The sequence below is a fragment of the Tetrao urogallus genome (genome assembly GCF_951394365.1).
Source record: "Tetrao urogallus genome assembly, chromosome: 1".
NCBI lineage: Eukaryota > Metazoa > Chordata > Aves > Galliformes > Phasianidae > Tetrao > Tetrao urogallus.
In genome coordinates this window covers 69,556,082-69,844,439 of record NC_136813.1, presented here as the reverse complement: position 1 = coordinate 69,844,439, position 288,358 = coordinate 69,556,082, and the positions used below count along the sequence as shown (strand labels likewise).

At 36.0% G+C, this 288,358-nt stretch overlaps 1 protein-coding gene across 1 annotated transcript; it reads left to right on the top strand.

Moving 5' to 3' along the window:
* Positions 1 to 66,411: 66,411 nt before the first annotated feature.
* ANOS1 (anosmin 1) lies at positions 66,412 to 192,448 on the top strand (the record flags this gene model as incomplete). The annotated part of the gene is made up of 14 exons (XM_079549827.1): positions 66,412 to 66,600; positions 91,108 to 91,155; positions 136,127 to 136,189; positions 139,325 to 139,547; positions 144,928 to 145,112; positions 152,472 to 152,601; positions 163,021 to 163,223; positions 165,515 to 165,662; positions 170,044 to 170,193; positions 184,846 to 184,940; positions 187,282 to 187,453; positions 188,828 to 189,048; positions 191,574 to 191,715; positions 192,390 to 192,448. The coding sequence occupies 14 exons, from the start codon at positions 66,412 to 66,414 to the stop codon at positions 192,446 to 192,448; spliced, it is 2,028 nt and encodes a 675-aa protein (XP_079405953.1).
* Positions 192,449 to 288,358: the final 95,910 nt, after the last annotated feature.

The following is a 288,358-nucleotide window of genomic DNA, read 5'->3' as shown; positions in this document are numbered from 1 at the left end:
ATTATGATAACAAAAATAAATCAATGTGATGAACAACTGCTATCTCCAGATCATCTATATTGTCCTTGTGTGTAAAGTGAAAGCCATTTATTCACATGTCATAAATAGCCTCTTTGATTAATAACATTAGTTGCCCTTGATGAGATGCTGTTTTCTTAAGGATATCTGGAGGCTAAATATATTATGGTATTCAGAAAAGAAGAAAATACTTTCTCATTTTTTACATATTCTGTAATTACTGTTCATTACTTTGATGGCATCAGAGATAAATGACGCTTTATAAAATCAAACCCTTTGTCTGAAGATTTTATAATGTAAGGAATCCAGTATTTTTCTTCAGAAATATCTAAGAATGTCAGATTTTTTTTTTCAAATGTATGGTAAAGCCCCTGAAAAAACTATTTAGAACAATCATGCTAATCATATTTCTAAGTTGGATTTAGTAAGTATTATAAGCAGGAAGCTGATGAAATGGATATGAAAATTAAATTAGCATTTCATTTCACTATTTCAGAGTCCTTTTTTCTTGCCAGTTACGGAGGAAAAAATCTCTTAAAAATGTGCATTTTTTAAATATTGAAATATTGGCTGAGGAGAGGAAGTCGTTAAAAAAAAAAAAAAAAAAAAAGTTAAGTAACAATGAAACAAATTTTAGCTCAGGCTGAAGGAGGTGTGAAGGACCCTCCAGGTGTGTAACAAAGATTTGATTTCATCTGTAATTGATGGCACAAATAACAGAGAGAGATAATACATGAAAAGTTCAGATGAGAAGGGCAAATACTGATAATCAGATAAGTTAAGCAAAAATTGAGAAGAAAACAACAGCCAATCACCCACAGTTCTAAAAAAAATTGCTTGCAGACAAAAGGCACTTTAAAAGCCATTTCTGGTTACATTGATATGTTCAACAGAGTGATGCAGCTGAATAGCTGAGAAGAACTCCTGAACATTTATATGAATTTTGCAGTAGGAATCAATTCAACCATATCAAAGCTCAGTTGAAGTATATTAATGAGTAAGTGTGAGGAAATTTCTAATATCACTCTTTGGCTTGTGCTGCACTACAGCTGCACGGAGAATTAAATTCTTCAAGATGTTACTTACCTGTATGTACTGTTTTTGCTTTTTTGGGTGTGTGTGTGTTTTTTTTCCTTGTTTTTTTGATTATTTTTGCATTTTTTTCCGAAAAGCTAATATAAAAAGATAACTTCTCACTAAATATGTATTTTCTCTTTTTTTTTTTTTTTTTTGGGGGGAGGGGGGTGGGGGTGGGGAGAGGAGGAGGAGTAGGGGATATTCTCTTTTTCTCTCTATTTTTTTCATGGGTGCTTTTCCATTGATGCTTATTTCTGTGAATTTTGAAAATAAAATATATAATGGGTACCAGTCTTCTGAGCTGGGGAGAGGAAATGAGGTCTCCTCCTACAACACAGCCTATATTAATTCATGCAGATTTCTATCGATGTGAGTTGCTGAGAGCTGTAAAACCTTTACTGAAAGCAAGAAAATGGAAGGAATTCAGAATGAATTCAAGATGTTTAAGTTGTTAGTTTTTTTTCCGCAAAGGTATCTGTCAGGATAAAAATATTTAGCTATTAACTGTGCACATCTGCATTAGCATCATTAAAATATACAGCCACAGATACTATGGTACCAGTAATTTGAGAAACACAGTTGGACAACATTCATCTTCATTTTTACCACTCATTCTAACCCGACCTCCAAGAAGGCGCAGATATGAATTCCTATTTCCAAGTACACCCAAGGGAATTTCTGAAATCCAGAACAATAAAAACAAATTCAACATATGCACATAGAATGCCAAATAATACTAAAATATTCAATTTGGTATTGTAAGAGCTATATTGCATATTGCTTCAAATTCCTCAGAGTATAATACATGTAGTAGAATTTTTATTTTGAATTTTCATAATTAATAACTCTCTATCTCCTTCTATTAAGGTAAGGTCTCTGAATGCATTATTCTCCTGGTGTTGCTGAAAGCAGCATTTCTTCATAATACAATGGAAGACTGCATTTGCATTCCTCCTAGTTTCAAAAACTCAGTTCCTGCCATTTTTCTTGTAAAGACAGAAGTCTCTAATATAGGCAGTGCATCAAGACAGAAAGTTTTTTTTTTTTTTTTTTTTTTTTAAAGCAGAAAATGATTCTTGGTAATTTGGGATGAGCCTCCAAATAAATTAAAAATGATCTGTCACAGAACTGACTGTGACATTTGCAACAGAAAGAGGATCTTATAGTAACTGATGGGCTCCCTCTTGCTCCTTTGGGTAAAGCTGTATGAGTATCTAAGTAATGCTCAGAAGTTTGGTGTTTTTAGCATCTTGGAACAACTTCTGGGCTGAGTTTAATCTTTTTCTCTCTGCAAGTGTGTCCTATGGGTGAAGCTGATTTATTTTGTTAGATATGTTGTGTTGACTGATATTTATGAAGCATTCATGGTTCTCAGCAATAAGAAGCATGAGTGGGAATGCCATTCTTAAATGCTCATGTGAACCACAGCAGCAAAACAATTGCAAATAATAAGAAAACTGTTATCTCAGAATTAATGATCTATTGGGGACAATAGTTAAAGGTTATCCCATGACTGTACAAAACATCTAAGGCAGCTTCCTGTCTTGAAATTCTACTTGTTTGGAAAGAAATAAATGCAAAAGAGGGTGATACAACCTTTGTCTCTCCAGGCACATAGGTACCCAGAGCAAGGTGCTGTTAAGGTCAGAGAAACTATTTCAGCATATTCTGCACAGCTATTTGAGAAAGTATGTTAGAAGACTTATACTCTTCCTGAATTTAGATGGAAAGTAAGTCTACCAAACAATCTCTTCTAAAGGATAATAATTGCATAACTCTAGTTTAAGTCTTTCTGAGTAGAGCTTATGTCTGATTCTAATTACATTTCACAGTTTCCTGCAACTTGATGGGAATTCTTCTGCTTTTGAAACTCAACCTGGACTCGAGCTATGACTCTAAGAAAAATAATTCATCTGAAACTGCTGTCACTAAAAGCAGTACTAAATGAGTCCTAAGACAGTCATGAGAAAAAGAATATCATCTTTAAGTATCATAACTCATAAACTGAAAGCGTCAGTCAGCTTGGTGAATGTGCACCTTCCCATATTTGACCTACACTCTGGTTTCAAACTACCCTCTGGCAGTAGCGAAAGAACAGATATTAGCATGGACTTTGAATAAAAATGTCTGAATTGACTCAGGTGCAGCAAAAAAGTATTCATTTATTCCTTCTCAAAGTCAAAATAGATCTGAAGGTCGGATATGTGACATGCTGTCTCACTCCAATTTATAGGAGGGAGATGAGGAGGAGATGTATATACACACATGCACATATCCCAGCTTCCTCAGAGATTTGGAATACCAGGTTAATGGTTGAAAATTCCACCAAATTGCTTTTTTTTTTTTCAGCCCAAATAGAAAACTGGAACTATTGACACATTTTATGTGAAAATATTACTAACTTGTTCCCCATTGCTGATGATTTCTGGCAGATTAAAAATCACATTCAAATTTATAAGACTGCCAGACTCTGAATATTTAGATAAGAACTCAAACAAAAACTGTGCAACATCAGTTCCAAGTAGAGAACAGAATCCTTCGGAACAGTCAAATTTTAATGAAAAATACGACAAAAGAATAAAAAAAGGAGTCTTTTAACTCCTAGGTCAAAATAAAAAAAACCATTAACTTGTTTACCGAATTCCTTGAGTAATATGCCTTGATAATAGCAAATACTGATAATGCCAAGCCAATGTAACACTTACTGCTGTGATATGTTGTCCTTGTCTCACCTGGGATAGAGCTAATTTTCTTCCTAGTAGCTGATATAGTGCTGTGTTTTGGATTTAGGGTGAGAATAGTGTTGATAACACACTGATGTTTTAGTTGTTGCTGAGAAGTGCTTACACTAAGTCAAGGACATTTCAGCTTCTCATAGTGCCCTGCCAGTGAGGAGGCTGCAGTGCACAAGGTGATGTAAGAGGACACAGCTAGGACAGCTGACCTAAGCTGGCCAAAGGGATATCCCCTACCATATGGCATCTTGCAGAACTGTAAAACTGAAGGGAACTGGCCTGGATGGGTGATTGTCACTGCCTTGGCACTGGTCAGATGGTGCTGAGCAATTGTGTAGTGTATCAATTGTTTCATTTATTCTTTTTTTTTTTTTTTTTTTTCCCTTTTTTTTCTCTCATGTTTTTTTCTTTCTTATTACCCTGTCCTTTTTGCAACCCATTAGTTCTTGCACTTCTCAATTCTCTCCCATGCCCCACTGTGAGGGGAATAAATGAATAACTGTATGATGTTTAACTACCTATCGTGATCTTTCCGTTGTGTTAAACCACAACATACATGAATAGAAATATAGTTTTGACCTAGCCTGCTAAACTTCTCCAACTTTGTTATCAGTCTTAAAAAAATATCTCCATAATAAACATACCAACACCAGCTATTCTCATAACAGCATACAGCTGGAAAAATCCTTGTATATGAGCATACCTAAGTTCAATACCAGGATGACTTCAGCAATCATTAAAGCAAAGATACATAAATTTTTATTCTATTAATTTATGGTGGGTATTTTTTCCCCTGTAATTCTGCAAGGCTTGATTTGCACAAGTAAAACTCCATAGATCCTATCAGACCTTGATCATACAGATTTTGGTAGAAGATTTCATATTTATATATATATATAATTTTTCTGGAGCATTGTAATAGAATGACAATACAGTTAACTTGAAAATTTCAGGTAAATTAACAGTTACTTTCAAACATGACCTTCACTAGAAATTCAACAAAAAATGATAAAGACTGAAAATCGCTGTGGAAAATTCTTTCCTGAGGATCTCCTGTTCCTTCAGAAATGAAGACAGCTTGTGTATATCTGGTATCTCTTATCTGTTATGAATAAGTCAAGAGAATCTTGAATACTTTTTGTGTTTTAGTAATTTGCATGGATTTGGAAGATAACAGTAAGTCAGCGAAGCCAAAAGCAATGTCTGAATTGTTTCTGATTTTCATCTTGTAGTGCTTAACATTAGCTTTTATAGTAGGGGAGAAGAGAGGAATATTTAAACCACATTGCACAGAAATTATTTTATTTCCGTGGACAGATTCCTTTCCATTGCCCTGCGGGCAGAAAGGGCTGACATGTTTTAAATTCCACATGGAATTCAACAGTTCAAGCACTAGCCTTACTGAATCCACACAAATTCACTGTGTTTGAGGGTATCTTATACGATTTTTTTTTTCCAAAAGAAGGATTTACTAGAAGCAAGGCAATGGATGGTTGGCTTAGTGAAAGATGTTTTTTACCTAATCAGAACTTTAAAGTTACCCTATGGGCACAATGCATTCTATCTTCCCTATGTATGAAGTAAGGTTCTGTTTTACATACACATAATGCACAATGTGCACTTTTCCAGTTTATTTGTACCTGTTAGGTTTTTTTGGAGCTTTTCCTTTAACTTATAGTGAAACCTTAGAAAGTATTAAGTCAGAAAGCTGCAGGAGAGTTGTTTTTTTTTTTTTTTTACTGCAAGACTGCCTTGTTGTCTTGCCTGACATCAACTGTTTTCCTAAAGCTAATTTCATTATAGCTATCACCTTCCTTGTTTGCTGCCATGATGGAGAATTAGCTATTGAAGCACTGAAAAAGTTATGTGTGTCCACTGAAGCCACCGCTCAAGCTTTGAGGGTGACTTCTTTGCAGGAAGGTGTAAATCTAAATTTTCAGGGACAACTTCGAGAGGAAAAGCGCAAGAAAAAGGATAAAGAAGAGTGAATGACAAGAACTATAACAACTCCATGTAGAGAAAGAAGTGCCAGAAGAAATTATAAAAGGTTGTCAGAGCACTAAACTGGAGATATGAGTTAGAAGGGAGTTACTGAATGCATATTTGCCAGTTATGTCTCCAAGCATGCTCCAAGCAGCATTTTGGAAACAGAATTACAAATCCAAAAGGCTGCCTCACCCTGACATTTGCATTTTTGATTTGTGTAAGCAAGGTTTTGTATTCTACCTGCCTACTACCTAATGTAACTCTTGTGTTCCAACCTGCAATTGATAGTGCACATTTTTTGAATTTTTTTTATAGCACATGTATGGTTTATATTACAGTGTTGCCTCGAAAACTGTACCCCATTTTATTGGATGGCAAGGATAAATACAACTCTTGTTCAAAAATGCATATTATTTATCTAGATAACAGGGAGAAATTGTAGGATACAGAAAATAGCAGTATTTCACTTAGGAAAGACAGGGTCAATAGAGAATCAGGAGTGGGAGATGTCTCTGTTTACAGACGTTTTGAATGTTTAATCTCTATTCTCTTTGTTAACGTTGATAAAAGGTGCTAGTATCTGACCTATTTTAGACCATTTTTGTGGTCTACATGTGTAATGAAGAATATCTAGAGGTGCCCAATTTTGTGTATTATGATATTGTGCTAAATAGCCCCTATGTGACTTTAAAAAAAAAAATTAAAAAAACAGAACACATTTATTTATCGCTATTACAATCTCTATTTAAAGGATTTTTCTAAATAGGAGAGTCACTTTTGCAGAACAAGTGTGAGAGATTCTGAAAGCTCAGAAAAAAAAATCAAAACACTCCTATAAGGGAGATTCTATGGTGTGCTATAAATTGCTTATTGCAAAGGCTACTTAAATGATTAAGTGAATGGTAACTGCATATGTCACCATCTGATGAAGACAACTGAATATATCTGAGGGATCATTTCCCCCTGGGCCTGAAAGTTCTCGCCACAGCTGGATATGATCTGTCATGCATTTTGCATTTTAACTCTTGCAATTGTCTCACAGAATTGAAACAAATACATGTCTTTTTGTGATCTAATGAAAGAAGTAACCTCTATGTATTGTGATTGTTTCCACTGCCTTCTTTCCTGCCTTCATATAGACATTCCTTTCCATTGTTACCTTCTACATCGTTACCTTCTAACTGTTATTTTCTTATTTAGCAGTCTTTTTTTTTCCTCTCTCTCTTTCTGCCTTCAGAATTACTACTTTAAGAAGTCCAACTGCTTTTCTATGATGAATTCTTGCAAGAAAAAAATTATCACAATTGGAAGTCCACTACAGAACTTATTTGAATATGTGTTACAGAAATCATAATGTTGCTGACTGAGCTGATGGGAGTTTTATGCAGCTCCCATCTTTTATCTGTTGTTTTTGAGGAAACGCTTTTTTTCAGTAAAATGTGTATATGGTACCTGTCTTAAAACCCAACACTGATTTCCTTTATCAAATACTCCTTTCAAATTAGGGTTTGTTTTTTGCTTCCTCTTTAGTATTAAACTATCTATACGTGCTGACCACTAATACCGTAGGCTTCTTGGTCCAGTGGATGTATTTACATTTTAAGTTTTGGTAGGGTTAACTTAATGAATTTATCAATTTACTTTCATTATTGTATGTGATACTGCGTAAGGTCTCTGGCCATAATTTACATATGAGACTTAGAAAATATCCTCCCAGTACAGCAACTGATTTCACAAAGAACTCACAGAAATATTACAGTGGACATCTAATTCAGAATTCTTACAGGGAAAAGAAGGAAGAGAAGGCAGGCATGATAGATACTTCAATGAGTCAAGAAACGTTCCCAGAGGAGGGTCAATTTTTACATTATTTATGTCTCTTTTCAGGAGTGAATGTTTAACAGCATGGATCAAGCAATGAATTCTCTGGTATGTGCTCCCTTCTCTGACAGCAGAGCAATATCAGAGTTGATTTTTTCTACAAGATTGTTCCTGAGAAGCAAGCACTGCTAATTTGTACTAGTATGTATTTAGCAAGACATTAGGGACAGCTTCAGATGTGCCCAGCTGCTTAGATACTGTGCATCGTTTCAGGTTTAAAAATGTTGCAGTTACTCATTAAAAAAAAAAACAAAAAAAACACAACAACAAAACAAAACAGATAAAACCATTAGACATATGGGTTCTCCTGTGAGGATGAAGATAATATCATGTCTGAGACCTTGACAAGGTCAGGGTAAGGTTTAACCTAAGATCATACTCTGACAGTCCAGTAATCCTGTTTTATACTAACACTGTGGCTTGTGACACCTCTGTTCTGACCCCTGCTCATATGGTCAGGTTCCTCAAGCAGAAATATTTGCTCCTGGAAGAGACAATACCTTCTTTTTCTACCCTATGCTCAATAGGGGTCCTCATACAGCTACGAGAAACTCCTGCCTTCAGAATCCTCTGGCATTTTCTGAAAGAAGTGAAGGAGTCAATAATTCAAAATTGTTCTGAATTACCAGAAGCTGATGACTTTAGCATAAATGGGAGTGTGAGTCCAGCGAGGCCAACTACCTCATGGTCCTAGAAGCACTCCAAAAGGGCAGAACATCAGGTGAAACAGATGCACCAGACCTGAGCTTATAGACTGATAATGCAGCTGCACCTGAGCTGTGTCCATCTTTACAGTATGGACGTTGCCCAGTAGGATGAGCAATGGTATTTGCACATGGGAGAGAAACTGACAAGGATTTCTTTCTCTGGCTGAAGGGATTTATTTTGTTGTTCAGGTCCTAAGATAAACAAATGAATCTGGAAAGATCTGGAAGTAAATCCGGGTTCCAAGATACATCAGTACTAAACTGGAAGAGCCTCGGAAAACGGAGATTTAAAGGAGCAAGGGAACTGGGTAAGAAAGAGCATGAAATAGCATCAGAGGAAAAGGTATTCGCCTCAGAGAAATGAAAGGAAGATTGGGATAAGGGTGGTAAGTTCTCTGTTGCACTTTCCTTCAATCTGCTAGTGCAAAGCTGGGAGATGGGACAACAAATGATGTTTGACCTCAGCTCAGCTGCTTAGATCTTATAATAGCGGTGATGAGGAAAATGATATTAGCTGAAGTAGTCACAGTACCTGTAGGAGTATTTTAAGCCAGAGCCAAAATAATGCCATAGGTCTTCTGTCCAAATTTCCTTTATATACATATATATATATACACACACAAATACATTACCAATTGCCTGCTGTAAATTCTTTTTGTCTCCCCTTCTCTGCTTCACACTCTCTCTTCAGGCTTCCTTTTTATTTTTTAACTTCTTTTTCACTTTAGTTAATACTCAGAGTAATGCTGTCTGCATTTGTCTTTCTCAGAGTGAGTGAAGTTCTTTTCTTCTGGCATTCAAAAGAAAAAAAAATCAAAACAAGCAGGAAAGAATGGGGAGACCTTTGGAAGAAAAGTAGAAAAGTAGAAATATTGCAGACAAGCAGAAACATGAGATATCCACAGGGAAATTCAAGATCAGAGAATTTGTAATACAAAAAGTGCTAAAGCAATTCTTTGTCATAAAAATGACCCAAGAATGATTGGAAGAGAAAATAAGATGGGTGTGTGTGAGAGTTGTGAACAATTACTCTCTTCTCACAATTTTTCAAGCCTTTAGCCTGCAAAACATATGTGAACCAATCAGTGTCCTGCTCCATCTCTCAAACTAGCAGTAACTTGGGGCAGACAGCATGGTAGCTAATAGAATTTAGTACTGAATGATAGTACATATATGAATGGAACCACAAACATTAATATTTTGTGAATAGCCAGTGGTGTGCAGAATTGATGGCTGGCAAGCAGAGCTTGCAAATGAGAAGTAGTTCTGAAGGGTTATGTTTGGTGCATATGGCTGGTGCACAGCCATCACCCACTCCCTAGCAGCTTACTAATAATAATAAAAAAGAAAAAAATATATGAAAATGCATGCATAAATAGACAATGTTCTGTACCAATTTTTCTGTTATGAATCTAGAAATCAAGACTGGAAGCCAGGGCAGGCCAAGCTCTGTTTCAACCTAACCATACAAATTCAGCTTGGAAGAAATGGTTAAGAAGGAAGTACTGTTGTTTACTACCAGTCAAGAAGGCAGAAACAGTTTTGGAGTTACTCTAAATAATTTAATTATTTTAGAAGTTAATGAACAGGAAGGTGTATTCCTGCCACAAATTCCTTAACTTGACTAAGTTAATAGCTTACTGCAAACATCAGTATCTGGGACTCATCAGAGAGAGAGTAGGTCAGGATGCTGAAAGTGCCATTTAGTTTATTTCTGATGTGCTAGTTAAGTCTTGCATTATTGTCACAGAACTGCAAATGGTTTGTGCGCATTATTTGTGCTTGTATGAACACAACACTCACGCTTTACAGTCCGTGGGTGTTAAAGTATGTTTTCTTCCTGTTTGTCATTCTTAGTTTAGTATTGGTACAGCACTAGCGCTATCCAAGCTAAAGTCTATATTTCCTTATATGGCTGCAGTTACATCTACATTGCAATTGAAGAAGTGGAGATTTTCATTAAGTAATTCTGAAGGCATGTCATATCTTCATACAAACTAAAGTTAAAAATAATGCGAGTGTTGCCCCATTCTACATAACAGGACCTGATGTCTGTCTATTAAAGCCTGACTATTGCCTCTTAAGACTGGAAATTAGATGAAGAGATTAGTGGAGCAAATTAAATTGAAGTTTATTAATTGTTTTTCATGTCTTTTGAATTCAGTGAACAGAGTACTGGCAGCATATGTGGCGTGGCTGCTCATATGAACTTTGCAGTAGGGCTGCTAAAAAAGTTCAGTTCCAATTTGTTCATCAAAAGATTCTGGTTGCTTGTCATGATTGTCATAAGGAAGGGCAGATAATCTTAACACAGTATATTTGGACATATTTTGAAAGATAAATTTGAATTTCACTAGGGCTAGTTATAGCTTTAAAATTAGAGTTACTTCATACACTGGCTAAACCATTTGTTAGTACAGTGTGTGACAGGTACAAATAGTTTTACCCCAATTCATTTTGATGTAAAACAAATCACATCAAATATGCTGCAGGTGCAGCTACACCAAACAGTAACAATCATCTGAAGTCTGCTTGAAATCTGTAGACATTTGCACTGTTTGTGGTACCTGGTATTTACAGAAATGTGAAGAAAATAGAGAGTATTGTCAAGATTGTCAACCAGGTAACCATACTCCTAAACAGTTTCCTCAAATTCTTGGGAATGATCAGATTCTCTATGGCATGCATCCATTTCAGGAACTTCTTAGCTATATGCTTTCGATGCTATGAATCTGAGGCATTTTATATGCCTCAGGTGTTTTAATAAATACACAGGTTCTGCAGAGGCATATTAAATCCCTTGTTCACACAGAAATGAATACCTGCACGGTTTCTGAATGACACTTTACACTGATAGAGCTCCTCTTGTTTTCTGTATAGCAGACATCAAACTTGATGCACCAATCCTCATTATCTTGCCACACAGTAGTGGAAATATTACTTAGATATTGAAGTAATCAATCTGTACTATTTTTTGGGGAAAGGTGGGGAAAGTAACTTACATTGAAAAAGCTGTTAGTTTTTTTCTTCTTCTTAAATTCACCTATAGGCATACTTCATATGATAGAATAGATCAGACACACTCATCATGAATGATTTGGGAGTGTTGGTTGATAAAAGACCCAACATGAGCTCGCATTACTTGCAGCCCAGAAGGCCAACTATATCCTGGGTCGCATCAAGAAAAGTGTGAACACCAGGTAGAGGGATGTAATTCTGCCTCTCTGTTTTGCTTTCGTGATATGTATAGCATGCCTATAGGTGAATTAAGTGTATAATAATGCATGATCTGTAATACATTAATATATGAATGCGATAATGTATATGCACCTAAACTTCTGTATTGCAAAAACTTCTGAACTAATAAAAAAGAGTATTATGAACATATTACAAAATAACCTTTCACTTGCGCATAAGCTCTAAGAAATATACATGTGCAGAATACAATGAAATAGTGGTTGTTTTTTGTTTGCTAAAGCTCCCCTTTGTGCTGTGCCATCATAAGAAATGCAGTGTGCAGTGGTGCACCCCTTGAGAGAATTATGCCAGTGTATCTCGCAAAGTGCCACGTGCCCATCAAACACTGCTAATTCTTGAGGTGATAAATGGGTAATTACGAGAGTGAGAGAATATAAGGGGATGAAGCATGGAATAAGAAAGACTACTTAAATACAGAACAGAGAATTAAAAGATTTATTCCTCCTACCCTTCAGATACTTCTGTGCTTTTGTCTTAGGCAGCATGAACTTGAGCTCACTTTTACTGGGTCAAGTAATTTAAAATATGCCCCCTTCTGACCTTGTCGATTTGCTGGCATATTAATTCATGCTTTCTTGTGGTAATGGTAAAAGATGTCTTCACCGCAGACAAGCATAATGTAACTTGTCTAATATATGACAAGTTACATTTCAAAATTTGATTTAATTTTATATCATCCAATCAAGTGAAGCTGCTCAAAATCTCCTGTGAACTGCAATTCTGTAGGCAGCTTCATTTTGGAGAAGTAGCAAATGTTATTTTGCTGATGTGTATCCCGGCCCTGAAGCAGTTCCACTGGTTTTCTTGAGATGTAGGTAACCTTCATGAAACAGCTGAATGCATCCTAAGGATCTGTGAGATAAGCTGGGGCTGCTATGGTCCTGGCTCTGTGGAAGAGAAAGAGATGGCAGCTCATCGGGCTGCCTCACACTGTGCCCTGACTTTACTCAGGCCAGGAATGCTCAGTGTCCATGAGCTCTTATGCTGAATTTCATAGGCATCCTGGCCTCCAGTGATGGAAAGTCATCTGGTTAGAAATGCACCAAACAGGACAGATTCAGCTGGGTAGTACAAATGTTAGTGAAAATATATCAGCTGTCTCTACTTTTACATCTGATGAAGAAATAGAGGCTATTATGCTTCCATCACTCCTATGAGAATGATTTAGCTAGCTCCTTCCTGTGAATGTATTTAACCTCAACAGCTTGACCTGACCTCATTGTGATGACGACCTTTAACATCTTGTGTTCCCTAGCTTAATAGAGTCAACAAATCAGTCTGGGCTGTAGATGAGTTTGCAGAAATAACAGTTAGAATGAGTGAACAGCTTGAAAATAACCATATCTGATTCTGGAGCAATTGAAAGACAGTAAACATGAAGCTTAAGGATATCAGTTTCGCAGGGTCACTTATCTGAGGGAAACGGTGTGATAAACAATGTTGTTTAGAATGGGAGTCTTTTCTTGATTTGAATAATTCATTTTTACTCTTGACCATTATTCTTACATTACTTGGTTAGAAATCAGATAGCATCAAATAATAATACAGTATCATAGCAACGTAGAAGAAACCAGCCTTACAGATTCTGGAGATGCTGATATCATTGCATTTAGTTAGTGTAAAGGAATTATTGAGCTGACATCTTCAGAGAAGTTTATTTTCCACTTAAAAAAGTCATGTCACTATCCGATTTGACATTCTGCCTCTATACTGCTTCCAGCTTCCTTTAAAAAGTCCCTAAAAGTCAATTCTCTTTTGTAATCACTGTACTGTTAAACAACTTTGTCATGGCCTTGGCTCTTAAATGAATTGTGCTGGAAAACATTTTTCTTCCATTTTAATGTCAGCTACCGACCCAAAGCTGTCATTGCAGTAACACTGAAGAAGACTGTATCCCAACTAACATCACCTGCTGTGCCATATATATTTTTAAGGAAGCTGGGGAGAATAGTAATTTCAAATGAAAAAAGCATCTCACTAAATCGTGCAAGATTTACTAGGGTCATAATTGCTGAAACTCAAATAATATTTTTGATATATAGAGATTTCAAAGCTCATCTTCCTGATCTAAATCCAATATAGTGCTAGATCTAGTGGTGGAAATGAAATCTGAGATACAGTTGTTACTTCTTCCAAGTAGTTTGATTAACATGTTCTGCAGAATACATGCAAATATGTTCACATTCTCAATGGTGAGCAAGCTGACAGCTACAGAAATAAAATTCCACATTATTTTCAGAAAGCAGCCCTCTAATGCAGTCATCTCAACATTACAATAGGGGAGAGGACAGAAAAATCACGGACTGGAAATGAGACATGCTTTTTGCAAGGTATCATTGAGAACCCCAAAACATTTGCAAGCATTTCTGCCACTGTCATTTCAGTTTTCTTCAGACATTTGTGTTGTTTTTACATTACATCAATAGCTGCTTGTCTCTGATACCATACATCGCAGTGCCATCTAGTGCGGGAAGGGAAGAACACGGAGGAGAAAATGGTGTGAGATTTAGTTCGTGTGAAAGCAGCATGCACAGCCCTGGCTGAGCTGTGATGTCTGCCTTTAGTAACTGCCTCTGATTTCAGTATCTCACCACTGGAATATTTGCTAGCACCAAAGACAGAAATAGCTGCATTTCCCCATGCACAGATGTACAGTTATGTGTGTTGTGACAAAATACTTCATGAAGCTGAATTCTTTACTAGTGTTTGATTATCTGAAGCTGTCCACTGTGAACTCTGTCTACATAAGACAGGATGGAAAACACAAAGAGAAATGCATGCGAGAAACTGTTTTCATTATAATTTGCAGTGAAAATTTCTAATAAAAAAAGGCTGCATGTATTCGCAGCTATTTTTTTCTAATTGTTAGCCAGCTAAGCTGCTGCTGTCTAGATGACATAATGATTTGCAATGCTAGGACCAGAAGAAACATGAAAGATAATGTCAGACGCAGAGAAAAATCTTCCCCCTTTTTGCCAAATCTCATCACGGTGGTGGAGATCATACACTATAAGCACAAAAGTCTCTCTTCATACAATCATATAATCATCTGAGTTGAAAGGATCTTTTAAGGGTCACCTAGTTCAACCTGCATTAAATAGGGACACCTACAGCTATATCAGTGTGCTCAGAGCCCCATCCAGCTTGATCTTGTGTTCAGAAATGGGGCGTTTCATCTTCAACTACTGGAATAAGTTCCTACATAGAAGCTAGAACAGTCTTCACCTGATTTGTGTTATATGTATTTGCACTCTGTTTTGTGCCTGACATATGCACCCCTGAAAATAGACCCTTATGCACATACAGTTCACTCTCCTCCATGGACTGACCTTAGCAGAAGAGAAAGGCAGTCCTGATTTCAATCTGCTGCCCTCTAATCTTGCAGAGGTAGAGTGGAAAGTCTTCTGGGCTTATCCACTGCTTTTCCAGCTGCATGTCTTGACTTTACTATGCAGCTGTCCAACTCTGTACAAATTGCACATCTCTGGAAAACATCACTATGCGTTATGTTCACTGCATAAGGGAGAGCAGTAGGGCCTGTGTGTGATGGGGCCCACTGCTGCCTGTTGCAGGAAGGCATCTCCTGGGCAGGGCCCAGCTACATGCTTCAGCCAGTTGAAGCAAAAAAAAGAAAAAGCAGGGATGCTCAGAGATGACACAACTGAGCAGTTGCCCTTCTCCAAAAGGCAAAGAGATCCTTTCCATGCGGACTTTCAGGGCACGCAGGCAGAAAGATACAGCTCACCAGGTTCGGACACAGGTTCTGGCCATGTTTGGCACAGCCTACTGGCTGTCTGCTCACACGGGGAGGTTTTGCCTGGAGGACAAAGGAAAGGCAGGTTGCTTTCCCTAAGCGTACTGCAAAACCAGGCACCTTTAGAACATTCTTTACATCTTTCAGAAATAAACATTTCTTAGGGATATGATATACCACTGTACATGCATCCAGATTCATGTCAGAAAGCAAATTCCTGCTCTATTAACTTCAGTGGAGACAGCACTGCACTCACGCATTCACGTTTCCAAGAAAAATGAATGAATATAAATGCGCTATTATGAAAGTCTGATAACATTTTTTCACATCCTCATCTTTAGTATCTTAAAAAAAGCACCAAGTGTTTTTTGACTGTCCCTCTTTGCAGATATTCTCTCTAAGTAAAATGTTGATGGACAGCTTAATTGTGACAGAAAAAACATTTCGTTGATATTTTTTCAATCCAGATATTGTAAAGAATTTAGGAGGAACAATAACAAAAGAGAGAGCATTTTTTATCTTCATTTAAAGGAAAAGATATGTGACTTCTATACCAAGTACTGTCAAGGTTTTAACATATTTAGAATTTAAGATTTCTTCTGTATTTAACATTAGTCTAACTTGAAGGATTTCTGTTTGTGTTTAATCTAGAGAGCATATTAAGATCCATGAACTCTTGATGATCTATGAGCAAATCTGCAAGTCAGAATCACTCGAACTATATTTGCATGAAATGTTTGTTTTACGCAATGTCTTTAATTTTGTCAACACTGAAAACAGATTCTGATTTTGTTTTTTAAGGTTGATAAAAGTGTCAAACTTTTTTAAAGTGCAGCAGAGTGCTTCCCTTACCTGTCCCCAAAATAAAACAACAAAGTATTTTCAACCAAACACAACAAAAAATAATGTTGCTATGTCCTGGTGGTTAAATGCCCATGATATAGTAACTTCTGAAACTGTAGCACTATCTGTTTTACTTCTATGATAATAATGGTGAGCAAAAGGTATACAAGAGACCTACCCTTGTAACTTAATGCAAGAGCTCCTGGCCAAAATTAAGGGCCCAACTGAGTTTTAGTAGTCATTATTTTTTTTGGTTCATACTGCAATATATTAAAATATAATTTTGCTAAAGAGATGTAGGCCATTTCTGATGTTCAAACACTAGGTAAAAGGTTTGCTATGTTCCATCTCTGCTGGCTGTCACTGGGGGCGGCTGAGCAAATGGTGATTCAGCCTTTGGTCTGAAGCTCATTGTACTGAGCCTGCTCCAGATGCCATAAATATATCTTGTTGGGATGTTTTATGTCCCTCCCTTCCCTGCAGGCAGTCCAGACTGGAGTGGATTTATGTATTTTTATTTTGGGACTGTTTTTGCTGGAAGGCTTACAAAAAAAGGCAGGCTTTGCATTTTGAGGGAGTTGAAGCTGCACAACATGTACATCCTAATTTAGTTATAGAGTCGATTTATGCTCATACTCTCTGAAGTGGTCTCCCTTCAGTACCCTTCAGATCTTGAATTATTTTCTTTCTTTCTTTTGTCCAGCTCCAAATCAGAGCAGTTTGGCTAAGTACCAGCCTTAGATTTTGTTATTAAATTTTTGATTATCTTTTCATATTAACAGTTCTACTGAGACTGCTTGGAGAGTATACTGAGACCCTTTACTGCAGCTAAAGGTATCAGTTTTGTATAATATAATTATCTTTGTAAAAGTCTGTATAGCCATTGCAAAATAATTCTGTTTTACTTACTGTGAGGATTCTTTTAATATAATGCAGTCATTATTAAAATATTTCTATTGCATCTCCTGGGAGATGCCTGTTGCCTCCAGCAGAGTGTAGTTTGAAAAGATCTCTTTAGAGACTGACACATTCAGATACACCAACCAAACACAGTAGGTTCATGCAGAGTCCTTGCTAGGCTTCAGAAAGCAGTAAGGTTGCATTACTGTAGTGCTGTGTCTACTGTAATTAGTTGCAGAGTATTACTAGGTTTGCAGAGCTCTTCTAGGTGCTTTGGAGTGCTGAGGCTGCTGTATGTTGGCTCTGCGCTACTGCTGTGTTGGCAGCATCCCCACTGCTCTCCTTTGCCCAAGAGGAATCTTTCTGTGACAAAAGTCAAGGGTGAGTCCTGCTCTGGGATTTGGCTACTCATTTTGCCACATGAAAAAATACTGTGTGGGGCAGTGGTATCTGCCCTGATATACCTCAGCTTTGGTTTGCTGGCACATTCAGCAATGGAAGCCAACTCCAATATTCTGCACTTAAAAGTGGGGAAATTCAGGAGTGGGTCGTCCCCGGGATATCTTTATTAATCCAATGTTTTCAACTTCAGCTTTCCAAACAAAAGTTAACTTCTAGCCCAGTTAGAGCTCACAGTTTGCATTTTCCAGTAAAAATCTCATCTCTCTTTTTATAAAGGCATGTTCATTATTGATGGTACCAATCGAAAGCACTGCCTTAGTATGTGATCCTCTCTTCTTATAGTGTGACTTGTAAGAAAGCAACAGAGAACAAATCATCTCAAATATTGACAAGGCAAGTTAAATTTAGTAGAGTCATATATGTCTCCACAATAATGCTTCAGGTTTTCTTCAGTGGAAGGAAACACATCTGTCTCAATTCTCATTAAAATGTTAGAAAGTGAACATGAGTACTATTACAGAGAAGAATAAGAAGCTGAAACGAAGTCAGATGCTTCAGAACAAGATGATAATCTCAGAAAATGTCTATGTGGTGTTCTTAGAGATGTGGAAGAGTGTGAGATACAAATGGCACACAATTTTTTATTATCCCTGGCTACTTGGTTATCTTATGACAATTCATATACATGCACGTATTCTTATTACTTATTTGTCACACAGTGACAGCACAGCCCAATATCTATTGCAGTTAATGTGAGAAAAATCTATTATATTATGAAAAATGTAACAACTTGCTTCTCTCTCACAGAACATCACCTACATGAACATCTACAACCTGCTCTTTGAACAACAGCAAGAGGAGGGAGGAGACCGTCATTAAAAAGGTAATTTTTTCAGGCCCTAACACAGTGGTGGAAAACACAGAAGAAATGTGATTGCCAACTAATAATTTGGATTCATCATCTCATAACTTATTTTGGAATGAGTGCTGTCAGATATAGCTATACCACTCTCTACTATGGCCTTATTGCAGTCCTGCGCAGCTTTTTCAACAATATCAACTTGTCATTTGTTCAGTTTGTGCTTATGTATGAGGCTGCTAATATCTCGTATGAGATAAATCAGTTGTTTTGTTTAAAAAAACCAAAGGTAAACTGAGAATTAAAATGAAATGCTAATCTTAAAATGTTGGGATAACTAATGCAAACATTGCATTTACACAACATGATTGGACTCTAGTGCCAACTTATCCTATGCTGACAACATTGTGCCAGCTCTTTTAAACAGGTTGTTTCATATTAAATATAGGGCTATCAAATACAAATAACATAAGTAGATCAGCTCCTGAATTCATCAGAGCAATACTTGTTAATTTTTGTGCCATTGCTTATAACTTGTTACATTCTGAAAGAGCCAGAGCATTCAGGGAGATAAACCAAGTAGAGCAAGACTTCCGCTGTCTAGTGTTGTGGTACGTGCTCATCAGTAAGGTATGTCTCTATGAAGATTTCTATTTTACATAATGCATGTGCCATGTGTTTGGGGCTAAGTGGTTTCAAGGTGGTTGCAGCTTTAGGGCTAGCAAATTTACAGTTTATAAGCATAGCCATACATTTCCAAGTAAGCCTTAAAATTAATATATACTAACTAATTTCTCCATCTGAGAGGATACTCAAATGCTAGCAAACATCTCTAAAATAACTGATTTTTTGTATTGTATTATTTAACCTTCCTTCCTCTGGGTATTTAAATTCTAGAAGTGGTATATGCTTATTACCTTTGTTATTTTTGCTACAGATTCTGTAATATTATTATTATTAGTAGTATTTAAAATCCAAAGTAACTGCTATAAATGAAATGTAAAGGTTTCTTCATTCAAATTATTCTGGTTTTGTCATCTGGAAAATAGAAATTTTCTCTTTTCTGAGAATGTTTTTATCCTGTTGTTTTCAGCTTTTTAGGAACCCCATCAAAGTAAATTCAAAAGGTTATATATAATCTTTAATCATTAGTTTTTCCCAAAATTGTAATTATCTTTTTTTACTTCACACTGGCAGATGAATTAAGCCAGATTATCTTGGAATTGCTGAGAGTTCGTATCAATTAATTAGATAATGACAGCACGCATTTTAAATTCACAGGCAGCATCAAAATGAAAGGAACTATCAGCAGCTCAAAAGACAGAATTAATGTCCAGAGTGACCTTGACAAATGGAAGAATGAAAAAAAACCCAACTTCTTCAGTAAACATAAAATTACAAGTTTAAGATCTGTGGGCAAAAGCTTCTTGGGTCACAAGTTGAAAAGGAGACAAAACAGCTGAGTGAGAGCTTCCTTCTGCAACATTTATGATGGAGAAATAAACATGTGGTCAGTTAAATAATCTTTCATTCTCTTCAGCACAGAAAAATGGATTTTTTTTTTTTTTTGTGTGTGATTCTTAGTTTTAATTTTTAGCTGTAAGTCATGAGATCCAAATTCTTCCAATCACACTTGCCAGAAAACTAGCCTGTACAGTTGGCTTCAGTAGCAAACGTGCTATAATCCCTGAATGTCCACTGAACTTTATGCAGCCTTTTAACCTTTAGTTAATGCACTCCCTTTACCCAAAAACACGATGTGGATCTTGAGATAGTCATGAGTTTGCTTTTTCTCACACTTGATTTATCAACAGCCTGGTCTGGCTAACCTTGTTAAGAAATAAAAAAATCTCAAGTTTAAAGTCATGGTCCTTTTCCACTGACGTAATTTGGTCCAGGATTTCAATCAAGGATATAAAGGGATTAATCACATGTCACATGGCAGCACAAAGCTGTTGTGAAACTCACACTGTCCAACCTGTGATCTGTCCAGCCACATGGCTGTGCTCCCACATTTTGATACTCAGTACTGGAAGAGTCTCTGAACTGAAGCTGTAGTGCAAAAGAGGAAGATTTTACAACTGCTCCATAAATACGTAATTTACGACAAAGCTTTATGTCTCAGTAATGACCTGTCTTGAGTCTCTTCAGCCTTCAGGTGAAGTTTGGAGTGTCCCAGACAATTATGTACGAGAATCAGAGGGCACAATAAGATAAATTGCTCACACTGATGATGAAACTGTGAGAAGCACAGTAGAACACCAGGATTTCAGAAAGAAATGTGAAAATGTTTACAGGTCCCCAGCACTCAGCTGTTAGGTCATTCCAGGTACAGAGAGAGTATGAGAAAAGACATAGAAATGTGGTTAGAAAAAGAGAAGGAAGGAGCTTCGAGGCAAGGTGAGTCAGCAGGACTTGGGCACATAGCTGTAGGCAGAAATGAGGTCTGAAACGCAACAAGAACCAGAGCAGCACAACTTGGAAATGAGTTTGGGTTGTTTAAATGAGGACAAATACCTCCAAGTGGGTCTGATTGAGGCCTCAGTGCTTCATTCAGGACTGAAGTTAAGACAAATAAGAACTTTTTTGTGATATTCAGAGCTGTGATATACATCCCCACTTTGTTGCTTCATTATGCAGCTGTGTAAAGATAATTGAGAGAACTATGCTAGATTTTTCATCAACAAGCAATAAAATGTGATAAATATGTTACATGGAATGGCAAATGTTAGAATTAATAAGCTGAAATGTTGACGAATTACTGTTTATATACTTGACATGTAATAATTGCTTCATTTATCATCTGAATCTGGAAAACTTAAATAGCAGGCATTTATAATTAATTTTCTCCTCTTGCAAGCTGCAATTCATTCCACAATCAAAGGAGTCAGTGTTAATTTCTTTTCTATCAGCCACAGGCCATAAGTTAATGCATTAAAGAAAAATCAGAACATTTAAAATAACAGTCTAATTAAATTATATCCTCCACTGTTGGAGAAAAACACATGATTCTTCAGGAGATAATCAGTTACCACAGTAAACACCATTTAGTTCTTCTCACAAATCTGTGTCTACCCAGTGGCAATTTTAGACTGTCAAGAAGAAGAATTTTCTTTACTGAGTAGATGAAGAATATTGACTTCAGCCTCATTAGCAACTTCAAATGAGAATGACAATGGGAGTTCATTAAATAATAATTTTCCATGCACTGAGTTTCTTTCATCAAGCAGAAGAATATGCTTTACGTAGAGTCTGACAAAGCCCACATTTCTGCTTCATGCTTCTTAGCCGATCAGCTAGAAAATGCCTTTTCCTCAGGGTTCTTCCTGTTTGATCAGCAGGAGCTTGCTTCTGCTTCTGCTTCGCTGAAAACAGTAAGGCAGGTGATGTCCATCTCAGTTCAGAGCGCTGAAAGTACCCTGCTCCAGGGCTGAATCTATCCATGTCCTCAGGAGGATCTGGAGATTTCTGGATGGACCACATCAGTTGAAGTGGCTGCGCACAAAGCACTCTTCACCACTGGCAGCTGTGGTGCCATGGAGCGGACTGGAAGAGTCTCATTAATGACCTCTGGGCTTTTGTTTATTCAGCTTTGCTATTGAAAGAACAGCTGTTTAGGTATAAGAGAGCCCTTTTGAGTACACAGCTGGGAAAAAATGACAGAGAGGGGCTGTTTTAAGACTATCTTCTTTTCCGTGGCAATCTGAATTCAGGTGTCCTACAAATAACTGCCCATTTTTCTATGTATCAACTTAGCCTGTATGCATACTCCCTGTGAACATTACTAGTATAGCCACTGCAAGGGCTATTTTTTTTTTTACTAAATTGTTACAGCTGAAAAAAAAAAAAAATGTATATATATATATTTTTTTCTCCCCCACTGGTAGGTGTTCTTGTGCAATTAAGCACTGTTAATTTCTAGCAAGAGATTGAATGTGTCATGTTAAAAATTCCACCTTTGTATTCGTATCTTTGTTTTTAATGATTTTTTTCCACCTAAATACTAGAAAAAAATCTTGAAATACTGAGTATCAGTATATTTCAAAAGATGAAAATAATGAGCATTTCCTCTTGTATAGCCTCTGCTAATTAGTTCTCAGTACAATTTTAAGGATAGCTTTTCAAGTGTTTTTAATTTTAAGATCTTCAGGGCAAAAGAACATGTGATTTCTCTTACTGCTCCCCACCCTAATTAGTAACTTAATTCCATCTACAGAACTAAGCAGAGCTGACAGACTACAGCTTCTCCTGCATTCTTGCAATTCTCTTTTTCACAAGATACCACTGAGGTCAGGGGCTTTAAAAGGGATAGAAACTTGTCTCCTTCGACATGCATTCCAGCACCTTTCTCACAGAAAATAAGGAAGGTCATTCATTTACATGGGTTATTCCATAGTCCTCCCTTTGGATTTTAAATTCTTCAGAGAATTCTCCCAGTACTTGCTGGCCCTAGGAAAAGTCAGATCAAGCTGCACTGGAGATATACAAGACTCAAACTTCTCAGGCCCCTGCTCCCACAGCTGCTTAGGCATTTTGCATTAAAGTTCTTGGGAAACAATCAACAGAAGCCTCTCAAGAACATTTCTGCTCTCTCTTCCAAGTGGAACAAGTGCCTTTGCCAATGGGCGCTTGGATGAGAGTCTTTTTGTGCTCTCTTGCCCTGCCCAGAGTGGGTAATGTAGTAAGGAGGGTAGTTCTCCCTTTCTTGTCTGCAATGAGAATGCAGATAAAGACATAGATTAGAAAGACATGATAAAGACATAGATTATTTTAGTTCACTCTGGCTCTGTGTAAGTCAGGCTAAGACAGTATGTTTCAAGTTGAGTGGAAGACTTTGGGGAAAATGAAGTAAATAGTAATAAAAATTAAAAAAAAAAAAAGAAAAAAGAAAAAAGAACGTAACCCGATTGCCTACACTGAAAGGGATATTTTCAGCATCCAAATTCCAGAGATCATTTCAGGCATGAAATCTGATTTTACTTAAGTACCATCTTATATCCCTAGCTCTAAGGTTAAGTGAGAGTATGCAAGCATTTCTTCATAGCCAGAAAAGGCCCCATCTTCTATCCCTGCCCTTTCCCTCATCAGGCTGACTCTTGTCTACAGCTGCAATTTCAGTACCTGGAACAGAACACCTAGAGAAAGCTACAGTGATGTTCAGCACTGGCACATTTTTGTCTTTTACTGATTACGTCAGGAATCACTTAATGTTGTGTTAAAGAGCACACATAACTCAGACTTAATAAATCTGAAGACAATGCATGCAGCAGAAGGGAAAGTCAATCCAAATCCACTTTTCCTGACAAAAATACTAGTTTCATACAAACAGATATTTTGATTGTGAAGTTGACTGGACATCCTAATTGTGACTGGAATATCAGGGCTTTTTACCCATTGGCTGTACACTAAGCTTCAGATAAACAACACAAAAAGTTTTGATTGATAAAACCATGAACAAGAATTTCTCTTGTGTTATACAGAAAATGAAACTAAATTTCTAAATATCTTTCATAATGCACACACACTAGCAGTAATTATTTCTATCAAATTGTAGCTGTATTATAACTATACTATAATAACACTAATTGTGTTGAAGAAAATGTGCCTGTACTATAACGTGCATTTGTTTTCTTTTGTCAAACCCAAGCTATCAGGTGAAGTAGTTACGATGAAGTGTTTGATCAGCAAGATAACCACTATATGCTGGCACAAGTCTGATCATGTCCATCATCATAAATAACTATAATTTATCCTTTTGGGAAGAAGATCTTTGGCCTTCTCCAATAAACAGCATGAAAAATGCTTCAGTTTTCTATTTATTATAGGTGGAAGGATAACAATTTCTTTTTATTTTTTTTCAGAAGCAACAATTTCCCTTGAGGGAGAGGATGTGAGATAAAATTTCCTACCTTCATTACTGAGAATCCACTTTCAAGGCTTTGTTCTCCTATAGATTCACCAGTACCTGAACTTATAAGTCATTATTCATTCAAGCTGAGTTGCATCACCAATAATGTTATCAGTGGGAACCTTTGAGATTATTCTCACTCTGAGAAGATCTTTTGTATTTGACCTCAAAAACGATTGTGCAAATTCGGGCAATTCTTTAAAAAACTTCTAGTGAATCAAAATGTTTTGTTATAATCAAATAAAAGTAGGTTTTTTCCCAGATTAGAATAAAATAAAATAAAATTCAAAGAAGGAAATAATTACTAATATAATCAGTAAGATAATGTTCACACACTAAAGATTAACATGTTCCTCAGCTCTTGAGAGCTGAGATAAATCTATATGTGAGCTGAGTTCTGCTATAACCCAAAACCAGCCATCACAGGAAATTTAGTTTTAGCCTTGAGATCTGGAATAAAATCACATTACAACAGAATTATTTCAAAATTAAAAAGATAAAAATTCTTTTTACTGGGCTTATTTTAAGTCAGTGATATGAAGTAACTAAGCAAAACCAAATTGAGGCAGGGCCCCTTGGTTTCTTCTGAGATCATGAGTCAGGAAACTATGATGAATATAGTGGTTGGTCACAAAAAAGTAACAAAAGGAGTTTACTGATTGTTGCTTCTTAACTCCTGGTGCAGATGTTCCCTTAATTCCCTTAACTCATCATGGCTATTTTTCATATTGTTTTGTGTCTTGTTTTTTGTCTCTACAGGTGCTCTTCTGTGACAGTTCCTTCTCTCTGCCTCTCTTCCCTCCATGTGCTCTCCACTTCAAGAGTTTATTTTCCCTTTATGTGAAAGACTGTTCCACCCTGACTCAGTTTCCCTTTTCCTATTCTTACTTCTTGTTCCCTTCCTTCCTCAGATCATCTTCTTTTTCCTCTAGCTTTAAATTAACAGTAACAGGGTTTTGTCTTTCTGTTGTTGTTAATAATCTGAAAAGAGAATTAATTTGTAAAAGCGAGCACATAGTTGTTGCCAGGCAGCAGTCTACATTATCATCATTCAGTTAATGGTTGGCTTAATTACTGTCTTAATAAGCACTGTTTAATCTTGAGCTATCTCCTGTAACACAGTTCTAAGGCAAAGCCCACTGTGCTGCAGTTTGAGGTCCCCACTCACAGCAGTGAAGGACAGCAGTGACTAGGTTTGATAATTGTCCCCCTCAATACAGATTCCCTTATATTAAGTAATAAAACAATCCATGCCATAGGCATTTATATGGGATACAAATGCTCACAGCAACATTTGTGTTTCCAAAGGTACTTGGACACCTGAGCTGACTGACAGACAGACAGAGAAGCTCATGAGCAGAACTTGCGCATAAGTTTTTCTGTTGGTCTGCATAAATTGCCCTTCTGGCAACATAAAGGCTCATTGTTCATGTTGAGCTTGTGAGTGTCAAAATTGCCTAGACTGCTGGTTTTAACTGATTCTAAACAAAGTAATATGCAGGCCTCACTGCTTTCAGGTTAATTCAACTTTAGAAACTTGTTGGCCTTATGCATCTAACAGATTTTGTTGTTCTCAGTTGTAACAGTTGCTACTGATTTTATTACCAATACAAATGGCTGCATGAAATAAATACACTGAAGGAATGATAAATCCATTAAGTAATTACTTATAGTTCTCTACTATATTATCTACTAGTATGAAACAATCATGTTAAACTGCACACTTAACCCAGATAGTGGAAGAGGGCATCACTGGAAAAAAAGAGCTGAGCTGTTCAGTAAGGAATGCTGATGACACCAAGCTGAGTAGTGCAGTTGACATACTAGAGGAAAGCTATGCCAGCCATGGACAGATTTGAGAGGTGGGCCCACGCCAACCTCATGATATCAACAAGGCCAAGTGCAAAGTCCTGCACCTGAGTTGGGGTAATCCTAAACACATATACAGGTTGGTTGGAGAATGGCTTAAAAGCAGCCTTGAGGAGAAGGACTTGGGGGTGCCATTTAATGAAAGACTCAACACGAGCAGGCAATGTGCGCTTGCAGCCCAGAAGGTCAACTGTATCCTGGCTTGCATCAAAAGAAGCATGACCAGCAGGAGGTGATTCTGCCCCTGTACTCCTCTCTCGTGAGACCCCACCTGGAATACTGCGTCCAGTTCAGGGGCCCCCAACACAAGGATGCAAAGCTCTTGGAGTGAGTCCAGAGGAGGGCCACAAAGATGATCAGAGGGCTGGAGCACCCCCCCTAGAGGAGAAGGATCTGGAGGGACCTTATAGCAGCTTTTCAGTACCTGAAGAAAAGATGTGGAGAGAATTTTTATCAGAGCATGTAGCGACAAGACAAGGGGAAATGGTTTTAAACTGGAAAAGAGTAGATCTAGACTAGACATTAGGAAGAAATTCTTTACTGTGAAGATGGCGAGACACTGGAACAGGATGCCCAGTGAGTTCGTGGATATCTCCTCCCTGCAGGCATTCAAGGCCAGGCTGGCCAGGGCTTTGAGCAACCTGTTCTAGTGGGGGGTGTCCCTGCATATAGCAGGAGGGCTGGAACTAGGTGATCTTGAAGATTGCTTCCAATCCAAACCATTCTACGATTCTTTGAAACTTTCTCAAGATTTTCCTAATATACTTTACCTGAAGAGAAGTGAGGAAATTTTTATGAGATCTGAAACAGGATGCTTAAGCTGGATTTTTGGAACTCTAGCTAAAACTACTGTCCAAAATATCTTTATGCATCAATCAACTAAGCTTGGTGTATGCCTGCATTCAGATGTTTGAATTTTCCTTTTGCAGGCTTAAAACTGCTTTGACCTGAACACTTTTTCATCTGTGATCATGTAAGCTTGTAAATCTCCTACTTTTACAAGCACGGTTATACAACTCAACACATATGGTCCTTTATCACAAAACTTTGACCAGGAGGTTCTAAAACATGCCTGGGAAAAATTTGTCTCCATACATCTAAATATTTTGAATTCTAGTCTACTATCAAAATAGGGGGGACTGCTCATATTTAAGTCCTGCAGAGTCAAATAATCATTCTCCACTCCTTTTTAAGTGGTTTTACCTAATTAGTTAAATAGATTATCTGCTGGGTTGATATCTGTGTGCAGTAAATCTACTTGCATGGAGTGGCAAGATTCTCATGACCAGAAATAGAGAGATCAGAGGATGTTGTGACTGATACAAAAGCAAGAAAAGGACATGGGGATAAAAGAAAAGAACTACTGGATACATTAAGAGTTGAAGAAAATAAAAGCACAAAATCCAATTTTTGGTATTTCTGAGGTTTGAAGTTTACAGTGCAATTGCTTTTAGCCAGGCAAAATCTTGCGTTAGTACTAAAGAGGCAGAATACAATTCTCAAGATTTTGTCTGTCAGAGAGTGTGCGTTTCATGGTAATACTTCTGTTCCAAAAGTCAGGGTTTTTTCCTTTATTGTATGTTACACAATCAAAATTAATAGATAGTTAATATTTAAAAGTCTCTCATTATCCAAACAAGACAGGAATCAGTCATTAAATATAATAAAAACTTTATTTTCTTCTCTGATCTCAAAAAGCTAACACCTACATAATATTTTCCATTCTTTAAGAATAAGTAGAATATTTCATAGAATCATAGAATGGCCTGGGTTGAAAAGGACCACATTTAGTTTCAACCCCCCTGCTATGTGCAGGGTTGCCAACCACCAGACCAGGCTGCCCAGAGCCACATCCAGCCTGGCCTTGAATGCCTCCAGGGATGGAGGGAGGGAAGCCTCCCTGGGCAACCTGTTCCAGTGCATCATCACCCTCTGTGTGAAAAACTTCCTCCTAATAGCCAACCTAAACCTCCCCTGTCTCAGTTTAAATCCATTCCCCCTTGTCCTATCACTATCCACCCACATAAATAGCCATTCCCCCTCCTGTTTATAAGCTCCCTTCAAGTACTGGAAAGCCACAATAAGGTCTCCCTGGAGCCTTCTCTACTCCAAGCTAAACAATCCCATTTCCCTCAACCTTTCTTCACATGAGAGGTGCTCCAGCCCTCTGATCATCTTGTGGCCCTCCTCTGGACCCAATCCAAGAGCTCCATGCCTTTCATGTGCTGGTGCCCCCAGGCCTGCACGCAGTACTCCAGATGGGGCCCCAGCACAAGAGCCAAGTAGAGGGGGACAATCACCTCCCTCTCCCTGCTGGCCACCCCTTTCAATGCAGCCCAGAACACAGTTGGCCTTCTAGGCTGCAAGCGCACACTGCTGGCTCATGTCCAGCTTCTCATCCACCAGGACACCCAAGCTCTTCTCCTCAGGGCTGCTCTGAATATCTGACTAATACTCCTCTGTTCCAATACAGTTTTTTCCTCACTTTGATGGAAAGTTTCGTTTACATAGAACAAAATAATCAAGTTTTTATAAAAATACATATGCTTTTTATAATCAGACATATTTTATAAATATACAACATACATCTCCAATAAATATTCTGAAATGTAAAGCTAAGTATCAGTTCTTAGTTAATACAAATAAATAGATAAATAAATAAATGTTTTTTTTCTGCATTTAAGATTACATTTTTTTTCACAATTAACTTCTTTTGCAAAGGAAAATTATGTCCATAAAATGAATGTGAAATCTCAAAATAAAGATGTGGTTTCAATAAGTACCTTAAAATACCCAAGATTTATTACAATTAAAAAGAGAGAAAATGAAATCATGCTATGATGCTTTATATAATTTCAGCTATTAATGACAAAGTCAGTATTCTCTGTGGCCTGTGTCCATTAACATGCATGTCTGTTCCAGTAAAGTGCTTCATTTACTTCTCACTGGAAGATAATACTTTAAAATATAGTAAGAAAAGGATGAAGATGTAATAAATGCAAAGTAAGGAAAGTGATTCCATGCTATTAAAACAGAAATGTTTGAGTAGCTACAGTAATATGATAAATAACCTCCTTTGAAACATTTGATTTACAAACAATGAACTCCATACAGTCATTTTTGCATCTATTACTTTCTACTAATCATTTTGCTGGTGTTACTGAGACATCTTTGATTTACACAAACTGATTTTAGCTGAATCTATCAATTAGTACGTAGTATCCACTGCATAAATGCATTAAATGCATAGCACATACAAATGCTTTACAATATAATTTTTCTGCTGTTTAGAAGTGGTGATTGTTGTGCTATGAAGCAGCATGATTCTTAACGCCTTTTCGCAGAAAATCTACTCGAATTTCTAGACAGAGCTGAAATAAAAATTCCACCATCAGATATAAATTATGGCACTGAAGTATGCTACAAGTTGGCCAGGAGCACTTACAGGATACATAGTGTACATGTGAAAGTAAGAGATGCGACTGGTAATGTGAAATTCAAGAGACCTTATCTGTCTAATACTTGGTCAACAGCACTCTCATGATCTTGTATACATAGATGAATGAAAACCTCTGAGCGTTGCTGGAAGACGGCTGTAGCAGCTGCAGAATGTATCATAGTTGTTTACATTAATATGTGAGGCCATAAACTCAAGAGGCTGAGGAGAGGATATGTCTGTCATTCAACCGTCATTTTTAAGCAGAGTGGTAATCTTCAACACTTATGTAAGTGAGGCACCTGGCAAAGTAACAAAATACATCTGACATTAATAAATCAGATTACAGGACCACAGTTTGGAACTGATCTCCTGTCCCACCTCTATTCAGTGAAGTATCAGTTAGAGCAGGTTACTGTGGATTGTACTCAGGCAGCTTGAGAGTATCTCTGGAGATAGAGATTTCACCTCTGCCCAGTCTGGTCTAGCCTCTGACCATCCTCACAATCAACTTATTTTTTTCCCAGTATCTTATGAGAACTTGTTTTGACTAGCTTTTGTCTTCTTCCTCTCGTGATTCCCCTATCCAAGAACAAAACAGCTGTCTGTCTAGCTCTGTAGAGTTAGCTGGGATTTAGACCGTAGAATGTCTTTTTTGAATTAAATAGTGCAATTCTCTTAAGTTTCATCAGTGTTTGTAGTCCATCTTTTTAGATTAGAAAGCTGATTTATGACAAAAGGAAGCCTGTTTATCCTTGGCTTGAAAGAGACATATCAAACAGATAAAATTAGTTTGAAATTTCAAAATCATCTTCTCTATGAAGCAAATATCTTCAAGACCCTTCATGATAGATGACAGAGTGAACATCGTAAACACTGTGGACATATCTGGGATATTACAGATTTCAGCCTTCTCCCCCTGTTATTTTCATCACTGGGTGGGAAGTCTAGAAGGGGAGAAAAAAAAAAAACTATCTCTAAGTTTTGGCAAACCATTATAAGAAATCTGTAATACCAAAATTTAATTATGATCTTGAATACTTCATTAAAATATCTGAGTTTTAACAATAAAAGATTTTCTCAGTTTTTGAATTCTATGCAGGTCAATCTGAAGACCTCAAATAGATCCAATCTCTGAGGTGAAATGGAATGTTGAATATTGCATTTAATTTTAAGTAGCTCATTATCAGAAATCTAGCATAAAACCTGAAAAGAACTTTGAGAGCAGCAATAAAAGTAAATAAGCATGGAAAAACCAATGAATATCATATGTAAATAACTTGGCTAAGAGAAAGAAAAAGAATAGAAATGTATCTTTGCAAATATCTGGAGAGAGTAATCATCAGCATTCATTCACTGAGTTCCACTAAGCTACATAATTGTATTAACGTCCAGAATTAGCCCGGGTTTGTAGAGTATTAAAAAAAAATTCTGATAGAAAGCAATAGTTCAGGGACTGTAGTGAACTAATAAGAGGAAAACAAAAATATGTTGAACATTTGGAAAGCTCCTTGAAGTTTAATTGTACCTAACCTGTGTACAAACTAAGAGACAGCTGTTTCCAAATGTAACTCTGATGAGTACCAGAAACGTTCTTTGTAAGAAGATTCACCATTTTGGACAATTAAAAAAGTTCCTCCAGATAAGAGATAAGAGATTGGGATCTTACCTATCATAAGCAGCCTAGCAACCTAAACAGCACTTTGTAAATTGCAAACTTAGTATTTGTCAGTGCAGGACTAGCATGGTTTAGCTCAAGTTAATGGTTGTCATATTCTTCCACATTAGACCTCATTTACAGAAATTCTGTCATAAAGTCTGTGCTTTGTGATTGTTTCAGGAATGGCTAATCGTATGATATTTATTAAAGAATTTCTAACTGAAAATTCACTGATGTTTGGAAATATGTTTTCTTAATTTATTTTTGCTTTATTTTTTTATATATTTGATGGCATGTTCTATTTGATGTACCACTTAATAGATAAAAGGATCAGTAAAGCAGTTGTGATCTGATTTAAGTAACAACGGAAGATGATGTGGGGTAAAATGACATCTGAGATAGAGTAGTTAATATCTTACTTACAGGAATGACTTTTGCATTAAGGTGAACTAGTGGTCAAACCTGGTCTTTACATTAGTTAAGGACAAAAGATCTAAGAAAAGCCTTTAGACCTTTAATAAGACCTACATTTTTTTAAATGTCTTTATTTTTTTTTTTATTTTTTTTTTTTTTAAGTTAAAATTTAAAATTATAACTTCTCACCAAGACTTGATCCCTAACATTTGGAATGGAAAGATTTTCTGGAGTTTGATTTCCCAAAGATTGGACAGAGTGAATTTTGCTCGCGTGTTAAGAAGTAACATCAAGACATAAAATAGTATTTTTGACAACCATTTATTACCAGCAGTTTTATTTGTCCTTATGCACTTACAATTTTGTCCATACAATATTTATGATTTAAAGAATTGATTGAGTCAGATTTGGGTACTAACAAAAGTAAGGTCAGAGACAAAAGGATGTTTTCAAGTTCTCTCTTCTTTGTCTTTGGATATTTCCATTTAAACTATCAGCTGATTTGAATTGTTCTGCTCTTTCGTGGGAAAACTCTTTATAATATTTATTCATACAATCATAGAATATCCCAAGTCTTGTGGAAAGGACCCACAAGAAGCATTTACTCTAGTTCCTGGCTCCACAAAGGTCCACTCAAAATCTTATGTCTGAGAGCACTGTCCAAACACTCCTTGAACTGTGACAGTTCAGGGCCATGCCCACTGCCCTGAGCAGCCTGTTCCATGCCCACTGTCTTCTGGTGAAGAACTTTTTCTTAATTTCCAATCTCACCCTCCCCTGGTGCAGCATCATGACATTCTCTCAGCTCCTTTTCTCATTATTGACATGACTAAAACCATTGATTTCATTTCCAGGTCCAGTGTTTTCCTATCTGATTTAAGATTTAGAATGAAATAGTGCTCTTCTACATTTCCACCTCCATGTCTCTTTGAAGGAAAATTAATAGAAATCTCTGACATTTAATGGAAGCATGATATCTTAATTGCAATACAAATTTTGTTGAATGGAGGAAAAACAGATTTAAACATTCTGTAGTGGAAGAAAATAATCTCATTCAAGAATGAATAAAGAAGAAGAAGATCACTTCAGAAGCAGGTCACAAGGCCAAATTTTGGAGTAAGTTGCTTGTGGAGGCTGAAATATCTCTTTCCAAGGATCTTGAATCTTATTTGTTGAACAATGAGAAAAGTGAGGAGAGGAGTAGAGCAGGGACAATGAAGACTGTAGTCTGCTTAGTGTCCCTGCTTAGACAATGCACTACTTCCATGTGTCAAATGTCCTTTCATCAGAAACTGTTTTCTTTTAACATTAGGGCTTCTTTAAGGTGAAAATGGCTACATGTATGCGACCGTTGGAATGCCAATGGAACACACAGCTGTGTTGTCTATATGTTTTGTCTTTCAACATCCGGAGCCTCTCAACTGCTCAAAAACTTATGGAAAGAAATGGTAAGAAGGGACAAATTCATATTTTTAGAGGACACAGATATATGGTAAGAGATTCACCACAATAAACAGTAGTAAAACAGTAAAGCCATAATACACAAGTCAGAGAGAGATGTTTATTTTTATAATCCAATGCCTAATATGATATCAACTTTAAATCAGCAATGGTAAGGGGGAAAAAAAAAAGAAAAAAAAAAAAAAAAGGAAACTCACCAAAAGGAGGTTTTGCAATTTAAAAAAAAAAAAAAAAAAAAAAATCACTAATTTAAACAACATTTTAAAATTAATTTTATAATCCATTACAGCTCTATCTCTTGTAAATATATCAATAGAATTTAAGAAATCAGCGTTTTTTAAGTTTGCTGAGATAGACTTGCCATTGTTCATCACGACAGCTACCCCTGCTCCCGGATAGCACAGCAACAAGCAAAATGGAAACACTGCCACCTCGTGCCTGAGCTGACGCCAAGCGTTGCTCAACTGCTGGTGAAAACTCCCAAGCACATCGTCTATCGCGAGAGAGAAGCTGTCGAGATTCTAAATCTGAATATTTATACGGATCTGCACAGACTTAGAATAAATATACTCCAACAAAACTGTACACAGAGTAATAAATGTAGAATGCGAAAATTTAGCATGTTTTGTTTATCTCATGGCATGCTCAGGAAAATCAATTTCATATGTGTTTAGGATTACTACTCCCAGACAAATTATCTGTCGCAACTATAGTCATAAACCTGTAGTTTAAAATAAGTTTTTATGTATTTTTGAGGTTTCTTTTTTTTTTTTTTTTTTTGAATTTAACATAGTTAACTTACTTCAAGAGAAATGTCAGTGCTATAAAATCTTTTCAGTTGTGCAGACACTTCCGTAAGTTTTAAAATATATCTCATTTAGCAAAATTTTAAAATATTGAATAACTTGTTGCAGAGGATATATAAAATCAGCTTCAATGAAGAGAAGTGTAATGAAATGATGGTGTTTTGCAAATAAAGCAACAATCCGCTTATCTTTGCCATGTAAATTGTTCCTTCATAGCAATAATTTGGTAGAAAATGTACTTCATAGAATGCAAATAGGAAAGATTAAATCATCTCATTTGAGTGACTCAGCTTTATTCAAATTAGCAGTTACAGTCACAGTGGCTTTCAAAGTATTTTATTGCTATAAGCATGCACTAATCCAGACCAGAGTTTTCCAGTTAACTGCACCGGGACCATTAATGCATATCTAATTTGGAAATGAATTATTCAATTCCCATTACTTTAGACATTATTAAAAACCTTTAGCAAGTCAAGTAAGTGGATAAGAGAAGATGAATTCCTTTGCCACTCTACAAATGCACAACATTTTCAATAGTGTGGTTACATTGTTATGGGAGATGGAGTATTTGCTGATGACTTATACTATTAAAACATAATAAAAATATGTGAGGATATATAATCACCACAGTCATGCGTAAGGTCAACTCTGACAATCACCCTTGCTGAGTCTCTGTCAAAATACGACCACAGTATGAAAATTACTCCATAAGCAAGCCCTTCAATAAATTCATTTATTTGAGACTTGAAATTCTTTAGTTTCAAGGCAGGGTAGCCTGAACTACTAAAGTGATGAGTGAAAGCAGCAATGAGGATTAATGACAGATTTTGTTTGAATCTCTGAAACCACCTTAGAGGCAAATAAGGTTAGGGTCTTGGGCACTCACATTCTGACAGATTCTGGCTGTCCTGCACTGAAAGGAAGCATGTTAGGACATCTATGGAATGGAGATGAGCCTGGCTTTTAGTCTGACTTTGCAGTTTTTTGCATAGGCAAATTCAGAAGGCAAGATACTTGGCCATGGTATGGTGGAAACGGCATTCCATACAAAAGCCAGAGATCTTGCCAGCTCACAGGAAATCACTATGGACAGAAATTGTTAATACATTAATATAATGAAATATAATGAAATTATAAAGTAACTCTGTAGAGAACAAGGAGTTTGTGGATTGTTGTTCCTTTTTTTTTTTTTTTTTTTTTTTTTTTTTTTTTTTTTTTTGCATCATGGCAGCTGCACTCCAATAAAATCTTTAGCCACTTATTTAAGTAAGCTGTGACTTAAAGTTGACCGCTTTTAGCTATTTCTGTTAGCATGTTTGCAAAGTCACTGATCTGTGAAAATCTGCTACCAGCATTGCATATTACTGTCTGTAGCAAAAAAAAATACATTTTAATGGGATATATTAAACTGTACCAGCAACTGGTAAATCTTGTGTAATGTGTGGGTGAGTATATGTTTTAGTAATTAGTTCTGTCTGGCAGCTGAAGGCAATGAAGCTGCCATTTTCACCATGACTTTCATATAATGTAATAGGAACTATTACACTGAACTAGCTAAGCCAAAATATCCATGAAAAATGTGGAAGATTATTACTAATTCCTTCCAATTTACTATAGAAATCTTTGTCAACAACATAGATCTGTTGTAATGTACCTGCTCATCTTCTATCTCTAAAAATAACAAGAATGACGTCAAGACGTCATTTATTTCTTTGCCCAATCTACCCTAGAGGACATGCTGTGACAGCAGAAATGTTTAGGTTCTGAAAATTGGGCTGTAGAGCCTCAGTATTTCAGCAGTTTTGGAAGTGTTCTATTTGAGTTTGTTCACAAGGAAGATACTACACAAAAAAAATTTGATGGCATGGAGATTTATTACACGTCTCCCCCACCATGCTGAGGCAGAAAATTTTCCAGCTAGCCACTCCAAGAATTCCTGAAATGGGAATGATTGAAGTAAAAAGCCCCTGAAGGTCTGAAAGGTCAGTAATATTTTCCACTTAAGGAGAACTAAAGCTCATTTCTCAATTGAGTAATAAGACAAGGAAGGAAAAAGAAATAATGACAGTCTCTGTGTGTGTGCTGTTAAATGGCTTCAAACTTTGTTCCTTGACATTTTGTTGGCTGATAGGAAGATATAACTAAGAATAAAATACACATATGGGACATTTATTTGTCATACCAACCCTGACAAGTGAAATTTCCCATTAGACCATAAATACAGAACAGCTGTGAAAACCTAGACAACTTATTATAAGCAAGTATAGTCTGAACAAGCAAAGGAAAAGCAGTTATTTTGGAAAATGAGTCTCAAGGCTCCAAATAACTTCACAAAAAAATTAAGAAGGCTCTTCATGCAAATCATGTTTTTCTAAAATGAGTAATACAATTAATTTGTATGGGTGTCATCAAAATACAAGACGCTAACAACTTTTTATTTATTCAATAGAGAGAAAAGACAACTACTGATAATATATACTATTATCTTATACTGACACAAGTCTAAATGTGTGATCAGGTCATCCCCAAACATTTAGAACTTTTTTCTAAGTATAATGCAAGTTGTAACATGGTTTTAATGTTTAGGCTGTGTCAAAATACAGACTTCAAGAACAAGTTTGGATAAAATCTTCTGTAAGTGAAACAATATGAATCAATGTACTTGTTCTGAAGTTCATTAGACTGTAAGATGATCATTAGACTGTTTGTCCTAGCCATCAACAATGGTAGTCATACACAAACACTTTATAACCAAGTTATAGTACAGCACACTCCATTAAACAAGTTGCTTAGAAGTTTGACATAAGAATTTTTTTTTTCCCAAATATAGCTTCCATATAAAAAATTTAAAGGAATGTTTATGTAGACATCTCATGTCAAAAGAAAGGGGTGTATTACAGTCACTGAAATCAACATAATTCCTCAGGCGGGTACCAAGGAATAATTTAACACAACTGGTGGTCTGTGTTTAAGAAAAGCAAAACAGTAGAGCAGCAGGGATTCTGCAGGTCAGGAAACAGCGTGGGAAAACATGCTGGTACTATGTATAGCATCTTCATTTCAATGAACAACAATTTCAAACATTCTTTTAAAGGTCATCGATAAGTGCATAAAATGTTTCAAATGAATTTTCACTTTAGTCAATTAGCAACAGGGATGAAAAACAATTTCAAATGCTAGTTTTACCGGATATATAATTACGTTCTGATACAAAAGCTGTTGAAGTCATTTTTTGCAATAAAGACCTGCAGTAATATGTTACACTCCTGCAATTATAAAAAAATCACAGAAGCTTTCCCCTCTTCTCTATCCCTACTCATTTAAAAATGTCATCACAATAGAAGCAAAAGGTGATGAGCAAAATAAAACATGGTAATACAGTGAATACATTCTAGTTCTGTTTCACCACAACAGCAATTTCTTGCTTTGCATCTTTAGTAACTGTATCTACAACTTCTCTTCAGGTCTGGTGCTTGAATCCAAGAAGTTAGATGGCCTTTACCCATTACAGTAAATCCAAGCCTGAGACTAGTATATAAAACTAAACTGAAAAATAACACCACATTACCTTTATACAATAACATGATAAATAGACAGAACCCTTCTTTTTCAGTGTACTTTTTTTGGGTGGCTGGTTTGGTATGAATCTCTAAAATAACATATATAGTTGACTCAAACTATCCCACAGGGCTGTCTCTATTCCTGCCAGAATTTGACATTTATGAGTTTATGTAAGGTCATTTTTCTCTGCAGGCTAAGAACTGCAGCAATGTCAGTTTTCCTACTTAACAAAGCTAGTTCCCAAAAGGGCGACTACAGGTTCTGATTGCTTGCGCATTATTTCCAAAAGAATTGAGGGAGCAAAGGGAAGATGGTATTTAATAATACTTCACACTTATCCAGGAATTTTAAACTTTAAAATTATTAAAATCTGTAAGAATGCGTGCTTCCAGTAGAAAGAGCAAAGTTAAAGACCGAGCTACTCCTGAAAAGAAAGGAACAAAACATACATAAGCAAAGGGACTTGCCTGAGGTCACAATCAGATCAGCTGTAGTGACAACAATTAAGTGTATGTTGATGAAGGACAGTGTTCTATGCCTACAAAAGAAAGGTATTTTCCCCTTTTTAAGGATCTGCAGTTCATTACCCAAAGGGTCCGTAGGAAGTTCTGATTCTGTTCTAGTGATACTTTCTGGAATAATATTTTCTATAACATTTGTTTTTGTAATATGACCACCCAAACCCTCTTTGCTTAGTAGCTATATACAGTATTTGAAAGTTTCCACTACAGTTAGTCTGAATTTGTAACAGTTCAAATACACACTTTTATGTAAAGTATTAGAAGACCTTTTGCTTCTTTCTGTTAGATATATGCTATCAGGAATAACTTCTTCCTTCCTCTTATCTTCTCATCGTTCTAATTTAAGGTTGAATTAAAATAAACAAACAAACAAATAGCAAACATTCCCACCCCAAATTTGTACAATAATAATCACTTCTTTTGTAGCAATTGACTTCATTCATGATTAAATCTTTTTCTTTAAAAAAGAATGTTTTTATTTATTTGACACTACAGCATAGTAATATTTTAGTATATAAGTATGTATGTATGTAAGTATGTAAGTATGTGAGTATGTAAGTTTGAGTATGTATCTAATCATAAGTCATTATTAGAAAGACAGAACTGCTTATGAAAGTCTTCCACAGATTAAACCTGCTTGTGAATGTGTATGATTAGGTGAACAAAGACAGCACTGACACTCCAAGATCACTTTAAGTTCTCTGTTTTAAGTTATGCCTTCACTTTTCTTTTTTGCTCATTCTGATCAGATGTCTGTGTTTTTCAAATGGTCTTTCAGCTTTCAACCGTTTTGGATACTGTAGTAGGAGTGATACCAATCTATGGTATAGAAGATATTTTGCCTTGGTATATGCTATGATCCCTGTCCGCTTACCAAGATTAGCAACATGATCAGAGCACTCCATATCACTCCACACTTAGAATTTTTTCTAATGTAGAAATTAAAATATGGAAGGGCTCATAGCTTTACTGGTTTAGATATAATCCAAAGTACTTGTGCTATAAAGCTGAGTTAATTTGTTTCCACTCTAGCTCCTGAAGAGGTGTAATTACCTGCATCATACTGAGACTACAGTCCACCAGTTCTATTAGAGCCATCATAATTCAAGAGATTTCAAATCTGGACCAAAGAGTGCAGTACAGAAACATACATAACTCATCATACAAGATTTTTACAGAGGAAGTAGGAAGGACAAGTGCCCCAAATTCTTTACTTTACTCCCTTGAAATAAACTCCAGTCCACTCAAATCAACTCTTACATAGTATTCTTGTAGATCTTAATGATAACTCCTTCCAGGTTTCTTCATGATTAGACCACTCTCTGGCATTGTGGTAGATAGAGTATTTTACAGCAGTTTGTAATAATGTCTGTCCAAAGCTACGCTTCCCTTTCAGCTCAAATCAGACAGTTTGACTGGCTGCTTCATCACTGACATCAATATACTTTCTAAAGTAAGTAAGTACGATTTCTACTCTTCTGGAGAACTGTCTCACACCTGGAGAGATGACTAACAAAGCACAGGCAAATAGCTAACCTGCCTTCTGATATTTCTGTGATGTTCTGATTTCTGTGATGGATACACGAATTATTGGTCTACCTCTCATTTTCAGGCTTTTAATGTGTGCGATACGTAATACTTCAAATGTTAAATATGTCATACGTTAGGTGTGAAATCATAAATGAGTAAATTCTTATCATATTTGACATAGTAATAATAAAAGTTTCTTCAATTCTTGTACCTGTATTTAGGTAGATTCTAGAGTGTGTATGAACTATGAAGTAAGAAAAATAACAAGTCCTGCACCTCATTATCAAAATAGTTTTGTTATGCAGCTGCCCTACCATTCTTGTCTACAGGGATAGCTGAGGCTGTGACTCAACCTTGATATTCTTACTCACATGCTTGTTTATTAACAGGGATAATCCAGTATTTTTTTACCTGCTATGTACCTGCTTTGTTTTGTTGAGGTATCAACAGACATACATTGAAATGATATAAAAATATCCTTATCATGGACATCATAAAAAAATCTGCTATTCATAAACTACATGGAAAGCATGGGATTGATATTTCTGATGAATTTTTAAGCCCTTGAATAAGCTTTATTTTAAAATAATTAGTATACTTTCAAATATAAAGTAGGTAATATAAAGTAAGTAAAATTCTGTTTAAATATGATTTTTTGTCTCATTATTAATATAGTTTATGTGATCATGATCAGCACACAAGGGAAAAGAGATTCACAAGGCAAACAACAGTTAAGAACAATCTAAGTATTTTATTTTCAGGATGGAAAGAGGAGGAAAGAGGAGAGGATGAAAATAATCAGTTATAGAAACAAAACAGGAATTTCAGGCTAGAAAATGTAGAAAATGTTGAACTATACTTGATAACAGTTTTCAAGTTGCTGTAGGTGCTATCTCCGTGTTACCATAGGACTCCAAAGCTTCTGATCTTGATAAAATAAGAAGTACTAATTTAAAGATTTTTCCTACATGAATTCTCACCAACAAGCTCTCTATGAATTGTGACTAGAGGGGATTAGAGATAAGATTACTAGGAATTTAAATTTTCAGTCAGAAAAAAACTTCATAAACATAAAACTTGGTAATTTAAAACTTGATAACACAAAACTTCATGAAACTTCATTTCACTTTTGGGATCATGCTTCCATTAAGGTTTCTGTCTCATATTCAATTTTTCATTCATTCATTATTCCAAAATGAGCTATTTCAGAGGCATAATATGAATGTCTCTTTTCCTAATCTGTCTCATGATAGAAAAACAGAAGGAAAATAGCACTGTATGAAGCAAACCATTTCTAGTATTTTCCTCTACGACCATCCATCTCCCATCTTATTTGAATTTCATAGCAAAAAAGAAATACAACAGCTGCCTTCCACTATTCTTGATGTCTTGGCAGATTTGGATTAGTGGGAAACTCTGCAAATTGCCTATTCTTTTATTAGTTCCAAGGGACACAAGGCTTTTTGATCTTCTAAGCAATAGCTTTAATAAACAAAGGACAGAATAGAAAGTGGAGACTAAGCATAGTTTTCTACAAAGATGAACCTGAGAAAATCTTGTGTGACAGTAGAGGGTATGGTGAAGTAATTGCTCCCACTCTGCAGTTTGCTTTGGGTATGATGTAATGTATCAGAGCCTACAGTACAGTCTTAAGAATAGTGAAGATATAAAGGTGAAAGAACAAGAAAACAGATACAAAGTAGTCGTGTGCTAAGGCTATAGATGGCATAGTTAGTAGACACCAATTATAATTGTATCTTTGGTATTATTGCTATCCAATCAACTACAGAGAAAATAAACATATAAAAATGTATTAAGATTTAAAAAAAAACCCTTTACATAATACGGACCTGTTCCCACTTCAGTTCATATCAACTTTGATGTATTTAAGAGTATACATGCACTACTATAAAATGTTTTAAAGAAATCACCAAATCCTGTCTATGTCCTAGATATTTTAACAGTGGCTAATGCTACAGATGCAGTGAAAAAAGTTTGAACACCCATGGACATGTCAGATTGTCATGAAATTTAATCAACAAGTGCTTAAATTCTGCATGCTGTAGGTAAATGGCAATTGAATATAAACGTTTGAATAACTTATTAGAGCAGTTCAAAGACTGCATGAATTAAATGCTATTGCTTACTCCAGAATCTGAAGCAGAGCTTGCTGCAAAACATATTTGCTGTGGAGGTTCTGTTGTCAAGAAAATCTACAGAATTACAAATTATTTTTTTCCCTTCTTATTTAGTGTTATTAACACATGATCTAATGTTTTTGTACAATATCATTCAACTGCTATCAAGAATTTGGCTCTGACAGGTTATTTCACCCAGTGTAACCTTTTCTCTTGTAACTGCTGTTTTAATTCCTGTTACCTTTGGAAAGCTTTTTAGGTGTTTTTCATGTAGCTTGTTAATGTTTACTCTTCCTCATTTTCACTCTAGAATATTAATTCAATACAAGGTGAAAACTGATTTGATAGCATTAGGTGTTTTGGGAATGTAGAAAAAATTGAAAGAAAAAAATCTTAAGAATGGATCTGGAGTTACTTGTAATTAATACAAGATATTTCTTCTCACTTTGGAGAAGAAAGGCTGCTGAAAATGTTGTTGCAGTTTATGTGTCACTACATAATTCCTCTGTCTGAAGGGAAGTCCTTGCTTTTCAGAAAAGCTATGAACAGTTAAGTAAGGAAAGAAGGTATGAAGGTATTTCAATACTCAGTTCAAATCTCCATATTCTTGGCAATAACTACTTCTATAAAGAAGAAGTTGAAAGCTGTTATCTAAAAGTGAATATAGTTGACATTTTCATATTTTATTTTCCATGGCCCTTGGATTCCACTGAAGGCTTTTTAACTCCTGGAAGTTTAGGAAAGACTAAAGTTCTCTGGAAATATAGACACTCAGTCTCAATTTATTCCACTAATGTCAATGAGAGTCTTTGTTCACACTTCAGAACCCATGGAAGATCCATATTTATTGGGTAAATGACTATAATATTCTAAATGTGTAAACCACACCTAAAGTAATGCCTCCTATTTATTTTCATGCAAACTTTAAAAGATGGAAAGAGCAAAACAGCACATTTTGATAGAGAAAATTTTCAGCTACAAAATATTATTTTTCAACACAGTCACTACAATTAGCTATGCATTTTAGCCAACAATGAACAAGAGCCTGTATGCCACTTGTAAAAATATGCATACTGAAATACATCACCCACCTCCTCACTGTGCTCAAATCCATTGTTTGCTCTCCACAAATGATCAACAAGCATTGATGAATGTCAACGGGTGCAATTTTTCCTCATGGAGGTATTTATTTCTACCCCTTTGCTTCATCCACACTTCCATGTCAGATGCTATTTTGTAAGAATGCCCCTCTGCTGCTGCCCTCTGTCACACGGCCACAACATGTAACGGGATACTGGTGGGAAGGTTCAACCTCTACTGCCATTGCCATTTGCCTCTGCTGCTGAAGGTCAACATAATAAAATAGGAGGCATTACTTTTGGAGCAGAACTCATCTATCTGTAAGTCTGCACCCTCCATGTGGGAGGATCCATTCAATGAATGGAATCTATGATGATTTCAAGATCAATTTTAAGTACATTTTTCCACACACTTTTATGTAGAAAGAATATGGATTATCTCTTTCTGTAACTATCTTGAAAGGTTTTTTTTTTTTACTTTGAAGTAAATTTTGAAGATTTTTTACTTACTAACAACTTGCTTGTTTGCTTTTCCCTTCATAATATTCATTAATATCCTCTATTTTTTCATTTAATCAGCTTCAGTGCCTCATAATTTTTGTTATCATTTGCATTTCATTCTCTAGTGTTTCTAATCTAGCTTTTATAGAAGACAGAATCATCTCAAAAACTTACAAGTCTTCAGGGAATTTTTTTTTAATTTTAACTGACAGGAAATCTTTAGGAGTTCTGGCTGTGGAGAGAGAACAGACTACTGCATTGCTGAATCCTTCACCACCTCTCAATTTTGTTCACTGACAAATTCATAGGTTGTTTTCCCAAACTATACAGTGTCATGTAGTATCTGGGATGTATTGGAGCCAGAAAAGTTCTTAATTTATGACCCGCCAAATCCAGCTGATAAAAAGATTAGTAAAATAAAATAACAAAAAGTGAAGAAAAATAATGTTAAAATATTGCTTGTGTAAAAGTGTATTTATTACATGCTCATTATTTTAATTCTACCAGCAAACAAAAAGTGTAAACACTTTGTGATTAGACATGTAAAAATAATAAAATGTAATTTAATTTTTATTTATTAAACATGTCTGTAAAAACTTCCAGGTATAGCAATAATAATTATTGTTATTTCAGTTTTGACTCACATTATTTTTATGTTTTCAGAGAAAACATAATATACTCTACTATATACTCTAAAAAGAGTAATATGATCTAAAAAAAGTTGCTCCAGTGAGTGAAATTATGGAAAGAATCATCGCTTTTATGACATACACCTGAATCGCATCCAAATTTGAATGGCAAAATGAAGACTAGGCTCAGGCTAGTATATTGGTGTACTGTATCTTTTGCATGGCTCATATGTCTATGTGTTCCTTCAGAGATACACGTCACATATATTGCCACTTTAAAGGTAGACAGCAGGGAATATAACAGTTTACATCTATGTGCTTAAAATCCACTTGGTTTTAAATGGGCAATAATACTAAAAACAGCATGTTATGTCAAGATATCAGGCAGGAATGACACATTTGTATCAATCACCGAGCTGACATTTGGTGCATATTCGTGACCCTTTAGATCAACCAAATAACTAGGGGTTGGATGAATTACTGATAGATTGCTAGATGCACCTATTGTGTCTGAATGTTTCATTTGCTACCATTAAAATATGAAGTTGTGCTTTTTCTCTTTTCCGACAGCTATTTATTTCAAGCATATGTGATCCTAGCTTCTAAATCATATCCATTGGAAATGTAAACCAGGCCCAGCTACTCTGCATGTACAGATTAAATTACCTCTTGGGACACCAGTCAGATCTTAACTGTGACGTGATGATCATCAGATGGGTTTTACCCTTCTCATGCACAAAGGCTTCAAGTATACATTAAGCCATAAAAAATCCTATTTAGGGTAGTGTTAAAGGTCTGATGTATTCCTAGAAGTATTCAAGAAGATGAAATTTGAAGCTGCTGATGACCAGAAGTTGGAAATGGAGTTTTTACTTTTCAAAGACAGTATCTTAAAAGAAAATCTGACAAACTGACACTTAAGAATGTAAAATTCATCAGCTTCAGATACGTGCAGTTCCATGGGTATCAGGTATTTACATATAATAAATTTGCGATATTATGAAAATTATTTTTAAATGTTAAGAAAACTGTAACTACATAGGAGCTGAAGTTATACTTTACTGAAAAATCTGGTGTCCTTTCACAGTTATGATTTGATATTTTGAAGATTTTTAAAAATTAAAAATGTGTCTTCTCCGGAAAAAAAAAGATGATGCTATCCTTTTGTCACAGTATGATATCATTATGACCAGAGGTAAAACTTGAAGAGAGGAAATGTTTTTTATTAGACACATGACAACCTTATTTAGATTTCATAAATTTTATTATTTCATAATTTTTAACTTCAATTTTTAAACAGATCTTAGTTATTTTTCCCTTTGTTCTTAGCTAAAATATGTGTTTTATTTCTCACTGCCTAAACTGTCTAAACTTGCAGTCTTTTTGCTATCATCCTTTCCTTCTACTGCCAAAAAATTGATATCTATGCTATCTTACTGAATGCATTTCTATTATTTTCCTTTTTCCTCTACTGTAATATTCTAATACATCATCAAGATTGAGCTTTTGTGAAGAGTAAAACTTCTTTCTTCTATAAGAAATACATGTAATTCTATGTATTAGTTTTAAAAAGCAGTAAATTCAGTGGCAAAAAAATAAATGAATGCAGACAAAATATTCCTTGGTGATCAAAAATAAACAAATCTAGAAACTGTTCCATTTAAAATCCTTGAGAGAAACAATGCTCAGAAATTTTTTAATGCTTTTATCAAATTATTTTTCTATTTGTTTAACTTTCCCCAGAAAGTTGCATGCAAAATTTTGTAGGTGAACAAATTTTAGTTAATAAACTCTGGCCACAGTTATGCAAATAATTGCTTGGGACTATGAAACTGTTGTATGTCAGAGAAGATAATATGAATTCAGTTCACTGGAACAATGTTGGTGGTGGTCTTCATATTAGATACAGGAAAAAATTCCATTTTGTTATATTTCTTGCAGTTTGGAAAAGGAATCAACAGGAAACACTTTCTCTAAAAAGGAATATTTTTGCAGTGTTGGGTTCTCAGTTTGCTAACTCAAGAAACTTTTATATTACCAAAAACGAATGCCTTCCAAACTTAAAATTCTAAGCAATTCATAGAAAAGCAAGAATATTTGGAATATATTTTTGGTTTTGTAGAAATCAGAGAAGTGAAACCAACTTTTAAATTAAATATCTAGAGAAAGAGTGATCAAAAATTGTGTGTACAGTAAATTAGTTAGTAATCTCTTTTTACAACTTTTTTTTTTTAAAAAAAAGTTATTCTATTTAAGGCATTAGAAGTATAAGCATTTATAAAGTCTAGTGTAGTACATTTTCTCTTGAATTAGATGTCATCAAATACAATTTACATCTCTTCCAACACATTCAGTGACAAAAATTAGTGTATGTAATAGTACTTCGGCTGTTCACGCAAAACCATTCATTTTATATCATCCATACTTACAAGTGGATGTAAACTAGTGGGTGAGCCACAAGCATGTGGTCTGCAAATAGCGTAATATTGATAAGCCTCCGTTATTTTACAGATTAAAGATATGTGAAATGGAATTCCTTCTTCAAGATATTCTTGAAGAACTTCTAAATCTATTTAGAAAACCTATTATAAACTTGTATTTATAGTAAAATTTATATTAATATTCATATCACTTAGGTGTGGCTTTGTTGGGTGGTGGTTGGCTTAATGGTAGTCTCAGAAGTGCTGACTTTTTTGTTACAAAAAAAAATCTGGCCAGCCTCTTGAGTATGAGATACCTTCGTGAAATGAAAATCCCTGAAAAGATTTGAAAAGGATGTCTTTTGCACTTACATATTCAAAGATTGCTGTTCATCTAAACAGTGCATATAACAGCACTGAAAGTTGCTGTGTTAATGCAGGCCCATTATGATGTGTGTTAATGTACATGCTATGAGAAAAGTCATAGCACAGCTTCAACTTAAGTGATCCTCAGCTGCATTAGCTTCATCAAAAGTACATACGTTTTAAAGCTACCCTGATTGAATATGTATTTCTGGTTCCTTACCTTCTAATTGAATATGTATTTCTGGTTCCTTACTTTGTCTAGCTCATAATGTGTCTTGGTAAATTTGGGTGAATGAGTCTTGGAGGGAAAAGTGTTCATCATGGAAAGGAAAACTAGACAAAAGAAAGCTCTAAATGTCAACTGTAACAACACGCCACTTTTCATGTCCCTTATATGAAAATATTTATCTACAAATTATTTTAAAAGTTTGGATAAGTGGCTCAACAGTAGATGAAGATATAAAGTGTAATATAAAAATATATATTAGAGAAGCATCTGCATTTACTTTCATGACATTAGAAGACCTAAAGCATGGAATGTATTTGTGACAGGAGAAGATAGAAAAAAGGAGTTGCCCCACTTACTCTTCGCTTTGCGAGACAACAACTTTATGTTAATGCAGTAACAAGTGCAGTATCGTGGATTTTTTTTCACTATTTCCTTAACTCTATTCATCAAATTCAGTGCACCAGAGATGTTCTGTGGGATTGCTGTCTAGTAACATAAATTCACATTTTCACAAGGTTAACTGCTATGAGGAGAGATCTGCTCAAGATCTCCTTCCATACTAGGTTTGAGCTGACCCCATACATAGCATACACTGCAAAGGGGAATGTAAATTCCTTTGCACAGAAGCCCTAATAAAATTTGATTGAGCTAGGGTCTATGTGGCATATTAATTGGCAAAACAAAATTTCTTATAAAATAATATCATAAGCTTGACTTTGTGTTAGTTGAAGTACCTGGTTCCACTGACTGAAATATAAATGTCATCACTGATTTTACTGAGGTCAAACTGCAGCTGTTGCATACTGTAGCTTACCAAGGCTATGCTGATTTGCACCACTTGAGAATTTGCCCCAGATTTGCAAAGCGCTGTGCTGTGAACTGGAGATAAGGTTAACCATCAGCTTGCTTTACAAGTGGACCAATATCCACCGAAAGGTCAGAACCTCCTGTCATTACCAGCCCTAGGTGGATTTCAAAGACTGCTGGTAAAAGTACCTTAACGAATTGCAGAAGACAATATGGTAACCCACACAGATATTTTGCAGCAAAGGAGAATATCTGAAGAACCGTTTTATTTTGAAGAACATATGATGGATTACTTTTTCCTCCATTATTGCAGAATCTTTTTCAGTAGTTACAGACATGACTTTGGACATTACTTCAATTAGTGTATGGGCCAGACTTTACTGGTGTATGAATGAGATACAGTGATAGCCGCTTTATATACCAGATTTTATATCAAACAGGAGATTTGATAAAACTTATTCAGCACATAGGAGTGCATTATATTTGCATCGCTCAGGGCAAACAATAGGAGTAGAGTGACAAAACTTTTCCTCAAATACCATGGGATTGCTCCATTATCAGGAATCTACTTTCCTTGTCTAGAAAATCTTTGATTTGCTCAAATCGAGACTTCAAGCTCTTGCCACATTGTTTCCTGCCTTCACTGGAACTACAGAGAGCTATGTTCAGTGGTGTAGGAAAAGCACTTCATTTGTGATAGACTACATTGCCTGTAGCATTCTAGAATTTTTAGAATAACTATCTTATGAAGGGCACGCTGATCACGTTTTATGTAACTTCTTATTCATTATAAAAATTCTTTAAAAATGATGTAGTATCTCATCCTTTGTTGTTTGTAGGTCTCTTGGATCTAGTTGAGTCAAGTTGAAAATCAAAAAACATAGAGAGGCCTAAGAAAAAGCATTTATTTCAAGGAACATTACGTAATCTCCCACATGCCTTTACTGCTTTACCAGAGAACACTGTACCCAATGACAGCACTTCCACCTGTCTGGGTAGTTTTACCATGTTAGACATTTCCCAGGCCTTCCTGCATGCTCCAGGAGCTTCAAAAGCCAGCTGCATTCATGGCCTCAGTGCAGAGATGGAAAGTTTTTTGTTATATGTATTATGAGTACAAAGTGCCTGAAAGCCTGCCTCTGGCAGCTTCAGTTTGTTTCCCAGTTCTGGCATCTCCCCAAATCTCAATAACTGTGAGAGGGGCAGGGTTTGGTGCACAGCATGTGCATTAAAGGTGATCCTTGTCTGTACATGCAATACAGACTCCATTTAATAACTCCTCAGAGTATTTAAATACTATTTTAGTGGAACAAAAGACAAAAGGCACCCAACAATGCAAACAATTTTATTTAATGAAACTATTGGGTGTGCATATTATAGCTCATAATATCAAAAATAATGGGAAAAGAAATATACTGGATAGTATATTGCATGTCCTTAGGTTAATTTTGGGCTCTGCTGTGCTCCTGTAGGAAATGCAGTCGTTGGCTGTAAAATGAAATGCCAGGGGTCACCATTCAAAAACCTCACTTTAATCCAAAGTATTGTGGCAGTAGTGATACTGTCTTCAGCTCTGGGCAACTGCAGAATCTCAAATGCTGTGGCAAATGCTTACTTTTAGTGGGTATTGCAATACCAGAGCAGACAAGAAAAACGGAAAGGACTCTAACACTAGAGGAAGGAAATAAAAAACACCAGAAGGATTTCAAAAGCTAGGCTGGAAAGGTTTGTGGAGTATAATTGTTATATGCAGCTTTTTTGCACAGTTTATGTAGATGAAAAATTGACCAAAGGAAAAACGTGAGTTCACTATGTAGACACAGTGTGTAGGTTTAAAAGACTATTAAAGATAAATCTGTTAACCCAGCTTGAAAGGAATATAATATATGGCATAAAAAAGCTGGAAATAGCAGGTGATAGAGTGCTCTAAAAGAAACATGAAGAGGTCAATTATCCTTGTATGTGAGATAAGTTTTACAGAACAAGAAGGTAATTATATTAAGTGATTCTCACATCATTTTTTCTTGAGGTATATATCAGAAAGCTATATCTTGGCTATAAAGAAAGAATAAAGAACACATGACATGAAAAAAAAACTTACTTTCCATTTGACACTAAAGTTCTGATGGATGTGAATAATTAGACCAGAAAATGTGGAGTGCAAAAGCAAAATCGTAATGTTTTATAGTGGTTTGAGACTCATTATGTGGCTATGGTAGCTGTAACATATAGCATTGTTTCTTTTAGAAGATACTGGGTCCTTATGAAAGCAAAATTCATTACCATACCTGAATACTGCAGAAGGCCAAAATGTTTCAAAGCCATGCAGCGTTAATGGAAGCAACTGTGACATGAGCAATGTTATTTGTGACACACATAAGAAAAGCGATAAACAGATTAACAGGTTTTTACATATATTTCTCAGAAAGGCTTTATGAGGTAAATAAATTATTGTTCTCTTGCAATCAGCAATCTGAAGCACAAAGAAAACATTAGATCTGATTACAGTTGCACAATATCTGCAGCATAGCTGGGGGAATAAGAATAGTAACCACCAAATAATCATTACGTTTGTAGAACATCTGATTCTGTAGGATCTGGTTTAAATCTTCTTTATGGAGTTACAATAGAGAGAAGGAAGAAGAGTCTCAGTGGAGCCTGTGAAAATTCTGTTAGGTCAGGACGTAGCATACAATAATGGAATGATGACCTATATGCTTGAGGTAAAACAGAACTTTCTGAAGTGGTGTAAAATGAAGGCATAATGCAGATTGCAGATTGAATACACAAGGAGAATATTTTGATTACTTGGAATGATTCAAAAAATCCTGCTGTAGATCTTTAATTACAGGTTTTATTATTGTTTGTTATACAATTTTATCTTTGGCACACTTTAATAGAGCTCTCTTCAATGCTCTTCTCTATTGATAGACAGTCAAAAGTTACGTAGTATTGCAGAAAACAAAAAAGAACCCTCAAACAAGCACTAAATCTTTCCACATTCATTTTTCACCTGAACTTCCCATGCAGCATCCAGAACTTCTGATTGTGCACCTTCAGTCTGTTGGAAAGACGCAGGCTATACCAGGAACAATTAGGTTTTGAGTGGTGACTGTATCACCACCAGAAAGTTGATAGAGAAGGGAACACAATATTTCAATAGGATGATGATAATTTTTTCTGATGTCACTGACCTTATTCATCATCTGTTTCTACAGATAATGTCTTATTCTACTGCTCCCTCTGCTCTAATTTTTATTTTAAATAGCACCATTGCTAAACTGCACTTCCTAGCTCTTTGTAGTAATCACTTCAACATATGTAGCTTTCAAGAATGATTTTTTTTCCATTTTTCTTCTGTGGACTGTATAACTTCCAACTTTCTCAATACTATCACATCAATTAAGTTGAGCCAGAAAACTCTGAATGAACATATTAGTTCATAAAATCTTACCACACTAATTATGAAGTATGACTCATGCAGCAAATGGCGTAGCCTGATTCCTCCTTTGTTAAATGTTATCCAGTATACCTCTAAGGTAAAACACCTAGAATAAACATCATACTTAAAGCATTATTTTAAACTCTGAAGTCACAGACATACGAATGAAGTTTGACTGCTTTTGTTTAAATTACATTACCACTGTCATTACAAGCAATTTTTTTTTTGCTTAAAATGCTTAGGCTGGAAAGAATGGTGAAAATAACTGGTCAGAAGGAAGGTATTGAAAAAATTACTAGTGGGAATGCTTCAGAAAAGAAGAAAAAAAAGGAGTACAAAATTGTAATGAACTTCAAGTACATAAAATACCTCTACAATAAAGAAAGAAAGTTCTCTGTGCCTACCCTAGAGAGAATGGAAAAAGAATCTCTAGGCTTGAATTACAGTCAGATAAATTTTTGATATTAAGTAAAATTTTCTAAGAACGTGGATGATGACGCACTCAAATAGAATGCCTGAAGATCTTTCGGAGTTTCAGTCACTGGAAATTTCTAAGAACAGATCAGGTAAACATCTATCAGAGTTGACAAGTACAGCTGATTCTGCCTGTAGGGAAAAGAATAGATGACCTCCTGAGATCTCTTCCAATCTTATTTGTCTTTGATTCTGAGATAGGCAGCAGTTTAGTCTACCTACCTCAGTATGGGTATTTATGGAAGTACTTTTGAGAAGGGCATTTGCAAATATGTCTGATTTTTTCTACAAGAAAACAGGTCTACTTAGAAGGAGTAGAATTTTTGGCTGAAAATGTTACCTACAGTTGTTTGTGATCAAAGAACTTACACAGCAAATGGATCCTCTTGCAACTGTGTGGTTAGCAGATGGATTTGAATTTTTAGGATTTCATTGAAAGCCATGGTGCATCCCTCAGCATTGTGTACAAGTAAGACAGTGAAACACATTTAAATGTCTGTCTTCCAAATACCGTTACAAAATTTGATTTTTGTAATATATGCACTTCCTGGGCCTGTGAGAAGAAAATAATTATTGGATTATATAAATTACCAGGCAATAAAATATAGGCCCAACCATATTTTTGACCATGTTTTGAATGCAACATCGACATTTATAGAAGAAAATGAATTCCATCAGTGTTGTTGTCTATGGTTTCCTCAGAAATGCATTAGGTATAACAGAAACTTTGGGCCCATTCATCAAGGAGTGGCATCTAGAATACCTACCCTGCCAAATTCTTATTACAAAGTTTTACTGTCAGGTTTTTATGATCATTTTAAATTAACAAGAAATCGATAAAAAAAACAAAACAAACAAACAAACAAAAAAAACAGAAAATCTGACACTCTTATGAAACTTACTCTTACTTACTTATGAAACTTACTCTCCTTTCCCCGAGTGCCTCATACAAAGCACACAGGAAGATTTCTGTAGAGCTAACAGCTTCAGTTCCGGGCACTTAAATGCCAGAGTTAGTATATTTTTTACCAGATTAATTGCTTGCCCCACACTTCATTTAGAAGGTTTTTGTGGTTTAACCTGGCAGGCAGCTCAGCACCACACAGCCGTTTGCTCACTCCACTCTCTCAGTGGGATGGGGGAAGGAACTGGAAAGTAGAATTCATGGGTTTAGATAAAAGCAATTTACTAAGACAGAAAAGGAAGTGAGATAAAAAACAATAATAATACACGTGTATATGTATGTGTATATATATATATATATATGTATACTATACCCACATATATACACTATACCCACATATATACACATACATACACACATATGCAATACAAGCAGTGACTGAATCCTCAGCAAACTCTGCCCAATTTTGCAGTTTTACACAGGATGCCATCTAGTATGGAATATCTCTTTGGACAGTTCAGATCATCTGTCTTGGTTCCTTCTTGTGACTCTCAGCCCCTTTGCTGGCAGGACAGTATAAGAAGTTGAAACATCCTTAGTTCTGAACAGAAAACATTACTGGCAAGGTTCTCAGAAATTCCACTTACAACTGGCATAGCTGGGTATACAGCATAGAAATCCATAGATCAGGGATTATACTCTAGTGACAAGAAATGGCTACACTGCAGTTTGTCATAATGATATGTGAGGCAATATGTCCATCAGCAGCAATATTTCTTCATGCTATAAAATATTACCCAGTAACTTTAGTGAGAAAAGTGGCTATATGCAAATATTAATTCATCTTTCTGGCAAAATTAAAGACAGAACACCAAGGAAAACTAAATTTAGCTTCCTCATGTTGGTCATGCTGGAGACAAATCTGGGTTTAGCACAGACTGGAGTAAGACCTTAGTGAAGGGCAGATGGTGTCTCTGTGACGTAGTCTTTAAATGCATTATTTTCTTTGAATACAACATAAGTGAACATTTTATGTATTCTCAGTAGGGTGTCTTAGGAAAACTATATTCTCTGGCTAAAATCCATGCAGAAAGATTCACAGGGAAGGAAGCTTGTTCTCTTCTGTATGGAAATAAAGAAATTTGCAATAGAATATTATTCTTCATAAAAGCAATAATTTAATATTAAGTATATAGAATACTGGTCTCAAACAGACCTGCTTTCAGTTACCTGGACCCGAATCTGATAAAGCAAATTTGAAAGCTCTTTTTTCTGAAGTAAGATAAGATGGAATTTTAAACAATCTACATTGTTCTTAATATTCACTTCTTGCTGATGAATACTACCTTGAGTGTAAATTGGTAGGAATGATATTTTTCAGAAAAATATATCAAGAAATAGAAAGATTGCAGAAACAAATGTTCTTTTTATTTTTAATTTCTGCAGTCTTCCTAAGGTACAAAACTTTTAAACAGATTTGCAGGTATCAACATTGTTTCATTTTTCATTGTGAATTTTCTGTGCAGGAATTCTTAGGTCTATTATGTACTGCATGGCAGAATGTGTGGCAAGTGGATGGCCTGTGGCACGTAACTCTGCCCAAAACACATGGCCGGTCTGTGGGAAGACTGGGAGCCAAAGGGTGATTATGCAAACATCATCGGTTATACTGGAAATTGAAGGAAAACATGCATGTATTTTTAGAGCTATATTCACAGTATCTTGCATTTTATTTCCACCTCAACCTTTCTATTGTGAGACAGTTTTGGTTAAATATACTGTTTGTTAAATGTATATGAATATATTTTAGAAGGCTTTACCTTTATTTTGTTTTTCTATGACTACTCTTTCTATTATCAAATAAAAATAAATCATTTTTTTTCTTTTTACCATTTTCTCTTTCTGTAGCCAATGCAGTTTTCCAGGGGGTTTTACCTTGAGAGTCCTGAGATGTTGTTTGCAACCTTTTCTTCCTTGCTTAGTTTGCAAATTCTAGATAGAGTTTTCTCTTTTGAATTAGAGTGCATGTCTCTTCTATATTACAGTCTTTAATCTCTCAATCCAGTGATTGTCTGCGATTGGTTCCCATAATTCCTCAAAGTTTGCCCTTTCGAAATCAAAATCCTTACTTACAGATACACTTTTATTCATCCTGCTGCTTCATTTAAACTGGATCAGCTAGGGATCATTAGATTGAAGGTTGTTTTATGAAAAAGGCTCTTTTATGATGGGACTCCTGTGTTGCCATTTATTTCATGTTACATCTATGCCTTATATAACATTGCCAGTAAAGATCAGTTATTAAAGATATAGGATAACTAACGAACACAGGACTTTTAGATATTAATATATTATATGATATAAACCATTAAAAGGAATGATATTAAAATTAGAAGTCCGAGAGTTAAAAAATGAAATTACAGTGCAAAATCTAAATTACTCTAGCAATCAATTATGCCCATTTTACATGTGCAACATGATAAACTAGTTATTAACTTTATTTTTTTTCCCCACAGGATTCCTCTCTCAGGCAGTGCATAAAAGGCAGGAAAATGAAGCTATCCTCGTCTTTGAGAAACATGTATGCCCTTATTTTGAAAAAGCTGAATCCTTCTACTGAATCTTCACACAAAATTGACACAAGAGTGGCAGAAGTAGTGTATTCTGAGATATTTTAGTTTTACTTCACAGATTCAGTTATAGTAGTATATACCTTTGTCACAACAGGATTTCACATTCTGGTTTCAGCAGAAAGCAACATGCAGATCGTAACTAATTAAATACCTTCACTTTGATGCAGCAAATTAGCATGAAAACTTTATTTCAGAATCTGACAAAGTAGGCATGTGTCTCATTCAAAACTCAACATACAATTTTGGGCTACCCTGGAAGATACTTCTCATGGTAGCTCAAGTTGCTATATATTTAGGACATTACTCATATATTATTTAATCTCAAAATGAAAGTATATTCCAAATACTCTGAATGCAGCTCCCAAAGGCTTCTTCAGAAGTGACTAACAGCAAAATAATTTGGCAAATATATAACTTTATCATCTATTCATTTCTAAGAACAGATGCACGTGTATTATACTATTTCAAATTTACTTGTTTAAAATTTAAATCTTTCTCCAAAAGAAAGAAGACTTTGGCCATAACAGCCCCCGGTAATGCTACAGGCTTGGGCAGATGGAAACAGTAGATGGGTAAAGGAAATGGACCTGGGGATACTGGTCGAGGCACTGCTGAACAAGAGTGTGCCCAGGTGGTCAAGAAGGCCCATAGCATCCTGGCTTGTATCAGAAACAGTGTTGCCAGCAGGAACAAGGAAGGGATCATCCCTCTGTACTCAGCCCTGGAGAAGCTGCTGTGTTCAGTTTTGGGCCCCTCACTACAAGAAAAACATTGAGGCCCTGGGGTATCTTCAGAAAAGGGCAGCAAAGCTGGTGAGAGGTTTGGAGCACAAGCCTTGAGGAACAGCTGAGATAGCAGGGATTGTTTAGTCTGGAAAAGAGGAGGCTCAGGAGAGACGTTACTGCTCTTGAAGGGAGATTGTGTTGAGATGGTAGTTGGTTTCTTCTCCCATGTAACTAGCAATAGTACTAGAGGGAATGGCCTCAAGTTGTGCCAGGGGTTATTTAAGTTGGGCTTTAGGAAGTGCTTCTTCGAGAGAGAGTGTTCAGGACTGGAACGGGCTGCCCAGGGGGTTGGTGGATCCAGTTCAAGAAACTTTTATATATTGTATTAAGGGTCGGGGTTTAGTGGGAAATATTGGTGATAGGTGAACAGGTGGACTGGATGATCTTAGAGGCCTTTTCCACCCTTGGTGATTCTATGATTCTATAAGAGTAGCAGCCCTTTTCCCTTACAGTCTGATCTTATCATTCATTTTCACATTTAGAAGATTTATTTTGGAATAACTATGTGAATTACGTATTTTTGTGTAATTTGCTCAATTCTGAGAAATGAATCTTGAGTAAAATCAAAGGATTTCTAGTAGAGGAGATTTCTTCTACACTGTTATGGAACAATTTATCACAGTGTCATTCATAACTAGGAAATGACCTTGCATTTTCACAGTCAGGAAATTTTAGTTTAGGAGGATGAATAATCTCACTTTTGTGATTATAAGAAAGTAAGGAAAGAAGAAAAACTATAGAATAATTTAGCAGTGATTAAAGAGCTCTCAAAAATTATAACGTTCATGATGATTTTGCTTTTGTTAAAACATGTAAGTTGAATTCAGCTTTGTTTTTTTTTTCAGGAATGCCTGAGGCTAGAGAATTGAAGTGAAAAAGAAGATTTGGTGTCCTTTTTTTTTTTTTTTTTAATGCTGCCTTGCAAAGCAACAGAGAAACTGCAGTATTTTATTTGCAATGACCATGAAATACTGTCCTTTAAGAAAGCCATAATCTGCTCTTTTTTTTTTCTGTTTTTTTTTTTTTCTGCTTTTTTTTTTTTTTTTTTTTTTCCCCCACAGTTACCATGGCAGCCATGGAATTTTGATAGGGTCAAAAGATTTGACAAGCACATAATTTTTTAAAGTTTTCACAGCAGTATCAAATAGATGTTATTAAATATGGTTATTAAATATGAACATTACACAAGCATGAAAGCAACAAAAACTATTTGAGGAAAAGAAAAGTGGTACTTCCTGTGAAGACTGGGACAACACAGAAATTTGTCATTGCAGTAAAAAACCTTAAAACTGTGATTTAAATTTTTTTTTTTTTTGAAGGAGGCAGTGGGGAATATTATTTTGGGATACATAGACTTGATGCAAGCAAGAAAAAGTGCACAAGCTCAAGTTCAAGACCAGTTTAACATTAGTTTAACTCCTCAATTAAATTAGAGAAGCTTAAAGAGTAGTATAAAAATAAAACATTATTTGAGGATCTACATTTTGCATCTGATCACTAGGTTATCAGAGACATGCATCTTTATTTCCTAGATACTTCAACTATTAATCGACTTTTTTATTACTTATTTTATGTTGTTTGTTTTGCTGTTCTGACTGAAGACAGAAATTCTCAATTCTTGGTGCTCTAATTAAAATTGAAAATGCAGCCTTTAGAAAATTGAATTATTTCTGCTTTGGAACCACAACTTCACTTTTAAACAGTCTCCTGCTAACAAAAATGCCCCCCAAAATATCACTTTGAAATAACTTATCTTTACTAAAATTAAAAACAATACAACTGTAAGAACCCATTGTTGTTAATATGGTGGATTTGGAATGTTTTATTTTGTGTTGTACTTATTAGCTAGTTCATGGCATATGAGCAGCAAAACATTTATATATAGCATTACTTGCTGGCATGTGACAGTACGAAAAAAATAATTTTCTTCCGGTACTGATTGTAAATATCTATGTGAGTACCCTATTTTAAGTGATTTATGGTATCAACTGCATTGAAAAAAGGTTAAATACATTGGTGTTTATATTGTATTGTAATATATACTATACAGCTATTTCACTCAGCTGCTAAACTGCTACTTTTCAATCTCTGAAATAATCTTTCAGTTCTTGTGAGAACAACAACAAACAAACACACTTTTTTGAGGAAAGAGGGCAGTTCTTACAACTAATAGCTCTTGCTGCTGAAGACCTGATGAATACCCAGTAACGTAACTACATACATAAGCTGACATTGGACAAGTTGTAAAGACAAATCAAACAAATCAAATTGCTTAACATATACTCTTTAACATTAGCATTAGAGGTAAGCAGAATAAATTCTGCACACTAATGGGGAGTATGGGTTAATCCACATTTTGTCAGTCTCAGTTTGCTTGAATAGCTATACTACAATTAGTAATTTAATCTTTCAACCAATTTAAGCCATTATGGATTGATTTGACAACTCGATGGCGAAAAGCTAGCTGGGTGGACAGGGCCAGAAAGTGGTGGCTAGTGGATAGAACTCTACCTGGATGTCTGTGACGAGTGGATACTGCAGGGGTCTGCACTGGGATCTATCAAGTCTGACATCTTCACCATTGCCTTGAGGGACATAGTGGAGTGCACTGTTGAAGTGTTTGCATATGATGCCAAACTGGTTTGAACAATCAATGTTTTGGAAGGCAAACATATGGGGGACTGATGGACTGCAGCAATTCACACAGTTTTATTTTTTTTTAATTAAGACATCATGTTTGCAGGCATGAGAAAGCACATATTAGTACTGATGTCCACAGTTGTGTTGTTGGGTTGGTCCTTTAGTACTGCGGAGCAACACAACTGTTGCCAGCCTTTGCTTTTCTGAGTGGTACTAGGAACAGCCCCATTCTGAAATGTGCTGCTAAGTAAATACAGGCAAACAAAACCACTTACCTGGGGTCACTCATTACTCTCTTGAGTTTCCACATGTCTGTCTGCCCATGGAAAGGTACCAGTACCTACTTAACAAGTTCGAGTACACTTAATGAAAGATAAGGTATGAAGGTAAACATGTTGCTATGGATTTTCATTCTATTCATTTCAAAATTAATCAACCTTGAAAAGAGATTTGTGAATGATAAAAGTCTGAATTATTCTGTATTTTAAATCTTAACATTTGCAACACAGAGTAGGAAAATCTATAAAAACAAATTTGCAGGTTCAGCTACTTAATTGTTGTCATTTTTCATTCTATCACTTTTGGTGTTATTTTAGGTTGAAGGACACGCTGCACAAACAACAAACTCTTGAGCACATCAAAAGGTTTCACATTAATTCAAGGGAACACAGAATGTTTTTATATGCCATACCTTACCTTCAGTTATTTTTTGTGGGGAAAAAAAAAGTTAATGTAAGCATTGAGTAGGAATATTAAGACTATATATATGCTAGTCAGATGTATTTATAAGGATCACTTGCTATAGTTCTGTCATCCTGAATTCTGTTTTCTGAAATACACTGTAAATAAATCTTAAACGATAAATGTTATTAAAAGTATGCAGTAAAGGGCATTAAGAATAAATGATGTGTTTGTTATGTAACACTTGAATCCTAAGTGTTTTTTAAAGATTAAGACTAATTAAATAGAATTATTGCAGTTTTGTCATACATTCCTTTCAGACTCTGCACACACTGGTTGGCTCTTCATGTAGCCTAAACCAAAAGGACCTTCGCCTTGATTGGTCTGTCTCTCCTTGGCTAAAGCAACAATGGTAAGCACGGAGACAAATTAAATTAATGAACAAATGAATGAAAATATGAAAATACTTTTCACACACATATACAAAGAAATCTGACAATGTCTTTTGAGGAGATTACAAATCTGACTTGAAAAGACTATGTCCAAAACATACCTCTTAATTCATTGCAATGTGAATTTTTAACTAAAATTAAACATTCAGTAATAATAAATGTAAAACACATTTGTATTATTTAGATTGGGAAAACAATATGGATAGCAAATTCCCAACAGTAATGGTAAATGTAAATTTCTCACAGGAATTAGTGGATTTAGTGCTTTTCTTGTCTCAGTTTTACTCAGTTTGTGTAGTGGTCTAGAACTGAATAAAAAAATTACTTCTCATGAAGTTTGCATATGACATGATTATTGACTCAAGTGGTAAATAATATATAGGGAATTCTGAATCACTCAGTAATTTCAATTCATTTTTAAACATCATACATTTTAATGCTGCCATATGCAAGGTTGTACATCTAGGAATACAGAAAGTAGGTCATACATACAAGACACAAAAAGTGTTTCTTAGAAAGTCAATCTCTATAAAGACTTTTGGGGATTGGTGAATAACCAAATGAACATGAATTCACATTGTAATACAGTGACACAGACCAATGTAGCACTTAAGGTGAAGACTAATCATACAAACTACAGGTATGATATGACATTATTATGCTGTTATTGACACCATTATTAGGACAACATGTGCAAATCTAAAACAAACAAACAAACTATAAAACCCCAAACCAAGCAAAATATAAAAGAACCCAAATCAAACCAAAAATACAAGAAGGAAATACATAAATTGCCTTGGGTTTACGAAATCTGTAATACAGCAGAACGTTGCTACATTTATCTTAAAGTCTTCATCTATCTGAAAATGTTCAGTGTTTCAACATTAATAAAAAGTGCAGTGAGACTAGAAATGAGGTAGGCAGTTTTTAACAAAGACAACCACAAAATAAACCTTCCCCAAAGATATGTTTTCTACATCGTTTTTTGTCCTGGTATAAAGAGTAGATACCTTTTTAAAAACATGCTCTAATTCAATCAGGAGATGAATACGGGATATATGAGTACAAATCACAAAATCAAGAACTGTCTTCTGTTTGAAACAAGACCACAGACTAAATGACCTGAGTGGCAACAGGTTACACGTCAATAAGATCTATTTTCATTGAGCCAAACAGTTGAAGACATAGATTTGGAGTGAGGCCTTGTCCTTGCTCTATTCTATATGACCCTGAAAAAGATGAGAGTGCCTCGGAGGAAATAAGTGTGTTCATTCAGCTAATAGCATTTGTTTGCCTCTGACCTTTCTTTATGGGGGGTCTGAAGTTCAGTATGTTCATAATTTGTCTCTTGCTTTGTCTCTTTTTTTTAGCATTCTGGATCAAGCCTCAGTCAGGAGTATCATTCAGGCACCATCATTGATTATAAGGACTTGATCTCTTGTTTAAATTTACATTTTTTGGTACAGTGTCTCTCATATTCAGTTCTTCTCATTTATTCATGCATCCAAACACTTATCTGTTACCATTTTCCATCTAAATACTGACTTCTTTTCTATGTTCCTGATACAAGAATAGAAAATTTTCATTTGTCCAAACAGGGCAAAGGATGTTTCCCTAGTCATCTCCCTTTGTATTTCTTTTTTTCCCCCTCTTTTGCACTGCATTAAGATGCCACTGTTTTAATTCAGCAGTGAAGAATCCTGTCCTTACGGACAACCGTTGATGTCAGTATATATTTTTCATCCTTTTTATTTTTAAATGAGCACTTTTATGCTTTTTGTTATGTTTCTTTTCATGTTTGGGAAGAGTGCTGAATGAAAATCTCTCAAGCTATGTCACTGTATTCCTCAAGACACCTCCTTATAAATCATTATGCTTGTGTTTCCTGCATATATGTTATGAAGCTACAGCATATTTTAAAATCACTGATTTTTTTTATTTTTTTATTTTATTTTTTCACCAGCAATATTTAGACAGGCATCTGTTGACTCTCGCTTTAAACAGCAACGACAAAATTTTGGAGCAGCAAACCATTATTTTGTCCTTTGCTTCACCATGACTAACTCCACTGCTAAAGTTCATACTACCTACCACTGATTTCCCTTGTACAAGAGAAAACAGTGACTCAAAAAATTGATTTTCTCCTGGCAGACAGTGTTATTAAAAGGACTACAGTTCTTCATCAAGGAGAAAGGAGTATCAGCAATATGAGATATAGGTGGATATATTCTGAAGTTTGCTCACAGGCCTAAGTTAGAACTATGCAAAATCCTATTCCTCAAAGTAATTTTCAGAAAGTCATCTATTTCAGGGATACCTGTGTGACTTCAGGGATCCCATGTGCAAGGAATTAAACTTTGAGAGCCCAGAGCTGGGCACAGTAAGTCTCAAGAGTGACTAAACTGTCCTTAGCATAGGAATTAAGTTGCATTTGGTCACTGAAGGAATGTGCAGTCATATGAGAGTCTGCTTCATCCTCCTGGTCAAAAACATCAGGATTTGACCACAGAAGGCATAATTTCCGGCACAAATTCGTTTAGCTTTCAATGTCAGTTCTAGCTTCCATTGTTTCACTTGCAGAAAGAAACAATTTTGTGGAAATATTTTTCAAAATGAAGTCATTTTACATGGTAAATTCTTTCTTTGAGCAGCAGTAAACAGTAGCAGACACAGGCTGGATTCAAAGCTTAACAGCAAATTAAAGACCATTACTGAGCAGAATCCTTATTACTGTAGTATTGAGTGAGTTTGGTGAGTCACCTCTAGCAGAAAATCACAATCAAAATATCACAGGTAGGTCAGCCAACTCCCACAGCTTTCCAATTTTGTAAGCAATGTTAAAATAGATTTAAAACATCTAATATAATCTCTAACTTAATGTACATATCTCAGATACATCACCTTCCTCATGTATGTTCTGAATACTAGTGAACTGAATGTGAAGTGTAGATGAGCTTTAGTCTTTTCTTGAATCCCTACCTATGAATTCACTAAGAAAACAAACGGGCTACTGCTCTTTGAAAACCCAATATAGTTCAAACGACGTTGTACTACTGAATTAAAGAAATGCATCCCAGTACATCCATGCAGACTTCAACAAGCAAGCAACTTGTTTTCAAGGTGAAGAGTTAAGGTAATAATTTTCTGTTTAGAATTTTTATTTTATTTTATTCTGATATGGAAGATGCTCTTGGAAATAAATGTGCTTATTCAAATTATTGTTCAAAAATTGTACTGGAAGTTATAATCTTTTTTGTACGTAACATAATTAACACCAGAGATAACTCAGTAAAGAATGGCACTTCAGGGTTATTTATTATAATAAACTTAATAATTGTATTACAATTATATTATTATTAGTATTTTATATTATCTCCTTTCTGTTTTCATACAGTTAGAAATTACTATTGGTAATTACCTTATGAGTAAAAGGTGCAGTCAGCTTGATGTAAAATCGATTTAAACCAAGTCATTAAAGAGAAATAAATCACTTCGCAAAACCAGTATGTGGCGCTGTGTCCTGTAAAAAATCAGCCTCAGTTTTGCGAAGCCGGTCTCCTAAACAGCTTATGTTTACATTGTGAGAAGTATGTCACCCTGGTTTGAAGTACAGATAGGACAGCAAACCCTATATTTTTTTTTCAAATAATATCAATATCCTGAATTTGAAATAATGCATTGGTACCAATTCTACTACTTTTAATATTGAAAGAATATTCAATTTCATTTGTTGATAAAAAATAGCAGTAGTCAAAATGTAAGAATGTATTTATTATGCCTACTGTTGTGGTTCTGGATTTTATTTTGATAAAAAGAAAAATAAGGCATGTTATATACAAGTAAATAACAAATGTTATCTGGAAAATAACTTGTGATTCAGAAAACAAAACTAAATCCAAGCATAATTGCAAGAAGCATTCAGAAAAATTAAAAAAAAAGGAATCATTTCTATATTAAAAGACTACAACTGTTATCCCCTAGGACTTCTGAAAGTTCCAAAAATGTCCGACTAATGAAAAGATTTCATGATTATCTTTATAAAGATTGCTTGCTTCCTGTATCTCATTTATTCCCACATTTATGTATTCCATTATCCAATGTATTAACCTCTTCAATACAACTGTATTTACAAATATGCATTATCTTTTAGTCTGCTGGATATGTAGCCCATGGTGGGTTTTGATTACCCACAGAATTACTGAACTGAGGAGGCTGTTTCTTAATCTCCTTCAAGGGAACAGGACCTGCATGAGTTCAGTTTTGCTGGCACTGAACAGCCAGCCTTTTGTGTGCTAACCAAGTCAGCCCTTGCTTAAAAGAAATTCACAGGGTGCACTGATGACCTTTCAAACACAAGCAACTGAGTAAACTGTGTATTCATGAACTTTTACATTTTTTAAGGGTTCTATGCCCTTTGCTGCCATGCTTCATAAAACAAAAGAAACAGGATTCCTACCCTTTTACTTAAATCTGTAATGAAGTAAATAAATTGCGTTGGCACTAACACTGTGGATATATCTATAGAACCATCTGCCCCCTCCAGATCTGCAGTCTGATTTATAGACGGTATATATATATATATATTTTTTTTTCAGGCAGTTCATATTATCTGCTGAAATATGGCAAAAGTTGAAAGCATTTGGTGCATCTGTAAACACTATGAATCAGTCTTTTCCTGACTCGAGGCAAAAAGTTACAAAGAATTCAGTTAACGCTTAATAAAATCTGTGTGAAAGTTTGTTAGAAACTGAGAATTTATGAATATTGAATCCTGAATGGCCTCATCACTATTTATCACAGTAGAGCTAGGATTGTGCTTTACTTCTGCGCTTTTTTATTATGTGGTTCCTTATTCTTTCCCAACACAGAGATGACAAATTAGACTAAACTCATCAGCTGCTGCCAGCAGAACCCTAACTGGTTTTCTAGGCAGCAAGAAATGAGTCTGAGCTGGGATCACTATTTCTGGCTCACCTACGACTTCTTTTCTCATTGAAAGCTGCAGGTGATCATTCCAGTTCCACAGATGAGGAAGGTGTTGCTGAGGCAGTCTTCCTTGCTTCATTTCCAAAACAGCCTGTGGAGAATGCTCATGCAGTGCACGCAGTGGGGAGGCTTCTAAGCTAGGAAGTGGCAGGTGACCTCTTCTGGTTACTGTGCTCCCTCCAGCATGGAAGGACACAAACTGTCATTGCGATTTGTTAACACTTGCAGGAGTGAATGCAGCCTACTGGCTTCACTCCAGCGCTTTCGAGTCAGTTGACAAGAGAATTTAGCTTAAACACTGTGAGCTGCAAAGTAACATCTAAACTGCATTTATTTCACTTCCAGTTGTATGTTACCTTGCTCGCACAGCTTAGTGGCTGATTTCCTAATCTAGACTTAACAGACATGTTTTACGCACAGGTTTGTGGCAGGTATGTATAGATATATGCTGGTAATCACAAGGGTACGTGCTTTACTTCACATTTGTGTACATTGGCCCACGTGCTAAGAAAAGAGTTATAGCTGTGCAAAAATAGTACACGACTGGTCAAAGACTGCTGTGTTTTGATGAAATTTTAGGTGACTTTCCTAAAACACACTCAGCTTATGCTAAAGCTTGTTTCATACTGTATTTAATACAGTGCTTGATAACCACGTTATGCAATTACTTGCAGTAGTATTATAGCTAGTACTATCAATGGCACTACAATTAGCATTTTGAACAACACCTCCTGCAATGGCCTGAAGGCTCATTTCAGCTTGTGCTTGGGGTTTTCAGGCTCAGGAGGCCCAAACCAGAGATGGCAGTGCTAGCAGACCCCGTTGCTCTCTCGCAGCACATACTTGCAGCGGGAGGAGTCCGTGCATTGTACGTGCAGGGAGGAATGCAGCGTGTAACCTCTGTGCTACATACCACCGCACGCAGGAGCTGAGGGAGCAGAAGAGACCTGAGTTGCCGCGTACTGTGCGGGAGCCATTTTAAAGCCGTAGACGGTATTTTAACTTAGCAGCTGTTACCCAGAGGTGTAGGAATGATGACTCGTACACTTACATTCTTTAATAATTCCCTTCAGGAAAGCCTTTATGGCTTCCACCTCGGGACAAACGCTCACCACGTTCCCTGTAAGCGCACTGCGCTTCAAAAAGTCATTTCACAACGCCCTTGCCCGTCCCTGGATCTAACAGAAGGAGGGCCGGGGCTTGGCCGAGCAGCGGCGCGCTGCTACGGATCGCTCCCCAGCGGCCGGGCAGCACGCGCGGGTGTCACACTCGGCCCCTACGCGTTACTACGTTCGTGTGAGGGCGCGGCGCGCGGCTCCTGCCCGTCGGGTGCCCACAGGTGGCGGCGCGCAGCAGGAACGCCTCTTCCAGCGGCCGACCTGCCCGCGGCCACACCGCCCGCCCGCCCCGGCGCTGCCGCTCGGCGCAGCCAATGGCGCGGCCGCTGTCAGCCTCGGCCCGCCCGCCGCCGAGCGGGGGAGGGCTGTGGGACGAGGGGAGGGAGAGAAGGGGGTGAGGAGAGTTGAATGATTGAACTTTCTTGTTTAGTTTCTGCGGCGCGGAGCCGTCTGCCCCCAGTACAGCCCAGCACCCGCCCGGCGAACAGCAGCTCAGCCCGCAGCGCCCGGCCGCCTTTCTGCCCTCTCCTCCCGCGGAGCGATGGTGCGGAGGGCGCCCGGCGCGTCCCTCGCCCTGCTCCTCTGGGTGACGGCCGTCAGCGGCAGCCCCGCCAGCCCGGGTGCCTCCGCCGCCCGCAGGCAGGACGAGGCGTTCTCCGCCGCCAGATGCGCCTCCAGGTGCCTAAGCCTGCAGATCACCCGCATCTCCGCCTTCTTCAAGCATTTCCAGGTAGGGGCACGGCGCCGCGCGGGGACGCTCGGCCCCCGCTGCCCGCCCGGCGCGGCCTTAAGGATTGCGGGGGCCGGAGCTCTCCGGGGTAAACTTCGGGATGGCTTTCCGTGGGACGGCGGCGGGCAGGTGGGCACGGCCCCACGGCGTCGGCCCCTCCGTCGCTGGGAGGAGGCAGCGGCTCTTCGGGCCGCCCGCGCTCCCGGCACGGCACGCGCGTGTCAGCTGCCCTCGGGGCGGCGGGATGCGGGCCGGGCGCTCCGGCTCCTCGCAGGTGTCCCTGGAACAAACGGGAGCGCTTCTGGCTAACGGAATGGGAGTGGGGAGGGGGAGTGCCTTGAAAGCTTCTCAAGCGACTACGGGAGGTGAGTGCCTGCCTGTTCTTCCCCATCCAACAAACGCCTTTCCCTTCCTACCTCCTCACCTGTTGTAAGCGATGCAAACATTTGAGCCAATGGAATGACGGAAGCCCTCAGACCGGCCGGAGCTGCTCGCTCGGTAGTAGCCAGCTCCCTGTTGGGAAGGGTTCTTTTAGCCGGTTGGGAATCGCAGCCTCCTCACCTCGGGGTAGCGCAGCCCTACATACAGCGCACTCCTCGCCTTCCCCGTGCGTCTCCTTGAATCAGAAACCGGAACCCAACGTTTTGGGTGTAAACTAGCTTTAAGGTGTTGGCACAAAGGCCGAGATACTTAAGGGTAAGCCGAGAGCAGAAAAGAAAAAGCGTGGAAGAAAAGCCTAACGTGCTCCGTGTGGCTGGCTCCCAGCTGGGCGGAGCGGGGACGCTCCCCAGGCTGAGGCTCCGCCGCAGCTCCGCCGGGTCCGGAGCGGCGAAGGGCTCGCTGTCAGCGCCGGCCCCGCTTCGCGGCATCTGTTGGAAGCGAAGGGCTCGTTAAAATAGTTCATTATCTCGGGAGCGGTTATTGCGTTGTCAGGAGATTGTAACTTACTTGTTTTACAGTTTCAGTGGCTAACGAAGCGCTAACGAGGCAGTTTAGATCAAGCCAGTTCCTGGTGAAAGGCTTTTTCTTTGTATGTGCGTGTGTTTTCTTGGCGTGATTTCTTTTCTGACTTAAAACTGCTGACAGAATGCACATTGCCAAACAATAGTGATTACGTTTTAATTAGCCAGGGTGAAATAAGCTGCAAATTACTCAGTTAGGACTTAACTGGCTGTTTTCTTGTAATCAGGGAAAATCTTGCAGTTTTAACCCCAACGTGCACATTGTAATTCATCTAAATTACCAGAGATTGAACTCCTGCAAGATACGAAACTGTAAATGTTTAGAAGATAAAGTGCTCACGTTTTGTAAGAGCTAAGCTTTGCATTGTTTTTTAATGAGGGAAAAGAGGAGAGTTGTGTAGTACAGGGAGCACTGGATGCTCTCCCAAATAGACTTCCAAGAGTGCCAGAGGATGTGATATTGCTCTCACTTTCTCTCCTCTTCCTCCTTTTAACACAGCCATCCTCATGCCCCTCCGTTTTCATCTAAACTGGCAGCAGTTTCTGGAGTTCTTTTCACTGCAGAGATATCCACTTATCTTGTAATCTGATTCAACCTTTGAAGTGAACCAAACACCAGCTCCTCCAAACAGGATCAGAAAAGAATTGTAGTATCCCACAGTTAGGACAAAATCTGAAAGAAGTGACCCACTCATTTCCCAGCACTGCCTTAGGTACCACTTCAATGGTGAGAGGTCATGGAGATAGCAAATAAATACTCGCTGGAGGACTTCACCACATTTTAGAGAGTTCAAGTCATGTGGTTCATGGTGCCAAAAGCACTTCACAGGGGATGAGGGTGAGTGATATCAATAGCAAATAATCATTTGCTTCTCTAATTGCTGTTTGCCATGTTTTGTTTGCCATGAAAAACAAGGTTTTTTCATCACTTTTTCCCCTGCGAAGAGCACTATCTCTGTTTGAGAAGGTCGAGAGAGCTGTATTCGTGGTGTTTTCTTTTTGTTGAGTTGTGTTTGAGAATTAGTTAAAAGCTCATTTTAAAGGTGCATTCTCAGCAGGATATTATTTTAACCAAGACACAAGTCAAAGAATTGGTTTTGTTTTCCATGTTGGTGTGAGGTAGAAGAAGAATGAGTCATTTAAATCTAAACTGTATAATCTTCAGAATGCTTGCTAAACAGGCGCAGATGTCTGCTTTTTGCTATGCAGTTCCCAAGAATTTTCCAGTTTTTGATGATTTGGAGAATTCTAAGCAGAGATCGCAACAAGGACGTATGGGATCAATATGGGAGATATCCCACTACATGGATCATAGATGTATGAAATACGTGCATATATTTTATGTCTCTATTAAATACATACATTTTATGTTGTGTATGGGCATAGCCTATCCCATCTGTGGTATTAGTTTTGGTGAACTTGTCCCATGTTGAGGGAGCAGGCATGGCAACGGCCTCTAGCATTCCATTTTCAAGTTGAGTAAAAGCACAGTTCGGATTTTAACCTCTACTGCCTGTCTTCTCAGCCAGGTTCAGAAAACAGCTTGATTGAAAGTTTTATTTGTGAACAAGCTTGGGGTAAATGTCAGAGCAAGCTCATAGGCTAAATGTGCAATATGAAAATACTGTGAAGGATGAACAGTGTTTACTTGGGCCCATGAGCTTGTGGATCTTTCATTTTAGTTGTAATATCTTACAGACCTCTCAAACGTCTTTCTGCTTTATACATTCAGCTTATTAAATAGGCTCAGGCAGTGTAGGTGGACATCTTGTGTGCCAGGTCAGGAGCCAAGAGCATAGCGGAACATAACAGAGGATGGAAGAACTGCAGCATCAAGAGACTGTTGGTAGTTAGTGATTAGACTGTTGATGTGTGATGTGTGGAGTTGCACACAGGAACAGGGAGAAGCCACAACCACGTGCTCACAGAGTCATTGAGTAGGTTTCCAGCAGCACTTCCGGGATTTTGTTCAGCCCACTGAGCAGGGTCAACTAGAACAAGTTGGCCAGGGCTATCCCCAATCACATTTTTTATACCTAAGAGGATGAAGACTCCACGATGTTTCTGAGCAGTCTCTTCTTGTGTTCAGTCACCTTCACAGTAAAAAGAAAAAAAAACAAAACAAAAACTTCCTCATGTTCAGAGAGAAGCTCCTTTGTTTCATTTTCCTCTAGTCCTGACACTGGGCACCACTGTGGAGAGTTTATCCAGCTTTGTTCTCTTTATTCCCTTCCATCAGATAGTTATAAGTGGTGATGATAACCCCAGAATCTTTTCTATTGCAGGCACAACAAACCAAGCTCTACTCTTACAAGAGATGCTATAGTACTTTAATCATAATGGAGCTTTGCTGGATACACTGCACTACACATCTTTTGAGTACTGGGGAGCCTAGCACTGGATTTGAAGAGGTGACAGGAACAGACAATAGGAGTAATTGCATCTTAAAGATACAGTGCTTTTTAATGCACTTAGTGTTATCAATTTCTTGTATTGGTTTATGTATGATCATAAATGGTCATTTGTGGTTGTCTATGTATTAAAAACAAAATGCTAGTGGTAAATCCAAGCAGATGCTCTTTTTTGGATATCTACATATCTCTGTAGTTGTGTTGTTTTGATAGTCTTCAGCTGTGAACTGAATCTTGCAAATATATTAATTTATTATTAAGATGGAAATCCATATATATTTTTATACATATAAATGATATGTAAGATATAGAAAAAAGATATAGCGTGATCCAGAATTGTAATTACCATTATGAGGTGTTGCTTTAAACTCACTGAGGTGGGCACTGATTAAAAATGTACCAACAAGTAAGGATGAACTTGATCACATAGGGGTTCTGTATTCATACGTAAACTAAATTTCTTGAATACTAGATGAGTTCCATTCTAACTTTTTAGAATAGAGTATGACTTACCAGAACAACTAAAGTTTTTGAGGGAAACCAGACAATTCTTTTAAAGAAACAATTAGAAGTTCTCAGATTTTATACCTTCAAGCAAATAATGTGCAAGTGATTACCTCTAGATAGACAGTTCCAGATTTTACCTACAAGTCAAGCAGTTAGTTGTCTAAACGCCAGCACATCTGCCTTCAAATTGCTTGTAACTCCAAAGTGATTGCACCTGCAAAAACCTGCAATCAATTCCAGATGGAAGCTGTAGGCCAAACTGAAAAATCTAGCATTCATATGTCTCTTTCTGCCCTACTGCAGAAAAGACTAAGGTCATGAAGAAATCATTTATTGTAACTGTCTTGAATAATTAGAAGACTTTAAATTACATAGGTCACTCTGAATGTAGTGGCTCCTATTTATTTCTTAGTGAACTACAACAGATACAAAGAGCACAATAACATTATTAAATGGAGCACATTCTCTGCTACAAAACACTGCTTTTTCAACATAGTCACTGCCATTAGCTATGCATTTTCACCTGTGGTGAACAAGAGCCTGCATGCTGTGCTGGTAAAAATCTACACCAGTGGAGGTGACCTACATTTTCACAGCTTTATGACAGCATTGTTTTGAGGAAAATGTTGCCCACACAGTCCATCTTTCATCATCCTGAAAGTCAAAAGGCCCCAAAGCGTGTCTGTATGATGAATCTGGTATGACAGTCCAGATAAGATTGGCAACATACTCCATGGTCTTCAAACTGGCATGGAGCCTGAGGTTATCATGTTACAGAGGAAAAGGTTCTTCTCTGACCTGACTTGAATTTTGAGCTTTCAGCTTAATCAGTGTTACATAGCTGTCGGAGGTTGTGGTTTGTTTGGGTTCCAGGTAGTCCAGAAGGATCACCCCTTTCCTATCCCGAAAGACAGTGCACATATCTTTAACTGCTGAGGGCTGAATCATCTGGATCTGGAGCCTTTTCTTCAAAGGGAATTCCCATTTTGCCAATTCAGCCGATTTGGCTTGTAGAGGTGACACCACATTTTGTCATTAGTAATGATGCAATCCAGTAAACTATCACTTTCAGTTTTTTATTCATATAATCATATGGGTTGGAAAGGACCTTTAAGATCACCTAGTTCCAACCTCCCTGCTATAGGCAGGGACACCTCCCTCTAGACCAGGTTGTTCAAAATCCCATCCAGCCTGGCTTTGAATGCTTCCAGGGAGGGGGCATTCACAGCCTTGCTGGGCAACCTGTTCCAGCCTCACAGTAAAGAATTTCTTCTTAATATCTAGTCTAAATCTACCCTCTTCCAGTTCAAAGCCATTTTTCCTTCTGTCCTTACAAAACATTCCTCCCCAGCTTTCCTTTAGGCCTCCTTCAGGCTCTGGAAAGCTGCTTTGAGGTCTCCTTGGAGCTTTTTCATCATCAGGCTGAAGAGCCCTCTGCTCACTCAAGCCTGTCCTCACAGGGGAGGTGCTCCAGCCTTATGATCATCTTTGTGGCCCTCCTCTGGACCTGCTCCAGCAAATCCACGTCCTTTTGTTGGGGGCTCCAGAACTGGATGCAGTACTCCAGGTGAAGTCTCATGAGAGCAGCGTAGAGGGGCAGAATCACTTCCCTTGACTGGTGGTCACACTTTTCTTGATGCATCCCAGGATATGATTGGCCTTCTGGGCTGCAAGTGCACATTGCCAGCTCATGTTTAATCTTTCATCAGCTGACACCCCCAAATCTTCCTCAGAGCTGCTTTCAAGCCATTCTCCACCCAATCTATATCTGTGTTCGAGATTGCCCTGACCCAGGTGCAGGACCTTGCATTTGGCCTTGTTGAACTTTACTTGTGTGACCTATTATAGGGAACCTGCTTTAGCAAGGGGGTTGAACTCAATGATGTATTGAGGACCTTTCCAACCCCTGCAATTCTGTAACTCTGTAATGAAGTACTGGCAGGAAGGTTAAGCCTCTGCTGCAGTAGCACCAACATCTGCCTCTGATGTGAGCCAACGTAATAAAATAGGAGATATTACTTTTGGAGCAGCTGTCATACTTCATAGTGTCTTTTGGAAATACCTGCAATGCTACTTAGTAGGCACCACTTGTATTTTAATCATGGAACACTTAAGTTTCAATTCACAGGCTGCCCAGGCACTGAGATGTAGGTCTTCCAGGGCGTGTTCATAATCTTTTCTACCACTTAGGAAATGTTACCACTTAGGAAATGTGTGCCATCTGCTTGTATTGCCATTTCAGTATTCATCTTCTTTCCAAAAATAGTCTTTCTGTTAAATAATTCTGACTTTCATATGTCTCTTTATAAGAACACAGCTGTTAATTTTGTTCCACAGACAGATCTGAACATTTGCTGTTACTTTATGATTTCGTAAAAAACTGTAAAACTCTAGATTATTCTTCTGCTTTTTATTGTTCAGATGGCATGTGGTGTGGATAATTATTCTGACATTTGGTGTGCTCGTATTATGGAGATCTGCCATCGTGAACAAGAGATGCACAGATCTTCTAACACGATCTTATGTAAAGTTTTTGAAGACTAAATGTTCATTTTGAATAATGATGACTACAGCTAGAGAAAAAATCCTATGCTATTCTAGGTGTTGAGAATCTACATTGTGAAATTGATTCCCAATTTGTCTTTGCAGTCACATCCAGGTTGGGGGTATGACTTTTTCTCATGATGAAACTCAAATCTCTTTGGCATTAGTGAAGGCTTTCACAGTCACTGTGGGCTCAAGGCTTATAGAGCCTGGTCATTGCTATCCAGCGATTTTGATTTCTCTAATTTGTTAATATAATTTTGAGCGTTGCATTTTGAGGTAGATGTTCTGTGTGTAGAAAATATTGGCAAGGCATATTTTTAATGTCAGTGGTTTATGTTGAGGGAAAAGAGGTGTTACTTTTGAAAAGTATTAGAAAACTTCTGAAAGAGAAATACTGGGATTTCTTCAAATACAAATCCTTTTCCCATTCCAACATATATGCACTTAATACTGAAAGCAGTGAAAAAAAAAAGTATGAAAAGATAGGTTATAAACTAGGTACTGTTCATAGGGTTATTGAACTATTGTCTGCATACGAATTGTTTCTGTTACTGGGTTTAAGTGTCCTGTAATGGGGGAAAAAAAAAAAACAAAACAAACCAACAAAAAACACAATACAATTCCTCAGGCAGCTTGAAAATCAGACTGATTTCCCAGATGCTGAACGTTTGTCATTTTGCAAAGGTCAAATTTCTTAAGACTGAGTTCTGAATTTGTGTGTATCTACAAATAGAGATTGTTATTCATAAGCTGGTCTGCATCTCCATTAGCTGTTCCGTGTAACTTTTTGCTTTCTGTGATTGTCTGCATTTGAGAACATCTCTACCTTCTGTAAACAGAGAAACAAAGTATGACTGTTTTTGCATCTGTTTAAAAATTAGAAGTACTGTTAATGATCGAGACTATGATATAATAGAAAAGATGCATTCAAAAAGATTTTAAGTAATCAGTGCCTAGCAAATATAAACCTTGAACCAAAAGCTTTTTTGATTAGGAGTTTACACCAAGCATCTTCATTTTCTCATCTTTCTCATAGCTAAGCCTTATAAGGCCTTAAATCTCAAAAACCTTTGAAGTCTATGAAAAGCCTACTGTTGATTTCGGCTGGATCAGGTTCATGTATAAACACTGGACCTATGCAGCCTTTGTCAGCAAAGAAGAATGCTGTGAACTTGCTAGCCCAAATGTAGTTGTATCCCCTTTCTTTTCTTTTTTTTTTTTTTTTTTTTTTTTGATCCTTTAATGTCCAAGAGATCACAGGGTATGAAGGTGGAAAACTAGAGGTGTTGAAAGGTAAGAGGACCCTTAAAGCTTGAAAATAGACTATGTTCATTTTCATCCACCAGAAAGAATACCAGATATTTCTAGATTTGGGGAACATTCTCTGCCTAAAGTTTATATAAAAACTTCCATTGATTTCTCTTAACTATATTCTCATCAGTGTTCCTCTAGATTGTCAAAGAGATTTGATGTCTAAATGATTTAAACATACTTATTAATCAAAAACATAATACTGGAAAACATCTACATCTTATACCCTTATGGATGCTGAACGTTCAGCATTTATTTATTTGTTTTCCCTTGGTTTGCATTTTACATTATCATCTTTTAAAACAAGTGTCTTGACTCGGTCTGCAAAAGGAGTAAATCCCCTGGCAGCAGCTGAGATTACTAGAGGAAGTCATGGCCCAGAAGTTGAAGGAGAAGCAAATGAAGAGACAGTCTCTAAAGGAAGAAAGCTGGACAAACATGACCTCCAGTAAGCATGCACTGGGGAAGACAAAGCTGGGAAAAGAAACTGTGTCTGAGTAGAGGGTATTGTGGACTTCACTGATTTATTGAGATCGAAGTGTAAATTAATTGAAACTGGGACTCAAAATAGGGAACTGCTCTGTCATGGATACAGTGGGCATAGTAAGAATTGTTTGTGAATACTTTTAATGTCAGCTAATTCTGAGCTGCTTTGGTTTTACCTGATTTGATAAGGCTAATTATTTTTATTTGTAATTTAGTAAAAAATGTGGTTTGAAAATTCTTTGGTCTTCTTCAGGAAGAGTGCTTACAGGCAACACCTCCAAGAGAATTCACCATGAAGATCTAGTTAATTCATAGCGCTGTCATTTACCTGTCCCATGCAAGCAAATAGTTTGTTCTAGAGTAGGGATGCTCAAGTGTACACCCTGTCAGACAAATGTACTGACATTTGGCTAACTTCTATTCACCTTGGTTTTGTCCAGTCCTTTACTAGAAGTACCTTGGCAGGGTGAAGGCAGTTAAGCTGTGTCTGGATGATGGCATCTTGCTTTTCCTTTTATCTTCCCTAGATTCTTTAACCATGACCAATCGCTCTGATGAATTGTGGGAAAAGAGATGCAGAGGAAGAGGTTACTTTTGCTTTCTGAACATTATTGTGTTACTGCAGAGAGCTTTCGACCAGACATAGGTTCTGTTGGTGGCAGCCTGATCCCTTGAGTTAATCAATATGTGATTTGCTTACATGTGTTTTGGATTAAATAACGATCCCAATTTTTCAGGGAAAACTTTGTATCCTCTTATGGGTGCACTCCATGCCTTTTCAGAAGTGCTGGATTTACTCTGTTGCACATACACAGGAAGTTTGGTCATGCGATGAGTGAAGAGCTGTATGCATGGTATATTTCCATACATTAGACAAAGCTTGTTTGCCTCCTTAGGCATAATATTAGGCTGTGTCTACTGCAAAGTTCTTCTGTTCCTAGTCAGAAGTTTGACAAACTACTGCTATTTCCCTACTATCACATGTCAAACTGCACATTTAGCCAAAAGAGATCATGCTTTTGCTGCCTGTGAAAGTTCCAGTCTAGCTGCTATGGGTATAACAAGATAATACGAGGCAAACAATGATTGCTTTAAAGAAGATGTCTTCTTTTCACAGAACCAGAGACTAAAGTTGATAGTGAAGATTATAAAAGAATAATGTGCTCATTTGATACAGTGCAAACATAGTTTGATTTTCCTTCTCATTCTTGGAATTTATAAGAATAGCTTTGTTTTTCTTCTTTATGGATTACTCTTTGGGGGAGATATCTTTGCATTGACTTATATTAAAAAAAAAAAAAACAAAAAAAAAACAAAACAAAAAAAAACCAAAAAAACCCACGCACTTCATACCCATGAATGTGATTTTTCATCTCATGTTTTAAAGCATAGGTATAGGACTATACATAATCTGTGGTGAATTGGTGATGTTTTTAAACTGTTAATATGTGTAACAAAAACATTCCAATGAGGCCTCTAGCCTTTTTTGATCTTGGGCACTGTAAATTTGTTTCTTAACCTCATTTGCTGTAGGGCTTTGGATTTTGTTGGAATTTAGAACAAGGATGGACAAAGTTGTAAGGAAACAAATAGATGAAACTGAGGAGAGATAGCAATTGAGTACTTATACAATGACTATTTTTTTTTTTTTTTATAATTGGTGTTCTTATATAGAAACTAATGCAATAAGGTGTTGTGTTTTTTTTCTTTTTTTTTTTTTTTTACCAATTAGGTGAAGGTTATAACTCCTATGAATACAATGAAAATCATGTTACTGTGGAACTACAGCTAGATAAAAATGAATCACATCATTATCTGTCCCCATTTTTCTTAGTCATAAAGAGTTTATGTGTTGACATTTGATTAATATCTAGCAATTTTGGGAAGGGAAATGGATGTATTGAGCCTGAGGCTTCTTTCCCCTTTGGTCATTCTGGACCTGCAATAGGTGGAAAGAATGTTCGGCATTAAAAAACTGTCAGAAAGAAACAAAAATCATCCAATTATTGAGATGTATGACTCTGCATATAGTAGTTACTATCAGCTATAGAATGTTTATCAGAATAAAGAGAGAACTAGGATGTGGATTTTTGCAACTGGCTGCTTGTTGTTGGATTTTGAGTTATAAATTTGAATGAACAACATGAAAGATTATAAGCTTTTGTTAAATTTTATGAATTTTTCATCCAGTGGATCCTCATTGACCAAGTGGAGTAGAAGTGCATTTGATATTGCACATGCAGCTTATTAGCTCATCTTGTGAAAAATTTTGTTTAAGCATAGAGAAACACAAACATACATTTGAGAACTAGATAGAACCAAAGCCATAATTTCAGCAGCAGTTATGTTTAACAGAAACTAATAATTACTTCAAGCCTCTGTGAACCTTATTTTTTTTAAACAAAAGAGCAGAAATGTGGACTCAACTTGAAAATTAAACTGAACTTCAACTGTTTTCCAAGTTGTAGAAAGAAATGAACATCTGGAGTTTTCTGAAATATTTGTTTTTGGGTAGAAAGCATGACTCGATTTTAAAGACTAAAGAGCTTTACACATTAATGTATTATAAGTTCCTGTAATTTCATTTGCTGGAGATTTTTTAGCTTTTTGAAAGATCATCAGCACTTTCATTTATATGATCAGTAGTTTAATACAGAATTTTTGTGTAATATCTCTACAGTTGATGGTAATGTCTCTAGAGATTTGAGTGGAAATACTCTTAGGCCAGTACACAACGTATGGGAACTATCTGTTCATAATTTGTGTGTGTGTGTGTGTGTATATACATACACACACAGAATTTCCAATATACTGTTTATATTAACATGAATTTGTTAAATACTATCTTAATTAATCTTCCTTTACAATTAATTGTGGTAGTAAATGCTACTATGCTATTGGGATAAAGTAAAAGTGAATTGCCACATACTTACCAGATGCAAAAATCCCTGACTTCCAGCAGAGATATTTTTAGAAGTGATTCTTTCAGATTGTATAAAAAGGTAGAGAGACACTTTGATGTAATCAGGGTTAAGAATATCACTAAAGACAGTAAGTATTTTTTTTATTAAATATGATACTGCCCAGTTACTGATTGTTACTCTGTATATCCAGGTGCCCTTAGGGATTTCAAGACATCCCTGTAAGCTTCATCAACAGGCATGACTTGTCCTCTTAATAATAGAAACAGATGTCAAATTTTCATGCCCTTAAGATGCCTACTCATACCTTGTAGATCCATCTGGTATAGATCGAGCCTCAGTCAATTTGTTCTCATCCATGACCTTCCCACTGAGAAAGCAAATCAAGCAGAGCTCCTCAGTCCAATGAAAAACAAACCTGAATATTATCAACATATTTGTAGTACCACAACCCATTTCACTTCACTGTCTTTCCTAATTGCTTTACACAGGTGAGAAGACACAGGTGAGAAGGTAACAATGCAATAGGGATAGAGTTCCTGAAACCAGTATCTGGTTTCCAGGGATGGAACAACTAAAATATGTCATTCTTGTGAGAATAGATTATTTAATATTAAGAAAGAGAAACAAAGTTTTAATAGAAAAAGTCTACTGATAAGCCAAGATGTTGATAACTGGTATTAATCTCAGCTGTAGAAAATTCAGCTTGTAATATGTGGACATTATTATTTTATTTTCCTTTATAGTTCTTTGTTTAGATTGAAGACACAAAACAGAATCTTAAACTTCAGCTCTGATCCTGCCAGTGGAGTTTTTTCAAAAATTCTATGTCTAATTGTTTACATTGACTGGACTCTGTAAAATATTGTGGCTTGGATTGGAACTTAGGCTGAGTTTTGATACCTCTCGTGTTACAAGCTTTTCAATAACTTCAACACAAATTAAGCTGTCTAAATTTTAAACTCTTTCACCTAATGCCAGATATGTCTGAAACATGATATACTCGTCAGGAAATGATTGCTGTGCATAGCAGCTATATCTCTGGCAACCAGACGTGTGTCAATGACAAATACTTCAGTCCTGACTTGAAGAGAGATTTATTTTTTCTTCATGGTATGTCTTCATTAGCTAGCTATCAGACTGTATTTTTGAAAACAGGCATTTGAAAGGACTTTCTATTTATGGAAAGATTTATCACAATATGGCGTGGCAACTTAGAACTTCCACTGAAATTGGCACTGTAGAGAGATCCAGTTAATATCCCTGTAGCTCAGGCATTACGAATAGTTTTAGTATCTTATATCTTTCTCAAGCAATAATATTTTATGTTCATTTCCTCTCCTTTTCATCTGTCCTTCTTCCCACAATTTAAAATTGGCTGCAGGATGGTGTAGAAGACTGGACTGTAGCAACTGTGTACGTATCAAACGGCATACTCTTAACAATCTGGAAGCTCCTAAGTGGAAGAAATGAATTGTATCTGTTGCAGTGTGATTTAAATGCCTCTCTTCTGTCAGAAGCATATTACGTCTGTGCAGGGTAGAAGGCTCTCAGCTAGGATCAAGTGGAAAGACTCATATATCCCACCCTACTGTGTCTAACTTCACATGATGCCTGTTTTTCATCCATTGTCAACACAATGCCATTGCAACCTTTGTTGTTGTGTGAGCCTTTGCAGTTCCTTAAAAGAGTGTGCGAGTAAAAATGTGGTTCTGCGCACAAATATGAACAAGATTTAAAGGACTGGGAGCTGGTGAGAGACAGCAGCACTCAACTAAAGACAAGAGAAAGGGGTCATAGCTTTCCTTTTGTTAAATTATAAACTAAGGGGAGGGACATTCATCATCTGGTGTGATACGTGGCTGCAACTGGCATCCTCTTTGTTATTGGCTTAATAATGTGGTAGTGTGGATTGCTTCCTGCACAACTGAGCTGAACTGGGAAGGGACTGGCTGAGGGCCAAACCAATAGAAGCTGTAGAGAGAGGAGTATGATTAGTAGCTGTGTTATGCTATATGTATGAGATAATAAAGTTGTGGGCTAATTAAAATATACCCATTACATTTTGCCTGTCTTCCTGTAATGCCTACAATCAAGGCAGACATACTGAAGAACTGCAGCAAATTAAAACATGTCTAGGAAATAGGACTTCTTCCTGAAGTGCTGCTTTAACTGTTGTGATGAAAGCAGTTTTTTGTGTGGCTGACATATGTTTCTTTGAATTAGTGTTTTCTGAGCATATGTTAACATTATTATCTTGCTTTTCACTCAGATTGAAGATAGGCTGTACTGTGTGCGAGTCCAAGAGATATTTTCATTTGAGCCATTCTTTCCTGGATGACTGCAGAAAACTTGTCCAAATGTCAGTAGGAAGTCCCAGGTTTGGTGAAGTGCGTCTCACTTACTGAGCCTGATCTTTTATAGACAACAGGGGAAAAGAAAACAACCAAGACTGTTTTATACAACTGTTAGATCTACAACAACTGTACTGATTTTGACATTTGTTATTTTTGAGAGCAATGCTATGCAGTAACAGTCTTTGGAAATAGGATTTTTTTGCAGAAAAAATTATTTATAAGTGTATGTGAATCTTTGGGAACACAAATGTGTTCAAAATTATAGACTGCGTATTTAATCTTTATGATCATTACTTGCACTATTTTCTTAATATTGAGATTACACACTTTTCTGCACACGTTTACAGTATTGAATGAACTTGGGCCATTGAAACAAAGTATATATTTTGGTAATTATGTTTGAGCCTGTTACATTTCACGGTTAAAAAAGTGTATCAAGATAATCAGAATAGCCTAAGGAATATTTGTCACAAATTCTTTCTGTTGGGAAAGATAATGCATGAAACATATTTTTCTTCTGAAAAGAAATAGGTATATTTGCCAGCTTCTAGTCGATATAGCTACCAATTCACATTTGAAATGTTTAGTATACTGGAAACTTTTAATAAGAGAAGGCAAATAAAGTGAGTTCTGAAATGTATCATGTTAATTTCGTATGATTGTATTGGAAATGATTGGTAGGTTAAGTACAACAGTGTGAGTATAAAGTTTGATACTGACTGCCATTTGAGTAATAGCAAATTGAGTACCGAAGAACTGTCAATTTTGGTAAAGGCAGCTGTGTTAATGCATTTTTGTCAAAGATATAAGCATTAATGATGTTTCTCACATACATGTCAGAACAGAACATGAGAAAATGCGGAAAAATATCCCATGGTCAGTATGTAGTACAATGCATTTAGCAGTTTTACAATCAGAAATTATTTCATGACAGTACAAACTGCATGGAGTATCCCATGTTTTTATACAGTTAAACATTTATATTAAACATTTTAGATGATTAGATTTTAGATCTTTTAGATGATCTAACAATATGTGTTTTTTACTCTTTTGTTTGTTCTTATTTTCTTCAGTATGTAAGACACCAGAATCCTTACCCCATTGCAAATCCAGAAAGGAGTGGTGGATGCTCTGAATGGCTATGAAATCAAATGGCTTATGAGAAAAAATCTAGTCTAGATGGAACAACTGAAATATTTCTCTGCTGTATTTGTGGGAACTGTTAGAAGTTTCACAGATGTGTCTACACATGTGTTTTTTGATGTGGATCAAAGTGTGTGTTTGGAATTAGTTACATGATTATCTTTTTCAACACCATGGACCAACTTCAGAGTTCATGCAGTAGGTTTCTTCTGGATGAATGTTCCTGGAAGATGTGATCTTTGGGAATTTAATGTGCTGTAACAGTTAATGGGAATTGAGTCCATGGGACCAGACTAATCTGAAAGATAAGGAATCTTGGCATACATCTAGTGCAGGCTTTAGATCTGTCAACACCAGTTGCTTTGCTCAACAGATATGCTGTGGCTCACTCTATCTAATTTCTGGTGTGGAGATACCCTTGTGTATTTGTAGCTGACCCTGGAATGATCAGCTGGTAAGAAATGCAGGTGAATGAAACCTGTGAAAGTATACTTCATCACATTGGGAATCGCCCTGCTACGTAATAATCTGGTAGTTAAACAGAACAGTGATAAGGACTGACGTTTTCAGTTATAAAGTCAAATAAGTTAGCACGTATACACATTTCTGAAACCTGGGATATTACTGTTTTTTTTTTTTTTTTTGTAAATGTTCACATTTTCTCAATTTTTTTCTATTTCTAAAATGTATTTAAATAGGTCATATATGTCTACATCGTCTTTTGTAAAAGCATTTTTAGAGTCTATTTTGTTCTTGTTAAGTGTTTATTTCCCACCAGCATACACTTTTGTTATCATTTCATCTGTGTGGCAAAATCTACTTTATGACATGTTAGAAAGGTCTCATTAAGAAATATGTTCGAAGGGTGGGGATTTTGAAGTAGAGCTAGAACAGTTAGTCAGTGAGACGTATTTATGTTACCTATTGATGCTTTAGATTAGCTATTGTTCATCTCAACTGGATTACATAACCTCAAGAAACGTATGCAAGATTTGGCCCAAAGTGTATGTCTTACTGTGAGATTCTGCATTTACTTCTAAAGTCTTCAACTTAGTGTTAGTGTCTTTAATTCCTCCTTCTGCTTAGTAAAATTTATGTTATCCTGGCTTCCTTTGTAAATTGATATACACTTTTGATATATAGAACTAAACTCCAGTTGAGATCAGTCTTAGAAGTGGTAACAGTGAAGACTGTGAAACCACAAGAAGGCAGTCATAACTCACAAGTGAGACACAAGGATTCTTGTGGCTGGTTTGTTTTTACAGCTTGTGTTTATTTAGTCGTATTTCTATCTATTTTAGAAGGCACTACTGTAAAAGGAGAAATGGTGTTGCATACTGGAGGTACAAATTTAATGAAAACAACACATCAAAACAAAATCATTAGTTTTCGAAATTACTGTCTCTTGCTGTTTCATTGGTAATGATCTTCGGGTTTTGATCACTGTCTTCTAGGAACCTACTGACGATAATGATATGACAAATAATGCTGTGTCTCACAATGTAGGTGGTGGTTGCTGATTTTACTCAGTAGTCTTTGTAATTACTCAGATCTTAACTTTTTCTTTTTTTCTTTATGTTTTCCATTTGACGCATATAAAGTTGTGACTTTACATATTTCAATGTAAACTCTTATGAGAACTTTCAGTAATACATACAATAATTAAAGATGACTTTGAGGAACTGTTTGGAAAATATCACTGCAATGTTAAGTTCAGTACAGTTCTGTTTATCCACAAGAGGAACCCACAATATCATTGTGATCAGAGCTACTGCATTACGTGATTGTGGCATCAATTTAAATCCAAAAGAAAACATAAGACTGGTGCTGCTGATACTTTGATTAAATTGTTGGTGATATGCTTTTATTGGTGGTAAATGCAGATGTTTAAAATTAGGCTGAAGTGTTATCTATGATAATTTAACTTTGATTTGTATTTACAAACTGCAGTTATGTAATCAGAGCCAACTGTAAGGCAGATCAGTTTTATAACTATTTCTCACATTCAGTCACCTCTTTAACTTAATTACTTTGGGTTAACCAGTAACCAACATTTATTTTTCTGCAGTTTAAGTACAGAAATGGATTCTATTAAGTAGGATGTATGTTTTGTTTACTGTTAAGGACAGTGGTGACTAGGTACAGTAACAGAGTCTCCACGTATTTGTTCCAAAATGCATTCTTCTGTTCATTGCTTTATTTAAAGGGAAAAAAAAAAAAAAAAAAAAAAAAAAAAAAAAAAAAAAAAAAAAAAAAAAAAGAAAGAAAGAAAAAGGTTTACATCTGTTGTATGTGCTTGTAGGATGGCAGAGGAATGTACATAGTCAAGGTTCATTTGTTATATCTGTACAAGTTTTAATATAAAACACACACTGTAAGGTTACTCAAGTGCCTGTTGGTAATACATAAAACAACATGTTGTCTTGTGTTAGTGTCCCATTAAGTAATATTTTTTTCTTTGCTTTGATAAGTCTTACATGTGTTATTGTTTTACGTGGGTTAGGTGATTATTTGCTTTTATTGTTGAAATTTTAACCTTTGCTTTTACTAGTGAGATCAAGGAATATTTCTTACGCATCAGGGAAAAATGAATGTTGCTACAGATTCCAGCTTACAGTCTCCTGCTTCTGGCTGCAACAAGGACAACTACCTCATAGGGCTAGGGAACCAAAAATTTCCCCAGTACAGGCAGTGCTCTCTTCACGGGGAACAGCCCATGACTGCCTGCCCAGGATGAGCAGTGTCAGGTGTAGATGACAAGGCATAACACTGAGCCACAGCCGGGCTGGGGCTCCAGTCTGAGGAAAAAGAAGACTGGGATGAAGATGAAGCCTAAGTACAGGGGCCCAAGTCCAGCTAGGGGAAAGAGCCAGATGAGCTGCAGTGTACATCCAGGATGCACTACTAACTGAAGGGATGTGAAATGCATCCACGGGGCAGGGCTAGAGCCAGGCACACCTGTAGCTCAGCCTACCACTTGCTTTGTATTACTTGGAGCTTTCTAGTAGTGGCTGGAGTTGCCACGTGGCTAAATATAGCCTGGAGGTGATGAAAGTGTGACTGACCAAGGTCTAATCATTTTCTATCAGGGTGGAATGAAGCATCTCACTCAAATGATTATAGTGGAAACAGTTGCTATATATGCAAATGCCAGTGCTGTTTATCTAGGAGTGAGAAATGGTCCTGCTCAGTAATGTTCACTTTATGATTTTTTGATTCTTGCTTTATACAATTACATTTCTTATTAGAACCATTGGAAAGCAAGACAAATGCCTTGCTAGGCATTTAATTTTTCATTAAAGCATAATTTGTAACAAAATGAAAAAAAGAGGAACAAAATGTATGCATTTCAGTTCTTTGTATGAAGGATCATAGAACGTATCTTCCCTTGGTAGAAGCCAAGGAACCATAATATTTCTGGGATTCTGTTGTGTTTTATGGATGGTATCATAGAATACTAATTCTTTTCTCTCCATGACTTCCCCAGAGGATGATCTTCAAACTTGCCTTATGGGGGGGGAAATACTTAGAAATAAATAAACTAAAACATATTTGCATAAATTGTCCTTTAAGTATCAGTCTTGTTTTCCAGAGGTAGACCTTGTAATTGGGCTTTATGACTTTGCTCATTCACTTATTTCTGCAGGGTGGTTTAGTTTCTCTGGTCAGGTTTCAGTTTTGCCTCAAACATGTTGAAATGTAATTTCAAAGGGCATAAGTACTTACATTTATTCCGGATTGGTGAGACGGTTGTGTGGCAAGTTTTCTAGCTGTTACATAAAAAGGTATGCTCTTTTCATTTCTCAGCCAAGTTTCCAAAGAAAAATGTGAGCCAGTTATTTGCATGCAAAAGGATAATTAAAATACCAGAGCCCAGGAGAGATGTGTGGGACTCTGGTTCCCCTTTTTTGTACATTTACGTCAAGTTCACTTTTATGCTCAAGAGAAATGCTTTGAGAAAGAACATTTTCTTTGGGATTTGCTATCTGCTGGGTTTGGTACCTCTTCTTCTGAAATTTGTTCCTAGGTAAATGCTTTGGCATTTTGTATATTAAAGGCCTAGGCCTAATTTGAATTTGTTAATTCCATTCTGCATTTTCTGTTGAAAACGTATGTCCTTAAATTCATCACTGCAGCAGCTATTGTTTTCTCTGCTCTATTGTACATCAGTGGGAAACTATTATTGGAAGAGCTTGTTTTTATGCTTTTTTTGGTCATTTTGGAAGTTTTAGAGAGTTCATCTGGAGAGATAGTAATTTCACTCAAAAGTGCATTGAATATGCACTTTTCTTCAGGTGAGAAGAGAATTCCAAAACTGGTGGAAGGGATACCAGGTATTGTCATTTCAGATTAAGTGGCTCATTGATTTTTCACAACCGATGTTTGGCACTTCAAAAGAAGAATTGTATGTTCTAAAAGATAATTATGGATGAGGATACAAATGAAAGACATTTTTGTTGTTGATGTTGTTTTGTTTTTTTTTGCCATTGCTCTAGTAAAAGGGTAGTTTTGAGTTGCTTGGGATAGATTGTAGATAGATGAAAACTAAGTCTTCATTGCCTCTCTAACATGTATTTTTATTTTTACTAGTTCTTTGCTTTTTTTCAGGGCACAGAGGTTTTTACCTTAACTGTTCAGGACATTTGCTTACTGGGGGAAAGCAAGCATGTATTTATGTTTGCTGAAATGAAGCTCACTCAGACTGTTTACAGATACCAATTAATCAATTTAATTGCAAGTAGAATCATAAAATCATTTCAATTAGAAAAGACCCTTAAGATCATCAAATCTAATGATCAACCTAACACTACCAAGTCCATCAATAAATCACGATCACGTGTCTCTTAAATACTTGCAGTGTTGGAGACTCCACTACTTCTGTGACCAGCCAATTACAATAAAAAAAAATTTTCAAAATGTTCAATCTAAACCTCCCATGGTGCAACTTAAGGCTGTTTCCTTGTCACTTGTGCTGTTATTTGTCACTGACACCCCTCTTGCTGCAACTTCCTTTCAGGTAGTTGTGGAGAGCAATGTCTTCCCTGGTCCTCCTCTTCCGCAGACGAAACAACCCCAGTTCCCTCAACCATTCTTTATTTGTCTTGTTTTCTTGTCTTGTCACCAGCTTCATAGCAATTCTTTGCACCCACTTGAAAAGCTCTGTATCCTTCTAATGAGGGGCCCAAAACTGAACAAAATACTTGATGTGTGATCTCAGCAGCAGAGGGACAATCCCTTCCCTAGTCCTGCTGCCCATACTATCTAGGATGTAGGCCAGAGTGGCGCTGGTCTTCTTGGCCACCTGGGAGGCCACACAGTTGGTTCATGTTCAGCTGGCTGTCAGCCAGACTCTTTAAGTCCTTTTCTGCCCAGCGACTAACCAGCTATTCTTTCCCAAGTCTCTTCTGCTGCATTGGCTTGTTATGGCCCATGTAGTTGTGGTTTGTGTTTTCATGATAAGTTTGAATGATAAATTTTGTTATATATTTGTCTGATTTCTTATTCCTTGCTTTTTGTAATCACTTGAGCACCGAGGCATCTATTTGCTGGTCTCTAGAGAGGTTTGCTGCCTGCTGGGAGCCTATATCTGGGACATTAAGAAGAGGCTACTGGGTGTGATAAAGCTCAAGAAATACTCTCTACCCCAGGTCTTTCAAGCAGAGTCACAGTAGGCTGCAATTAGGAAATTACAAAATGTTTAAGAAGATTTTCTTTCCCTAGGGATGATATTGAAAGTATTGGGAGGACAGGTAGTGTTCTCAGTCCTTCTGTTTGGGGACGGTAGAAGGAAGAGAATGGACCAGTTATAAGAATGACTGCATGGATAGTGTTGTTCTCAGGATTTCACGTGATCTTGAATTGTCAAGAGACTGAGCATATGGTCATCTGATGGGATGCAGCTGATTAGGAGGAGCAAGAATATACCAAGCAGGAGGCTGGCTTGGCTGATCATCAGAGCTAAATTTTATGGGGGGAGGGGAATTACTTCTAAATGGCAGAAAAGGGCTGAGGAATGCTGTTACTTTAGGAAGCAGCAGGGTTAAGCCTCAAATTTGCCACAGAGGAATCTGGGAAGACTCCTCCAAAAGAATAAAGATGCCAAAAACCCAAATGAAGTGTCTCTACAGCAATTCATGCAGCATGGACTAGTGAAAACTATGGTGCAATTAGAAAACTGTAATTTCATTGCTTTTGCAGAAACATGGTGGGATAAATTGCACAATGGGAATACTACAGTTGAAGGCTACAAGCTTTTTAGAAGGGATAGGCAAGGCAGGAAGGATGTGGAAGATACCCTCTATGTTAAAAAGTGGGTAGATTTAGGAAGAAATGCCATCCAGGTGATGGCAAGCTAGAGAAGTGGGCCCACATGATCCGAAAAAGTTCAACAAGATTGTACAAGTACAAGGTGTTGCACTTGGATTGGGTCAATCCCAGATGTGTGTATGGACTAGGAGAGAAACTCACTGAGAGCAGCCCTGTAGAGAAGGACTTGGGGGGGAACAAAAAACTGGACATGAACCAGCAGTGTTGCTTGCAGCCCAGAAAGCCCTCAAACAAAGAAAGGATCAAGTCAAAACTCTCATGGGTGTAAGTCTTGTCAGAACTGGCTTGAAGAAAAACAGAAGTGAGGGAACTGAGGATTTTTGGGATGCAAAATGCTCTAGCTAAAACATGAGATTTTTGATTCTTTGAAATTAGACTTTCTGACAGGTATATTGGATTAAAAACAGGGAAAATAAAACAAATAAGTGAACATTTGTGTAACTTGGGTATCTGTTTGCTAAGATGGAGACTGAAGAGTGTTCTTCCTCTCATACCCTGTGGTTCAAAGCAAGCCTGTAGAACTCATGTTCACCTTGTACAGTGAAAAATCACTCATATGTTAGTTTTTATAATATTAAGGTTGTTGAACGATATTGTTATGTTTTGCTAAACTTACTTTTTCATTCAAGTAATAATAGTTTTTAATGGAGAAATGAAAACATGGCTAGACATTATACATTATGAAGAAGGAGAGGCACGCATCTGGACATTTACTGCATTTATTGTCTCAAGTAACAGATGTAATTCAAAAACAGAAGTGCTTTTTCTAGTTCAGTGGAAAGCAGTAGCATAACTGAAATAAAGTGGTGAGCTACTACTAATCTGTTATTGCAATCAGCTATCTCTGTCACATTTTATATGAAGAAGAAAGGGAGGATAAATTGGAAGCAGCACATAAAATATTGTTTTAACATTACTGTTGGCTAGATCTGTGAGTGGAAATAATAAATCCTCATATGGCGTTGAGGATAATACTAAAGTATTCCCACTAGCATGTGTTATTTATGGCTGTTCTAAAGTTTTATTTCTTCTATGTATGTCTCTTTTTTTAGGGGTTGAACCTGACATGTTGTTCATAGCTAACTATTCTTATGTTAACAAATCTCAATTTTAGCTAAATTCTATGGTAATGTCAGAAAAAAAGTGGTATTCTAAAATCAAATAATGATTACAACTGCTGGGATGATAAAACTAAACAAATATTCATAAAATATCGAAATTAAATTGTATTAACTAGAATTTTGAAATTGCTCCTAAAAGAGCTTAGGAGTAGATACGTCTTTACATTTATTATTCCCAGAGTCCCTTAAATAATACAGGAATAGAAATGTTTAGCCTTAGAGCTCATATGAAAAAAAAATGACACATATAGAAATGTGGTGCTTAAGGCACAAGAATAACATGCAAGTTAGATGCTTTGTTTTGATTCCTGGACTTCCCGATGTGTCTGATCCAAATCTGTATTAATGACTTCTCATCCAGTACAAAATACCCTTAGTATTAGAAATGTAGATGACTAGTTTTTCTTACATGGCTGAAACACCAGTTTGTAGCCTGATTACCTTTTCTTCCCTCTTTTTATTTCTCCTGCCAATCAAAACCTGGAAGGTGATTTTGAATTGCCTTCAGGAGTGACTCACTGTTGGTATTTTTAGGAAATCGTCTTTAGTGAGCAGTGCTTTAAATGCAAGAAAGAGGTGTCCTCAGTTAGATGATTGATCTAGTTGAAAATTGTTCCTACTCTGAGTAAATCTCTGTTTTTTTAATTTATTTATTTTTAATTTGTTTTGTTTTGTGTGCTTGTCTAAGAGTGCAAGCAACAGTGCTGTATCCTATTTGTATAATTAGAGTCACCTGTGTTAGGCTAGAAGCAGATTTCTTCATTTTAAGAGGTCTTTATCTTTCAGTGTACTGGATACTCTTTCAGAGTATTGGATAAAAAGGGACTTTCTTTACTAGCTTTTGTATCGCAACTATGTGTCTGTGTATAAATATCGTTCCTGGGACAGCAGGAAAGGTTTTTGGAATTGAGCAACTCTGGGAGCTTGTGTGAAGGCATGCACAAATACCGTCTCCCCAAACACTATTTAGGAGGGAGCCACCTTCAAACTATTGGCTTCATCACTGTGGCAACTTGCAGGTGTATTCAAGCTCATGTGCCCTGTTGAGAACAGAAGTGCTCTGCTGACAGACTGGTATAGCTGGATTGAATACAGTGCATGCTAGTACATATACTTCTGGGTTATACATCCAAATAGTATTTTTGTCATAGGTTTAGAAGCACACAGCTAAAACTTAGGTATCTATAGGTTACCTTTATTTTCATATCCTCTTATTTAAGCAGACAAAACCTTGTAGTTTTGCTAATCCTGCTGTATTCTGTCCTACCTGAATTTGTGACTGTTGTCCATAACTATATCTATATTATACCTATAATTAGTTCAAAAGGTGAAGGCACAATACAGTAGCATTAATTCTTCCATACAGAAATACTATGCCTAATTCCTTGGAAAGGGTGTCCTATTACTGTCTCATGGAATTCACCAATGTTTTTGGACCACAGTCAGATTGTGATCAATAAATTTACCATAATTTTTATTTGTTCTCTTTACAGCTGAGGAGTTCACAAAGATGAAAGAAATATACGTATGTCTAAGTTCTCAAGTCCATGAACTTGCTAGTCTTACACCTTATTTCTAGTGTTTAGTCTACAGGATTACCCAGATCTTCTTTATGGTTTTTCTATTCTCATCAATACAGAAAGTGAATGAATATTTTGTTGTGCATTAGCCCCACAAACATTTGTTTCCTGAACTCTGGTTATTACTGGGAAATAGTGTTTCCGAAGTTGACCTTTTATGAGCTGCTGTGGTAAAGTAGCAGGTTGATGAATATAGCCAGGCCTGTTTCAAGTTTCTCTTTCTATTTTCATCATATTCTCATTTTTCTTAGTTTAAAATTATTTTGCACATGATGCTGAATTCATTGTTTTGCTGCAGTTTAAGATAGATGAGAATTCCCGATCTGTTATATTGTGAAAATCTTAAACAAAACTGTTATGGTTGACTTCTGGTAAATGCAGTTCACGTTTAATCCAATTTTCTGTTTTCTTCAAGGCTGTTCATTATGTTTTCTTGTTAATTTAAGTACTCTGTAATATTGAAATGCAACTAATGAGCTTTCAGTTCATGAATTACTACGCATCCATATCGGTTTCTTATATACAGGTGTTACCTTTATTGTCTTGCTGGTAAATCCAGATACGAAGTGTTCACAAAAGTGGACTAAGAGGAGACTTGAGTAAATTTTCCACCAGTTTTGAATGATTAAATGTTTTTCTAGCTTTTCTCAGGTTCGCTTACACTTGCCTGAGCATTTTACTCAGCACAAGCGGTGTGGATTCAGAATTGTTACTAATGCTATGACACATCATGCTCTAAAAAAGAACTGCAAGGTTAATTCTGTTTGAAACTGTTACGATGATCAGATCTATTCTTAACAAAATATTTATACTCATGTATTTTTTGTGTTTCAGAACAATGGATCACTTGCTTGGTGCCAGAATCACAAACAGTGTTCAAAGGTATGTTGTTTTCTTCCTTGTCCCATTTATGAAGTTATATGATTGTTTCCATGTTTGTAGATTAAGTAGTTTTCACCTTTTATTTGGAAACCTCAATCCATAGATGTCCAAAATTAATACCAAGTGAACTACTTTTTCAGGACTTTGGAATTATGTCTGAGGATAAATATTGAGCATAGGTAAACCAATATAATTCTTAGCTGGGGAAAAAAAACAAACAATTGGTTGATAAGTGATTGTGGTTATCAACAAACTTTACACTGTCTGGAATCTTCTATATCATTTCTGTTTCAGTATTTTTGGACATAAGCAGTGAAACTGTCAGTCACTTTAAAATATTCACTCAGTAGCGCCAGGGTATGCCAGCATTCAACTCTTTTTCCAATTTTTTGCATGGCACTGAATTTTCTTGGAAATCATTCTTGAAACAGATCACTTATGCCTTGTCCCATCCTAGCATTTTGATCTAGCAAGCTTAGAGAGTAGGTAAACTAAGTGAACTGACTATACAAAAATTTTTCTGTATTATCTGAACAGAAACAGCTGTGATTTGGGAGCTTTGATGGTAAGAGTGGAATTACACATTCCAGGAACTGTTTTTTCCTAAATGTAATGAGAAATGCATCTTTTAAATGGCTTGGAAGTTTACCTGAAACTGATGAAGAGTTTTTTTCCAGTATTCCTACCTAATCTTCCTAAAAATGTATTTCTATAATAATGTGGGCGTTTTATCTTCGATTTATTCTGTAAAGGGTATATTACAAATTGAATTAAAACGAAGTAGCATCATTCTGTATTGTTTTCTTAATCTATGTAAATGCTGACCTTGATTTTTAACATGAAACAGTTTCTCTGCATTTAAGAAGTGAGATTGCTGGTTCACCGAAGAGAGAATCTAGTTTTCATTAAAGTGCATAAGATTGAAAATGAACTGTTATTGACTGTTCCACTATAAGAAAATAAAACAAAATTGAACACTGTCATTGATATTAAAAACTATGTGTCATGACATCAGTAAAGGAAGAGAGTGGAAAAGATTAGTTTTGTCACACTGCTGAGTGTTTAGTTTTTGACATGGAATATTATCATTCTTGTGAAAAAGGGATTTGTCATAACTAAATTGCTTTTAAAGGAGTGTGTAATGGTCTTGTGTGGTACTGCAGTGATCCTGTTGTTCTTTTTTAATTCACTTATCAAAGCTGCTATAGTATCCGGTCTGAAAGATTTTCCAATTGTGTATGCTTAGCAAGGAATGAGTCATGTAGGGAAAGCCCAGCTTTTAAAGCAAGACAGGTTGTATAAACATCTGTCTGGATCAATCTGAAGTTCATAGAATGGCTTAGTTTGGAAGGGCCCTCAAGGACCATCAAGTTCCAGTCCCCCTTCCACAGGCAGGGTTGCCAGCTTGCTAGATCAGGTACTAAATCAGATTGCCCAGGCCCTATCCAGCCTGGTCTTAAATACCTCCAAAGAATGGAGCATCCACAACCTCTCTGGGCAGCCTGTTCCAGCATCTCTCCACTCTCTCAGTAAAAAAAACTTGCCCCTGTCATCCAGTCTAAACCTCTTCTCCTTTAGATTAAAACTATTCCTCCTTGTTCTATCAGTATCTACCCACACAAAAAGTTGATTTCCCTTACGTTTGTAAACTCTCTTAAAATACTGGAAAGCTGTAATAAGGTCTTCCTGTAGCCTTCTCTTTTCCAGGCTGAACATGACCAGTTCCTTCAACCTATCTTTTAGAGAGGTGCTCCTGCCCACTGATCATCTCTGTGGTCCTTCTCTGGACTCTTTTGGATGTCCCAGACTTGATGCAGTACTGGGTCTTCACAAGGGCAGAGAAGAAGGGGACAGTTTACCTTCCAATTCCTTATCCACCAAATTGTCCACTCTTCAAATCCATCTCTCTCCAATTTAGAGATAAGGATGTGGTGGAGAACCATGTCAAAGGCCTTGCAAAAGTCCGGGTAGATGACATCAGTTGCCTTCCCTTTGTCCACTGATGCTGTCATTCCATCATAGAAAGCCACCAGATTGATCAGGCATGATCTGCTGATGGTGAAACCATGCTGGCTGTCTTGGATCACGTGTTTTTCCCTCATGTGCCTTAACATGTCTTCCAGGAGGATCTGTTCCATGATTATGAATCCACATAAAATAGATATGAAGTACAATGAATTTAAGAATTACCTTGATTGTATTAATCTCTTATAATCAAGTGCAGAAGTACGTGCATATGGCACACAGATAAAATTTCACTTTAAAGCTATGTCATTGTAACTCATACAACACTGAAGATGATATAGTCAATTTAGTTACTTTTCAATTACTTTATTCTTTCATGACAGTGTTTTTAAAATAGAGAAGGTACAGTGCAGTCCTTCTACTTGTAACATAACTACTTACGATTTATTTTTTTTAAACATTTTTTCATTCTTATCCTAGGATAGCCTATAAAAGTACAAGTCTTGGAAGAAAATATTGTCATGAAACATTCACTGTAGGGCTTTTGCCTGTGTTTCCTCATTTTTCCTCATTGGAAACACGTTTAGTCTCTGTTTTGGATTTTGTTTTCCTAGACCTGAATTGACAAAAGCTGGTGTAGATCCTTCTCCACTGTTTTCTGAGAATAAGATTAGTATGACACAGAAATCTGTAGTAATTTTGTGCATACAGTTTTGAACATAGAACTAGGAGAAATCTTGGAATACTTATGTACTACGCCAATTATTTTTTTCCTCATGGGAATTTGTATTCTTTATATACACGGACACTTCTGTATTAGAAGTTTGCTGTAGAAGATCACTTTTTTATTCATTTTGTTAGTGAAGTACCTCTGAAGTTAATTCAAGCAATTACACTGTTGCCCTCTAATACAAATATAGCCAACAACTGTTAGTTAGAAGATGAATACTTTCAAGAGCAACTAATTTTCAAACAGATGCAAATCTAATGAAGTGAAATTGATGTTGCTCTCACAGGAATGGTTGTAGATGGCTACCTATATCTCGCTCACATTACTAGTTTTGTTATGTTAATGAAGCAAATCACAAAAGCGTGATTCTGAACATCAAAATATGCACCGATGTTTTTATATGTAATTTAAGAAGATCTCTCTAGTGGTCTATTTTACAAAGTAAAACTTAAAGGAGCTCTTGAATGCATATACTGTTTTAAGATCAGGTGGTGAATTAATTATATTAATAATAGTCTACAAGGGTTGCTCCAAAAGTAGTGCCTCCTATTTTATTATATTGATTGACTATGACAGAGGTGGATGTTGGTGGTACTGCAATATGGGCTGAACATTCCCACCAGTATTCCATTTCATTTTGTTGCCATGTTATAGATGGCAACAGTGGTTTACCTCCATTGGTGTAGATTTTTACAAGTGCCACATGCAGGCTTTTGTTCATCTCTGGTGAAAAAGCACAGCTAATGGTGGTGACACTGTTGAAAAGTAGTGTTTTTTGATTGAGATTTTGCTCTACCAAACAGTGTTAGTGTTCCCTTTATATCTGTTGTAGTTTCCATAGAAACAAATAGGAGGCATTACTTTCAGAACAACCTACATGTTATAATAAGGACTGCTGTGGGATCACAAAATAAGCTGCCTGTTCTAGTAACAGCAGTTATTATTCACTGCCATCACACTACATCTACATTCGCACAAATGTAGACCTCAACTTCAGTTTGTTTTAGTATTTGTCCATCCTTTTTTTTATGTCCAGAATGTATTTCTTGTTTTTGTTTTTGAAATTAATTGTTTTAAATTTGTGCCCATTGCCTCTGGTCTGATCAGTGGGAACTACTGGAAGAGTCTGACTGCATTTTCTTATTCACCCCTGTAAGGGGAAGGTAAGTTCCCCCAGGCATTTGCTTCTCCAGGTTGAACAGTCCCAGCTCCTAGCCTCTTTGCATATGGCAGATGCTCCAGTCCTTCAATCATATTCATGGCCCCTTCTTTTCTGCTTATGCTTTCTAAGCCCAAAATGACTCCTGCCGATTATCATTCACAAAGATCCTTCCTTAAATCCCACTGCCTTCTGTTGTTTTATTAATATTGAGTCTTGCTACAGTGAATGTAACACATAGAATTACTCTTCCTGTTCTATCCATGCCAGTCTGTGAGCTCCTTAGTACAGACGCTATTTACTTCTCAAGTACTTGGAAGTGCTGAGCACATAACAAGTGCTTCCCCATAAAAACAGTGAGTTAAACACTGGTGAGAATAACATGTAATGACAAAGTGTTCTACATTTATTCTTGTTTAGTGAATAATGCATTTTATTCCAAAGAGGAGCCAGGATGTCTTGGAAAGGCATATGGATATATATGTATATACGTGTGTGTGTGTGTGTGTGTGTGTGTGTGTATACATTTTACAGTTCCTTACACAAATTTTTCTTTTTTTAAGCAACTGAAAGTCAAAAGACCAGCAGGCACAATTTAGAACTGCATGTGCAGTGGCATTTGCAAGGACTGAAGATAAATGGAGATCATCGTAATGCACTGTGAATTGCAGTAGAACTTTCTTGTTCCCAGCAGCCAAGGCACCGGTCCCTGATTGATTGATTCTTCAGGAAGGCTGAAAGGCTATTTTGAGTTTTCAGGGCTGAGATGAAAATGTGAAAATAAAGATTAATAAGTTTACAAATACTGCATCCAAATTTAACATACACATTCAAAAAAACAGCCTTGATTTCATTTTAGAATAAGACACACTACTGAATTCAGTCTATGAGTAATTCTTCCAAGTTTCCAGCCGAGCTCTTTTCAAAGATAATGCAGGTGGAAAGATGAGTTAATGGTTTAAACAATTAGAGATTTGATGCACTCTTCCATCTGTCAAAGCCCACTGAAATGAAGGCTCACAGTTTTAATTTGTGCCTCCAGCATCAAACTCAGTCTGAAATGGTGTCAGTGATTTGCCCTGCCCACAGTACTGTCATTCTTATGGTAAGCGTTCTGTGCACACATGCTGAGAGACTTTTATCAAACATATTAGTGTGCATTTGAGAGATCATTAGCCCGAAATAGCTGGAACATTCCAGATTTCTTAGCCTGGAAACTCACATCTCTGCTGGAAAGTATGTTGAGCCACTCTTACTTACACAAGAATGCTACAGCAGGATAGCAGTAACTTTTAAATAATTAGGAGGAATAGTGATTCTTCTATTGTCAATTAAAATGATTTAAGTGCTAGCCGTGAGGGTAGGGTAATTGATTTTTTTTTTTTTTTTTTTGAAAAAAAGATAAGGAATAACATTTCTTTCTTAATTTGTTACACAGTATTTTTCTTTCATCTACTTAAAGATAAGGTAAAACTATTTAACAGAGTCAGAGTTTATAAGAATTGCTCACATTGTTAGTTTGCTAAATAAATAAAATTATCCTAAGCATATATCAAATAAGAAGGCAAAGGTAATACTGCTTGCGTTCCTGTGGGTGATTTAATTTTTTAGTATATTCATTTACAGAAAGGTAGAGGGGGCTGGAAGAACAATAGTGATTAGATGATTAGAGCTAAAGTAGCTAAGAGTTGACTAAAGTTTCTGGATGTTTTTGTTTGAAGAAGTAGTAGAAAGCTTTGTGATTCACTATATATACAAAAGCATTATTATATAAATGTGCAATGATGACAAGAATTCTTTTGTTCTCTAAGGGCCTTGAGAAATGACAAATTAACAGAGTTAAAATCCAAAGTGTTTACAATACTTTTGTAATCTTCTGATGTGTTGCTCTATACTTGTAAATATTAAGTCTTATTTTTTTGAGTATCAAAGAAAGCAGCTGTTGTAGAATATGGGATATTGAAATAAAAGGAAATAAAGTTCATACTCTTCACAGTTGCATGCAAGATCATAACTCCATTCTCCTACTGTGTTACCAACTAGACAAGTAAGCTTGCAGGTGTAAAATAAATTGCTATTAAAATAAGTCTCTATTAGTTGTTTTGAGTGCTAGTGTGAAACAGAAAGTGTTCTTTCCTGGACTCTAGTTTTGGTTACTCAGCTTTTATTACTTGTTTGTTCAACTTGAGATTTTTTTGACTTGAAGAATAAATATTTGGGGCTCTTGGAAGGTATTATGGTGGCCTTCATTTTGAATGGTTCTACTGATAATTTTCCATGTCCATAACAAACAATTAGAAATACATTCTTTTCATTTTTTTCTGCTTTTAAAAGTTAATCACAACTGCCAGAACCCTTATGATGATTAGAGAGGAGGGGATTGTATTGGTTATCTCTCCTTGTGCTGCATTTTTTCATTCATTTGGAATACTGCTGAATTTCTCATTGAGATAGAAAAGGATGCCTGTTTTGAATCTTGCTTTTCTGGCTGGTTATATCTGGCCCACTTGCTAGCAGAAGTAAGCAAATCTGATCACTGTGCTGTTTGAAATTTGAATACTGAATACTGAGAAAAATGAGCCAATGCTGTGCATAGCTAGCCAAAGACTAAGTAGCCCTTTTTCATGGAGAAAGGACACAAAATTGTCATTAGTGGCTGAATTGTACCAACACTGGCTTTGAGGATTATAGCACAGGAGCCTCAACACCAGCCTCAAAAATGCAAATGTTGGCTTTAGACCTTAGTCTGCATACTCTACAATATATACAAAAATGCTGTATAGCTAAGGAGAGAAATGTGTGCATGGGCACACACACACATGCACGACAGATATTTATTGAGGCTGGCATTCTGAAGCACTAAATGCTGCTTTAACTTAGCTTTGTCTGCTTCAGTGAACACTGTTCAGAATCCAGGGATATTGAGACTGCAGAACCCTTTATTTAGAGGTATTTGAGCACAAAAATAATCCCTTCCTAGAAACTTCTGAAATAGCAGCTGAGCTATGCAGCCTAATCAACTGTAAATCTTTGCCATCTAGCAAGCAGTTGATTAAGTAACAACTCGCAGATGACCAGTCATCACTGGAGCAGCACTGGTCAGATAGGAAAGACAGACAATACTACAGAGACAGACAAATTAGCGGTAAATATCTTCAAAACAGATAAAAGAATTATCCTTTTAAATCTTTAGAGTTTTCCCAGGTCTTTCACCATTCAGATTGCTCTGACGTTGTATGTATTTTTTTCCTCATCTTTCAGTAATTTTGCAGTCAGAAGGCAGAGGTAAATATATAACATACACGTATATTTGATATTTTGATTTCTCAGACACATTTTTAGTTCCCCGAGCTCAGCTGCATGAGTGCTACTCTGGAATTTTAATAGCTCATATATATCAGAGATTCTGTACAAAATTTATAACTGTGCAGTTGAGATCAGAATCTTGATTTTGTCATATTAAAGTACATTTCATTAACCTAATTAATTCCTGATGCAAAACAGGCTGTAATAGTCTGTTTAAATGTATGATCCTTTTCTCCCCTTGTAGGAGACAACTGCAGAGTTAGATCAAATATAAATCTAGTTAAGTGACAAAGACAAAGTGTACTTACAATGACCTTTTAATGTAGTAATAAAATACATTCAAGCCACTGCAAAGGGAGAGAGGTTGAAAAGCATGCAAGTCTCTTCTAACATTTGACTTTAAAAGGAGTTTTGCTTGAAAATACCAGGGCCTTATCCAAAACCCACTGAGGTAGGGAATGACTTTAAACAAGCATAAGATTGTACTTTTTCAAGTAACCTTGGAGTTTCTCCATTATCATGATACTGAAGGAGATATAAAAATGTATTTAGGTTGAGGATACTGTGCTGAGAGTACACCATTTGTCTTTGAGGCATGCAGCTGAGGAGGTAAGAGCCCTTTTCTGCACACTTACGTTGAGTTGTAAAGAGTGCATTGAAATGGAAGTAAGAATTATGGCTATTTTCCATTTTTGAGTGCCTGCAAAGAATTGAAGAGCAGCCTGAGCACGGAAGCATGGTCCTCCCAGAAAAAGAACTTGCCAGTTAAGTTTCATATACTCCGTTTGATATTTAATCAGGCATTACAGAGTTAATTGCTGTTTAGCACCATCTGTAAATTACAATAACTCTCTATGTTGAGGAAAAACAAATGTTACTTAGAGAGTATGGTGTCAAAGATCTGCTGTGCCAAGGAGTTTAAGCAAATCTCCTTGCTGGTTTTTATTGGAGATTTCTGCCTAAAATCAGTTCAGGGTGTATTCTTAGGCTAATGGATTAGAAAGGTAACTCTTCTTTGCCAGCTCATTCATAAGAATCATACTTATTCTACGAACTGCATACATTCTGATTTTAATCAACTCAAATGTTTTTAATTATTTTAATAGCCTGAAAATTTTGAACATACTGAGGCAGCATAGAAATAGACCAGACAGAAATCCCCAGAAGTAATATTCTGACAGAAAGCAGACACAGGAGAATATTCAAGCCTATTTACCAATATTGTAACTTTTCTGAAGTCATATATGTCTCTGAAATTGGAGGCTACATCCTTAACTCTAATTTAAAATTGGTTTGCATCCTCACTTCATACAAAGTGAAGAATTACAGAAGGTATGAACTAAAGGGGAAAATCATATGCATATTTCTTGAATATTGCTAAATGTATTTAATGTTCATGGGAAAGGTGAAGAAATATTTTGGGCTCATTTTCAATATACAGAATTCCTCATGAAAGAATACCATCAAGATCCACTGTATGGAAATGGAAGAAGAAAAGGCTGCCTATTCAGCTCAGTACTATTTTGTTGCTGGCGCAGTAGGGATAAAAGGGATATGCTTTTTGAGGAAGGTTTTTCTCAGTTTGTGTTTAGAAATGAAAGATTTCTGGAAAGGGATTTTTTCTCTGTAGTATAAAACAGGAATCCTGAAGCTATGAACAGGGGTCTTTACTCCAGAATATGCTGTGCTTGCTTTTAGATGTAATGCTTCTGGATTCCACCAAATACATGCAAAGAATTTACAGAAAAATAAAGAAAACAGATACCTATGTTTTTCTTTCAAAGAGATTTTATGTAATTGTTATAGAACTATGTATGTTTGAATATATCCAAAATATTTTAAATATCTGCAATGAATCCAGGTATGAGCAAGAAAGGAAAATTCAGTTAAAGCACTTGGGATTTGAACTACATAATTTGAGGATATTAGAAATTTTCCAGATTTGGGAATCCAGAACCTATTTTTAAAGCAGTTTCATATTAGGAATGAAATATCTCCAACTTGTTGATTTATGTTAAGCCTTTAGCTATATAGTAGCTAGTTACATTTTGAACTTCTTTGGGATAGAAAAATATTTGTTTTACATAAATCATAATACTCTGTTAGCCCTAGTAAACATGGCTAGAAACCAGGGTATTGCATGGAGTTACTGCTTTGTCATTGCTTACAACTTATGTTCATTCAAATAAGACTTCATCAACAAATGGATTCTGATATGTTGCTCTTTGTAATTTTTCCAGTTTGGCCTGAAAATACTATATAAAGCATCAAATGCTTGCCTGGTTCATGCTGCCCTTGTTGGGAGGAGTTCTAACGATGGTTGCTTTCTGGGTGGCAAGAGTGCTCAGGGAGGTGTGTGGTCAGACTCAGCAGGCAGAGATCAGTCTGGCTACAGTTGTTAATTTTTGTTTGAATCTAGTGATATCTGAGGATCTCATTATTCATTCACTGGGTGGCAAGAATAATGGACTGTGAGCAGGGGAGGGAATCAGAGGGTCCTGGGTGAGATCTTTGTGAGGTTAGGAGTTGCAGTTATAAAGCAGCACCGAGACAATAAGAGCTGACAAGTAACAATTTAAATCAATGACAAACTTTCCAAACCTGTCATAGCCACCTTGGAAGATCATCAGTTCAACAAATACTTTTTTAAGAACTGCTGGTGTCTCAAAAAAAAAAAAAAAAAGCCTTCAACAGCTTTATACTGAAAGTCTGTTCTGCCCATATATTATTTAGGATTCTACTTCCCTACTGTCATTTATAGTTGAAGATATTTGCATATTAGCAGTGCTGTGTCTTTCTTAAGAGTTAAGTTGTTACTACTCCAAGTTTTCCTTGTTAAAAATCATCTTTCACTTTGAATCATCATATATAACTCATATAATTGTGATTATATTTTTTGGTAGGGTGGGGTCATGATAGAGAAAATAAAAATCCTTTTATTTGCTCATTTTCTTCAAAAGAGGAATTAAATCTTTCAGTTTCATAGCTGAGTATTTTAAAATTAATTGACAGTTATATATTTGAATAACAAACCAAGTGTTTTAAAACAAAAGAGATAACTGGTTTGTTGCTTTCTTTCCTTGTTTTCTGCTTTTAATTTTTAAAATAAACTGAAACCAGAACTCAGTGCAATTCTATTATGTAGAAGTATTTTTAAAGGAGAATACTACTCTATAAAAATCATAATATTTACTTCATTCAGTGTAGTATCTGACTGAGAAAATCATCTGATTTTCGTGTTTCCTGGATTTAATAAGGACTTTAAACTACTGCAGAAAGAATTTAGTTCTGTAAATGGCAAGGAAGTAGGTCATCAGCATCTTCAGAGAAAGGTTGCTTTGTCCTCATTATTCCTAGATTCATCCCTCTGCAAGTACATTTTATAATACATTTGGAAGTAGTTATGGTAAGGAAACAAGTATATCTCTATGTTTTTCTTTAAAGACATCCCTTCAATTTCTTTTTTTCTTTTTCCAGAGACAATGGAAAAATAGAGTTGCAAACACTATTCATATAGATTGTTTTTAATTACTAAGACAGCACGATCGAATGAATCAGAAATTTTACTCATTCAGTGGTAGGGAGATTGTCAGCTGTGAAACTGATGTAAAGTGTCATGCGTTTGCAAAGTGTGTAACTTGCTTAATGGCCACTTAAACTTCTACTTTTGGCGGATGATACCAACACTTTAAAGACTTCTGTGGTTTTCTGTAAAAGTAATGGTAAGAGGACAGCATGGTGGTGAAGGAGCAGCGAAAGGTCAGTACAGGTGGGGTAGGCAGATGACCCTCATCTTAACAGAAAACTGGCAGGGATGGTGCCTGCCCTGCCAGGTGGATCATGTATGCAGAAAATTTTTGCGTATCTGATCTCTTCCTATACAATCTTCCTCTTGATAGGAAATAAGCTACGTTTTCTTCTTCTATAAATTTAGCTTTTACTCAGAAAGTGGAATTGTTCACAAAAAGGAAAAAAAAAAAAAAGCTTATGTCATAATAATTTGAACAGCTTTTTCCTCTCCCCAGGTTGCCATGATTTTCAATGTGGATGCAATTCAAGTAGATGTATGTGTGTCAAGTGCGTTTTGAGTTTGCACAGAAATTTGCTTCATTGATCCATTGGTTCAGTGTGACATCTTAAGCACATTATAGTTTAGTTTTTACTGGTGGTTGTTTTTTTCTTTTTTCCTGGGGAAAGGCTGAAATACCTCAATACAGTTGTATTTTTTATGGTAGTTCTATCAAATAGTGAATTTCAAGGAAAGCTCTTGAATATATTTTATAGTGCTGTCATAGAAAGCTAGTGCTTTTTTTTTTTTTTTTTTTTATTACCCACATTTGTTGGGTGATGACAGGTTATCAAACAGTATGGAGTTGTTTAACACCTTTGAAGAGGACAATAAAGAGACTTGAGACACTTGCTTAACAAGAAGCACAGTATGTTTGGAGAAATCTGTCATTGAGAAGACAGGCCTGTGAAGATGTCAGGCCTGTTTTGACCTTTCTGCTTCTTGTTTGTCTTCTACTGTTTCAGCTTTGCAAATGACTCCACTTTGGGTACTTGACTTGAAAGCAGGCATATAACGTGGAAATGCAATGAATAGGTTTGAGAAACTTAGGTAAAAAATAGTTTTTGTAATGTCTCAGTTGCATCTCAAAACACTTGACTATACTTTCTCTTCATGACTACGAAATATTATTAAAAGTAGCAAAATTATTTGTCTGATTGAATTATATATGTAGTTTTTTTGTGTGGTCTGTCGAAGTGGTAAATGTTGCATTAAGTCCAGGTACTACTGATGTGTAGTACTGTATGCCTACAGTAATGTGAGCTCCTCTGTAATGATATATGACATTCTGTTTGCATGCTCTGTGCTATATTTTACCCAGCATTTGGATAGCATGATATTCTGACCTTGTCTTATTGGTGATCTCATTTACTGTGAATGTTGCAGGAACAGTAAACAAAGCCTGAAAGAATTGTCAAGCCGCCAAGTTATATTGTTCTGTAGCTTTTCAAGACAATGCCACAGAAATTTATCTGTCTTGACACCTTAGTATCTTGTATTAAGAAAGCCTTAACAAACTTCTCTTTAGCTTGATGGTCTACCATCTAAAAATGCCACATTGTATGAAGAGAACAGGTGGAAAGGCTTTTAAGAAAAGGCCTCAGGGAGATGGAGTAAGATAGGAAAAAATAGCAGCAATGGAATTGTATAAGGGATTCTGAGATTGATGAAATTGTAGGATAAGAAAAGCATGCAAAGCATTTAAATAACACTTTTGTAGTATGGTTTATAGATTAGTATGAATAGCCCTACTGTGTATATTTGTTTACAAATACATTAATTAGAAGCACACTTTTTTTTTTTCATTAATCCAGCAGCTGTTTACGAATGTCAGTGAGAGCAGTAATTCCCTAACTGTTTTTTTTACTGCGTTTTCCTTTCATCTTCCTCTTTCACTCCCCCAAGAAACCTATAAATGAGAAATTTTCAAACTGTAGGAGGATTTTGCTTCTAACTCCTTAGACTCTGGAAAATGTGAACCTAATCTGTGCATAATTTACTTCAAGTTGAATATCAAGCTTGTTTTATTTGGATTATTTAAATTGTTTCACTTTAGAGTTTAATGTATGAGAGATAAACACAGGATACAGAATCACATCTTGATAATGATGCTGTACTTTCATCAAATTGCTTAAATAGCTTTTCTAACCACTTTTGCTTTTAATGAGAAGGTGTTGTTGGCAGTACACATATTCAGTAGGCATTTGTAAACAATGAGAACTTCAAAGGTGAGGGAAGTATATTAACAAAGTGGCTGTCAGAATGAAAGCGTGATTGTAGCGTAATTTTACTGAGGTTTGGATGTAAGCTCTAATTTATTTATAGCAAAGTTAATCATCTTCTAGTTGAACAGCTAAATACTGAGGACATCTCTTTTTTGAGTCTTATGCCTCAGCCAATTGACAGAAGATAAGCTCTTGTACCCATCCCTCCATGCACTTTCAAAGCGCAGTGGAGCTTATTATAAATGAATGACTCATACACAGGGTGGAACAAATACACCATTGGTAGCCTACAGAGATAATAACACTGACCTCCGGTCATTTTACAAGAGAACTCTCTCGTGTAGGTCGACTTCCCACTGCTTTAAGCCCAACCTAAATAGACTATTCATGGGGAACCGGACTGACAGATTAGAGATGTATATGCACAAATACGGGCATTAGCAATGTGGTCTGTGCACTTTTGGACATGGAGAGGTAGTTTAAATGATCTGAGCACTAAAGGCAAAAGGACATTTTTCTGTAAAGAAGTGGGTTTGTAAACTTCCTAAAACTTACTAAAATACATAGGACAGTTATAAAGGTTCAACCTTGCTGTGCATGTTTATACACGTCTTCCAGTAGCATGAAAATGTTCAGAAATAAGGGTTAAGTCAGTATTCACGTCTCATAAGTAATACTGGGGGGTAGATGCTAAGAAGACAAAGTATGCTTTAATATGCATTATTTGCTTCCTCCCATGTATTATACACTTACACACAAAATGAGTAAGCAAGAATAGATAATTTTGTAAAAACCACAGATTCTAACATTTGTCACATACTATCCACTTTAGGAAGATCTTGAGGTATTAAATTTAAACTTTGAAATACGATGAATACACCAGTGATAAAGACACTAGTTCAAATTTTTACATCGTATTGCAAAGTGTATTCTGTGTCACCTTCCAACTATAAAGCCTTAATGTTCGCAGAGTGCAGTTTGTCAGTAGAACTGCTCTACTCAGCACATACTACGAAGAATTTTAATTTGTGCCTCTTTGCAGAAACAGTGTGTTCTTCTGCCTATTTTAACAAAAGGTTATATTGAAATGAATCATTTCAAAGAAGATAACAAATTACTGAAAAGACATTTTTATTGTGTGTTCTCTCACAGGGGAGAGAAAAACAAAGAAAGAGCAAGAGAGTAGGGAAGGACAGGGGGGGATATTCTCCCTCTTGCCTTTCTTCTTACATTCTCTAATGCTGATTTAAAGAAAAACACATGAAGAAACACCCTTTTGTTGTTATTTTCTTTATTTCCTTTAACGAATGAGGAATTTAACAAGATCTTCCCATTTTCGTGGCCCCTTAATACAGAACACCGTGGCATGCACTTGCAGAAAGAAGGCTGGCGTATCACTGATACTTGATTTATAGAGAGTGTGATAGTAAAAATGTGATGGAAATATGCATGAAGGAAAATTTAAAGACTACAAATGAGAGTTTCCAAATTTATATATAGCAGCCTGATCCTCTTAGTCACACTTCATGTGAGATACAAGACTTCCTGACTAGAAGTTCTAATGTAAGCTACTGTGATATATTTTCAAGATGTTAATTATCTGAATCTGTTTTGATACCATCATATTCAACATTTACTGGAAATACTGAACATGCCCTTTGTTCTAACAGTTTCTAAATGAAGGTATTCATTTAACCTTTTATTAAATGAGAAAATTGTTGACTGGTGAAACTGTATATACCTACATATCCATATAAGTTTTAAAGTAGTTGTTATTCTCTTTGAAGCAGATGAATTGATGTTGGCAATGACATTCAATCACCTGACTCAGGAGGCTTTTCTGAAATCTGAATCTAGAGATCTTGGTCATTCCTCCCAAAAGACAAATCCAGCATTGCTTGTCTTACTTTCTACCCTGACAAAACTTCAGTGAAAGTCAGGGCACTGCAATGACACAAAGTCTTTTCCTAGTAATTACTTCATTCAAGTTGAAGAGTTAGCAATCGCGCAACAGCCTTGAGGTGATTTTCTTTTTGGAAGTTGCATGAGGTAGCTGATAGAATAGCACACAATTTCATTTTTGGAAATGGCTAAAGACTGAGGTTGTCACAAAACTACACTGCGTTGTGAATGATAGTTTTTATATGTAATTCATATTTTCATAGCTGTATTTTCACATATCTGGGTTGTTTGTTTTTTTTTAAGGTAGAAACTGGTACATAGAAAAGGTAGAACATTTTCACTTGCTTTTATCTCTGCTGCATCATCTATGTAATCTCGCACCCTACTTTATAGAAATACACAATTCTCAAATACGTTACTTTCTTTTTAAATCCCATTTGCTTAAACTCTATTTTAAAAAAGGGTTAAATGCTTAAAAGCCTTTTGATTCTTCCATTATGTGAATTAGTTTTGATCAGTATAATGGCTTTTTCTAGCATTTGCAAGACTGTGACTTTTCTAGAGGTAGTTGCCATGAAAAGGGAGAAAAGAAGCATGAATACTGTCACCTTTTGCTTCCAGATGTCATGCATATCTTCTCACCTCAGGTTTTAGCTTCCTGATAAGCACAGACTTTCTTCCCTTCATAGGGAAAGAATTTGGAAGGAAAACTCTAAATTTTGCCTTGTTCTAAGTGCACTTTGAGTGCTTTACATCTGTATCTGCTCTTGGTTCTGCTACTTCACAAAGTTGCTTTCAGACTTTAAACGAACACAGACTATGCCATCCTAAGACAATTGTGCCAAAATGTGTTTGGGACTGTGAGGCTTTGAGCTTTTGAAATGGTGAAGATGAGCTGTTCATCGTGGTGAGCACTTCAGTTGCTGTAAGCTTTTTTGTTGGTTTCTCTTTTATGCTTGACAATGTTTGGGAGAGAAATACCCTGGTTTTTTTTTTTGTTTGTTTATGGAATATATTTTTATAAAGCTTATATCTGAAAAGGCCATGTTTGCTCTTGAACATAATAAAGTATTCCAAAATAATAATGACTATCAGGATGTCTTGAGAGACATTTTTAATAAGGCATTTATTATGGATAGTGCAGTGAGAGGTTATAATAGAAAGCTAGAAAATTGTTAAAGAAAATTGGTGATCATCCATCATCAGTATCTTCACTTGGGACTCAACTTAGAGACACTTGTACATGCTTTCTGTATTTTGTCTTTGAGGTAAAATCCACTTCCCAAGGAAATATGTGTATTATTTTCTGTGTCTGTGTCAGTTGTTAAGGAACACCATTGATGCTACTAGAACTGGGAGGAGAGTGTAATTCTGAAGTTGAGCAGTGGTGCCCCACTTATGACAGCTTATGCAACTTCAGGATTTGCTCTTGCTTGTTGATGCAGAAATCTTTACAGATAATTACAGCCCAAGTTCCTAGAGTCTATAGACTGCAGTCTATGAAAATGTCTAAATTAAATTTCCATCTGCAACTACCATAAACTCTGTTTTACAAAAGGATTATTCTGTTCAAAATACTGGGACTACAGCACTGGTAATTGATACATTCTTTATATTGTGGTACAGTCATCAGTTGTATCATGGGAAACTTTTCAGGTCATGAATTTGTTTCTTAAAGAGCTTTTGTGCATATAACTGTATGGCATTCTGATGTAATCAGAGACTCTTGCTGTATTGTGAATGAATAAACAGCAGCACCTTTCTCTCACTACATAAACACAGATCCTGAGCAAACTGCTTTAGTGGTCTCTGCTTTGAATAGAGGGGTTTAAAGTAGGTGATATCCAGAGCTGACTTCAAACATAAGCTATTGTGGGATATAGATGTCATCATGAAGTATAATATAGCAAGTAAAAATTAGACCACTGCACTGTTTTGATTATGTGCGTCCTTGGGACAGTAAGTTTCTTACTAGCCAAAACAGGTGCTTTAAGATAAGAAGTTGAAAAGGGAAGATATGAAACTTGAAAAAAAAAAAAAAAAAGGGAAGAGCTGGCAGCTGCTGTCTTCATTATCCAACATAAAATTGTCTGTTTCCTTTGAAATGCAGATTTTGTTTAAAAGAAGGAAGAAAAAAGCAGCAGCATTTAATTCATGTTCAGGTTGACGTGATATTTTTTTCAAGGACCGGATAAAATGTCCTGGAGGAGGGGTGTGTGCTAATTTTAGGCTTGTACAGTCTGCCTCTTGAACTGCAAGGAAGTATCACTGCTTAATTTTTAGTGATCTTTGTTGCTGTGGAGTATGGGAGCTAGTACTTATGTTTATTTTTTCACTTTATATTTGCAGATGATTTTATTCACAACAGGGACACTGCTTGTAATTTTTGTATTGTTTGTAATTATGAGAGGAATTTCAAGAAAATAAAAAGTTGTTGCCATGCTGACTTGTGATAATTGACAGCAAATAGAGTTATGCTAGTATTTCATTTGGGGCAATAGCTAAGAGGGCTAAATTGTTGTTTGTTTGCTTTTAAAGTTTATACTCATTCTTATTACTGAGCAGAGTGGAAAGCCATGCTGGTCTAAATTACTGGATGAGAGTCTGAAAATTAAGTACCTTTTCTCATCTCTCATTTAGATCTTGTATTTTCATCCTCTCTGCTCTTGTTTTTCTCCTTGAGTTCAGTTGATTAACCATATTTCAGATTAATGTGTTGCTAACTGGGTGAGATCTCTGGTGGCTTCTATTTGAAAAGAGGTTAGTTACTTTCACAAGAGATGCTTTTGAGTGAAAGCTACCTTGATAAGCTTTCTGCTGGACTTCCTGGTTTTTGATGTGTCATGGATTCTTTTCTTACCTGATGATCTGAATAACTCTGGTGAATTCTATTGAGCATTGAGTATGTGTATATACATACTTACCCATGAGGGTGCTCTAAAAGTAATGTTGGAGGTAGATGTTGGTGGTATGGCAGTACAGGTTGAACCTTCCCACCAATATCTCCTTACACGTTGTTGCATGATAGATGGCAGCAGAGGGGGCAGTCTTACAAAATAGCATCTGACATGGAAGTGCATCCGAAGCAAAGGGGTGGAAATAAATTCCTCCATGAGGAAAAATTGCACCCAGTGACATTCATCAATGCTTGCTTGCTGAATGTTTCTGGAGTGCAAACAGTGGATGTAAGCACAATGAGGAGGTGAGTGGTGAATTTCAGCAGTGGCAATGTTAACGTAAAAGACAAGCCATGTTCTGAACAGACGTGCACAGTGAAATGAAGAGAGTCTTGTTCAGCTCATCTGCATGAATCAGTAGATTACAACCAGGGAACAGTGAACAAAGCTGAGTATTGGCTTAAGCACACTGGAAACAATGGTGTCCAGGTTAGAATATCATAGTGTTTGTGATGGGTGGGTCTCACTAATGCTCACACAGTAACAGGAAGAGCAGTGTATGCAAGTTTGTCAGGAGCTATTGAACCAATGTGATGCTGAAGCTGACAGTTTCCTGGATCACACAGTTACCAGTGATAACGTGTGATCCTTCTGGATTTCCCAGAACCGAGAAAAAAACATCACTTCTGATTGCTACATCACAATGCTGATGAAGCTGAAGGTTTGAAATTCCAGAGCCAGGACAGAGAAGACAACCTTTCTCTAGCAACATGGTTATGCCAGGTCCCATGTGAGTCTGAAGACCATGGAGCACATTGCTAATGTTGGTGGGACTGCCCTATCACATCCACTATATAGCCCGGATTTATGTCTTCTGACTTCCATCTGTTTGGACCAATGGAAGATGAATGGCATGGGTGACATTTTTCTAGTAGCGACGTCATCATGGCAGCTATGAAACAGTGAATCACCTCCACTGATGCAGATATTTATAAGTGCAGCATGCAGGTTCCTGTTCATTGCTGGTGAAAATGCATAGCTAATGGTGGTGACTATGTTGAAAAGTAGTGTTTTGTAGCTGAGAATTTGCTCTATCAAATAGTGTTATTGTGGTCTTTATATCAGTTGAGGTTTCCATGAAAATAAATAAGAGACATTAATTTTTGAGTTGGCCATGCATATTTATATATGTGTGTATCTGTAAGCATGTGTACGTATGTATATTGCTGTGACTAGTTCTTAGGTGCTGACGAACAACAGGAGATTGAATTTGCTCTCTGGATTCTGTCCAGGGAGCTATCTCATTGATGATGATTCCAGCTTTCCAATATACCTATATCTTCCCTGATCTTATTAGCAGAAGAATGAGATGTGGTCATAGGCTAACCTGTATTTTTGAAGTTGTATTTCTCATTTGTCGTTTTGATGAAGTTAGAATCCCTGTATAGAAATTAAAAAATATATCTTGTATGGATAAAATCACTCTAATCAGTGCAAGTCAAAGGCTCAGTGCATGTGTTCCCTTCAGTCAGAGCTGGTTTGTGTCCTGTGATTTTTTTTGTTTGTTTGTTTCTTAGAGTACCATTGAAGATATTAAATTCCCCAGATTTTTATCACTTCACCCTCTCAGCAGTATCTCTGATTACTACTTCTCCATTCTGTGGCTCCAGAGAGCACAGCCTAGCCTTCTTCAGTTCAAATAAGTTTATAGTTTTTATGAGCTTGCCTCATGTTGGCTGAAGAAAGTCATGGACCCACTTGCTTGAGGAAATCATGAGGTGCAATATTTTTTAGTGTAAAAGGAGCACAAAAATTGGAATATAGAGATTGTCACAGCAAAATATAGACATGAGTATTTAAAGCCTGGGGGACTTTGCTCTATCATCTAGGGGTAGAAAGGATTTTAAATGTTGAAAGTAACTCAGGTAAGAATAAGATTTTGATTTATCTGGACTTGAGAGACATGTGATTTTGTCACTGGTATATTTTAAGCAGTCTTGGCAAATTCTGAGTCCTCTCTCTTCTCTAACTTTCCCATCTGTAAAATGAAATTGTGTTTTACCTCCCATAAGTTTTTTCATGGTTATAAAAGTGTGTAGATAACACTTGATTTGCTGTTAAACTGAAAAATAACTCCATTCTTTAAATTTGAGACTGCATACATGGGTTTGTGAAATAATTGAAATACCTATTGGGAAGAAAAATGTAATGATGTTTGAAATGAAAATATTACTTGTCTCCTATGGCTGTCTTTATAGAATGAAATATTTCAGTGAATGCATGCATTGTTTGCTGTCCAGTGTCTCTGTGAGGTGTTTGCACCAATTCAGAGCTAAGTGTGATGATTTTATTGAAATCATCAAGGAAATACAGAGAAGAAAGAAATATGAGTGTGTAACACCTTATCAGAATACACTGAATACCAAGAGCAGCTTATGTTTTCTATCTTGGAAATCATTTACCCTTTTCGTAAGTTCCATTGGATTTAGTTATAACTGTGTATTGATTGCATCTAGTTGTGGTAAACAGGAAAAGGATTATACTGTCATAACTATAAAAGTACAAATGCCTTTGCAAAAATGAGAACTTAATTGGGATATTTTTGTAATAATTAGTGTGTCGTAATGTATGTGTTCCCTTTGGTTACACTTAAATTTTGTATTAATCGTATTGTCTTTCATTTCTTTTGTGTGATAACTGATACCATGGTAAGTTGATAGGTGTGAAATAATTTTGCCATGCTTTGGCTCTCTATTTTCAGCACGACAGATAAATAGCTTAATTTTTCTTATATGTCAGAAACTGCTCGAGCAGGTTGTTTTAAATTTATGTCCTCCAAAGATACTAGTGGTTGATGAAATATTTTAACATTATTAATGTATGCTGCTCTGGCACAAATACTCACTATTTTGATGGTAATGAACACCTACATGGTTAGCCATGGAAGACAAAATCTTAACTTTGTTCTAATATCCTGTGATAACAGTTAGTGTAGGTAAATGATGAGTAAATAATTGACCTATGTAATATTTTATCCATTCCTTATGCTTCCATTTAGCTCTCTGTTATCTTACTTGCCTCAGTTTGGTCTTTCTGGAAATGTTCAAGCAGTTATTACACAGAGCATTAGCACTGCCCAGGTGGCCTGGCATACAGCATCTGAATATTTGTCCCAGAGAAAGGAAGAAAGGAGGGGAGAAATGAATACTAGCTTCCTTGTTTGCATCACCAGATCTCATAAACATAATACTGGTGAATTTTTATATGAGGGTTTATCAGCTAAGAAAGATGAAGTCTGAGCATGTGTTCTTTTCTGGAGTCTCTTCTGAGGAGCAGATAGCCAGTGTGAGAAAGGTAAAAGCAATCAAATCCCACATCATCTCTGAGTTTGCTATTGCAAAAGCAGCTCCTTCAAGGCACCATAGCCACAAAAAAAAAAAAAAAAAAAAAAAAAAAAAAACTTTTCAAAAAAGCTTTAGAAAAAAGAAGCTAATGCATATATCTGTAACATCAGCATTTTTTCATGGCTATTTGTAGAATCAGTGTGAAAATATCATGTCTTATCTGCAGCTCAACTCACTTATTCTCTTTGTTGTTGTTGTTTTTGTTGTTGTTTTTGTTTTTGTTTTGTGAAAGCAGTAACATGCTGTGTGAATCATCTCAGTCATTCTAGTGACAGTGGCCGAAGTCTGATTTGAAATGTTATGAATGTGTATTTTTTATTCTGTATTGTGATTCAGAATATAAACAATAATAACCTAGTTCATTTGAAATAAAATAATTTACCTTTCCTTATTCTTTGTAACTAAAACTTTTATTCTATATTATCCTGCTCTCCATTTTTTTGGTCAACTTCAGTAACAACTTGGCTCTTATTTGTTTAAATAATTTGTGAAAGACAAAGGAGCTAGAGGTGAATCTGAGACAAATTTAAGTTTGTGTCCTGTTGAAGAATTTCATATGAAAGCATCTGAGTCACCTGAGTGTGGGAAGCAATCACAGTTAACTTTTTTAAATGTAGAGGTTGAAAGGGTGGAAGAAGCACAAAGATAAACCCAATGATCTCACTTCTAATTTTATTTGAAAGAAGTACAGGTCTTTCTGGACGTTGTTTCGTCTGTGAGTCATTCCAATGTATCTTACATCCACAAATGGGAATAATTGCTATCCAAGCCATCTGCAGCAGCTTTTGTGCTTTTGGGGCTAATGTGTAAGGGTGGTTACATAATAAAATAATCCGTAGAGTTGTCTGCCAGATCTTTGATCTGTGGATCTTGTTTTTGCCTAGATGACATACTTCCTAACATCATGGCAATATGCAAAACATATTGTATGGCTTAGAAAATAAGAAGTGAAATTGGTATAAGTACTGTTGTTTCAGTTTTCACTCACTAGAGAATGCAACTTTCTTTTACTAAAAATAACTTTAGAATTCCATTATATGATTACCCATGTTTTTCCACACAACACCAGTGGCCTATCTAAAAAAATATGCAGGATGATTAAGAAAAGTGAAATAAAAATACAGATGAGCCCAATGATGCACAGAAAATATAGCTACAGCATTAAGGTTTTAGGGAAAAGTTCTTTCTGCGTCCTAAATTTCCAGTGAACAAGGATGTTACATTAATTTGTTCTTACAGCTGAGATAACACTTACATCTATTTTGTCATGATCTGGAATTTATTTGGAATGCTGCTACTCTTCAGGGCAAAATACTTTTTCAGGGAAATGTGCAGGAATGAATCGTCATCCAGTCCTTTGAATCATGTTCCCCCTGTGCAATCATTGCTCTTCTATAAGAATGTAGACTCTTGTAAAAGTTTGTATATACCTAAACATATATTTTTCTTGTTGCAGCACAGTTCCTTAAAACATGACATTCCCTGCATCACATAAATCTCTTTAGCAAGCTCTTCCAACTGGCCAGATCCAGTTGCAGTAGTTGGTAGGTAGCAGCACTATACTGCAGATGTGTCAGATGAGGGCATCAAGCTGGAGGGGAAAGTGGGAGAGAGAATTTCAGGTGAGGGCTAAAATGCTAAGTGTCTCTTCTGTCAGAGGAGACTTGACAGGACTATAACTGTTTTCCTCTGCTCCAAGGCAAATAAAAGAAAAGCATGTATTGCCCAAATCATGAACAGACTTCATGGGATAAGTGATGTCTTAAGTCCTATGAGAACTATTTCAGACGTTTCTTCTGTATTCTGCAGGAATGCTACAGAAACACTGATACAACAAATTACTTCCATTAGATCATGACTAAGTAGAGGGAGAAAAGTAAACTATTTTAGATGTGCTTTTTTACTTTTATTGTGGGAACGTACTGGATATTTTTATTTATTATGATTTGCTATTTACCATAAAATCTTCATAAATTCAATTAGAATTGCACATTCAGTAGTAGATGTAACACACGATGGTCTAATTAATCAGTGGATCAGCCTTATTTCATTTTAATGCATCTGTTACTGGAATAAACATATATAGCAGCAACTATACTTATGATCCCTACATATGTACAGACAAGCATTTTGAAGAGAAGGCTGGTGTGTTTCAAATTTAAGTAACAGATTATTTTCTTGACATGTTTTCCTGTTTGTTAAGCAGTAAGGACATTACATCATTTGGAGTCAAATTAAAGAGCTATTGTAAATATAGATTAAGATTTCGTCAGATATTATGAACAGACCTAGTCTAAATTGAATGTCTGGGAATATTTCCAATGTATATCAATTCATGCATACATTTTATAATATTTCACTGAAAAATTACAGGAAACAAGAAAATGTAAACTCGTAGGCTAACTTTTCAACAGATCTTGGGATTTTTAATTGCCAAACATGTTTTGCATGCTCAGTATCTGTTGACCAAAATCCTTTTTGAATTACAAATTATTTTCAGCTTGAAAGCCTGTTGTTAAGGAAATGCAGGCTGTGAATGCTAATTTGGATCTGCTTAAGTAATTAAGAATTGCAGTTTGAGCTGGACACATTTTCTTTGAACAATTCTTTATTATACATATGTGAATACAGCACCTATGAGCTATGCTAATGAAGTTACTATCAAGTTTTTGCTGTAAATCCTGTGCAATTATTTGACTTTTTTTTCCCATGCAGTAGTCCAGGATTACTAGGACTAGATTCATAAAATTGTTTTTTTATAGAACATTTTGCAATAAAATGCAAATAGTTGCATATAAAGTTAATTGCTACAGCATTGCTGAAGTTCAGTAAACACGGTTTTAAATTTGTCCATGTTTTCACATTGCACTGAAAATGTGCTCAACTTTGAAAACAGTCTGCTAATTTCTCATTAATAAATGAAAAATGAGTTTCACCAGAAGGAAATTGTGTAAATTACTTGTGACTTTTCTTCTAAAGGCATGCTGCTTCACACTTTGAGTAAACAGAAATATACAAAGGGGCTTAAACAGCTTAAAACTTAGTTTAGGAAACTTAGTTTTATTGGTGAAAAATGCAAACCTGATTGAATATTTAGAAAAAATGCATTCATTCAAACCACAGAGATGGCAAATAAGTAGCAAAAAAAGGGCCTTTTGTTGTTTAACATTCTCATTTTTCAACTATCTGTTGTTAATAATGTACATGATACACCAACAGGTTATTTTTCAAGATTCGATTAAAGCAATTGCATTCCTGTTGAAAGCCTTCTGAAGTAAATGTAAGGATACCATCGAGTTTACTTGACTTTGATTTGAAATCCTATTGGCTCTAACTGATTATTATTTGCAGTTTAAAAAATCTTAACTCTTACAATAGTAATTTCAGAATGCAACTTTTTGTTCTTCCTCTGATTGGAATTTTATTTCTAATCTGGCCAGTACCGTAGCTTCAACGATTCCGGTTTTAAGGTTTTCAGGGATTGATAAAGATCTGTTCATTTACATTTATATGATCTCTCAAAATATCAGTTTCAGGAGAGGTAAGAAATATTTGTCTCTCTGGATTGTATTCTTCATGTTGATTGAGAAGCTCCTGATCTTTTTAAATGAGAATTTCTCTAGGAAAAAAATAATTGTATACGCCCAAAACTCTTGTGAACATCCACAGCAACAGATACGTAGTTGGGATAGAAGGTTAAACATTTTTGAGCGGGAAAAGGTAAGGGCAGAGTGCAGCACTACTGAGATATAGGAATGCTTGCTTCGGGCAGCTGGGAGCCAGGATTGCAACCTGGTAAGTTCCTCAACTCTCATAACCAATAGTTTTAAGAGTGAGGATGCAAAATTGGGTAAAAATCTTTACTATGGTCTTGAACGTGTGTGTTGGTTTGACAAAGTAAGAAGATCGGAATGCGTGACTGCATATGGTATTGTCCAGCCTAAAATACATATATAAGCTTTCTTCCTGAGTTATTAACAAGTTGTCATTGTCAGTATTGTCATCAAGATGACTTAATGACTGAACTTTAATTTCAATCTGAAAGTTCCCTCTCCAGACCAGTGACAGGGCAGCATGGTGACCTATCTTATCTGTGAATATGTTTTTTAATGCTTAGGTTGCTCAGTTTATGTCTCTGTGTATGAAGCCTTGAACAGAAATAGGACAAATAAGATGATAAGATTTTATAATTTTAGAATGCAGTGCTCCTTTTTTGTTTTTAACAATCATTTGAACAGTTCAAATCTTTTATATGCGCAAGTAGAAGGAAAAGAACATTACCGCTTACTCCTTTTTCATTTGGTTGTCACTTTAAAATCCACAAGTTTTTGTGTTTGTTTTTTTTTTTTTTTTTTCATTTTAGTGAAAGGATAAGGGAAAAGGAAATTTCCTAATTAGAATACCTTGTTGGAGTATGTTGTCCATAAAGCCATTTTACATACTGGCTGCTGTTGCAAAGCTCAGTCTTATATCTGTTTATTCCATCCACTGCCTTATGCTGACTTTGCGGGGAGCAAGATCAGCTCACATGTCTAGCCAAAATGATTTTCCAGCATTGCCAGTTTGCTGTACACTTGAAGAGTAAAAGAGCAAACAGAACTAGCTTAAGCTGTTCATGGAGTTTCACCTACCTGCCCATCTCTGCACAAGGTGCTCTCTCTCGTTATAAAAGGCAATGTGACTTCTCTCACTTGTACTACTTAATTAACAGCCTAGAGGAAGGTTACCGTTTGTCATCTACATCTTGACTAATGCTTCTTTGTGCCTCTCAGCCTTTACTGGTTTCTTTGTAAGGGAAATCTCTAATTTCCAGACTGAATCCAAAAAAAGAGTTGGAAAGCAGTGTTGTTCTGATTTGATATAATTTGTGTTATGCTTGGTTTGAGTGGCTGTAGAAGAAGCTGTGCACTTGAAGGTAAACAGGTCTTATATTGTACATAAGCTTCATCCAGTTGAATAAAGCTTTTGTAAAGAGCTGGCATTATTGGAGGATAAAAAAGACAACATCGCAACAACAGTGAAAACAAACCAAACCAATACAAAAATTCTGAAAAGCTTTAGGATATACAGACCCTGAAGCATATTTATATGAAGGGAGAAGATGGAGAACATTTTTGGCTGATCAAGCATTCCTTGTGTAATCTTAGGAAGTAGATGTCACTGTTTAGTCTGCTTCTGTTATTTTTATTTTTTATTTATTTAATGTTTTGGAGTCACTCTTTCTAGACTATATTGCGTTGACATAACCAAAGTGATCTAAAGAAAATCTGTCTGTAAAAGGGTATGTCATTTAGAAAAATCAGTAAAATGGTCCCATAGGGGAAATCACTGCTGGAGACATGAGGAAAATGGGGATGACTGAAGCAGTTTAGATTATTAATGTGGCAAATAACAAATTTCAGATTATTCTCTCTTTCTTCTGAGACATTAAATGAAAGTTTTCTGAGTACATGAAATGTACTACTACTCTTGCAGTGGGAAACAGCAAAATGTGCCAAAACGATCCATTAAGCAAATAAAATAAAGCTCTTAACTGAAAGCTTTGGCTTATAGTATTTGCAGGGCAAGTCAGTTACTTGAGAACAGTTAGTGGCAATAAATTAGTTTAAAATGTGTTACAGATGGAGCTGGCATGTTTTTTTTCTCTTTGACTTCTTGGATTAAATTTGTGCCTGGAGAGACATTTTTCAAAAGCTGAGTTATAATGAACTCTGTTTAAATTGCTAGTCTCTTTTAAAAAGGACTTTAAGTTTTGTAACAGTGCACCTTTGTTGTACTGTCATCAGATCCTGGAGGAGAGAAAAAAAAAGTCATATCAACAGCTACTTGGCAGTATACATTGGAGCAGTAGAACTATGATACTTCGTCAGCAAAATTCTTGTAGAGGTGCAATAATAATGGCATGAAAAGACTCTTAATGGCACAATGTAATTTCATGGTAAGTTGTATCTTTAAGAGTAAGTTATATAATACTACAAGCTTCATCTAAATTAGAATGATTTTATATGTACCATGAATCTTTGAAACCCAAGAAAAATCCTGAACAGCGCTGAAGAAGTTTAACATGGATAAAATCCGTCTTTGCCTACTATGATGTCCTTTTTCTGGAAAGGCTTTTATGCCTAAGGTATGTTGATACAGCCAACGCTTTTTGGTCCTCCAAAGGCCTAGAAGCAATTTCTGTTGTTACACCAAACAGGAGAGGGATGAATGATTGAGGAAGAAAATCACCTGTAATAGCTACAATTTAGAATTATACTCTTTTCAAGCTATTTTTTTGTTGGCTGAAAGAACATTATATGCATTGAAAAAGTGAAAAAGACATAATTTGAAATTAAGTGTCTAAAAATGCAGGTACAGATTAGTCTAAAAGGTTAAAGTGAAAAAAGGAATGATGTATTTGGACAGTCTTTGACAGCTGTTGTTGCTGTTGGCTTTTTTAAGAATATGAGTGGAAAGACTGTTTATGTAAGTGACTTGGCCTAAACATTGTTCCAGAAATTGTGCCAAATTATTCTTAAGATACTTTGGGCCAAACTGTCTCCCTGGTTGCCTGGATGGCTCCTATAGATTTTAACGAACATTTCATATGTTAATTTAAGCACAAAATTGGCTTATGATCACTGAAGTTAAACTCAAATGAATCATTTTTCTATGGATGTGTAAGCAGATTTGAGTATAGATGAAGAAAGTATTTGTCAGATGCATGTACATTTTTGCAGCCATTCCATTAGAAAACTGTAAAATGCAGGAGAGGGACATTATTTTTTCACAGTCATAAGTCATTAAGGCGTTTTTAGTAGTCAAAATTCTGAAATAGTCCTTATTCTTTTGAAGATTAAAAAAGCAAACAAAAAAAACCAAAAATGTGTTGAGAAAAATTTGCATTGCTCTGTATTTTTCATAATTCGATTTATAACTCCTGGCATTTATCATAAAACTTCATGTCTGTTTTGTTACAATTCTCTATACTAGCAGTTTTGCTGCTGGCAATAGAAATTTTACATGGTGGTAGAAAAATTTTATCTACGTGTCTTGTAGACATTAGGGAAAAGAGAAAATTATTTTTCTTCTACAGCATGAGTTGATGTATTTGTTCAGACAAATATAAGGATGGTTACCCTAAGATCCTTAAATATTTATCTCTAGATTCTTGCCCAAAGAAATACTCTGGAAAATATAAAATGACTAAGGCAGTTTATTTGAATAAGCAGCATTATTGCATTGGTAGTTTTATACATAGTGCTAAACATATTTAAAATGTTACGGTGATCAAAAATTATGTAAATTCATGTTGGATTGAGAGAGTGAAAATGAATGAAATCGTGTAACAAATGTAACTGGCTGTGAAACAAACTACATTGTATCTTATATCTTACCTCTTTAGAAGTCTCTTCATGATTACTTTTCTGTCTGTTTCTTACGACTAAGTGTTCAGATATTTAAGAAGAAAAGCATAGCCACAGGATTAGAAATGTCTGGGTCATTGCAAGCCTCATTACTAATACAAGCTGTGGGGTGAAAGCATAGAGCACAGCTCTGCTGAAAAGTTGCAAGTTCAGGTAAATGGTAAGATGGACATGAGTCAGCAATGTGCCCTTACAGCCAGAAAGTCAACAGTATTCTGGGCTGCATCAAAAGAAATGTGGCCAGCAGGTCAAGGGAGGTGATCCTGCCCCTCTACTCCATGCTGTTGAGACCTCAGCTGGAGTACTGGATCCAGAAGTGGAACCTGTAATACAAACGAGACATGGACCTGTTGGAGCACATCCAGAGTAGGGCCAAGTGATCCAAGGGGTAGAATACCTCCTCTACAAGGACAGGCTGAGACAGCTGGGTCTGTTCAGCCTGGAGAGGAGAAGGCTTTGGTGAGACCTGATAGCAGCCTTTCTGTATCTAAAGGGGATTTATAAGAAAGAAGGGGACAGACTCCTTACAGGATCTGTTGTGATAGGACAGGAGGAAATGGTTCCAAACTAAAAGAAAGGAGATTTGAATGTATGTAAGGAAGAAGATTTTTACAGTAAGTGTTGAGGCAGTGGAACAGGTTGCCCAGAGATGTGGTAGATGCCCCATCCCTGGAGATGTTCAAGGTCAGGCTGGATAGGGCTCTGAGCAACTTGATCTAGCTGTAGGTGTCCCTGTTCAATGCAAGGGAGTTGGACTTCAAAGGTCCCTTCAAAGATCCCTTCCAATTCAAGCGGTTCTGTGATTTTGTGAAATACTTGCTAAAGAAGTATCCTGTATTTCCATGAGTATTGTGGAATATTACAGTTCTTGAATAAGAAATGCTTTCTCACTATGATAGTCCAAGCATACTCATAAAAATTAAAACTACTTTGACCAGAGATTGTACCTAACTTGGGATTCAAACATAAACTTTGGATTCTGTGCAGTTTGTATGTTGTGGGATTAAACATGTTCTCAGTGTTGTCTGTAGGATCCAGTTCCAGAGGGTTTTTTATTTCACCCTCTAGGAGATGCAGCTCCACTGAATGGTCTTCTATGTGCTGTTGACCAGATCGTCATCAGCTAATGGGAAGTATCATTTGTAGTTTAGCTATCCAAACCAGGGTTCCAGATAAGGGTTGTATTGTTTCTTTACACAAGAGCACCTAGTTGCATTTCAGCTTCCATTGAGTCCTGGAGTCAGGACTCTAGAGGCTGACAGATGTAAAAGATGCCTTTATTAAAAAAAAAAAAAAAAAAGAAATAAAAGCATTTAGCTTTTAGGAGAGACAGCTCGAGGCAAGTTGCCATCTTATATTGGATATAGGTACCTGTGAATGGGAAACTAAGTTAAACCTTAGATAATTTTCTGTCTGGGGAAATTGTTAGCTTTGCCCTGGCACATTCAAAGCACAGCTCCTACTGAATTTGCTGACCAGAGTTATATAACTCCTGAAATAAGTGTTTTATGCTCCTTTGAGCTTTGAAGATAATGCTTGCATGGTTTCCTGTCTCTGTTGATTTGAATATCTGGTATTGCTGTAGGGGCTAGACCTTAAGAAGTTTATTTATCTTTTAAGAAAGACAGGTTGGTTTCATGCTTTTTGCTGATTGTCAGTCATAGCAAAGAGAAACCTTGATGGGATCATAAAAGAAAACAGACGTGTTTTCTTAAATTTGAAGTTATTTCATGAGGTAAGATGTGGCCAATTGGGCCTAGATCCTACGGAAGTAGAGGAAACTGTCTAGTTAATTGCACAGAATAATGACTTCTTTTTTGAATTTTAAAATATAGAATTGTTCTTTTTTCTGTTGCAAAACCGTAGGAAATATTACATTTTCAATATAAACTCTGAGAGAAAGTGTCAGACAATGGAGAGAAAGAGGTAACATGATCTATGGGGAATACAAGCTCTTTTCTTCTTATCAGGAGATTCATAAAGGCACATAAAGCTGGCACAAGTTCCTACTTAGCTTTCCTTTCTCTGATAGAAAAGATCGTAACTCCCTTCTGTGTTTAGCCTGTGGTCACTCTCTCTGTGTATGGCCAGCAAAAGCATTCTGCTTTTAGCTATCTACCTGCTTCAGTTTTCATAGTGAATTGTAAGGTGATGGGTCTAGGAAAAATGATTCAGGAGAAAAGCAGATGTTGGGACAGGAGGAGCTGTCTTCTGTAAGGCTCCAGAGCAGTTCTTTGCAGCTGTGTGTATTGGTTCTGTAATAAGTTCTTGAAATGTTCTGGGTATTTGCAGCCTGAGCTCATTAAATCTAGAATTACAATATTCAGTTTAGACCTTTTGGCTTGGCTTTACTTGGTTTTCTTGGATGTATTTACATAAAAGGCAAGCTGTCCTTTTGCCTGTTAGTGTAGGAAGAGCTATTCAATGGGTGGATTTTCGGACAGTTGTTCTCTGGGGACTTCATTCCAGCAACTTCAAAATCTTACTCTCCTTCCTCTGAGAGCTTGCCCATGAGTCCCATTAAAATGAATGAAAGGCAGAAAACTAGATTAAGCATTACATGTCCCGAATTTCCACTTTACATTTTCTTGCTATGCTACAGCATTGATTTTTATTGCAACTGTTTTCCATTTCATTATCTCAGCATCTGCTGAGTTTGGTAGGTTACTTTAGGGTGACTAGAAAGATATCGTTATCCGTCTTTCCATTTATGTACAGTGGTCCATGACTGGAAGGATCTGGGTGTTTTAGTGATGTTAGAAATCAGTGGATAATGAATTGAAATAGTCAACTTTCAAGCTGAAGTTAAAAAAATAAAGCTTATTCTTCTAGGAGTAATATCTGCCAATTAATTTTAATATTTACGAAGAGTTGTGCTTGCCCATATAACATTCTAAATTTGTACCTCAAAGTAATGCAATAATAGCTGTTTGAACTTCAGAAATGAACTACAATGCTGATGATTGCTGAAACCAGAAGCTGTTCATGATATTCTGGTCAGCAGAATCATATTCTTCAGTCTTAGGACTGGAAATGTCCAGAGGTCTAGCCCAAACCTACTGCCAGGGAAAATGTATCCAGCTCAATTCTTCCAGCACAAGGCTGAGGACAGTTTATTACATTCTGTGATAGTGTGATTCAAACTGTTTATTCTTCTGCTGGTTTGTCCTACTTACCTCTCAATACTATAATGTTAAGCTTTATTTCTCAGCCTTGCTGGTAAGATGAGTCAGCGTTTGTTTTTTTATGCAGTTTTATGACGTGCTTAAGCTGCTGTAAGTACAAGCTATCAATTAAAGAGGTGTTTACAAACTCCTCTCTCCTTCCCTTTTGCACAAGTCCCTGCCCTAGACAGATAGTTTTGGTGAGGCTACTGGCTGAGCTGAATGGGGAAGTATACTAGACTAAGAATGTAATTGCTTTTTGACCTAAGGTTTCTGCTTAAGCTCATTTACATCAAAGGACTGCTAGACCCAGCACATGACTTTCCATCTACTGATGGCATCATTGATATAGATTCACTACTGTTCACAACATAATCATAACCTCAAAAACATAACATTTAGAAGACTAACTAAGAAATTTAGCATGAAAATATTGTCTTCCTTGCTAATGTGCAAAATATATTGAGAAGTAATAGCAAGGAAGTCATTTATTTAATAGCCTTTGAAAGAAATCCCTTTTAAGCAAGATAGCAATTTTAGGTCACTTAGTTTGAATTTTCCTGAGGTATTCAGACACTTTATTATTTACATCACAATCTCTTTTTTTTTTTTTTTAGCAGATAATATGTGAAACTACCTAGCTTTTTAAAGTATTATGTAGCAGTTTATTTTATGAATTGTCATGTAAACTGATAGAATTTTAACCCTTTTATTTTTTTTCAGTAGACTGTGTTAAGATGAATGAAGAGATTATTGAAAAAAAAGAATCACATTATCTCTTTTTACAAAAAAAAAATACAATGGTTACAAAAGGGAATCTAAACATAGGACACGAAAGCCTTCTTTATCTAGTGAGAATATATTTGGAAAAAGTCAAGGTAAGTGTAGAAGACTTCAGAGTTTACTGTTACATCTTGCTTTTTAAAATTCCTGTTCCACTTAAAATTAACAGAATTTTAATTTCTGTTTTCTGTAGAAGGAAGCTATATTTCTATAATGCATGATTCTGTTATTTTTAGAAGTACTATATTGTTTTTTCCTTCTGCTTATCCACACAAAGTCTACTTCAAGTCTATATATTTTTTCCTGTCAAAGCAACAATTCTAACTGAGTACACTGAAAACTTTCTAAACTTACTGTCATTAGATTTATCCATCTGTCAACGTGATGGACAAACAGATATGTTTAAAAATGCTTAGACCAAGCAATAGCTGTGTAATGTAAATTGCTTGCTTCAGAGTAGGGGCATTATTATTTATTTATTTATTTATTTATTTATTTATTCATTCATTTATTTATTTATTTTCCCAAGACAACCTCCTTTTCTTTTTCTGTTCCTTTTTCTTTCCCTTTGCTCTAACTGCATGAAGAGGCAGGCACAGATGCCTGCTGCCAGAATGTGATGCTTAACCTGACCATCAAACAAGCCTCACAAAGACAGGCTTTTCAGGTCCCCCAGTGAAACAACCACTGCATTTTATTATGGCGTGAAATTAGAAGTGAAAAGCCCTACGGCTCTTTCTGTTTAGTAATGCAGAATATGTCGTTTCTGATGGTGATGGTAGTGCTGGGAAGGAAATAGAAAGCCAGAGAAGAGAAACAAAGTAGCAGTTTAGACAAAGAGCCCCCCTCCCAGTCCCCTTTTTTTTTCTTAGTCTCTGAGTGTTAGGTGGTCTATAAAACCATAATACTGTGATAGATAAAGCAAAAAGAACATTTTGTGGCTTTTTCATTCAGAAATGTGTGTGTGAAATTGCAGGGTGATGTATAAGGAGAGTCATCTGTTATCTGAAGAGTTCACTAGTTTAAGTGATTTATAAAACAGCAACCAAAAAAAAAAAACCAAAAACAGCTTGACTGTGCTTGGAGAGAGTCATGCTGATATGACAGGCACTCCAAGTTCCATGGCAAGATGGTGTTTATAGCAAGACTGTGTGTGGTTATCTGAAGCTGCCTTCTAACAGATTGGTAGGGGAAAGTGCCAGCTTGAAGAGGTTTTCCCTTGTCTGTTTGGAATTAGAAGAATTACGTTTTCTCAATGAAAACTATGTGCTTGTCTAAAATGTCAAAACATTTATGATCACTTTTATTTTGTAAGCATTATGTAATCACTAAAGCAAATAGCCAAGCATTAGGAAATTAAAAAGACAGTATAAGAAATTACACTGGAATGCAAGATGGGCTTCTTTTAGACTAACTCATCATCCATTCTGTGTACCTACTCCTAGAAACAAATTATAATGGCCTATCCACCATTCTAATCACTGGGAGGGAAAAGTCATTGCATTTTCCTGATCTCTATTTTTATGCATACTTGTTCTGGGTATTTTTATAGATGCATTCTTCAAAGAAGTGGGGCAGGAAACAGCAATCTAGAAACTAAGGACAGAAGAAAACAGTTTCTGCCATGTTGCTTACTCTCTATGTTATAGGTGCAGTCTTAGAGGAGCTTTAGAAGTAGAATGAGTTGACATGACTAGTCTGAGACACACGTGCAAAATATACAAACATAACAGATGTAAACTGTACCACAGTACTGTAGCCTGAAATATGGAAGTTCAGCCAATAAAGTAAAACTGCTATTGTGTTTTAAATTCGTTAATTCATTGTAGTTAAATACATGATTGACTATATTATAGTAATGACACTACTGCAGAATTCTATACTGAAGAAATAGTGCAAAAGGTGGAAGGCTCTCAGCAATTAAAGCAATTATCACTACTAGAAAGAGGTCAATGCACAAGTCCTTAACCATTTTCAGTGATCTCTCTTCATTTGATATAAAATAATTTGTGCACTTTGACACAGTATATAGCTCAGGTGTGCACAAGAGAGCTCCTTCACTTCCTACTTCGTAGCATTTTGCCATCACTAATGCCTTTTATCTTGACAAGTAAAACATCAGGAAGTTCCATCAGATCCATTATATTTCAGGGATTTATCTTAAATGTAGGTGGGTTGAGATTCAATTATGTGTTTCAAAGTCATACAAAGTAACTCAATGTTATTTATTTATCTGTTTATCTATGTGCCTTAGACTCTAGGCTATGAGGTGTGGAAAAGGAGGAATGTATGTCCTGATTTCTTTTGCTGGTATAAAAAGTCTGTAAAAAGTATCAGGAATAAACCCTAACGTTTGGGAGCCAATTCTCTGTTGACATAAATAGCCATGATTTTGTTTATTTGATAACAAAGAATAGAGATATGAAAAATGTCTTAGGATTGTTCTTCTGTCCTTTCAAGCAAACAGTTTTTCTGGCAAAATTTGGCATACTGGACAACTAAATCATAGAGATAAAAAGTAAGCTGTTAATGTTAAAAGTTATTTTCACTCTAAAAGGATAAGGGTTCAAACTGCTGCATTTCAGCTAAAGTACAATAAGATGAATTCTTTTTTCTTTTCTTTTCTTTCCTTCTTTTTTTTTTTTTTTTTTTTTTTTTTTTTTCCAAAGTAGTAGCTTACTTTCCAAATATTTTATGTCAAAGCTGTTCTTTTGTTGTAAGCACGTTCAATGATTCTCATCTTCAGTGTATGTAAAACTTTTCTGGTAGCTATCAGTTTCTGTTAAATTCTGGGAACTTACAGTAAAGGCTACATGCACTTTCAAAAAATTTGATCTGTCATTCTTGGCAAGGGTCTTGGTATTTCTATTGCTCTTATTCAGGATATTGGAGCACATGGAGCTTTGAAGTTGTGAATTGGTATCCCCCATGCTTTCTATTGAAATGAAGTGGGCAATTAAAACAAAAGGAAGTGATTATTTCAAGCTCAGGTCTGTTAGATATCCAACAATTCCATTTCTGAATATTACCTGTACCATATCTATTGATTTGCATGGTTTGTTTATCAGGGGAGAGCAGTAATGCCTGTCTCTGTGTGTGCTTTTAGTGCCACCACTCCCGAGTAAAATAAATACGTATCAAATACAACTGTTTGCCACAGCGGTTTAAAAAGCTCTGCAAAACTTTGTTGCCAGTTAACTTTCTTGTAAATGTCCCACTCTTCAGTGAAATGGCAGAGTACAAATGAGTAGTTCACTCTTCAGGGAAAAGATAGTTACACATAAAAAACAATGGTTTGATTCAATAACTTTATGCCTATGCCTTCTAAAAAGCCAAGTAGAGACAAACTCATAGTTTTGTCCACCTGTCTATTCAAATAGCAAGAGCCAGCTTAAAGGATTCTGTCATTCTCTTAATTATTTTCATATTATTTTGACTATTCTGTTTTTTTTTCTAGGCCTTCAAAATTTGTAATTGGAAGATCTGTAACTCACATTCTGCATAGTTTGGTGAACTAGAGATTTTGGCGATCTCTTCTGTGACAGTGATAATGCTATATGCAGAGATAATTTACATTTATTTACAGCACAGTGCTTGGAATTAAAATTGTTTAATGGTGTTTAGAAATGTAATTAAAAATATTTCAGTTTTAATACCATTCTGAGATGAATAAGTGAGTGAGTGTTGTTCATATCTTTTGAGATTCAATTTCAAGATGCCAGATAGATTTTTACCATGTAGGTTTATATTTAGCATATTTTAGGAATATAGGTACTTTACCATCTTTTTGTTAAACTAACTAAATAAATTAATTAGCTAAAGCAGTTGATGTGTTGTAAGTTCAGTATTCCTCTTGGAGATTGTATACTTTATCTTATTAGCTAAGAATTATTAAAAATAATATGTATTTAATGATGTGTTTTGGATCTCTGTTGTACAGCTTTTGCTAGTGTTTTCTTAGTAGATCTAAAAAATACTACCAGGAAGTACATCTCTCTTTCTCCTCGAGTAAGGCTAGTATTGCCTCCTACTTCTTGATATTAGCACTCAACATAAAATGCTGTGTTCTCACAACTTAACCCCTATTACTTCAATGCTAAATAGTTCTATATGAGGTCAGCATGAAACCTGGTTTTCATTGAAAACCAGCTCTTTGATTAGCAGTACTTTCAGACCATATCAGCTGGGTTCCCAGTGTACTTGATAATATCATTGAATGACCCTAACTGTAACTAATTTAATTAAGACTTGATCCTTGAATACAAAATCACTCCTTTTCACCAAATCGTGATGCTCAGTGACCTATGGTAGTGGAAAATAGGCAACACAGACAGGGAACCTTTCTCTATCATTTAACTCATTTGTTGTTCAGTTACAAGGAAAAATATATTACTCGTGTAATTCTCATGAGAATCTCTTTAACAGAGAGTAACTCCAGGTAGTCATATGAAGCTGGTATTTTACACAGAAGAATAGCTTTCACAGTTGTTCCTCCTAGCGTCTCAGAGTTTTAAAGATACTTAAGCCTCTTCTTGTCTATATTAAGTGTAACTGAGTTTTAGAAGCTAAAACACTAAGTTTCTAGAAAGCTGATGATCAGTGTTCTAGTGGTTCAGTGTACTGATAAAGGAGGGGAGGCAAAGACACAGAGGAGCAATAGACAGGTTCAGCTTGAAATGGATCTTAGAAAATGCTCGGAGGCTTCTTGACCAGCATGTATAAACGTACAAGATAATATGACAGCTGCATAGTCTGAAATTGAACATTCCTCTTTGGGCTTATGGATTTTTTGGGGGATGAGGAACCAACCAAAAAATTAGTACATCTCTGCTTCTAGCAGATTGTTTTAAATAAAAGAAGAGAGAAATTGGAGGAGAGGAGGCTCAGGGGAGACCTTATTGCTTTCTATAACTACCTGAAGGGAGATTGTAGTGAGCTGCGGGTTGGCCTCTTCCCTCATGTAACTGGTGATTGATAGGACAAGAGGGAATGGCTTCAAGCTGTGCCAGTGGAGATTTAGGCTGTACGTCAGGGAATATTACTTTTCTGAAAGAGTGGTCAGGCACTGGAATGGCCTGCCCAGGCAGGTGATGGTCACCGGCCCTGGAGGTGTTAAAGAAACATTTGGATTTTGTGTTGAGGGATGTGGTTTAGTGAGTACTATTGGTGATAGGTGGATGGTTGGTCTGGATGATCTTGAAGGTCTTATCTGTGATAAGATAGATGTGTAGAGGAGTCCTGATCTCATAGGATATACAAGCACCTGAGAGCCAAGTGACTCATAGCAGGCACCTAATGACCAATAGAGGTGTTGACAAACTTGATTTTGATATTCTGATACCATGAATGGAGTTTCAGAATCAACCAAATCATAAAGCATGGCTTTTGGAGACCTCTGAGAATGATCCAGATTGGAAATGAGAAAAGGGTTTTTTGCACCGTGAATTGGATTCACCTACCTATCTCTGCAGGAATTTTCACTGCAAGTGCCTGAAATTCTTGTTGCGTACCTCTCTACCCAAGTTTTTCATTTTGCACTATTCATTGTGAAACAGGGCCACAGCTGTGTGTTCTAACACTGATCAAAGATTTAAACTGGAGGTAAAAACAAAATACAGCAAAGCAGAACAAACAAGAACCTTTAAATTGATATTTCTAACTCTAGTTTCATAATGAAAGATTTATTTCTTCATTTCAGTTTGCAGAATTCAAGTATGATGTTTCGAGTCCATAGAAGGAAAACACCTACCTTAGATTTATGAGGAAATTCATTTTTACGGGAAATTTAAGAAAAAAATGTATAAGTAAACTTTTGAGAAGTGATTTTAAAAAACATATGTATATTCCAAAGGTATGGGGGCACACTCCTTCAGGTAACTTCTTTGGTCTCATCTCAGGATACTTTTCTTAAGTTACATTGCAAATTGTTGAAGAGTTGTGATTCTTACATGCTTTTATGGGTAATAATATATTTTCCTATTCTGCTGAATTATTTCCTTATGGGAATAGCGTACAGAATTACAAAATATCCTTTTAAGTACAGAAGTACTATGACTGACTCATGTCAAGTGTTGCAGTGCTGGAATTCGATTATCTAATTTGGACTTCGATTCAAATAGTAATAAAAGGAATGGTATTTCTTGTTAGCATCAATAGATGAGGTATGCGTCGTCTAGGAAGGGAATGTGTGAGTACTACTGTTGGGAAACAAGTGAGACTGTTTCTTGCTTTTTATTTTTTTATTTTATTTTTAATTCATGTGCCTTTCTTTCCTAATTTGAAGTATTACTGATACTTCTTTTCCATTGTATCATGCAAAATATTTTCAGTAAGCAAATCCTGTATCACATGATTCATAAGAAGAAAAGTAGTTGCCTCAAAAGGAGGTATGTTCTATTATACGGCAATTCTAGTATCTATTATTGTTCTACCAGATTAATGTGCTATGAGTGGACTTGGACTGGATAGATTTTCAACTGTGTTTATATTGTCTTGAAACAGTCAAAAAATGTTCTTTAGACAACTTAAAATTCTACTTTTTGAAACACAGAAAGTAACAACTTTTATGCCTAATAGATATGGGCAAAACAAAACAAAACAAAAACATGTCAGGAATTCTTGCATTTGTTTATGTTTTGCACTGTGTTTACTATTACTTTGTTGAGATGTACAAATGGAAAATATTTTTTTCATTCTGTTGAGTGCAGTCATATGTTTAAGAGTACCTATCACAAAGAGTTTCTCTGTAAAGGTGTTGAACAGTATAATCTCCTTTGGCTTTTGTTAAATCCTTGACTCCAAGAATGTTCACTCAATGCCTTATAGTAAGAACACATTTTTTTATAGAATTTGTCTTTGTGATTTGACAGGTCCTTAGGAGACTGATTATTAACTGATCTATAGTAATAATGATATAAATATGTGTATGTGTATGTGCTTATGTGCACGGACAGATTTTGAAGGTTGACCAATAGTGAGTTCTTAGGTCTGCTCCTATCACTTGCTGCTCTTGTTTAGCAGTGGTCTGAATGCAGAGTGCAAGCCTGGACCTCCAGGTACAGGTGCTTTAGGAGGATTTGGCCTATCAAGGTGAGTGTGGCTTACACCCATTATCTTCTGAGGAATGCCATAGCCCATGTGCAAGAGAGAAATAACTCCTATTATTTCCTGTTATATTCCAGTGGAGCTTTGGGTTAAGTCTTTGCTGAATTACATTCAAGATATTAGAAAAGTAATACCCCGATTTTGTATTTTAAGATGAATTTTTACTGTGCAGTGACAACTACCTGTCAAAAAAACTGTCAATGTGTTCTCAATATTCATCTTAGTGCTTGCTGTGGCTAGGTGGGCTAAAAATGACGCAGATCCATAGTAGAGGAAGAAATGTTTTGCTTCAGTATGATGCAGAGCACTGAAAATGTATGTTCTTCAGTAGGTCAAAAGAGGTAATTCTCATTATGTTTGGCACTGGTGCAGCCTAACCTCGAACGTCATGTGCAGCGGTTCTAGGCTCTACAATGTAACAGGGGCGTTAAGGTCCTTGAAAACACCCAGTTGAGAGCAACAAAAGGGATGGAAGGCATGTACTGTGAGGAGGAGCCAAGGGCACCTGAAATGTCTAGTATGGAGAAAGCAGAGAGGTGACCTCCTTGCTCTCTGCAGCTCCCTGAGTAAAGGAAGAGGAGTGGAAGGTGCTGGGCTCTTCTCCTGGGTACAGGAGATACACTGCAAGGGAACTACAGAAGAGTGCACCAGAGGGGGTTCAGACTGGACATTAGGAGAAATTTCTTTACTGTAAGAGTGGTCTAACAATGAAACAGGCTTTCTAGAGAGGTGATCAATCCCCATGCCTATCAGTGTTCAAGAGGCAGCTGGGTAACGCCCTCATCAATACGCTTTAACCTTTGGCTATCCCTAAAGTGAATAGGCAATTGGACTTGGTGATCTTTGTAGATTCCTTTCAACTGTTCTGTTCTACTTTGTTTTCCTCTTCTTTCCTCTTTGTTCCAAATGATCCTAGTGCAGGGTTTCTGACAACATTGATGTCTGGTAGCAGCTCTTCTCCAACTTACAGAATGACACAGCTCCACTGAAGCTGGGCAATTGGTGTATGGATCAGCTCACGGTGCTAGGCTAAGTCCAGTGCTCTGAGGAGACTTCATGTAACAGGAATGTGAAGCAAATATGAAAGATTTTTTGTTTATATGTAATTAGGTGTATACTCTAATCAGCACTTACTAATCTTACAATGAAGGCCTTATGGATAGATGCATTATCAGAATATTCTGAGAACAGTCAGATGGCAGGATACCATTCAGGTCTTGTTTATTTTGTATGACTTCCCTTTGGAATGTCTGAGCTAAGGTGCACATCAGTTGTGCCATTCAAAAAACCAGGAGGTGCTGGACTCCAGGCGAATATCTTGGGCAGTCCTACCTGTTTACTGAACAAAGCAGCAGTCAGTCAAAACACTGAACACTGAAGCCTACTTACACTGTAGATAAAGACATTGTTGTAGAAACAAATAGAACAGTTCCCCTAAAGTGCACAGCATTTTGATATTTCCTTCCGGGCATGCTGAACATTTTGCTCCACAGCCTGCAAGGAGGGTAGTCCAACAATGCAGTTTAGCATGAACTTGTGCCTGATTCTCATCTCAAGCTTGTGGCAAGATTGTGGATATACTGATTTGGATACAGTCAGTGTGGCTGCATAGTCGTGAAAAAAGAATTAGGAGAAGGTAAGAGTATGGAAATCGTGACAAGCCCTGGGAAATACTGATAGAGTCCCAGCATGATCAAAATGTTGCCCATTCTATTTTTATACCGCTTATATCTCTGTAAATTGGTATTGAATCTATCAGACAATTAGAAGAGCTGTAAAATTGTAATGATGATGGAATGGCGCTCAAATGTACAATAACTGCTACAAGACAAACAATACTCCAGAATTAATTAAACTTACTGACTTCAGTGTCATTTTATAATGTATCCTTCTAATTACTTTGTGTATAGTACATTGTGAATTTTGAAGAGCTAAAAGTTGGGTCTGAAATACCACTATGTGTATTTATAGAATCATAGAATGGCTTGGGTTGGAAGGGACCTTAAAGACCATCTAGTTCCAGCCCTCATGCTCTGGCAGGGTGGCCAACCACTAGATCAAGTTGCCCTGGTCCTCATCCAACCTGGCCTCCAGGGATGGGGCATCTACAACTTCTCTGGGCAACTGTTCCAGTGCTTTACCACCATCTCAGTGAAAAATTTCCCCCTGACATCTAATCTGAATCTCCTTCTTTTAGTTTAAAACCATTCCCCCTTGTCCAGTCACTATCAAACCGTGTAAGAAGTCAGTCTCCCTCATTACTATAATTATAGAATCACAGAACAGAATCATAGGATGGCTTGGGTTGGAAGGGACACACAGAATCACAGAATCTCAGAATGGCCAGGGTTGGAAGAGACCTGAAGGATCATGAATCTCCAATCCCCCTGCCACAGGCAGGACCAACAACCTCCACATTCAGTACTAGACCAGGCTGCCCAGGGCCCCATCCAACCTGGCCTTGAACACTTCCAGGGATGGGGCATCCACAACCTCTCTGGGCAGCTTGTTCCAGCACCTCAACACTTTCTCTGTAAATAATTTCCCCCTGACATCCAACCTAAATCTCCCCTCCCTCAACTTAAAACCATTTCCCCTTGTCCTGCAGTTATCAACCCTTTCAAAGAGTTGATTCTCCCTCCTGTTTGTAGGCTCCCTTTAGGTATTGAAATGCTGCAATGAGGTCACCTCACAGCCTTCTCTTCTCCAGGCTGAACAAGCCCAGCACCCTCCTCCTGTCTTCGTAGGGGAGGTGCTCCAGTCCCCTGATCATCTTCGTGCCCCTTCTCTGGACCCTCCCCAACAGCTCCCTGTCTTTCTTGTATTGGGGGCTCCAGACCTGGACGCAGTACTCCAGATGGGGCCTCAGAAGAGCAGAGTAGAGGGGGACAATCACCTCCCTCAAGGAAGACCTCAAGGATCTCAAGTTCCAACGTCCCCTTCTGCAGACAGGGAAGCAAACTGCTAGATCAAGTACTAGATCAGTGTCCGTGACAGGGACAGCAGACCCACTGGCCCAAAAAGGAGGGAAATTGAATGAAAGGGAAAAAAAACAGTGGCAGTGATCTGAGAAGGAAAACAAACTTAGTTTACTAATTATAATAGCGAAAATACAAGTTAGCTAGGATTGAATCTAATAAATCAAGTAAATGAGAGAGTTTTCTGAAAACCAAAATTCTTACTCTTTCCACCAGAGAGCAAAAAGAGATAGCCTTATGACTTCCAGTCAGTTTTATTTTTCCCTCTCCCCACAAGATGGAAATGAAAAAACAAAGTCTTCTGGAAGCTGTGATTCATTCTTCTCTTCCAGGACTGAAGCTGCAGCATTAACTCTTTAACTGCCAGTACACTGCATGATGTTATGATGTGGAATATCGATAATAAATCACAAAGCCATGATAATCAGGTAGCCCCTGAGCCCCATTCGACCTGGCTTTGAATACGGGGCATCTACAACCTCTCTGGGCAACTTGTTCCATCACTTCACCTCTCTCTCAGTGTAAAACTTTCCCTGACTTCTAATAAAAAACTTCCCTCCGTTAGTTTAAAACCATTTCCTCTTGTCCTATCACTGTCTATCCAAAGAACCCTTATACAGTGAGGTCTTACTAGAGCCTTCTTTTCTCCATGCTAAGCAAGCCCAGCTCCCTCTACCTTTCTTCATAGGAGAGGTGCTCTGGCACTCTGATAATTCTTGTGGCCCTCCACTGGACCCATTCCAGCAACTCCATATCTTTCTTCTGCTAGGGCCCCAAACCTGGATGCAGTACTCCAGATGGGACCTCATAAGGGCAAAGCAGAGGGAGACAATCACCTTCCTTGCCCTAGTGGCCATCCCTCTTTTTATACAGCCCAGGATACAGATGGCCTTCTGGGCTGCATGTGCACACTGCTGGCTCTTGTCCAAATTTTCACCAGAACACCCAAGTCCTTCTCTGTAGGGCTGCTCTCAAGGAATTCTTCTCCCAATCTGTACACATATTGGGATTGCCCTGACCCAAGTACACTTGGCTTTATTTAATCTCATTAGGTTCTCATGGGCCCACTTCTCAAGCTTGTCCAGGTCCCTTTAGATGGTATCTCTTCGTTTTATTGTAACAGCTGCACCACTCAACCTGGTATTGGCCAAGCCGAGTTGTACCTTACTGATGGTGCACTTAATTCCACCATCTGTGTTATTGGTAATGATGTTGAAGAGCATCAGTCCCATGATAGACTACTGCAGGACACCACATGTCACTGGCCTATACCTGTACACAGAGCAGAGAGAAAATGTATTTTGCATTCGTAAACTATGTAACCTGTATGACTATTGGTTTTATGTTTTTAGACTTTGTCAGTAGAAAGAAAAACATTTATCTTCTAAAAAATTGATGTTTTTAGCACATTAATGATTCAAGAGAATAACCGTTCTGAAATATAGAACTTGTTTGTACTTGTGTTTGTACTTGTTTTTGATTAACAAAAATGTAAATACTTCCAATTTAATACTATGTATAAGAGAAACAAATAATATGAACATGTGTCAGATTCTAAGAATTGCATGTCATAGGCCTTTCCTTTTGGTGTAGTAATTATCTTTCAAGTATTACCAGAAAGAACAAATGCTAATAACTTCCAACAATGCTTTTTTTTTTTCTTTCCAAGATCGTTTACTTAACTGGATGGAAGTTTAAATTTATGTTTCAGCTGCAGTAAGTTTTTTTTTATGTTGAGAAGTTTGACTCAGGTTTTAGAGTTTGAATCTCAGATTTGCAGTGTTTGAATCTGAACTCTATGTATCCATTGTAGTAGAGACTGAAGGTGAAAAAATGATAATGTGGTACTTGAAATAAAGTGATTTTGCTAACAGACCAGTGAACATTGTCTATTTATACAGGAATAGTGGCTAAATCTCTGCTGAGTTTACTCTATAGCTTGCTGAAATAGTTTCTCCCATGGGAAGACAATGTCCCCATCTAATCTTTGGGCTGATCAGAAAGGAGAAGATTTAAGTTTTTGTAGTTTAAAGTAGTACTCTTGACATTGCTCTGTGATCTAATGACATGATGTTAAATGTTATTAGGACCTAGACTCAGTAATGCAGAAAATAGGATGGCATATAAATAAGAAGAGCAATTGTCTTGTACTGTAAGAAGCACTGAAAATGTTTCTTGTAATCTCAACAGAGTTTGGCATGCCCTTGCTCTGACACCATGACTCAATGACACAATCTTATCCTCAGGAGAAGTGGATTTTTAAAGCCTGTTATTAACTTCCTATGGGCCACACAAACAATCAGAGAACAAACTGGGGTCATTTGTAGATGTTTATTTCTTTCTCTTCTTGACACTTTCCCCTCTTGACTCTTCCTAGTGCCTGGAGCCCTGCAAAGAATCCTGGGACTTGAAGAAAAACCATTGCCAAAGCTTCTGTGAGGTATGTCAGCCCAAGGGCATTCTTTCTCACTTTCTTCCAGCTGCCTCTTTCACTTACACTATTAGAGGTGTGAGCTTTAAGGAGACAGCTAACAAACATGGGATGTTTATAGCATTTTCTTTCGTTTTTATGGACACTTGTAGTGATGTAGCCATAATATGTCTGAGGGAAAAAAAAGGGGTTTTTTTTCCTGACTAAATGATCTTGAAGTTTGAAGCACTGATTGGTTACACTCACATAATATCTCTGAGAAGGTGCTGTTAAATACCTCCTTTATTTCTCCCACATACCTTTTCCCTTTTCTGGACATGTTTAAGAAAAGGGTTTTTTTTCTTTTTTCTTTTTTTTTTTTTTTTAAGGATAAAAACATCACAAATGTGAAAATCCTTGTGCAAGATAGCTAGGAAAAAGGATGGCATTTCATTTGCGAAGATCAGTCTGATTTTAACTGGATTCAGCAGAAAGGCATCAAAATTCATAATTATTCAGAAACAAGTCTTTTCTGAAGGAAACTGTTTCTGCACAGCATTTCAGAATAACCTTGTGAATAAACAAGCATAGATCAGTTAAACTAGTACAAAATGGGAGATAGTAGGGTTGGTTTTGAAGCAACCTTAACTGGCTTTTAGTACAAAGTAAAACACCAGCTCAGTAGAAGGTTGCTTTATTATATAGATATATCTTTATTCAAATCAATTAAAGTGTGCGTTTATTAAGATTTTCAGCTTGTCTTATAAAAACAGAATTGACCTTAACTGATATACTCAACTGATTGATTTATCATCTTCTTCGTCACTGTGAATGCTCTTTTGCAGATGGAACAACATGTCTTGTTTAAACAGTTTTAAATATCTTGATTAGGAAATGTTGTCATTTCAACTAAAAACGTAAATTTTAGATCCAAATAGCTACATGTAAGTAAGGATCAAAAGAATGCTAATCTGTTTAGTTATATTAGAAGAACAAATAAAAATTTCTCATTAAAATCAAGTTCTTTCACTGGAATCAGTTGCTGCTTCCTTATATAACAAAATTCTGGAGAAGTGTAATAAAGCAGTTTTAGCATGTGTAATTTATGTCATCCTCATATATCACTTCCTACTCAGGCTGTTTCCAGATATGGATGTAAAAATGTATAAATTTGGTTTAAAAGGAAAACATTTGTAGAACACTATTCTATTGTAGTTAAAAACAGTGAGCATCCTTCTTTGATTAGTGTTTTGTGGTTGAAACTAAATTTAGAACTTCAAAGGCCAGTAATGAAGAGCAGCACATTTAGCAGCTAACTGAAAAATGAGCTGTGAAATAGGGTGAGGTAGAGAAGCCTTGAGGATGTATTATGCCTCAGGGAGCTGTAAAGTTTTTAATTAAGTAGCTGCAAATTTGTGATGTTTTAGGATTTGAAATTTGCTTGACACACACACAGATCATTTTCCTTTATTTCTTTCAAGCTCATGTAAGCTCCTTAGACATTATCTGAATGTATTAAGACAGACTGTTTTCATTTGAGAAAACTAAACTTTGAGAATAAATTCATCTTTATTTACTTTGTATAAAAACTTCAGCTTTGTATTTCTCATGGTCTGTTGTTGTGTATAAGTCCTTATCTAGGTAATGTATGCTACTGTTAAAGTAACCTTCACATGAAGAAGAGAAGGAAACATTTTGCCTGTCTCCTTTGTTTTCCAAAAGTTTAATTTCCTTCTGGTTTCTTAAGACATGGTGCAATCAGGTATGGTCAGCATGAGTGCATATCCAAGGAACACTGGGGTGAATAAGAGAGAAAAGGGGACTGCTTATTTTGGCAGTCATTGCAGTAGTTATACTGTGTCACTAAAATATATGCTGAAGAGTTTGATTCAAAAATTTTGTACTACTCTATAGGACAATATGTGAGAGGTATGTTAGTGGCACATTCCTGGATTCTGGAGCATAAACTGACACATACTCAGGGAGGCCTCACATGGGCCTCCTTATACTTAACACTATTTCTCATTTTGCCACAAATTGCAAGCAGTATAAATTAAAAAAGTAAAATTTGAATATGGAAGATAGCAACAAAGTTGCAGAAATTACATGAATGGGTTTATGGAGAGTAGGTTGTAAACTTGGATAACCCCTGTTATGCAATTTAACTACCTACAGTTTCACTGGTCTCTTTGAGGGAATTGCCATATCTGGTTATACACCAAACTAAATAAAGCACCAGCTAAAAGAGGAGGTGGAATCCCTGTGTTGTACACAGTGTTCTCCATGGGCTTCTAGATGCTGTTTTTAATACAGCTGGAAAAAAAATTGTCAGATGTCTGAAGTAGTAGTTCACATACTGTAAAACGTATATGCTTTGAAACAGTGTCTCCTATAGCTAGGAGCTGATTTCTCCGAGAGGTAGCATTTATTTGAGCTTTAATTAATTTAAAGTATTTAAGCTCTGTTCCCAGTTTTTTGCAGGGGAGTTGGACTAGATGACCTTTAAAGGTCCCTTCTAACTCTAAGTAGATTCTGTGATTCTGTGATTCTATTTTGATCTGTATTTTCTGCTGATCTTTTTATCAGAAATTTTATTCCAGTTCTATGAGTAATTATTACTATGTTACCAAGAAAATAAAGATGTCCTTCTTTTAACCAACTCAGTTCAGACAGTGCAAGGAAGCAAGATTTCACTTATTTTCCTAGCATGGTGTTACATCAGATATTGTGGATAGAGTTCATGAAATAAGAAGGGAGGAATGTGGAGCAGTCAAAAAAAAAACAAAAACAAAAAAAAAACAACAAACAAAACAACAAAAAAAACCATCTGACCATTGCTTCCCCTTTGTTTTGAGATTTTAAAAAGTCTGTTATTGAGCAAGTTTGTAGCTAGGCAATGTGAGGAAAACAAGAGAAATCTGGCAGATGTAAACAGCTTTATTCCATTAAAGATGGTGATCATACTTGAGGGAATTTGTGTTTGTGCACTTGGAATGCTTTTTTAGAGGGGACTTGAATATACAAATCTTCAGGGATAGTCTTGCAAAAGATGAAAATCTGAAATTATCTTTGGAGGTCTTGGGAAATGTACAACATTTTTTCTTTTTTTTTTCTTCCTCTTGAAAACTTTTTTATAATTCTTTTGTTCTTTTGTTTTTCCTTTAGCCTCTTTTCCCCAAGAAGAATTATGAATGCCTAACTAGCTGTGAATTCCTTAAATACATCCTGTCAGTGAAGCAAGGGGACTGCCCAGCACCTGAAAAGGCCAGTGGTTTTGCAGCTGCCTGCGTTGAAAGCTGTGAAGCTGATAGTGAATGTTCTGGAGTGAAGAAATGCTGTTCCAACGGATGTGGTCACACATGCCAAGTTCCCAAGAACCTATACAAAGGTAGAAATTATTATTAATATGTACTTATACCGGGCTAATAACTTCAGACCATAGTAAAATCTCTTAGAGAACTAGGACTTTCATTTCACAGGAATTTGTATGGAGAAGACATGGAGGAAGGTTCTTGTGGAGGTGTGACTGGATGCATAAATCATGGAAAGACAAAGAAAAATGCTGTTCCAGTTTCTGATTTGTTTTTTTCTGCCTTACGAAAGCCATATCTGGAAATCTGTGGAATGTAAGCATATGGCTATTATGCAGAACAAACTTGCCAGTTTAGGTGAAATCTCAATTTGATGCAGATGAGAGAGAATGCACCAGGAAAATATTTAACAATAAATAGTTCAAGTCCTATTAATCACAAATGACATTTGTGATTACGAGCCAAAAAGATAGCACTACTGAATAGGAATTGTGTGGTAACAAAGCTAAAGAACAAATCAGTGTAATGTATTTGGAGTTGGTGTACTTAACAACCTAGATAAAGCCCACATATATATTACTGCATTATTTAAATTTAAGGCACCATGAATTATTCAAAAAGTTTTTATTTGTCTGGAGTCCTGAGATTCTGTCCTTGCCATCCATCAGCAAGAGCATACAGATTTAGGAAAGATTTGTGCCTATACAACCTCCAGATTTTAATTTGTTATGTTTATTTTTAAAAAGCTTTATGTATGAAATACTTTTAAAACATGCTTCTAACACAAAGCAATGACCATTTGTGAAAGAAATTTTCTTGCTAAATGGAGTTGGAACATTTTGTTAGAAATCCATTCTTCTTACTTTAGTGATAAAAAATAAATACTAATCAGGTATGCTGCTGATAGCTTGGGCTCTCCCTGGAGAGAGCAATCAGCAGAACTCTGAACTAAATTTCAGGCTTAGGTCTGAATCCAGTCTTATTTCCATCTGCCGATCTCCAGTTGTTTGCAACACTGAAAACAGGACGAATGTTTGGATGAGGTCAGAGTTGTTGACCTTTCCTGGCACACAAACCTGCTAACAGTACTTGAAATAGAGCAGGCTATCATGATTTTGCATATGTTTGATTACAACAAATATCAGGCCTGTTTTGATGTTGGAAGTCAAATATGTGAAGGAGATGGTGATATGTTTTTAAGTTAACTCTTTTAACCGAAATGTTAATGCATATTTTTAAATGTCCCTACTGATGAGAATGCATGTCATAAATAATATACTTTGACTTTTGTATCTTGAGTTTGAATGTACAACACTGGCCATCAACACTGTCATATTTACTTACATAAGTGGAGAAAATTTGATATAGATGTCATTGAGTTTGAGTAAGCAGGAACGAATCAAAACACTACTTGAAGTAGTTTGAATGGCAAGCAATACTGTGATCCAGATTTCCAGTATAGAAGGGAAATTCTTCTTTCAAGGGACATATCAGAGCAGCCCTGTCAAACTATAAGGAATTAGCATACTCTCATCCACATTTAAAATGAAAATTATTTAAATGGGCTATTTACTTATTTCTGTCATTTTCTTAAGACTATTGAACAGAGCAGTAAACTCAGCATTTGTATTGCGTGTGTAATTAATGGTTTACATGGGCAGGGTACATTCTACAATCACTAAACGATGCTGCATAGCATTCCAGTAAATGTGGCAGCCAAAGAAGGTGAAAGCAAAACTAGCAGCAAGTGAAACAAGTGAAACAAGATGACACATTTTTTTGGACGGGGACACAAATATCATACACTGTATAACTGCACACTGTGCAGTCTGCTTTTGCTTGGCCTAATTATGTAGTAGCAGAATTAACCTTCTCTAGCATTCTATCACCTATCTGCAGGAGGTGCTTTCTTGTAAGAACATATATTTTTTGCAGAGGAAGGTCAAACCCAATACAGTACTGCCTTCTCAGCTGATGAATTCAGCTAATTAGCCTCTTCAACTTGTCTTTCTGCAACAAAGAACAAATAGAAGCTGAACAGGCTTGTTATTCATTTCCTCCAAGGGTAAATGACCTTACTGTCACTAAAAAGCAAACTCTGCAAGCATGACTGAGATCTGTGAACACATCTAGTACTTATTCTTACCATTTTGACAGCACTCACAGCTAGAAAGTGAACTCAAATTGAATCTAAGAGTCTGCAGAAGTTGATAGAGTTTCAGTGTTGATCAAGTTCTAGAGATGAAAGTTACAACAATGGATATAAAATACCTGATATAACTGGGTGTGCCCTCTAGTACTGAGTGTAAAAGCCAAATCCTAAAAGGATATCAAGGTAAGTATGCTTACACCAAAGTTATATGTTGAAAGTGTTTTTGGGTTTAACTGTATTTGTTTTCCTTTTTTTTTTTTTTTAATGATCAAGTTGTTCGTATCGCCGCATTTTTCTCATCTCTGTTAGGAGTAGTATTACTGCTCAGTTACACAATCTTCAATTTTTTATTTATTTATTTATTTTTTTTTGCCTTTGCTGGAGATATGAAATGTTTTCTCTCACTCTTCTATTATCTGCCTCATCCACCTCCTTTGTGTTGTCTCAATTAGTAAAGGACTTCAGAAAATTTTTCTGCTTTTCCATTGCCTACTTAATTTTTTTTTTCTATTTGGAGATAATTCTAAATATCTAAGGTTGACTTGGTATTCTATGAATAGAAATGAGAGGAATATCTCTGCTTAGAAATAAGATCATATAAAACCATAGAACAAAAAGAAAGAGAAATTATTGTCCAATGCTTGATCACAGTAGCTTTGTCTAGCACCCACATATTCATCTCCAAGTAAGGGCATGAACATGTATCTTTTTTTCCACACTTATCTGGTTACAGCTGAATAGTTACCCATCACCTTTTATTTTTTCAGAAGTAAGTGGTTTCTCCAATGTGATAATGTCTCAACTTCAGTGAAATTTTCACGATCTCTTTTGATCAGAGTTTCAGGGTCCGTACTGTCTAATCCAGCCTAATTAATTTTGTCTGAAATGTGTTAGGGAGTAATCCCTACAGCAGACCAAAATGCAGACATGAGTGAAATGAGTTATAAAGAGAAGATCATGATGTTTAAAAGCTAAGATGGTATGGCAGTGTCATAATAGGACAGCTGGAGCCAGAACTGTCATCCATAGTTTAAAAGTTTTTTCATGGTTAACAAAAAATAATTGCATATTTAAAAAAATTTGCACAGCTTTAGAGGTGCTTATCTTTGCGTCTTTGAACAACTGTATTGTGTTTAGAATTGTATTGATGCCATGAATGAGGCTTTTACTGCCTGAAACCATTCTATGAAAGCTTTTGGAATTCCTGGAAAATCAACATTTAAAGTACAGATTCTTATGATAGAAGGGTATACAAGTATTTTTTGTAGCACAGAGTCATATGAATGTTTTGAAATACACCTTTTCTAAGTACTTTTTTTTTTTTTTTGGTGGTGGTGATGGGCTTTGGTGCTGTACACATATAGCAATCAGTGGTTTAAATTCTTCAAACACTACTTTGAAGGACTAATTTGTCCCAGCACAATGAAAGGGTTAGCCATTTGCATAATAAAGAGCACACTGAAGAGTAATTGGATCTACACATCCGGATATGAAATTGGTGATGCTGGTTCTACAGAAGTTTCAGAATGCACTTTTGTGATGCTCTAGTTTGTGCTGCTGAAATCCATCTGCACACAATTACATGACAGCAGAAAGGCTGAGTTACTTGCAGTCAAGCAAATCCAACTGCCCCTAATGCAGAGCAGATGGAATTTTCTTAACATGCAAATTGTAGGATTATTGTACATTGTAATTAAAGAAGGATTTTGAAGCATAGAAATCAGAACTGACAGGATCTATAATGTTAGTTATATTAGACTAAGACAGCTGACTGTTGAATATACGCATGGTTTAAACTGTGATGGTACTGGATTTATATACTGAATTTTCCGTAGGTTGATTTTAGGTTTCTTCAAGAGCGACAGTATCTATTTGTATTGAATTGGGGCTAATTATTGAATCACATTTAGAAGAAGACCTCTTAAAACATAAAAGTAGTTTGGTCATATAAGATTCACTATTCCAGCCATCTATAACGGACTGAGTAGAAACATTCATATTACAATTTATTGAACCAGTGTATGTAGTTGTTATTTTATTGGCCCCCAATGAAATGGTGAAATATAAATATATAAATATAAAGATAAAACACATACAATAATTTAATAAGAAGATTTATATTTCTGCATAGAATTCTTGTGTGTAGCATATCCCAAAGTGACAAAATGGTGCACAATTAAATATATGAGCTTCTAATATCTATCTAGGGAAATGCTTGATACGGTGATTTAATCAAAAGATGCCAAATTTGATTTTGGTATTCTCCTTCAAACTGCTACGAATAGTTTCAAAGAGACAGTGCTATCAAGTGTCAAAGCAACAGAAATAACTGTCTTTCAGTAACATAATGTAATGAGAAATTACTCTAAATATTATAAAGACAGCTTGGACTCTGAAATATAAAAATTGGAGTGACAGACACATCATACACTATGGCTGCATGCTGCTCAGGAAAAGGCAAGCAGCATACTTACGTATATCAGATGAATGTAAAAGACTGAAAATAATTCTGTTACTCTAGTCTGCGTTGGTAAAGGCTCTTCTGAGGTCTATGTCTAGTTTTAGGCATGGCTTTGGAGAAGGGCTGTGGTCCAATGGAAGAGTTTCAACAGTAGTATAACTGCAAGAATAATCAGAGGAAGAGAAAGAAAATTCTTACTTGGAGTGCACTGCAGTTATTAGACTGAAGAAGAAAGCAATGAAAGACGTGACAACAATCCTGCAGTGCTCAGAAGACTCCTCCATAGGTGAAAGATACAATCTGTTGTCCATGATCCATGAACACAAGTACTGAGTTTAAAATGCAGCAAAGAAGACAAAGCAAGGGAAATTTTTGTAATGTTAAGGGTTGTTAAGGGTAGAGAAGCAGTGGAAAGAAATGAAGATTGCCAAGTGATGCTGTGAAAATTCCATGGTGAGAAGTGTACAAAGATACAATTGGGTGAATATCTGAATTGCAGTATAGTTGATTCAGCTTGAGATCAAAGGATCTTTCTCCAGGTTATCAAAAGATATATGGAGACTGAGATCAGTTTTAACACACAGCTCTCAAATCCTTACTTTTAGTTCTTAAATGAAATAAAAAAATAATTTTGAAGATTTTTTTTTTAGTTTTACTGTTGCCAGTAATGAAGACTTCAGAAATTTCTGCTTGTGTCACCCTACCCGTTCCCTTCTTTATTTCTTCTGAACTGACCAACCAGCTTCTTTTTTATTAGTGTTTTTTATATGGTTTAACCTCAAGATGTTTTTTTTCTGATTTTATAAATTATTCAAATATTTCCATCTTTATGTTCCTATTGCAGGTGTTCCATTGAAACCGCGGAAAGAGTTAAAATTCATAGAACTCCAGTCTGGAGACCTGGAGGTGAAGTGGTCTTCAAAATTCAATATTTCCATTGAGCCTGTGATTTATGTTGTTCAGAGGAGGTGGAATCAAGGAATCCATCCTAGTGAGGATGATGCTACTAACTGGCAAACTGTAGCACAGGTCAGTTCTTTGTAAAATGGTAAGAACCCCTACCTTCCTTAAAGTTCTTCAGATCAGAGAAGAGTTAGATCATGTAAACTGACAGACTGTTGCACAGATGTCCCTTTTTGGTGTCTCTCTAAGTCACAAGCCACAAGCAGGGTCTAGATCTCCAAGGCTTTCCTCCGCTGCTCAATGAGCTATTTAAAAGACTTATTCAAGAAAAATGAACTTCAATATTTTGACTTTCAGTTTTTAAGTAACAGAAACATCAAATGGTTTTGATATGTATAGTAAATGGCATCATTACAAATGTGTGAATATATTAGCAAAAAAGAAAATATTTCTTTCCCTGCCCCCAAAGGAAATGACATTCAGAAATGACATTTGTGTTTCCAAAATGAGTTTATTTTGTAGGTTTACTTTGTATCAGTAAGGATCTATAGATGTAACTGGAATCTTGATTTCCATAAGGCACTCAGTAGAACTTTTGTACAAGCACATACTTGTTATCTATTCAGACAGGTATTCCAAAAAGCCACCAATCTATTGAAAAATGTAGAATTAGATACCAAAAATCTACTGAAGGAATCTTGTGAGAGACAGTCCTTTTAAAGTCAGTGTGAGCCAGTGCCTGTCCTCCAAGGCATGGCTTTGATTTTAGCAAAATGCTAAGAAATATAATTGATCAAAAGACCATTCAGTTTTTAAAAGCATAAGTGTTAAGAGTGAAACCTTTTTTTATCTATAAAGTCACTTTTTCAGATGTTGCCCTCCTAATTTGGAAAGACCTATGATGTCATGCGTTTATCACTCAGGGCAATCCAGGCTGAAAATGTAAGATTCATGAGCAAATGTTTCTTAATGGGAAGCAGCCAACAGAACATAAATTTTCACTTAGGTTTCTTCCCAGTTTCAATCTGTTTCTTAACATGCTGACAGTCCACCTGGATGGCAGAGTTCCAGTCATTTATCTTAACTGCTTCACCATCATCTCTGCTGACAAGAAAAGCAAAATGTTGATTCTGAAAAGACCTGCAAAAGATCATTACAGCACATACAGGAAAAAAAAAGAAAGGGAACAATCCACAAAATAAAATAAGGAGTTTAAATTCTGTGGCAGTCTGTTTTCATTCTCAGTTCACGTTGCGTAGGAAAGAGGTATCTTAAAATAGTGTCAAGCTTGTGAAACTGAATACTCAAAAGTGAAAGCTTTAGCTTTACTGTTTTACTACAGGGGACTGTTACAATGTTAGAGTCCTGATCAGGGAAGGTCACCTGCAGCAGAGCTTGGCATGAAACAGCCTGTGCAATTTCATCCCAAGGAACGTGCACAACTTCACACCTGATAAAGTTGCAGTGACTTATTTTTGTCTCTCAGTTGAGGTTCACGTCTTCAGTCTGTGTTCTCCATACTCAGAAAACAGCTTCTTGCTTATGCTACTAGGAGAATACCACTTAGCAAACATAAACCAGATGTGAACTGCTACTCGCTGTTATGCTGTGTAGCTAAGCTGTAGAAACATAGCTCTTCTGCAAAGATAGCATATTACTACACTTTTGCTCATCTCAGAAATAGACCTCTTGCACATTTCTGGGAACAAGCACTATATACAGTGGTGGAGTTTGTATGAATATCTTCCTTCTCACAGTGATGTACGGGAGACAGGGCTTCAGAAATGTCTTTCCTTCACAGAATGGTAAGAATCCTGGTAGCTAACTTTCTTGACGGGGTGTGCAACATGCAGGCAGAAGGGGCTGAGTTATTCATTATGGCAGGAGAAGACTCCTCCAACTGACTCCTTTCTGAGAACTTTGATGTTCCTACTATGTCTTGAGAGACATATGTTGGATTATGAGACAGACCCCACTGGGGGAGTCAGTTCCAAACAAGTTTCAGAATGCCTGGCTGACTTTGCAAACCATATTCACATAGTGAGGCATAAAGGCTGGGCACCCTTGAGGGGCATTAGTAATAAAAATTTTGGTCTCTATAGTCATGTACCTCAATGGCATTTGTGGTTTTAGACATCCTGCTGGGCAATCAAATTCTGGATTTGACTGGATGCATTAGAATTGATTTTGCCGTGTCAGCAGCAAAGATGAATGTCCATTTTGACTAAAGTGACAGTGTGCATCTCCTCCAGGCTTTTCTTGTTCATATAACTGAGAATATTTCTTCTATGATTCCAAAACACTGGGCTCTGAGACCTTGATTAAATATATATATAGAGAGAGCTCAGCCATTCAGTTAAGAACTCCTGGGGCATGGCTGTCCGTAGGTGATGATACCCTTTCATTACTTTTTCCTGCTTTTGCTAGAGGGCATGCTCAGAGCAGAGGCAGATCAACAAGGCTGTAAACAAGGCTCTGAATTTCCTTATGCCTGTATATTGCAAAATTATATGCCTGGAATTATGTGAAGTTTTTGTCTGCATGTTCTTAAAAGAAATTTCATAGTATTTTGTCAGAGCTTTTCATAGTTTTCTGTTTTTCTTTTTAACTATTCATTTACAGGTGAAGCTATAATTTTAAATAACTTTTTTGAAGGATTTAGTTTTCAAAAACACTGGCATTTTCTACTTAATTACTGTGAGTTATTATGTAAATTTTTTCTCATGTATCATAAATTTTTATTTGGTATTGAAAAAGTGTTTTTTGAAAAAGTGTATGTCTTTTGGATTATATTGTCATTAATTCTCTTTTGGTGCTTTCTTTTTAAGAAGGGAGACAATCTATTACTATGTTATTTTCTTAACATGTAATCTTAACATTAAAAAGAATTTAAAGTATTCATCATGTTAGAAAGCAGAAATGTTAATTATGGAAGGTCTAATGTCCTTTGATAGAACAGTGGATGTGGCACTGCCAGACTTCTTCTTTGACAGAGAAAATATAAACTCAGCTCTTTTTACAGTCTGGATGATATCTCTTTACTGTCTACGACAAATTCTTTATCATTTTGAATTATTTCAAAAGATAGTTGTGGAGCTGTGACTCAGCAAGGTGAGAGAGACTGTCCCCTACTATTTCCAGTAAAACTATAGAATTCAAGATTGATAATGTGATAGAGTGAACACATTGAAATACTCCACTGATTATTGTAAACCTAGAATAGCTGAGGGTCATCTGTACCAGTCTTTGCCACAAAGACCTTCTTACACCAATTATTACTTATATATAAAAGACACACACCAAAATCCTTGGAGTAGTGATGCAGAAATTCCATCAGAATTGCTTAGTTTCTACACTGCTGAATGTTATTTTTTTCATTCTCCTTTCTCCTTATCCTAACTAATTTTATCCTTTTCTTACAAGAAGTTGTTGATACCTTCAGCTTGCTTTGTTCTGAGGAAAAGTCTTGCCCATAAAATGTCCTAATTCAAACTAGCATGCAACGTTCAAGACACTAGGCAGTATTCTCTTTTACCCTCTCAAACAGATGATGGGATTGAATATAGGTCATCTGTGCTCTGGGTAGGTACTTTAGTCATAAGTCAGCTGTATGAACAGCAGGGAAAGATTTCTCCAGGTGTGTTGAAGTCAAGAATGAAGACAGGATGAGGGACTTTTTTCAGGAGGGGACTTGGAACCTAAACTATTTTTGGACTGCTGGGAAAGGATTAGAACTGTCAGTGCTTCTTGAATGTGGCAGCACTGGTTGGTCCATTGGCTCTTGGACCTGAGATACCCTCTTGAGAAGGGATGTCAAGCTATTCTCTTTACTCTCCAGATTGTGGTATTCCATGGTTTTCTTATATAAAGTTGCATCCATACATTTGTTTTTGTTGAATTTGGGATGATGATGTGTTGCCTGGTGTTTGTGTTTGAGGACTAATTTTTTACATTATTTTATTCCAAATAATGTGTATTAGGATTGGAACCTTACTGTAAAACCTTCCTCTTTTAGGTTAATGCATAAATGCACAGCCTAATTATTACCTCATGATTGTTTAGGATTGATCTTTTTGTTTTGTTTTTCATTGATTAAATTCTTCAAAACATTATGTTTGTGTTCTAAGACATTATTAGAATTGTTTTTTAATAATTACTCTAATAGTTCTTTGAGAACTAACTGAAAAAAATGTTCAAATTACTAACAGAATAGTATAAGATTTCTCAGCAGTATTTAGCTCTTTCTCAGCAGTATTTAGCTTCAACTATGTTAAGTCTTTGTAGAGGTTAGTTAGACCAAAGCTTTTTATAATGCAGGAGCTTTAGTTACACATACATGTCTTGCATGCCAGTGAGACTAATAGGAGCTTTGCCAACAAAGCCAATAGTGAAAGAAGCAAGCCTAGGGCCTGTTCATAAATTAAAGTAATTTTAGTTATATGAATTGACACATTATTTGATCCTACATCTCACAATCGCCACACAAAGAATGACAGAAATGAAATCTGGTGTTTTAAATGAGCCCTAACAGAATAACTGGGCTGGTGCAAAGAAATGACAACTGAGATTTCTCAGTTGAGTAATGTAGAGTCAATAAAGTCTTTTCACATTATGCCTGTCTTCTATCTACTAGGACTGATCCTAAAATAATGCTGCCTATTTTATTAGGCTGTCACATGATGTCAGAGGCAAATGTTGGTGGCATGGCAGTAAAGACTGAACCTTCCTGTCAATATTCCTTTACATTTTGTTGCCATGCGACAGACAGCAGCAGAAGAGCTGTCTGATAAAATGGCATAGTACATGGAAGAGTGTATGAAGCAAACGTGTGGAATTTAATTCCTCCATACAGAAAAAATTACTCTCTTTGACATTCATTGATGCTTGCTGAATGTTCATGGAGATCAAATAGTGGATGTGAGCACAGTAAGGCAGTGGGTGATGTGTTACAGTAGTGGTGACAGCAACAGTGGGTCACCTATTTCCTTCATATGCACACACAATCCTGCTACCCCTTTTCCTGAATTTTCTTTGTCAACAAGTTGAAGGGATTAAACAGAGGATAATAGCTACAAACTTTATTGGTCAAGTCTCTGAAAATACTGTTGCTGGAGAGCTGGAGCAAATTTCTGAAGTTTTGACTGTCTGATTTAGGTTGGCATGGAAGCAAAAAGCAGAAATTTATAGAATCATGTAATATCTTGTTTTAGAGAAGACCTTAAAAATCACCTAGTACTAAGTTACGGACACAGATGGCTCTCACTGGAAAACGTTGCCAAGTAACTCATCACACCTGACCTTAAATGCTATCAGGGATGGGACATCCACAAATTCTCTGGGCCTGTTCCAGTGTCTCGCCACCCTCTAAGTAAAGAGTTTTCTACTTACATTGAATCTAAATCTCCACTCTTTTAATTTAAAATTGTTACCCCTTGTCCAGTCACTATAAGACTGTGTAAAAGGTTGTTCTCCATCTTTTTTGTGTTTCCTTGAAGTACTGGAAAGCCACAATGAGGTCTCCATGAAGGCTTCTCTTCTTCATAAGAGAGGTGTTCCACTCCTCTGATGCTCTTTTTGGCCCTATATTGAACCCACTCCAATCACTCCGTGTCTTTCATGTGCTGGGCTTCTCACAGCTGAATATAGTATTCCAGATGAAACCTCATGATGGCAGAGTAGATTGTGACAATCATGTCCTGTTGGCCACCCTTCCTTTGATGCAGCCCAGGATACTGTTGGCAAGTGCTTGCTGCTAGCTCACGTCCAGCTTTTTACCCACCACAGCTCCCAAGTCCTGCTCTGGACGGCTGTTCTCAATGAATTCTTCTCCTAATCTGTACACATATCTGGGATTGCCCCAACAAAAGTGCAGCACTTTGCACTTGACCTTGTTGAAGGTTCATGTAAGTCTTCTTTTCAAGTTTGTCCAAGTCCCTCTGGATAACATCCCTTCCTTCAGTTGTGTCAACTGCACCACTCCGCTTGGTGTCATCACCAAACTTATGAGGGTGCATTCAATCCCACTGGCTAGATTGCTGACAAAGATATTAAAGAGCACTGACCCCAAGATAGAGACATGAGTGATCCCGCTTTTTACTGGCTTCTACCTGGACATAGCACTATTGTCCACAATTCTCTGGCTGTGGCCATCCAGCCCATTTCTTAGCCACCAAATAATTCAGCCTTCAAATCCCTATCTCTCCAATTTAGAGATAAGGATGTAATGTGAGGTATAATATCAAAGGCTTAGAGAAGTCCAGGTAGACTCAATTGGTCTTCCCTTGTTGACTGATGTAGTCACCCTATTGTAGAAGGTTACCAGACTTGTCAGGCACTTTGTGAAGCTGTGTTGAGTTTCTCAGATCACCGCATTGTCCTTCTGGAAGTACTTGGCATCATTGCAAGTGATGCTGAATCTTATATGGTAGGTTTTTGAAATTATAGAAAGCAACTGTTATAAAAATTAATAGATGCCAGTAAATTTGTTAATGACATTTTATCTTGGGTCATAATAATATTTAGTATTTGTTGTGCAGTTTATTTAGACATGTGCAAGACATTTACTTCAAGCTTATGTGTTTTTTGATTAAAGTATTAGAACAGCAAAAGTGAGAGCTATTAAATGAAAAATAGCCACAAATAGTTTCTCATGAGCTCTACAGACACTATTTGTTCTGTACTTGGTAGTGATTGAGCTGTTATCAGAAGGCTGTGTTCAGTTCTGATGTTTGTACCTTAGAAAAAAAAATCAGGAAGTGTAAAAGCCAGCTGCTTAAAAGCTTAAAGGAGAAGAAAAAAAGCAGGTGTCAGAATAAGAGTGTTTAAAGCACCTCCTACTGAAAGAGTTCAGAGTGCATTTTTATTTTTTCTGTATGTGAGTGGTTAAGGCACTCACTGCAGATGTTGGAAATGGAACTCATGACACACCAGCAGTTAGTGTTGTTGGAGAAAAGATCATCTCCTATGACCTAAGAAAAGTCTGCAGAGAAGAGTTAAGGCTACTATTGTCATTTTGACCTAAGTGCCAAAGATCTGAAGGACGATTCACACACTTCACCCCACATACCTGAGGGCTTTGTGTTTCCTATGAACCAGCTGGTGACTTTTCAGTGTTGGATTTTGTGAAGTCATTTTGGAGCCTGACTCTTTAGGGTCTGGAGAAATGAGTCCATTGATATGGGGTAATGAGTTCCCTAAAAAATCACCAGTTGATTAGCTAAGTCCAATCTGTTTGGTGAAGGTTATGATAACTGAAAATATCATTTTGTGAATTTAATGCTTGACCAATTTTCTAAATTCACTTTTCTAGAAGAGACCTGCAATGCACTGTAAAATTTGGTGGTGACATGGTTTTGTTCTACTGACACTTGTGTGTACTGAAGAGGAGTATCTGCTACCTCCCAATCTGACTGATGGGTGTTACATTGCAGAGAGCACAACTGGCCCCATCTAAGCAGACCTTAACCATGACATTTTCCCCACCAGACAACAGATGAGCGGGTTCAGCTGTCAGACATCAGAGCAAGCAGGTGGTACCAGTTCCGTGTGGCAGCTGTGAACGTGCATGGGACAAGGGGCTTCACGGCACCCAGCAAGCACTTCCGCTCCTCTAAAGGTGAGTTTTGGTTCCCTACATCTGGAGCACATCTTCTGCTTGCTCAAATGTGGAGTGCTGCCTGTGTTTTTGTGGCAGGAAGTGGGGCTTTTGGTTGTTTTGCCATTAGTTTTAGAAATGGTGTGAGGTTTGTTTGAAGTCTGCCCAAGAATTAAAGGTTAGTAGTATCATTATTCTTTCTATCAGTAAGAAGTCTCAATAAATAATCCTCCTTTTAGACATTTTCCATGCTATTGGTATCAAGCAACAAGACCATGACCACGAAACATGGAGAATGATTTTCAATGTTTTATTCCAAGAGATCTCTTATGTTCCTTTAGCTATAGGAAATTTGTTACTGTCATATGTTTGGCTGAGTACAGAAATATTTGTCACCTACATCTAAATAATTGGAGCATCATTATTTTAATGGAAATAGGGGCTGTCTTAATATGACTTCCTCCCTTTTCGCACTAATCATAAGGGCTTAAGGATAAGAAGGGTGTATTTAGCAGCATGTTACTTTTCACTGGGAAGGAATGTTAGCCAGTCAATTAAGTGTTGCAGGAATTTTTGTTGCCGTTGCTTGATTTGTCAAGGGATGTATGTGGGCAGTAACTTTGAAAATGGATCAGTAATTGGTACTGGGAAGATGGGAGCTCAAACAGATCTCCCCTCCTGTGAAGTTTTTTTCTGATGTATTTTTGACCCATGTGAATTAGAGCTTTTCTAGATGACTTTTAAGCACTGTATCGCAGGCCAGAAACCATCCCCAATAATCTGGATGTGGTCACCCTCTCTTACAGTAGTAGTAGTAGTCTGGAAATAGCCAGACCGTGCTAGTTGGCTTTGGTGCCAAACAATGAGTTTTAGCAGTCTTCACAATATTACTAATGGAAATGAAGTTTATAATAGATAGACATGTCTTTGTCTTGGTAGTGACAGAATCTTTACACTTTTATAAAGAATACTTAGAAGTATACATTTATTTCTCCTGAAGAGTTGACTTGCAATATAAACAGTTGCTATTTATGGGTTTTTATGTTAGCTTTTTCTTTCTTTTTGGTCATAATCAATCCTAGAAAAAAATCTTATTGTAGGTACAGTTATATAAGCGTGCAAGTGCTTTTGATAATATGGATGTTTTAATTATTTACTGAATAAGTTTACATTCAGCTCACATTCAGTTTACATTCAGAATTTTTAGTGCTATAACCTCGTATCTGATAAGAAGGTTTGTTGGAATGGCCATCCCACTATTGCTGTGAAACAAAGAAAAAGGATAATTTTAAGAATTTGTTGCAATTTCTAGCATACAGTTTCAGTGACATAAAAAATGCAGTTCGTCCAAACTGTGATGAGTTTACTGCAAGGACTCAGCAGCAGCAGTAGCTTTCTCTGATTTTTCTCTTGAAATGCAGTTAAATAGATATAGTGCCTCATTGCTGAATTGGGCACCAGCTTTCTTTTCAACTCACATCATGGTCAGTTATTTTTCTGAATTGCTAGAGATTTTCCAACTATTCTGCTTGAAAACACTACAACTGCATTTACATAAAGATATATCATGATAACACTGGGATTTTGGCTTGAGCATGACATTTGTGTAAAATTATGTTCCAAACACGTCCCTGATGGTTGGGCTCACCACAGGAGCATATTGTTCAAAACACCTACATTAGTAATGAATGTAAGAACATCTGTGTTAAGTCATACTGAACATCTCTTCAGCTGAGTATCTGACCGTATCCATAAATGGGTTTCTGGAGAACAGTGTGACAGCATAATAAACATACAGAGATATTTCTTCAGAATAATCTCCTACCTGGCAGTGATTTTCAGGAGCTTGAGGTTTTGAAATGATTGTATGTTAGATGCCAGAGCCCGCTTCTCCTGCACTCTCTGCAGTTACTCCTGAAGCATTGCTCTCCAGTTGTACTGCTCATGGCTGTCAGGTGGGCAGAGAGCACTTTGAGCACTTCTAGGACTTTGCAAGAAGTACAGAAGCTAGCAAAACATCCCCGTGCTGTTACATAACAAATGAAAACAGCAGAAAATACACAGCTAGTTCTGTTCAAAAGTCGGCATTAACCCTCACTTACTGTTACCCTCACAATAACAGTTTTCAAATCTAAGCTCCTGCACATAACAGAACATTGAGAATTGCCCAGCAAACAAAAGGAATACAGTTAACTGTCAGCTCTGTAGTCAGAGTCATCTTATTCCATCCATTCATTTGAGTATTTTAGAAGCTTTGTTCTGTTAGTGGCTATTGCGAAGATACCATGTTTACCAGATGAAATCTGGAAGCATTAAGTGATTGTGGTGACTGTCAGGGATGACACTAGCTTGTCAGTATCTCTCAGCCTCCATGTCCCTGAGTAGGCACACATAGCACTAACAGTTATAGTTGGACTATTTATTACTACTTTGGAACTCAGTGGGAAGTGGCTGCCCCTGCCTGGCAGAGAGGCAAAAAACTACTGATCTCGTGTGCCTGTTTTTGGGTGCCAGCATCTGCTCATTCCTACAGAGCTCCTGCTGGCATATTTAACGTCTGTTATTGAAAAGAAAGGAGGATTTTGGCACCTCCCCTTTGAAAGTTTGCTGACTCTCTTTGGTACGTTTGTGTGAAGTGTGGTCAGAAACTCATGTCAGTTCTTGTACTGTTTCATTATGTTGCACCAGAGAGCAAGAAAGGATTTATCATCTTCATCAGATTTATTAACTTTTTTTTTTTTTTTAAAGGAAATCCTTTGATTAGGAAATGTAACAACAATTTCTAAAACAGTTTCTCACACAAGATGTTAAACCTTTACCAGTTGCTCATAAGTGGGGGCAAATGTGATATATAATCAGAATATTGGGAACAGTATGGAACCACAAAATTTCTGTCACTAAATATTTTAAGCTGTTAAAAAAAAAAATATTCACAAACATTGGTGCCAAAATTACTTAGAGAGTGACTTACTTGTCTGGTAATTGTGATGCTGTTTATGCTGTTTTGTGTCTTTTGCAAATGGAAAAATGTGATTTCTAAGTAGATACAACAAAGCAAGATTTTTTTAAAATTCAAAATAACTTTACATCTTCTGAGTTATGTGATAACTTTTCTTTCACTACAAAGCTCCTTATTGTCCAAATTAGTTTAATATCCCAGTCACAAAAAACCATAAAACTAGGAAGACAGAAGAGCATTTCATCATGCATTTCAGCTATAAAGGTTCTACACCATTCTTCATCTACTTGTGTTTTGATTATTTATCTGCTGTAGATGTTATAGTCTAAAACCGTGAACAGCTGAGGTGAAGGTTTATTAGCTATTTTACACTGCCTCATGTATTCATTTATGGAATCAGTATGTAAATAATAAATAATCAAAGTGACACTGCTGAGATAAATAATTTATGAAAGGTTCAGAGCATAAACTGTGAGAATTTTTTATGCTGTTTATTTATTCCTATAAAAGGAGACAAAGCGTTTATATTGGCCTATCTGGCATAGCTCTTCACAGGGAAAAAAGCGATGCTTTATTTTGCCATAATTTGATATACCAAAGTTACGAGAAATACAGGACAGATGATACATATCTCCTTAGAACAGATAGCCAGAAGGTGGAGTTAATGCAGCACCTAGGAGAATGAGTCCTTTCCTGAAAGTAGGACTCTGTACATGGATTTTCAGGTTGATACTGTCAGTGAAAATGGATCAAAGCTTCCTGGTATTCTTGATAGTGATTTCCACATCATTTTTTTATTTTTTTTTAATTGTGTTTGCTTTCCTTTTCATCTTCCACTGAGTGACAATAATTTGCAGCAACAGCAAAAAGCTAGCAGAATGTCTGGCAGAATATTTTTGATTCCCAAAGATATGAATATACTTCTCATAGTTTAACTGATCTTCTCCAAGCTGTTTCATTTAGTTTGGAAGGAGAAGAGAACTGATCCTACAATCCAAAAATAAGTCTATTTAGGAAAGAAAAGAAAAAAAAAGCTGATTCCTTTTTTCCCATTATGGGACACCGGATAGCCTAACCCAAATTGCCAGAAGCTGTTTGGCACTAGTAATTCAGCTGGTATTTGTATAAGAGTTTTTAGACTATTTTTTCTAGCTTTTAGGTTCTATGATGACAGTGACCTCTCATTAAAAGATACTACTGTTACGTAGAGGAACCAGCATTAAGCATTTCCATATAGTATATTATCTTGCTGGTTTGTAGTTAGACACTGTGCTATTTTCACAGGCTAAAAGGGGCTGTAAGATCAACACAATGAGCACAAACCTGATCCTTCCACCTTGCTAAAGGTTTTTATCTTCACCATAAAGGCAGCTGCTAGCATACACAGGATGAATTGTCAAGCAAAAGGAAGCAGACAACATTGTTTTCACAGCACATAAGTACCATGCTGGATGAGATTTCATGCATGCATTACTGAGTGTTAGTAAAACCAGAACAGACACCCACTCCTGGCAATAAAATTCTTTCTGTTGCTCCTTTGAGACCAATGATTTTTTTATACTGCTGCACAGCTGGTTTATGTGTGCCATTTCCATTGGGCAAAGCCAGTCCTTTTACTTATGCCTTGGAACTGTTTAATAGTTGAAAACATGTCTGTAGAGCAGTTTCAGCAGATTTTTAGAGTTGGGATACTTAATGTTTAAAAGATAGTGATGGATGATCTATTTTAAGGAGAAAAAAATATGTCAGTAGAAAAGGTTTAAACAGGAGTCAAACTTGCTGTCATTTTTACAGCTCAGGATGGAAATTCCATGTTTGAATGTCATTATTCCTCTCTGACTTATATATTTTAAATCATTTATTGTTTCATTACACTTGCCACATTTAAAGCTAAAGAGAATGTTTTGCAGCAGTGTATAATGCAATTATTGTACCTACCCTGCACGTGCTTTTTTACTGAGGTGGCAAGTTGCTTCTAGATCCTATTTGTAGAAAGAATTTTGTAAAATATCAAGTGTCTATCACTATGTTTAAAAATATGATTGTGGAAAGATATGCGTTTTGAAATGGTGATGTGAGTTTTCTTTTTTTTTCTTGTATTAACAGCAAGGAATCCTCCCTTCTGGGGACTGGAGACAGTTTTTCTTGTGATGGCTGAGTAGCCAGCAAGACAAGCATTTAAGTCCTTTGGGTATACTCAAGCCAGATACAATGCAGACAAATGCAGTACTTACTCCATGTGCTGGAATAGCAGCCTCAGCCTTGACCTAATGAAGCTATCATTTCTAGAAGTGAGAAGTGATTTACTTGTCAGATGGCTGAGACCAGAATATTTTAAGATTTGAAAACAGTTGTATGTGCCAAATTATAATATATATAAGGATTTTTCTTTTATTTGAGCTGTAGCATAAACAGCAAAGGAAAAGCTACAACTAACAGCAGTCTTTCTGCAAACCAAATTATTCAATTTAATACTCGGATAAGTGCATTTAAATAAAATTTCAGAACTTTAAATTTGAAAAACTGGCCCTTCCAGTAGTTTAACATTCACATATCTAAATTATACATGTGGGCAGTCAGTCAAAGGGGCCACAGGTATACAAACACAAATAGCAGAATGGTTGTTAGTTTTACAGTCATTAGAATTCCACTTTAGCTTCATAATCAGGTTAACAAAAGCGTGAAAGCTCTGTAGTCCAGTACCAGTTACTAGACTTAGAAATATTTCAGCACAAAACTTGTGTATGGCTTTTTGTGTCTGGATAGACATAAGCATAATGGAGTGCCTTGTAGAAGAATGAATTTCCCATTATTTTTCCAATAGAATTGAGAAGGCTTAAAAAAAACAACAAAACAAACCTGAGTAAGTTACAATTATCTCATAAATATAAATAAATAGGCTGTATGCCTAATGAAGGAGTGTGTTGTTTAGGTTATATAAGACGGGCATTTTGCTTGCTTTCTTGAGTTTTAGGGATATTAAGGGTGTTCTCATTTTTTGAGGATGTGGTGTTTTTTTATTTGCTTGTTTGTTTGTTTGCTTTTCTTCTTGATAATAACAGAGGTCACAATATACTGCCTTGTTGCTATTCTGTCTTACTTCAAACTTTTCAAATGAGGAAAACATGAACGTTCCTGTTTTTTGGTGTAAAAAAAATTATAGTTCTGTCAGCTATAGAAGTGATGAGTGGTATAGAGAAACATAGAATTAGATGAATAAATTATATCATCATATGGAAATAATATGCAGTGGATTCTCAGCTGATATAAAGTGCTCGCTAAGTGGCTTCATATTTCAGGTACCCAGAATCCAGGAAATATTTTATTGTTGGTTTCCCAAAATCCAACAATAGTTTGTTAGTTTTTGTGTTTTTTTTCTCCTTTCTTGCACATGATTAAATGTGAAATTGTAGTGCTTGTCAGTGTTCAAGAGGGATTTGGATAATGTCCTTAGTAATATACTTTAACTTTTGGTTAGCTTTGATGATTTTTTGATTCTATGATGTGGTCAGACAGCTGCACTAGATGATTTCTGAAGATTCCTTCCAACCATTGTGTTGTGTTCTGTTCTATTCTAATTTTTTCATCTTTGATCATTTTCTTGTTTCTGTGTTGGTCATTCCAAAATTAATGCCTCCTATTTATTTCCATGGAAACTGCAACATATACATATACAAAGAGCACACCGTGACTATTTGATATAGTAAACTCTCAACTACAAAGCACTATTTTTCAACAGTCACCACCATTAGTTTTGCATTCCTGCCAGTGATGAATAAGTACCTGCATGCTGCTCCCATAAAAACCTGCCTCAGTGCAGGTGACCCACTATTTCCACAGCTGCTGCAGCAGTGTTGTTGCTAGGAGTATGTTGTCCACACAGTCCATCTTACATTGGTCTGAACAGATGAAAGTCAGAAGATGCCAAATTCAGATTATACAGTGGATATGGTAGGACAATCCAGCCAAGACTGGCAGTGAGATTCAATGGTCTTCAAACTAGCATGCAGCCTGGTGTTATCATGTTGCAAGAGAAAGATTGTTGTCTTCTCTAGCCTGTCTCTGAAAATTTGAGTCTTCATCTTAGCCAGCATCGCGATATTGCAGTCAGAGTTGGTGGTTTGTCCAGATTCCAGGAAATCCATGTTTACCTATCCCTATTCCAAAAGACAATGCGTATCACTTTATCCACTGTCTGGAACTTTTTCTTCAATGGGAAATTCACATATCTTCACTCTGTGAACTGCTGTTTTGACTCCAGCTCGTAATGGTGACAACACACTTTGTTACTGCTAACAGTGCGATCCTGGAAGCTGTCACCTTCAGCCTTGTATTGGTTCACTGGGTCCTGACAAACCTGCATATGTGGTTCTTTCTGTTCCTGTATGAGCACTTGTGGGACACAGCCTAATGCAGATGTTATAATATTCAAACATTGCCACCATTGTTTCCAATGCATTTAGGCTTATATTGAACTATGTACACAGTTCCCTGGTTGTAATCCATCAATTCACATAGATGAGCTGATCAAGGTGCTCTTCATTCCGTGGTGTGACAGCTGTGCAGAATGTGGCTTGTTGTCCACATTGCTGTTGCCACTGCTGAAATGCACTCATCACCTCACTGTGCTCACAGCCAGTGTTTGGTCTCCATAAACATTCAGCAAGCATCAATGAATATCAATGGTTGCCATTTTTTTCATATGGAGGAATTCAGTTCCACACCTTTTCTTCATTCACACTTTCACTTCAGACAAAATTTTGTCAGACTGCCACTCTGCTGCCAGCTGTTGTACTGCATGTACATGTTGTACTGTGACATGTAATGGAATATTATCAGGAGAGTTCAATCCCTACTGCCATACCACCAACATTTGCCTCTGACTTCATGAGCCAACATGATAAAATAGGAGGCGTTATTTTAGAGCAACCCTTGTAGATTATTATTTTCCCCAGCTTAGTCTACTATTCTTTTTTTCTAGAAAATATGGTACTTTCAAATTTCTCGCTTTTTCGTGTCTGTCAATTGCAGAACTCCATCCTTTCTGTCTTGACGTCTATGACTGCTCTTCTTCCTCCTTTTAAAAGACACATTTCAATGGCATTTGCTAGGTTTAGCAAAAAAAATTGCTATTCCTTTTCTTGTAGGGCCAGAAATACATACCAAGGAATTCTGAAGAAAGCAAATTAAACAAATTTGATTTTTTGTTTTTAGTTCTATCAAGAGTTTATTCTGAAATACTATTTCATTTAACTTTTAGAATTTTGGGGATTCTCAGAGTATTTTGTAGACACGGAAGACATGTACAGTTATAATTGTTTAGGCTTATGTCAAAGCATTCATGAAGGCATACTCTCCAAAACACTTTAACTGTATCCCATATGTTATATATACATAATATATGATGTATGGTACTTGTGGGAGTTAACCTGAATAATTCACCTGTGGTAATACGATCAGTTGCACTTCAGGTTATAAATGTTTTATGGCCACAATACGTTGTCACATTGCATATAAAAAAAAAAAAAAGAACCCCAACATTTTAAGTTAGTGAAGCTGGATGCTTGAAAGGATTTTGGTTTTTTTTTTTTGATTCATTATTCTGATTATTGTGTCCAAATTTCATTTCTCTTCTACTTATATTATCAAGCACAGAAATAGATGATGAATTATGAACAATACAAGCTATTTATCAAAAACAAATTTTAGAAATTAATCTTCATATTACTTATCTCTTCCAAAACATACAGCTCTGTATATATTTAAAATGGAGTGGTTAGCTGCTAGGTAAGACAATAAATGTAAGAACAGTGCCAGGAAAAAATAAATAAATAAAACAATCCAACTTACAATCTGATTAAAAAAAAAAAAAAAAGGAATTAGGAAAATGAAGTTAAATTTCCAGAATTCTTAAACTCTTGGGTTTTTTTTTAACAGTTACAGCCATTGTGTGTGATAACAGGACCATTCTTTACTATTTAACTAAAATGACACACATGAGGAAACAGAAGCATCTATTGTTATTTAATGGAGACTCCTGTTAAATAAGGGGAATAAGGCATTATTTCACATTTGCTGGTCTTTAAAAAGGAAATGCTGTCTTTATTAACCCTGAATGTGTTAGTTTGCATGACCTGGTGATGGAATTTTTCAGTGAGACCATAAGTCATAGGGATTATCTGATGAACTTAGTATGTCTGGAAAGTTCATTTAACAGCTCATTAACCATTATGAAGAGATTCAGGTGAACTGCACCATAAATGAATGGCTGATGTATCTTCTGCACACCTCCAGTTTTATTTCTGGGAATAAGTGGTGGCTCATTTGGCAGAAAGGTTTCATTAAAATGATTTTCTCAATCACATTGTATATCTCTTGGCTTCAACTTCATATCATGCCTTAATTACTACACATTTTCTTTGCATGCCTGAAATATTTTGATTTTTTTTGAGCTCCACTGTTTAATTTGTTTACATAGTTATTTATTGATTTGTGTTTTCATTATATCTTGCCTGTAATGTTTGGTTAACACAGACACTTAAAAAAAGAACAAACAACTTTTTGAAGTATTCTTTCACAAAAGTGCTGGTAAAAGAAGTATATTGCCATATTGACTCTTTATAGCATTTTATGTAATGTTTCCAAGGTTACTTAGATTGGGAATTGTGATTAAAAAGTAAGACTCAGATGACAGTGGATTTGACTTTCAAAAGTTCAGATGAAAAATTTCCACTTATTCACATGACTCAGCCATTATATTGTATGGTTGGACCACAAGGACCTAACATTCAATATTAGAAATTGTTCAGTAGTGGAACCTTTAACTATCTGGTGTCCGTAAATCTGGGGTTGGCACATAGGCAGTTGAAGGAACAACACCTCAGTTAATATTGAACAGAAACTTGAATAGGGAAATAAATCACAGGGGTGGTTGAGTCTGCTGTTGTTATTAATATATATATATATATATATATATATTTATTCTAAGGACATGTCTATGTCTATGATAGTGGATATCAGTACAAGAGTTTGAAAGAAAGATTCAAACTCTAGAAATATTCTCATCTGACAGTTCTCTGACAACACAGACCAAAATATTTGGTGTCTCCAAGATTTTTTTCTGTTCTTGTGAGCCAGGAGTTTTTACATTCACTGTGTGTTTATAATAGTGAATGCCAGAAATAAGCCTAATGATTTGTTACATTATGATGAAACTTTTTCACATTTGTGAACATAGCAATGATATAGAATAATTATAATCCTACATGTGAATACATAATTGTATTTTTAGTAAAGTTTGGATTTGTAGAATTTGCATCTGTGAGAAATTTTTGCCTGAATGTTCTTAAGTGCATTGAGAATGTTTAATACAGATTTTGTATGACTAGTAAATATATAAGATGAATATGATTTTTAATTTACTTAAGAGTGATCTTTACTTATGATTTTTTAATATTATTTGATTTTATTCTTAATTTCAGATCCATCTGCTCCACCAGCTCCATCTAATATCAGAATTGCCAATATCAGTGCAAACAATGATGGAACTGTTAATGTAATGATTACTTGGGATCTTCCAGAAGAGCCTGATATTCCAGTGCACCATTACAAAGTTTTCTGGAGCTGGACTTATAGCAAATACGTGATCCCAGCTAAAAAAAAGAGAAGGAAGATTACTGATGGGGTAAGAAAGAAAATAGCAAATGAAACAGAGATATGACTATGTATTAATTCTGGAACATTCAAACTTATTTCTGGCATGAAATAAACAGAGTGTAAGTAAGAAAAATGTGATTAATTGCAATAATTTCAACTGCTTGGAAAGAAATTGACTTAATTTTTAAGATCACTAACCCCACAGGCAAATTTGATACCTCAATTCAATTCCTTTGCTTCACTGAACTCAAGGAGAAAAGCAGACTTCTGTCTTAGAATGCAGGCAGATATAAGATTTTGCAGGAGAGATGGATAGAAAGTTCATTGCTTTTTCTCCTCTAGAGCGGGGTTTATTTTACCACGCTTCTGAAAGATGGAGTGGTGCTTCATTTAAGAAACATTAACATAATCTGTTGCATTATTTTTTCAGTTTGTAAACAAAAGGCACCATTATATAGAATAACTATTAAATAATCAGTAGGGGCCCAAGGAAAAGAATAATAAACATTTAAATAATCTGTTGTGCCAAAGATGTGACATATTTCATAGCGGCAGTTTTCTTTTGAGATTTTTGACTGCATTGTCTTGCTGTCGTTTCCTTAAGCATATTGCACAGTAACTAAAAGTAGTTAATAGAGATAGAAATGTATCACAAATAAAAGTCTGGACTTAATTATCTGGAATCACTTCTATTAATGCATTTCCATGGCTGTGTTAACACTGTGTTTTGGCTCTGGTTGACTGCTTGCACTCTGATGAATGACAGCTATTGAGTAATAGTCCCTCTATCCCTTAGCCACCAAACCCTGCAAAACATGAAAGCAGGGTAGGTTGTATTCTTGTTATATTATTATGAGTTGTATAGGACATAGCAGACCCACCACTGGATGAGCACTGTGGACCCATCCCTTCTATTGGGAACTGATAGGGTTCAGGGTCTAGAGGCTGCAGCCATCATCACTAGCTCTACAGTGGGAAAGAGGGAAAAGGAAATATACCCATCGCTGGAAATAATGTGGATTCTTTTCAGCAACTGTGATAACTTGACTCTTTGTTTCTACTCAAGTCAAATACTTAGGAATAGAAAATCCACAAAGCCGTAGTAAACATACACGGAAAAGAAAGTTAGCTCATTCTTGTAGTTTTTAAAAATCACATTAGCAAGATAGGAGTAGAGTTGGATTTTGATAGGTAGTAGAATTTATGTTTCTGAGGAAAGATTCTATTGGCTTCCTAGCATTGAAGTAATTGGGAACAAGGTCCGAACTTGAGTATAAGGAAATTCGAGAGAACCAAAATGTATTTCAACGGAAAGGTAAACTCTTAAAATATCTTTTTTGCTAATCCTGCCCCAAGGCCAGATTGAATGGGGCCCTGGGCAGCCTGGTCTAGTATTAAATAGGGAGGTTGGTGCCCCTGCATGTGACAGGAGGGTTGGAGATTCATGATCCTTGAGGTCCCTTCCAACCCTGGCCATTCTGTGATTCTGTGAAACTGTCCAGCAATGAGATTTAGACTGCCCCCATAGGACACTTCTCAGACTATTGCTTGCCAATGAATATTATAGAAATATTCATTCTAGAAATCAAAACTAAGGAAAATATAAAACAAGGTTAAAAAAATCTTGGTTTTAAAAGAACATTGACAATTTTCTTTATCCAGATTTTGCCTTTAGAAATAGACTAGTTCATATTTAGTCTAATACAAATCATTTTATAGTTATTTCTCTATGGAAATACTCAAATAATTTGAGTAAAATGTTTAGAATTATAGTCAGTAGTAAATATTCCTGCACAAACAAATGAACATCACTGATTTTAAACACTTTTGATAATCCCATGACTGTTAAATGTGGCAGTATATGGTTATCTTTACTCTGGATTGATGGCTAAACTTCAGTTTCACAATGAATTGCATAAAGACATGGATTCTTCTGTCTGAGACATAGGCTAGAAGTGCAGTTTTATAAATATTAAAAAAATATTTACAAATGTAACATAAGAATATTGAGTAGCGTTGTCTCTTCTTTGCAATATTATGGGAAGTTAATTTTGGCATAAACTGTAAGTAACTACATTTGCCAAGGAATTACTGAAAGTCTGTAAATGTCAATAAGGTTAGTACTATAAAAAATGACAAAGAAAAGTACAATGAAATATAGTTTTAAAGAAGCAAACTTTTGTTCTCCTGAAATTCATATGTAAGTTTTCTTTTCTAATTTCAAGAGTAGTGTGCCTAAAATAACAATCCTGCTTTTAATACAAGCCTGTTTTTCAGTAATACTATCACTTTCTTATATATATATATTCTCTATTATAGCCCCAAAATTATGTGGTCCTGGAGGGACTCCAGCCCAACAGCAACTACAATGTAGAACTACAGGCAGTAACACGCTGGGGTCAGATACGCCTTAAAAGTGCTAAGGTTTCTCTTCATTTTAGCACAACACAGGACAACAGGAATAACAGTGAGTAATTGTATTCAGACACCTGAATGCTTTATCTCTTCTTTAACTGGAATTTGAGTGTTTTAAGTAGTGATTCCTTAAATTATTTTCTTTAAGCTGGCTGTTTGATAGCAGAGTAATCTCATCTTGATGAAGTTGAGTAACCTTTTAATGTTAAGTTTCCTATTTAAAACTTGATAAGAATTTTTGCCTATTTCTTTTTCTTAGTTGCTACTCACCTTAAAGAAATGCAAAGAAAATGGATGCATTTGTACCACTGTGATGTTAAGACTTGAAAAATGCAATATATCTATAAATCCTTGCAATATTTCTTACTGGCTGCTGTAAATTCATTTCTGTATCTTTCTCTTAACTGGACAGTTTTGACTTGCAGTGCTTTTCAAAATCCTGACTATTCTGACTAGCCTATGAATTCTGGTTCTTGGTCCATACAAATATATATGTTGTAGAAAGTGAGACAAAACATGGACGCTTCTATTAGAGAAACTTAATTGTTTTTTGCCTGATAAACGGATTCTCAAGAAATTATTACACAGACAGACAAAAATTCAAATTAAAATCTTGATATCTTTAGAGGTCAGATTAAGATATTTAAAACTTCACACACTAAAGCAATGCTTGGTTCAACTTTGTTCTGGTAAGTGGAAAAGAATCCCAGGTGCCGTTATTATGCATTATTATGGCATACAGCCAAAGTAGCATTAAGCAATTTGAATTTCTTTCTCTCATTTTATTATGACAGTGTAACTTAAAATTGTATCTGAATATGAGAGTAAACCAAGTCTTAGTTAAATGTTTTTATAATTGCAATACAATACAGAGTTACTGTCTTAGCTTCTGATACATCTCTGATTAATCAATAAAGCAATAAAGCAAAATTCTGATAAGAAGATGCTAGGGATATCATTTCTAATATTCTTTCCTGATTGTTTCATTTTCTATCCATTTACTTCTTGATTTTAAAGTACAATCAATTGTTTGGCACCATTTTCATAACATTACATTACCCTAAATAGCCTCATCTAACTAACCGATGGCTATTTTTACTGGACCCTTCTGCATGTATATTCTGTTTGGACATGTATAAAATACTTTAATTTCTACATAGGACTGATCTCTACATCTACAATTGCTTCCTGTTTTAATGCACCAAGAAGATAAAACAGACTTAAAATACATGTCCTTCCTTTCTCTCTATTAAGCTCACTTTTACAACCTTTTTGGGCCATTTTAGAGACAGCAAAGGGCCAAACTTTGGTATCTTGAATGTACTGCCTTTTCTTGGAAGTCATAGCAGAAAATGAGCTTGGATCTGCACAGTGCAGACACAAGGCAAGTTTATGTTAAATCCTTGGTGGAGCACTATATAAGTGAATATAGAAATTTTGCCTTTCCACTGGCTCACCTTGATTGTACCTGTGTTTTCTGGCATTGCCCACAGAAATGACCTAGTTTTCAGGAACATGCATGATATCATACTACTGTTATTTTGCCAGATTAAATAACAGCTCCAAGAAAGAACATGTAACTGAGTCTACTTTAAGTAGAAATAATGTCCCAGGAATAGGCTGATACCTGAATTTCACACGAGTCTGAGGCAGGGCTTTATTGGGGAAGCTATTAATTTTTTTCCCCTCATTTTACCATGATAATAGCCTTCTAAATTTTCCCTTCTTGGAAGCAAGACTAATTAATCAACTGATATTCAGCAGGTTTTATTAATTAGACCTGATGTTAGGTTATAGTCTTTCAAAACATTAAATGAAGACTTTCTGCATAATGCAGTCTCTCTAAACTGGAGCTGGTATAACTGAGTTTGTACTTCGCCTGTGTAGATGTCATTCCTTACTTTTTCTTTACAATAGGAAAGTGTTTCACTGATGGTGCTGTATCAACTCTCTCTGATATTGCTGATATGTCAATAATGGGGTTATGCTGGGAGAGGAAGACTTCTGTTTCAATTCTCTCTCCAGAACACTGTTTTTTTTTTTTCTGAATCTGATGCAGATCACCTGTAGCCACATTATCCTCCTCTAAGTCCTCTACCAAGTGACATTTATTCTACCAATAATGACTGGTGGGTTCATCGTTTTATGTCCACATCAGTGATTTGTCTTTCCGACCATGTTTAAAGTCCCTTGAATAATCAAAAGTCACTTGGATAATCTACCCACACCTTGCCCCTTTTACTTAATAAAAGTCTATCAGTAGTTTCTGTGAAAGTTTATTATCTACATAATTTTTTTGTGCTTTATTTCACTTTATTATATTGACCTTTTCAACTAAGAGTTTAAATGGCTGCTGTATTGTTTTTTAAACCAAATTAATACTGCATTCAGAATATTTTTGATTGCAAATGTACCTCAAGTGTATGAATGCTACATTCAAAGTATGACCATCCATTTACCTAATGAGCAGTATTTTCTTTTTAACTGCAAATCTGTGCCTGTGAGAACTTGAAAAGACATATTTGTTTTACAAGAGAGTACTTCAATAATAATATAGAAAAATCTGAACATACTTTCTGTTAAAGCCTGTGGATGAAAGAATTGGAGATTATTTGAGCCCAAACTGGTGATACCACACATTTTAGTCAACAGAGCATTCTACTGGAAGTATGTTTGGACCTATTATGAAAATAGCTGAATTATGGCTTATGTGGAAAACCAAATACAATCTGCCCCTAAAGGAGATGCAAATAGATCTGAATTAATCTTCTGACTCTCACTAAAGTTAGCTAGTTAGAACCACTTCTGCTTGAGGTATTTTTTGATAATACTCAGAAGCAGATGGAGAAATCTGAAAAAATAATTGCCTGAAATATTATCTAGGACAGGACATTCGTGCCCCCTCATCATTTGGGGAATTTTATGGCCTTTGGGAAGTAGTTCCAGAAGCACCATTCCAATTTTGCAGTAGTCCCACTGTCAATTGCTCAACTTGCTGTAGAATTAAGGTCTTTTTTTAGGTGGCTCTTCATGTTGTCAGAATATAATCAGTCTATAATCCACTGAAGTAATTTAGTCCTATGGACTTCTATAAGCTTTGACCCTGGCCCTCTGGTGTTATCTTTCCTCGCTCTTGAAAATATCTTGCTTCACTGTATTCGTGTGCCTCTGTTCTGGGAAATGCAGCAAGATTCTCTCTTTCTTGATCAGTGTGTGTAGTATATAGTTTAAATCAGTGTTCCTGTTCTGAAATTGGAGAGAAAACAGCAAAATACAAATTTTTTTAAACTAAAATACTTTGAAAATAAAATACATTGAAATATACCTAACAGGTTCAAGTTTGTACTTTGCTCTATCACTTTGTGATTTTCTTTCAGATAGCATAAACACTTTGATGACCTTGTAAAAGAACATACATGAATCTGGTAGATTTACTTCAGTGTAAAAGAAGCAAGTAAAAAAGTAAAAATGTATCAGATTCTCATGATGATTGTTGAAACTTAAGTCTTTTTCTCTTTCTCTCAAGTATACAGGTAATAATTTGCCACTTCCCAATAATTGGAATCTTCAATTTTCACTTATATGTAATATTGATTGAATTAACTACAGGGTTTTTTTGTTAATCTGATGCAAATACTGTCCTCAATCAGAACTGTTATATTTGACAGTGTGCAATGAAATACATTTTGAATCCACACTACTGCCTCTTAAACTGAAAACATTTAGGAGTACTGACAATACTGCTAAATATTCATAAAATGTTACCAGATGAAGAGCTTGATGAGGGACATTGCATTACCATTGCTTGTTGGAAGGCACACATATCACGGGATTTGCTCAAAGTTCATTCTGCTCGTACAGTGTTTTTCTAAGCATTCACTGTTCACTGTTGGAGACAGGAAAGCAGGAAAAAAGATCTTTAATCTGACCACAGTGTTCTCATAAACCATACCGAAGAGCTATATTTACTTTGATGTAATAACCACATGCAGCCTCTGTGGGTTACACTCAATCCTGTCCTCAGGTTTTTGGCTATATTCAAATACTTTGCAAATATAAAGATGATGAATGATTATATAGAAGTACAGCTAGATACCATGCTTGCTGAAAAAGTCAGACTGTTAACTTCTCTTATTACTGGGAATATAAATACACTCCGTTTACTTATGATCCTTTTGAAAATTTAGAGAGCATTTTTATATTAGCATTGGTGTGTCTTTTTCGTCTCTCTAAAATATCTTTACTGAATTTTGAACAAATTATGTTTTTCAGCCATATGGACCATTTGTTTTTTATAGTTACAATAATTTCATTTAGCTAAGATATTAAAATAAGGTAGGATTGTGTTTTTTTCTGAATTTAAACATTGTTGGCATAGTCATTAGACAGCACTGTATTAAATAAATAATTTCTTATTTTTCTGTGTACTGCAGATGAGCAGACATCTGCTGGGAAACCTCCAAAAGGACTGGTAGATCCTTACCCAACTTTTCAAAAAAGAAAAGCCACTCGTTTTCTTAAAATTGGAACTCCTTTCTATCAGGACAATCAACTTCAGGTTAAAGTCTACTGGAAGAAGACAGGTTTGTCAAATTTTTGTTTTACTGTTTTTTTAAGGAGGAACTCTCCTAACCTGTCTCAGAGTTGTAGAACATTATTATAATATTCTGAGCCTCATTCAATCATTTCAAGTCAAATACAACATCCATCCTTCTATCCCTTCACCTTCACATTAGAATGAAACATTGCCTCTTGTTATGTCTGCCAGAAGGAAATTATGTGTTAGCTACCTAAAAATTGTAGTTAGTCGTGTTGGAGTACTGAATCTTCTCAGAGCTGAGATGATTTTTGGTTCAGAAGAAATTGCTTCTTGTAAATAAATAATCAGAATTTGTCCTTACATCACAGAACTTTTGTGACTAGGCATGTAGTCTCCCAGGTATGTGGTCAAGAGGTCTCAAGTGCATACTGTTCCCATGTGGTACTGCTTTGGATGCCGCTGCAGCATGACTTCCTGGATTTTGTCAGTTGAGAAATGAGTCAGAAAATGAGTCTGTATGGAAATCATGTAGTGATGTCGCAAAATCTAAACTACAGTCTGAACCACAAAATTTAGAGCTACAGTGGTTATGTGAGGGCCGTTATAAGCTTGATGGCAAGCTTTATCAGTCACTTTGAATTAGAATAGGAAAAAAAGTTTGCCAAGACCACAGCAAAAATTTGTACATTGGTTGTCTACTAGGCTACATGCACCTTTTTTTTTTCTTGCAGAAAATCTGGTGATGATTTTGTCTAAGTCTTTAAAACTGGAGGAAAATACTGTACATTTTAAGTATCTAATCAGATTTAGAAATGAAAAAAAAATATTTCCTTTCTTTCCCTCCAGGAGCATACATTTCTACATTGCTCTAGCTTACCCATAGCAGTATCATATGTTGTTATTTGAAAATACGCCTACTCTATTAGTGTTTTAACTGGAGGCATCTACAAATAAAGCAGGAGCACATGCATAACATTTTTGCGTTTGAAATAAAGGGCTACAAAATAGACAGTAGCTTATTCCTCTGGAATTTTTCAAAGAATTTTAGAAATACTTAGTTCTGTGGGAAGGGATTAGGTTTATACAGCACCATCCTAACTTGAGAAAAGCTATATAGCCATTCAGCTATCCTATGTCACGTTGGGTAGTGTGGTTTATGAGATGTAGCTTTCACTTTTTAAAAAGTGTCTACCTGTTTAAATGTATACATCTCTTTCCCTGCTGCATGAGATTCTCTTAAATATTCCTCCTGTAAAAACTTTGGCTCAACCTGACTGTGTACACACTTTAAGTTTCTGTCCTTTTCTTGAATATATTTCTGTTTTATAGATTTTCCCATTAGAATTTAAATTTTGCCCGACTTTGTGGAGTGCCAAGATAATTTAAAGCTTAAATAAAAATTGAAGCATTTTTAATTATGAATAGTAAGTTTATGTAATAACATGCTTTCAGTTGTCCAAAGTGAGATTTATGTATTTGGAGCTTTATATCGATAGCCTCAAACTTTATCCTTCTGAAAGCAGGTTGTCAACAAGTCATTTCATCTGCTTTTATAGTCAGAAAAGCAGATGACTTTTGAAGCAGTTGATCCCATACAGCAGCTAAATAATCTTCTGTAGTTGCCCGTGTTCCTTACTGAGTACTAAAGGGACCTAGATGATCAGTTCAGACTTGACAACTCATATATAGAAAACCTAGAGATACCTCATATCTTTCTGGTAACAGGTTCAATACCGAACAGTCTGAACTGAAAAAAAAGAAAATGTCTCAAGATTCAAAGTAGATGTCTTGAACTAGTTCTTCTCTAATGGTAATGGTAGATTAGTTATCACGCGTATGAGTAGACATTGCATTGTAAATGTCTAATGTTGGCATCTAAATCTGGAGCTGTTTTCTACATTGTCACATACCTGAAAGTCATATTTGTGTTAAAAACTATAAATATATATAAAAAGAAAAAGTTAATCAGCATTCTTATAATGCAAAGTCTGAAAGTATTGCCTCCTGTTTTATTATGTTGGCCCATGATGTTAGAGGCAGATGTTGGTGGTAAGGCAGTAGAAACTGAACTTGCCAGATAGTATTCCATTACGTGTTGTTGTTGTGTGATGGCAGCAGAGGGGCAGTCTGACAAATTGATGTCTGACCTGGAGGTGTGGATGAAGCAAAGGGGTGGAATTAAATTCCTCCATGAAGAAAAAATGGCACCTATTGATATTCATTGACACTTGCTGAACGTTTATGGAGAGCAAACAGCGGATGAGAGCACAGTGAGGCAGTGGGTGGTTTGTTTCAGCAGTGGCAGCAGCTGTTTGTAGCTGTTGTAGTTTCTGTGGAAATAAATAGGAGGAATTACTTTCAGAGGGAATTACATTGTTGAGATGAGTTAATGGATCAAAGGAACTTAGGAAAGTTTTTACTGTTTAGAATTAACTGTTTGGAACTAGTGTAATCCCCACCACTACAAATCATCAGAGACAGATATGTCACACATCATTTAGAAATGACATAATTTGACTTCTTGTTGCTTTTACTTGAATTGCGAGCAATGTTCTAGCTGAGTTCTTGAGTTACTTACTGTACAGATTCTGTATTTTTGATTATATTATATTGAATCTCTGTGCATCCCGTTATACCAGGGGAACAACCAGATGTCCAGTTTGGTTATGTGGTCGGAGCCAGCTCTGTCACATGCTTCAGTCCTATAGTGGAAGATGTCTTCATTATTCTCTCATAACAAATTGTGATAGCAAATATGTGTGTAAGAGGGGCAGAATATGGAAGTTTGTCAGATTTTCTTTTTTTCTTTTTTTTCAACAAAAATTTCCATGTTCAAAGTGACAGCGTATTCAATAACTCTGCAGGAGCCATTGCCTTATGTGAAACTGAAATACAGGTAATTACCTTCTCCTTGGAAGATAGCAACTTCCATGAGCTCTGACAGAGGTTTGGAGTTGAGGATGTCACAGATGAGATACTGACTGAAAATTTACAAGTGAGGATGTGCTCAGAGCAAGTTTTTTTCATTGTGCTTGTGGGCACAGCAGAAGGAACATATTTTCTGTATCTTGTCATAATGAAAGACAGCAGTCAGAGGAAACAGCTGATTTTGGAACTGTACTCGCACTTCTTTGTCCTTTATAAACTGCACTGTCACTAGTTGTGTTTAGGGATTTGTAGGACGTATGTGATTGCAGCAAATATAATACTAAGACTTTACTTCAGTCTACTGTATGACCTGATGTCTAGGTTGTTTTCATTGCAAATAGGCAATCAGAGTTCAAATCCTTCCTGACAAGTAGCTGACCTCTGATTCCTACATGATGGATGAAAGCAAGCAGGAGTCCCTATTGATTACTTTAATGCTATCATTATTTTGTACATTACTACAAAAGTGATCAGACAGTGGAAGTACCACTAGAAGTATCATGCTGCTAGTGTCGAAGAAGCAGTTGAACAGTCTGAGATATAGGTTTTGAATTTGGAATAGTACTGTGTGGAGCCAGGAGTTGGACTTTGTGGATTCCTTCCAGCTCAGATTATTCTGTTCAGTTTTACTATTGAAAGCTATTATTTTTTTATTTTTTATTTTTAACAGAAATACAGTCTTGTTACAGTCCTAAAATAGGATGTGTGAGTTTAAAACAAGTAGCGACTATGAAAATATCATTAAACTATGGAAAGTGTGTATCTTGATAATGTTGAGAGTTTCCATGACATAAGAAATAATTCAAGAAATACAAATATGAAGCTTGAATATGTTAGACATTTGTAAATTAAGTAAAATTTCAATTGTTTGTAGCAATCTTTGCTTTGTCTAGTTTGCTTGTAAAGATTTTTGCTACTTTCTGCAGTGGATTTAACGATCCTAAACAGAGATGATTGCAGTGATGATGACATAAATATGTTGTTTAGATTTTAGAGCTTCTTAAGATGAAAACATTTTAACCAATGTGATAAGTTGATATAAAGCGTCTTTTAGCTGTATTGAAAGTTTTAAAATTTACCAAAACAGAAATGTTTCACTCTGTAATATTACTCATTTTCTGCAAGAATAGCTGCTAGTATCATTAGACCTCATAATTATTTTTTTTAAAATTCTGTCTGAAACTAAGACAGCTACATAAAGAGTTTCACACTGTTTCTCACATCACAAATTACAGAAACAATCAGAACAAAAGACCTGTATGGATATCTGGTGGTCTCATAGTACTTAAAAAATACAAACATGTTCCTAAGGTTAGATTATTTTTTTTAATTTTCATGGTTCCATTTTCTACCTTAGAAATCTTATTGTATTTGAATTTGAACACTTTTACTCTGTCTAAAAAAGACAGAATGGACTCATAGAATAATTCAGGTTGATAGGAACCTCTAGAGGTCATCTGATCCAATGATCTGCTCAAAACGGAAATAACTTAGAAGGTAAATCAAGTTGTTCTGACCTATATATAAGGACCTATAACAGATGCTGTTACTGTTTCCAGAATTTGTACTTTACGAAGACCAAGCTGCTGAGGCCATCTAACAGTGCAATGCACTTTAGGATTTCCAGAAGGCATGGTGATATTTCCTGACAGTCAAAGATAGTTCTGCCATTACTATGAAGAACATATAATCCTTGTTGTCATTTGCAGATGTGCCTCTAGGAAGCCAGTGAAAGAAAACGTTTTTTTTCAATATCTCTCTGAATAGAATTAATCTGACTGTACAAGAAATGAAACAGAGGGGGTGTTGCAAACTATTAGTAAGCTGGCTTTATTTTATGCATTAAAAAAGCAACTGCTTATAAGTTGAACTGAATAATGTTCAGTTAAAGTCAAGATGGAAGATCCTATTTCCATATTTATGTATCATAATGTACCACAATTTGGTACCTTGGGAGGACTTATATAGGCCAGTTCCTCAAGTGTCATTTCCTCAGTCCTATTAGCTTCAGTAAGCATGAGACATGAATGGAATGTAGGATCTGAACTTTACATTAAAAGAAATACCTTTATGAAGTAGTCTTTCAGTCTGAATGCATTGGTATGATGGCAATAATAACTTTACTTCAGGAGGTATCCCAGCAAGAATAACGGCACACTTCAGGCGGTACAAGGTGCTTAGCAAATGCACATAATTTTACTAGTCAGTCATCACAAAAGTGTATTGTAATTATAGGATACAATGATTTCTTTCTGAAAGAAGAAAATGTCTTTCACTTGCTGCCTCTGACTTAGGCCTGGGATTAGAGAAACACAGTACATTCCTTAAACAGCATGAATTCTGCTTTTATAAATGAAAAGGGGAACTTTCTTGTGGCCAGATTTTTTGGCTATCTTGACTATGTGAAATTAAAAATGATGTGCTATTTGTGTCAAGTAGTGAAACCAATTTAAAAAACTCACTTTTAACTTCTTGGTGATGGAGTCACAGAGTACCACCCATTATGAAGTACTGGTGCACTTTGAAAACCTTGCTTAAAGAGACTAGCTATTTATTACTGTTAAGATCCTTGGTATCTTAGGCAGCAGTCAAGACTGAAATTGTAAAAACAAAAATAATTTTATGTTTCCTCTGTTCCATAATGGTTTGGCAACCAGAGAGCTGAGGTTTTGGACCTCAGCTGAGCGGTCTTCAAGTTATTGCATGGTTAAGTATTTTTAGGATATGAAAATAATAAATATCTCATAGACTAAAGGAGAAAAAAACTTTTATTCTTTATGAATTCATTGCTTCAATCCTCGTCATTTGCTGTTATAATTCTCATACATGAAAATACTAGAATGTAATTTAGTATGATAACTCCTTTCCAAAGCAACATATCACAATAGTATTTTCTAACGCATTGCATGGTTTTCACTACTGTTTTCTTATTGCTTGTTACTAGAGAATAATTTAACTGTCCCTGCTCAGGTAAAGATTTAGTTTTGTTCACTTGTCTTTGAATGAAGTGTATGGACATTTATGTCTTTGTGTTCAAATTAAACATTTGAAGTACTTCTAGATATTTAAAATCAATATATATATACTTCTTAGTTTTGCTTAAAAAGACAAATATTTAAAATGCATTAAGACTTGGCTTCAGGCTTCTTTCTTTGTATTTCTGGTAAATGCTAAAGCAGAGAAAAAAAAAAAAAGAACACTTAAAACAGGGAGAGGCAAAGAATCCTCCATTGTCTGGTAAATCAAGCAAACAAGAATAATGAATTAAATTACAGGGAAGAATAAAATGCAAGGCAAGGCAAAGCAAACAGAAAGCTGACATAAATGCTTTTAAAACCAGATCTTAGGAAAACAAAATTAACTTTCACTTAGTTCAGAAAGATAAATGAAGTGACGGTGTGTGCTGACCCTTTGTTTGCAATAAGGTATTTCACATGGCAGGTTTTAAAGTAATATAAGGGTTTCTCCATGTTATCCTGTGGTCCTTTCTTGCACAGCTAGTGCCATTGGAGTTAATGAAACCCTTCAGTAACATTGAAGTTTCTAGTTGTTATTGGTAAGGATTCAACAGTTACTTAAAACTAAGTAATTATTTAGTTTGATACTGTTATATCAGAAGACTTGTGTTTAAACAGCTCACTGTTTTCTAATCATGTATTTAAGCTGGAATATATTTGTACTTGAAAGTATCACTGTGGTCCAGATGGTTCTTTGAAAAAGATCTCACTGTTAGTTATATTGATGTATACATTAATGTATTTCATCTTTCTGTGTGAATCTACTGGATCAGCAGAGGCTGACTGGGGAGTATGCATTATGCTCAGTTGTATTTAGTAAAGTTGTCCCTGGGCACAGGAATCTTTGACTAGATCAACTGTTCAGCCATTCACCAGGAGACATTGCATAATTTTACTTTTCCATGTGTGCTACAATTGACTCAGGTGCCTATATCCTATGGGCTTTCTCAGCTTCTTTCCTAGTGTAGTGGGTAATACTATCAGCTAGAACTATAGTGGGATGTTATTTCAGAGTTAAAAGAGTATCTTGTCAGAAATATTCTCTGTGTGATTCCTTCTCCTCCCTTACTTTGTCTCACATAGGCCTAATCTAATTCCAGGAATAAAATTTTTGTTATCCTAATACTGATTTTTAAGATCTCTGACTTTCTGCTTCCTAGAAGAGAATTAAAAGGCTAAAAATAGGTAGTTTGCATTTGGTTTATGTCCAAATGTGAAGAGATAATGGTACATCAACAAATAATACAAATGGTAGAGCAGACAATGCACAACTTCTCAAATAGTAAGCAATGTATTAGTTGGACCAGTGGTAAAGTTTTAAAATCATATTTACAATAATGGTAACCTCAGGGCTATCTCCCCTGCGATGGAAACAATGTTAGGCAGATTTTTGAATGTCACAGTTTACAGCCTTGCTTCATGTTTCCACAGACACAACAGAAAACCACTAATGGTTGCCTTTCACTTGCTTCCAAACCACCATACCTCTCAGGGTGGGTGGTTAAAGCTCTTGGTGTGAGACACTTAGGAGAAAGTTTTTCCAGTGATTAGACCCAAGGAATGTAATTGGAATTGGTTCAGAGTTTGCCAGGAAATGAAATAACAAAAGCCAAATTAGAATTACCTATTGTGGTAACAGAGCAAAGGCAGCACAGAGCACGGAACAGTGATTTTGCTTAGCTGATACCCACTGACGTCTGCTTGAAGGTGGAGAGTGGCTGTACCATACTACATTAAACTAGTTCTAACATTTTGTCTGGTTGACTCAAATGGTATGACATATTAATATTCACAAAGAGTACGATGTTCACGAGCCCTCAGTATGACCTGTTATACTCTAGAATTCCTTCAGTAATTGTGAAAATGTAAGTCCCCTTTTTATTCTTAAACTTATTAACTGAATACAAATTTAATTTATTTTGAACTTACATTAAAAGATCATATAGAAATGTAAGTACAATCCAAAGATGGATAGACCTGCAATCAGACTTCAGACACCTGTGGTATCAAATTGGGAAATTATTTATCAGACCTAACTCACTTCAAGGCTTTGAAAAAATTAACTATTCAGCTAATAAACTAATTCCTGGCTGCCTTAACTTTTCAGGAGAAAATTCATTTTCAGAAACAGTATCCCTGGGATGTTTGTAAATCTTTGTCTTACATCTTCAGACAATCATACCTGGAGCAATCCTTCCATTCCTATTGTGAGTAAAACTTTCCTGGGGTACTTAGTGTATCAAGATACCTTTCATCCACTGTGGGTTAATAACTGCTACTGTAAATGCTTTCTCTAAGTTTCTGGTGTGGCATACCATGATGCACAAGCCATGAATGTCCAGTTTAGGACCTTTGGGAGAATTTTGCATGCACTGTACATGCAAACAACCCGCTTGTCTGGTTTTTTCTTTGCATAAGGTATGAGAAAGCAGTAACAGGTTCATGTCTGTATCTCCTCCCACAGAGGCTTTATGGTTAAGGTGGATGTGTACCTGGCCTCTGGAGCTGGGAAGAACTCCCACATTCCCTACTCTTTTTATAGCCTCTTCACCTACATTAAGATTTGGATTTGTCAGAATTAAACAGAAGGCTTTTCAGTAGGTGTAGAATGATAGCAAGCTTGGATTTGTTTGTAATTTTTTCATTGAATTCTATTTTTGAAATATTAGAATGTCTGGCTATGAAGGAGCAATGTAGGAAGCTTTTATTCAGGCTGCAAGCAGCTATTATGAAACTTAGAGTTTACACGAGGCAAATTTCCTTGTAATAGAAAACCAGAGTGAGATGTTGTTGAACTTACTTTACATAGGATATTGTGTGTGGGAAAGGCAGTGGGAGTAGAGGTAATCCAGAATAAAGATGATTCCAGATTTAAATATTTCAATACAAACATCCTTAAACCTTTAACCTTTAAATCTTAAACCTAAATATGGACACAAATGCTGTGGCTCAAGCCCACCTTTAAATTACACACTCATTTTTAATATCATTTTTTGAAAGGATTATTGATGTATTATGCAAAGAATGTGTTCTATAGAAAGAAAGTTTGTTTTAAATGGCGTAATGTAAGGAACAAAATCTTTGCTATTTAAATGATACTGCTTATATTCCATATAAGAGCAGGAAACTGTACATTTTGCCTTGTTAATAACTGTTTATTGAATGAAGTTTAAATGTCAACTGAGGATTTTAGTGTTTATTTTAATCATACTCCTTGAATAGCTGATCACTAAAAAGCTGACATGAATGCCATGAATTTCATAGACAAATATTTGACATTTTGGGTTTTATTTTTTTATTTTTTTTACCACTGGGTGAATCAATACACAGGCAGCTAAAGGAGCCAGAGCTGTTTTCATTTTAGTCTTATAGGAAAGCTTAGCTACAGTGACTGAGAGAGAACACTTCAGAAGCATAGTTTTTACAGGGGAACATGCATTAGCTCATCAGTACAGCATTTTATAGTTAGTTAAAGGTACGTTCTATGTCCCTATCTATCCTAAGATTGTTTGACTGTTCACTTTGCATTTACTTATCAACCATAAGTTAAATAAAACGCTTAATCCTTTATTATTTCTTGCCCTGTCGTTAGCTTCAGGTTTCAAATTTTAACAAGAAATTCCATTACTCACAGAAGCTTAAATAGCTTGTAAATCAATATATGAGAAAATAAGTGTTACGATCAAGTAGTGGTAAAGATCATGTTTTGCTTCTCTGAAGTACACTGAAGCATGTCCTCCCAAACTGTTTTTCAGTCATTCTATTGTTACAGTATGACACTGTCATAAGTAATAAGTATCGAATGAGTAGCTTTATAATAATCATGTCTTCAAAACTGAAGCAACTAGTATTAAATAATAGTGCTTCATTTATTCGCTTCTTTTTTCCTCCCCACATTTAGGCCTTTCCCATATATTTTTGCAGGGCATTTCCAGCAATTGAGTTTTATTAGAAAACGTGTTTCTAAAAAGTGATACATTTTATAACTTTTTTTCTGTTGAGAATGGTGACCTGATAAACAGAGCAATGAAGATCTGAGAGAGTGAAGATACTTCATAATATTGTATCTCAAATACCGAGTAATAATTCTTGGTGTGAAAACCTGGGTAAATTGTGCTGGAAAATAAGCATTGCCATTCATCCTTGTGCCAAAATGGCATCTTGGAAGCACTGACTTATTGAACTATTTCCACAGTTGTAAAGGTGTATTATGGGTTGCAGGAGCAACTTATTCCTATTCCTTACAGAATTCATGCACAAATAATCATTTTTCTTTATGCAAGACTTAAATTTCACCATTTACCATTTCACGGTTTACCATTTACCATAGCACAGTTTCATCACTTAAAGTAAGTAATTTTTGTCCTGGATTGTTTTGTAGTGGTATCCTATTTGATAAAGTATTTATATAGAGATCCCCAAAGCCTTACTGTAACTTTACCCTAGAAACAGTCAAGCTAGTTGAAATGTGTTTCATGTGCCCTGAGCTGACTTTGCCCTGTGCTGTGATATTAAATATAAAATCTTTACCTGATCTGGTTAAACTTTGCTATGGCCTATTTTTATAGCAGTAATGCTGCAAGACACACAATCCAGGAAGGGAATTATGTAATTTCGTCGTATTTTCTTCTTCCTTTTAATCTAAGACAATCAAAGATATGTTCAAGACCATCTTTTAGCTGTAGTTTATACAGTCATTAATGTCTTGATCCTACTGGGTACTAAACTTTCTTGCCTGATCCATTAGCTGCTCTTAACTACTGAAGTCAACACAACTGTTCCTGTGCTTAAGTGCTTTGTTGAAACAGGGCCAGAGTACTCAGAAGCTTGTAAGATCAACACTCTCCATGGTAAGAGAAAGCAGAAGCAGTCACAGGCCCTTCATAAGGAATCACTGTAGTTCTCTCTGCGAAACATCATCTTTAGCAATTGGCTTAGGTATGGGCAGAACAAGTTCTTTCAGTAATTTTCTTACTGAATAACTTCTTAGAAATTGCAATTTCATTATGATACTCTAATTGAAGGATGGTTGAAGATAGCAGGTTTGTGTATGGCAAGTTATCTTCCAAACATTGATAACAACTGCTTTCTTTTACTATATTTAATTCCAATGAGGAAATATATCAAAGATTGCTTGAAGAGCATCAATAACAGGATAACTTTGCAGAGGTACTCATTTGGAATTAAGGGATCTTTTTTTGGGGTGGAACATAAGAGGGAGAAAGTCACAACAAACATCTTTTCAGCATGATTTAGAACATCCCCAGATCAAGGCATTTCTAGCTAAGGTATTTGAGTATTTTATTCATCGAAGTTAGAAGCAAAAGAGCTAAGCATATGTGGAATTTTAAGAACGTGCTCATGTGATGTCTGAATTTTTTCTTAAGTCTAGGAACTCATCACATACTACAGAAAATTTACCTTAGAAATCATAGAAGAAATAATTAATATTACCTACTAATTTCTATGGGAGGATTAGTTGTATGCATCTGTCTGAAATTCTGTCTTGTTTAGGCAGGTGATGTCCATTTTGATAACTTTAAGTGATTTCTTAATGTGATTATTTTAAGGTATTTTTATGGGTACAAAAGGAATTGTTTGATTAAGCTGCCCGCTGTAACAATCCTTTAAGGAGTTCTTAAGTGGCTGTACTGTTGACTAAATACACAAGCTTAGAGTTGCTCAAATGAGTGCTAGCACTTAGTATCTCCTTCAAATCCCATATTTTCAGTTCTGGGAAAGATGAATTATTGCAGTTCATGGTTATTGTATCAGTCTTTTTCATGTCAGAAGGTATGTTTTCTAACTACGATAGCAAGAGAGTTATAAAACTTGCTAAAGTCTTCTAATTGGAAGTACAGAATATAGAAATTTCCTAACTATTAAGAGGAAGACTGATTATATACAAGGATTCTTTACAATGTGATACATGAAATATCAGAATTGAAATGAAAGAATTGAGCAGTTTTTTTGCTGTGTGATAATCTTATTCTAGAATGAATGGTCGAGCTTGCCAATTAAGCTGCTAGAGAGCAGTTCCAGTAAATGCTGGATATTCTGTATATATTAACTACTCAAATTATTTTTCTGAAGATGATACAGCTGTGTGTTAATACGTGTATTAACTTCAGCTGGACTTAATGCAGAACCATTAGCTGTGGTGATAGAAGCTGACATTCACCTAGGCTGTAGCTTAAACTGTTTATGTGATGCATGTTGTTGAGTTTGTAATGGACAGCTGAAAAGAAAAATCTTAATAACATTACAGTAGTAATCTCAAAGGAAAGAGAAAAGGAGCATAGGATAAGCTTTTGTTTCGCTTGTGCACACAAATCAGTTGCCTAAGAACTAAACTCTAAAGCCATGATCTTTATAAGCAGTTTCATGAAACAAGTACATGTTTTCATCTTATTTTTTGAAGTATATTATGTGACCTTTTAGATCATTCCATACATTTTGCCTCCTGCTCTAAGAAAAATTTCTAAATAATATAATAAGGTAATTTCTGAAGCAAGCTCATTATTTAATATGCATACTTCAAGCGTGTATATACACTGAGTATTTCATGCCTCTAGCTCTACATAATAAAAAAGTCTCAATTTTCCTCATTTTTCACATTTTTTAAGAAGTCTCAAATAGGAGACTTATATTTCATTTTTTTTCCACCCAAATTACTTAAGATGAGAAGTGAAGGAATTTTAATATTGAAAATAAAAATCTAGGAATGTGTCTTAATGAAGAGATCTGGATAACCTTAGCTTTTGTTGTCATGATGAATTCCATTTTATGGCTGCTGTTTTACATATGTATGTGCATACAAAAATTAAATATTAAAATACAGAAAATCTTGATTTTCAATATAGACTGTTATCAGAATATAAGATGTGAACAATATCAAATATAAGGTTCATTTCTTAGTTTTGTTTAAGTAAAGAAATACAAAATTATGGTTGTTAAAAACTTTCATCATACATTTACAGTCCACGTTGAGAGGGCAAGGAAGAGAGAAATTTTATTTTTTTTTTTTAGTTATTCCTGATTTTCTTGCTTGAATAAAGATGTTATCGGCTGTTTATGAGTAGGTTACTTCGGGTTTGCTAATGCAAGAGAGAAGAAATAGGAAGGAAGAACTGCAAGAGGGCACTGTCTTCTGAAAAGCTTATAGTTTATGTAAGAAATGGAGGTGGAGCTGTAGAATCCAAACAGATTTCCTCTCTGCCAGGAGCTGCAAATAGCAGATATTTTGGACACATTTCTAGAAATGCATGGTAAATCTCTGGATGGCTGCTGAGATGTTGTAAGCTCTTGATTCTTGGGCTTTTGTAGCTTTACAAAGAGCAGAACAACTTACATGCAGATAGTTTAAAATAATAAGTTCTGATTATCAGCGAATATGCTATCAATAACAGATTCATTGTGTGTTTGTGGCACAAACTGTACATTTTTAACATAGCAGGAGTAATATAGCAGAACATTGCTTTCAGGTCCCAGGAGAGGGGCACAAACAGGTGATAGGCAATAGAAACAGACTAACTCAGATGAAACCTGCTTCCAGATGTACTGTGAATTTGTGTCTTCATCAGAAAAGCATAACAAATGGGAAAGCCCAGCAACCAAGAGGCAAGTGAAAGCACATCCAATTATTTATTACTTTTCAAATGGAAGGGAACAATCACAAAGCAGCAAGTTATTTCTTTAGGTATCTTTGAGAGAGTATTGAGCTTCCAAAGAAAGTTAGCATACACATTGTATTGCTAACAGCTGATAAAAAAAAAAATAAATCAATTTCAAGGGGGCTTCTCATCAGTCTTTTTACCAGAGTACCATCTGAGCTAGTTTCAGACACTGCTTATTTTCTCTTTAATTTATAATTTTCCCCTTCTGCATCCCACTTGCTTGTAGCAGTCTAATGCCAGAGCAGCTCTAAGGGCATCACAGATATTTGTTTTCACTCCTGAAACGCACAATCAGGCATTTGGTATTAGTGGCTATGTTATACCAAGTTAATTAATAGTAACAAACATGTAATTTTGCATCTCCTATATAAAGACAAAGGAGAACCAGAAAAATGACAAGATGTATTGTCAGTATCTGGTGAGTTTTTCTTCTTTTCTCTAATTCTTAATTGCTCTTTCTTTCACTTTCTTTTGCAATCAGTCTTGAGAAAAGCAACTGTAAAATACAGTGGCTACTTCTACAATTATTTGTAGGGACCTCAAAAAAAATGAAGATCTGGAAATTGCTTGAAAGTTTATAGTACTGATACTTATGTAAGTTTTGTCCTTGATTTAAATGGCAACTAATTCCCTTTTCTGAAAGGGAAAATCTCAGAGGCTTGCAGACATTTTCACATACCTCCAGGCACACATTTCTCAAGTACTGACAGTGAGCAGTGTTGCAACACTGACAATATAAACAGTGTCAAGCAATTCGTACAAGGTCAATCCCATCATATGCAGGATGCTTGGAAGAAACAGAATTGAGATCTTTTTTTAATGTTCACATCAGTAGATGCTTACATTTCTGAAAATGCCAATTCTCTGTTTTTAAAGTTATTCCTCTTAGCTGATGTATGATTTAAATTATGAATGTATAATAGTTCATTTTTGTTAATGAGTGCTTATGGACAAGTGAGGAACTATTAGCCCTAGAATACTTAAACTCTATTTGTATCCAAACAAGCTTGAAAAAGTTGCAGTTGTGAAGCTGTAATTATAATATGTCTTTTCCTCTTTTTTTGACCCCTTTAGGTATCAGCATGAATCAATTCCAAGTCCACTCATTACTGGAATCCTGTGCACACAATGACACCAAGGGACTTGAGAAAGTAACTGAGTTGACTTATGTAAGTCATTCAGACTTCTACTTGACTCTGAATAGCTCCTAAGCTGCAAGAGAAAGGATAGTTCTGCAACAAAGCACAGTTTGGTTTATACTTTTTCTTACATAAGATAGAAATGGTTCATCTGGAGTGGTCTTTGTGTTTGTTTTGTTTGTTTTTTTAATCCAAGCTAGGCTAATATTTTTTTGTTGGTGATGGTGGTGCTGTTCAGAAGACTAGCAGGCAAACAGATTTAATATATACTTCTATGGCAGATAGAAAACAGCTGGTTTTATGATAAGAACTAGATGTCTGGAAAAGTACAAATACTGAAGAGTAATAATAGCAGTTATAAACTAGCATGGTTTTTTTAGACGCAAACGTGGTTTTCAGAACTGAGAAGAACAATAGAATTAGAAAAATAATACAATAGTTGGAAAATACTAGACATTAAATCTGAAGGTTGGACACAGATAAGGAGAAAAGCTCCATGTAATGTCAGGAAAAATACATATGGGGGGGGGATATTCTTCATACTGAAATAAAACATAATTCATCCTTTCTTCTTAACTTTACCTGTACTATCAGATCAATTCAGTACAGTTAATGTCATATAAAACCAGAATAAATAAAAAGAAAATAATTCTCATGCAAGAGGCTGTTAGCTTGTAAGGTTTATTACCTCATGAAGTCAGTAAGGCAAATGTTAGAGTTGGATTAAAAAAATGATTGTGGTATAATGATATGAACAGTCTCAATATTTCAAGTTATGGTCAATGAACTTAGGAAAAAGTTTGTATTTAATAAGTTTATTTCTACTAGAAGTCAGGAAAGATTACTTGTATATCTGGCCAAGTGCACTGTGGGATTAGTAAATTCATTTCTTTTCTATCATTTTACACCAATTTGTACAATTACTTTGTATAACTATGCGGGCTCATTCTTATTACAAGTGATCGGAAGACATCTGCTGCGACGAAGGGTTTGGTAATCAATATGATAATTCAAGGCAGATAAAGAACTTAGGCTTCTGGTGCTGAGCATTTAGGCTTTCGTCCAGAGTCCATGGACTTTTAAGTTAGACAATTTGCCATTTTTAGAGTGCATTTTGAGATGTAGGTGAACATGAAGCCTCAGTAAGTCTAGTCAAAACCCCAATTGACTAGCAAGTATCTGCTTTAAAGATTGAATGAGAAACAATGGCTACAGAGGATAACCTGGAGTCTTGCATAAATGCACCAGCATCTTTAACAAATATCAAATTGCAGTCATTTATAAAGGAATGGAATGTGTACTTTAGTTTAGTTTTGGGGTTTTTTTGTTTTCTTACAATAAACGTAGAACCAACCCAGTTAGAATTATAGGAAGGAGTCAAACCTGTTTGAGTAGTAAGTAGGAAATAGGGAATGAAGTCCATTCTCAGCCCAATCTATGTCCCATTGAAAATGCCCTTCCGCATGAAGTTTTGGCTAATGTAGTTTGGGATTAACTTCCAAAAAAAATTGGTGTGAAGCAGAAAAATACTGGAGATTAATGATTCCAGAGAGAAAGAAAAATATAAAAGTCCGTCGAAGACCTGGGACGTTAGCCAAGGAAGTGTACGTTTTCCCAGAAAAATGTACATTTTTCCAGAGAAAAGCACGCACTCACACACACATACACACATACACACAAAACAACTTCTTTTCCTCATAGTTTGGTTTGTGCTTAAGCTTTCAGATTGATTTTCAAACATACTTTATACAACGTTAAGAAGCTACCATGACAATTACACTTTGTGTAAAATTTTATTTTTCTATCATTGTCTTTAAAAGAATTTTGCTGTGTAATTCAGCTGTGTATTTTGCCTTCCTGATAAGAAAACAGAAGTAGTAAACATACTAAAGAGGAAAATAATTGATTCATAGTACCATGCTGGACTTTAAATGCATTAAAAAAGCTAAATGTAGACAAAGCCTGCCATTTACAGCAATTTATTTCATCTTTTTAACAATTATTTAATTCAATTAGTATTTACATCCTCACATTGCTACCTCATTGCCACTATGCAGGAGACTGTTCTAACTATTGTAAGTTAGATGCATTCGTATAGCATGGTGAAGGAGCTGTGTAGAAAGGATGGACCTTTCTGAATGCCATGCTAATGTATTTTACTATTTTACAATTGAAAATAATTATAATGTAAGTAATGTTTGCTTTGTTCTATGAGAAAAGCTATGTTGGAGTGTGTTAATTGTGTCAGTAAAATATTTTATTGGAGAAAACTTTTCATCATCTGCCAAACTCATTTTTCAATTATTTTTCTATTTTTTTTTCCCCTAGGGATCTGTTTGCATCATGTTCTCTTTTGCTTTTCTTTTTCTAGGAGAACTACATGATTCTGAAGGACCTGTCATTTTCATGCAGATATAAAGTAACTGTTTTACCTGCAAAATCTAAAAGTCGTTTTAAGGCTGAGAGTATTTTCTTTGTCACCCCACCTTGCGCTGCGTTTAAAGAAAAAGCCCATAAGCACATTAACTGTGCTGCTGAAGAAGGTAAGACATGATCTGCAGAATTTGCCAAATAATTTCAAATGCACTTAAAATCACACAAAAAAAAAAAAAGTATGTAAAAGCAATTCTGCAGTGGAATATGAAAGATTCAGAACAACAACAAAAAAGATGACTAATGCTTACGCAGAAAATCAAGTAAAATACAGAGCAACATAGATTTTGTTACCATGTTGCTGCTGTGTTTATTAGGTTATAATTTTAGAGGGTTGTTTATAAACATATGATGACATTTCGTATTACAGTTTTTGTTATGTAAGGAGCAAAACCTTCCCATATATTATATATTCACTATAATGATGAATGATAACTGTTATTTCAATTCTGTTAATAACTGATAATTCAATTCAATGGCATGATCCATCTTTTGAATGTTCTAGTACTCAGCTCCAAAGCTGCTTTTTCAGTTTGATTTAGTTTTGGTTAATACTTCTGTAACGTAGCAAAAAGAGACAATCATACCTTTGACGGTGTTGCCACAATCCAAGGTATAGCTGAAAGGTTATTTGAAATCACAGAGTGATGGAGAAAGACTTAAACGATCTGAAGAGAAACCAGTGCTTTGGCAGGGGGGTTGGACTCGATGATCTCTGGAGGTCCCTTCCAACCCCTACAATTCTGTGATTCAATTCTGTGATTCAATTCTGAGAAATTTTTTGGAAGGGATTTCTGATATCAGCTAATCCAGCCACCTACTCGAAGCAGGTGAGGTCAGCTATAGCTTTGAGTAGCCAAGTCTGGACACATCTACAGCAAGAGAGTGGCACTCTCACTTTGAATTATTACTGCCCCCCACTGCTCTGTGGCTCACCCCAGAATCCTGCTGTCAATGGCCACAATTTCCTGCCCACTTCGCTTGAAGAATTCCAACATTATAATTTTCTTTCTGGACAACTGCAGCTCAGGCATAAGTTTCACCTAGCCAAAGTGTGCCTGTTAACTTGTAGTACAGTTTTATAGCATTAATTTTACTTTTTGCCTACATAATGGAGCTCTGTGATATGTTATGGGTTTTCTTTTCATCTCAGAAATCAGCTCAGATATTCTGAAATACAGAGAACTGCCAGGATGGTTGCCAATCAATGAAGCATTTATAATTTTACATGGCATATATTTTCTTGCCTGTCACCTGTGGCTGACAGAATTTGATTTGAAGTTTGAACTTGACCCAGAATGCTGATGGAATATGTCAAAGATAGGTTTTTGCTAACACCTGAAAATGCAATGGCAGAACCGTGTAAAGATCCTGAGTAATACAAAAAAAGAGCTCTGTCTGACCTCAATTCGTGAAATTAAATGAATATTATTGACCACTACTTCTCAAAGTTTAGCTTATCTTTTTGCTTTCCAAATTTATAGTGCCAGTTCTACCCAAAGTGTTGGCCAAACCCGAGAATCTATCTGCGTCTTTCATTGTTCAGGAAGGTAACATCACCGGTCATTTTTCCTGGAAGATATCTAAGACAGTCCTTCACCAGCCCATGACAGGATTTCAAGTCACTTGGGCAGAAGTAACCACAGAAAGCCGACAAAATAGCTTGCCCAACAGCATCATTTCACAGTCACAGATACTGCCAGCAGTAAGTTGCTCATTCATTTCCTTTTCTAGTGGCTTCATAACTGTTTATATGTGGTGTATTTTTATTTTTTTTAGTGGTAATGAAAATGTCACACATAGCATTTTCCTTCTCTGCAGGCATGTTGGAGCAGGAGATGCTTTAATTTTGTCCTTAGAAATACAAAGCACATCTACTCTTCTCAATTGCAGATCAAAAATTTTAATGTGTACAATTGTCAAATCAGAAACTATTATCTGAGAAATGCCCAAAGGGAGGAAAAGATCATCTGTATGGCAATAGATAGTTTTTGTTTTCTTTTGGTGATCAGACTGTTCAACTTGGTGATTACTGTAGTTTTACTAATTACTTGGTGTCCAAGTCAATAAATTTCATGGATTAAGTATTGCTTTTTTCCTTTGAGTTTCTCATTTCTCTAAGAAAAATAAAAATCATTTCCCTTCTGTGAATACTTGCTGTTGTCCAACAAATAAATAATTAGAAGGAGAACTAGAATTCACTGTTTGTTGAAAGTATCAGAACAATTAATTTGAATTCTTCCTCCTTTTAGCTTTAAAATGGTCTTTGCTATTTCAGTTCCTCCTCTGGCAGAAGCAAGTGAAGAGCACTTCTTTCAGACTGCATTGCCAGATCCACCAGGGTCGACAAAAGGATTTAGGCAGCTGGCCTTGATCCAAAGTCTCCTAACAGTGCTGGGAGTCTTTCTGTGCACTTTAGCAACGTGATAGATCAAGGCAAATGTGTCACAAGCAGAATTGCCTGAAAGTCTTTTCACAACATTTGTTTCATCAAAGAATGAATAAAATGTTGTGTTGAACACATCCTACATTGAACACATTTTCTAAAGTGCAAAACAAGATTCCCACAGTTTTATCGTCTTGCAGACTGCCCTAAGGCTATGGCCAAATTTCAAAGCCAGTTTTCAAGCAGAGTAACAAAGAGTAACAAAGTTGACCACAGATGCTCCAAAACTATGTAGCAAGCTGCTATGCACTCTGCGGAGCTGTCTTCTGCCACCGTTGTGCAGTCGTAATGAGATCCACATCAGTTCATTGAGAGCTCAATCAACATCTGAAGCAGAGGCACAAAGAATATATATCCTTGATCTCTTCAGCAGGATATGTTGCAGGATTATCTTGAAGAGGTTACTTCTTCACAGACATTAGAATGCAGACCACAACCTTAGTGAAGTTGCAGGCCATAGGATGTTATTCTTCATTTAAAATTTCTTTTGTTTTGCATATGGTTTATTCATTATTACTATTTCATTTTTAAGCATTTGCTTCTGTTAGGTCTGGGATATATATTATGTTTTATTTAAACATTCCTTTACATTGTGTTTTAATTGCTTATCTTTGTTTTTTCTCTGATTTTGTTACTGTAGAGTCTGGAGATTTCATATGTTTAATTATTTAACACCATATGTATCCATCTATTCATGGCGCCTGGTTAACTTGCACAAAACATTTGCTTCAGTTGAAATAGTATCTCCTCCCTCTCAGACACCACCACAGTGTAGGGTATTTCATGGTGAGGATCATTCATTCATTCTTGTTGGCCATCTGTAATTGTTAAAATTTTGTATTTTGTGCATCCAGGGCTGAAATGCACATGTTCAGGGAGCATCTAAAAGAGCAAAGTGAATGTATGAATTTGACGTAGGCATTTATCTCTCTTTTCACTGAGTATTTTATATGCAATGGAAGAGCTTCAGCAAGGGTTTTTGAGAGTAGCTGCATCTGAGTATTATCAGTATACAGATTTGGCATAAAGCTCCACTTTTACCTCTGCCTTTCCCCTTAGATTTCTGAACTGCCAGGAATAGCAACTTATCAGTTTTCTCACAGCCCACTTTTGTCCCTCTACTGTGTGCTTGAGATAAGATCTTCCAGAACAATTTGCCATGCAAATTCTGTCTGATTGAATGAGCATACTCTGTGTGCACTGTCCAGTATCTCTGTCCCACTGTCCTGTCCCAGGAACTGGACTACACGATGCTTTTTCACTCCTTTTTAGCTTGAAATAAGGTGAATTGGAACTTCAATTCCTGAATGTCCTCCTTAGTCAGATGTTTTTCTATTTAGGAGCATTTATAAAGTTACTCCAAAAGTTTTTAGCCCAAGTGTGAGTGACCAGAGATACAGAGCAGTTAAAAGTAAGGGGAATATAGATATTTCATATGCCAGAAATGGGAATAGAAGAGCTGATCTTTATGTGTAATCTGGGTCAAACTTGCTGAAAACAGTGTAGCCACGCTGCCAGCTCCAACAGGGGCCCTAGCCCTGAAAATTGTCTTGTTTTCTTTTCCCATTCAGTAGAATTTACAGAAAAATGTAAAATAAAAACAATTGCATTTAATGAACTTTTTTTATTAAAAAAGAATACGTAATACATATGCTAAAACCTTTCACAGATTTCTAAAAAGATAATTTGTGAGTGCTGAGAGTGATAGAACCTTGATTTGTGTGAGTAGAGCAACTATGCTTTATTTTTAGATTCTAAGAGAATTAATGTAATTTATTTATTAGGATCATTATGTACTCACCGTGCCCAATCTCAGGCCATCAATGCTATACCGACTGGAAGTTCAAGTGTTGACAACTGGTGGGGAAGGACCAGCTACTATAAGATTGTTCCGAACACCTGATCTTCCTCCATTTTTACCCCACAGTAAGTAGTGTTTTGACATGTGGTTATGTGTTTAAAAACTTCTATACAAATAAATAGGTTGCTTAAGTCTTAGAATCTTTATTAGCTCTAGTAGAAGTCCGTAAACATAACATGCATGACAATTTTGCTTTTTTTCTCTGTTATTGTCCATCAGCATTGATGTAATCAAATACAGCCTTTCTCTTATTCATTTGCTATGACCTTACATTTGTCACTGCATTCCACCGCAGCTCTTTCGTTTATGCCTATAGTATCTAGGATTCAGAGCTGGTCTCTCCTACAAATACTACCTTGACATGGGATTGCTTAGGTTAGACTGCTTGAGAGTCTGTTATATCTATTACCTGACCATATTTCTAAAGCTCTACAAACTTCTTAATAGTTTTAGTAGCTTCAAGCATTTTATTACTTTTGGAAAAGAACAAGTCAGTATTATGAAGCCCAGCAAAATTTACAGTCCATAATTAATCTGCTTGAATCCTTTTGTCCTTTTTCAGTCCCACTGAAGATGTCTGGACTCAATATGTGTATAATTGCCAGCACAGACATTTCACTTACAAGCTGAAGGCTTGCAAGCTGAAGGGCTCAAAAAGTCTTTACAGTAAAATCTGATAAATGATTGTATTACGTATTCAGGCTTTCATATCTGAATACTCTTCTATTCTTTTGTTTAGGACCTCATCTGAAACAACATCATCCTCACCACTACAAGCCACCCCCAGAAAAGTATTAAACTGTTTAAGATGATTATACAAATAACTGAGAGAAAAACTGAGCTCCCAAATGGAGGCTAGGAAAAGGCACATCTATAGAAGCAAAGAATCCAGTTTTCCAGTGGAAGCTACCACGCTATACAGTCTGTTTCTACTCTTGTGTAGTTTAGTCATGAAGAATTTTATTTCTACCAAGGCCAGGATGAAGCATCCAAGAAGTACCATTTCAGTACCACCATTATTCAACAAATTGAAGAATGCATTAAACTCAACATGTTGGAGAAAATCAAATGTGTTGATTATGTTTTTGTATTTTGTGTTTAAAGTAGATTGGAACAGTGAAGTGTGTACAGTTATTTCTCTTAGTGGCTTCAATGTTATTATGTGAGAGGTTTTCCTGTGATGTACACATACTTTTGAACACTTAGAGGCCATGTTGTCGTCAATATGTTTAAATGATGTATTTTACTTAAAGCTCTGCCTTTCAACAGTTTAAACCCTAGTGTATTTTGCTCTTAAAGAAAATACCTATTTGTCTGAAATAAACATATAAGTAAACTAGGTACCAGAACCAGAATCCCTTAAATAAGCAAGATTTAATAACTGCAGCATCACTGCAGAAGAGAATGATGGTACATGTGCATAATCAACCATCTCTTCTGAAGTAACATTTCTGCATGTAGATCTTATATTAATAGAGTTAACGGTCATGTAAAATGTTGATACTCCATTCACTGTAAAGAAGTAAATGACAGTTAATACAATTGTTTTCAATTAATGATGATAACACAATTTATTTATAGATCCTAGAAAAATTATCTCTACAATGTTGGTTGTTATCTTGAAAAGAAATTCTAATTTTCTATCTAAAACTTGAACAGTTAACATTTTAAAAATGGAAATTCTGAGGCACATTTATTATTCAAGTAGTTGTAGAGCTACTTCTTAGCTTCTCTGTCTTTTGATGCACAAATCTCTATTCCCCATGGATCTTTTGAACAGAAAGAAGGATGTATTGGCTCCATGAAGAAGAAATACATATCTGAAAAATGAGTATAACAATTACGCTTCTTACAGTAGAGCCTTCAAAAAACAGTCATACATAGTTTGTCAATACCAAAATGTATAATTTTGGGTGCATATGGGGTAATACCACAGGGAGAGAAAGAAACTGAATTAATTTCTGACAGTTTTTTCATTCCAGTTTTTCTGCATTTCTGTTTGCTATTGAAGTACTCTTTTTTCCTTGTTCTCTTTCTGTTTTCCCTGATGTCTTTTTTAATACACAATGAATGACCGAGAACTTTTCCAGATAATTTCTATTGCTACATCCTTTGGGAATTTGACCAAAGTATTTTGTTGATTCAAAGATGTTAAATGCTGAGTTGCTTTTATTTGCTTCCTCTGCCACTCTGTCACCTCCTTTCTTTCAAAATATATTAACAAGTTAACAGATAAATTCTTAATTAAATCTGTAGGGTAGTAGGTTTGTTTTCAATTTTGAAAGAAGGCCAATGTCTCAGATTTTTTGAGGGGTAAAAATGTTTGATGTGTACTGTTCAAAGAAAAAACAGTATAAATTGAACTTGTGTGCAGCATTGCTTTGACATTTAAGTTGTGCAGGGCGTAAAGTATGGATAGAAGGGATCTCTGTGATGTTAGCTGAGAATAGTTTTAAGTGGGATCAGGGTAATACTTTGGACTTCTTTAAAAACCTTTGTCGAAATCTTTACATCGGAATCTATTCCAGTTATGCTGGAGTCATTCTGTAGTGATTTGATTAATGTTAATGAAATTATGTTGTATTGATAGTATAATGTTGCATGGATGTTGGTTTTTATTACAATGATGCTAAACCTGGCTTGGAGATAAAGTGGAATTAGCAGCTCTGAGTGATCACGTCCTTAGTCTTAATTGCTGAGTGGCAGCCTTGTTCTTCTGAGAGGAATCAGAATTGTTAGTGTTTGCTGATGTCTGTTTCTTTGAAACATTCAACTTTTAAAAGAAGTAACATACTTTGGAGGCTGTTTCCATTAAAAAAAAACAACTCGGTTGATAAAGTAGAATTGTTTTAAGAGTTATACAAGATTCAATGAGAAGTAAATTTATTTTTTCTTCAACAAATGAATTTATCAACTCACCTTTCAAGTGATCCTCCAAATAAAAAAAAAAAATCAGTGAGGCTCATGCATAGATGCTAAATTCACAGCAATGAGTGCTTTCCTAATTATTCTTTGAATTTAGCAGTGCTGATTTAAAATTGCTAGTGCCTAATTCATAAAGCCTTGTTTGCTGAATTGTACAGGTTATTGTCCTAACTTACATTAGATCACATTAAACATTTAATTCAGTAATAGACTTGTAATTCACTGCTTCATTCACTAGTCAAAGATTTATTTTCTCTAATGATGTTGTATAATACAGAATTAATTTAGATATTGGGATGCTTTTAGGTACTCTGCACCTTTACACTAACGTATTGTTTCTTATGTACGATTCCAGTGAATCCAATGGATTTGTCCATTGGCTTCGTGATGCATTTTGTTTATCTGTATTTCTGAAAGAATTATTGTATGCCATTTTTGCTATCTGCTTTGTGACTTTTTATTTGTTCACTGGGGATTTTTGTTTGAGAAGACAACAGTATGTTCTGATTATATCTTTTTAGTTGTTTATAGAGGAGAGGAAAATCAAGTGAGGCAGAACTTGTGCTGTACTACTATGTGTAAGATCTTGAGTGTTCATTGAGAATTCTGCACGTGAAGAATAAATAAGAGGTCTGACTTCTGAAATGTTTGGCATCTTCAACTTAGTAGCTTCAGAAAGAGCTGAGCTGTGGCAGTGCTAACATTGACATTAATGTTTGGCACAGTCACAAACAAAATCAAAGAAGTAGTCTTTGCTAACGTGAATGGGAATTTTACCATTTATATCAGCAGAAACGTATAGAAACCTAAATACTAAATAAATCTCTTTGACAATAATTTCATCCCTGCACTTCCTACAGAAGTCATGCAGTTTCAGATAAGCAGGCCCTGATTCAGGGAGGTGCACAGAAAAGAAAACTTTGATATGCACAGAAGTCAGTGGGTCGGATGTATACTGCAACATCATAGAAATTTTTATTTTTGTGTGTATATGTAAATGTAGTTGTGATATTAACTTATTTATTAATTCATTTTCTTATGCTATGTGCCAGGTATATTCCTACCCTTTTGATCAGTATCTGTGAACATCGATGACTAAAAATAATGTTATGCAAACTTGTGCATTGTAACCAGGAATATGATGCTAATAAGCTGTTGCATGTAGTTTTAAATAATTAAGAAAACCCTTTATTTAAAAAATTGTAAATGAATACCTGCAGATGTTAATGATTATATATGGTTTTGCATGCCAAAACTCATTGTTCAGTTGTGGGCATGAAATGTAACGACTGTATTACCTCTACTGAATATATTACTAAGGTACAATTTACAAAGTTATTAACAGAGCTCTATATGTAAAATTTTTTCCTTTTTACTTAATTATATTTTAGTAGAGGTAACAGAACTGTTCATCTGTTACCCAAATTGGCTGTAGAAATTACGTTCCTATAACAGTCATTTATAGTCAGTATTTATTTATGTATGTAATACAAAACAATGGGTCTTATGAGTCTGTCCTTTTATTTAGAGAAAAAAAAATGCTTCTTGTAAAAACAATTTGTAAAAAAAAAAAAAAAAAAAAAAAAAAAAAAAAATTAAATGTAAATAGAGTCTGATTTCTTTCATGCATTATTTTCATGTTTAGAGTTTGTACATACTGTTTAGTTAATAAACTATCCTACACTGAAGTCTTGCTACATTGTCTCCTCTGTACAGGTTTCCCTTTTTTTTATTTATTATGGAGATATAGAGTCATCTATTAAAAATCATACTACCATTGGTACATCTACATTTCATTGTACATGAAGTCACAATATTTTATATTCCCTGTTTGCTACTATATTTTGTTTTCTTTAGAAAGTTATAACTTAGATATAATTTGAGATTGTTATGTTGAAAAGTAATTATTGAAATAAAGAAACAGACACAAGACACAATCAAACACCTACAGTTGCTCTGTTTTAATGGACTCGCCCACAGTGAATTTTTCTTCAACCTTTGTGATACTGTCTTAAAATAATTAAAATGTTGCTAGATCAGTGCTAGTGGCCTGGGCCTGCAAGTCAAGATTTCCATAGTTCAAAATCATGGTGAAATCTGTGCATACTCCAGATTTTCTATTTAACAATACATTAGCACTTGATTTATGTTATATATTTTTAATGAATGAAAATGTGTGTCTTACTACAGCATTTAAGTGTTTCAACTAGTCACAGATCTGCTGTCATTCTCAGATGTGATTTTTTTGGTTATTAATATTTCCAGATATTGCTTTCTCACTAGAAGAACTGTTTTGGTTTTTTGTTGCTTGTTTTTTTTTTTTTTTTTTTTCTTTTGTTTTACGTATGAATAGTGTTTTGAAAACTCCTTATATTTAAATTTCTCTTCAACTAGGATTATTCCCATGACATCTGCCATTATGGCACAGTAAACCTTCACAGGAGTTATCAGTACGTAGGTCAGATGTGATGATAGGTAGATGAAGTGTTCTGTATACTGTAATTCCAAATATCCACTTTTGTTTTTCCTTCCATAGCTTCATGTGAATATTCTATTCAACACTTACTTAGGAGAGACAATGACTGCCTGATATCAATCATATTAAATGAAGCAAAATTTGGTATATATTGGGCAGTAATGATCCTTTTAGTTTGGAGTTTTGTGTCTTGTGTTTCAGTGCAACTTTGCTATTTTGCATCTAAAACCAGAACATGCTCCATCATCCAAAAAGTCCATTTATGGAAAAAGATTATACAATGAAAGCTCTTCACGGTACCAAAATAAATAAATAAATCCCTTGTACTTCTGTTTTCTTGTTACAGGTGTTGTATTGTCGTCATATGGATATATGCCAGCCTCCTTGAGGAAGGCCTTGAGCCAAAACACTGTCTGTTAGCCTGCCAGCAACAATGCAGCACCTGTCAGGGTGAAAGAAAGCACTGGGGAGAACATTGAGAGCTTGGCTTTGAAATACAGCCAGTGCAGGCTTGAAGGGGATATGGTTCAACATAAGCAAATAGCTCTGTCCTCCTTTGGATTGTGCATAATATCTATTCTGCTTCTGAAGGCGCTGGTTGGAGTAGAGATTAATATTTAATAAACGCCTTGCTGTAAGCATTTACTGAGTGCTGTGTGGCTCATAAACTGAAGAATTTATGAATGCTAGTTCTACCCACTTCATCACCCGGGACGGTGATTAATTCACGTTATTTAATAATAAGCTTCAAAGGAGATCTCTTTCTTCTCAAAAGAAGATCAATTTGAGAATTACTAGATTGACATTTTTTTAAGAGAGTTGGGCAAACACGTCGAACACAAGTATCCCTTTCTATTTGTGTGCAAAGATATTTGTACCTCAAATAGAACTTGCTTGTCTTTTTTACAAACTGTCCAGTCACGTATTTGTAACAGGTTCAAATTTGTCAATGTTTAACTCCAGATTTGATGGTTAGTATGGTTAGTACTGATCAGCGAACCCGACACATTTTTCACACTTTTATAATTTTATTATTGCCTGATTTAAACAGTTCAGACTGCATAACTGTTACTAGATGTAGAGTGATGAGCTGTAATTTCCACTCTGTCACTTCTACCTAAGTGAGAGGTGGAAGAGGTGATCACCAATCCTCCTCCTTCCCACACTCCCTCGCTTCCCACCTCAAAAAAAAAAAAAAAGAATCTAAAATGATCTTATATATTTGCTGCTTTGCAGATGTCCAATTTTCAGTATTATCAGTTATCTACAAGCACTCAAAAAAAATCTTTTAAATTTACTTTCCAAGATGAGCTGCAATGCTAGCTTGAAATATTTGTATTTCAGATTTTCAGAAAGCACATCTGCACACCAATATCAATTAGGCTGTAACTCATAAGACTGGAATATACAAGAAAAAAAGAAAGCAAAGGGAAAAAAACAAAAACCAAAAAGTCACCAGCAGTAAAACAAAGCTTGTGGTTTGATGCTCGTAGAACCCTCAGGGACAACTGTGCTTTTTGTTTGATGTTCATTGAATCATACTGAAGACAATTCACATTGTCTTCATTCTCCTTGCTTTGACTGGAATCCAGAGATTTTTCTAATATCACAAAAGATGCAATTTAATGGCTGATGAGTGGCTGAATTGCTAGGTATACACAGTAGCTTAGAAGTCTAATGATGCACCAGAGAATGCTTCTGTATTTTTTCACTTATCTGAGGACTGTATTAGTTTCTCACATTTTATTTCAGTATCTTTTGGGGGGAGGGGGAAAGGAGTATTATAAGGGATCACTGTTTATTTCTTGTGTTGTATGTTCATTTTAAGAACGTGTCTCATTTATTTACCTTGGTTGTAGAGGTTATATTTGTAGCATGTTTCTCTTCACTGTACATTGCTATGAAGGTTGAGGTTTGTGATATCTTTTCAATAAATAAAATCATTGAAATAATATATGTAATCATGTATTTAGAGATGATTTCAATAAAGTGACCCTTGTCAACAAAGTAATGCTATTTTTAGATACAAAATGTATCTGTATCTCATTTAAATTACTATCTACATCATATGCTTACGGAGAAACTGTATTTTAATGTCTATTTAAATAAAAGACATGCTAGCCACAGGAAATGGTAGCTATCAAACAAGCAAGTTCAATTGATAGATATCAATCAAGTTTGCTGATTAATAAATGCTGCTAAGACAATAAATTATTTTCAAGTCAGCTAAATACATCGCTTCCAATTAATCTGGAAAACAGGGATTGTAGATGAATTCCAGAGGCATAGAGAGAGATACAGAAGAAACAGCATGAACTTCTGAGCCTGGATAATATCAAAAAGTACAAAGCTGACAAAGCTGAAATTCTTCTCCTCCCCTAAGAGTGTACTTACTGATTACCTTAAAAGCATAAGATGATACCACATGTTCTGTCTAACAATCATGGAGGTGGTTTTGTAAATTTTCTAAGTAACTTCATAAAGTACATGGAACTAATAACAAGAAAAATCATCCCTTTATTTCATTAAGTTTACAATATATTTAATATCGTTGATATCACTCACCAACAAACTTGCATGGAAAATGTAGTTCAATTGGGTGAACACTTCAGCTTGGGATTCTCTCACTTCCTGAAATTCAACCTTTGACTGAAAAAATATTCGTTTTTGGAAACAGTATATACTGGTATTGGTAAGCAATTAAGAGAATAATACAGTCAGTGCTTTTGGTAGTTATTCTCAGAATTTGTCTAGGGAATTTTTTCTCCTATCTCAGCTAATCTCAAAATCTCCAGAATAATTTATTATGTTCTATATCATTCACAGAAGACAAGTTGCTTAGGACTTTGTCCTGTCATGTTTTGAATATTACCAAAGATGGAGATCCCCTCTTACTAATTACATGTGAAATAACAGTGATGCAAATAGTGAAGTCTTAATTTTCAAAGAAATGGCACTTGGAGAACCACGTCATAAACAATTCTGTTTGAAAGAAGAAAAAAAAAAGGGGGAAATATTCTTTTGAAAAACAATAATATAGCTGCTTTTGTTCTCAGTAGATTTGTGATGAAGCCCTGGGAAATTCAAAGCCTGCAGAAAATGAAACCAACAGCTTCTTGATCTATCTTCATGTTGTCAGACATCAGTTACTTCAGAAATCTTGAGAAACAAAGTTAATTAGCCAGATTTGTAGAGAATTCACCCTGATTGCTTAGCTTATGAAATGGACTTAAGTGGTAATTTACTATATTAACATCAAATAATTTGTTATTGACAATGGCTATGGTCCATTTATTTTACCTCTTGGTGTGGTGTGGGTTGGTGCCTTGAATCCTCTGTTCAGCTACCACTTCACCCATAGGAGAGTACAAGCTTTGAGACTTCCAGGGGCTGTGAAATGACTGAGCTAAGCCAACCAGCAGTTGTGGCTTTGGCAGAACATGGCTGGCACCTGACTGGCTCTGCTGGTGCCACAGGTATTGAAACCCCTGTGACTGGAGAGGGCAGATGGAGAAGACACCATCATCTGGATGTCTGAAGAAATAAAGGAGTGTGTTCAGTACATATGCTTTGGAAAGTCCCCTTTCCCATCACAGAAGCGTAAGGTGAACAGGAGGGAAAGGATTCAGCATGTAAATGTCTGCTTATCCTAAAAGGAAGGGCATATAGCTGACTGCATAAGCACAACATGAACAAAAGAAGGAGCAAATTGAGCAGGAGAGCCATGTTGGTCAGCAGATGCCCCTGCTATTGAAGCAAAATGATCCTGAGCTTCTGTGCCCACAGTGTGGGCAGAGAGGAGCAGCTCACACCTCCAATATGCTCCCTCTGAGGAGACTAGATGAGGGTGGACCAGCTGCAAAGACAACTGGTGCGAAGAGCTTCATGCTGAAATCCACCACAAACATACTTCCATTGAGATTTGGCTTGCTGAAGTCTCGTAGAAATACTTCAGTTTGCTTTGTTAGACCAGACATCTGCAGATACAGAATAGAAACTGAGACCTCAGCACAAAAAAACAGCGCCATAGCTGCACTGCTCTCTGGGACTAACACTGCCTGCTGCTCTAATTAGGCTTCAGTGTTTTTTGCTGGTACCATCTTTGCAGGTTGCAGCTCTTCCATGATGACGAGTGTCCAAAAAAAGATTTGAGACATGGGGTTTAGATTTGTGTGGTGGAAGCATACCCTGGAATCCCCTAGTCTTTTCCACCACTGTGGGGAACACATGAACTCCTGACTTTTTTTTTTCTATTGGACTGCTATGCACTTAGGTAAATTAACACTGAGCTGCCCTAAACAAATCTTCACTTGTGAATGACACAGACACACATGGGTCTGTGGTCTACTCCATTCCAGATAGTCACTTGATTATCAGTAGTTAGAGAGATAGCTGTGTGAGCTTTTCACTGTCAAGCTGTTGCTGAAAGGAGAGGGACTGTGTCAGATCTGCAGAACTGAATAAATGAAGACAAAATGGAAAAGGCACATCCTAGCACTACACACAGAAAAGACCTAACTTTTCAACTGGATAGAGGAAAGGAGTCTTCACTGGTGAGAACAAGAAGCAGGATTTGCCATGGCGTTTTTAGCAGTGACTATAAATGAGTGATCTCTGCTTGTATACACTATGAGAGCACATACAGTAATAAGGTTCTGAGATACCAAGAAGTTGCAACAGGTCAGAAGATAAGGACAATCTTCCTAAATTCAGGACTTAAGCCCAGTTGGAGGCGTATTGCACATCATGGTTGAAATCAAGAGCCTTACATGCTCAAGCAAAAGCTTTGTTCTGTTTCTATAAAAATAAGAGGTAATTTGTGTTCAGAAAGAGACAGACAATGAAGATATCCACAGACTTTATGCTAAATCTTGTCCAAACTGTGGGGAAACTGATGTAGGCAAAGGATTTCTGCAAAATGATCAGCTTCCTGTTTTGCCTAATGAATTAGTCAGCCTCAAACAAATGAAAGGGGTGCTGTTTTGGCTGTTAGAAATATAGCATATCCTGGAGCTTAGAATTCTGAAATCAATCAGTATTGTATCCTAAATATGAATACAAATGTATGAATTGCTGTATTCCAGTTGAAAGAGCCATTTCCAGACATTGTGAAGCATATGTTACAATCATCTTAAATGCAGAAGCATTGAAATTCTTATAGATGAAATAAAATGTGCCAGTCTCCTTATATAGTTACTTCACGGTAAGTCAGAACCAAGAAAAAAATGGTCACTCTTTAAATGAACTCACACCCACAGGTAAGAAAATAAAGTATAAGGAATTTCTTAAGGACTTTTGAAGGAGAGGATGAAGACTGGCAAGTACAACCCACCACAATTTATGTACCAGAAATAAAAGGAGGTCAGATGTGAACACTGTTCTCCCTGTATTTCTCTATGCTGTGCATCTTGGCTGTTCTTTGTGTCCAGGTACTGTTAGTCTGCAGCAAATTCAAGAGCTAGGGTACTGCCTTGGAGCCAGTGCACCAGGAAGAACAGAAACAAACTCTTCCATTCTCTGGTGGGTTGCTATTGTTCTTCGAGTAGAATGGTAAAGTAAAGCTTTGCTTTCTCTTAAATGATCAGATTCATAAAATGAAAAAAAAAAAAAAAAAAGAAAAAGAGAGAATTTGAAAAGCCACTATTGGAAGAAAAGATCAAAAAGACGATAATATTTTAGTGAGATGAAGGTAAAAATGATTAAAGAATACTATACAAAAATCCTTATTTTTCACTTACATGTTACTTAGCCATTCCTAGAAATGATAGAAAAGTAAAAAAAAAAAAAAAAAAATTGGCTAAATCAGTCAGAGGTTGTTGGTAAGAACATTTATGTAAAGTTTATAGCATCAATTCACAAAACTTTTTCAGCGTGTCAAGGGAGTAAAAAACAAACAACTGCACAATACTGTGAATCTGTTAGTTTCAGCATTTTAGCAAGGCTGAACATCTTGGAAAACTACACTTGTTTATTAGCACTTTGTTGCCCTCAACACGTCAATGTACTTAAAAATGCATGTATGGCTTACCTCAGTGATGACGGCTGTACTATAAAAATACACTGCACTGTCAGATTAACAATGGCTGCTACTTCTGTTCTGCCATGTTCTTTAGTCTTCCTTCTATATGAGCAGCAAGACTGGCAAAAATGCATAAGCAAAAGGCGTAAAGCAAGGTCTTATTTCATTTAATTCCACACCGATTTTATGGCATTATTGCCAAATTTAGGCAAAGCTTCTTCCACTTATTTTTAATCCCCTTTCGAATGCATGATTTAGTTAGGGGTTTTAGTGTTTGGAATCCTATTAATGCTGGTTTTGTCCAATGTGTGTGCCTTCCCTTTATGGCAAAGGTAGACTTTGTCCTCAACAAGGCAACTTGCAAGTCCCCAGGGCTATTGAGCACTATCTCCAACTGCTCCATCTGGTTCCAAGGATCATCTCTTGTAAACTCTCCTTACAATGCACATTCACCTCTGCCCTTAAATCCATTTTAAATTTAATAGTATCCCTGCCAGATTTGAGATTAACAAGCTCAACCTGCTCATCATGTTTGACTTTGAAAACATATCCTAGGATACATGCAGAACTCACCCTTGGTTGTGTGATCTCCCTTATTCTTTCTATTTGATTGACAATCCTTCTGATTTTACTTTTACATCTTGGGTATACATCCGTTGTCTGAGCCATTCTCCTCTGTTTTGTTCTGCCTTGTCCCTAACAGCCAGAATTCTGGCATGGGAAATCCACTCCTCTAAAAGACATCTTTATGGGCTTCCTTGTTCTTCCAGCAATTTTCCCTTTTCTTGCTCTTGACAACTGCTACCTGAATATTTTTGCTGAATATCCTGAATTTTACCTGAGCGGAACAGTCATGCTTCAACATCACTCATCTAGGAGAAAGTTCAGCTATTATCTGCAACATGTTTTTAAGACTCCCATTACTAAACCCTCTGCTGTGTTTTCTTCAGTCTCAAATTTGCAATCCTTGTTCTCTGTTAACTTTATGATATATTTAACTTTTCTTGATCACTGACTATTTTATGTCAGATGACTTGCCTGTTTGGGCATGATATTCCTCTTAGGTTGGAATCTATCTTCTGTGTGCTTGTTTCAAAGAATAACATAACCATTACTTTTTATAGGGATGGTCTGGCAATATTAATTTGCTTCTACTTGCATATATTATGAGATGCTTTGTCCTTCACAAATTTTTGTGGCTTCTTTTTTCCAGTGTTTATAATCTCATTCTTTCCTCTCAGTTGAGTCAATAAATGAGCTATGAGACATCTTCCATACAGCTAAAATTACAGCTGGTCATCTTCCTTATTTAGTCTTCCTCGAAATGAGGATATTTTTCCCACCAAGAATCTAAAAGTGTTTATTATGACGTGCAAACATTCTTCCTATTATTACATAATACGTCACAATTTGCACCATGGAATGTTTATGCATTTGGCTTTATTTAAGAGATTTCCCTAAAATTTTCATATCTGCTATCTACATTCTTGTTATAAAGAAAGGAAAAGATGCATTCTCACAGCAGCTGATCATCGTGCCACAGAGAGAGTGATTTGATACTATAGTGGGTGTTCCTTAAAATGTCTCACAAGTATGATTTTGTCTATGGGAAAGTTCTCTGCATTCTGTGCGTGTTGATTCTTTCCACTGCAAAAATGCACTATTCATGAAAGTATATTTCAGGAAGTATTTCAAGAATGCAAGCAGAGGTTTAGCTAAGGCAAAAGCTTATTACTAAAGACATTTATCTTCTCTTTAACCACTTACCCCTAACGATGAATAGTTTGTATTCTTTTATTCTACTGTACTTTTAATTGTGGTTGGCAAAATTATCCCTGGATTTGCCAAACTAACTTGTACATACTTGAAAAATTATAGCCCTCTTTAGAAAGAGAAAAAGATGTGGTTTTGTATTGTTTTGTTTCATTTTAATTTGCATCCTGCTTTCTTGTCAGATAGAACCTATGTTTTTGAGCTTTCTTTTTCTCCAGAAAAGTTGTTATTTCACGAGAGTGACAATAACATAGTGGAGAGAAGTTGGAAGAGATGAATGTGAAATTCTCATGAAGATTTTAAAGGATTAGGTTGCATGAAAAGCAGCAAGTAACATCAATTTGGGAGAAGATTATAAGATTTGTCAATGACAGTGTTGATAAGAGTGACAGTGAGACCCATCTGTTGACAAGATTTGACATTCTGGGAGGTTATGTGGTCTTCAAGGATCGCAAATGCTGGGTGTTACTGAAAAGTTGCCAAGGCTTCTCCAGCCCACTGAACACTACTCTGTGCTCGTGTTCCATGTGGGTGTTAATAAAGCTACTGGGAATGAGTTTACAAAGATTAAAAGCTACTGTAAGTCTCTGTGAATGGGAGGGTGAAAGGGTCAGGAGCTCAGGTGGCTTTTTTGCAGTTCTGCTGATCAAAGGTCAAGGCTCAGGGACAGATGTGACATGGAGATAAATACGCGAGTGAGCAGATGGTGCTGCCAGCAGAATGTCAGCTGCCTTGACCATGGGATAACGTTCCATAAACCCCTCAGCACAAATAGTAACTGCATCTCTCTCTCTCACTAATTTAGTAATTTATAGAGACAGTTTAACAACACAACAACCAAAAAAAACAACAAAAATAACCCCGCAAAATCATCAGATCAGTATAAACTGTTCTGTCCTGAACAAATGCCTGAATATTGGCAAGAATATAGGTATAAGGTTAGAGGAGGGACCATAAGGTCAGAGGAGGGACAAACAGAATGGTGGGTTGGACCATCAAGTATCTTAGATTCTGAAGGAAGTAAGTAGGAGGAACTGAAGGTTATATTACTTGGTCAACATTTTGCTTCAGTTGTCATTTGCTTGATTAAAACTTGTCAGTGATTCACATGTCACAGCATTAATATTGAAGGACATAGCTTGATTAGAAAAGGCAAGCGAGGGGGAGGAGGAGGGAGAATAAAATAAGCTTGAAAAAATTTTTAAATGTGAGGGATGCTAACTTCTATTCAGAGATCTAAATTATGGAAAAGCATAAAGTTTCCAGAAGTTTCCAGACCTCTATTCACACTGATAAGAATTAAAGAACTAAAGAAGATGGCCACTATCACAGTCTTGGTCATGGAAATCAGAATAATACAAGTAGGACTTCATGGTAATACAGTAATTACTTGGTCATTACTTGCTTCTCAAACACAATCTGGGAAAAGAATACAGAATAATGAGGTAGGAACTCACCCGACTAAGAACAGCTTTTTACAGAGAGAACATCTGTATCTGCACTGGCTATTCTAGTAAGTTGAAACAAAGTTGCTGAAGTCTGTTTAACTGAATTAGAATGATCAATGTTATTTTTTATACATTTTAATATAGAGAACGTCAAATTAAAAATGCAGATGTTGAAGCACAGAGGTACTTAAAGTAGGATTATATGAAGTCCATCCAGGCAGTCTAGCCAGTTTTTGGAATGTGCTAGTTTTACCTTGTATACGTTTAAAAGGCAAAATTCTGCAGAAGGATGGGCTAAAGGAGTCAGAAGCTGGAGTCTATTAGAGAAAAAACATCAAATGTACTTGCAACTGGACTAAATTAAAATAATCTAATTGATGTATCAGAAAGTATATTCTCTGAGTGCAAAGCAGTATAGATGCAGGACTAAAATTGATAGGCAGAATTATAAAGGAAGTAAATCTAGCAAAAGATGGAAAAAAATCATCAAAGCCCAACCTGTAAGAACTTAGAAGTTAATTCAAGGAGATAAATATTGGTCAATATGAATTAGCAAAGGCCAAACAATGCACAATTTCATCATATAGTACAGTAGCAAATCTTTATGGTGAAAAGAATAACATTTTTCCATATCTTGATTTTAGCAAGGTTTTTGACTTTGTGTCACTTAGGATTAAATTAGAAATATATTCAAATAATAATATTAAAGTATATGCAGACTTTGCTGCAGAAACATGTTTAAAGAGTAATAAAGGTACAAGCCAATACTGAAGAATTTATCTACTAATGTACTTCAGAGACGCCTTTTTCTGTCCAGGATTATGTACTGTTACCATGAATATTCTGGACAATGAAAAAGAAGTATTCTCGTCAGATTTACAGATATGATAAAGAAAATTCATATCAACAAATGGAATTTGGAGTCATCTCAAATTAATGCCTATTATAAAAGGTGTGCTATGATAGTCATAATCAGAGAGTACTTTGCTAGAGCAAGAATAATCTGCTAAACAGTACAGGCTGGGGAAAAATTAGTAGTCATCTAAGAGACTTGAATTCATGGGTTGATCACCAGTTGCTTACAAGCCAAAAATACTGCATTGTTTCAGAGGAAAAAAAGGAAAAGTATCCTGAACTACTTAGACAAGAATGTGGCATTCAACATTAAAATAATTTTCCTTCTACTTGAAAGTGTTTCAGTGGGAGTACTATTTCAAGAATGAGCCTCACTTTAAGAAAGATTGTGGAAAACTTAAAAATCAATGAGGATTATCAGAGGTCAGAAAACATGAGCTACGGTAAAAGAATGAAGAACTTCTGGAGTATTGTAGTTTACAGAAAAGAAAGACCAAAAACTGTTATTTACTTTCAACTATTTAGAAATGTTCTGCAGTGAGAAGCAACATGATGAATAAGTAATGGACTCAAATTTTAGCATTTGAAGACTGCTGTGCAATTGTGAGGACGATGAAGCAATGGAAAACCATCCCTGAAGAAATATTCCAGTGTTTAAGAGGACTTGAAATAAACTTCTGTCCTAACCACAATTCATTTTGCCTTCAAGCACATAGATATTTAAAGGTCTCAGTCTACTTTCAGTATATGAGGATCTGGATCCTACTTTATTCCTATAGGAGAAAGCCCTGTCTTCATGAGAGCTGGATAACTGGGTAGTTGCAGAACAAGCTGAGTGGACAGTGACAAAATCCCCAAGAAGTGCCATTAAGTACTCTGCTTCAAAGGGTATATATTGCTGCTGGTTACAGTGGCAGAAGACCTAGACTCCAAGAAAGGCTTTCCCTTCTTCCAGCTGAGTGGTGATGAAGAAATGGTGAAATAGTGGAAAGTAACAAGGATGCAGACAGTCTCCTGTCTGAGGTACCCTGTAATGCCATCATGCAGAATATTTGAAAAAAACCTCCTAGTCTGAGTTTTTCAGAGGTTTATTAGAGTGGGAGGCTTTTACTTACCTGGTAGAGTCTTTGAAAACTAAGAAGTAACTTTGTTTAATTTTCTTTTAAATATTCAAAGTTCATGAATAGTTGTGATCTTCTTTTACTGTTATTAAAAAATAAATAAATAAATAAAAACCTACTGTTTTCTAATACTTTGAAAGTCTTCTAAATAGTAAATAAAATAGAAAATATTACAGAAGAAAAAATTGAAGTTATCAAAGGTTTCTGATTGTGGAAAGGAAATTCAAATTTTGTATCTTTGTATCAAATTTTGTATTCCACTACTTGATGGAAATGCTCTGTCTACTGCTGCCAAGGATACTTTCTTTGTGGGCACAGTGCTGACTTAAATTCCACTTTGTGTCCACTGTGTCCTCAATGTCCTTTTGTGCCACAATACTTCCCTGGTGGGCAGCTTACAGCATGTACTGGGGTTTGCAGTTGTTTCTCCTTATGTACAGGACTTTGTATTTCCCTTTGCTGAACGTCACAAGGTTGCTGCCAGCCCACTTTCCAGCCTGGCCAGGTCCATCTGGATAGCAGCATAACCCTTCTGAATATCAGCCTCTCCTCCTTGTTTTGAGTCATCAGCAAACTTGATGAGGGTACACTCTGTCTAGTTATCCAGTTGCATATGTTTTCATTCTACATGGAATTTTTATGTCCAACTCTGTATATATTATTATACTGCTTTGGAAAATACATGAAGTATTATACAATTCAAAGAATACTGTACTACTAATACAACAATGCTTCTAATTTCTTTTAGGTAGAGTCTTTTTCTATAAGCACGCTGCTGTTAAAACCGAAAAGGTCTATCCTATTAGTTACAAAATAAGCCTTTTGGCTTCACTGAATGTAGAACTTGTCTATAAAAGATTCACAGTGGGAAATAGAAATCTAAAGAAGAAATTGCCGTGAGCACTGTGGCTTATTTTAATTGAGTTTTGTCTGTATTTCTAATGCATTGGCATTCTGTGTGTGCAACATTACTAGACTAAAGGTTTGTTTGAAATTTTTCATAAGTTTCAAAAATCATTTTTACACATGTAAACAAAATGTCTAGGCATATTTCTTACATTCATAAGTAATCCTATTCATAAACAAATAAATTCTACTTTAAAAAATCACTAGATGTTAGTTAACGCTGAACCAAAGACTGAAATGAACAGACCAATGACAGATACTTTTATCATTTACAAAAATTTAATTGTAAGACTTGCTAGCAATCATTTGAAAAGGAAGTATAAACCCATGTTTTTTTCTATTTTTTAACGATGTAGGATTACAATTTCTTCTTTCAGGATATAAATCTTCTGTGGAAAAAAAGAAAAGAAACCAGTAATGTGGATCAATAAACTGTTACTTCAATCATATTTTGTCCCATCAATTATATCTAACATGTATAAATTGATTGATGTTTTGACTGCTGCTGACATCCAATGTCTGAAGATACTATCTGGTCCTTCCTCCTCCTCTACAGACTTGAATTAAGGAAGGCAACCTGGACAGAAGGGCTATGTTCCCACTCTCTCATGGAGAGGACAGTGCACATAAAACACTGCAGGTCACCCTTCATACAGACTCAGTGCAACTCTATTTCTGTAGATAATCTTAAATTCAAAGGAAACATGAATAATAAACAGTTTCTTTCTTGTTGATTTAACAGGATTAGACAACCTGTTGCAGCAGAATATTCCACTAACTTAAGAGGAATTCAGGAAGGTTTCTAGTTCACAAGATACAACACAGGCAAGTGGTGTAAATGTGCCCTGTCATACACTTGGAATCATGGCCAAAATTGTCAGTAAACTTTTGTGTAAATACAAAATCATTTAATGACAGTTCTGCCTTTCTGTCAACTCTGAGTTATACCATACTGATGCAGGAATGTCACAAAAGCTGGTCAAAGTCAATTCTCACTTTTTCTGAGGCACACTTATGAGTGGTAGGTGAAAGGTGTCAGGGGTGTTTTAAAACCCATTTGGCCCTTTTGGTTGTAATTTTGCCATTGCAGAAGGTCATACATTAACATTTGCTTTAGATTAAAAAAATCCTGATACTGCTAGTAAAATAAATAAATCTTTGAAAAAAAAAAAAAGTAGACTGATTTCATTTTAATATCTTTTAATAGACAGTAGGGAAAGAATAAATGTTGGCCAAATAGACAAAACTTGCATAGAAAGTCAAAGATTCTATGCATGTGTATATATCTGCAATTACTCACCATCTGAAAATAACGTCACCTGGGTAAAGGTCAGTACCGACCATAAGTTTCCTCCATTACTAAATAAATCTCTATACTTCAATACTTTTGTACAATTCATTTCTGCACATGACATTTGCTTTAATACTTTTTAGTGTGTGGAAAGGAATGATCAAGTGGCTGTGCACTGCTTTATCTTTTAGGGTATGTCTATATAAGAGGATATAATCAAAGGAGCTTGAGTACTGACATAGTCCAGTACATTCATACTGCAGAGATCCAACAGAAATGCTGCTAGGTGCCCCTCCTCTCAGAAGAGAATGTTAATCTCTTCTCAGGTCCTGGAATCAGAAGAATCTGCTCTGAAATCAGAGTCACAATTTGCAGTATAATTTTTGTTAAATCACTGAAATCTGCTTTTTCCTGAGTGAAGATATAGATTTCCTGAGTGAGATATAGATTTCAGCAATTTTTGGTTATCTATGTAAGCAATAAATTCCTCTGGATAGCAATTTTGTCTATAATTAACATCTTATAATGCACAGATAAGTATTAGCTGTTTCTTGGGTAGAAATAAAAGACAGAATCCCAAAAGAAATAGACTTTGGTGTGTACTCCAGGATTTCTTTGTTGGATGTTTAATCCAGATTTACTTAGCTTAATTAAAGCCTGCTGCAAGGCCAACTTACAAGATAAATTATTCACTTCTGATCTTCTCTCCTGCCTGCTGCTTACCTTCCAACTTCCCTTCCCCGGTATTGCTATTAAGGATACAGTGCAAGAAGAGTCCTGCAAATGCTGCTATCCAGTTGCTTGCTTCCAGAAGGAGAAAGATGATGATGAACTGACAAAGTTTTAAATGTATGAAATAAATATATAGTCCCGGCCTGCTTCTTCTCAACAGTTGACATTTAGAATATAAATATAGAGAGAAATGTCTGAGTGTGTTGGACTGACTAGATTTTTATGTGGCAAAACTGTGCTTGAAGCAAAAATGGTAGGCCATCGTTTTTTCAGACTTTCTGATAGATGTATGGTTACTCTGCAAAATTTTGATCTGAATTCTGAATTAATTTTCACATACTCTCATAAATATGTTGAACACTATTATCTCAGCTGCTCCATGTGGAGGTACAAAGTTTGGGATAGAGATGGTTTTAGAAATGTCACAGCAATTACACTTATCAGAATCTGTGTAGACCACACCATTCTTTAAATTATGCTCAATATTAATTTTCCCTTGACGTTATTAATATAACGTGCTTTAATTCAGAGATTTCCACAACCTGAAGTGCTTCTGTTCAACCAAATAGCACGCCTCACCTGAACACCTAAAAGCATAACTGGATTGATTGGTAGCAGTAAAAAAGGGCATGTTCTTCCTGCCAAGGTGTGATTAGGAAAGTTTGTACTCTGTTAGAAATAAGTAGTGCAATATAAATCTTATGCCACTTAAAGGAGACGATGTCTTTCATGACAATTGTTCTTCAAGGTCAAGAGCAAATTAACAAGTTTTTCTGTAATTCCACTAGATAGAAGCACTGGTAACAAAATCTTTAGAGCAGAGCTTGCAAATTCAGGAAATGCAATGCAGTTTTCTTTTGGTCAGTAACTTTGAAATTGCAATCAGTAAATTGACTCCATGTAGCAATGCCCTTAAACAGATAAACTGTCTTGAAGGAAGCAATATTACTTCAGTGTCATGTGACTATAAGCTCTTCAGGTTGGATTCAAAGACAAAGGCTAGGTTCTCAGTTACTATAAATCAACATAGATATTTTGACTTTAAGGTGATACCAATTAATGTGTATTTTTGCAAGACTCCTTTGCCTCCTTGCTCAATACTGACTTTAATAATCGTTTATTTAAACTCTACTGGTTTAAATTACCCAGGCAAATGGATAACAGGGAGTCGGTTCTTTCCCACTTCAGTGCTAGTCTTCTTAGTGAAGGTCTTGAGGCACAAATTAATTTCATTGTAAACTTGTTTTCTTGCAGGAACTGGCACTCAAAAATCCTTATGTGTATTACATTGTTATGCTGCAATTATGTCATTTCAATCTTGGGCTAGTCTGCAGCTGGCTCCGGCTTGCTATATTACATTGCTTTAACAGAGCATTCTTAACCTCTCTAATGTTTTTCTCTTTCTCATGCTGAAGGAATTGGCATACCACCACATTCCTCAAAACTCAAACTTTTTCACAGCAAGCAATTTCTCTGAGTATATATTTGAAGTTCTTCTTAAGATTGAAATCAACATAATGAGAAGAAAAGTGTAGGAGTTTAATAAAGATTTATTAAACAAGAACTTTTGACTACCTCATGATCTTTCATTTCACTTCTTTCAGTGTCCCAGAGTAGCTCAGCTTCATGACAACACACAGAGAACTTATTAGGTCAAAGAAAAAGAAGTGTGAAAGCTACTGACAAATGCCTAGAACAAAAATAACTCAGGATTTCAACATTTTTCTTTGTAGTCAGTGTAAACAGGGAGTAAAAGAATTCTTCTGTATATTTTTAAGAAGTCTGAACTATTTCAACATTGCTAGGAACCCATTCTACCCAGAGGGAGACCCAAGTAAGTAACATCTAAATTTTCATCTTGAAAAAGAAGGAATATATTAAACTTTTAACAAGGGATCAAACTGAGAAAAAAATGTGCAATATTGAGCCTGCAGTTTTTTAGTTATTTATAATATACATACTGTTAAAGAGTTATGGCATCAAGTCCAGATTTTTCATCTAGAAGCTGTATACACCTAATATTTTAGGATGCCTATAGTACCAGGGAAAATGCATTAAGTGTTTTAGATGCCACATATATATATTTTTTTAAAGGATATGTATACCAAATGTACAGTAGAATTTCTATTAATGAAATTATATTATTAACAAAATTTATATTTTCACAGATACTATAAAAGTATATTTCCAAAGAGAATTAATTAATTTATGGCATGAGTTTTACTGATGTAAATTCAAAGGCAACTGGATGAAATGAGTTTGGGTTCTATGCAAAGTTATTTCCGAGCTCTATGTACATAATCATGACTAAAATCTGCTATGACTATAATGTTTTATTCACTTGTTTAATTGATGTGGAGGATGTGCATCTAGTAAGAGCGTTCCATATAATCTTAGCATTATACATTTATTACAAAACAGCTATAGATAATTTCTGATTCGGATTTTGCAGCTGATATATGAAAGCCTAATTCAAAGCAAAGTAGGAAACTGTGACAGCATATTATGGCTGTTGATCCTAAGCACATTTCTCTCTCTTAGTTAATAATTATATACTCAAAAGTTGTTTGGCATCTATAAAATGAGTCTATATTTTTACACACACAAGACTGAATTATATATGGACAAAAATTCCAGGAGGCATTCATGGTTCAGCAAGCAACTCCTGGACTTATTTTGATGCAAAAAGAAAGTCTATAGGGAGTGGAAGCAAGAACAGATTACCTAGAAGGACAACAAAGAAATTCTCCAAGCAGCCAAAGATCAGGTTAAGAAAGCTAAAACTCAGATAAAATTAAATCTATCCAGGGATATAAAGAGGAACAAGAAGGAATTCTACAGATATATCAGAAATAAAAGAAGGCCAGGGAAGATGTGTCCCTCTCCAAAAGGAAACAGGACACCTGGTCATGAGGGATACAGAGAAACCTGAGGTACTCAATGACTTTTTTGCCTTCACCAGCAAGAACTGCACCACCTAAGTTGCAGAAAGCAAAGGTAAGAACGAGGAAAAGGAAGATCTGCTTGGTTTAAAATCAAGTTTGAGACCATCTAAAGAATTTAAAGGTGCACAAGTCCATGAGATCCAAGGAGATCCATCCATGGCTTCTGAGAGAGCTGATGGATGAAGTTGCCTAGCTGTTATCCATCACATTTGAAAGGTCATGGCAATCTGGTAAAGTTCCCACTGGCTGGAAAAGGGTAACATAACCCCCATTTTCAACAAGAGAAAAAAAGAGGATCCAGGGAACTATAGGCCAGTCAGTCTCCCCTCTGTGCCTGACAAGATCATAGAGTAGATCCTCAGGAAGGTCCCACTAAGTTACATGGAAAATTAAGATGAGGTAAACATGGCTTCACCAAAGAAAAGTCATGACTGACAAACTTGGTGCCCTATTATGTTGGAGTTACAGCATGAGTGGATAAAGGCAGAGCAACCGGTGTCATTTATCTGGACTTGTGCAAAGTGTTTGACAAAGTCCCACATGACACTCTGCTCATCACACTGGAGAAAAATGGATTTGATGGATGGACCACACTGGATAATAAATTGGCTGGATGAGCAGACTCAGTGAGCTGCAGTCAATGGCTCAAGGTCCAAGTGGAGATCAGTGATGAGTGGCATTCCTCAGTGACTGGTACTGGACTGGTGCTATTTAAAATCTTCATAGGTGACTGGGTCGGTGGGATCAAGTGCACCCTCAGCAAGTTTACAGCTGAGTGGCGCAGTTGACATGCTATAGGGAAGGGATGCTACCTAAAGGGCATTAAAAAACGTGGGAGGAGGGCCCATGCCAACCTCGTGAAGTTCAACAAGGCCAAGTACAAGGTCCTGCAAACGGATAAGGGTAATTTCAAGAACAAATACAGGCTAGGCAGAGAATGGCTTGAGAGCAGACCTGAGGAGAAGGATTTGTGGATGTCAGTTGATGAAAGACTCAGCATGAGCTGGCAGTGTACGCTCGCAGCCCAGAAGGTCAATCACATCCTGTCTTGCATAAAGAGAATTGTATATCAAGTGCTGCCTCTCTGCTCTTGTGAGACTTCACCTGAAGTACTGTGTTTAGTTCTGGGGCCTTCCAGGACCTGAAGGGTACCTACAGAAAAGTTGGAGAAGGACTTTTTATAAGAACATGTAGCAATAAAACAAGGGACAATTGCTTTCAACTGGAAGATTTAGACTAGATATGAGGAAGAAATTTTTTACTGTGAAGTTGGGGATGCCCCCACTGTGGGGGTACACAGGGCCAGGCTGGATGAGGCTTTGAGTAACCTGGTCTAGAGGGATGTTTACCTGCCTGTAGCAGGGCAGTTGGAACTAGATAATCTTAAAGGTCCTCTGTAACCCAAAATATTCAGTGATTCTATGATTCTACAATTCCTACCCCACAAAATAGAAACTGAGAGGAAGCACTCATTTCAGGCAAATTTTCCTTTTTCTTTGATAGTGTATTAATTTATGAACAAACTAACAAAGAGAGCTCTCTGTCTGCAAGCCTTGTGAACACAAACAGGTTAGTAAGTGAGATGTATCATGCAGTAAGCAGATGGCAAAAGCAAACACAGAGTAACACTCACAAAAAGGGGCTGCAAAAAGGCAATAAATAGAGAGATGGCACTGTTCTAGGTGCAAACAATTTGAAGCGAATGGTGATGGGGTATGTTCAAGCTGTGAGCCAGGAAAATGCTGAACAAACAAAATTAAAAGTGAAAGAATGTATTAGCTTTCAGTTGTTAGGACTTAACTAGAGGAAGCAATCTAAAAACAACACACTGAAAAGAGAAGTAAAGATAGAATGAGTAACAACATGCCTTTTAGGTAATCTGAAAAGAAAAAAACATAGTTCGATATATATACTTTATGCATAAATCTTCTCCCATACTTAATACATATCATCTACAGTTTTAAAACTAATTTCGAGGTTAGGTGAGAAACAAAATAAGCATTTTTTTGCTCTGGCCTGATGATAGATGATCTAATGGCATGGGGAGATGAGTCAATATTGTCGTTGTACAACAAAAATCAAATTGTGCCCAAATAACAGGTTATTTGTTTGGTCATATTCAAGGAAATTGAAAACTTTCTTGTTTAAAACAGCAGAAATGTGAAAGGAAAAACCTGCTTTTCACTTAACACCAAATATTAAAAAATATGTGTGTATGGGAACTGCTGAATCACGGCCTGAACCTCTGATTGACCACCTGAGGTGGGCAATGAGTCAGCCCCAGGAGTACAGGTGAAGGCAATTCTCCTGTAGAGAGGGCCGGGAGCTACCAGAAGGGGTGGAGCATGGCTCCACCTCTCCTAGATCCCATTTAAGAGCTGACAAGCACAGGGGAAAGATCTCTTTTTGGAGATTGCTCTTCTTGGAGTCTTTGTACTGAGCCATGGACAAGTGTAAGCCTTCCACCTGTTCTTTTTTAGCATGATAACCTGTTTAACTTTCCTGTATGTTTCTTAATTTTAACAGCTGTATATTCATTGGTTATGCAATGTGTTTAAAAAAAAAAAAAAGGGAAATCTGACAAAAAGCTCTGTCTATTGCAAGTCTCATGTTGCTGGGATAGTCATATTCTAATGCTTTCATGAAATGAGAGCAGCAGGTGTGTGATTATGATCATATCTTATTCATAGCAAAAAAAGAGTGATACAAGTTGGGAGCTGAAGAGTAGGAAAAGAGGGATGAGGAGGTGGAGGATTCAAATAGCAGTGAGTAAATAGGATATGGATAAAGATGGAGTAAAGAGTTAGGTAATATGTAGTAATAAAGGGGGGGGGGGGGGGAAGCATAAACTAGAAACATAAACCATAAAACAGAGAATGTATTCCCTGCTGTAGAAAAACTCTTCTTCTCAAATCGTTGTTCATTAAACCAAGCTCTCAGGATACCACCTCTCCTTTTAAAAATAATCAAATTACTGTATTAGTATTTACACATGCATGAAGCAAATGCACAACTTTGACAGTTGCAGTCCTTGTGTTGCCACTTCTGTCTCTTGGGCAGACAGGATATGTGTTTTTTCCATCCAGCCACCTACTAAGAAAGCAGCTGTCAGGACCTTAGTGGCATTTCAACACTGCTTTCACCCGAACATTGAGAAAATGTAGAGCAGATCCTAATGAGAAATTTACTTCTTCATACAACAACATAGGGCATAGCATTGCTTTTCTGTGTGTGTGAGGCTCTGCGATCCTGAGAAACCAAAGATCTCCCACAATACATTTAAGACCTCCCAAGAACTTCCAGAAAAAATCATCACTTACCCCAAACATTAACTTCATTCCTTAAATGCAACCCTTAATTCCCTAGCATATGTTTACATTACCCTGCTGAGCTGCTGCTTCTTTCCTGTTGTAACTTTCTGCGGTAGGCAGTGATACTGTGATCTTGGTCCTATGTGGCCTGGGTTCTTACTCATCACAGAAGAGAAAATTTTCCTTTTTGTTTCAAGCACAGCCGGAGGTTTTTATCCTTCAAGAGTTTTTCACTTGTGAAATAGAATAATCTTTAATGCAGGCAAACAGGGCCCTAGAATTTGGGAAAGTTAATGCTTATGGAAAGTCCGAAGAATTTGATCTTTCTTTCCTTCTGATCTTTCCGTTCCTGATAGAGTGAAAGTATTTGGCTGGGCATCTACATTTTGCAGGGGTATAATTAAGATAGTTAAATTGACTGATTCATTCCACCTTACATGGAATGTACCGTGTAAGGTAGAATGAATCAGTCACCAATGTTTGTGAAAATCCAGTGAGGGGAACTTTGTCAGCTATGAACATTTGACAGGTACCTTATGGTTCACCTGCAAATTATACCATTAGTATTAATTACTCACCAGTTTTACAGGCACTTCAGGGTGTCTGCACGCTGATCCCAACTGGAGGGGCTGTTACCTGTACAAGCATTATGCATCATATGGAATTAGGAGCTTCCTAAGCTCTGCTAGTCTTTTTTTTAACAATTTTTTCAGAAAAGTCAGTTTCAAACTGCATGACTCTTCATAGTTGAAACCCAAACCATCTGGAACCTCAAATGCAATGATACTGCTCAAGATGATCTTCATGAGTATTGCCTTTCTCCTTACTTCTGGGTTTCTAACTCCCCTAAGAGAACAGTTTGGTTTGGTATGGTAAGGATATTTTCAAACTGTTGAATGAGAATGGGTATGATAAATGAGAAAGCATGTGTTTCTAGAGAGCTTGATGCCTTCTAAAAGCATTATGTTCTTCCTGTCCTGAAGGAAATGAAGGTTATTCTTCATCCTGAATGTTCTACTAACTGCATACACTTTATTTTCTCTGCTTTTCTGCCTTATTTCCTTAGTTCCTCACCTCTGAACTCCATAAACAAAAATGCCTTTCTTTACGTAGTCCTTTCCTACAGACAGCCAAGAAGCCAACAGAGAAACTGACAGCCTGCTACTGTTAATGGGGACAATATGGGTCACTGCAGGCATATGGCATTCAAGATCAGAAGTTTCATAGTTATATACAAAATCACTGTGCTCTAGAGCCATGGGTCAGCAAAAATACTTTTTGTATCCCTTTATTCCTCACTCAGTTTTTCTCTTTCCCATAACCCTTTCGCTCAGTTCAGAACAACTTGGAGAATCACTACCATTAGCACTGCTGAGCAGCTAAGTAGGTGAGAACATAGCTCTTGTAAAAGAGAGAAATCTGCAGGAGTTTTTTTTCATAGCAGAATGGAGACCAGAAGATTCTTCAGCTTTTTTTTTTTTTTTTCTAAGATAACTCTATAAGTGATTTAAAGAATTCTTATTTTTGCTGAAGTTGATTGTTATCTATAATATAAAGCAAGCCTAAAGCAATACATTCTTTGCAATTAATGAAAACGTGAACGAAGGACAAGCCTGTAGGTAAACATATTTGCCTCTGGCTTTGAATGCAAGACTTTACATCTGCCAAGCTCACCTCCATAATCTTTAACAGCAAAAAGTAATTAGAGCTTTGATGTAAATGCTTTGAATTAATCATATCTTTAGATATGCTTAGTAAGCTTCCAGATACATGTGACTACATGCCATCCCTTCCAAAAAAATAAAGAAGCAAATATGTATTTCTAAACATTCATACTCTATGATTTTGGTAAACAAAAGCTTGTCTTATAAGTTTGCTTAAAAATCACTGCAATCATGTGCCACTCACTGCTAATAGAATGCTTGGGAAATGAACTGCAGAAGTGAGGAAAAATAACTTTCTAGTTGAAAATGTGTTGTTAAATGCCTTTTCATGAGAGCAAGAGAAAGAACTTTGTTACTGTGAAGGTGACAGAGCACTGGTACAAGCAGATAGAGAGGTTGTGGAATCTCCTTCTCTGGAAATATTCAAGATCCGCTTGGATACTGTAGGGAACTGCGTTAGCAGGAGGTGGGACTTGATGATCTCCAGAGGTCCCTTCCAGCCCATGATTCTATGTTACTCATCAAGAGCGTAGCAAAAGATACGCATGTCAAATGCTAAAATTGTATTCACTAATTAGACCATACAAATGAGACTGGAAATCAAACTTGCTGTTATAAAACTGGTGTTCAAAAAATGATACTGGTGTTCACAGAATGGCAGATAATACCTTTGAGCAGTATCACTGCTACTGCTTACGAAAGTTATTTTAGTTGCAAAAGATTGTTACTACATTTGATTTTGTGTTGAGTGTAGTAAAATTTCTGTATGGAACTACAATATAATCAATTAAATATGTCTGGATGTTATAAAGTATAGCAACAAATCTCCTTTACAGAACATTACCAAAGTATGATCACTGAAATTCATTCCATCATGAACTAATATTAATTATATTATATATTTATGGAATTTTTGCACCTACTTCAGGAGAAATACATAAGAACTATTTCTCAGTGTTAAAAAAATGATGGTACTTCCAAACAACAATGCTTGGTGATCTAGATGCTTTCCAGAGCAGTAAAATTCGCAGTTTCTGTTGTAAGCTGTTTTTTGTAATCCAAGAAATGAAAAGGAAAAAAAAAAAAGGGGGGGGGGGGGGGGGGGGAAGGAAAACAGAACAAGAAAAAATAGGGAATAAGACAGCATTTATCAGTTACTGTACCTTGAATTCTGGAAGCATCCCTGTAGCAGAAATGCTAAGTCATGGCCTGAAACATTGATTGAGCACCTGGTGGGGAACGCAGTGCCAGCCCAGGGGAGTTCAGGTGCATGCAATGTTCCTGAGCAACTTGAAGGAGTGCAGCCAGGGTCTAGCCCTTCCCAGACCTCATTTAAGGGTTGGTAGTGAGGCAAGGCCCCCTTGCTGATGATCCCTGCCTACTTTAGGTCTTCTGAAGGGAAGCAGATTCATTCCTTTACTTCTGGCTCTTGCATTTGAAGAAGTCCTCACATGCTGTAGCCTAGGAGCATGCTACTCTGCTGTCATTGCTGTATTTTCCATTATCACAATCCCCTAAGTTGTTTTTGTATGATATACTTTTTCTCCCAGGTTATTCATTTAGTTCTCTGCTATTAGGACAGTAGGCCTAAGCAAGGGGTTGGGATTTAACCTTGTAAGTTACGCTGGTTAAATAGAAAAGAGGAAAAAGAGAAGTGATAAAAGATTTAATTCTAGAGATATGGCCTTATATTTGTTCTTCTAGATTTTTAGCCTACATGTAGGGGGAAAATTGCTAATTTTCTGACTGAGATCAATGAAAATTGCACTGTACGAAGTATAGATGGCCAAATAAAAATGAGCCTGAAGGCTCTACTATTGTATGAGGGATTCACAAGAGTTTTTATGGAGAATTAAGTTGCTATTTGAAGAGGAAGCTAAACCTTTCTGGTTTTCACAAAACTTTTCCTGCACTATACCAATCACGTTGACAAATACGGTTCCTTCAGAAGTAAAGCTTTAAGGAATTTTGAAAAGGCCACCAAGTGTCTTTTAACTCCAGGATCTTCTGGCATAGTGTAAAAGAAATGAAAAAAAAAGTCACGTCAGTTTTATTCTGAGGAGAGAATTTGTAGTAGGAGAAAGAACTCCAATTTTAGTGTAATGAACTAACGCAATGGGAAAGCATACTACAAACCAAATTGGGGAAGTTATTGATATCTTATTATGCAATCTGTGTGACACAATCAGCACCAGTTTGTGTGATGTGAATATAATTTTAAAATACTCCTGCACATTTTCTATTTCTACATATTGTTATCAAAAGACAGGCTGTTGGTAGCGAAGAGATCCTGAAGAACTTTACTGTAAGTCATGAATTCAAACAGCAGCACACTGATAGATCAGCATTAATCATCACAGACATATTCTTGCACTGTACTTTGTAATTACTAAGGTTGCATCCCTTGAATGTTTGTGTTTCCATAGCAAAACTAAACAGTATTAAACATGCACACCTGCAGGGTGGGTATTTAGGTTTGGTGTTCTGTTTTATTTTTTATTAATTTTGCATAGATAAATCAAATTAACTTTGAAAGAATAATCAGAATCATTTTGATCAGAATATATTTGCAAATGCCTACCTCTTCCTCTTTCTTTTTTTTTTTTCCTACATATTTCTTTTTTCTTTATTAATTCAATGAATGGTCAGACATTGCCTTGAAATACTTCTGGAAGAAATGTATTTATTACAATATTGAAAAATTAAATGGTTTAATGAAGTCAAGGTATTATAAACAGTTTTTGTTTATAGAGATGAGCTGAATACCTTTCCCAAATTGGCTCCTTCTAACCAGTAAACAGATCTTTGACTGGAAGAATGCTTTGGTCCCTCAGTAGTTACTGTGCTGTGATCTACAGTATGTTCTGTCTCGCTTTACATCTGAAAACACTTTTTTTTAACCTTTTTTTTTTGTTATTTTTTATTTTTTTGGAATAGAACACTTGCAAAGGTGGAAGTATTATGCTTCCTTCATCTACTTTCCCCACTGAACATCAGGTTAGATCACAAGAACCTTTTGGGGATAATTAGCATTTACTTCTCATCCAGAAGTAGATAAAGTGACATAAAATCTCAGGATGACTTGAGACTATGTCTGTGTTTTACTCTAAAATACATGATAGATTTGTATTGTATGTTTGTAATGCAGTAAACTTTATTAGTGTCATGCATGTCTTTTGCTACAGTTGAGAAAGCTCTAACTACTAACTGTGTTAATGTTCACAAACCCTAGTAGCCCTGATGCTATCAACACTGTAATGAAAGCAGAGAATGTTGTTTCTGACGTCTTTGAAATTCACAAGTGTAGCTGAGGCTTGTGTTGGCAGTATCTTAGAACAAAGCATTGTTAAGGCTGTGTCCTGAATATCTTTTGTAATTAACTTAGTAGCTGGAAAACTTGTTACTGCTTAATATTCCACAAGCCAAGTCTCAGTGAATCAGTGGGACTGGAATGGAAATGTTTCTAGCTGTACTGCCCATATTTTAGATTTTTTTTAAATTGTAACCTTGAGATTGCAGAAGACAGTATATTCATATACTATAATTAATACGAAGTTGAATGGAATATTATACTGCAATATTATAAAAAAGGGATTAGTTTTGAGAGACATCACAAATGAAGCAGTACAGAACAGAGAATGCAAAAACTAGCAGTGACTGAACATTGATAATCTCAGTGTTTGTGTATAGAAATGTATGCAGAGAAATATTCTTTGTGACATACTTCCAACAAAAAAAAAAGGGAAATCTTTTACAGAGATCTTGCTATATATTTCCAGATTAATTCTGAGGTTTAAAAGTACGTGCAAGTGCTAATTTTGTCTCAGTTAGAATATGAGTATTTAAGTGAACAGGTAAATACCAGACTTGAATTATGATGATTACGAAGGTGTTTTCAGACTTTCATTCTGGCATGAAGTTTGTGTTCTGTCATTAAAGCCTATGTCATAAGCAAGAAGCTGGGACATCAAATGAAAGAAAATACTGTGTCTCTAAATTTCCAGATCTTATGCTGATGTATGTACCGTTTTCATTTAAATGAATAACAAAAATATCTGCAAAATATTCATATACTGTAATGAAAATTCCCACTGAATTTAATACATAATTCTTTAGGTGAAAGTAAGAATATATGTATATATTTATTCATAATGCTAACCGAAAAAAGGATTAACAATAAACATATTTTATAATGAAGATAGACTTCATAATGACACCATCCTTTTCTAAAACTTTTATTTTCTGTCTACTGATAAATGCTGAATAAATACCACAGGGTTAAAAAATGACTTTCATTTGCATGAAAAGAATACATAGAGCAAATTGTATTTTTAAAAGATGTAGTTAACTAAGGTCAAAAGGTCAAAAGAGGTCAATAATCCCGCATCATTAGTCTTTCCAGTAAAACATTGGCAAGGACCCCTTCCTCTCCCTGTTTTGGGAAGTTTTTTTATTTCAGTGTAGCTCATTAAACATCTCAAATTGAAGATCCCACAGGGAATGCAATACCTCTCTCTTTACTTTATCAAATCCTTCATCTAAAAATGATAAAATAAGGATCATTCAGAGGAGCTCCGTACTTCACTCCAAGGGAGTAAACCTGGCCTTAGAAAAGCAGACATTCAACCTATAAAAGGTAATAATTTGTTTGAATACTTCCTCAAAATGGTGGACATCCAGACACATGTCTGCTCTGTCAGATAATCCTTTATGTTGATACTCCTATTTATGGCAACTGATAAACCTCTTCATCCTGGATACATAAAGTTTTTTGAAACAAAGGCTTGGTTTGAATTAATTGGCATTTTAAGGTGAAAAAAAAATTGGAAAACATGGATTTTTATGTAAAACACATTCTCCTGCCAGAGGCTTGCTGAGGTATAGGAGAAAGAAAATGGAAAAGCAGAATATGATAGATAGGTAGGTGTTTTCTGAGGCCTTTTCACAGTGCTACTTTACCTTTGTGACCTGGATGTTTGCATACAGATGGAGAAACTGAAATGGAGCTGAGCCAAGCATAAAGCTTTATTGTTCTTACTAATAATAAGGCTTTCTATCTAATTTACTGTATTACAAAGATCCAAAACCTAAAGTCTGCTGTAGTTAAAATATAGACTCTCTGTTTACAAATGTTCCTATACTCATTAGAGTTGACATAGCTGTTAAAGGATGTGACATTATGGACCAGTTACTTTACTAAAACAATGAAGAATTATATTTCCTTTCTGAAAGCGAAAATATCGTGCTATCACCTATGGCGGCCAGTTCCCAATGCTATTGAGAGTGACATAACATTGAAGTTCCTGAGCATTAATGAGCTTTGGTCAGGTTTCCTCCAACTACTTACATATATCCACCTTTCTCTTACATGAGCAATGCCATTTATTCACCTGCTCTGAATTTTCTCTTCTTACTTTACTCTTTTTTTTTTTTTTTTTATGTGGCCTTTGGGCATACTGCTGTTATTGAAGGACACAAGCATCAGTAGTGTAATTTTGCTTATAATTAGGGCTCTTTCCTTATGAAAGAAGGGTGCATATTTCTAACTAGTGTCCTACGTTGTGGCTGTACTTGGATTTAGTGGGCAAGTTCAGAACCAGGAACCCATTTACTGGGTTACCTCAATCCTGAGCAGAGGCAACTTCAGAGATTGGATGCTAATTTTCAAGGGCTGTAATGGTTTCACTGAGGGAGAAATTCAGTATACAATTGTGATTATACTGTAGTAACCTGTTCTTCTTATTGTACAGAATGCTGAAAGTTGTAGTGTTGAGATTACATAGCATTGAGATTCTGTAACTTAATACTCAAGACAGGATGACACGAATGTAGGTGTTGCTTATGGAGGCGCAACTGTCTTGTCAAGGTTGGTCAGAATTAAAAGTCATGTCCTGAATACTCAGCAGCTACACCATACTTAAATTCCAGATGTAGTCTAGTAGATTAAGAACCAATCTAACAGTTTAAAGCCATTTGTCACCCAAAGTGCAGTATGATAACTGAGAAGAGACAAATTTTTCAAAACTTTCCTACTTTTCCAGTTCTCATGTTGAACTTTGATTTGTAGACTTCATTAATTTGTTACAAAAAAAAGTCTTTTTTTTTCCCCTTATCTTTACATAGCAGGGAAATTACATTTTCTTAATCAGTGCTACAAACAAGGAATAAAAAGATCCTCTAAGTTCTTATTCAGTGAAAAACCCTTTGTGTTGGAATGCTCAGAAATATTTATAAACATAAGAATTATGACCATGCATATAGTCTCTTAAGTAAAATCAAGATGCTGATGAATGATGAAGGGTAGACAGATTAGCCAAAAAAACATAATCTTGATGTCAGATTGAATACATTTATAGTTTATACATCAATAATATGTATTTCTTTCAAGGTCATTATCTCTTACTGATTTTAAAGACTACCCATATTTTTCTCGTATGTTAGTATTGTCATTCATTCACTTGACTGCTTTTTGGATAAGGGCCTGTAGCCACTCCTTTTTTGAAATGGTTGTGTTTACCCTTTATTCTGATGCCTTCAAGGAAATTTTGTCCAATTACTGTATTTTGGCCGTAATTGTAATTTATTACTTAAAACATGAAATTTATGGAAAAGTATTTTTAAGTATCAATATTTACCATATTACTGGTAATGGTCTGCAGCAATATGAAATAAAATTCACTGGTAAATACTTTAATGCCTAAATGCTAACGCATACACAATTCATCTACCTTGGCACATCTAAAACAGTAATTACCTAATGCCATTCACACAGTGTGGGGTTAATTGAAAGAGGTCTTGACCTTTGTGACCTATCAGTTTTGCCTAGTCAGCTTGACCCAGGTCAGAGATTCTGCCTGATAGCTTTTGCTTATCATAAAAGCTTCTTGTACCTACAAATAGTTCTTACATATTTCTCTGCATCTACAAGTATGTATGTACATCATAAGGGTGTGTATATGTATGCACAATAGTAACTAAACAATAAATACCTTTTTCTTTTATTTTTCTTTCTCAACTAAAACAAGCAGAATGTAAATTGCAAAGTGAAGATGATATTTCTTTTCAGCTTCTATCCTAGTCATGATCCCAAAGCTAATTTCCTAGTTGAGACAATGGAAATTTATTGTTGCTTATGTTATCACAAAAGACTTTGGAAAGAGATTTTATCAGATATATAAGGTTTTCAAATAGTAACATATACTGAAATAAATAATCTTTAATGTAAAAATATAATTAGTTAGAGCACTTAGCAACAGATGCACTTAAGAGAGAACAACAGTTGAGATGCTGATTGAATTTTATACCATGTTAAAAATTGAGCATTTCATGATATCTCCAAAACTTATTAAAACATATTTAAGTCCAAAAGTTGTATACCTGAAAAGAAGGAAATATCAGAATTAAAGTTACTTCTCGAGACTGAACTCAGTCATTTCTTCCCGAATTTCATTCTGTGCCTTTAATTCATGATCACAGAAATCGCTGTCTGCTTGTCAGCTTCAGAGCTCAGAGCCACAGGAGGTACAAGTGGGTTCAACTACTTGAAGGCAGTGTACAAAGGCAACAGAGCCAGGCTCTTTTCACTGTTGCCCACTGACAGCATAAGAGGCAATGGATCCAAACTGGAACACAGTAGGTTACCTCTGAATATCAAGAAACATTTATTGTGCAGGTAACCAAACATTGTGAAGTCTTCCTCTTTGGAGATATTCAAAAACTGCCTGGACATGGTTCTGGGAATCTGTTTGATCATTCCTGAATTTTAGCAGATGAGCACCAGAGGTCTCTAGTTAGTAATAACACATTTTCAAAAGAGAAGATGAATTTGATGATAGATTATTCTGATTTCAAAACAAAAGAACAGGTCCAGTAACATTTATACTTAACCCACATTACTTTATGCATCACATGCACCATACATAATCTTGTTTACTTTGATATTTCTCAAATACACTAATCTTTTCATCCTGTGAGATCAAATCTGAACTTCTATTGATTTTTACGTTAAGGAAATCCACGGATCACTACACAATAACTTCTGTACCCTGCCCCTGGTAGGTCGGTTGTGTTTTTTGTCACTGTCTATTGCATCAGAATAAAACTAAATTTTTCTGGTTAATTCACCTACAAAATCTGGTTCATACATGTTTATTTACATCCCTTTTGACATATTACCCTCTGAAGTTTTTCTGAAGTTTTTCTTATGTCAAACTAAGTCAAAGAACTTCAAGGGCAGATTTTCTCCTATCAAATTGCTGAAGGAAGGCTCTGCTGCCAATCTTGTTGCTGGAGAGTACATCCTTTTACGTACTTTGTGAATGGAAAAGAGAAGAAGGGACTTTTGTTGGTAATGCTAGTGTGTTGTGACTTTCCAACATCACCTGTGGAGACAAAGTATCTTCCAGTTCCACCATGGGCTGAGATTTTAATAAACTGAGGGGATTAAAGACCAAAGAACACTAGATAGTCCACGCATAGGTAAGCTATTGCTGAAGTATCAATAAATTCTTTCAAATTATATTTAATTGATACACTCTTCACTGCTCTTTCTTCTATGCTTATGACAATGCCCACCAGTTCATTCTGTTAACATTCTGGGAATTAATTCTGGGAAATAAAAGCTTTAGAAGAAGATAAAATGAGTAGAAAGTTTTCTAAAATGACTTATTAGAGACTTTCAGGGAAGGAATCCTACCAGTGACATTAATTTATGAAAAGAATTGTTATAGAATTGATTCTATCAAATTTTCTGAAATTGTGCATTGAATCCTATGAGTGGCCTCAGGAAAATAGACTGTGCTTCTGAGACATCCTGTTGTTATTTTCTAAGAGTTATTCTTGGGCTGAGTAAACTTTATTTTACAATTGCACATGATATTGAATTTGTAGAAATGGGATTGTATTTTGTTTGTGAAATCTGCTTGGTATCTCCTGCTGCTCCGGGAATTTGCTGCAGAAAATTATTCATCTGTCTTTCACTTTTCTTATCTCTACCACTTTCACTTTTCACCACAGATCTCTTTTTCTTACTCCTATGCTTAATCTCCCTAGTATTTTTTAACTATGATCCATTAGATATTAAAGTTATCTTAAATTGTCAAGTAAAATATCATATATCAAAATATGATGCTTGCTGAGGTAGGTTTATACTCCCTTGCTAGTCAATGAGATGCATATGTGTCAGTGTTTGAGTATTTTCTGAACACGTAGTAACTATTATTTCTGGCACGTGTGTGGCTGATTGTTTCCAGAATGAACAAAACATAAGGCAGCATAATTATGCCTGGTAGATGCAGGCCACACTCTCAACAGTGGTCTTGTTTTTATAAATTAGCTAAATGGTTTCCAGAGAATGATGTACTGAACTGTTTGGGACACATTTCTTTTAAGAAAATGATGAAAGGCTTTGCAAGTAGTTCCAAATGGTCCATATTTGCTTTGTTTAATAGTCAGGGATATTAGTCACCTGGAATGTATCTATAAAAGACTGAGGCTGCTTCAGAATAGTCTAATTTAATCTTTACTTTGATTCTTACCGCTATACTTATTCCTAGCACAACTTTACCGCGTTAACGAAAAGCTAATATAAAATTAAGAATAGAATTATTTTTGTTTTTGTCTTAAATCTGTATAGACTGTTGCTTTATTTTATTTACATTTGCATTTTTGAAATGCAGTGTTACTTAAGCGGTTTTATCAGTGGACCTAACTTCTTATTACAGAGAATACTTTCAGTAAAATGGCAATTTTCAGACTTGATCATAGCAAAAAGTAAAGTCATTGAAAAAAATGTTAATTTCTGTGTGCAGCTAGGAGCTGCTGGAATAAAATAGTTCACAGAAGACAAATGATTACACAAAAATAATTTCTACAATTTAATAAAAGAAATAAGAACTCATAGTGTGTCTTATAAATATTACAAACTTAGGGTCCCAAGTTGTTCTTGGGCAACATATCAAATAAAAATCATAAGCTCTGCTTTAATCTTTGTGTTCCCTGGAAATTATTTATTCATAAGTTACCTTAAGAATAAATATCTTGTCCTAAAGGACACTGGTTTTCATTGTCCTTGCAGTACTATCTGATCAGATGATACTGAAGCCTACTGGTATTTCTGATGATAGCCTCTGTTGGAATCTGAAGAGTAAACTGAAGAAAGATTTCTTTGAACAACACGAATTAATTTGTGTTTTCCAGAGAAGATTTTTATAATGGTATACTAATTTTATTTCTCACTAAATGCTCTTGAAAGAGAAAAAATACATATTTTTACTTTATCAGATAAGACTATCTTTCTCTCATCCCATTTTCTCCCAGCAATATAACCAATAGCATTTCTTAAATAACAGTAAGTATTTTTGAAAGTAAGGAGTTGCTGAAGGTGCCTGCCAAAGCATTCCAACTTGCATAGAAAGAGAAGCGAAGGTGTTATGGCAAAAATTCTGAATGGACCTCAGACTCTGAAGACATACACTTCTGACTCCTGCAACAAGTCAATCAGCTTGTCTTAAACTTACAAGCTTTTCTGCTCATGAAGTTTGCTTGATAATGCTGTGCTACCTGAAGTTCTAGAGATCCAGTGTGAGCCTCAAGTTCGGGGCAAAAGTGGAGCAACATGTAGCCATACTTAGTCACAAGATTTGTGAAAATCTTAGTTGATATGACTTTGTGCCCATATGAAGTGCTATGACTTTTTTGCTTTTTTTTTTGGAAATGAAAGATAATCTGAAAATTGAGGTTTTCTTTTTAATCTGTTCAGGTGGAATAAGGCAATGATAAAAATCCTTTTTCAGTGCTTAGTCTGTAGCTTCTGATGACACTAGTATTTTTACTATTCCTCAGGAAAGGTTTTCATATGATTCTCCAGGTCTGCGGTGAATGTACTGTAATGAATCTCCTGTGAATTGTAATGAATCTCTTCTTAATTCAGAAGCTACTTTAAACAAGCTTAATTCCATTTCAATTCCATATTCCATACATTAAGCAAGTGTAATTCTATTTCTTTATTATCTATTTCTATTTAGAGATCTGCTTTACATGCTAGCAGAAAAACAACAAAATCGGAAGCAAAAACATGCTGATCTTCAGTATGACTCACTTGCATTTTCCTCACAAACAGATTAATAAATATTAATGTCTATTGCCCTGATAAAAAAAAAAAACATATGAGAAGAAATCATACCCTGTGCTCTGAGAGGCCTGCTGATTGCTAAATATTTCTTGCATATCTAACTTAAAAGGTGACACAATTCAAAATTCTGTTCTGGATGAATACAAGAGAAAGGCAAAAGTTCATAAAAACTGCAAGGAAAACAAAAAAGCAACAATAAGGTATAAGAGAACCAGGAGAAGGACTGAGATAGTGTCTCCAGGAATTGGTAGTCTTTGAAACTGCTTTCAAGACTTAATTGCCAAATCTTTCAGAGCTGCATTTTGAACCTGTTTGGAGTTTGTTTGTTTTGTTTTGTTTTGTTTTTTTGTTTTTTTGTTTTTTTTCCCAAAAGAAAAGGTCCAGTTATTTCCCAAGATCACAAATGAACTAGCTTTTATTCAAAGTTGTATTTTAAAGTACAAAAGCTCAGCATAAAGCATATCTAGCATTTTGCTTTACCAGAAGTGGATTATTTTTGTTGCCCTTGCCACCAAATCATCTTCATAAAATAAGCCTTTTTTTTTTTTTTTCAGACTGTTAATGCAATAACTTTTCATTAAGATTTGCCCTTCAGAACTCTCAAATAATAATGCCAAAGACTAACTTAATCTCTAAACAGTGCCAGCAGCTTTCAGAACAATTCAATGTGCTAATTGCTTCATACACTTTCCACAATGTAGTCCTTCAATTCTGAATGATTTTTACAGAAAACTGCTATCATTGGAGTCTGCAGCAAACATTTATCTTGTCTTAACGTGGTATGCCTTTGAAAGAACTTAAGAAATTGCAAGCTGAGAAAAGTAAATTGTTGAAGTAAAGCCTACAAAAGGTTGTTTTTTTTTTTTGTCATGTCAGTAACAGTTCCTTAAAAAAGTCTTTACCTGTAAATGTCCTCTTTTAATCTGTACATTTTCTAAAGGAGAAAAAAAATATAATGGAATGGTGAAGGCTGGAAGGTACTCCTGAAGTTCATCTACAATAAATTTGCTCAAGCAAGGGCATGCAGCCCAGGACCATGTAGAAGCAGCATCTGAATTTGTCCAAAGAAGGGATTCTGCAACCTCTCTTAGCACTGCTCAAATGCTTAATTCCCCACAATGTGAAGTATTTCTTGATGTTCAGAAGGACCCTCCAGTGTCCCACTTTGTGCTTATTATTCCTTGACACTGGTAACCGCTTAAAAGAGTCTGACTCTGTCTTTTTTGTACCCTCCATTCAGGTGCTTATAGATATTTATATGATCCCCAAAAGCTTCTTCGCCAAGTTGAATGGTTCCTATACCCTCAGCTTCTCCTCACAGGAGAGGTGCCTCATTACCTTGATCACCATGGTGCCCCAAAGCTGGTCTTGTTCAGTAGATCCTCGTCTGTTTTACTGGGAGGCCTAGAAGTAGGTACAGCACTCCAGATGTAGCCTTGCCAATATTGAGCAGGGAGGACGGATCACCTTTCTTGACCTTGACCTTTCTTGGCCATATGTCTAATGCAAGCAAGAAAACCACTATACTTTTTAGCATCAAGGATACATAGCTGTCTCCTGTTCAATTGGATCTTTACCTGAACTCCCAAGTCCTTTCATCTGTAGAGCTTCTTTCCAGGTGGGTAATTCCCAGCATATACTGGTGCCTGGGATTGTTCCTTCCCAAGTGCAGGGCTTTGCACTACTTATTGAAGTAATGAGATTCTTGTCAGCCCACCTGTCCAGCTGTTATAGTCTTTCTGGAGGTCTGTGTGGCCCTCTGGCAAATCAGCTTTTCCAAAGCTCATGTCACTGGTGTTTATACTGAATGTGTAATATGCCCCATCATTTAGATTATTGATGAAGATGTTAAGCGAAACTGAATCTAGTACTGACCTCTGGGGTACTTTGCTGTCCAACCAGTTTTCTATCTCCCTGTCTACTCATTCATCCTGTATTTCATCAGCTAGTCTATACGGATCTTGTGGGGGATAATGCCAAAGATCTTACTGAAGTCTATGTAGACATTATCCATTTCTCTCCCTTTGTGCATCAGGCTGGTGATTTAATTACAGAAGATTGCCAGGTTGGTCAGGCATAACTTTGCTTTGGTGAACTCATGCTAATTATTTCTAATGTTTTTTTTCTCCTTTGTGTGCAGGGAATGGTTTCTAGAATTATCTGCTCCATTATCTTCAAGGGGAAATAGGTGAAGCTGACATGCTCGTGTCTTCTTTCCTCCACTTCCTGAAAACATGGTTGACATTTGCTTTCCTTTCATTTTCAGACTTGAGCTATCAAAACTGAAGAAAAATTTTGAGAATGGCCTTGAAATCACATACGCGGCTTCCTCATCGCTTTCTCAGTAGATGAATTCATCAAGGCCCATCCCCTTATGAATATCTGTCGGTTCTGTCCACGTATTCCACTTTTAAAACAAGCTAAAAGTATTGCTTTTAAAATCAAGTGAAAAGAAAGCAGTGTTTTAGTTGTCATGTGGGATGTGGGAAAGGTTTCTTTCTTGATGAGTGAAGATGAAATAGCTGGTATGAAACTTACATGTATTCCAAGAAGTGTTTTGGACAGCCGGTGTAGTTATTCTACGTTGTTTTGTTTGTTTGTTTGTTTGTTTTGTTATTTTTTTGTTCAAGGAAAGAATTAGTCGTCTGAGTGGTTGTAGTGAAGTTATTTACTCCCTTATTCCTTATTTAGAAAGTTCATGTCTCTGGCCATGTTTAGAGTCCTAGAAGCCTATTTTTTGCCAAGCTGTAGTTGAAGGGCCAATTTGTCACAGAGATAAATCCATCTTACCTGTTACGTATCATGTAGGCAGCACATTTATTCACAGAGATAGAGGAGGCATGGCTGTTAACACTGCTGAATCAGTGCTTTCTAAACTGAGATTATAGAATCATAGAATTCTGTGCAGCAGATAGCAGCAGAGGGGCAGTCTGACAAAATGATGTCTGACATGAAAATGTGGATAAAGCAAAGGTATGGAATTGAATTTCTCCATGCTGAAAAAAATGGCACCTGTTCATATTCATTGATGCTTTTTGAATGTTTATGGAGACAAAAGAGTGATGTCAGTAGAGTAAGGCGGTGGATGGTATGTTTAAGCTGTAGTGACAGAGATGTGAAAGACAAGCCATGCTCTGGATGGCCATGCAGATTTTTTTTGAGAGTTGGTACGCAGGCTCTCGTTCATCTCCAATGAAAACGCATAACAAATGGTGGTGACATTGTTGAAAACTGATGTTTTGTAGCCAAGAATTTTCTCTATCAAATACTGCTAGTGTGCTCTCTGTATTTGTTGTAGTTTCCATGGAAACAAGCTGGAGGTATTACTTTCAAAGCAACAAGTGTGTGTATGAGTGTGTGTATGTGTGTATTTATCTTTTTTTTTTTTTCTTTTTGGTCAGATGTGGACATGGTTAAAATTGTTTGTACACTTTTGAGATACTGTTTTTTGTGTATTTTGGAATGAACACACTTCCTTATTTATTCTTGTAGATGTCATGAAAATTGAGATTCATTTTAGAAAGAATAGACTTTCTGTTGTTTTTCCTTGGGATTTTCATTATAAAAATTTTACTTTGTATCTGGTTGGAAGGTAGGAAAGAGAGGCATTAGCAGAGAGACTTCCTGGAAATAAATTAACTGAGAACCTGTAAATTTGTCTTTTCTCAGACATTTCTATCCCTGCACGATCACATTATTTCCCTCAAAGTAATTAGCTTAGAATCATTCTTACAATGGACCAATAGGAAGAAAACTTTAGGGACATTTAAAGAAACCATATCTATTTGGTACATTAAAAACTGAACTGGAAAGCAAATTTTGTAAAAGGTTATATAATTAACTAAAATTTTATTTTATAGATTTTCCTCTTCCCTGACATCAAAGGTTTTCAGTACTCAAAACGAATGTATCTCATTTTCAAATTAAATTGAGGGGGATATTTTAAATACCTGCAAATACATCTCAGATCTAGCAGTCACATCATGATGTAAGAGATTATTCTTTTACATCATTGTCTCAAAGCTTGCTGGGGGCACAGATGAACAAGTCCAAGCAAGTCCTGGGCAAGGGTTGAGAAATCCTATGTCTGGAGAATAGTGATGGACAATGGCAGGGGAAATGATAAGCCACAGATTAATGGCCAGGAAGCAGTCTTTTGTGTGGGCTTATCTCGAGGAAGATGGCCACAGTCTCCTACACGTGTTCCCTAACTCTATGCCTTTGATTAATTGGGTTTTAAGAGATTGAATTAGAATCTAAATAGAAAGGAAAATTCAAGGTATTCAGCGTATCTCCTGGCCTGGGATGATTAAGGAACCAGCAATATAGGTGTGCACTATAGTGAATGGTAGGATAAATCCTACTTTTTTAAAAAAAAAAAAGCATCTGAGGAAATAAGGCCAGGCACTGGAGAGCAACAATGCAATTTATTGTACAAAAGTACTTGGAACACAATTTCCAAGTAGCCAGGTTAACACAAGGCAAGCTCTCCTCATTTAAAATCCTGGGAATCTGAGAGGATTATCAGTTTTACCACAGTGAAAGACATGGACTATGTTGTGCATTTTTTGCTTTAGAAAGAAGCACAGAAATTGTTGTGGCCAAACAGGGAAGATAAGCTCAGCAATAATCAGATAAGTGGGAACAGTTAATGACCAAATTACAATGCCCTAAATAGCTAAGTAGAATTGTAGATTCTCAGCAAGTCAGAAGTACTGACTTTAGTAGGAGATGTACCACTCAGAATTTGGTGTGACTGCCATACTTACTAGGCTTAGTACACTAAGAGCTCATACCTCACTAGATTCTTCCAGATCATAGCCGGCTTCTGTGAGCAGATGGTGGTACAGAACTGATAAGTTAAGTTCCATTTGGTTCTTTATATGCACATATATATATTCTGGCAGGTAGCAAGAAGTGATCGACAAGTGTATCAATGGTATGTTGTGTGTTTCACAGCACAGTGCTTTCCCAGTAAGAAGCTATGCTTCTGAAGCAATCAAAATGGGATAATTACATACTGCTTTCACTTCAGGAAAAATAAAAATAAAAGAGATACAAGGCGGCTAGAAACTGGAAAGATCATATTACTCATAATGGTGTCCCCAGCAAAATTGACAGACAATTCAGTGCTGTAGGACTTCAACTAGATTCTGTGGAGACTTACAGCATCCAGGATTGTGCAGTCTCTAAGGCAAAAATGATCTTTTCAGGAATTTCAAATCACTGTATAAGCAGCCATCAATATTACTAGAGGTGTTCTAAGGCAGCATGAAATCAGCAACTTAAATAAATGTAAATACTAATTCCCATGTTGATTGGTCCCACATTCTGTTTATATTCTGTCTATATTAACTTTTCCAGATTGCAAAAAAAAAACAGTGCAGTGCTATAGAGTTTTATTTTGATCACCTATAATCAAATTAAGGAACCTCCAAAATGATGTTGTTCTCTGTCATGAATAAAACAAATTAGCATTTTTCTCTTCACACTTTTGCAGTGGAGTTTCCCTCCACCTGATATCCCAACATAAAAGGAAGAATAAAACCAATAAGCACATGAAGCATTAGCATGCAACAGGAAAGTGGGCTGGTGTCTTTAACAGGGTACATCAGCGATGATGTTTCATCATACCAAGTCTGTAGAAGGTCAACTTATTTTCCTGATTACTTTTAATCTTGGCTTCCTTAAGAACCTTTGCAGAGCTATTGTAATCACATGGCACGGGCCAGTTCATTAAATCCTCAGCTTGTTGCTTGCAGATGTTTGAGGCAGGTGTTCTGCATAGACCAGGGAGTTTGCTTTTTTCTGCTGCATGTTGCATTGAAGGTCAGAGGTTATACCTCAGTGGTAAGGTCTCAACTGCAAAGCAAGTCTCAGAGGTCTTTGTTAGGGGAGAAAAAGAATTCAGTCTCCTTAAAATTTATGTACTGCAAAAGATAACTGCACCTGCAGATTGCTGCTGTTATTGAAAACACATGATGGCTGTTGGAAGAAATATAAAATGCAACTCTGTAGTTCTTTTGAGAATATGCAGAAACTCCAAATGATCTTCATTAGACCAGAGATACCTTACTGATTAATCTATCATTCAACAGTACACAGATACAGTACGAAATGTGTATTCTTTCAATACACTTAGGCATTCATGAAAATTCATGTATATCTAAACATTTACTTTGGGTAGTGGTGCATTCGCCATCAAACAGTCACCCTGCATGATATAAGGTATGTCAGCAGGCAGGCATTCCCAATGACCCAGCTAGTTCATAATTGGAAAAGGTTAGTCCAGTCTTTCCTGACCACCTGTGTATTGGCCTTTTAACTTCCCAAATGGAAAGAGCAAAGATAGATTCTTCTAAATGCAGGAAATCCTATGAAGTAGACCACCCTTATTAGAGAATCTTCTGTCTTAAAAAGACCACTCTAGTTTACAGGATAAAAATCTACTTTGGTTATGCTAGAAACAACCTCAAGTAAGTCTCAAACTTTTGCCAGTTTTTGTTATGTTGCTCTGAATTAATGACATACATACAGAAAAAGATGGAAATGGTCTTTGTGTTTCTTAACTCCTATTGACGTATGCAGAAGCGGCACTTTAGCATTCAGTAATGATATGGCAGTGATGCTAATAATTGCAGAAAGTTGCCAAAAGTTAAGACAAATGCTAGAATAGAATTAAAGCTTTCATTACCACTTGTTTGTCAGAAAGATCCATTAATTTCTTACAGTTACCATGTAGGAACTCTGAACAATAAATCTTATATTTGCACGTTGTTCTGAGTGCTCATGAAAATTTTATGTGAAATAATGATGGGTGTTATGGATGTGACACTAAGTGTATTATGCCACTGTACTACATATGCCCTACACACTGAACACAGTTGGATAAATTGTGTACAATATTTTTTGATTTCTGAAAAATCTGTATTTATCAACATGTATGTGTAGTTTCCTAACAGCCGTAATTTTCATAGTTTAATAAAGTGAAAATATAAAACATCTAATTTCATTATTTAAAATATTTCTGAACATCTAAGCTGAAGAACCTTAGCATTTGCCTGTTTATTTTGGAGATACCACATTTTCATTTGTTTCTTCTTTCCTTATTTTTCTCCTGAGTAGTACACCTATGACATCACATCCAGAAATCTATCTGTAGTACTTGTAATGTACTGTTTTCAACTGGATATGAATGGGAACAATGTTATAGTCTGGAATTTTTTGCAAGGAACAAAAATTAAAAAAAAAAAAAAAAAAAAAAAAAGAGACATCTAATATACATCTGCTCATGTAAGCCATGACTCAGTGGCAAACTCAAAGCCTTGATGAAATAATGAGCACTGTAAAAGAGTAAAACTGAATAGTTTTTAACTAGTTTTTTACTACATTTTTACATGCACTGTAAAGCATGCTGCTGAATGTTATCAAGATTTTAACAAAAATTTTTACATGATAATAATTTTTAGATTATGAAGCACAAATTCAGAAGAGGCAGTGGGTATTCTTACACTGATATGTGTTAAATGCAATGTCTCTGATAGATGACAAGATCCTGTGCAAATATTTCCTCCAGTTAAAGTATGTAGTGATGCATAGTCTGATTGAGAACTGACGTCATGCCGAGTCACCTGAATTAAGATGGTATCTAATCTTGAGAACACATAGTTTTAAACAAAATTTTCATAGTTTCTTTTGTAACCAGACTGATATGACTTAAAAAAACAAATAATCTTTTTTTCCAAATAAAAGTTTTCAAAAATTTGTCAAGAACATCTGCATTTGCAACAGTTGTCTAAGAACTGAAACACCCAATTTTATTGCCTTTCCTACATGAAAAGATTTAAATGCATAATTTTCATCATTATTCTCACCCATTTTAGATTTTAAATGAGACAGTTTATAGCTCTTCCTAATTGCAAAGGCTGTGAGTGATAACTTGGATGGATATTCTGCTTTTTCTCTGGTGAGTATCTCTCATAATGGTTTTAACACTGGTGAACTTACAAAATTTCAGTTTTAAAAAACCACTATTTTCTGGTGAAGATCTATTTTATCAAAGAAATTACAGCCAACAAGTCGTCTGTCACACATATTCTTAATATGGAAGCAGAGCAGTGAGGAGAATCACTATGAAAACAATCAATGTGGATAAACAGGATAAGACAGACAAACCTTTATGTGCTATCACTAAGGTGAGACAGTTAATGCACACTTAGAGCACATTTGTAACACGTTAAAAACTGGGGTATTGACTCATTCCATTATAGGTAAAGCAGTAAAATTAGGTTTACAATTACAAAATTAGACATGTGGGACACAATTACAAGCATAAATTCTTGTTAGCTTGACAGACTTTGCTTCTTGCTCTTATTTTATTGTTTACCATGGCTATATACAGTCTGTTTCAGGCGACATCTTTTAAAGACCATCTTGTGTGTTTTGCTCAGACTGTTCAACTCTTAGAGTTTCATTTTAGGGCACATAAATAGAGAAGCCCCTGTATAAATCTGTCACTATTTGCAGTAGGCATCTGTGGAATATTCATATTCCGTGGCAACCCTTTTTCTTTCAATTTCCAAAATTTCAAAGGAATGTCTGGTTTACTGGGTCATATCTGAGCTTGCTAACTGCACATGCAAAGTCTATCAAATCAAAGCCATTCTCAGAAATGCTGCTTCTTACAAAGTTGTACAAAGTAAGCTGGAACAAAATGGCTATCTCCATCATGCAAACACAGAGAAAGTATTTCCAGCTGAGCTGAGTTTCAGAATTCAAACTCAACCAAAAGACCAGTTGTATGGTGGTATCTCCCTCAGAATGTACTCTTCAGGCTCCAAAGGGTGAGAGGAGTCATGTGAATGAGTCAGCTGAGAAATGGTTCGTACTGACAGCTTATACTGACAGTGCGCAGTTACTTTCTGATCATTCTAAAGGAAAGATTGGAAATACTTTTGCATGATGAGCCGGCAGAGTTGGTAGGTTTAGGAAATAAGGTTATGTTTCAGAAGTAAACTTTCAAGAGACTTGAGAAAAAAGTTTCTACAGGTACCAGAGTGACTCAGAGATCAATTATACAGCACAACATTTTATTAACAGTTTTTTCCATATCTGAGTTCAGCTGCTCACTTTCTCAGGCAGAAGGATGCCAGAGCCAATCATACGATTCTTTAAGTAAAAAAAAACACCAACCAACCAAACAAACCAGAACAAAGAAAATGTGAAGAAATGACCACAGGCTTAGTATGTTTATCATGCTTTACATCTGTTTTTCTTACAACAACAGCAGAATAAACAAAAATGCATCAAAATCAATTTAAGCCCAAGAGGCTAGTATCTTTTTGCCACCACTTCTACACTGTCATATGCGTGATGAATAAATGTCTAGAAGACATATATTAAAAACGTTTGCAGGAAACAGTGAAATAGTGGTTTTGTCACTTTTCAGAGGAAATATCACACTAGATCATCCTTCTTCTGAAGAAAATTTGTCTAGCAAATCACATTACAATGAATTTTTCTTTCTTTCTTTTTCACCTCTAAGTTAAAAAAACAAAACAAGGCAAAACTGGATAGCTTCTCACAACTATCTCTTGCTTGATCTATGTCTTCTCCCAAAACATTTCTCTATATTCCTAGAGCAGAGGATATTCCATCACAAGTATGAATGCAGATTGTGTACTGCAGGGAAATTTTTTTGACTCCTTCCAGTTTATCTAACTGGAGATATGCCATTGCCTTACTCAGGATAAATATGCTGGCTGGTTGATTAATCATATATCTGCCTTTAGAAGCTCATTTTACACCACTTTGTCTGTGCACTGACTCTTCCTCTTTTTATCTTGACCTAAGCAGTTTTGAATATCAATCATTTTTAAAGCTCATCACCTGATTATCATCTCAACACTAGCCCAATAGGCAACAAATTATTTTGTAAATCCCTTTCATCATTATCTATTTTTTGTTAAAATCAATGGTAGCTTGAGGAGACTGCTGATGAGGAAAATATCCTGAAAATGGTAGTTGTAGGTTTTTTTTCCTCAAACACCTTTTCTGCTCTTTTAAAATTATTTTAAAATTGGATGGTTTTAGGTACTAAATGAGCAAGGATATGCAAAATGTTGCAAGTGGAAAAGGCTGAAGCACTGTATGTCTTCTTTGCTTGATTTTGATTGCATGAGCAAGACAAGTCTTCAGAGATCCCAGCTCTCTGGAGGAAAGGTGGGATAAAAGATGACGTACACTTGGTGGAAGAAGATCAGGACAGGGAACACTCAAGTGAAGTAGACATGTATAACTGCAAAGGAAGGACCCACAAATGCTGAGGGAGATGGAAGATGGCTACTCTCAATAATCTTTGTTTGAACATGATGACTGGGAGAAGTGTCCAAAGGCTGGAAGAGAGGAAGTCACTCATGTATCTTCAAGAATGTCAAGAATTATGATGTAGGGAACTGCAGGGTGGTCAGCCTCCTCTTGGTCCTTGGGAAGGTAATGGAGCAGATAATCCTGGAAAAAAACATTTCCAGGCTCAGGAAGGAGAAGAAAATCATCAGGATCAGTCCATAGGGATTCACCAATGAGAAGTCATGTTTCATCAATCTGATAAACTTCTGTGATGAAATGAGTGGCTTGCTGGATGAGGGCAGAGCAGTGGAAATTGTTTTCCTGAATTTCACTAAGGCCTTTGAGACTGCCCACCATAAAATAGATAAGCTGTTGATTTACTGACTATGTGAGAAGACAGTGAGAAGGATTGAAAATAGATTGAATGGCTTAGTCTAGAGGGTGGTGATAGTTATGAAAAACAGTGAAGTACTCTACTGGTCAGTACTAGATCCACCCCTTCAGCATCTTCATCTGGACCTGAATGATGGGACAAAGTACCCCCAGCAAGTGTGCAAAGGACAGAAAACTGAAAGGCTTGGCTAATTTAAAAAAGATGCGTGGGCTACCTGCTTTATATAGACCTTGTTGAGCAGGGGATTGGACAGGATGATATCTAGAGGTTCTGCCTGAACCATTATATGATTCTGTGTTTGAAGTCACTTAGACCAAAATACATGAACATAAATGTCACCAGGTGACTTCTGCTTGAACCTCTAAACTGTTGTGATTCTGCATTTGAAAGACAGAGTTCAAGTTCAGTACAATATAAACTATTTTTTTAGTTCACATGGTAGTTGAATAATCTATAATTAAATGTGAATGTGCTAGAAGAGCAGGACAGAAGTGCTTGTGTTTGCTTTACTGGAATAGTGGTGATGCTGGTGATGAGTATTTGCATTTCAAGAAACTGTGAACAACAAAGAGTTTCTTGTAGCAAAAATAAGAATTTGTTTTTATGGAAATAAGGTCTGCATTTGAAAGATAAATAATATCATCCATATAAACTATTACAGTATCAAAAATATTGTGGTAATTTGTTAGGAAAGCTTTCTAATATAAGCAACTAATTTCCTTACTGTACATATATGGCATTATATGAGGGCTGCTCTGAAAGAAATGCCTCCTATTTTATTGTGTTGGCCTGCAATTTTAGATGCAGATGTTGCTGGAAAGGCAGTAAAGGCAGAACCTTCCCACCAATATCCCATTATTATTATCTGTGTGACAGATGAGAGCAGAGGGGTACTCTGGCAAAAGACGTCTGACATGGAGGCAAGATGAAGCAAGGATGCGGCACTGAACTCCTCCATATGGAAAAAACTGCAGCCAGTGACATTCATCAACACTGAATATTTATATTCAGTGAATATTTATGGAGACTGAACAGTGTATGTGAGCACAGTGAGGTGTTGGGTAGTGTGTTTCGGCAGTGGTGACAACTACAGTGGGTCACCTCCACTGGTGTGGATTTTTACAAGAGCAACAAGCAGGATCTTGTTCATCTCTGGTGAAAATGAATAACTAATGGTGGTAACTGTGTTAAAAGCTAGTGTTTTGTAGCTGAAATTTTGCCAAATAGTCAAATAGTGTTACTGTACTCTTTGTATCTTTTGTAGTTTCCATGGAAATAAATAGGAGGGATTACTTTTAGAGTGAACTGTCTAACACAAAGCAGCTGTTACTGATGTAAATATTTTATTGCAGATCAAAACATAATTTCTAGCGTACCCAACTTCCCAGCAGGAGCCATTAGGGAAAGTAACCTATGATTAATTTTGACAGCAACACAATCTGTATTAAAAGAATGCGAGCCCCAGACCTAACAGGCTTATAAATTATAAATGAGTATGTGTGCTAAACCTGCTCAGACACTTGATTTAAAAGAACTGACACATAGGTGTGCCAGGCAAATATGAATTGCAGAGTAGGTCTTTCAGAGAATTTTCAGCAAATGTTATTGTAGTACCCTTGTGCTGACTTGGGGGCTTGGATAAAACTTAACATAGCTTCACAGGGAGAAAATGATGAGATGAATGAGGTATAACAGAATCTTAACAGGGAAATTTTTCTTAGGTTTGTTTCATCACTCAAAAAAAGTGAGATGGAGTCTTTCTGTTGTGAGTTTTAGGTTACAGGGCAAATGTGTAAGATGCTAACGTAAAGAAAAACTTCTAAAAATGGAGAAAAAAAAGTTTTGCTTGAATGCTTAGAGGCAATGGAAGTCACAGTCTGCATGGTATGTAAAACCATTTTGGTGCTGCTGTTCACACGAGAATGTGACTTTTTCAGCAATTCCGAAAATCCACACAAGTAGTAGATGCATTAAAATGTAGATGCATTTCCAGAAGCACTTAAAAGTTTACATAATATATCTGCTTTGCCAAGATGAACTCAGATAAATCATAGCCTGTTTTCTTAGGTTACCAACATTCTTTTGTTTTTGTTTTTCACAATGTGAAGCTCTTTTTGCTCCATCTAGTTCCCATTACCCCTTCTTCCTCTGTTTATTCTCATTGTGAGGTATCCATGTCACTATCAGCAAGGTCAAAGACAACTACAGGGAGATGGATATAGGCAAACTTTGATCTCTTCCTGCAAACAGGAATCATGTTAATGTGTAAAGGAAATAGCAACACTTGTTCAGATTACTTAATGAAAATGGCTGTGCACCACAGTGGAGATATTTGTCTTGCAGAGCTGAAACAGAATCATCATTCTGTCTTTATCAAGAGACTATGAAGAGTCTCCTAAAGAATATTTTATTTTGCTTATCTCTCACATTTGCTCTTTTGGTTGAGTTCCAAGACTACTAATATTTGTATATGTTCTCTATTTTGATCTTGACTGAATATCAGACATATGATTACTTTTCTTGTGTGCTGAATTTAGGCATCTTGACTCAACAATATTTCTTCGTATTTCCTGGGAATTTTTGTTTTCCTTGTAAAGTTCAGCTTTATTACTATATCTGACCATAAACTGATCAGATAAACTTTCTTCCAGAAGGAATTGTAGCTTCTGTCTGATCATGTGGAATGAAGAAAGTTGCCTGGCTTTTGCAATTTGAGACAGTTGTTTAGATAAACGATATTTATGTCTTACTGACTTGGAAAAATATTTCTGTTAAGGTCATCATATTAGATATCATATTTGAGGATATGCAGCTTCCCAAATTATAAGTAAGTTAGACAAAAAAAGTATGCATTCAGCCATATGACTGATTCTTCACATTTGATGTCCTTACATATTAATTCTCTGTTAGATACTTCATGTTTTCTAAAGGATGTCCAAGTACATGGTATTTTTATTACTTTCCTGCCATGTCAAATCATATTATCCAGTATTAATATATGCCTCTATTCCTTTAGTATATATAGTTATATTTCTTACTACACTTAGGTATGAAATTCATTACTATTTGCTGAATTATGAGGGCTGCTCCAAAAGTAATGCCTCTTACTTTATTATGTTGGTCCATGATGTCAAAGGTGGACATTGGTGGTATGGCAGTAGAGGCTGAACCATCTCACCAACATTCCATTACTTTCTGTTGCTGTGTAACACAGCAGCAGAGGAGCATTCAAGGCCAGGTTTGATGGAATCCTGGGCAGCCTGACTAGTGGCTGGCAACCCTGATCATGGCAGGGGGGCTGGAACTCGATCATTTTTTAAATACCCTCCAACTTAAGTCATTCTATGATTCTATGATTCTGTGACAAAATGGCATCTGACATGGAAGTGTGGATGAAGCAAAGGCGCATCACTGAACTCTTTCATGCAGAAAAAATAGCATCCATTGACTTTCATCGATGCTTGCTAAAAATTTATGGAGACTGAAGAGTGGATTTGAGCACAGGGAGGCATTGAGTGGTGTGTTTCATCAGAGGTGACAGCTACAGTGTGTCACCTCCTCTGGTACAGATTTTCACAAGAGCAATATGCAGGCAAAAGGTAACTAATGCTAATGACTATGCTGAAAGCTAGTGTTTTATAGCTGAGAATTTGCTTTGACAAATAGTGTTATTTTGCTCTTTGTATCTGTTGTGGTTTTCTTGGGAATAAAAGAATAAATAAATAAATACACACATTCATAGCAACCTACAATATGTAATATCTTTAACAACTGCTGACACACACTTAAAGTCGATATTATGTATTTAATTGTTGGCATAATTCTGTCAATGTACAAATTATACAAATCAGTAAGTTAAAGAAAATTACTATCAGCCACATGTAGGCATAGTAAAACCGTGTGTTAAACAAATCTGTTTTATTTCATCTATCATAATTATATGTATGATTTTGCAACAATTGGTCAAAATAATCTCTGATAGCTTTTAAGAACCACTGTTATCACTATCTCATTGTGAATGTCAGTACTTTATCTCAAACTTCTTTCACTCACTTTGAAATATTATAAATGTTATCCTTCCTACAACCCAATCAGTTAAATGAAATTATATCTGATTTCTCTATTTATCAATATTTTTACTTTATTTGAGACACCATATTGAAGTCCTGATCTAGGCCTTAGGGGAGGAAGTGAAGAATAAGAAAATAAAAAAGTTTCTGAACCTGATGATACTATAAAATTTCTGATTTTAGGTTTTAGTTCCCTGTAGTAGAGAAAGGACTACTTAAAACTAAAAACATTTCTTTAGGAAGCACTTTGTTCTCCGAGGTTTTCAGGAGCTCTATCAAACTAGAGGCAGATGAATGACAATCCATTTTAGCTGTAGAAAGACAGCATGGTTGAGAAATCGGTTTGAGGAGTTAAAATGATTTCAAAACTTCTGGAACAGAGAAGATATGAGGAAGAGAAAAAATAGGACAAACACATGTTCTTTAGCAAGACATCTCACAAAAGGAGTTTAATTTTATGAGATATTTCCCAAAAATGGGAGCTGAAGTTTCAGCTGTATTTCTAAATAAGTACAGGGATTTATTTATTTATCCTTTCGTTTATTTATTTCTTAAAGACTAACTGCTCCCAACTGGCTCTTGTCCATAGTATTTTCGGGCTCTAAGCCTCTAAAATAAATTTATCTTGGAGAGACTTAGCTGGAAAATTCCAAAAAAGAGAGTCAGGAAATGCTACTAACAATTAGGAAATAAGTATGCTACAGTCCAGTGCTACACTCATATGCTGGCCTTTATTTAATACAGTGCAGAGGAACCCAGAAAGATCTTTACCTTGCCCAATCCTGTGCAGCACCTGGCTCTCCAGACAGAGAAACATTTCAAACAACAATCACTACCATTTGTATGTAAATATCTCCAGTTTAAGAATCTGTGTCTGGGACATAGATTGATTAATGTAGATTAATTAGCATAAAAATCAAATTCATATATTCTTTTGGTTTTAACCTCATCTCAAAAATGCTTCTTGTACCCTTCCTGATCTTCAGTGTTGGTTTTTCTGCATTCTTATTGTTTTCACTGTTATAGCACAGAAAATGCTGAAAGCCTTGAGGTTATTCTATGCTTAGATATGTGTTTGTTTTTCTGTTTTGTTATACTGAATGTAATGATGGTATTAAGAAATAGTAGGAGCTCTGCTGGATTGAGGCCAAGATTAATATTGCTAGACAGATTAAGCTATATTTTATGTAGATTTAATAGAATGTTCATACTTTTCCTATGTAATGTTGAAAATGGACCAGATTAAGAGAAAAACAGATATTCAGAAATCGGCCCTGGCTAGTAGGCTACAGACATTACACAGAGTGCCACAATAGGAAGGGTAAGTTGAAGGCTGTCAGTGTGCTGAGTGCTGTACAAAACCAAAAGGCTGCTGATGCCTAATATAATGGAACCATCCTGGATCTCAAATCTAGTTTAATCCTCTTTGACAGCATAATGTTTTTCTTCAGCCATATAATGAAACGGTGGGGAAGAAAATAATCAGGTTTAATACACAAACTAGAATTTGAATGTAGAATTTAGGAGATGCATCTCTCTTACATATATTATGTATAAGAAAACACAGTATTTATTTAAGAGTTTCGGTCTTTTTTCTGCTGTGTTTTTTCATTTGTCCATAAAATACCTTCTCCGATTAGCATTTTCCTCCTGACGAAAGACCCTTGTCAATATTTCTCCCAAAGGAATGAGTTCTACCAAACTGCCCTTCAAACTGCAAGAATACATTACAAAACTAAAACTTTCAACAGAAGGTCTTATTTTACAAACCTGAAAATAATTTATTTATTTATTTTTTATTAAGGATCACTAATTATTCCAGGTGACTAGTGATCAGGAATGAATCCCCACTGCATTTGGTGCATAGCTTTTCCTAACAATATTGCTGTCCTAAGAAAAGGAAAAGAAAGATTGAAAGAACAGAAGGAAAACATGCTGAAAGTTTCATATTGTAGTAGACAGCATCAGTACGGGGATTTCAGGTTTGAGCAGCAGGGAGGCTTCAGGGATGACCTGTGAGCAGAACCCATCAGTGCCCCGCATCAGAGCAGAGCAGCTAGAGGTGATCCAAAGGGACCTGCTGTGCCAGAGCTGTGCTGTGAATGGCACTGGGTGTGCTCTAAGAGAGTGGAATTAAGGAAGAGAAACACCACTGCTTCACAGCAGATTTCTCTGTGTGGTCATGGAGGAGCCCACAGGGCAGCCGGGTGGCTGCGGCCTGGAGGAGGCACAGCCCATGGGTACCCCCCACAGGAGCAGCCTGGGCTGGAGCTGCATCCTACGTGGTGTCACATGGAATATCCCTTTGGCCAGTTTAAGTCAGCTGCCCTAATTCTGTCCCTCCCCAGCTCTTTCACTGAGAAACTGAAATGGCTTTAGCTCTGTGCAAAACTGCTTAGAAAAAACTGTAAGCATTGTTGTATTATCAACATTGTTTTTCTCCTAGAACCAGAACATAACATCGTACCTGGCACTCTGAAGAAAACAATTTTGTCCCAGCTGCAATTAGGACAGCTAGCAGTAAATTTCATGAATCTCTCTAGGCTGAATCTATTTTGCCCATGATGGTAGTTGGTGAATGATCCTCCTGTCCTTATGTCAAACTAGGAACTTTATTTTTCATCATATTTTCTACTCTGCAATGATCAATGTAGTAAGGACAATACAGAGAGGCACAAGTAGAACTGTTTTACACACAATGTACAAATTGTACAAACTAGCAGTCATTTTGACTTCCAGAGGGAAATATTTCTTGGATGTGCCAGTTACTTTTGAAAAAGCATTCTATTTTTCTGAGGAATTTCCAAACATTTTAACGACTATTCATTAAAATGAAGGCTTGAATATACTGAACTAAGTTAAATCAAATTCAAAGGATTAAAAAAGTGTACATACCATACTTTATATATGACCCAAATATTGACTGTAGGATACACAGGCACATTTTCTAGTGGTAGAGGTTTTGTCTTTATGGAGTTAATGTTCTCTTCAGTTACATTCAGATGAATGCAATGTCACTGGTATTGATCGTATTTCTTCCTGCTCTTTTGCCAGATATAATTCATATATTGATTGGACATGTCTCTGTTAAGTGAGTATTCAACTCCTACTGTTTACTTTCCTTAACATCGTACTGACGTCATCTTTCTAGAATGGTATTCTTTGGGATTAAAACTCATGAATTACACTGATAAGATCTATGAAAAATTTGTCCATATGACCTGTTATGCCAATTTAAGAAAGAACAGTTTCTGTCAGATTAAACTGTCCTTATCTGCGTGCACTGCCTGATTTTGACTTTGAAAGAGAGTCTGAATCACAAAATCACAAAATAATTTACATTGGAAGGGACCTCTGGAGGTCATTAGATCTTACTTCACTCTCAAAGCAGATCAGATTACTCAAAGTTGTTTGAAATCTTGAGCACTTCCAAGAAATAGACCTCACTGACTCTCTGAGCAACCTGGGCCAATGTTTGACTGTTTTCATGGTAAAATGTATTCCTTTTATCTAACCAGAATATTCCTGTTGCGTGATGTACCTATTGCAAAGTCTATTTATAATTCGGATATTGAATGTGTCAAAGACTGTTTTCTAGTACTTGGGCAGCTGGTCTGTAGCAGACTGCATTCATAACATTAAACAATCTTTTCCTGCAAAAGTAGGTGACTGCATGAAAACTTTATTGTGAATGGCTCCTGGTCCTTGTCATTTCCCAGATATAGTTTGGGAACAAAATGTGAAAAATGTGCAGCAGACATACCAAGGAGTCTAGTAGTTTACAAGTTCCAGTGCTTGGAAGTAGCACTGCCTACTTTAACTTGGTGCCTCTTATTTCTATTTAATTTAATAATGTAGACAAGGCCTATAATTTAAGAAATATAAGATTGTATTATGTAATCCATATGATGTAACCATTATGATTTATCAAATCTACTGAAAGGAGCATTTGGATGTCGTTTACGTAGATTTTAGTAAAGCATTTGACACCATCTCCCATAGTACTCTCCTGGAGGAACTGGTTGCTCATGGCTTGGACAGGTGTGCAGTTCACTTTGTGAGGAGCTGGCTGAATCACTGGGCTTAGAGTCATAGTGAACAGAGTTCAATTCAGTTGCTGGTTGGTCACTAGTGGCATTCCCCAGGACTCAGTATTGGGCCAATTTTGTTTAACATTTCTATCAATGATCTGAGTGAGCGAATATAGTGTGATCTCACTAAGTTTGAAGATGACCAGGACTTAAATAGCACTGACAGTCTACTTGAAGGTAGGAGGGCTTTGCAGAGAGATCTGGGTAGACGGGTTTGATGAGCTGAGCCCAATCATGTGACATCTAACAAGGTTAAATGCCAAATGCAACACTTACGTGTTAATGACCCCATGCAGCAGTACAGGTTTGGGAAAGAGTTGCTGGAAAGTTGCCTGTCAGAAGACTGGGGGATGCTGATCATCAGCTGGATAAACATGAGCCAGCAGTGTACTGAGGTGGCAAAGGTCAGTGCTGTCCTGGTCTGCATCATAAATACTGTGTCCAACAGGACCAGGGAAGTGATTGTCCCCTTGTACACAGTAATGGTGAGGCTGCAGCTCAGATGCTGTGTTCAGTTTTCAGCCTCTGACTACGTGAAGGATATTGAGTTGCTCAGATGTGTGCAGAGAATTGTAACAAAGCTATTGAGGAGACTAGAAAAGAAGACTTAGAAGGAAGACACTGAAAGAATTGGAGTTGCTTAGGCTGAAGGAGTTTGAGGGGAGATCTTATCACTCTCTACAATTACCTGGAAGGAGATTACAGTAAGAAGGGTGTCTTGTTTCTCAGGTGACAAGTTATAGAACATTAGAAAATAGCCTGAAACTGCACCACTGGAGGTTTAGATTGGACATTAATTGTTTCGTGGGGAGGGGGATCAAGCATTGGAACAGGCTGCCCAGGAAGTTGTGTAGTCTTCATCCCTGGAAGTATTTATGAGGCATGAATGTGGTGCTAATGGGACTCAGTAAGTAAGGGTAATGGTGGACTTCATGATCTTGATCTTCCAGCCTAGATGATCCTTGTTTCTTTTTCTTTTTTTTTTTCTTTTTTTTTTTCCTTCCTTTTTTCTTCCTGTGATAGTGCAGATCTGGCAACTGGCATTCTTCATGCTGAGAAGACAGTCTTTCAGTAGCACTGTAAACAGATATGATCATGCACCATACTCCTTAGACCATGTGACTAGCAAAAGGAATCACAGTGTATCTTGCCAGTTGTAACATTAGGTAGAACACAATCTGGTTTCTCTGACTTGGAGCTTGGATCTATACAGAGAAAACTCACAATCTCTTTCAAACATCTTAGTGATCACTGACTCACTGGCTCCCTATATTTCAAACAGATTTTTGGGGGGGGTTTCACAGCTACAATAGCTGAAGTTGGGCTGTATTTCTAGTGTTTTTACAGCTTTACATCCCCTTTTGGGCACTATTGCCATGTAGACACATAATGTAGATAACTTTATCCATGCAGTGCTCTGTTCATGACCAGATAAAAAATCTTGGAACAAATCTCATCAATTGCCTCTTAGCACAAATCACAATGTTTATGGTAGCTTTTTAAGTATTGCTGAATATTAATAGCTGATAGCAGGCCAATCAACCAGATGTGAACTGTTCTTTTTTAGAAATAAGCCAAATAGATGCAATATATTTTTGTGTAATATGAGGTGTGCTAACTGAAGTCAGAATCATGGGAAATGAATGCTTAAGATATATTGCAATTTTCATTTCTTCAGGGGATAGTCATTTGTTCAGATCTCAACTAAATTAATAGATAAAGTCATTACAATCTGTACTTGTTCAATGACTGTTACTCAAATGAAATGATAGAAATTCTGTCTCCTAATGTTTTCATGGTGATGAGATCACCTAGTGCTTTCATTAGCAGACCTGAAGTGTAACTTCTATCTCAAAAATTATCTTAATTCTATCTACCTGAAAGACGTTTAGTTTAATTCTTTTGATAACTTGATTTTTTATATCAAATTAATAGCTGATTCCAGTGACCTATATGATTATCTATCTGATATGTCCAAAATATGCTGCAGAATTACTTCTTAAATACCTTATGTTAAGTAGAATAAATGCTCAGTTTCTCAATGTAAGCAACACAAACCAGATCCTGTGGAAAAAAAAAAAATAAATTATCTGAGAATGTTTTCTAGCTTCCCAACATGTCAAGTCAGTTTTCACAGTAGCAGCAAATGTACCTTAGCATAGCTTGATTTTCATCTTAGGAAAACCAGAATTAATTTATTTTCTCATTCTGTACGATGATTTTTTTTTTTTTTTTTTTTTTTTCACTTCTCAAATATATACACAAGATCTAGAAAGATTTTTCTCAGAGTCTGAAAGACAGAGCTCAACATAGGCATTAAACAATTGTCATAAATACTTCAATATTTATGCTTTTTTTTTTTAATGAGAATCTCTTTTAGTAATGCGATGCTTTCTACTTGATGCAATATAACATCAGTCTAATGTGATTTTGAGCATAGATACTCCAATTTATTTTGCTACTGAAAATAGTCAAAATACATAGTTTTAAAAATTTATTTCACATATTTTTATTTAGGGCAGTTTCATGCAAACTTTCAAACTTCTAAATTGTTCAGAAATACTCCATTTTTAAATTAGTTCTATGTATGACTAGAAAAAAATATTTTTCTTTCTTTCTTCCTTCTTTCTTTTCTTTCTTTCCTTATTCCATTTCCTTCTTTTTTTTCCCTTCTTTTTTTCGCTTTCTCTTCCTTCCTTCCTTCCTTCCTTCCTTCCTTCCTTCCTTCCTTCCTTCCTTCCTTCCTTCCTTCCTTCCTTCCTTCCTTCCTTCCTTCCTTCCTTCCTTCCTTCCTTCCTTCCTTCCTTCCTTCCTTCCTTCCTTCCTTCCTTCCTTCCTTCCTTCCTTCCTTCCTTCCTTCCTTCCTTCCTTCCTTCCTCCCATTCTTTCTCCCAACGTAGTGGAAATGTGAGTTTTATTTCTCTAATTAATGTGTAAATAATAAAAATTGCTGTAATATGTTCAGTGAGTGAAATGCTAGTCCAGCTTATAGAGTTTATGCCTTTTTTTGAAATATAATTTATTGATATATAATTTATTGTGCCACTCAGTAATATCTTTAACTTATAATGAACTTAATAGCAGTATATGTTGTCTTTAGATAATATATAGACAGATAAAGCCATATCTACAATATTACTCACAATGTCCACTCTCTGCAGTGCTTGGCAAGCTTTTGTGTCTTAACATACACAAAGCATATGATTGAAAAGAAGAGTCCCTCATCTGTGCTCTTTTCATTAACATTTTTTGTGCCTACTTGACCTGAAAGTTTTATTTTCTTAAAGGAACCTTTGATCCTCAGCTGTTTTGCTTCCTCAAGCAGAATCCCAAAGAGTTGGTCATCAAGAAAATTGGAACAAAAATTCCATCTTCCAGTGTGGCGTATATCTCTATGTATCTATATATAAAAATACATATAAAATGGTTAAACATGCAAAATTTATGTCTCAGACTGATGTAAATGACCCCCTCTTCCTCATTCCAATATTAAGGGTATTAGAGAAAAGAACTTTAAAATTCCATCAAATGGCCAATTATATCCCTAATCAGTACTTTGAGATTTAAAAAGCTTTAGTCATGAGTGAGAAAGAAAAATGTATTAATATTTTCTCATACACAATGCTACCTGTCGCAAAAATATTATTAACAATTTAGTTAGTGTAAGCCAGTTATTAGTGCAAGAAATGAACTTCTTTAGTATTCGTGATTTTAAAAGTTCAGTAAACTCTACCTTATTCCCTTAATTCTAATTCAAATATTTCTGCCAATACATGTCAGGAAAAAGATAACTTCTATATTTTTAAGATATATTCTATGTTATATCACATACAGCAAAACCATCATTTTTGCTACAATATCATAGTTCCTTGTATAGGTTGGACTTTGGAAATTTCAGGTAATGTGCTTAACAGTATGTCAAAGACAGAAAGATTAAAGCGGTGGGTGGTAAACTTCTACTGCATTAGTATCTATTGCACACAGTCTGAAATTTCATGATCAGCAGTTGCCTAACCTTGTTTTTTAAAGTGTACCTTTCACCTCAAGAAGTGTGAGGTGTTCAATCATGTCTCACAGCACCTGACTATGGAAATCTGAACCCACAGGAGTGTGTCCTTTCCAGTAAGCCATCCTGACTCTTTTACATGGGCTTGTCTCTCTGGCCAAATGAAAATTTAATATTTTCCTTCAAAACAGAACACTTCAACAAGAATAATTTAGTGAACTCATCTATTTCACATCCCCACAGAAATAGGAAGAACTGAACTGGCTTGCTTAGCAGCTAGTGATCCCTATGATGCTAGCTGATTAATGACTGTATATACTCTATGTAAGTAGTTACACATACATGTGAGCACAGGAACACGCAATATATGTTTATGTGCACATGCTGTTCATGTGTATTTGTATCTATAAATATATGCATGTCTTTCTATATGTTGTGAATCATCGGAAGGACACTGATCAAGGCTGTGCATTGCAGCTAGAGAAAATGTCACTTCACAGCCAAAGAGTTGTGAAGAGTGAAAACTAAAGGTATCTTTCATTCACTTTGAGATATTCTTCTGACTATTCAAGCTGTTCCAACTCAGCAGTTTCTGTGGATCCTTTTTCTCTACATCTCCCTGCATACACTTAAAGCTTCTGTTACCTGAATTAGGCATTCAGTGTTCAGTGGATAGGAAGTGTCAGATGTTAAAATTATCCCTTTTCAAAAGACATCTATGTATCTTTTTTTGTAAAACAGTTCACTCCATTTTTGCTTTAGAAAAGGTTCAGTGGTTGACAGTCTAATCAGCTCCTCTTAGGGATACATTAGACATTAAAAACTTTTGGAGTACATGTACAGACTATGTTAATTTACGCATTTTTTATTATAATAATGAGAAAAATTGGGAATTATTGGGAATAATTGTCTCTTTTTTTAAGAGAAAATATAATTTGTATTTGTTCATGACTTAACATAATATATGGTTACGTTGTTAGATGGGAAATAAATACCCAAAAGAAGGTGTACCTAATGTGGATTTCGAGTGAGTTCATGAATTTTGAATGAGAGTATCATTTCTTAAATATAATGTGGTGTACCATTTAATATGTGTTAAGATGAAATCTAAACCAATGCACAATATGAATACTGCTATTATCTTTAAATATACTTACATTTGCATTTAATTCACTTACTTTATTTGCTTTATTGGCTGGGCATTAGCCACATGGACAACTACTAGAAGAGAACATTTTTCTCTCTACTGAAATATCAAGTTTCACACAGGATTGTATATCTTTATTCCCAGTTTATGCACACTTCTCACATGCTTTTTCATTATATGTGACTCACATTGAACTTTTTGTTTGTTTTGTTTTTGTATTTTTATTCTGCCCATAAAATATTATTAGTTCTGTGAAGTCAAGCTTTTGGCCAATGGCTTAGCCCAACAGTGCAGAGGTATGTCTAAGCATGGCAGAGCTGTGGGGAGCTGGAACTAAGCACTGCTGCTCCCTAATTGGGGCAAAGTTTGATGGCCCTGGCAGCAACTTGGTGATCTGGGCCTGTATATGTAGGGAAGCCCTAGGGTGAACAGGGACAGACAAGGCCAGGGGATCACTCAGGACCCAGGCCCAATGGTTTGACTTGTTAAGAAATAATAATAATTAACTATCATTGCTATTCAGAAGTTTTTAAACTGCATCTTTTTAATTAGAATATTGCGTTCTTGATATTTGCTGTGCTCACTGATTTAGAGGAGGTTGAAAAATACAGTATTTTAAGAAAATTTTTGGAATATTCCACATTTGTTGATTCATTTTACCACTTTTTATCAGAAGACTGCACTATCTTTCCATTAAATCAGTCAATGAAAAGGACAGTAACTAGATCAGTAGGAGCAGAAATTCATTAAAGTTAGAGCAAGTATGGACATGTTTTGTACACGCAACTGTGAACTTAAATGAAGTTAAATATAACGCATCTGTTATAAAATAAGAATGGCATTTTCTTTTCAGTGCAAATTTTGAGGGAGAATCCTAGCTGCAATGCTGCTCAGTCAGTATTATTTGGAACTTTGGCAACAAAAATACACACTGAAGTCTAGACATGATCATTTTTGTTCTTTCAGGTTTTTCTTTTTCTGTAACAGAAAACCTTCAATTTTTTGTTATTACACTAAAACATACGGAGTTGGCACATTCATCAAAGCCATTAACCAAGAATCTACTTTGACAGATTATACTAAAGAAAGATTTGACATGAGAACAAAGTCTTGAGTTGAGAGAACAGCTACATATTAAGTAAGCCAAAGACTCATAGTCTGAGAGTGAATGTGTGGATGTTCTGATCAAATCAGAGATCCACATAAAGCTTGGTTTACTTCGTTTCAGGGACTCAGAAAACAGATGTCTCACCATTTGTCTTGCTCCAATTTATAGGAGGGAGATGAGGTTCTTTTAATATCTGTATACCCGGCGTGAGATTAAGAAACAACAGTTCACATGTTGGTCCAGTTTATTATAAATCCTAATCATGGAGACGGGGAAGGGAAGGAGGGCAAAAGAAAAGATATGAATAAAGCAAGAATTGCATAAAGAGGGGACAGTCAGCACTAGGATCCAGCAGCGGTCCTGTTGCACAATGTTTTGAAGGTCCAAGGCAAAAGCAGTGGAGGGGGAGCCTTGGGCAGCAAGCAGGTAGCAGGAGGCAGTCGGGGAGCCAATCTGGGAGGAAGCAGCAGGACTCAGGTAGCAGGTCCAGGAGAGTCCATCAGCGTTCAGGAATTCTGTAGTGAGGAATCTGATGGCAGACACCTTTGTTCTTCTTCAGCATTGTAGTAGAGCATAGAGCAAGTCCAGGAGGGAGAGAGGCAGGTCGTGAAGCTGCTCATGGCAGAAACCTCTTCTTCATGAGGAATCTGTTGCCAGAAAACCTAAACCTCGTGGTTTTTGATTCCTCTTTTATCCTACTTTTTCTCCTGCCTACGTGACATCCCTGGGCACTTGAGCATGTGTCATTTGAGTACCCTCTGAGGTGGCCATCTTCCTCGAAGTAAGCCCACACAAAAGACCGCTTCACGGCTCTTAAGCTACAGCTCATCTCTCTCTCCTTGCCCCTGGCCTTGCCCATTTGTGTCCCTCAGACAAAGGATTTCACAACCCTTGCCCAGGAGTTGCTTGGATTTGTTCATCTGTGTCCCCAGCAAGCTTTGAGACAATGATGTAATAGAATAATCTCTTACACCATTCCTATGACAATGAGACTTCTCTCTGTTCAAACACTGTAACAAATGGTGGGTAGTGTAAAAGGATCTTCTTGTAAAATAGTAAGAAGTTGGAGGGACAGAATTTAATGGCATAACTACAGATCAGATAATGACTGGCTTTTAATACAAAAGAACATTCCTTCTGAATTTTGCTTTTGTATGCATAGTGCTAAGAATCTGCTTGTTGTGCATATGGGGCTTTGTAGCCACTAGCTACATTTTAAAGGAATTAATTAATTCCCAGGAAAAAAATTGATGGTCTCAGGCTTTTAACGCATTACTATTGGGAGGCTTAGTTTGAAGGTTTGTCTTTGTCTATATGATGATGCCCCTGACATGTAAATCACATCATATTTGTCTGTAGCTGTCATTTCTAGGGAATTACTGTCCAGTAATTTTAGCATTTGCACATTCATGACCGGATTTGCATTTAGTTTATAGTATTTTTTATACTAGTTTCTACATAAATACCCTCAGGAAATAAGCTAGGAAAATATTTAGAATATATAAAGGTTGATATGCTTAACCAACTAAAGAATATTGATTAAAAATCATTTACAAAACTGTATTAGATCTTGGGCCTTTGTATAAACACAAGCTAACAAATCAGCCTAATACAGGTTTATTTTCTGCTATGGTGTAGTGTAACTTGAAGTTTCTTTGTTGACAATTTATTATGAACAGGACCTTTTTTATTATTATGAAGAAAATTCTGATGCAACATATTAAGAAAAAAAAGCGTGTGATAAAATAATTTTTTAAAAGGTAAGAACAGACACAACTTAAGACTGGATAGCTCAAAAACCTCGAATGTGCAGACGCTGACATTTAGTAGTCAGTTGCTTAATTTGAATTGTTCAGCAGAACTAAGAGAAATCTGTATACATTCAAGACTTTGCCTGGCCAAAAAATGAATCATTTCACACTACGTGAGCCAAGATGTTTCACAACCTGTACAAGACAGAGACAGCCCGCAACAGCATAACCAGGGAAAGATCCTTTCCAGGGTAATGATTTCATAGTGGGTGTTGTAGACATGGTTGATCTAAAGGTGTGGGAGGTATATACATTATAGTATTATGTCTGACCAGATGAAAGTGTGTTTGTTGACCTCTACATTTGAGCTTGTTTATAATATCTCCAAAGCCAGTAGAGAAATTTATGATATATGTCTAAAACAGGTCAGAAGAATTCAAACATTCTGTATCTTCCACTCCCTTCTTGTCTCTACAGTATGCTAAATGTTACTAGTGCAGTTACAGATATTCATAGTGTGGGCATGCAAAGACAAATTGTGTTATCACATAAAATTTACTTCAGTAGTAAATGAAATGTTTAATGTCTTTCAACAACTGTCTGTCTGTCAGATTTTTTCTATAACAGTAGTGACTTCTCGTTCCTAAAACACATTTCATTCAAGCTTTTCAAAGAACATCATAAGCTTTGGATAAGTTCCAAGGGAGAATCTTAGATGTTAGAACAGAAAATATCTGAAAATTACACATCTGATCACAGGAAAATGACTCAAGGAAATTCAGTTCAACACACAGTCACCGCAGGTGTGAGGCATTTAAGAAGTATGATCATGAGTAGGGAGCTATTACAGTTGGCAGGAAACATTAAAATCAAAGGAGTGTTTGCTATGTTGGCCACCTCTGAGGCACCAAAAGAAAGAAATGTGACTCCAACTCTCTTAAATGCATTTTTAGACCCTGAGTTAAAGAAGATTTTGTGTTTTCATTCCTTGGTGCCAAGCTTGATTTTGTTATATTTTGTAACTGAAATGAAAAAAACGCAAAAATTTTGTTCAAGTTTAAAAGGCAGGGTCCTATCAGATGACTGATTTGCCACGGTAGGCCACCTTCTTCTAGAGCTGCTGCCCTGGTGTTTTTTGGCTGATGTTTTACCATTTTAACAAATAAAAGCATAGCCCAGGTGCTTTCTATCTCCAGGGAAGTGAGCTACCTATGTATTCCAGTAAGCTTGAACTGTTTGTGGTCTAGGTCCTAGATGTTCTTTTTTGTAAATACTAGCAGTTGTATAAAGGTAACTGCTCCAACAACAATCTTTTAAAAGTGTCTGCATCATACAAACTTTTGTTTTGATCTAGGCTTGATGCTAACTATGAATGTAATCACTGTACTACTTCATGTATGGATTATGAATTTAGGCAGGTTTATTTTGAACGTTTCCAAAACTACAGTTTTCTGTGCATGTTTGGAGATCTTAAACTTGTAGGGAACACCATGATTCAAAGTATGACTGTATGAGTGTAGAACCCTTTTTCCTCACTCACTTCTGGAGAAGGCTGGTTTCTCCATTCTGATACATTCTACCTAAATTAAAATTTAGGCATGATGGTCCATATATAGGACTTATTCTGAATGCTTTATAGTGTTATAGTGAACTTGGGGGAATTGCAATTCTCATTCATGTACGTACATTTGGAATTAACTTTCATCTACTATAAAGCATTATGGAATTAACATGACAATTTCAATGTAGTCCATCCCAAGGAAGTAGAAGAAAAAAATACCCTGGAAGAATATGCTTCAGATCAATGTTAGATGTCATGTTGCATTCTCTGTCAATTAGATCACTTTATTTTCATTCAACGTGAAAAAACCAAAGTCAAAGTCAAAAGGAAATTTCTAAATCTGACATGTTTAAATTCAGATCATATCAATTCCATTTTGAGATAAAATTGAACTTTCTCAATGGGAGATGACAAAAGTGCTCATACACAAACTGAATGCTGTACTGTTTCAATACAGAAGATCCTAAGCATCTCAAAGATGCGATGTTTTTTATTTTGTCACTGCCTCAGCTGCTACCCTGTCAAAAACAAACATACAAACAAACGAACAAAAATCACACAGAGATATTATTGTGTTCCAAAAGTCAGATTAGAATAAAATCAGTAAAACTTGTCAAGTACTTAAGTACTATGGAAAAGAATGCAACCAATACTTTTTCAGCAGCTTTTCATAGTACTACAGTCAGCGAGGCCAGGGATGATTCAGTGAGCTATTAACTATCACTGCTTGCTTCCTCATGTTTTGCTTGTTTCATCATTCACCATTAATTGTCCTATTAATTTGTAATGGATAATAATTTAATTTTATATTAGTTCTTCATATATTATAAATTTGATTTTTTCCCTTATAAACGTAGTTAATGAGTGGAATCCTTCCTCGTGCTCATTTAGCTTGTGAACAGACTATTTTTGAAATACTATAAAAAATGTTTTTTCCTGATAAGAACAGTATATATAAAACTTTCCATTACAATCTCCTGTGTTCTCATATGTTCTACACTGTAAACGGGAGTACAGGAATATTTTTCATGTGTTTGTTGTTGAAATCAGTATAATCTATATGATGTTTTGCCTTGTGGATCATAAAAAATTGTATTAAGGATGGCAAAGATAAAATACTTACCATGAAAATGAGCACTAGAATAAGGAGAAGACAAACAGGATTTCATTAGCTAACAACTCTACAGAAAGAATATGTTGTATAACTGCATGATTCATTGCAGTATGTAAAGATTTACCAAGCCAAAAATTTGAACTATTTGAATAATAATTGAATTGATTAGCTGTCTAAAATGATTAACTGATGAGAGATATAGAAGGATTATTCTACAAGAGATACAGTGCCTTGAATATTAGAATGTCCTCCCCAGTATATTTTTTTAATGCTATAAGGTCTAATTTGACTGGACTAACACATCATTTATGGTCAATCATTTTGTTATGTCAATAAGAAATATCTTGTGGGCTTTGATTGCATTGTTTCAGTAGTATAACAATGGCTATTAGGAGCAAATCTCTAAAGAAGGCTTATGATATGCAAACACTGGAAAGAGGATGATTTATTCAGTGTGTTTAACCTTGTTAAAATTTATGAATTAGCCACATGCAAGTCCAATAAATTTATTCCTGATGTACTGAATCTTTTTACCATGAATAGCTTTAGATCACTCTGAAAGTAATGCCTTCTATTTATTTCCAAAGAAACTACAGCGCATACAAAGAGCACAATTTCAATATTTGGTAGAGCAAATTCCCAGCTACAAAACGTTGTTTTTCAGCATAGTCACCACCATTAGCTGTGCATTTTCACAAGTGATGAACAAGAGCCTGCATGCTACACTTGTAAAAACCTTCACGTGCACCTCTGATTTTGTGGGATGACATAATAAAGTAGGAGGCATTACCTTCAGATCAGCCTTCATAGTTTAAAATACATATCAACAATTTCCATCAAAAGCAATGAAAAATTGCCATTAAAAAAAATGTATATATATATATGTTTTTCTGTGGTTACTCCTACTTCTTCACTGGACAGCTAAAGCAGTTGAAATGAAGAGGAAAAACCAGCAGAGTTCAAAACTCTTCATGCCATTGAGGCATTACATTATTTCAATGATTATTCCATTAGAGATCTCACAGACTGTAGGCAGAATACACTCGTGTGCATGGGCACACACACAGACCATCTTATATACACACACATATCTATATTTACATCAGTAGTCACTGAAAATAAACAACAAAAAAGTCATAGACTGGTCATTTTCACCTATTTTATCAGCCTTTCTCGTGCTCACTCACATAATAAGAACTATGTGAAAAAGAACTAAAAAAAAATGTAATTCAGACGGTGGCTTACTAGTTGGCTGCTCACAAGCAGCAATTTGCAAGATTCACTGAACCCCAGAAAATCCTATTTTACCATGAGTTCAGAGATTTCTCAAGGCAATTTGCACAAATACTAGATGTTGAATATACCAGAATCCCACTGATCTTTGCAGATAAATAAATTGCTACATGTACATACGTAATTTTCTAAATTGTCCTGTTCATTGAGTTTCTACACGTTTCTTCTGAAGATGGAAAGTACTGATTTAGGAGGAAAGCCTTTGTCGATTAGGCTGCTTCACAAAGCAGAATAGTCTCTCTTGCTTAGTTTTATGGTTTACACATAGGCTTTGCCTAATTATAAAGGCCTGTCATGGGATTTAATATACTGCCTTCTGTGTCCCTGTTATCAGTGCAGTGAGGGAGACATGTCCCAAAATTTATTCTAAATTCACATCTGTTTTTCTTTCGAATAAATTTTTAAGTGTCAGATGTGATGGAGCAGCTGTTGGCCTTTTGCACGTACTGTCACCTCCTTTGAGGACCAAGCATTCATTTTCTTCTCTTATGGAAGAAAATTACAGTTTTCTTTAAGGGATAGTTCTCATTAGGCTCTTCAACATGCTCAGGTCTGTGGAAAGGCAATTCTTAGAACATTATTCCATCCCTATGTGAGGTTCAGTCACCACTCCCTACTTTAAGTTGTGAAATGAGGAAGGCAGCAGAGGAGGTCAAAGGCAAATCCATCCTTTCTCATAATTGTAGAGCAGGCCAGGTGTGTTGGAAGGTGGAAGTCTAGCAAATAGCTTTGTTTCCTGCCATAGAAAACTATGTTCTTATGTTGTGAAACAGAAATTCACTTTGAAGACTGTATTGCATTAAAATACTATTTCAAGTGCTCATGGTCACATAGAATTATATGTTTATATATATAGAATTTTTCATGTCTAGCCCTCTTGTATATGTGCCTGTTACTTTGGCTTTCTTAGCTGTCAAATCTCTGGTGACTGGTGTGTTTGTGGGAAGCTTGAAGTAATTTTCTCAGTCCCAGGAAAACTGAAAGCGCAAGGGAAAGTTAATTACAGTAATTTCTTCACTGAAATGTTGTAAAGCAACAAAATAATAGAATTGATGATTTCACTTTCTTTAAACTTACTAATAGGACATAGTAATCCTTTCCTATGAAAAATCTATTCTGACATTGCAGTTTGAAACAGATTCTTTACTGCTCTCAATTCTGTTTTGTAACATTCCATTGTGCTTTACTGTGCATGCCAAGGCATTGTTGGAATTAGGAATGGATGAATTCAGTGTCCTGAGAGAACTAATGAAGATTAGTATAAGTACTTCCATGTGGCGTGAAAACTAGAGAGGTTTGGGGAAAAAGACAAATCTAGGTTTGATTTTGTCTCCATAAAAGAATGAGGAGTGCAGTCAGATTATCTAACTAGTGCTGTTGAATCCTTTTGGGGGAAAAAGGTTCTTCTTCATTACATTCCTATAATTTGTTCTAGTCCTGCTGACACAGGCTATTAAAAACCTTGTTTATGTTTTAGAGACTTTTTAAAAGAGCACTTTAAGGCTTTATAGTGTTTGTAGAATATTCTTTATAGTTAAAATTACATGCTGAGATGGCAAGCTGCTGAGCTAATGTATTGTTACACTGATTAAATTGATTAAAAGCTTCATTTTTGACAGGCAAATTGTAGAGGCCGAGATCTCCTTATTGTACATCTCAGTAATTCAGCTCATGTCTTGTCCTACCTAATAATTGCTATTCTACCTCCCTCTTTAGGAATCATCTCAGAAGCAGGTACATTTTCAAACAGCATATTAGCTTCAGATCTGAATTACATGAGCCACAGTGTACAGAAGTCTTATTAAAGGTAATGGCTTATTCAGTGAAGTATTTCAAATATATTCCTTCTCCTTTTTTTTTTTTGTTTTAAATAATACAATGGACAAAGAAAGGGACATTTCTTAATTTTTTACAAATTAATTTCTTAATTTTTAGAAGATAAGAAAATAAGAAATTGCTTTTATGATAGCTGTGGATTGACAAAAGAGGACACATTGCAAAGGTGTTTTATGTCCTAATCTGAACAACACAAGCTTATGTACAAATGTGTGACATAAAAATTTGAAATAAATCAGTGAAAATGTTAAAGACAAATGAAGAAGATTCATCATCTTAAATCAAGCCAGAAACCTGACATTTGATAGTGGTGAACACTTGGTAGTACTGTACAGATTTCCAATTTGACACAGGTATTAAGCTTTTTTAAGGTAAAAGTGGGTTTGTTAGCTATAGATCAGTGCCCAGCCCGGTGACTATTACATGAAAAATATATTATTTGCCTGTCTTACGACATGAAAGGTAAGAAGATGAAATGTGTCTACCTAGTTCAAACAGAAAGTCCATTGGCTCAGTAATCTGAGCTGATGATTCTGCTCAGTGAAGCATTCACTGTGATCCAGAACAACCATTCTGGTTATCAGAAATGTGAAAACTTCTGGAGTGGTGGTGATATTCTTCTGGTTCTATATGAAAACTTTCCACTTACGAAGCATTCCTCTGGGTTATATGTTTTGAGCCTTTATCACAGTATCCTGTGACGGTGAATTTAGCAGCTGATGTATCTTCTATTTTAAACCTGCCATTTCATTTGGACACCTTTTTCTAAAAATATTTTTGATTGTTTGAAATAATAACAAATCATTTCATTTCTGGTTTTCTTCTTATTTTTTGTTCTATCAAAGAGCTGTGGCATTTTACTCTCAACAGTCTATCTATATATCTTATACTGGTACAGCAGTGTTTCCAAAACAGCTCTGACAACACTGGCGGCTGACACAGATCTCAATGTAGATATAAAAACAGCTTAAATTTTGATATTTTTTTATTCTGAAAGCAGGGCTTTTAAAGGGGAAGTATGCAGGAAAATAAATGACTTGAGTTTGTACTGTCAAAGGCACATAGGGTTCATCCACTTTTGGGATACTGCATCTCCCAGAAGCTAGAATTTTGCAGGCTTTTATCTTAACATCTATAAAAGCCTCTGGAAAGAAGAATATGGGGGTTTGTTATCTAATTGTATTTGGGAGGTTATCCTGTGAAGCACAGGCCAGCAGGAGCTGATATGTTTGTCTGTACCTGGTAGAATAGACACTGTCCACAGAAAGACATTAAGGGAAATGCAAAATGTTTGTGCTTTTTTTCTTTGTTTTCTACTGAGCAGTGAAAAGCACAAATGTTTGCAAAATTAAAATAGGAATCCAAGTCATAAATGGTCATTAGATGCCATTAGGTACATCATAATGGATGCTATGATAAAAGCAATCAGTTCACAGCAGCAGAAATGAGGACATGGATGAGTGATGACTGTCCTAGCAGCATTTTGATGGTTTTGATGGTTTGATTTCTGGTATCCAGAGTTCCAGAACCTGGAATCAGTTCTGTACGACGATGGGAATTTTTACAGGGAGTTACATTCCTTTTTAATGCCTTCCCTCTTCACCCTCTAGTTTGTATGTGTGTGAACAAGAACATCAAATATTTTTGGACCCATCTGTGAAGTATACAGTCCACAAAATCAGATCCCTTTAAATTAGCCCAGCTCTCAGACTCACAGTGAATTACACAACTTTCTTTCCTGGAAGGACCTACTTCTGTCTCCTTTAAAGCGAGTAGGAAGTTGTTTTGGAATTACTTCAATCCAGCAGATTTTCTGCACATCATTTGTTGGTAACCCTGAGCCAGATGCAGATACTTAATCTCCTAATGTATCTCCTTAGATATAAGGGTTTTGGGTGTGTTTAAGACAGAATTTGACCAACTATGTAGCCATTGTCAGCATTTAGGAATAACCCTCATAGCATTTATTTATATATAGTACAGCATCATATAATCTTAGTAGAAAAAATATTATCAACAAATAAAATATTTGCCCAATTAAGCTAATTCTTCCTTCCTCAGCTGTTAGGAAAATCTCAACATTGGTGTTATTTCATGCAGCATAGATTCCACTCATTACTCATGCTGGATCATCTCCGAACCTTCAGATTTGCAATCCTTGTTGACTCCTTCACCTCCCATAATTCATAGTTTTTTCACTAAGGTACTTCTTGTGAATAAGATGTGGTATTTTAGCCAATATTTTAATTTCTACATTTTGTGCTATTGCACACCTATTGAAGTACACCTCTTATTTCATTAAAGAGACTCAACAGAGAACGTGGGGAAATTTTAAGCAATACCTATTATAATTACTTTTCTTCAATAGCCAGTTAACCCTTTTATGGTCTCCTCTGTCTTTTCCTAGGTTTTGTATTACCAAAGGCTGCATCTTTTTGAATAGTAAAGCTTGGGGAAAATGCAGACACTACAGAATCATGCCCCAAAGATTATATATTATGTTTATCACCATAAATTTGTTACAGTGGACAAATTTAAGAAGAATAGAGAGTCCTATTGAACCATAAGCTTATTCTAGATTATGGTTTTTCAGTTCCATCCAATCTATTTTTTCTAAAGTTAGAAATTTCAGTGTTTGTTTTGCATGTTCAGGCTACTTTCCATTTGATTGCTGTGAGATATCCACACAGCCTCATTCTGTACATCTGGCTTTGACTTTCCCTTGTTATCCTCCAAATATAGTGAGTCAGAGCAGGAACACAATTGTAATGCACTACCTCTTTTCATTGTCTATGTATGGATACTGGGAAGACTGACCTCCTGATTTAAACCTATTAATCAGTTTCCTAAAGGTAGGTGATGTGAATATCTCTCTTGCTAAAGGAAAGTGTGATTATTCTGGGCCACAGGGGCCTGCTTAGGATCTCAGTGGTAGAAAGTGGTGCGTTTGGATTTAGGCATGGGGTAAGTGAATGTGTAGTTAGTTGATTTGTCTTTGCTTTGTATTGCACTGGTGAGCACTTATTGATAACCTCTAAGTTTCTGAAACCTGGTCTCAAAGAAAAGATTTCCTTAATTCTTATCTACTGATCACATTGCTTATAGCTTGGGCACTTGATGTTTTTAACTAATGTTAGCCAATACAGAAATAAAACTATGTTGTTTTGAGAACTGAATGATTGTTAATACCTGTAGAATGATGCATATATTTTAACAAATATATATCCAGCTGGCTTTGGGTGCCTTGGGAAAAAAAACACAGATGCGTGGGAAAAAAAGTGTAAAGAAGAAACAGAGCAGTAAATTGTGCATGACATTCTTTTGAAATGGCCTCAGTTTCTGAGGACAGTGAATTGGAACTAATTGTTGGGACTGGGTATAGCTGAGGAAGGATATGGGGAAAATCAGATGAAGATGATGACATTCCTAGAGATGTCTGGAGCTGAAATGACATATTGTCTCAGCAAAAATCTAAGATGTCACTGTTAATAAGCCCAATGACCTGGACATCTACTAATCACTTTGAAGTTGCCAGATGAGATGCTGGAACTATCCTTACAAAGATGTGTTTCTTTATCAAGTAGCTGCTGATACCCCTGAATCAAGCTTGCAAAGACAGAAAAAATATTAGTGTTCCAGTTTAAACTGGGTCATTGCTGAGATCCACAAACCTTCTTTACATACCAATTTCTCAGTAGGGCTCAAAGCTTAAGAAAATTGCCATTGCTATCTATTTATCAGTATTCAAGCAGGACACTATGTAAGATATCACGATTATTTCCAGTGAGAGGCTGAATTATGCATTATAATAAGCATTATTAACATTAATTTATATTGTGATTCTTCTTACTGTTCTAAAAGATGCAGTCAATTTTCTGATTCTCAGAATGAGCTCGAAATATGGTTATGAACTCAATTTATGTACCTAATAGTTACCTTTGAGAGTCTTTGATGGATTTTTGATGGAGAATTGTCAGCCTCCATTTAAGGCAGAAGTACAGCCTTGAGGACTGTCTCTTGCCTTGCTAGTGTGTCCCATGCCACTGAGAAAGATCTGCAAAGACAGTTTTAGAGACAGTGGTAACTAACAGGAAAAAGGTGTGGACTTCTGTTAAAGTTCACTGATACTTTTTCAACTGAAGCTATGTAGTTCACAAATTTGGATAGATTGGTAGAAAATTCCTTGCATTTGGCACTATTGCTTCCAGCCTAGACCTGGACAGAATTAAGCAATGATCTGAATTGAGTACTGATAAACTGTCTGTTCTATTATTTCAAAAATGTTTTATTTACTTAGTATTTCACAGAAGCAATGAAGCAATGCTTGCTTTTTTTAAGAGTACTTACAAAAGAACTGTGTTTTTGATTTAAAAAAAATAAACTTGTTTTGAGATAACTGTATTTCACCTGGAAGAAATGCTGTATAAATTGCTTACATATTCATTTTGTTGCAAGTCTTATCATGATTTTATCCGATATACTTACTGTAGGTTTAATCCTGTCTGTACAAGGGCATTATTTGGTTTTCATTATCTCAACATATAACAGGTGTAGATTTGATAAGATGGTCATGACATGAAGTAAAATTATGTTTTTATGTGGGTGAGGTATATCCCTACATGGATCAGGAGCTTCATGAAAATGAATGCAGTGCTGAAAATTCAACAGCAAGTCTCAATAACTGACTAAAACATCTTAAAATATTTTTAGATTGCAGTTGTGATTTGCACTGATCAGCTAGGTAGCAACAACTAATAGAAGGACTGACATACACAGAAGACTGCTAGATGTAAAATGTCATCTAAATGAGAAAATTGTAAACATAAGTCTAACTCAACATTTAAAAAAATAAAAAAAATCCTTTTTTCTATTTATGTAGATAAATTTGTTTCACAAAGGAATAACAAGTATTTTATAATATTAACTTAAGAAAACTGATAGATGATGCAAAACTAAAATCATGATGGAAATCTATTTTCCAGTGGCTGAGTGCCACTTACATTTCTCTTATAGAAATGTTAAAAGAAAGTTTTATTTTTTATGATATGGAGTAAAGAACAGAATTACTTGATCTCATATGTATGAAAGTTTATAATATAATACATGAAACTAAAATAGAAAAAAAAAAACAACAATGGATGAATGCAAATCTTATAGAGGACTATCACAGGAAAGGATGCAGATGGAATGATACATTTCACATATATGTTCTCCTATTCTTAAGTCTTGACAAATATCTGGGTACAAATTATTTCTATGACCTATATCAAGTACTGAGATTTTATGTGTGTATTTATGTGTGTCTTCATTTACTCACATGTTTCCACAATTAAGAAGCCTTCCACAGGAAATGGAGTACAAGTCTATCTTCTAATACTAGTCTGAATATCTTTCAATTAATGGAATGTATAATTTTACTTTTTCTTCAAAGGCAGCAATAGAGATAATATTGTTTAAGCAGACTTGGACAGATTGTAGAAACCTACTGTCAATTCTATTAAATTTAAACTTTGAATTCAATTCACTGCATGATTTTTTTTAATTTTTTATTTTTTTGTCCTCCTCTTGCTTATTTACTTGCATTTAACAAAATGTGCAGGAGTGAAACAAGTTGCCTTTTATGGCAATCAAAATTCAGAAAACTTTTAAAATCAGTTTTACATGTAACAGGTTGTATGAACTATGGACAAAATGAAATGAAATACATTAACTCTGATATCATTTACAGTAAGAAGCTGAAATTCATGAGAATTGGAAGCAAAATGGACATTAAAATTTGACACACAGAAACAGAAATGTTTCTTTCTCCAGTAATATGCCATTTTATTTAAAGTTTTGCTTTTTGTTGTATGAAATTCTCATTTGCATTCAAGAAATCACACAGCTCTTGCAGCTTTTGTGCTGGAAGCTACCTTCTATTTGAGGAGAATGATGCTCTCTGCAATGAAATTACATGTTCTGGGTGGGTAAAACACTGCAAACAGATAGCATTCAGCTATTTCTTAGAATGAGATGGCAACTGCCACTTGAAGACTTGAAGTAGGAATTACATAGCACTTCTCTGGCTAACCCATAAGCACTGATTATCAAGAAAGCTCCTTTGGACTCAGATCCATTAAACATAACAGCCCATTAAAAGCATTCAAGCTCTTCAAATCATGGAATATATCTGAGATGAACTTTCTAGATCATGGTATTCTGGGGAAAAAATCTTGTGTTTGGAATTTCCCAGTATATAAAAGTTTAAATTAATTGGATTTTTCTTTGTTGTAGAGAGAGAAACCATGTCTTTCATGTGAAATGAAAGAGATCACAGGCCATTCTCTGGCTATGAGAGAAAGTGACAAAACAAAATGTGGTGGAAGCATCTACAAATACTCAAAGGTATAGGCATTGTCTAAGACATGGCTACTTGCTGGAGAGGTTAGAAAGTTACTAAAAAGCTGATCAAAAGGCAGAATGACATGTAGTATTTTGGAATTCTTCCAGAACAAGCTGCTTGCATTAGGTTTTTGCTGTCTGGATTCAAAGGAAAAAATAACCAAAAACCTCTGTAGAGATTACTCTTGAGAAAATCCCTTTGCATCATTTTCTTCTTCTCTAAATGAGGAAAATATCTTTTATCTCCAAAACCCTTCTGCTTCCATTTTATCTTAGCAAACAGAGCATAGTGACAGCAGAAGTAAATCCAGGCTTGCAGTAGGCTCAGATTTCCTACATTCTTTTCTTTGTTAAATTTATAGCATTTTTTGTTGTTGTAGCTTATCCTTTTGTATTATGTCATAATTGATTTATAAAAATCCTTTCTAGTTAAACATGGAAAGCTACTTAAAGCTAAAGAATGTGTGTACAGTGTATCGTATATTTAGATCCAACTGTAGTTATTGGGAAGCTCATGATTCAAAGTAACAGCAACCTCTTTTGTATTTTGGCTTTGGAAGTGCTCTCTTTTCTGTTTTGACTATGAGAGATGTTGATTCACAGCCCCAAGTCAGGCTCTGATGCTGTGCCTTACAAACAAACTGTAAGCAGCATTGAAAGGAAAGAATGGTACAGGAAGAGTGAGATATGTAAAAGGACTATGATCTATGATGCAGCAAATGGAGGAATTTAGTGTTGGACTGAATAATATTGCTCTCAAGAGAGACTCTGGACCAAGTGAAGAATTATTAATTGTCTATGAGAAGAAGTCAAAACTGATTGCAATGGTTAGGATGGAAATACCAAATGTGTTTTTAGAAAGCTTATTTTCATACAGATCATTTACCAAATCAGAGCAGTTTGAAGTATGGCTGTCCTAATACCTGTGGTCAGTATAAATAATAGATCCTAGAAGGAAAAGCCTTTGTTGACCAATGCTTTTATTTTATTTAGCTTATTATGGTTTAGTTTCCTGTTGTATTTCATTCAAAGAGCTAGTGGGATGTAAACTCTTTGGGTACATTCTTGCTCCTCTAACTCAGAAGGAACAAACAAAATCTTCCCTTTAGCATCCTGCGTGGTCATTGATAGAGTGTCACTCGGTTGCTATGTTCCCACTTGTAAAGAGTGGGAGGGGAGGCTTTCATGAATCAGACAGTGAGACACCACATCAGAAGAAAAGAAATAAAAGAAAGGCAGAATAAATGAACTGCAGGGAAAACGGAAAAGAGAAATAGTGAAACTTTTGCAGAAAATCTTTGTCTCAGAATTATTTGGAAATGGTGGCTCAGCGAACTGGGAGACATCCTTTTTAAGCTGGAAAGTGCACAAAGCTCTTGAAGAAAAATAAATCACAAAGCTGGGAAATGTCACTAACAATATATCAATATGTTTTCTCTCAAACACTCCTACTTTCTCCCCATTTCCAGTGATTTACAATGAACTGTGATTAGCCTGGTGACCCTGCTGAGTGATTTCCGTGAAGAAAAAGTAAACCACAATATGTAAAAGTGGTGTTTGATATAAGCATGAGCCAAGCTTCACCTTTTTTATGGCTGGAAAAGAAGGAAACACAAGAGACTTATGATTTCACTTCAACTGTTGTGCTAATAACCAAATTGGCTGGTGTCAGAGCATGCCTGAGACAGGCCTCTGCATTCTTCTGATGTAAAAGAAGAAATCACAAGAGACCCTCTTTTTCCTTGTCATAACCAGGTATTTGTTACTTGATCTTAATAGTGGATAGAATTGTGTCCTCTTTTTTTTCCCCTCACGGATATATTCAGTTTTCACTGCTGAACAATGTTATTTGAGTTCTCATCTAGTGTTCATTTAGAAAGCAAAAAGATTTTTAGCTGAATACTAGCTATACTGGACAAGTTGGACAACTATATTGGATAACTCTATAATCATTAATTGTCAACAGTCTTTGATATAGTTGAGAATTACACAAAATGAAGTATTTAGAAATGTTGAGCTTGTCACACTAGGTTTAGCTAGATATTTAGATATTATTCTGTCTCTGGGAGGGGCTAGAAGTTAATCAAATTGTTTTACAGAAAATTTATCAGGGGTGCTCCAAAAGTAATGCCTTCTATGTTACTATGTTGGCCTACAGTCAGAGGCAAATGTTGATGGTGTGGCAGTAGATGTTGAATCTTCCCACATATATTCCATTACATACTGTAGCTGTGCCTCAGAGGGCAGCAGAGGGACAGTCTGACAAAGTGGCTTCTGACATAAAAGTGCATGTGGAGAAAAGGTGTGTCCTTGAATTCCTTCTTGCAGAAAAAATTGCATTCACTGACATGCATCAACGTTTGCTGAACGGTGGATCTAAGTGCAGTGAGGGGTGACTGATGAGTTTCAGTAGTAGGGACAATGGCGTGAAAGATGAGCCAAGTTCTGGATGGTCCTACAGATAGTAGATTCACTGCAAAAAATGGATTTATTTATTTATTTATTTATTTATTTATTTATTTATTTTTATGCATGGTGTGTTGACAAATATGTTAGAATACTCTTAACATAGTGTCATGGTTTTATGATTTTTGGTCATCAGTATTCCACACCATAACATCATGTAATGCACTGGGGGTGGGGTTTGATATCTGCCGAATGTTCGTCCGACGGAGAAGAACTGCATTTCCCCAGGAGGCTTTGCGGTCAGCAAGGGGATATAACTCCATGCAAGGTCACCTGATCCTTCTTCTTCGCCTGCGCTTCGCTGTCTGCGCTTCGCTATCTGCGCTTCGCTGCCTGCGCTTCGCCATCTGCACTTTGCCGTCTGTACTTCAGTCACTCAACTGGACTGCACTTCTCACCCCAGCATTGTGGTGAGGTCTATACAATTCAAACAGATTCTCTCTCTCTCTCTCATTGTATTTTACTAATACTATATTTAGTAAAATCATTTGTTCCACCTCAGATTAGTGCTGTTGTTTTCAAGTATTTTGGGGTCCCCTGCTTCCCCTTTCCCAGAGGCGCGGATCCGCAGATCCCTCCGCCCTGCTGGTCACGGAACTGGGCCGGACCAGCCCATAAACCGTTGACACATAGGTTTGTTTACTGCTGATAAACAAAAGAGGTATAGAAGAGTAAAATATGAATGCTAAATATATGTAACTTTGTTTATATTTCCATTCAAATTACTTATCCAAAGTCAGATTTTCTTCAAAATCTAGAAAAAGATATATTTGTGATGACTTTTAGTTACATTTGTGCTTTGTCTGACTATAAAGGTACTTTCCACTGATGTCATACAGGAAAAGAAAAACAACAAAGAAACAAGAAAATGTGAAAAGAAAGTACACATGTAGATGAGATAAAAGTTTACTTTTGATTTCATGATGTCTAAAGTAGATCATGTTTTTTACCAAGAGTGATGATTTCTAGCAAACTGATTATTTATCTACTGTCATCTTTGAAATTATGATTTGTATTGCACTTTGCTTTGTAATGATATCACTGGTTCTTTTAAACCTGTTAAGATATGTATACTTTGGCAAAAGAAGAGAGAACACTGCTAGTAAAAGACTAAGCAAGCATGGAGAATATTTTTCATAAGTTCTGAAGAAAAGTTAATTAAGAATCCATATGGGAGTAAATAGGAAAGAGATGCTGTGTTAGCAAGCAGCCAGCAGAATGAACAAAGGTAATCATATGTGAATTCCACATGAGGAAAAAAAGCAATACATTTTCACTCAGAAAGAACCTCCCAGTCTGATAAAAAACCTATGTTAATAATACCTTAGTGACTTAAAATCAAATCCAAAGAAGTGCTAGACTCTCATATTGAAAAGTGTGATTTTGAAAAGTGTAAAATTCTTTCCCAGTAACTTTGTGGTGAGAGAAGGCCTGTGTCAACTGAGCTCCCTCTATGCTTGTAGCTCAGCTTTTCACAAATGACCGGTCTTGCTTGGTTTCAACAGTATGCTTCCTAGCATTCACCTAAATCTTGCTAGATCTAAACCAAACCTGGCTGCAGCAATACCAACATCTAAAAAATTCAGACTGGACTCTTGAAAGAACATTGAAGACTGGTCTTTTGAAAGAAATATCAACACCTGTGACATTGAGCTATGCAACTGAAAGCTCATATGATAAAAAAATTCTCCTCACACAATTATGAAGGAGATAGAAAGGTTGCCGTTGTGTAGCTAATAATTGTGACCTGATGTGAGAGGATCAGTGTGCAGAATGGGATACGATGCCCCTCTCCACTCTCACCAAAGCTGGGACTTGGAAAAGAAGATTTTCTTGGCAAAGATTTTTAGAAACAAACTAGTATGTAAGAAAGGTTTCTGCAAAGCTATGCTTTAAGTAATGGGCTAACAATGGAGTTTCTTTCTTTTCTTTTTTTTTCTTCTTTTCTTTCTTTCTTTTTTTTTCTTCTTTTCTTTCTTTCTTTCTTTCTTTCTTTCTTTCTTTCTTTCTTTCTTTCTTTCTTTCTTTCTTTCTTTCTTTCTTTCTTTCTTTCTTTCTTTCTTTCTTTCTTTCTTTCTTTCTTTCTTTCTTTCTTTCTTTCTTTCTTTCTTTCTTTCTTTCTTTCTTTCTTTCTTTCTTTCTTTCTTTCTTTCTTTCTTTCTTTCTTTCTTTCTTTCTTTCTTTCTTTCTTTCTTCTTTTGTTACAGTCCCTCAAATGCCTAACCTCAGGAGTAATTCAAATACTTGACTATATATATTCACATGTGTGGCTAGGATCCCAACAACTTTTGATTAAATTCCATTAAGCCTCACTTTGGAGGACTGAAGACCGAGGATCCAGGTCGTATTACAAATCAGTCCAATTCAGCTCCCTGTATTAAAAAAAAAAAATCAGGTTTTTTTTGGGTAGGATTCGTATTCCTCATCAGAGACCCTTTAGCCTCCTACATGGTCATTCCTTACATGTGACAAGAGAATTTCAGCACAAAGATTCACCTGGATGCACAGACAGCATTTGTAATACTATATTACAGCAATTACTGAAAAGATGTAGTGAGTCATATGGTACTCATTTATGGTGTTGTTACCTATGTGGATATGGAAAGGATTTCATATAAATATTTAACATATACCATTAACTAAGCCTATAGAAACTCCATAAAGCATATGTTTTACCTGATGTCACGTGTAGTAATTAGAGCTGTGCTGAGCAACTGTAATTGAAATCAGGGCTTCTTTGCCTTAAGCAGTATGCAAGTGTAAGAGATAGTTTTGGTCTTGAAAAAGGATGTAGAAAGCATTATGTATCAGGGTTCTTGATATATATTGTAGTATCTCAAACAAACTTCTCAAGGGCTTCCTTGAAATGCAAGAGAAAAAAGAATATTTAATCATTTTAAAACCTATTCTATTCTATCCCAGGTCCTATCTGAATGTAATTAATGTGGGTTTTGTTCCATGGTATTTATGAGTTAAGTGAAAAGTTTAATGCTTATATTGTCTAGCATATTAATTCAAGGTAAACATGTTCTTTTGCAGCTGTATCTGCGAAGTCCAATCTATTTCTGGATTCTGAACTTGTCTCTGCACTGAAAACATTTTTTGATATAGTGGTCAAAAACCCATTTAAAGTAGTCTGTAGTGTCTTTGTGCAAACATTTGTATTCAAGTAGTTCAACATAGTAAACTATCAAAAACTATTAGGAGGACTTCAATTTTACTGTCTGGAAACTCCACTATTTGGGCAGCGCTGGGCTTTATTTGGGGACAGTTCTCTTTCCTGTTTTCATCAATGACTTGGATACATAGCTCAAAGGTATAGTAAGTTTTGTGGACAACACTAAATCAGAAGGAACTTTAGACTCCCTAGAGGATACAGAGCCCTTGTGTAGAGATCTTGGGCAAATTGGGAGGGTAGGTAGTCATCAACCACATAAAGTTCAACAAGAACAAGTGTTGGATTCTGGACCTAGGATGGGGCATCCCTGGATCTGTGTACTCACTGGGGGTAAAGAGGCTGCAGAGCAGCCCAGCTGAAAGGGATCTGGGTTTCCAGTTAATGAGAAGTTGTCCCAAAACCAACTGTACCTTGGGGTGGATCAGACTCCACACTGACAGCTGGGTGAAGTGAGAGGTTGTCCCACTCTGCTCTGTGCTTTGTGGCCTCAACTCCTGCTCTGGATGTAGTTTTGGGAACCAGAATAAAGGACAGAGTATCTAGGGGGCAAGATGTATGAGAGGTAGCTGAGTTCTCTTGGTTTGTTCAACCCAGAGCTGAGAAGGCTGAGGGGAGGCCTCATGGCAGCCTGCAGCTCCTCATGAAGGGAACAGAGGGGTAGTGGTTACGGCCCCAAGTGTGCTGGAGTACAAGAAACATTTAAACAATGCTCTTATAAATATGGTTTGAATTTTAGGTGGTCCTGCATGGAGCCAGACATTGGATTCAGTGATCCTTGTTAGGGCCTTTCAACTCAGGATATTCTATGATTCTATGATTCTATGAGAAAGCTGAAAGCCAATGTGACCCAGGTCACATAAAATTTTTAAGTTCAAAGGCACATAAAATACTTTTCAGAATCAAATCAGCTGTAAAATCATATCACTATGTCCCAAAAACTTTGATAGAGGAAAGTTTTCTCTTGGTGTGGTTTGGAAGGGAAATGAAAATTCTTATGTTTTATTTTTCTCTTATCATGTAATCCAACCATGCACGTTAAAAGTGAATAAATATTTGCTACTGAAGGATCAAAGATGAGGGAGAAAATACATGAGTGTTTAAATCACAGATTCAGGGAGCTTGAGGGAGGCAAACTTTGAAAATGTAGAGTAGCTACTCACTTTGACAACTGCTGTGAATGTTGTTTAGTCAATATCTGTGTCAAGCTGCAGAAATGCTGGAGCAGAAGTTGTTTCTGTCCAAAGCAATTGCGACAGGCAGAGGTATCTCATCTTGCACCTGGGTTGCTCTAGCCACTTCCTGTATCCCTGGGCACAGTACTTGGGCAGCATCTCAGCAGAACCTGAGAGAACAAGAATGGACTTTTCATCAGGCCAACAAGACACTTTGCTTCTTATCCAGACACTGCAAGAGGCAGAGTCTAAGGTAGTAGCAAACTGGGAACATAAACAGTTCTCTGTGCACTTCATAACCCTGTCATGGTTTGTTAGGCTGTGAGAAGGGGAAATACTGTGCTGTACAGCTAGCATTCAAACAAGCTTATAGAATGTGTATATGAAGGGCTAAGGCATGGCAAGTACTGTAGCAAGATTACAAATACAAATGCAGAACCTTCACTATCATTTCTCTATGCTCATCTGTAGTGCCTGTGCAGCATTTTTTGCATCCAGCTCCAGTGGTAAGCTATTACATTCTCCAGCCTCAGCAGGGAGTTAAAAAACTTGCAAGTAACGTAATAAGGAAGAAGGTGATCTTAGGTGTTTCCATCTTGTTGGCATCTCTTGAATCCTAGGGGCTCATAGTGAGGATCACTGTTTCTCCTTGTTTCTGAACTGGATCTTTCACAGAACACAGCTCAGAGGAGGAAAAGTTTTCCTACTAAAGTTAATTTTTCAGTTTAGGTTGAGTAGTCGTTGACTGCCCCCTAAATTGAAGTTTTAAACCAACTAGTTTGAGAATATCCTCTTTGCTTTTATAACCACCCGGGAGAGTAATTTGGGAAGATAACAATGTATCACAGTTATATAATTTTGTCTCATTTTTGCTCAATTTAGTTAAATGCTGATCGTCTAATTCTTCTGAATGTTAGAAGTATTAAAATGTTCTGAAAGCCCATAAAAATAGCTTCTTGGGCCCAATTACAGATAAGAGTTTCACCTCATTTAAAGATCAAAACTTAAACACATAATTAGCCTGGAATTATATTTTGCTGAATATGGCTGGTTTGCTGGATAGTTACATAAATGTCTTTTACTGAAGAGTCAGGTGATTAAATCCTTCAAATGCTGCAGCATAATTTATCCCAGGAGCAGCACTGCTAGAGCAGCACTATTCTTCTGCTATAGGTGGGAGGCAAGATCAGCACCAGTGGTGCCAGTGTGGCCCCATTATAAGGCGAGTGGCAGAAACACAGTTTGAGAATACTTTAGATAGGAATGCCAGGGAGCATCAAATGCAGCCACAACATTTTGACCTTATCACCTTGAAGAGCAATAACACAAGCTACTTCCTAGAGTAATAATGTTGTACACAAGTTAGCAGAATGAGACAAAAGTAAATCAGGCTTTGAGACAAGGAATTCATAGGAAATTATTATTCAGAAATAATAAGAAATAAGAAAACATTTTTGTTTGAGGTATCCTGGAGGAAAGACAACCGCATGTGCAATTTATGGGCCCTGGAGTAAATGGTGATATGGCAATGGGCTCTGCTGGAGGACCCAAGCATGGTATTTGCTCAAAATAACAAAAACTGCTTAAAAATGTATATACTATACTTGCAATAGTTAAAGGAGTTAAAGTAATAACAGGAGGGGAAAAAACATGAAAATAATTTCCTAACTGTCCACTGAAGTATCATATCTATACATATATTTATTTTGAAAAATCAGCTTTTTCTATATACATGAAACTGTTGCACAGCAGGAAGAAATCCAGCACAGAATTAAAACAAATGGTAAGTTGCTGCTAGATTACAAACTGTGACAGAATTCAGAGGCAACAATATTATTTCTACCAGGTCTGTGCAGTTCAGTTTTTATTTAAGTTTCTAAGCCAATGTAGCAAAAGCAAATGCAGGAAGAACTCCAACCAAAAATTTCTATAAAGAATACTTATTATAAGACCAAAAAGGCAGCATAAGTGGCTCAATTTCTCAAATTTCTCAGAGGCTCTTTCTTCTTCTTCTTTTTTTTTTTTTTTTTTTTATTTCTTGTTTCTCTGGAAGACTAATATGTTGCCAGTGCTTATTACTTTTCCAGACCCAGGTGGATTAGTGGTATGCTGCGGTTAGCCTGAATTCATATTGCATTTTCTCATAAAACTCAGTAAAACTAAGAGACAAAGACTGCAGACAGATCTATAAATTGTTGTCCGCTGCTGATATTGTTGGAATGATGACCTTAATAGTGGCCAGCTACAACAATTATACTTGTTCTTTTTATGAGTTCTGCTATTCTCATTTTGCACCTAAGGTGCTGCCATGCCTTCCATGTTGTCAGGAAATTGAGAGAGCAATGCACATTGGAGTCAATTAGAGATTTTCTGGCACATGTGTCTACAATACATTTGCTTCTTAAGCTGGGATTTGGGTTACTTTTCAAGCAAAGAAATATTGAAAAGAAGGAAAAAAAAAAAGAACCTCTGTAGAACAGAAAGTAATATTCAGGAGTGAGAATCACAGAATCATTGAATCTTAGAGGCTGAAAGGGACTTCTGGAGATCATCCAGTCCAACCCCAAATAATTAAGTGAAAAGGTATCACAAAAGTGCGATACACATGCAATAAAATAATTTGGAATTTCACAGTAAAAGAAAACAAGTGCAGCACATTAATAGACGGTTTGCAAGCTCCACTGTCCAGTTCCTAAGCAACTCTGCAACTGCAAAGCTTATGGAAGTATAGAGATCCGTTCTCTGTGAATTTATTTCTTCACATATGTGCTGTACAATCTTGATGACTTTTTTTCCATGAGTGCCAAAACAATTTTGAATAGCAATGAGAGTTTAAAAACCCATCTGGTCAAAAGATAAGGTTTGTTACATCTGAGATTACCATATGCTAACCTGTTGAGACAAGGTTAACAGTCTCCACTGCAACCTCGTACAATTTCACATGTAAACTTTGTGTTTATTAACATCACTGTTTCCATTAAAAGTGTACTAAGGGTATGAAACTTGACTTTTGTAAACCCAAATAAATTATAGCAACTGTATTTTCCTTATAGACACTAATGTTCAGCTATTTGAAGAATGAAAATACACTTTTGAAGTAAAAGTGTGAAAGAAGGATGGCAAAGATTGTGCTCACAATTACTGTGGAAATAGTAATTTTGCTGTGTACATGATTTCTGATTTTACTGATTTAAAATATCATAGCTGTCAGAAATTTATTGGAATTAGAACTTGCTACGATTCTTCCGAGTCCTTTTTCACAAATATTATGTAATGCTCATTCTGTAATAATACAGTAAAAATTTGCTTCAAGATTTCCGTTGCAGTATAAGAAGATATATTTTAGGATGGATTTCCATGTATTTTATCTCTTATATTTATTTTCTGTATTAACAGCCTCATCCTATTCTGGTTTAGTACAGAACCCTATGATAGAACTGTGTGAGTAGTTTAACTTCTTCAAATGCTACAATGTTTTTATATTTTTTTCATAAGATGTGAGTTTTGCACTTATAGAACATTTAAGTAACACCAGTTAACAAACTGTCATCCTTATTTCTGCTGATGAATCTAAGGATTATAATTCTTATTAAAATGATTACAATTTGAATAAGCTGCAGCTAAAACCTAAAGCTTGCAAAAGAAAAATGTGCCAGAACGTAACTTAAAGTTTGCTATTGATAGTCATGTATAACACCAGCAAACAGTCGTCATTATTTCTGTTGATAAACTTGAGGATTATAGCCATTATTAAAATCATACCAATTTAAATAAGCTATAGCTAGAACCTAAAAATTGAAAAAGGAATATCAACATAATTTGACAAAGTTTACTATTAATAGTCATGCAATGTGTGATTTGCAATTACCCATTACTTACCACTGATTCTCTTTTCATTGATCATTTCAACATTTGACTTGTATGTTATGACAGTTTCATAGCACAGTTGTAAACTGTCATTAATTTTTGTGGTCCGTAGCACAGGGGTGTTCCATTTTTTAAAATATTTGATGATATTATTAATAATGTAAATATTATGGTATTAAGTGTATTTTGTGATGGTGATGCTTTGATGTATAGGAAGAAGATATTTTTCCTCTCACTGCCATTCAACAATGACCTATGTTTGTCCATTTTGGGGTGACTTTTCTGTATCTCAACTGTTATTCATCAGGGAATCCCGACAAGGTAAAACTCAACCTGATTCTTTATGAGTAGCAACTGTTCTTTATCCGTGGCAGGAAGCTCAACATAGCTGCATGCTAGCAGCCCCTCAGCAGATAGGGGAGAATCAGAAAGGCAGAAATGTCAGAACTCATGAGTTAAGACAGTTTATCAGATAAAACAAAGAAATGTGTCCCCAAGCAAATCAGAACAAATAATGATTTCACTACTAGCCATTGTCAGCCACTTCCAGGAAAGCAGGGCCCATCATGTGTAACATTGTTTTGGGAATACAAACAATATCATTCTTAAAAACATCACTTCCCCTTGCTTCTTTCCCCTTTATTTTTCAGCATGACATCACATGGCATGGAGTATCTCCTTGTCCAGCTATCCTCACTGCAATAACTGTTCTCAGTATTTCTTATTATCAGTCCATACTGAAGCTCATTCCTGAAGCTTGGAGATGTAAAGTGCCTTCAATGAGTGTAGCCTTGACATTTTTTGTGACAGTGTCAGTGCCACACAAAGAAGCCTTTGACATGAGTTATGAATTCATAAAGTGAAAACTAGGTTACAGGCATTGTGACCACCATAGGAGGACTGGTATGCATGCAGACTATCCTAGCTTGGAGAAGAGTAATAGAGTGGATAATCTCTAAAAAGGTTTTCTGCTCTGTTTGTATGAGTCTAAAGAGCTATCCATGCAAACAGTGCATCTAAATATAGATTTGCTCAAATATTAATTACTTCTATATCTACAGATATTTTTTGTGAAGGAGGAAAAAAAAAAAACACAAAAAAAATTGACTTCTTTTAAGTATCAAAAAAATATAAATAGTATTTTGTACATATTTCTGGTTCATTTACATTGCAGCCAAATTCATTTCTTCTAAGTAGGATACATTTTAGCTCTGTTTCTTCACTTCTGAACTTTGGGGTTGTTTGAGACTTTGACTCTCCTCGCTATTTTCCAGTTTTTTGTGGTATGACTAATTGTTGTGTGGCATTCTCTGGTGACAAATGAAATATTTTAGAAGTTCTTTTTAGACCGATTCAAAACAGCTTTCTAGAACACCAAGGCCTGAAAAGCATGTGTCATGCAACATTTCATTTGAATGTTATTAAACATTTACTTTAATTTAATTAAAATTTTCTAACAAGAAAATTTGTGCCAGTGTGCTGCTTTGAAAAGCATAATAAATGTTTTTGAAAAATATGACACAATCAACAGGATATATCTTTGTTATATGCAATTCCAGAAATATGTGTTTTAATGGTTAAATGCTTAAGAAAACATTTATCATGGTTCTTTACTTAACAAAATGTCTTATTTGAATATGCAACGGATATGCAATTAGAAAATTAACATTATTGTGAAGAAATTGATGAACAGTGATTGAAATTCTGGGCTATTTATGCCAGTCTTGCTTTTGATGGAGCAGGTCATGTATTCAATTGCTTGTCATGGTGAAACATGCTGGTATTACCATTACCCTGTGTGTTTGTTTCAGGTGTCTGTTTGTATGGAATAAGTCCTAACAAAAATTTTATTTGTGTTATTTATATATATCTTATATATGTATTTATTAAAAAAAAAAAAAGAGAGAGAGATTTAACGTAAGGTAATATCACAGGCACTGTCATAGTTTTTTAGAAACATCAATATTAGCAGTTGTAGTTATTACAGAAATAAGACTATTGTAATCCTGGAAAGGTTCTGTAGCCTTTTTACAGCAAAATGAGGTGCTACATTTTTCCCCCCTGAAAGTAACCAAGTGCTGATAAATTTAATTCAATTTATATGCTGGATATTACATCAAATGTGAGGTTGAACTGCTTTGTATTTTTTTCAGAGAGAAAAACTGCCTTCAGATAAGGTGAATATGATGGACTAATGATATATTCCAGGCATTTCATCTCAAGAACTTGAGACGAGTGCAGAAGATAATGGGGCATTGAATTGTAAAATAAAGACACCAAGTGAGATGTCATTTTAAAAAAGAATGTATCAAAAAACTGCATCATTACACACAGTAACCGTAACATAATATTGTTCTAATTAATATTGTATCTTCAATTTTCCTATCTAAACTGCAGGCTTGTTTTAATGGACTTTTGTTTCAAGTACTATGAACATCAGAAGCAAGTATTTATAGTTTTCTAGATATTATTTAATCATATATTTTCATCTACTGTTAATAGTAAGTTTCTGAAAATATTATGATAAATTCACTAATAAACAAACAAAGAGATCTAAAAGAACATTCATATTCCTCTTACTGATCTTCTGTTTCAGAGGTTGTCTTGTAATGATAGGTTTAAAGATAATTTCCTTTACTCGAATGCCTGTTAGACAGACTTTCTAGTTGAGCTGAAATTTCTCAAATTCCACCTGAATTGCTTCTTAAAGAACACCTCCCCATGTGAAGAGCTAGGGCTTTTCAGCCTGCAGAAGACAAAGCACTGAGATCATCTTATAGCAGCCTTCCAGTACCAGAAGGAAGCCTACAGGACAGGTGGGGAGGGACTTTTTACGAGGATATGTAGTAATAGGATGAGGGGAAATAGCTTTAAACTGGAATAGGGTAGATTTAAACTAGTTATTAGGAAGAAATTCTTTTCTGTCAGGGTGGTGAGACATTGGAACAGATTGCCAAGACAGGTTGTGGATGCCCTCTCCCTGTGAGCATGCAAGGCCATGTTGAATGCAACTTTGAGCAACCTGGTCTAGTGGGAAGTGTTCATGCCAATTAACAGGGGAGTTGGAACGAGATGATTGTAAAGGTTCCTTCCAACCCAAACAATTCAATGATTCTGTGATTTCTAGAGGTGGGGAAAGAAACTTAGCCAGTGTACAGAATTTAGTGTCTTTGAGAGAGGAATTTGGAAGATTTAGCTGCCTCCTGAAGGCAGTCTTTCAAGCTCAACCTCTGCACAGTTAAGGCAGCAGCAGAGTCTATCCATAGATTCCATATTATTTCCATGGTTATGTTAGGGTCAAAGAAGAGGTGTTTTAGCTCCATTCCAACATAGGTTTGTCTTGTGAGTGCGATCAAAGATATGAAATAGGAAACTGCTGTATTTAACACAGTGTTGTAAAGAGCTGCAGGTCACTCAAGAAAGAGAAGAGGTTTCTTCCTGGAAAGTTCTTTATCAGCTGTGGCACCAAAACCTGTGACCCTCATTCTTGTAAATGTATCCATTAACAATAGTGCTCTCTGTATCCTGGTAATAAATCAGTGTAAGACTTTGCTCTGCAAAATCATTATGCCTGTATATATATTCCTCTGTAAGAAAAAGATAATTAGCTAAATCAATATATACGCAAATATGAATTCTTTTGAATTTTGACAAAAAATACTACATTCTTGCTATTATTTGCCATTATCATTAATACTTGGAAAATTACTTTCAATGACAGGAAGAGATTTCTCTGTACTTTACTTATCCACTTTATTTAAGTATTATTACTGTTTCATAAATTTTTCTGTTTTCTTTTTCTTTTTAAAATGAGATTACTATTCCGGGTCCTTAAATATATTCCACAATTTATTTTCTACTCTAGTTCTGTTAAAACTGAATTGATATTCATGAACAACACTGACTGCAATGTCTAGGGTCTTTCTCATTATAACCTACCTGCATTGGTGTTGTGTTAGCATTTTCACAGTGAGTTCAATATTCAGATATTTATATTGAGTGGCAAAAATTACCTAAGATTCAGAACTGAAGAGAAAAGCTTCATGGTAGAATTAACTTCAAGATTTGCCTATGAAATAATGCAGTATCTTGAACTGTTTTGAGAAAATGCACAATGTATGTGCATGTGTGATAAACTTGAGTTGTATTTCTCATCCCATTTTATGCTAAAATCAATGGAGAAACAGCCCATTCTCAGACAGGATAGCAGTCTTACTGACAATCCAGGGTGGACAAGGTTTCCTCAGACAAACTTTTATTTGGCAATAGTAATTCTTGGCTATCTGTTTATACAAAATGTTTCTGGTCACATAAGTAAGCCACCAGAGAACCTCTAATAGAGGGAAGATCTCAGGAGAAAATTAATCTGATCTCTTTCAGTATTTTCTTGAAGCTTTTTTTTTTGCAGAATATTTTAGTTGCTCTTTGTTTAGACCAACCACATCCTGAAGCTGCTCACTCTCTCCTTCATCTGTAATGAGGTTCTGGAGTGACCACCTCAGATGAGTAAATGAGTATCATCAGCACAGTCATTTCTGGGGAAAACAACAAATTCATAGAATTTTCCACAGAGATGTTCATCAGATACTGTTTATTGTTGTCTGAAACTCCTAAGGGTTAAGTTCTGCACTTTTTTTTTGACAGGCTTGTTACTGTCTCGAAGCACTGTAGGATGGCCCAGAATACTGCAGAATGATGTAATATGTTAGTAAAGCTACAGAGTCACAAATAACTACCATTTTGAGAGATCTCCAATGCAGAGCAGGTTCTATATCATCTGCTGATGATGTAATTCTCACAATATGTAAAAGCAAAATGCTGCTGTCTTCCTTTTGGTAGAAACCAGCTACATTTAAAAACGCTCACCTGTTTTGATATTAAAACTTTAAAATACGTATGCTATGTATGCGAAAACGTGCAGTACATTTTTTTGCAACATGATATGAATCACCTGCTGTAAGCATGAATTTCTGTTCTTCCATATTGATAGAACTATTAACATCTTCCATATCATTTTTGAAGTACTTTATAGACCAAAAAGTCTTTTAATGAGAAGTGAAATTTGTACAGTACTTCCAACTAAAATATGGTTTATTTGTCCTTTTAAGAAACCACTGAATAAGCACATTTTGCATTTTGCTACCCTGATTGAATTATTTTTTTCATGGTCCTTTTAGCTCATGCCCAGATTGCATCAGCTTCAGAACATAGCTGTAATGAAATACAGTATTGTGAAACTGTTCTACATAGCTGTCTGTAATACATTTCCTAAATAAATACAAATTAAAATCATAAGAGTGAACTGTGCATCAAAAGCGTTCTTTCTCAGTTCTTGGCATCTGTGAGACTTGGCTGGTATTCTGTTTTGCCAGTTGAACAAAATAAGAGTTGGTATAATGATCCTACTCATTCTGACCAACATCTTTTGTGTATCCTTGGAGGTTTTTCTCATCACTTATGACTTACTGTTGAACAGGGAAGTATTTTACTCTTTGCAGCCCTTAGAAACTATGCAGTACAGTACTTGAATGAATAATTTCCTTTAATAAGATTAAAAAAAAAAAAAAGTGCAATTTTTTTCATATTTGTATCTTCCCATGTAAAAGCAAGAGCTTACACTGTAATTTAATTCTGTTTCTGAGCATAATCAATTATCACTGATCAAATGATTTATTCTGTTCCTTCTACCTTATAAACAACTTACTGATGCAAGAATTAAGACTGTGTTGTGTCCTGTCATAATGTTACTTTACAATGTAGGTTTAAACAAGTAGCTAGACAGCAGAGCGTAACCCATTAGATTAGAAACATATCAAGTAAAGCTCCTCATGTTTTTTATAGAAACACTTGAATGACTGAAAGATAATCATATTCTCTAAATAGTCCCATGAAATGCAATTTTATAACTAAACAAATCCAGCCACACTGCCTGTAAAGTCCTATTTTTTTTTCCTCCAAAATTATTTCCCTTTGTATTCATGAACAGATTTGAGCAAAGTTTTCTTCATTGCTGACTTTGGCAGTTCTTTACATATTTCAGTTATTTACATGACTGATGGATTCAGTACCACATCCATTCCTGTGACAAGATGAACTCCTGCTGGTTTTGCTGCAATGTTCTGGTGGTCCAAGCCTTCCTCTTCTGCATCCTGGCTGTAAATGCAAGATGTTATTCACTGTCTACAACAGTGGGAGTTCATGGAGATGTTTCTGTGAATTTCTGGTGTTGAGAAAGGAGGCTGAAAGGTGTCAAATTTCAGTAAAGAGGGAGAACAGAATTGGAGATGATACCAAAGTGGAATAAAGAGACAAAGGAAGAAATAGTTCCTTTCTGGTAATGAATGTGACTAAACTGAGCCATGTGAGGATCATATTTATGAACTCTCTAAATTACTGATGGATTTTTATTTAAATTCTATCAATATGGCATGCTTTAGGGACATAATGCAGAAACTGAAACTGTAAGTGTATGGTGTATGTTAACAGATACTGCAGTGTAATGAAAAGGAGTGCCCTCTAGTATTTCAGAAGAGAATATCCTGAGCAAACCATCCTACCCGCCCTACCAGAGACATAAAGAATAATAATAAAAAAGAAAAAAAAAAAGGTAAAACATACATAAAGAACTAGTACAAGGTCAAAGCAAGATAGCAGTGCAGCTAATGTTGTCTATGAATTCAGAAAGGATAACCAGGGTCTAGGTTGGCAACTAAAAGTGCTCATGTCCATGTTCTGCCCACTCAAGCCCCATGTTTTACTCTCTGTGCCCAGGCACATGTGAAAGTCAGCACAGACCAATAGCTATGCTGTTAGGAGAAGGGCAGACAAAAACACATTAGTGTGACATTGTGGGGATGCAGTGAGACCTGGCATTGAAAATGGCAGTGTGATTGTGGATTGTACACAAAGGACAATGAGCAAGATGAGAATTGGTGCGACTAATTTTTAAGATGAATTCTTCAGGTAATCATTTAAGAATGGCAAACAGGGAAGAGGGAATTAAATGAAGGACTCAGTTTCTCACATGATTAAAACCAAATGGAGAACAAGATTCTTTTGATGAGCAGTTGATGATGAGCGCTGTCAAATAAAGCAGACAAGCTTCACAAAAAATGGCTTCTTAAAAATTCATTGGTCAATACACCTGAAGAGGAAAGTACATTTTAAAAGTGAAGACAGCTCCAGGTGAGCTAGATGTTATAATTTCTATGGGCTTGACTCAGGAGCCTAGTTAGAGTAGATAAATCTTGTCCAGTTGAATAACAGCATGCAACTTTGTATGTGACACAGTGCTTGAGCAAGTGACTTAACAGCAAATATATCCTTGCACTAGAAGGTTGGAAATTCAGTCCCCAGCTGAGGTTAAGGCTCATACTTGCCCCCTGATATGAATTTAACTGAAATCTGCTCCGTCTGCAAGGAACTAAAAATGTCTTGTCAGCTGGAGTAAATAGTGGGAGATCAAAGCTAGCTACCTTTCTGTATTAAGGCTGCAGGGAAAGATCGACAATCATTTAGAATTACCTGACCTTTAAACTGGATTTTCATGTACAATTTGATATTATAAAGATAAAAGGACATTTTAAATCTTTCCAGTAGCAAATTTGAACTGCAAAACATATCACATTTTTAAGTTATTTTACAGAGAATGTGCATATATTCATATCTCTATGTGATGCATAAATCAGTAACTGGAAGAATTACACCCTCCTCTCCTTCCAGAACTACTATGTGTTTTTATTGAAGCAAATGTAGCAAATATCTCTTTAACATAAAGATGAACTCTGTGAAGCATTTGATTTCACTGTCATTGTACAGTAACAGTAAAAGAGCCTGTTTGAACTTCGATCTGTATCTCTGAAGCTGGAGGAAAGCTTTAGATTTTTGATCCTCTGACAAAACACAAGCTTTAATGGGTGAGGAGTCAGAAAAATACTTATAATTTTGTAATTTCCCAGAAAGACTAAAAGACTTTAACATCCAACAGTTCACTCAAAACATTGGAAATAAATCTGGACTAAGTCACAGAACATTCTTTCTTCTTTTGTACTTCTTTGCCCACACCAAGTTTCTGCTAAAACTCAGAAGTGCATCTGAGAATTCATGTCTAATTTAGATGAACTATAAATCCATTTTGTTATTTCAAGAGGGCTTCTGACTGAGGTGCTCACAGGCACCTCCGGAATGCCAGTGATCCTGTTTATTGAGTACAAGACAACATCCTGTCAACACAGTAATGTTAAAATATTGCAGATCCTTTTGTCTTGAATGGTATAGAATTGCAGTTAATGCATTTCATTTAGGATAAACATGAGCCCTAATCCTGGTT